The sequence below is a fragment of the Lates calcarifer genome, linkage group LG5, assembly GCF_001640805.2.
Source record: "Lates calcarifer isolate ASB-BC8 linkage group LG5, TLL_Latcal_v3, whole genome shotgun sequence".
Lineage (NCBI taxonomy): Eukaryota > Metazoa > Chordata > Actinopteri > Centropomidae > Lates > Lates calcarifer.
The window spans coordinates 18,975,412-19,183,104 of NC_066837.1; the positions used below are offsets into that span (position 1 = coordinate 18,975,412).

The following is a 207,693-nucleotide window of genomic DNA, read 5'->3' on the forward strand; positions in this document are numbered from 1 at the left end:
CAGTTATAATAGAAATATGTTCCTCAGTACTGCAAAGTTGTGCAACAAACTTATTGTCAATAAAGTAGGAATGCAAAAACATCTATTGATTGTAGTGTTTCTCACATAATGCAAATGATATACAAATCCATCATGACCTTTATAGTCCAAGAGGCTTTGTTTGTGTATTCAGTTGCGAGTGAAATTTGAAGACTCACAGGATGGCCTTTTAAATTTTCCACTTTTCATCATTTCCAGTGCTGCTGAGCAGTTTCATGTCTGTAGGTTGTTATCTCACGGCAAATTGAAGAAGCTTTGGTACAACGTTAGTCAGTCACGGGCTGAAGGTATGAGGTATAAAGATTTATGATGATTGGACAGATGGAGGGTTACAACCCTAATAGAAATAATAATAATAATAATAATAATAATAATAATAATGATAGAAATAAGACTAAGAATTTCAAATGTAACAGCAGGCGTTGAGCAGTGGGACAGACAACATCACAGGTCAGACTCTACAGCTCCGGAGTCAGAAATACCTGCAGGAAGTGACAGAAGAAGAGGAGAGCTAAAAAGCACAAAACTACAGGAGGGAGAGATGAAAAGAGGACAGAGAGAGAGAGAGAGATGCACACAGCCTCGACACTCGTGTGCTTGATGGAAGAAACAAAGAGTAATGCAGTGATTTTAAAGTTGCAGTGATTTCATCAGCAGGACAACATGGATTTTACTGTATACTGAGTTTAATTGATGCACTAAGACTGACCAAAACTGCTGGTGGTAGAACAGAAGCAGGTAGAAGCCTGAAATAAGTACGTTCGGATTTAAAGGCCTCATGGGAGTCAGTCAGTCTGATGTCAGTAGGGAGGTTGTTCCAGGGGAAGGGGGCCTGGTAGGAAAAGGCCCTCCAGCCTGCTGACTTCTTTTTAACTCTGGGGACAGACAGGAGCCCTGCACTGTGAGAGGGCAGCCTTAAAGGCTGATCTGATGTGGACAGGGTGCCAATGACAGGAGGCTAATATTGGAGTAATTTTCTGGATTTAGCGAACATTCTTGCTGCAGTATTCTGAACCATTTCAAGACCTTTAGTACAAGCACAGTACTTTCAGATAAAGATATAAACATTTCATGATAGGGTGATTTTCCTAGAAATAGTTGGAGACTAGTGATTTTTTTTGGTATGTTACTCAAAAGGGGAGAAAATTGTGTATTTGTTGGGGACTATTTTCAGCTGCAGATTTATATGCATTTTACACTGTAGTGAGGACTTCCAGAAGGAGTACAGTGTGTGTGGGATTTAGTCAAAATCAACTACAGTGCCAGGTTCATTGTAATGAAAGGACCCCCACCACACATTGGCTACACAGATAATATTTGTCAGTAGGATTGATTCATTGTTGGGTCTAGTGTTTTCATGTGATCTGTTGACAAAACTAGAAAAAAGAATAAAATACAGAATACCACCAGCTTATAAGAAAAGCCGCTGTCTACACAACCACCAACTGAGATCCAAATAAATAAATAAAAAAGCCAGAGTTTCTATGGTACTGCTTGCAAACTTTAATACATCACTATACAGTTGTCTGAACTCAACAAAATGAAACCATTAAAAAATGAAAAATCATAAGTACAATACACACTCAGCATTTTGTACAGATATGCCCCAAGCATCCACGTGACTTGTTAGAACTCAAGTTTGTGTTAAATATATACTGTATGTATTTATATATTTCAATATAGTCATGACATCTGTACAGAGGGAATCAGGCTACAAATCATAACTTTATTAGTCATTTTTTAAATATATCAATAACAGGCCACTGTGGAAATGTAGACATCGTACAGTCAAGTCTTGTGTGTAGCCCATTCAAAAGGCTTAAAGCAACATGTTACATGCTTTGGCTGTAAAACAAACTTCTCGCAGTAATAATAATGATAATAATAATAATAATGGTTTAAATCTGAATAATATACACACATACACAGAAAATTGTACATAGCATCATGTGCTTGATATCCTGCTGGATTTTTGCTTTGAGATCTAGCGAGATAACTTCACATTTTCTGTTTCTGCGACTGTTGACAAATGACAAAGAGGGCGAAGGATTGAGCAATAATGTCGCCTCTGAATTCTCGGCGGAGCTGTGCATTTTTTTCAAAAACACCGTAAACACGGCTTTGAGTTTTTACACGTTCAGGCTGATCACCGGCCACTGAAAACACACTCCTCCTCTAAGAACTGTGAAGGCGACATTTTACAAACAGCAGCATGTGTGCAGGGGAGAAAAAAGAGAAAGTAAAGCAAACAAGGCTACATGCTACAGCTACAGCAGCCAGTGGAGAGGACAACACATCCTCCCTCTGTAGCATTAAAGGCAGCGAAACAATGACGATGGTGAAGTAACATTGAGGAAGAGAACAAACTGTCATGAATGCCTGATTGCCACATCTGATACAGGAATACCAGTTTTAAGAGTAGAAAGGAGAAAAAAATGGAAGACAAAGCAAAACATAATTACCCTCATTAATTACCTCTTTTTTTCATCAAATGTTTTTTTCTTTTTTTTTGTTTTAAAACGCAGCAAGTCTTGGCTCATGGTTTTTATCCTCTCCCATCACTCATAGTTTCACAACGGCACAGTGTGCCCTCTCATTCAGAAACACTCTTCAGCATCAAGGTTCTTTGTTCAAGTAAAATACCAGACAGCCAAGGCTCTCTTGTTTATTTCACAGATTATAGCAAGCACAAGGGGTTTTGTCTGACCTGTATTATAATATTAATAATAATAATAATGATAATAACAATAAGAATTTTAATATGTTGAAAGAAAAAAAACAAAAGAACATGATGTTAGAGGTGGGATTATTTAAATAGATGTAAACAAAGACTGTTCTGATTTCCCCAGGAAGCACGATTGGACCCAAAGGTGAGTTTTGCTTTGTTTCACAGTAAATTACAGCACAATCTGTGGCTAAGCAATAAAACCCTTGTTTTTTTCCATCCAGATCTAAAGTATGCAATATAGAGAGAGGAAAGAAGTTCGCAGACAACAGTTGGATGAGCTAAAGTTTTGCCTGCGTGCTGTAATTTGCGTAATATTCTCTCGTCTGTGGGGGCAGCAGTTGCCTTCGTGGGATAAGACGTCAGGAAAACATGGAGTAACAGAAAATAATAATCAAGCAGATTAATCATAATATCAATAAACCTTAAGCATCACACTTACTGTGGCTTGTATTCTGATGTTGTTAAACTCTGCACGTGCAATTTGGAGAGGAAAATCAGAATACAGCGATGGCCGCAGTGTGACAGACTCATGTTTAAGAACTGATAAAAGCTGATCAGAGATCTGCACTTTTAAAGGAGGAAAACACTGTAACACGGTTTTTAGTGGTTTTTTGTGTGTGTCTAGATCTGTGTTGGTTAATGTCTAAAGCATGACACAAGCAGCTCTGTACACAATGGTCTGAGATCATTAAGAACAATTCAAGTAAGGCAACATGTTGACATGAGATGACGGAATGGATGCTGTATGCTTTTTTTCTCCATTTATTCTTTAAATTGTGTCATTTGCAGTGATGTGGGTTCACCTCCGTCACAGAAAAGCGGAGCATTGTGGGTAAAAGCTCCACTTTTAAACACAGTTCAGCCTCTGTGAGCGTAACACACCTTAAACACACTGAAACACCGAAGCACAAGTTCCATTTTAGTGATGGCCTTTTCTAAATTCTACAGAAAGTGAATGGAACTTTTGTATGTAGAGGCGGCAGCTGTGTTAAGCTTCGACTAGAGCGCAAACTCCTTCACATACAGCCACCTAAATCTGTCATCCTGTGCCTGGCTGGCTTCTCTACCAAACGGCTACAGCAGTCTGACCCTCCAGAGGTGATTGGTATGTAAACTTTGTCACTCGATGTTCGCTGCATGGTTCAGTGCGAGTGATTGGCGAAGGAAAATACCAGCGAGTATAGTAGACGAAGTGGTGAAGCTGTCGTGGTTGGCAGTTTTACTGACATTCAGTAAGTTCTACTTGAATATTTATGTGTGCGTTTATGTGCGTTGTGTGTTTGTGAATAGAGAGAAATTTTGGCAGAAAGCGTACAACCAGTGACTTCTACTTAAAAAAAGAATCCTCCTGGTCAGTGTATTTATACGTCACCTCTCCTGGACCAGATTGTCCATTCGTTTGTTGTAGTGCAGGATGTTACAGCGATAATATCAGTAGTGCTACAGACAGCCGCAGTTAGCCCAGCAGCCAGGAGAGCTGGGATTTGCACTTTTTCAGTGGAATCCAGCCAATCACCAGTCTGCTTAACATTTTTCAGGCTGATTGAGATGGCAGAGTGGTTATCCAGCAAGTCCCCACCCATGTGGTGGAAGTTTGCTGGAGGCGAAGTGGGGTGGGGGGGTGGAAGAGGGTTCATGGCACTGATTTTTCATCTCATTCAGTCCGTTTCTGCATCCACACCACTGCCACTGAAGTCAAAGCCCTGCTGAGGCCAAGAAGAAAACTTTGACTGCCTCTGGTAAAAGCTCCGTGTTTTTACCTGCGTCCGTGTGAAGATGAGGGTTTCTATGTGACGGAGGGAGCTCCCGTAGGTTTGTGTAACTGGGTGAGCGTGTGTGAGCTCCACCCACTCTTTATCCATCACACTCATCAGCAGGGTCACTGAAGGAAAACAAAGACATGATCAAGTTGCATCCAAACCAGAACTTGCTCATTCTCCTGATCAATGACGCTGTTCTCTCGCAGTTGTGGTTTGATCCGAGGGGGATTATGGGGGGAGGGAAAAAGGAAGGCAGAATGTCGTGGACTTTGGGGCAGCAGGAGCGGTACAGACTTAGAAATGGAGGTAAAGGACAGAAATGCGGACAGTGCTGGGGGCACAGTGCAGCTCTGGACACGAGTACAGAAGATTGGAAATTGTAGGCGCCCCCCCTCCCCAGACAAGTAATGGATCCTCCTCTACAGCTTGAGGCAGATGAAAAGGTAGAAGAGAAGGAAGGAAAGAGCAGGAAGCAGTGCAGAGGAGTGTCGGGGAACGGTGAGGAGGCACTTACTTGTCCTCTGTGTGCTCAGGGATGCTAGCGGCGGCCAGCGCGGCTCGGTACTGCAGCAGCACACCTCGGACGCTCTTCACAAACCCCTTAGAGAGCGGGAAGAGCGGAAAGCCGATGTCTGGGTAGCCGCTGCCCTCCGGGAGGAAACTCCTGTAGCTCTTTCTCCGTTTCTTTGGTCGCACCGCTGGCTGGCTTCCTGTGGAGCCCGGCCCTCCTCCGCCTACCGTGGCAGAACCTGATTCTGAAGTGCTGCCGCGGACCACAGAGCCAGGGATTGTGGATCCAGCCCTGTCACCCAGAGAGGTGTTGCCCTGGCTGCTGTCAAAGTCTGAGTTCTGGCTCAGCTCCTGCTGAGAGGCCGCTGTAGTAGAGGGACTAAGCCCTGAATCCTCCAGCTCCTCCTCCATAATACTGGTAACTCCTGCTCCTGTGACCCCCTCCTCCCCAGGCTTGCTGGGGCTGCTGTGGGCTACCGCCACGGGGCCCGCTCCCAAAGGCAGCTGCTCGTCCAGAGGCTCCACTGATGAAGGTCGGTCTTTCGAGTGTGAAGCCCTGCAGGACATGTGCGCTGTCTGGCCCCTCTCTGCAGCGTCGTTCAGCTCGAGCCACGCCTCCAGGCGGTGCACAAGCCGCCAGCCATTAGAGACAAAGTGCTCCTGGATCTCCTGTTTGAAGACCTCCACGGGGTTCTGGAGAAGCTGCGTCATAGACTGGACCATTTTGATCAGGGCCATCTCATTGTAACAGCGGCTGTTCTCGTATCCTTCCTGAAGGCCTCGGTCACTGTCGAAACCTGCCTCGTTATAGTAAGGCTCATTGACAAGGATAAGGCCTGCAGAAAAAACACACGTTTATGTAAAAATATAAGATCAAGACATGGAGGTTAATGTGTCAAAAAGGCTTTTCACACACAGCTCAAAGGTGGTAAGACTTGGATCCTGTCTCTGCCATGTGAGATGAATGATGAATGAAGCCAATTCAAAATAAATCAACAAACAGCACCGGAAGTTTGAGAGTGCTTATTTCACTGTGTGATGGTGGTTGCTTTGACCAAAATGCCGTCAGGAATACTGCACTCACTGTGTGGTTAAAGGCACATTTTATCGGTGTTAACTCTGAGACAGTGAAAAGTGAATTAAATTCTGGATTCAATTTGTCTGGCAGGCCAGATTGCAGATAAGTTTAATGGAAGTGGTGTGATGTCTGTGCGTGAGGCAGATATATTTGGTTGAATGACTGTGTGCGACACTGCACTTGGAGCCCTTCTGAGCAAATGAACACATGAATAAAACATTAATGTGCTGCAGATAAGAGAAGATGTGGGTGTGTGTGTGTGTGTGTGTGTGTGCTAACCTTGTATGGAGATGAGGACTTGCAGCAGACTGGACTTGCTGGTCCACCTCTCAGTGCCCTGTGAATCACATCACCACAACTTCATGAGAAAAGCACAGGTACGAGTAAAAACAAAAAAAAAAAAAAAAACAAACAAACAAAAAAAAAGGTGACAGCTTCTGTACATTCTGTAGGAAGTGAAGTTATTTGCAACCTCAGCAGGCTTTGAAAACTGCACTGGATTACAAAAGCTTCATTTTTTTTTACTGCACTTTAACCTGCACTGTACAACTACAGGTTGTTGCTGTATCTGTCTCAAGTCACTCGCTTAAGTTGTTTAACTCAGCACCCACCTTGCCAATCCAGGTGCCCAGCAGACTGACGCAGACTTTGCCGTTGTCGTAGAGGTTGGGATTGAGGCGGCCGCTGCACTGCGACAGGTAGCGGAACAGCGGCGGCACAGCTGGGTAGATGTTGGGCAGCTGGATGTCAAACAGGAACAGACCGTCCTCGTAGGGCGTGCGAGTCGGCCCTTTGATCAGAGCTGAGAGCAGGTCCTGTGTCGGAGAAAGCAAAGAAACTTACGACACGATATTTAAGGTATGACGTCAGCGTAAGGTAAAGTAGGTATTTGATGTGCACCACTGAGGTTAATGTTGGAGAATATGCCGAGATACAAGAATAAAACTTTACAGTCAAATACTGTTAACCTTTAGCTTTACTTTTTACACATCACTATAAAAATTACAGTCTCTGGTTGAACTAGTAGAAGATCCCTGCTGCGTTTTGACATTCTGGGATCCTACAACTTTTGTTCTCCTTCTTGTTGCTGCCGTTGACCCAGAAAAAACAAAGCACATATGGACTCACAAAGGGTCAATAAGATCTTTGAGCCTGTGAAATAATGTTTAGAAATAATTTCAATGTGTGGCTGTGTATCACCCTCATCTGTGGAAAAAATACTGCATGAGAAATTTTTATATATTATATATTTAATATTTAATTTCATTTAGTTTGAATTTTGTAATCACTTGTGAAATCAGAGCCAAAATGGTTGTAAATGTGTATGTGGAACCTCAATGTTTACATAATTTGTACAGAATTTATTTTCTACACATCTCTAGCCTTGAACTGCTCGTGCAGACATTTTTCACATATTTACAGTGGATGATACAAAACCACAAGGTTTTTTGAACATAAGTTCATCGTCTGAAAATCGATAATTACCCTTATTAGAGCCCCTAATATTAGTCTTTAACAATAATCACAGTAAATTCTGATGAGACAAATAATGTTGAGTTGATTATAAATTCTGGATCCTTACTTTTATGCCTTTAAGTGAATCTGCAGATTTTCCAGGGATATATCAAGACTACCAATCAGTGCTGGTGTGTGTTTTTACAGGATAATAATACTAATCTTTAGGTACATGCCTCTTATTGCCATGATATTTATGACCAGAAACCCACCATGCGATCTTCAAATGTTTTGACCATGATGCCGTCTGGCAGTGACGTTGCTAGCAGAGCCATTTCCTTCCTCACTGTGCTGAAGAACTTCTTTGCCTCTGCTGGCTGAAACTCCATTTTCTTGAATGAGTGAGTGTCTGTGACAAAGAGAGATGACAAATGGCGACTGAACGACAATACAGAAAGAAACTGAAATGTACAAATACATCTAGCTTGTGTGGGCAGGGAATTCATGAAGCTAAAAGACATCAAAACATCAAGTATGATTACAGAATGGAAATGGGAGGCAGCTACTGTCACTCAGAGAAATGGGGAAATGTGGGGTCTTTCTGTGTGGAGCCTGAGTGCACATAAGACATGTCTGCTTGCTGTAAGTCTAGCTCCAATGACAGATGCATTTTAATGACACATTATCATGTCTGTGCTCACAGCTCTGCAGCAAGTCTTAGATTCATATCAGCTCATGCAACACAGAACAGAAACCAAATGAGACAAAGATTCAAAGATGGAGAGAAGATGTACAGGAAGATGAAGAAAGAAAAAGAAGGACAGAATAGAAGCAGGAACAGAAGCAAACGAGGAATTAAATCCTCATCTCTCACCTGGTGCCCACTCCAGCACAGAGAACACCTCTCCCTTGGCACTGGTGAAAGTGACGCCAGGCTTGCCGCCACTCTGCTGGCACAGTACCGGTGTGTCGCTGAGAAACTCGCTGGGCCACTCTTGTCCACCGACTGGAGTCTGGGGCTCCTGCTGGGGCTTTTCCTCTCCAGCTCTCTCCACCTGAACAGTAACACACCAGCAGGAAATGTCACAATGTTGCACTTATTTACTTGAATGACACTAGAGAATGAATCAACTCTGTCACATTGAAGGTGGATCCTTTTAACACCAACCTCTGTCCCTGCTCCTGCACTCCCCCCTGCCTCCACCACAGCCTCCATCTTCTCCTCCTCCACGATGGCCACGTTATCCAGCGTCTTTCTCAGGTTCTCCTGCAGCTTCTTGATGTCATCTAGGAAGCGTTTCTCCTTGGTGGGTTTCTCAGGGGCTGTGGGCGTCACTGAGCTCGCTACGTTAGCGGTGGAGGCTGGTTCGGCGGAGGTCGGAGAGGTCGGAGAGCCGCCAGTCCACAGCTGCTCCACGGTCATGTTCTTCAGGCTCTCCAGGATCTTCAAGGCCTCTTTCAACTCCCTAAAGCCCCGGGAGGCACCGTCTTTACAGGGCTTCTCCGCTCCATTGACTGCACCTCCAGGAGTGGTTCCTGAGGAGACAGATAACAAGTGTACAACAAATTACTGCAAGTATAAGACAGGACACACGTAGAATGTTTTCTGTGATGTGAAAGCCTCATTGAGAAACATTTGTCGAATTCAAGATCTCCTTCACTCAGTGTGTTCCTGTCGAGAAAACCTACAGTCAGCGGTATTTGTAAACCAATCTGAACAAGGAGAACAAAAAGAATAATAATAATAATAATAATGACAGCCAAGAATAACAAATCCAGGGATGGGGATATTCTTGTTATTTTGGTCCTATTTTCTTGAACAAACTGCCTAATGACCCTGAGATCTGTCAGAACTGCACTTATTCTGCAATGAAAAGCAAATTGAGAACATTTGTGTTTTCTCCACCTAAAGTTTCTTCACTGCCTGTGGGAGGATGTTTTTTCATGTTGGTACATTTTCTCGTATTTTTCTTGCATTATTTTTCTTGTACTGCATGCAATTTAATGCACTGCGGTTTCTTGCAATGGAATACTATATATAATTAAAACTCTGTAATGTTTTATTAACAATCTACAGTTTTAAGTGGGACATAAAAAGTTCTTAAGCTTGTGTCCTATACAGATTATCCCATGAGTGGCAACACAAGGTTCAAGGAGAATGATTTATGCTTTGCGCGGTGGAGTTGACACTATTCTCGTCCCAAAAATATAAATGTTATATGAAATGATCCCCACCTCCTCCAGTGACAGGACTCGCCACAGCCACAGATGCTTCTCCCTCCTCTCCAGGGACTCCTTTAGTGGGGCTGGTGACCCCAGCTTTGCTGCCCTCCTGTGGGGGGATGATGAAGGTCGCGGAGCCTGTGGGCGTGGGGGTTGGGGTCGCCGTGTCGGTGACATCCGCATTGTTGACGTGGCTGTCGTCCTCGGTGGTGAGGCCGTTATCCGTCTCCCAGCTGTCGCTCTCGTCCTCCCACTCCTCAGTGGACAGCACGCTGCTGGTCTCCTCCACGGAGTCGTAGTCCGTCTCCTCAATCTCAGACTCCACGTTGTAGAGGTGCTGCATGTGTGATTATTACAAGACTATCACCAACACTTCTAATGTCAAAATAACAATGAATTTCATTAAAGATAAATATTTACCTGGGGCAGGACGATAGTCATAGAATTGTCCGCCCACACCACCTCCACTTTGCTGCTCACATCCACCCTGGACACCTGGCCTACTGACGTCTGAGGGAGGGAAGGTGTAGAGAAACAACAATTATCCACAACCAAGAAAACATAACACAATGTTTGAGCCTATTACATGACAACCAGACCAAAAGAAACAAAGGCTGTGATGTTTATAACCCCACACTGTGATACTGCTGGATGAAAAGAACATACTGATCTGATCATATTAACTCTGATTCTGATAGTGATGATATTCTAAGCCTATCCTGGAGTAGGGCTAAAAATAATTAAAATGTTTAAATTAAAATCAAAGTATATCCTTATAAGAATAAGACTTTCATATTTTGGTATGAGGAAGGTGCAAGAGAATAAGAATCCTCCAAAAATCATAATGGATCAGAAATATCTATCACACTAACTTTCATGCCAATCTGGTCGGTATTTCATATCTATATCAAAGCAAAAATTACACAGGTTGCCTAAATACAGGAACACCTTCACTACACTGCATATGTAAGACAGACAACAGGGTTTTTTTTTTTTGTTTTTTTTTAAATTGTTGTCACCTCATTTTCGCAGTCGTTCTGTCCGTTCTCAGAGTTCCATATTCTGATGACGATGTCTGTGGTGCGGAAGTGGAAATCTGGGTGATCTGCGATGTCGTACACACTGACATCCTCCTCCAAACCGATAACCTGCATTAAAACAAAACCAGCCAGGTATCAAGACATAAAACTGATCATGGTTACTATGGTTACCACATATAATTCCCCTCTTTCCAACACACTCAACATCATCATCAAGTATTTTCACTGTCCTTAAATCACAGACACTGCTGTCTTGTGCCGCTGACTCACCTCCACGTCGTCACTCGTGGAGTTTAGTTTGATCCACTTGACGACACATGTTCTGCCCTTGTGATCACCAGACTGGATCACACCATACACTCCTGGGTCCTGGAGGGCTTGGGCTGAATTCAAAGATTTATCACAAAAAATGTATTTGTCTGGAGGAAAATGGAAACTGTATCTGGCTGTGACAGCCCAGCATTTAAATAAATCACTGTATTTTCATTCCAATTCACAGACACACACAAACTTGGCACAGTTTCAGCAAATGACCTAGATACTGTAGGTACTAGGTAGCAGAGTGGCCTATATAAAAAAAAAACCTTATCGCAGTCCACAGGGACAGAAATCTGACACATGCTGTGTCTTCACAAGTCTGAAAAAAAGTCAAAGGGAACAACAAAATTCATCACTATAAAAATATTCAATTCAATTAATCTTCCTTACGTCGTTTGTCTACTACAAAGTCCCCGGGACAAAACTCGTGGCTGTCGAGGTGCTGGATGGGGATGAGGTCGTTTGATCGGATTCCCTTGTCCACCCGCCCGTCCTTCCACATCACGTCAGCCGTGGTCTTTGTGGATACAACTTCCACTGCCACCCTGCATGAAAACACCCACACAGATATATTAGATACATATTGCTAGAGCAAAAAAAGGTTTCAGTTTATATGGTTTGGTGGCTCAGATGTAAATGTGAGCAATTTAAAAACTCTGCTTTGCCTTTTATCAAATTTCCTACAATGTAGGACAATAAAGTGAATCTTGAATATTAAAGACCGTTTCTCATTTGTGGTCACCCATTGTTCATTCATCACAAAAAGAAAACTGCAACAGGATGTTCCTGCTACTATCTGTCCCCTCTTCTTATCTACTGCACCATTTATCTTCACCCAACCACTCTCTCCTCCTGGCATGTTGGAACCTCAATCTTCCCTCTCATTCTTTCTCAATCCTTCCTGTCATCATTTTATCCTGCCCCACTGCCATCCAGCTCTTTGACTCGCTTATTCCTTTGCCTCAGTAAGCAAACTGTCTGCAGGGACACTGATCAAACCAATAGCAAAAATGGAACTGCAAAGAAATGTATTTTCATTTATTAACAGTGTGCATCAAATAGGGGATATCTGATGTTGTCATGTTTGCCTTGAAAAATACCATCGTTATGTCTGTTTCCATCTTGATTAATAGTAGTAGACTATGAAAACACAGAGACAACAAGTACAGGAGTGTTATTGTGTTATACGTAACATTCATAACCAGATCGTAATATTGCCATACTTAAGGTAATGTCAGTGTCATCTCCCTGCATCAGAAAAATGCTGGTCAAGCTCCAGTGTCACTGTGACACGATCAAGAGCAGTTTGACAAACAAGAGAGAGCTTGGACAAACAGACAGACATCGGGAGAGGTCACTTAATGCATGGGAAACACCATCATCAAACCCATGAGCCTTATAGATTTGCAAAATGTCAAAACACTTGAGTTGTTCTCCAGACATAAAGCAGACATTGAATCAATCGCTGCTCACCTGTTGAGAACAGTAGTCACAACAGTGGTCTGATCAGTTGCTACATAAAGAGAAGGTGCCAACAGACACAAATACAGTCGACCAGCAGAAGATTATTGTATGAAAAGGTTATTGTATGAATGGATACAGAAAGCCTCAAAGAACAAAACATGTGACAATAATGGACTAAAGCAAAGAAAAGGGAAGGAAATATCTTATGCTGGTGTCTCCCCCCGGCTGTTAACTCACCGGTCTCCAGGCTTGAACTCGCGGGAGAACTTGGTCCTCTTCTTCTTGTGCTTCCTCTTCAGGTTGCGGATGGAGAGTGGGATGCTCTTCTTCCGGTTTGTTCCCAGACCGCCGCTCTGAGAGGAGGCTGTGGAGCTCGCCGATGACGTCAGAGAGCTGTAACCAGAGTTACAGTCACAGCTTAATTAACACACACAGTATGTGTCTCATGCTGCAGGTTAACAATTATTAAAATTAGAGTTTATTTTTTGTGTCATCGTACAGCAACTGACATTTATTTTTATTTATTTTATTTCTTGAGTAATTGATTAATCATCTTCAAATTACAAACTTTGTCCATAATCAAATAATGTTCAGTTTGTAATCATAAAGACCAAGACAGCAAACATTTACCTTTGAGAAGCTGAAACAAGAAACATTTCAGCATTTTTGATGAAAAATATGACCTTAAAAAGTTGAGAAGTCTTTTCAGTGATTGCTGGTTAATTTTCTGTAGATCATCTCATTAACTTACAAGTTTTAATTTACAGAATGGCAGAAGTAAACTGGACTCAGTGTTGGTCTAGCGGCACTGGTGTATATTTCAGGAAACTAGTCTGGATGCATCACCAAACAATGAAGCCATGCAGGAGGTACCGTAAACAACATGAACAACTTTAAAATATAATGAAATCTGGTGCAGTAGCCCTGCAGTAAATACTACACTTACAAAGCTTTTAAAGTTGACATTTTGTTGAGGCCACGTCAGAGAGATGATGGTTCAGCTCTGTCGTCCACTTTTTTATGCTGAACAGGCTCAAACTGTAACTTTTAGAAATGACTGCGAGGCTCTCAGCCAAGCATCAGCCTTCCGATTGTGCCAAACTGACTATATATATATATATATATATTCCACCACTTATATTTGATGGAATAATTGTCCTGATTAACTATACCCCATATTTCAGTAATAAAAGAAGTATAATTAAACATAAACCTAATTAAAGTGTGTGTGTGTTACCGTCTGCCTGATTTCTCCCTCTCTCTCTCTCTCCATCACACAAACACTCTCATAAAAAGAATTTCATTAACAAGTGGCTCAACTTCATTGATTACACGAATCAAACTTTACAAAGCATAATTAATATTGTGAGACTAACTGTATTAGATTTACACCATACATCTGTGAGGTAACTCAGCAGAGTAAACTACAACGGGCAGGATAATTGGTCAAAACTCCTGCAAGCCTTAAGGCCTGATTTTTTTCTAAAAAAACAACAATCTCATTCAAACAAGCAGCTCAAATATTACCAAGCCTGAATCAGCTAACCTCAGACACAGAAATCTGAGCAAGTTTTTGTTGCATCACATCACATTACACTTCTAAAATGTCATTAACTGTAGCTTTTAAGTGGACAAGGGGCTGACATTGAGTGCCTCCTACACATTCATTTAAAAATGAGGAACAAACAAACAAAACACCAACTGACCTGGTGTCGTCAGTGTCTTCTGCAGCCTCATCGTCAGCGTCCTGCTCCCCGTGTTCGGCCGAGGTGTCGTTGGTGTTCTGGGAGTCCTGGGGGTTCTGGATGGGCGCCACGGGGCCGTTGTTGTTGGAGTGAGACGAGTCTGTCTGCTCTGATTTGTGATCACCTGGTGAGAGACAGGACCAAAAGAGCATGCATTAGTTTTTCAATTCATTATTCCTTATAGCATTTCTTCATTAAACACCATGGTGTATCGATGTTTAGGTACAGAAAGAGTTATCCTCTATTTTCCTGGATCATGCAGACAAATATATTCCTCAGCTGAACTGTGCTGCACTCCAGCACAAGTTCCAATTAAGTCTGTTCCCTCTGTACCGTGGAGAGGACTGCCTGATGTCTCACAGGAACTTTAAATCATTCTGACTCTGCTCTGCATGGAGATATTTAGTTCTCAGCTACTTTAGGGAGAATGTAAGCAAAAAATAATGCTCATTTTTCTGAAAGTGATAAATGTGATAAAGCACAAAATATATTTTATGCCCTCTAAAACTTTTACTATTATTATTTCATGTTTATTTAAACCCCAATTCATCTACACTTGCTCTCATTTCTGTTGCTCTGATATAATGAGATAGTAAAAAATCTGAATAATGATCACGCTTTTGATAAAGTGTGACGACCACTGCAGCAGCAGATTCACAAGATCCAAGTTCTCAGCAGTTTTGAAATACGCAAATGATGCTGGATTCTTGAGGCTCATATGACAGTTGAAAATATTGTGGCTGATATTTATTTAATCTTAAACATTTTTTATAAAGATGTCTTAAATTTGAGTTGTGACAAAGATATATACTGGGTAAGATATTTAACAGTTGGAAAATAAACTCACTCACAGTAGTAACAGTAAATTTTTAAAAGAGCAAACTTCTAAAAGAAATTAAACTATTATCTCTTCCAACTCTAAACAAAATCACATTTACAGCAAAATATATTGAAGTGAAGCAAAATTCAAATATGAAAAACCACATTTAAAAATAGAACAAATATTAAACGTTAAAACATGTATAATGGGGGGGTTCCTGTATAATGAACATCAAATTCATCTTTAATAATTAAAAACATCCTGTTACCAATGACTACTTAATCTATACATTATTTTAACTCTTTTGTTTCTGATCATGTGATGAAAGGAAAGTTTACTACATTATTTATGTCAACAGACTGAACTAAAACTGGTGATAATATAATCCCGGCCAATGTAGTAGCCAATCTTTCTAAATTTGTCATTTGCACGTCTATTTTTAGTCGCATGAAATTCTTCAACAGCAGAGTCTTGTTGACTTCATGACAGAGGCAGCAAAAAGACAGCGACAACATTAGAGAGCAGAAGCGTGTCTTTGTGTGTCTGTACTGTATGTTTCCTCTGGTGTCTTCTCTGCAATGTGTTGTTTTGTACCTTGTGTGTCGGTGTTCTCCGTCTTCTTCCCCGAATCCTTCTTGAACATCCTTTTCAACTGCAGGAGACACACACACACACACTTCAAGTGGCAGTTTGAAGATGATCAAAAACTCTCATGCCGTTTACAAGTACCGACAGTCTCTGTTATACCAAGGGGTAACCAACGTTCAAGGAGGACTCTCAAAATATACGCGGCACCATAATCATCTCCTCTTCATTAACTTTTTGTGTGAAACAGGTGATTTTAAGTGTTAATATGCTCCTGAGGCTGTGTGCACCTATTCTTAAAACTAGTAAGTAATCTTCATATACAATTAAGCACAATTAAATCTATACTCCGACACACATGAATAAATCAACACAATCATCCAGACCTTTCTGGCCACAGGGTCTTCTGGCAGTACAGGTGCACCCTCAGGTCCTTCACAGGTGATGCGCGTGGCGTCCCCCTTAGCAGGAAAGACGTAGAGGGCTCTCTCTCCCAGCTGCCTCTGAGTGTGGTCGTAGTAGCCCAGACGTCTCACCCTAAACCCAGACACAAGGATAATAATTCACTTAAAGCTGTGTTTAAAAAAAAAACTGTGGATGCTGATGGATGGATATTTTGTCTGACCTGCAGAGATCGTCCTGTCCAATGGTGGAAGGAGGTGGATAGACGCTGTCGGAGCCTTTTGGGGAGTAGCTCTTGGTGATCCACGTCACCTTCAGTTCAACCACCTTCACCTGAGGTAAACACAATGACACCACAGAGACCATTTAGACAATTTAATATACATGATTAAATATTATTCGCTATTTATTCAAGCAAAAAAATCTGTGCACACAGTGTGAACTGAAGTGTGGTCAACCACCACAAACACCCCAGCTCTTTGTTGATTATACTGCGTTTCCCTCCATCTACCACAGAACTGGGTTACATGTCCATGCGAAGCTGTATATGTAAGTACAGTAGTAATTAGACTGATCCCATCACTGAAGTGATTTCATTTCTTCTGTTTCTGTTAATAAAACAGCTACTACAGAGCTGACGATGTGATGATTGTTCAATACAATGACTGAACAGCTCTCTCTCTCTCTCTCTCTCACACACACACACAAATAAGGATGCTGCTGTGGAACGACAGGTGTTTAATGTTGTCTTACCTCTTCTACCACCACCCTGAACTTGCACTTCCTGCTGAGGACAGGTTTGACTCCTGACAGCCACTGTACATTAGAGAAGACTTTGGCAGGACCAATCAGGACCTGGCCCGGGTAAAAGCCATAAGCCTCGTCGAAGAACAGCCCCTGAAAAACAACACAGCAACAAGGGTTAACATGACAAAGACATGAAAACAGAAGTCTGTCTGCCAGTGCAGCTTAAAAAAGTAGTTGTTAGAAATATAGCATACAGTTAAACATAACTGATCTTTAAGTCTCAGTGTCAGTGGACAAAAAAATAAAATGTATCTCTGGTTGTAGCAGTAGAACAACCCTATTACTGCCTATTTCAACTCATTTTTTATTCTGTCTGGTTGTAGTTTTTTCAAAAGTGGCGTGACCTCTGATGAACAGCTGTTCTGTTCACCTTGCAGCAGCAGAGAATTTAGAAAAGCAAATACACCTGAAGTGACAGATCAGAGCTCGTGGCTACGCACCGAATCACTGACATGTGGACAGACGTCGTAAAGCTTGGCACCGTCCTCCACACTCATTGAGCACCTGTACGGAGGCAAAGAGAGAGAGAGACAGGTGGTTGACATTCACTGGATTTGGCACAGATGAATGTGTAACAGCGTGCAGACACTCTGACAGGCGACCGCACGGTCACAGTACATGCTGTTTAATCGCACACATGCACACGCAAGGTCTACCTGGCTCCATTGGAGAGCTTGAGGATGATGTGATTAGTCAGGTCGTACACTTTCCCCAGCCAGAAGTCATAGGCAATGTAGTCTCCGTACATAAAAGACTGTGGAGAACACAATCACAACAGGATCAGAATCTGTTTTATATTTTAACAAATTCTGAGGTTAGACACAATAGTTATGGAGGGGCATAATAGTAGTTCATAGGTCAGTGACCTTTTCCACATGACTGACAGGCTAACACTGAGAGCTAAACATTATTCAATCTAGGTTCCTAATCATTTCCTGGAAAATGCACAGAGGGAACTATGTGATTTAGTATGTAATTTTTATGGGAGAAAAAAAATTAATAGCTACTTTTCAGACCTTGATCAGGCATTTGCTGCTGTACCAAAAAGCTGCTCTTCAATAAATTTACTGTAAGTGCTGACAGAGTGAAGAAGCAGATTTTTGTTACTTTATTTTACAGGTCCCATAATTTCCAGCTAATTTTCTGGAAATTTTTGCATAATTTCCTAAATATGAGATGGTATTTAGCTGGAAACTTCCAGGAAGGCCTCCAGAACTTGGTTCTAATTATAAGGGAAAGTGTTAGTTGTTACAATTATTTTATAGATTATTATAGATTTTATAGCATGGCGTGTGTTTGACTTGTTGATAAGTATCAGTTTGAAATTTCCAGTGCAGCTGAAAACAAGAGTAATCATGCAACTCAACCAGTATCTGGCATAAAAATCAATTAAATGTATATTTACTCATTACAAAATGAATCTATGGCAGTATGAGTATGGCAGCTCAAAGTCAAGAAAAATCCAAATGAACAATTATTGTTTTAAGAAGTTTTCTTTCTAGGAAACTCTGATGGATACTGACATCAGTTTATGAACTATTTTTTCCACTTACCTACTGCATAATTTTTTTTCCTAATAATTTGAATATAATGAGCAGTAACTTAATACAGTCATAGCAGCCAGCACTTTCTCCATTTTCCTCATCATTGGCTTCAAACTGTGCAAGTCTTTCTTCAACATATCTTCGTAATTAACACCTAATACACGATAACTTTTAGGAAATTGTGAGGATAATTTTCAGGAAATTAATTGGAAATTGCAGGCTATAAAATAAAGCACTGCTGCATTTGTTGGTGATTTTTATTACATGGTTATTTCCAGATTTCCTCGGAAATCTCTGGGTAAGTATTAGCAAATTGCACACCTGTAAAACATTATCACAGATTTAGTGCAAAGTAAAACGTTGCTCTCTTACCCAGATGTGCTGCAGGTCTTTGCTGTTAACTGGATACAGAACACAGTTTGTTCCCACTAGTTTTACTGCACACTCGATGTCAATGTTGGTCACAATACCACACTGGTTGTCCTGTAATACAACAAACACAGGTTCATCATATCCATCATCACAGTGTCTATGTTGCATGCTGTCCATCAACAGATTCAACAACAGCTTTCAGGTACTACTTATAAGAACTTAAGTCTTTGTGCATAACTGGTTTGATGATGGTTTATGAACAAGACAACACTTGAATTTCAAATCAAAAGAAAATCATGTTAAAGGTTAATATTGTATTTATATTCAGACTGAGTTGCTGCACTGCAATAACACAAACAGTCTCCTTTTAGTCCTTTGATGGTGTCGATCTATACTAACATTCCAGTCATGTCTGATGCAGCAAATGGACGCGGTGAACAGTGACATGACTGACAAAGAGAGACTTGATTGAAAAAGAGCTGGAAGTAACAAGACAAAATGAAAGAGGTGAAGTGAAAAGGGGGAGTGATAGAAAAAAGTTGCAGACTGAGGACTCCACTTACGTTCGAATTGTTCCGTCGCACAATGTCTCTGATGACAATGGATCGATCTTCAAGTTTCAGCTGTGAAAGAAAAGAGCAGACAAGTTTAGAAAATGGTGGCTAACACAGCTGGGTGACCTCTCCTTTAACACATCTTAAACCAACAGAGGCTGCTGTCACTGAAATTAAATCATCATTCGCTTATTATAACTTTTACTGCAGAGGAGAACTGAACACATCAATGACCCTGTGACGAACCATTCAAACTATGACAATATAACCGATATGATTTGTCACACCCTGGTCCTGTCCCTGCTCAAAGCCATGATAGACTGCAACATGCACAGTCAGCAGAGGCTAAACGCCCCCTGAGAACAGATAAAATGGTTTTGTCATCTAAACAGGGAGACACATTTCACTGAGCTGGCCTGGGGTGAGCCTCTGAACACTGACGGTGTTAACAAACACATTTTCACCATCAATTATTAATCAACATGGACATAAAAATAGGATATGGGGGAAAAAAAAGAAGCTACAGGACAGACAGATTGAGGGACAGATGAAGCCAAAACCTGTATTGATCAAGATTTACAAGCCCGGAGAGACAGAGGGCAGAAAACAGAAGCTGCTGGGGCTAAACTTGGCTCAGGCTCAGCTCCCAGAGGGAAACCTTGTTCCTGTGAGCTAAGTTTTGCTGTGTCACTGCATGCCTGTTAGCAAGCACGCAGAACGAAAACAGCAGACCGAAAACATACAAATTATGAGCAGTTTAATAAAATACAAAAACAAAAAAATTCATGGAGCTGCATTCGTAGGAGCATGTTGTTTCAGATGAGACAATGAAATATAATCCAGGAAGGCCAGTCAGAGTGACAGGTGTGTGAGTTTAAAGGCTTATCAGATGCCAAAACACTGCACAGTTTATAATACTAGGAGACAGGATTTTGCAAGGATCAGGAGGTAAACAGTAGAATATAACATCATCCACCAAGAGTGTGTGTTCGCATGTATTCCATTGTCCAGGGCAGTGTCTTGACCGTATGTGCTGCGTTGTGGCAAAATCCTGGCAACTGTCTTTTTTTTTTTTTTTTTTTTTTAAACCTACGGCCCTTTCTCATTGAAAAGAATTAGGGGGCTGTGTTTTTTCACACAGCGCTGTAGTCTGTCTGAACACAGCCTCAGGCATGTATTTAGTCAAAATGGACTGGATATAAGTCAAAGAAAGTGCATCTGCAAGATATGACGCAGAAAGACTAATAATTACTGTGCCAAACAAACATCTTTACCATCCCACTTAGTAGCCTTTTTTCTCTAGAGTTTGAAATATGAACTCAAGGTCTATTTCCTAAGGTCAAGAATGAACTTTCACACTCAGCTAATAATTAAAGTTGTAACTCTCTGATGTCCTACACAAGCACTTTCCTGAGTTAACATCCAAAAACCATCAACTCCAGTATAAACCAGCACAGTGATCCTGCTTATCTTTGCATTTATCTGTGTTATCTCTAAAAGACAGGAAGCAGTATATTAAATCCCATCAGTAAAACATTTGGTCTACTTTACCTGACCTACTTGAAATTAATTAAAAACAGAGTGATAGGCAGAATTTCACACCACAGCGTTGCTTCTCTAACACTGAGTCAGGCACAAAACTGAGCTGTGGGTCTAGGCCCTACGGATCCCACACAACGAAATGTACTGAGCCATATTTATGATTTTATTAACTTGTTGTGGTGGTTTCTCTTTTCCAAAAACAGCACAGCACCTCAACAATGAAATTCACCCAACATTCACACCAATATCATCCATTTACTGTTCAGGACAAATAGCTGCTGCTTCAGCCTTCATTACTTACACTTCTGCTGCCAGTCCAGATAAACATGAGTGATGATCGCAGAAAAGGATTTATAGGCCAAACTGAAATGTAATGTATTTGATAGGTAGGTCTGCAGATGAACTGAACTTAAAACATGAAACAAATAAAATATCATGAATTAAAGATCACAAGCATAATATACTATGTGTAACATGTTGGCTTTATACACAACAGATAAAATATAAGACTAGCTTACTCTCAGCAGCACTGTCTTTTACTCAGATGAAGTAAAGGTAATAACAATATCATAGCAGCATTTCTATCATAGATTTAAAGCCTAGCCTTTGCATAGCTTAGTTATGTTTAAAAGTAGAGTGTTATGTAGATGTTGTAATGCTCTATTTCTGTATGAGTCACACCTATGATGAATATTGACACCTTCTCCTACCTTTGTCTTTATCTCATCAGACTGACAGTGTGATGGCCTAATTTATCTTGTATCTATGTTTATACTGTATACATACGGTACTGTTGTAATGCTTGTACATATACCTGCTGAAGGTCCTGGAGACAAAAGCACTGTTAATAAACAGACCAGCAGTAACCGATGGTGTGTAGGTGTTTTTCACTTTTAGTGAAGGGAAATTTTAAGTGGGAGTTATTTTGGAGTTTAGAGTTAAACTAAAAATGTGTAACTATAAAAAATATTTTTGGGAAATAATCAGTCTAACATCTACTTAATACTTTGTGTCTACTTTAAAAAAAAAAACAACTCTACGGGTAACTAATATAACACAAGCTACTGTTTTGCATATCTGGTGTGACAAATGCATTTGCACAGAAAATAAATCTTGTGCTTCATAGAGAGAGAGAGAGTGTATTTCTAATGACTTAGTCAGACTTTTATTGTCATTCAGTATGCAGCAAGTGTATACAGAACAAAATTCCATTTGCATAGGCCTCAGTTTTAACAGTTTCCAGTGTAGTGCAAATGTGTGTGCAAAAAATTCTGCAAGCAGAATGGAAATAAATATACTTAAATCTTAAATATGTACAGCGATTTACAGCAGTATAGACTAAATATTAAATATTTAAATATGAGTCCAGCAGCACTGAGTGTATACAGACGGAAGTGAATTTTTAGGTGTTTAAAAGTCTGATGGCAATGGTAATGGTTTGTGAGATATAAAAAAAGAAACTAACATAAAGCATCAGGACCCACCACAGCTGAACAGACAAAAAACAGCTGCAGAAAATGAAACTTCCTCTGCAGAAACTGTAAAACAGAAATTTGTGTATTCCCTCTTAAAGCCACTGACTGAACTGAGACGCTGAGACAGCATCTCCATAGAGACAAAATGCAAACTCACAACAATAGTTTTAAAAAAGAACATGTAAAGGAAATTGCTTATAAAAAGCTGCCTAGGAGGAGGCCTTGCTTCTACACCGTGAGCGACAGCACAAGCTGCTCTAGACAAAGGTAATCAGGAGTAAAGAGAGTGAAGAAAATAAAAACATAGGGGCCTGCTGCATGTAAAGTCTTATTCTCATAACCGTGGCCACACTTTCAGACTGTAGCTCATATTAACTATGCATAGGCTATAGTCACTGTAGATATTTGGGAAAATGTGATGCTGACAAAGCAATGTATACAAGCAGCAAGCAACTCCCAGCCTGTCTATTGTAGTTACCTGTACAGAGATCTACTTCATGAGCAACTTAACAGCACATGATGGTTTGTTTATATGTGTGAAGCTGTGGGTTGTTGTCTATGTATACAGTATTTCATCATGGTGACCTAAATGGTGGGTACTGTCATGGTAACAGTGTAACTTTAGTTACCTTGTCTTTCAGCACCATCATATCTATTAATATGATGCTGGTCAATCACATTGAGATGAGCAAGAGCAGCAGGAGGAGTTTACTAATCGGCCACCGGTGTCATTAATAACAATAATTATCAGATTGTTACATAAAGCACCTTTAAAATTAAACCAAACCTAAATGCCCATGTGTGAAGACATCCAAACATCTGACTGAGGACAGAAGCACAAGCACATTCACTCACACACACAAACACACACATACTCCTTGGCTCTGCTTTCTCTGGCTGTAACCCTACCCCACTGAATTCTGGGAGAGAGAGTGAGTGTGTGTGTGTGTGTGTGTGTGTGTGTGTGTGTGTGTGTGTGCATATGATCGATGGGTCGCCATGTTCCCTTGTAATCTATTAAACAGCAGCCTGTCTGCTCCTCATGTCTCTACTACTGGGGGTTGGAGTACACACTCACAGCCACACACACACACAGACACACACTCCTGTCTCCCTCCTCATCTAAACCTTTTAGCTGAGAGAAGCTCACAAGTACAAAACACTTTTTGGATGGACACACACACACAGACACAGACACACACAGACACAGACACAGACACACACACACACACACACACACACACACACACACACACACACACACACACACACACACACAGACACACACAGACACACACAGACACACACACACACACACACAGACAGACAGACAGACAGAGCTCTCTTCATTAATATTCTTTCAGTGCATTGTGCTGCAGTGCGCTACTGTAGAAGCAGATTTCCTCATCAGTTCAAAAACACTGTTTAAATCAATACCATTTACCCCACAGTAAGAGAGAACAGATACAGCATTACAACACCTTACTCACACTCTGGCCCGGACGACCACACCAGGACCTTTGCTCCCTTTACAAATCATGACCAGTGTGTGAATCTGCTGGTCAGCCAGCTGCTATGAAATGTCTGGTTGGCAGTGGTATAACCCCCTTATTAAGAGTAATTTCAGTTTCTAATTTAAAGATGGATATCTTGCAATTGTATCATGCAAATTATACTCGGTTTTTAAATTCTGCTACTGAGCAGCATGTCCCTGAGGTGGGAGTGATTCCTCTCCTGGAGAGAGGAGGGAGAATACTGCTATCTCACAATCATAATGACATGAAGCTACATTTTTCACCTTCCTTTACAATTTTTGTCATAGTAGGGACGTATTTCTCTGGCATGACAGCAGTGTCATATGCAGCTTGAACAGATGACTGGCGAATTGAATGGGTACCATTACTATCCCAGTTTAGTCTTACCCTTACTTTGATCTTATTTGAGATATGACGATCGAGTGGAACATTAAAAACTTGACAATATGTATGTTTCTGGTAGAAGTACCTCCCGGTCTCTCACTGACTAAAGGAGTTGATTCTGTAATTTCTAAATGAAACCTAACCAGTGGAATTTGTCTCTGGTCCGTCAGTGCCTAGATTTCGCAGTAAATTGTGTAGATCCAGTTGTGTCTTTCATTTCTTAACATTTTCACCACCGCCTGCCATTTTTGTTCCAACTGAACTATCGTCAACTATCCTCAGTTTAGTTAATTTACCACTCTGCTTGCACTCTGCTTGAATGAAAGACAAGAGTGACAAAAAACTGTTTCCTCATGTTACTTGTCACACTTACATACTCATTTGGGCATGTCAACACATTGTTTATCATCATATTTTTGGTTTTCTTGACTGAAACGACTGAGGAAGCACCTGTCATCATGGTAAACAGTGATGAGAAACCTGCGTAAGGTGTTTACATGCCATGCTATCCGGGCTTCTCAATAAGGGATTATCTAACCAAGATAAGAGGTTATTTAGGTTTCTGACACCAAAACATCTTTACATACACAATTAATCCAATCACAGCAGGGACACTAATGTCAATGGAAAAGTCAACACATAAGGTAGGCTCCATGCAAATCATTCAGGGGAAATGGACAACTATCCAAAGGGTTTGATGAAATATTTAGCAGAATTGTGTTTACATGTTTGTGTTTTAAGTGTCAAACCTGGAGAGCACTGAGCAATCTGGTGACGTTTTCATTTAACAAAAGACCTTCAATATCACAGGAAAGTCATCACTTACAGTACGTACGTACAGTTTGTAAATGAAGCAAATGTCTGTCACCTGGTAGGGCAGGAAGGCTTCTCTATGTTACTCACGTGAAGTACACATCTCGATAAGGCACCTTGAAACCAAAGCTCTGTCTCAAACACACATTTGCTTTCTTCAGAAACAACACATGCCCACACTGTGTAACTGAGATTTATGCATTTCTTCAGCAACACCTTTCAGACATGTATGCTCTATACAGAGTCTATCCCTCATTAAAACAGAACTTAAACACTTCCCCCTCCTCATTGTCCATGCATCCTCAGTCACAAAATGGCAAGAAAACTAGACAGAGAGGTTACAACAAAGCAGCTGACTGTTGCTATGGCTCATGTAGGGATGATGACAAGAGAGGCGGTAAGGTGGTGAGTCAGACAACAAAAGAGAAAGGCATACCCATTTGCACAAATGCATATAAGTGTCTGTGTCTATCTGCCTGTGTGGAGATAGAAGACAACCATGGCTGCCTCTCCATCCAGGCTGATAAAAGTAAAAGGGGACGGACTGATTACAAGAATCGATGGAGGACAGTATTTGCTTTGACTTCCCGGGCCTAATTAACACAAGTCATTATTCGGGTGCTGTTCGAGGAGGAGGAAGAGGGGGAGAAAGAGACACTGCAGAGGACTGCAGCTTGGGGCCACGCCTGTTCTCTCTGACAGACAGTTTACTACACCAGGCTTTGTCATCCTCTCATTTCTATACTAACAAGCCATCCGATCCACAAGCACTACAGGAAGTCAAATAATGGATTCAGTAGTAACAGGTGCACATACTGTATTTCTCTCCTCACACACACACCTCCCTGGACTCTATGTATATCTTATAGGTGAAATTCCACCCACAGATGGTGTTAAATATCGAGCAGTGATAACAAAGGTGCAGTCGTCTTGCAGCGCTACATCCTGCACCTCAGGCAAATCATGGTTCTGCTATACCACCAGGGTTTTGGGGAACTGAAAATTATTCTGTTGTTGTTTTCCAAGATGAGGATAACAGACATTTATAAGAGACCCTCTAGATCCACACCCTCAATTCACCCTGTTTGGTTTGAAAACTAAACCTTTTTTCCATGGGAAATATCCCCAATTAACTGTTTTTGTGGGGGCTTTAAAAATGCTGTCTATTTCACACAGACTTCATTCGGATATAATTTACAGACAAAATCTCTCTCTCCAATGTCCAGCCAGTTGGAGGGAGGGCTGATCACTCATTCAGAAAATACTAGTTGTTTATATCCTTCTTTTCAGTGCCTTGAGATAACTGTGAATTGGCGCTATGTGACTGACTTGACTTTTGTAGCAGCATGGCGAGCTAATTTTAAATAAGTAGCAGGAGGATGGTTGTGGAAGTGAGTGTAACAGACACAGAAGTATTGAGAGGAAAGTGTTTTTAAGAAAATGCAGAATTTAGTTTTCAATTTACTTTGTGAGCTCCTGTTGTTAAGCTATTAGCCATGTTAGCTCATGGCCCATGGCTGCAGTTACTGCACTACTTCCCTGTCAAGCCTGCTTTCTGCCGCAACCAAAGTTAATTTCAACAGAAAAAAACCAGGAAAAGACAAGCATCCAGCCCTCCAGAGCCTTTGTAGGCCCATCTGACAGAAACAGGGAGACTACTTTTACTGATACACCCGAAATCTGTCTTGAAGATCAAACACTCACACCTTGTCCACCACCACTGCATCAGTTCTCTTCTCTGCTGTCCATCTGTGTGCTCACTGTGCTCCAAGCAAAAAAAAAAAAAAAAAAAAATGTGGCTATCTACACCGCTTCAAAGTCAATACTCATTTACAAACCTGTCAAGCATGTGTGTATTGGTTTTCACATATTAAAGCAACCACCACCTGCTCTTTTAGTGGTCAGGAGAACTGCTAACCTAATGCTGCGCCTCCTAAACAAAAAGGAGAGTGAGTCATGACTAAGCATGACTGATCTTGACAATTATTTTAGTAAGAATAAATATAAAATATATGCCCGATATCCTTTCTTGCATCTAAACTTCAACCAAAAACAAAACAAAATATGGGTTGTGTTTCCTTAAATGTGGGGAAGCAAAAAATAAAATCAATGACAAGTCCTTGTGGCCTTGGTTGATATGGCCATAAACAACTGAATCATCAATCAATCGTCACACCCTGATACCTTCTTCTCGCTGCTGCAGGACAGTGCCGTCCGACTGAAGGCTATTGATCAGGGCGCACAGGAAGGGTGCACAACTCTATTATATCTATTAAAAAGAGAGCAGGCGCAAGGCCTTTTACCCACGGAGACCACAGGGGGAATGACGAGGGAACTAATAGCGCATGGTATCTATAATAGAACAATCTCCTTACTGTGTAGTTTGAGAGATGAAACAAAAAAAAGTTACAGAAAAGGGAGGAAGGCACTGAGGGCTGCAAGACACAGGGAACTGTACGTTAGGAGGAAGGAAAAAAAGAACATAAACAAGCAGAATATGAAATCAGAGAGGAACAGATGCGGTCTCAAAAAGCCTGAGAATATAAGACAGAGAATGAGAGTAGGAGATGAAGGGTGGGGATGAAGGATACTCAAGAGAGTCAATCACAAAGATGAAGAAATAGATGGAAAAAGTGATGGGGGGGGGGGTAGACGGTAAGGAGAGGTAGACAGGGTGTGATGGGGAGAAAATGAAGATGAGCAGTGAACAAGGCACAGAGGAGACAGCAGCCACCCTGAAAAGTGGGAGATCGAGACGCATCCCAGGGGAGAGAGGGAGGGGGAGAGAGAGAGAGAGAGGGAGGGGGAGGGAGAGAGAGAGAGAGGAAACAAGAAAAAGAAAGAGCCAGAAATAGACAAGAGCGCAGCAAACACAGCAGATAGTGAGATAGAAAAAGGAGGGGAAGTTAGAATAGGTAGAGAGAGAGAGAGAGAGGAGAGAGAGAGAGCACAGACAGTCTACCCACTGGGCAGGGCCAACACTGCAGAGGAAAAAGGGAGGATGGGAGGATGGGAAGATGAGAGTATGAGAGAGAGAGAGAGAGAGAGAGAGAGAGAGAGAAAGAGAGAGAGAGAGAGAGAGATGGGAGGAAAGATGGCTGGTGGGATGGGTGCAGGCTCCAGCAGATAGGCAAATCACTTCAGAGTCTGTCTATTCCCGTGTGTGTGTGTGTGTGTGTGTGTGTGTGTGTGTGTGTGTGTGGTATATGCAGAGAGAGAAAGAAAGGATCAAATGAGATCCATTATCTCAGGGCAGGAGCCGGACGACCATCCAGTCAGAAGGAGGAGGTTTACAGGATGGCTTAGAAGGGGGAGGAAAGAGTGAGGGGGAGGGGGAGAAAGGAGGAAGCAGGGGTAAGAGAGAAACATAAGACGATGTGAGGAGAAAACAATGGTAATGGAGAAGATGGGATGTAGGAGAAGGTGGAGGAAGAGGAGCAGGGAGGAGGAGTGAAAGGATAGGAAAAAGGGAGGGTAGAGGTTAAGGAAAGGGGAGAGGATGAGGGGTGGAGAGGAGGAGAGAGGGCGGTCATGTTGTGTCCCTGTCGTATCAGATTTACAGTAAACACGAGTGGCTGACATCATCCTTCATGTAGTAATTACAAGCGGTACAAGTGGGAATTTATTGGCAGGGCTGGATTTGTCTGACATGTTGTCACAGATGTGTATCAATCAACACGGGTAGTCAACACAGCCTAAAAATGACAACCAGCTGTACTTACTGATATTAAAAGTAACTTATAACAATATCTTGAAACCATCACGTCTTGGTTGTGGTTACTTTAATGACATGTTCAGAGTTACAGGTGCAGAATGCTGTACCATCAATCTGTCTGGTCTGAAACACTTTAGGACTATACAAAGTGTGAAAAATGAATGAAAGGAGACAAACAAAGGATACAAAGGATAGGACAGGTGGAGAAAGGAGATGAAAGAAAGTAAGAGTAATGTGATAGAGGAGGAGGAGGGATGGATAAAAATTGGATTGCTGAGAAGGAAAGGAGGATAACGGAAAAAGAGGATCAATGAGGTGACAAGTGCACAGGGAGCACGACGGGTTCACAGCTCGTCCCATTTCACACTTGGACGACAAGTTAGATTCACTCTAAAAGCCCCGAGCCCCAAGAGGGGAGGCTAAGAGGGTAAAAACATGTATTTCATCTCGTCTCTTTCTGCTGTTGCTCCTTTGCCTTCACCTGCCGAGCGGGCTCATCACCTCATCACAGGGTGACATCCTCTGTCACCCTGCCTTATTATCTGATGACAAGGACACAATCTCAGCTGTCTGAGAGGGCAGCACGAGTGTGACTGCGTTTGTACTGAGGGATAAGACGACAAGGAATAAGGTGACAAAGGTGCAACAGAGTGAATCTGCACTGAAACATTTGGCAAAGGTTGCTTTTTCTTTCTACACAACTTTCTCACACAACTCAATCTAGACAGCAGTTATGTGATTTAAAGTAAGTGACAAACAAAATCATTACTTCTAATGCAGAAAAAACACAGTGCTCGCAGCAGTTTGAATGAATGCTGTGCACCACATGAAGCCATCCAGAGTGTGCAGATAGAAAGTACTACCACAGGTGAAGGGACTTTTTACAGGCAGGAGCTGCAGACCAGAAACTAAAATTAGATCAGCGTGTCTCGGTCAAAATGCAGGTTAATGTCACTTATAGTTGCCTGAGCTTCTGGGAAAATTCCTGCAGTTGAAAAGCTCTGCTGCACAGCAACTCATTTCATTGTCCTACATGAGGAGGGCTGTGAGCATTAGGAATCAGGACAATTTCTGATGTTGCAACTTCCGTCATGATTTAACAATGGCTCCACAACACTGGAGCTGTTATTCTTGTTTTTTCAGAGGAAGTGTACAGCAGCTCAATGGCTGGTGACAAAAGCTGATTCCTATTGTCTCTAAAGGGTGTACGACTGTTTGTGTGTGTGTGTTCCTGGGCGTGCCTGGCACCTGCTCAAAACCATAACTAAGGCTCTGCGCACCGTTGCGCCGTTAGGCGGGCCTTGGCATGGGCCTCGTGTCCCAGATTACACCAACGTCTGCCAGCCTACCTCGAGCACCTGCAGACGGCTCCTGAGCAGACACTCTGAAGGATGCAGACCAACAATCATTACCTCATCTGAGGTGTTAACGCTGCAAATCTGGAGCAGAATGTACGGTCTGAAATATCTAACGGTGACAGGCACTACATCTGCTTCAAAAGCCACAGTCCTAACTCCACTCATTTTTTTCCCCACACCAAACGTATTTTAGGGAAGCACCTTACTCTATCATCATTTCTAATCAAATGACATGTTCAGTGTGGCAGGTTAACACAAGCATGCACAAGATCAGCACAATTATTTGAAAGAGAAGAGAGTGCAGATTGAATCTGACAGAATAAATGGCTTAGGTGCTAAGTTAATTAGCACGTGTGACTAAATAAACAGAAATCTGTAATGTGATCACTCTAGTCTGCTCAGCAGGGAACTGCTGCAGGCAACGCACACTGCTGACTGCCACTTCAAACCACACAACAAAATGCTCATTTATAAGATAATCAAGGTGAGAAAATATGAGTGGAGCCGCAGAAGGTAGATCAGCTCAGTCCTTGAAATATTGTTCTTAAAAGACACTTCTTTTGGTCAAACTCCATGTCTCCAACTGCTTGGCAGAAGAACCGGTTATCCCACTAATTTGGTGTCTTAAAAGCATTTTAGCAGCAAGATGATCTCTTTCCAAGTGCTTAGTAATCTCGCTGCTGAAATGCTTTCATAGAGCCACGGCCTTGGTAGGAATGAAAACCATTTCTGTGATCAGAGGGTGCTGATAGAAATCTGTGTGAAGTGGTTTGAACGCATTTCAGCAGTCAACCCTTTTATGACAGAAGTGTATCTATTCAGTGGGGGTATGACCAGACTTCTGTAGTTGGATGGACAGGGGTAGAGGGCAGGGCCAGGGCTGACAGATGGGAGTCAGCCTGGGGTCAGAGTATCCAGCACCTGCAGTCTCTCCTCCTACCACTTGTATTTAATAGGATTTTTACAGTCTCCCATAAATTTCCAGTAGGCAACCTTAAAGTCAGGAACACTGCCTAACTTCTTTTCTAACTGACAGTGTGCAGTACAGAATGACTGTTTTCACTTTTACAGAAGCAATAACAGTGACTGAACCATTTGACTGGACACGAAGATTTTCCTCTGGTGTAAACGAAACCAAGTGCCAGAGAGATTGATGGCTGATGTATGACATCATGCCTTTCCATGCTATGGTTACAGGACAGAGGGGTGGGGGAGTCACACAACAATGCATACATCCCTTCTGCTGCTGCAGCTGTTAAGGAACCTAACACAGCTGTTTAAAGCCTTTGGCTGTATGCCGTTTTATTGAGCTGTAGAGAAAGCTTTCCCAGCTGATTGACTGACTGGTTGTTTTTAAAATCAGACTGGCTGAGCAGGTGGTGTCTCTAAAACAAAAATAAAGACTATTAGCACACTAAAAGGCAAAGATAAAAGCAGTAAAACCCCAGGAGTCTCCCGCTCACTTTATAAAGCATAAATGATGGGCTTTATTTAAACCAACAAACAAAAACACAAAAAAAGACCCATTCAACTAACAAAAATCAGCTCTCCCTGACTTTCTGTGTTAGTTGCAGCTGAATGAAGAACAAGAACCTACAAGCAGCCAAGTGGAATTTATTGAACACAAATCATATCAGTCTGATGGCGGTAGTATTCGGGAAAGTGCAGCTTTTAGGAGAGCAAACCTCAGGGCGCTGTAACAGGGCAGAGCAGCAAAACTATGATATCATCCTACAACAGCACTCCACAACAGGCTGGGAATTTAAAATGGATTAGAGAGCAGAAGGTGGGACCTTACCATTTTAAGGAGTGAAAGCCTACACATTACCATAACAGCCATCTGGAACCAAACCGTCTGCCGGTCTCATTACCTGTTTTCCAGTCAAGATTTTTGTTTCATTTAATTTTACTTTCTCCTCATGGTTTTGACACCCATGTGACATTTTTCATTGGTATTCAGTGCTTGATTTCCCCATTTTTCCATCCACTTTACAGTTTTTTTCCCCCTCTCTTCCTCACTTTTTCCTCCCTCTCCTGCTCTGTATCTCTCTCTGCAGAATAGTCAGCAGCAGCAGCATCCCTGTCATCTTTGTTACCATACAAGCCTTCTGCTCCTCCACCCCAGCTCACCTCGACCCCTCTGCCCTGCATTATCTTATCATGCACCAGGAGTTACTTTACGACACTTCTGGAGGTCTTAGCAGCACAGTCATGATTATTTGAGTTCCAGTGACTGATAAAGCCAAGGGACATCTGACAGCCTCCCTGTACTGCCGTTTCCTTGGTGCATCCCACTGCTAGCAACCTGCTGCAGTGCACTTCTGTCCTTTGTGGAAATTTCAAGGTTGTGCTGCATCAACAGGGCTCTCTGTGTTTGGTAATGCTGACTGGGGACTGTGGCAGGCCTCAGACAGGCAGTGACACAGGGCTATATTGTTAAAGTCACAATTCTTGGTTTTTAAAGCTCTGAGAAAAGAGCAAGGTTTTCTTCAAATCACAATAAATTTAGAATTTAATTCTAAAAATAATATTGAAATTCCCACCTTTCTAGAAAAACAAAAGGATGGTAAAATGAACCTAAAACATCAAAATCACAAGTTGGGGAAAAAAAATCTAACTGGGTGCCATGGCAACCAAAGCACTGCCATGCACAGAGGTACAGAAAATCCTGTGCTACACAGGCTGCATGTTAAAGAATAGTTGTTACATGTACTCTAATGTTTAATCTACTCTTAACTACTACTCTTACTACTCTTATGGAACCAGTTGTGCCTGATGGTTCTTTCATGGCAGAAGGTGGAAACTGGCTTCAGTGAGGAGTCAAGAACAGCATTAGCTCTTCCAGTAACCTGCACCTACTGTAAGTTTTAAGGTCAGTGAGGAAAGTAATCATCTTGCTCCACAATCAATGACAACGCAGAGGCTGCGTCCTTGTCCTTGTCCTTACAGGATTATGTATCTATTTCCTTCCTATTAAAAAACACACAGGAGGTTCAGATGCACTGAGCATCTGGCCTTGTGTGCTCCTGCAGCAGAATATTATCACTTAAGGTGACAAGTTGTGGTCCAAAAAAAAAAAAAAAAAAAGACAATCATCGACAATTCAATATCAGACAGTAATGCAATATAGTCTTAAGTATTCCAGACTATAGACACTGCACATGCTCATTTCGCTGAGAAAAAGAAACAGGAATCTCTCTGTACTGCTCCTTCAGGCCCTCTAGGCAACCGCCTCGAAGCCTCACAGGCAATGAAATAAGTCAGCAATGATCTTGACCGACTTGCTACCAAAGCGGCAGTGAAAGCTCAAGCAGTGCAGCTGACAACAACTGAGGTGTCCCTGTTCATACCTGCACTGAGATGCAGATCTAAGCTCCATCCCTCCCTCTAGAGAGAGTTATTAAGATTTCATAGGGTAGGAAAAAAAAGTGAGGTACTGAGCTGCAGACATTTCAAGGCTACTAGTGGTAACTTCAGCCCACCCCTCTTAAAAGTTTGCCAATACAAGCCAGTCTGAGAGTCAGTGACAAAGATTTACGGATTCCCTCATTAAGTGACAACAGCTGGAGCTGCTACATTAACTTTAATCAAAAGTACTTCACTTGTACAAATTTGATTGTGGAGGTAGTTCTGCAGTTTATTTACTACAAACAGCCAATGCACTGACTGTACAGCACTTTGCTCTAGCTATCAACACCATGCACCAACATTGTGTGTGTTGTGTATCGGTGTGTGCAATCATGTGACAGCTCAAAACGCACCAGGAACAACAGTGTATTTGTTATTTCCCTCATATCTGTTTATTTACTGTATGTTAACTTACACAAATGTTTGAGTGAGCAATACATATATAATCTTCCTACAAATTACATTTAATTTTAATATTTTTTTAGAAATAGAGCAGGCAGAAGTGTGTTTTTAATGTATATAAAGAAAAAAAAAAAAAAAAAAAAAAAATTCAATAGAAACAATGCATAAAAGTGTGTTATTTGGCTAATTATAAAGTGACAGCTACCTGTAAATATCATCATATCACCCAACCCAACACAGATGCACCAGTGACTCAGTTGGCACCAACAAAACTGAACTTGCATCTGTTCACATTCATTCACATCTTTCAAACAACTCAACAATAAGAGTGGGCGACATGAATAAACCCATCACTGTACATGTAATTAACATCACAATATCTATGTACTGTGCACTTTCTGAGATCCATCTGTTCTGCAGAGCACTGCCTTTTGATTTTATTCCTGTATATCTGCTTTTATTGGTGTGTGCACTAATGAAGTTTCTTATACTTTGTCTGCCCTTGATGATATAAAGGAGTTGGACAAAACTGCCAATGGGTGGAGCGAACCCAGTGTGATAGTAAGGCATCTAAAATGGCCACCACTGGCCTCCACTGTTTGAAAAAGTTTTCAAAATAGAGTGGTGAGCTACTATACTGAAAAATAGGTTATTCTCCCATTTTGACAAGACATCATTTTATTTGTTTACACAGGAAATTACTTCCACTTCAGTGGCTGCTCATTCAGTGTCATGAGATGTTACATTTTGATATTTTTGTACACCATATTGTATTCTGCTGTCTTAGTTTCTCACACAGACTCTTTAAGGGTGTGTGTCCTGTATTGTACTGACGTAAATATTTTTAGGGGGTCTGCAAGACGCAGATAAACTTCACTGTTAGCCACAGTTGGTCACACAGCCTTTGAATCAACTCGCCCAAAAATAATAAGAGAATGGTCTGTGAAGTGGTGAGTGCACCATCTTCCTTACTACTCTGTTTAATATTACTCTGTTTCTAACAAAACTAGTTCACATCCCAGGTTGTTATTAAATGCACAGGTATGGTTAAACTCGTGTATGTTCATGAATCCTTGTACTGCCACCTCTTACTTTAGCCAAGAAAATGAAATGAGGTAAAGTGTTAAAATGGTAACAGCAAAGGAGCAATTTTAAACTCTGAATGGCTCCAATTTCATGCAATATAATGAAGCAACAAAGAAACTACGAACACATTAGACAACTCATCATGGATCATTTATAATCTGCACCTAATGGCTGCTGCTGTGCTCTAAACTCCCATCAAAACCATAGTTTTCTGCTGTGAAAATGTTAGTTTCATTAACCTCAAGAAAAACCCTGATAAGTGAGGCAGATATTAAGCATCAGTTTTCCCTCTGCTGATCACTCCTGGGGAAAAAAAAAAAACTTTTAACTGAGGTGGCGCCTGCAGAATAAATATGAGTCAAAATTTTGTGGCAACATCATCTTGAAGATATGCTACTTTGCATACTGCAGGAAGTAATCATGAATTATTGATTAGAATCTTCACCATGCTTTCAGGATACATGGGACTAAGACGAAGCCCGCTGAGACAGGACATGTGGCGCGCGCAGATAAGCAAACAAGAAATCACGTTGTTGTACACACGCCACAACAAAACTACATAAACAAACAATACTACAGAGTGAACCCCATAGACTTGTCGCACACACCAGCACACACTAGATCCTTTGGGGACACAGACTAGTAATGACACAGCATTAGCAGCCCACGTGGTGTGTTAGCATCGGTGTCATTGTTTAAAAGAGACGCTGTCGTTGTGACAAGTTGAATGACGCTCAGGCCAGAACTTTACTCATTGAACCAAAAGGACAAAGCAAGGCAACAGAGGGCTCTAATACAGGCTTCCACTGGTCCCATCCTGTGGCTCTAAAATGAACCTGTTCCAGACCAGTCCTCCTTTAAACTCTGTGACCCTTTTCCACAAAGCCCAGGAGAAATCTAGAGAATTTATATGACAGCAGGTTTCCCCATTTCTGTACCAACTGCAGTATTATTTGGCTGTAGAATGAAAAAAAAAAAACACTCAATGAAACACTCAACAGATGTACAGCCGACTGTGTCTCTGACTGGAACAAGGCATGTGACGATGGTGTCTTTAACCTGAAATCTTCAGACTGTTCTTACACTAATAACACATTCTTCATTATTTGTGCCTTTCATGTTGGATGAATTAAATCACAGTTGCCAAACTTGCACCTTCAAAAGTAAGTGGTCGTGACCAAAATGATGTGTTACATCTAGGCCTTGAAGCAGCAGGGTAACTGAGTTTATTTTGTGACTTTGCTGGTTTTGTTAAACCTTCCATGATAGTAAGATGGATGTGTTTGGGTTTTGGACTGACAGACAAACTGAAGATGTCACCTTAGGCTTTGGTCATTTATTGACATTTGACAAAGACCAAATGCTTCATCAATATTGATTCAATGACTCACTAATATTTTTTTTATTTCATATAACCGACAGTTTAACATCCAAATACGTTCTACTCATAATGATATACAACAGAAATTATAAGATGGAACCAGCAAAAGTTTGTCATTTATTCCAAGTTAATTTACTGCTGAAATGTGTTTACAGCTGATTTCATCTGTAGAACATGCGCAGACATTACTGGTAAAACTGACAAAATATCACAAGTTAACACTGAACTCTCCTCTGCTTATCTGTGTGTCCAGCACTGTCACTGAAGATGACAGGTCAGACCGGTTTGAAACTGGATGCAGGTGTATTCCTGGCTGTGTGAATAATAATTAGTTGGCCTATCACATGAAATGTTTTGACAGTGCTTGGTCTCAGGCCAAGTCACACCCAGCTGAGGAACCACACTGTATCGAGGATGGGCTAATCAATAGGTATAAGGTTGCTAGCAGGGGACTTGCACCTGCCAAAGTCTGTCGTTACACCTACAGTGCAGACAGAGGGCTGCTACCGGGTCAGTCAGGCGAGTATATCTGATGTAACAGCGGCTAGCTGGACGCAGTCAGGTGGAACAAGCCTGATTAGCCTGCCAGCACCAGCTGAGTGACATGAGGCTATGAGCTAAACTGCTAGTTAGCATGTGTGCTTGAAAGCTAGCCAGTTAGCGAGCTGGGTTATACGTTTTAAAACAGGAGGATTAGATGAACCTCAATCCCGAGTGGTTAGCGAGTCGACATATCTCCTCCAAACAGCACAACAGGCAGTGACAACAGAGCAGCCCTCGTGTCGGGCTCAGTGTAAACACTTCACACATTAGCTGTGGTGTGGTACCTTTGTCTCCCTGATGTCCTGCTTTCCTCCTTCAGGGTACCACTGGACGCGGACAAATCCCCTACCGAGAGGCCGACTCGGGGTGTCCACGGCGCTCTCAGTGTCCGAACCACACGGGGCTCGTCCTCCTCCTCCGCCTCCTCCACCTCCACCGCCGCCACCGCCGCGTCTCCCTCCGCCATCGTCGAGGTCCGAATCTGAGTTAAAATCCTCCTCGCCGTGGATCATCCGTACGAGGCCAAACCGGACTGAGCCGCGATACCGCCCGGAGACCAGGTCGTGGGAGAAGAGCAGCCGTTGGGACCCGTCCGCCGTGGGAGAGAGAGCCATAGATGGAGGCTCTGAGCCCGGGCTGGCTGCGGGAGAGAGGCCTGGGCTCGGGGATGCTGCCGCTGCTGCCGCATCCGATGCTACGGGCTCCGCCATCGCTGCTGTTGTCAGAAAGTGATGCTGGAGCGCGAGGATGACGGTGGAATGAAAAAACAGTAACCTGGAAGCAGCGAAGTGCACGTGTTTACGTCGCCACGGAGAGCGACGTAACTAGCGCAGTGTGAGGGCGTCATCACGCAGTACGCTCCCTCACCACTGAGCGGCAGTATGAGCCACAACAATCTGTGGTTCAGGTAAGTTTTGGACAAGTGTACAGGAACTTATGTTCAATAAAAATGTGGTTAATTAGAAGAAACATCTCAATCAACCATCTATGTTTTCTTGTAAATCTCAGGCTCTTAATTGGTAAAATTTCACATTCACAAAACCTTCCCCTAGGTAAACGTCTTTTTCATAACATTTAATTCAGATTCCTCAAGACAAACATCAAAAAAAGGTGTAGATTTTAGTATAATGAAGAGTTATGAAGTTTTGTTATATAGTAAATGTAGCCTATATGTATTTATTGTCTATTTAATAACATATTATTGATATATATTGTATTTCTGATTATTTAATGTCATCTATGTAGTGTATTTGTCAGATGTTTATTTGTGTCAGGCTGCTGAAAGGTTTCTGTGTTTGCTGATATTGTTTAATAATGAAGTAAAATATCTGAGCAGTAATTTGTGTGTGTGCATGAGGGAGTTTTAAAGGGGGAATGCACCTGAAAACAGAATTCAATAATGCAGTTCATACTTATCCATTTCTTCTTTCATGTTCCCATCCAAAAACACTGCCAGCTGACTGAAAACAGGTAGGTTTCTTACAGACATTTCATTCATGAAGAAAACTAAATGATGGTTTGCCTCCACTGAGATGATGAGATTAGCAGTGAATCACATTCAGTATCTCCTTGATGTGATGGACAAAAAACATGTCTCTTTCTTTGAGGTAAACAATCTATTTTTTTTTTCAACAGAAACTATGTAATCCTGCTCCAAAGTTCTTTAACATGAAGACAACTGCAAAATAAAGGTTCAGTTGTTCAGAGTTGCTGAACACAGGCCGACACTGTATGTGTCTCTCTCTGTCTAAACCCAACCGGTCGAGGCAGATGGCCACCCACCTTGAGTCTGGTTCTGCTCGAGGTTTCTGCCTCTTAAAAGGAAATTTTTCCTTGCCACAGTCACCTAGTGCTTGCTCATGGTGGGATCTGTTGGGTTTCTCTCTGAAAATTTTATAAGATAAAGAGTTTGGTCTAGACCGGCTCTATATGTACAGTGCCTCGAGATAACTTCTGTTGTGAATTGGCGCTATATAAATAAAATTTGACTTGACTTGTACTTGTATGACTTTTGGGAGACGTAACACCAAGATACATTTTTGACTGCATCTTTGACTGGTATTGCACGTCTTCTGATTTTTAAAGACTGTCCAGAAATATGTGAAAAGGCTTTAATACACTCCCTAACTTAATTAATGAATCTAATTTGAATACACTGGTTATATTTGTAGCTTCCATCAAGCAAAAGAGGTGAAATTGGGCATCCTCATTTAACCTCACAGCATTTAAACTAAACAACAAGACATTGCATCTTTAATTTGGGCTTGTGGTTTTGTTATTTTATTGTGAGTAAAGGGCTGAGCATTGTTTGGTACAGCTGATGAAACTTTAACTTTAAAAAAACAAACTTGATGGTATTGGAAACCTTCTCATATTTTTAGAAATTTAAACGTGTGTACCAGGGAAAGCTTTGCACAATTTCAGCTCAGTGTTTATGTCGAGATGGAGATTACTCCCGGTCTTGTGACCCTCTACAGGGAGTTCACCTGCTCTTGGTGTCAGTGTTACTAAACGCAAATTACATATGAGAAGTTAACGGTGTATCATTTAGATCTGCTGCTATTGTGTCAGATTAGAAAACAGCGATGTGCATACTGGGAGAAATAAAGGCTATAGAGGTCAACAACTGTCCATAAAATAAAATGGAATTCTAAAAATCTTACCATAGCTTATTTAAACACAGAAGAGGTGACAAACACATCATGTAATCCTCTTTACAGATCTGGAAAATAAAGCGTGGAAAAAACGTGAAGTCGACTTAAAGGAACGATGGAAAGTTTCCTTTAGAGAAATCACATGAAGAGTGATAAGTCTTTAAGATGGCCTGGTTTGGCAGCACCAGTCTCCTCAGTGTGACAGCATTAATTGACACAGACATTATAACGGTCAACCAATCAGAATAGCTCCCTCTAATCTCAGCATGACCACCGTCCGCTCAGTAACCCAGGTGAGTCACTTTACCGACCGTTACACTTCCTAGTGATGGTAACTTGGTCTTGTGTTGTTATGGCAACTCCAACACATGATCGGTAAAATCTAAATCTGCTGCGGGGTCTGATGGAGGCATGACGAGGATAATTCTCAACACACGGATATCCCTCCTGACCTCCAACTAAATATGTTTATTGTTGTTCAACCTACCCACGGGGGCGTGGAGGGTTTGGTCCTCCAGCTCGCCTCAGGGATTATCACCAACCACCCCACGCGCACCGAGGGTATAAATACTGACCGTGCGCCACTTTCTGCTCACTCTTCACGCGCAGACCTGTTACGCACGGACCAGAGAAGCAGACGCTCGTCTTTAGGGAAAGACCAGCAGCAGAAAAAGTCTCAGCGCAGTATCAGTTTTTTTTTCTTTTGAGAGAGTCTGAAGAGAAAACAAAGACCATGTCGGTGGTGAGCGCGGTGCCGTTCATGAAGCCGGTCCACATGCGGTCCCCGGTGCCGCAGGGCCGCCGCCACACGCTGCCGGCCAGCGAGTTCCGCTCCCTCAGCCCGGAGGATGCAATAAGCGTGTTTGAGATTGAGAGAGAAGGCAAGCAGACTCTTTGTACTTTACTTTGCTGTATAGCCTATCACTTTCTTTGGTTTTCTGCATGACATCAGGACAGGTGTTCCCTGCACAGCTACGCGCACAGGAACGCTTTCTCTCTTTCACAGGGAAGGAATGCAGTCTCATGTAACAGCAGCCTCAGCTCATGTTTGATTTAAAGATAACCTACAGTCAATGATACTAAGTCTAGGGGCAAAATAACATCCATTATTATATGAACACAAATGGCATTTACAGAAAATAATAAGGCTCTCTCCTTCCCAATAATGATTTCTTCACATTTATCTCTAATGTGTGTGGCCAACTACAAATATGGGGCTTTAACTCTTTCCTATATGCAAAGGTGATATAAGTTCAGGTGCCTTTAACCTTCATAAGATCCTTGACTGTGAACTAGAAGGCTGTATCCATCACATTTTTACATATCTGCTGGTCAGTGCAGTAGGAAGCATCCTGCTCACTTGCTGACTTCTTATTAATGCATAAGTTTTAGTTGTAATCACACTGACTCTCCTCCTCCTCCTCCACACAGCCTTCATCTCAGTGTCCGGTGAGTGTCCTCTCCACCTGGACGAGGTGCGTCACTTCCTCACCCTCTGTCCTGAGCTGTCTCTTGGCTGGTTCGAGGAGGGACGTCTGGTGGCTTTTATCATCGGCTCACTGTGGGACCAGGAGAGGCTTACCATGGTAAGACCGAGCACCTGGACAGTGATTTACCTCGGGATGACTGGCAAGGAAGATGCAAAACAAGGTTCAAAAGAGATTAACAGGAGAGATTTAAGTGCATATTTATGGTAGAATGTGTTTGGAAACTCAGTCGGTGGGGGATGAATGTTCCACAGATCCACCTAAGTCTTACTGGAAATATACAGATTGATGAGAGCAAGTTTTGACATTATAGCCTCTAATTCAAATACCACGTAAAGACTGAAAAGCTTAAAAAGAAGTATTGAGCAGTTTTGTGGTACATGGTGCCAGATAGACAGGTATATATTAGGTATAATATATTTGCCTCTAAGGTTTTGTACTCATTTTTGGTATATTCTTGAGCTGCAGCAAAACTGCAATGTAGTGAAGATTCAAAATGTCAAGATTCAAAGGTTTTATTTCTCATTTATTCAATTAAAATAGAGAGGTGGTATACTCTTGAGGCTGTACGTGTGATAAGGAAGAGCAATTACATATAGTGAGGTTATAGTATGTCAAATTCAAACCAGATATTTGATGCATCTGTCAAGCTTCAAAGATCAGTGTGTGTCAGCTCTCTCGAGACTCCAAATCACAATCCCACAGTACACAGGAAAAGAGCGTCCCACATCCATTGACTGAGACGCATTCAATTTGCTCAGATATGATTCTGGTGGCAAGTACACGCACTTGACTTTCCACTAGAAGTGATGAATCAGAGCTTCAAGTGATTCCTGTTGAGCTTTCAGTGAACAGCAGCTGCTGTGGTGGTACGAGACAATGGAAAATGTTTAAATGTAGTACATTAATACAGAAGATCATCAAGTCAGAAAACAATAATATTACACAGCACTGTCTATCAAAAGTTTGCTATGATTAGCTACAATTAGTGACCATAAGCTACTGGTCACATCAGACCAAGTTAGGCTGTAGCAGAAAAATCCCAGGGTCAACTGAACTAAACAGGAGTGAGTTTAATTGCTTATGAATTCATCTATTATCCTGTAAGAGGAAGAATGTGTTATTTCTGCTTTTAGAAGTTACATGGTTTCCCTTTACGAAATATAGACATCAACAGCAGGTGGTGACTGAGAACATTTACTGTACTTTTTACTGCACTGCTGATAATACTTCTGTACTTTTACTACAGCAGGACTAGTACTTGTAATGGTGTATTTTTGAATATATATTGTTGTATTTGTACTTCTTTGACAACAGCAGTGAGAAATCTGGACTCATTGTGGACTTTTTCAGGTGTTTTGAATTCAAATGTATATTTCTAATTTAAAAGTGTCATTTGCAGTTTTCTGGTGCAGTGTTTAACTTTTTTCAGGCCACTCAACAATAAAGTATTTACCAGATCTCTCTGCTCTCCCTCTTCTGTTTCACAGGACGCCCTGACTCTCCACAAGCCTCACGGGACCACGGTCCACATCCACGTCCTGGCTGTTCACCGGACCTTCCGCCAGCAGGGCAAAGGCTCCATCCTGATGTGGCGCTACCTGCAGTACCTCAGGTGCCTGCCCTATGTCCGCCGCGCCGTGCTCATGTGCGAGGACTTTCTGGTCCCCTTCTACCAAAAGTCGGGTTTCAAGGTTCAGGGCCCCAGTGAGATCACGGTTGGACCCCTCACTTTCATCGAGATGTTCTACCCAGTCAGGGGCCACGCCTTCATGCGGCGAAACAGTGGCTGTTGAGGACGAAGGGACTCCATGTGGATTCTCTCTGGTTATCAGAGGCGGTGGTGTGACCCCCCACGGGACGTCTGAGCAGCTTCATGAGCGACCGGCACAGTGATCAACACTGTGAGTGAGACTTGATCAGCAGACAGTGTGGTATGGTGTGTTTGGACTGTGGGTCTGCAGAGAGCTGAAATCAAAGAGCTGTCATCCAGCTGCTGACAACATCTGTTTGGAGAAGTTGTTGGAAACTAAAAGAAAAAAAAAAAATCTTGATTTACATTTTAAAAACCAAATCATTAGAGCAAAGCCCTGAGAGAATAGAAGGCCTAATTTCAAATTCCAGTTTGTTTTTACATGGAACCATTTTATTATGATAAATGCTGGACATTTATTATCATATTCGATAGAACGCAGCTGCCTTCTTTCTTTCTTGCCCTCTTTTTTTACTTGTTATTTAACCAGTTAAACCTGGTCTGTGGCTCATATAAAAAGCCAAAAAGGACCATTTTTTAGTCAATGTAGTAAAATTGTTAATGTGTTCTTTATAGTTTTGTATGAACAGTATGCCTTTCAAAGCTGCTTTAGAAGATTACTGTTGGTGTTCCACTTTGTACAGCTGTGGTAACAGTACAACTACACAGAAACATGCCAAAGTAAACTAACCTTCAAAGACCATGGGATCAAATCATCCACAGAGGAGATATCAGCAGATGAGTGTCAGATAACGAGTGAATGTATTGACCATCTCTATCAGTGGCTGTTACAAAAACCTGTGGCAGCACTGTAAACATGTTCCAAAAATCTGTAAGGGTTGTATAGTATGTGATGTATTTTAACGTGTTTTACAGAGCAAAATATAGCCTTTAATAGAATATAACTGAGAGTATTGTGTGTACACATAAAATCCTATGTGCAATCAGTGTATTTAGATGTCCTAAATATCTCTCCTTGATAGTCTCCTCTGGCCTTCTCCCCCGTAGACATTCACCACCTCTGCCTCCCAAAGTCTTGAATCAAGACAAATGTTTGTTTTTTTAAGTAATGTTCTGTTCTTAATATAATAAAGCATTTATTTTCTAGCATGTCTGCTTTTAGGTCTTTTCATTTACAATCTACTAGCAACACAGTAGCTGTTAGAATAGTTGAGAAAACACGTCTCACCACGAGGTCCATTTAGCAGCTGTTCTGGAGCTTTCAGTCTCATCACATGATCTTCAACAGCAGATGGAGTTTGCACTGTTGTCATGGACGTGGCTGATGCTCCAGTTTCCTTTTTTCTCTGGAGAACTTGAAGGGCTTTTATCCCATGTCGACCTAAGGGTTGAGTTGGGAACTATCCTTTACCTTGGAAACTGCAGTTGAGAAAACAATGTCACCGCAAGAGCCATTTAATAGTTACTCTGCAGCTTTAGATCGCATCACATGATCAGAATATTTCTGTTAGTGACAAGAGGTGAGGTTTCCAGATTCTTGTTTCATTTACACCATTATATTAGATCCATAAAATTTAAATTTGTGCTCTCAGAGGTTTCAAAAGTTAAGAAAAATGTAGAGAAATTGATGACGGACAAAATGAGTTGCGATGCCAGTGGGTAACTCTGTGGGACCGACATGAAATTAAACTTCACATACAGGCACACGTAACTTATTATTACTAGAGTGGTATTTATTTTGACATGACTGCTTTAGCACATGTAGATTTTCACATATAAAACTGAAGCAAAAACAAAACAGTACCTTCACCATGACCTGAAATTCACTTTAAACTTTCTCTTTTTACTCCATTAAATAGAAAAAAGGGTGAGATTATTTGGTCCCAATGCAGACACAGTAGAGCAGGTGCTGTGTACTGTCACGATCGAAGATGTGGGTTATTGTGGTTCAGACCAAAGAGTCATACGCTCACGTGTCAAAGCACCGAAAATAGTTCATAAATAAGTGACGTCATTGTCACTTGCTCACTTCTGTATGAGGCAGAGTCGTATGGCTTCAAACACATCACCTTTACCACTGAAATGTAGTTAAAATGTTTAAATTGTTCACTAAGATCCTGTTCTGTATGTTTCTTTGAATAACTCATGTTTTCAACAACACCAGATAATCAGTGAGTCAGCCCATAAGACTAACTCACATAATCCCATTTAGTAATTCACATAATCCTCCACACAACAGTCATGACCGTGGCTTTCCCAACAGCTGGGGTCAAAACTCAACAACAACAAACCAATATACAAGATAAAATGGGATGTGAAAAATGTTTCGCTTCAGGTTTCACATCCTCTGAAATCCTATAGTTACACTTTGTCACCCATGAGAACAGCAACAGTCTACTGTGGGTCATGGATCACAGCTCAGACAATCAGCTGCAAGGGTACAGACAAAAACAAATGTGTAAAAAATGTGTGTATATGTAGGGGCCAAAAAACAATAAGTCTGAATGTGTCTGTCTGAGGAAATCCTATGTCTGTGGCAACATTACAATTAAAACAGTTTAAAATAATCTGTCTTGCATTGTTTTTGTTAAGGTGAGAACAAACAAGTGGTAAAAACGGAGCCTTTTACAGTATATTTCACAAACAGATTAAGGCTCAGGTGAAATGTGATTGTGACGGTTTCATGAAGTCAAAAAATACAGTACAAAAACTTGCTCTGATCTAACAAAAAATCCTGTTTAGGTAATTGCTCCTAGAATAAATATTATTTCCATGAGTCTTTTCAGAATAAATCTACAAAATGGTTTAGGCACCACTGTGCTAACAGACAAACATGATCAAATAAAAGCTTGACTGAGGACTTGTTGTTTGTGGCAGTGACATACAGGGAACAAAGTGATTGAGGAAAACAACATGCATATATAAGCAGCATGTGAATTTGCTTTGGTAGGTTAGGGTCACAAATATGTTCATTGTCATTCAGTAAGTTGATCACAAGCTGTACGCAAAAGTACAATGAGGCATCTTTATAAAATGGCATAGTCTGTTTAAGGCAACTAGTGGTTTTAGATAGAAATCTTACCTTAGTTAACCACTGACATTTCACTCTTGTCACTTTAGCTGCACAGTTAATACTTGGAACGCTTTGTTTTATGTAGCATATGTAGCATACCATTTCACTACTCCAAAGATTACCAACATGCCAAGTGTATACGTACAAAAGAACAACGATACTCTGAAAGCATTTTGTGACAGTTAAAACATTGAGAGGCAGAGGAACTGAATGGCAGTCTTTGTAGTGTTGAACCCTGTGTTACTGAAAACAAGAATCAGTGGTAGGAGGCAACAGGAGACCTGATGACCCACTGTGGCATCAGTTTTTCTTCATCTCAGCTGCTTGCCGTCCATTGAGTTAAAGGGAAAAGTGATTGTAGACGCCTGTGCCTTCTTCTCTCATTTGGCTTCTTTAGATTGACGTGAGTGTTCATGAACTGAAGGAACCAGACGGTCTGTCGTTCTACTGATCCTCTCCTTTCATTTACCCAGTTCTATGCAGTTTTGTCATCCTGAGTATTTCTTCCTGTCCTCTGACTCTGAGGATCTCCTAGCCCATTAGCAAATTAACATGCTAGGTGGTGCCAGACTTGACTGAGGATTAGAAAGGTTGAGTAAAGTTTTACAGAAGTATGCAAATCAGCAGGCTGAAGAGAGGAGACTGATCCAGTTCCATCATATGAACTCTGACCAGGTCCATTGATGAGGGAATAAAAACATGATCACCATGTTCTTAAAAGGGCCAGCTGACCTGGAAACAACTGATTTGGTCATTGGCTAGAAGCTAGTGGATCAGTGGCACACACTGTGGTCCTCATCAGGAACCTTGTGACTAGTGCTCTATGTCGTTAATGTCGTGGTCTATGTCATACTTCTCACAGAACTTGCTCGTGAAGGGCAGGCAGGTGAGATGCTCCAGCCAGTGCCAGTTAATCGGGTAAATATAAAACCAAACGATGAGGGAGGAGAACAGCCCGATGTAGGCCAACATCGAGACGAAAATGAGGATACGTTTCCGATACATGTCGAAAGTTCCAAAGGTGACGTAGGGCAGGAAGGCGAAGGAGAGCAGCATACCGCTGAGGAAACCGAAGATGTGGGCGATGTTGTCGATCCACGGCAGGAGGCCGCACAGAAAGAGGAAGAGGACAATGCACAACAGTTTGGTAAAGGCCTTCCACGGCTTCTCCAGCATCTGCCAGCCTTGAAACAGCTCGACAAACAGGCAAGCTAGGAGACCAAACTGAGACCCAGCTGGACCCACCTGGAGGGAGAGAGCCAAATAATTACATTTAAAACAACTATAACAAAGGAAGGCCAATTGTTTCTAGTCCCGACAAGAAGCTGAAAGACCCACTTACATAGAAAACAAACTGTCTTCAGAGGACTTACAGCACATGTATGACTGAGCACAGGGCAGATGCATTACACACATCATCTCTGCTGTGTACCGGAGATAAAATGCATACATCCTGCTTACTGGTTACTCAGGGCTTTTGGATGACCTTTATGTTACTTGTCAGCATTGTTGTTCAATTATGTACACTTCAAATTTGTATTCTGAACACTGAGCACCTACTTTCCTTACTTAGTAGATAATAAGGGGTCATACATGGAGCCAATACATATCAGATCTGAGTTATCAACTCCCTGCAGCAAAGCATGACTACACTTCCGGTGTGTTAATGTTGTTTTCATACTGCCACAGAGAAATATAGTGAGGTTTGGAGGACAGATTTACATGATTTGTATCTTGCAAAATGCAAATGGGGTGGTAGCCTGGTTCCACACATCTCCAATTCATTTAGTGATGAGTGATGATGAGAAGTGAAAGGAAAGTGGCAAATTCAGTCTGATTATCAGGCTCATAAAGTGGACCAATGTGTTGTAAGTAAGACAGATTTAACTGATTCCTTTTGGACAACAAAAGATGTTGATAGTAAAGCAGAGATATCTCATCAATTACATCGTGAACCAGTCTGTCTAACTGCTGGGTCTTTGATAAAGAAGTTCATGTTTACAGATGAAGACTTTATTGCACGCACTCGCTTTTAATTTTAGAACTAGTTCTACAGTATGAGCCCTGGGTCAGGCAGTAAAGGTGAGCAGATTAGAGTGACGTCAGGGCTGAGTTTGGAGGCTTGGCCTGGTCAGAGGCAGATGGCTAATCTGTGAAGACATTAAACTTCTGCTAAACAGAGAAGAGCATGGCACAGCACTCCACCCACACACCCCAGACACGCAGGCTGACACGTTCCTAACACGCTTATCGCCACTCACCATTGGCTGAGATGGAAGATACTGAAACATAAAGAGGGGGTAGTAATTGGGGTGGGGGGTGGGGGCACCACTGCTTATCTACTCCACTAATGATTTACTGCTGGACATGAACTGGAATGTTAGTTCAGGATGTTTGTATTATCCATTATATTACTGATACAGTTAAGTAAATGTTCCCAGACTGGATGACTGTGCTCATCTTAATTCCTCTTGGAGGTCACACATGTATAATCTGCATTTACGCTTCACAGAAGTGGAGTCATAAAGATCTGAAAACAAAACTCAAACAGTGAAAGTCTTGGGCCTGCAGTGATATAGACTTTATTAATACATTCTGGCATGAAAAGTTTAACAAAGTCTCTGACCTTGACTGTAACCAAGAGACGTGTGACTCATGACATCAAATGACATTCAATCAAATGCTGATTTAAGAGCTAATGAAACAGACTTTAACTTTTCTTTGTCTCTCTATAAAGTTTTAGGAGCAGACAGACAGAGTTTATGTACTTTATAGATCTGCTTTACCTGTGTGAATTATTATTATTCCAGTTATGGCTGTTGTTTGACTCATTTATACCCAAGCCACAGGGTCTCACTAACTCAACAGTTAAAGGATAATCCACTTAAACCGCCTCTTTAAGTGGCTTGACTGCCCTGTGTTGTGGCACGCATGTGCTTCCTCCGGTTATTCCTGGTGTGTGAAGACCTGTGAGCCGGTTTGTGAGCCGGTCAGCACTTAGGAGAGCTGGACAGGGAGATTTCTGGCTCTAATGTCAAGGTTCGTCACACTCTGAGCCACCTCATGTCACACTATGCAAATATCAGATGGGAGCAACTGGGGTCAACTTATGAAGAAGATAACAGATGTCTCAATGACGTCAAGACATACATACAGAAGCCACACATTTCATTAATTATCTGTCATATGTAAATACAGAAATTATTTGTTTAAGTTAAGTGTAGGTGATACAATATCTAACGTGTCATTGCTAAGGTGTTTTACTCATCCATCAAAACTGTACATTATATGAAAGACCAACTGCTGTGCCACGATGAATCTTTTGTGTGTAGACTAGGAGCGCCATCAGACAAATCCAGTCTTTGCAACAATTGTCTTTGTTTAAAAGAAAAAATGTAATCCCATCCTAAGTACTGTAGCAGTGGCCTTTGCTAACCCGCACAATGGCATTAGGCTAATCTCTTAAAGGAGAAAGTGGGCTTTACCGACACAATGAGGAGAACAGACGTGCCAATAAAAAAGTAGGTAATCCAGACTGTGTTCTTTTCACATGCCAAGTAATTTGCTCAGATCAACAGGTTGTTTTGTGCAAACATTACACTATGAATTAGAAAACTTCATACTTCTTTGAGAGTAGACTTACAGGTCAGAGGCATTGTTACAGCTAATAAATATTTACATTAAATATCAGTGGACTTCCTGGTGTGTACTTGTATTTCCTCCCATGTATGTACAGTATAGGAACCTACTGTCACTTACAAAGGGAGAACAGACAGAAAAGTGAACAACATTAACTGGTAGGAATGTTTCAAAAGCATGTGCAGACATCACCTAAGATAGTAATTAGCTGCAGTTGACTCAGCAGACACTCACACACACACACACTTAATCTTGTATATCAAGAGGATTACTTCAGCTTTCCATCAGCACATCCGACAGGACATCACAGGGTGGATTAACTATAGTAATGTCCAAATAAAACATATCCCGTAGGTGTGAACACGGGGCATGTGTCAGCATAAATTAGTCAAACACACCAAGGTGACAACTGAACATATCCAAGGTAGCTTTTATCACCTTTTTATCTTTTTGCCATATAATCAACAAGTTCTCATTTGTCTCCCACAAGCACATCTTTTTTTAAAAGGAAATAACTGGTTTCCCCCAAAATATCAAGTACTCAGTCTGTCAAAGGCACATGCAGGTAGCTCTCATCTAATGTGCTGATATACCAATGTCATAGTTTTTGGTACTGTCTGTCTGCTGAAGTTTGGGATGCTACAGGTGTCAATTTTTGACTCTTTGTTCATTTGATCTATTTGTCACTTCCAATGTATATTTTGGCGCATGCACACGCTGTGAGAGTCTAGCGAGAGTTTCAGCTCCTTCTCTCTGGACACAGGTTTACAGTTCCAACGTGGAGAACAAAAGGATATAAATATAGTTTTGTTCCAGCAGGCAGATGAATAAGTTCTGGCATTTTTTAACTGATTGATTTTAACTAATTTTATGGACTCATTATTTTTGTGCAGTCTTAATGTTTTTTACTGAGGACTGGACAGTAAGGATTGGTTTAGTAAGGACTGTCATTGTCTGAATCGCCTGGAAAATGGGTGTTAAAGATGGATGATGTGCATTGTCTTTAAATGTGTCTATGTATGAGGACTCATTCACTGCAAACCAAATCTACCTATGGGTACAAACAAAGTAACATGAACATGAATCTTATTTAAAATGAGTTAAAAGCAAGAGACACAAAACTACAGTCAGCCTAAAAACTATGGTCTTTAAGCTGCTTCAAGTATATCAATGTTTATATATATATATATATATATATATATATATATATATATCTTAGTGTTATGTTGTTGCCTAAAACCAACAACATTTGATGATCGGTGAACTTGATGACACTGTTGGATGACACTGTTCTCTTCACAGGACTGACTCAGCTACAGTTAAGTGGTCTCATAAGGTGTTGTCAGCTTGAGCTCTGTTTCTCCAGTCACTTACACAGTTAACACCATGAGGTTTCCTGTGCCCCTCTAGACCTCTCTAGATGGGGTAGTCAAGTCTGCTCTAATAATCCCTGGCAGGAGAAACTCCCCTCCAGTAAGTGAGTTAAGGTAAGCTGAGCTAAGCCACTGGGCGAGAGCAGCAGAGAGACAAACTACAGTCACAATGGAAATATATAAATAGTTTAAATGTTTTTACATCTCTATCAGCATTTTGTAACATCATCAAAAACTGCTGCAGCATATTCACATCAGCTGTAGCAGCTAATAGGTGTAAATAAAGTGGTGACTCAGGAGAAGGGAAAAGAACAACGCATCAGGTACAACAGCCTGACAGTTTGAGGAGGCTGTCAGCTTAGGGTCCTTAATTAAATCAAGGAATATTAAGATTTTAGAGAGCAGGAGCTCAGGTCTGTATCGCACATGTCACTCACAGCTTAACACCCCAGACATTTGACCAGCTCACAGATCAGCATGACGTGTGTATTTGACTGTGTGTGTGTGCATATGTGCATGCATCAAGTGTGAGTGCTTACTGTAAGTAATAGAAATAAATCAGCTTTCCTGGCAATCCTCACAAAGGTCACTGTAACGCAATCTTGTTGCTAACACAAAACTCTAACCTCATCTGTACGAAAAACTGTTGATTTCAACCTTTTAACCTTTTCAGACACTTAATATACATGTAGTAGAAAACAAAAAATATCTAGATGGTTGTTTGTAAATGTGCCTAATTACTGTCTCAATTACGACAAATTCTGTGTGCATACTGTACTGAATGTGTGTTTGTAGCTGTGCATATGCAGAGCTGTACTCATGAAGTTGCTGTAAATGTGTAGTGCATGCCACTGTCTCACACATGGGGTTTTTTCTTCTTTGATCAAAATTTTCAAAACAATTTCTATAATAACATAATTAAATTAAAAAAAGATAATAATAATCACTTTTATTGTGTTAAAATACTTATTATATGAAGCCAGGAGTTTCTGCAATCACATTACTAGAATGACACAGAATTTTGGAATTATTGTATGCATATAAACACAGCCAAATATTCGATGTCTAACTTAATCCAACTTTTTTGTTAATTTCTGGAAACACACACACTACTACTATAGTTCAGATTTGTAGCCTAACTGAACAGGTATCACAGACTGTCAGATTGTTTATCCTTGAAGACATATTTATAGAAATTAACAATACTGAAAAGCGAAAGCGAGTGTTGTATAATCACATTCAGGGCTGTATACATTGTGTTTCTGCTCTGTCTTTTTAAGAATGATCTTCACAGAGGAGGAAATGTCCAGACTCTCAGTCGGTCTACTACTCCCAGACTTTCTAACAGTGTATTCATGCTGCTCCACTTTCTAGATGATGTGGCCAACAAATTATGCATGCATCCCTTTGTTAGTGTGTACGTCGGTGTGTGCAAGTATTCATGTGAATAGCTCACCTCAGCTCTGTAGGGCAGGAACAGGGAAGAGGCGAGGTTTCCTGTGATGCCACTCAGGATGTAAATGATGGAGATACGGACCCAACCAGCCAGCTTCTCCAGGTCTCTCAGTATGGTCATCTGGAACACCACTGACACCACACAGTGTAAAAGCCTGCAAACACACACACACACACACAGTCTAAAAATGACATATCTGTACAGTCTGCTGGTATTTCAGCCACTGCATTTTATATCACATATGCATTTTTGCACACACTGCAAATATTTGCATAGTTGTCATTAAGCTCTCTTGGCCTGTTTGTTTGCTTGAGGGATTTCCCATGTGCCTGGTATTAGCACCAAGTATTACAGTAGTCGTGTGAGTGAACAGCTCATGAGCATTGGGGCCTCACTTAAAAATATTTCATTAGGTTTGAATCCTGAAAGATGCTGACATAATGAAACCCACACTTTGTAATCATTCATAGCAAACAACTGAAACAGCTCACTGACTCAGCATTATAATGTTCACAGCATATTAAAGATTGTCTCAGTGGCTACATCTATGCTTCAGTGGCTGACTGAGCTGAAACAGCTCATTTATATCTCATGGCAACCTGAGACCATGAGACAAGAAACAAACAAGCAACAAACAATAAATAAATAAATTAATTAATTAATTAAGAGACCCATCTTAATTTGTCCAGAAATATTTACTTAGAGATTCAATCTTTGTCTAAGGATGCTTGTGAGGGGTGTGGTGTGTACCCAGCATGGAGGAAGAGAGACAGCCAGAAACGGTAGAACTGATCTGGAACGTCAGGGTTAAGGAAGGGCAACAAGCCGCACACATCATCCAGACAGTGGACCTGTGCAAGAGTTGTGCATGAGGTCAGAAATATACCAACACACCAACACACACACGCACACACAGAACATGTGCACACACACTACCTGTGAGCAGAGTGTGGCATCTTCATGGAAGTAACCATGCATGAAAGTGCAATACTCCCTGGTGGTGATCTCACATCTACAGGAGGACAAACAAAATGCAATTAAAAATTTTCTCCAGATGACAAAGCAATGATATGGCAGCTCAGCAAGCACATGAATAAAAAAATGGAACAGTGGATCAAGGTGATATCTGCAGGCCTTGAATCCAGTAAACAACAAATAGCAACAAGCGCATCAGCCCATGTGTCTCACCTGCCCTTAGTTCCTATGCAGCATGGTCGTCCCTTGATGTTACAGTCCATGTGTCTGTAACCTGTGTGGTTCCACTTCTTGGGATATGTACACACCTGGAGAAGGACATGTAATGAACAATAACAGTCATACAATAAATCTTATCTTATGTAGATCTGAGACATGCAGAGCAGCATAGAAAAACAATATTCTGTGGAATTAAATAAGTGGGTGCTGGTGTAGAAAATGAATTCCCCTCACCGGCCACTGGGTGATGTCGTCTGGCCATGTATGAGGCTCTGCAGATGGCAGGCTCTTCACACACTCTGGTCACAACATGCAACACAGGAGAGCACAGGAACGTTTGAAAAGATTTACTTGGTATTTTTATGTTTTTTTAGATGTGCTCTACATGTCATGTGGCACAGTAATCACATACTGCACATATTCTCACCTGGGATCCTGGTGACAGACAGAACCAGAGGACCTGCTGATGCTGTCCACAGGCTCATTGTTCCATTTAATAAACGTGGCCAGTGTCTCCTGCATGCACAGTTATTTTAGGATTCAGTTGTAGGATTTACTTCATAGGATCACATAGCAATTAAGTAAACAGATTGGTATTCACTATGTAAATGCAGGATGCAGCATTTGGAACACTACCAAAAAATACACAGTAAGTAAACAACTTAAAAATATCTTTGTTACATTTAAAACTTGCTTAATGCAGAATTGGTGTCAAATTGAGGAACTGCAGTTTTCAGTGTGTATCTATGAAAAGTGAATCATGGTAAAAAATAAATAAATAAAATGTGAGGAATTATGCAAAGAATGTGTGTTGTGAGTAATTAGCATGACTGTACAGGCAATTATAAGCTTACAGATCATAAACTCACGTCTCAGTATGTGTTAAGAAGTGTATGCTGCTTCTGCTCTGGCTATAGATGTGTGAAACATGAAGCACTCGTTTTTTAAATTAAAGTTGCAACTGCATGTGCGCATTCATTGAATGCCACTTTGCCTCAGTTCCCAGTGTGCTAAGCATGAAAGTGCATGATAACCAAACGTACGGAGCAATCATTGCTGTGGGTCTGCACACATCCAGAGTTGTCATTCTGAACACAGCAGCCAGACTCTCTCTCCAGGTCTTTGGCCCTCTGGATCAGACTCACTATCTGCTTGTCCTGACGGATGCATGGTGAGAACTTGGCCCCTAAGTGGATCAGGTCCTCCTGTAAAGGTAGGACATTTCTGTAAAGATATACAAGCAGGCAACCCACACAAAACTCAAATCCATTTTTTTTTTACAGGCATCAAGTATTTCTGCCTTTTAACAAATTGTAAATATGTGTTCATGCAGCTTGACTCTTCTTTTGTGTTCCAGAAAATAAAGAAACCTCAGGGTTCAGCTTAAAATACTGATACTTGACATTTAATTTTAATAACTTTTTCATCTTAAACAAAAATTATCTGCTTGACACGATTTGCTGACTTGTTTGACTGATTTAACCTACTAAACATAGCAGATTCACACATAAAACAGTGTGGGCCAAGAGGAGGGTTAGAGCTTAGTGAGAGCAGCAGTATGTGGCAGGAAATGCACCAAGTGATAATGTGAGAAACTCATCAGCTAAAAACTGTAGAGTAAAATGAGAAACCTTCATTTATCTATGATAGTGTTTTACAATTTGATCGCAGCAGATCATTTTATGGAGCTGTTCAGATTTATATATCAAGACAAACATCTAATGTAAGTGTAAATCTAAGTGGACAGTAAGACAAATACAGTGTAATACATGAGCTAAACTGAGACCAGCAAACAGACTCACAGAGCTGGGACCAATCCAGAAGTTCTCTTGCTGGATATACTTGACACTCTCATAAATGCCTTTGTTCTTCAGCACCTACAGAGGGCGATAGAGTGACACAGTTGGCAATGTAACGACAAAAGTACTGAAACATTCACTCATTGGAGTGTTAACTGATGAATTCAGAGTAAAATATGATTAAAAAATAAAGAAATAAAAATCTACATTTTGTCTTTTTAATGCATCTTTTTGTTTAGTGCATGTGTTTACTCAGATAAAAAATGACATCACTTAAAAACTGACTCTAATATTTAATGCTCTCAACCATGTACTAACTGAGAAGATGTAAGTGCATCAAAATGGCATTGCTTTGTAGTAATGCTCAGTTTCAAAAGAAGCAATAAGCAGCGATTTCGACACTACCGATGGCAGGGTCTTTATGAGGTAAACCTGTTTTTTTCCCTCTTAATGAACAGAGATTTTTCCACCAATTATTTTGTGTGAATAGAGTTATAGTTTAGACCTTCACTCACCAGTTCAGATGTAGAATGTTGTGCAAACCCCACAGGGGCAAAACCATATGTGCAACAGGCCAGTAGTGTGATTACTACATGGACAAATGTGATCCAGTAGGTAAAGTAAGGCCTAAAAACAAGAAACAACAGACAAAAAAATAATAAGTCAAGTAAAATAGGTGAACGGTCAGTCATTGTATTATACATCACATTACAGTGGAGAAAAATTGCTTCAGTCAAACAAATCTGCCTAAAACTCTTACTGTTCTACAGATTACTATAGCTTGTGTGACACTTTTTGTTGTTAAAACTGCCCATAAAATAAAATTAAATGAAACAGTGAAGCAGCTGATTTCACTGGTTAGTTTTCTCTCTCCCTGACTGAGGTCAACAAGTCAATCATTTCAATGAATTTACAGTGAATTATTCAGTAGTAGGTCAGTGAACATTAGCATTTTCTCATTCCCAACCTGTGGCTGTGGAAGTCGTCCAGCTGCTTCTGGACGTTGCTGCTGAGGCTGCGTCGGTAGTGCCGGTTCAGCCACTTCCCCACAACTCCCATGCCGTACTGACGCTTATGTTTGTCAAATGCAAAGTGCTTAACTTGGGAGGCGATGCGACCCCCGCGACGAGGATGGCTCTTTTCGGGCACTACTATTGGCGTCCTGGGCGTCCGAGATACGTCCTTACTACAATTAGGAGGAAGACAGACAGGTAGGGGGAGAAATGGAAAAGAGGGGGATGTGGCACGAGTGGTGGACAGTGATGAGACAAATAAAAAAAGTAGAAAGAGAATGGAGAAGAAAAAGTTAAAAAAGTTTTTTTTTAAAAAGCATGTAAGCATTAATTGTCAGTTCTGCTTTTGTTAGTCTATATTTAGGTGTTTCAGTGACCTTTCAGTTTTTGGTTGTGTATTTACTCACAGGCTTGGGAACTTCTGGTCAGGCTGCTCACATGTAGCCGCTGACATGGGAGGAGATTCAAATACATCATCAGCCATTGAGTACAACTCATCATGGGCATCGACCTATGCGGCAGTGGTTAATTTAGGTCACAGAGAAAGAGGAAGAAAAAAGGGAAGAGCAGTAATTAATGAGCAGGCCAGGCTTCACATGTGTTTAAACAACAGGTTCCTGTTTATCTAGTATACACATAGTAGACATATAGGGACATCAGTGTCCAAGTACAATCTGTCAAAACATTCTTATGTTTAAATGACTACTTAGATATGCATGCTTCCAATTTGCAACCTTTGCTATATTGATTTTGCCTTCTTTCAAGCAAAAACTGACTATGATTGAATAGTGGAAGAAAATTATGTTGAGAGATGAGAATATATATGCCAAGGTACAGAGAGCACTGCTGCTGACCTGGCGTGTCACAACATGTTGTATATGTTTAGAGACAAAGAAGGAAGGAAGTAAAGATTAAAAAAAGAAAGAAAGTTGCTGCTGAAGAAGGGTGGCTGATAAGAGAGGCAGATAAGCAGTGAAAAGTGTAAAAGTTGTGAGTAGTCTGACTGTTGACCCACTCAGGAAGAGGAAGGGAGATTAAAAAAAAAAAGGCCAAAAAAAGGTGAGGCAAAGAGAGAAATTGTTGCGAATGCTTTCAACAGGAAGATTAAGACAGTGCCTGCTGACCTTGCTGAAGAAGAGTGACTCAGATGCATCTGCAGAGTCCACTGTGTCCTCATCCATCCAGCTGGGCCTGGCAAAGCTCCTCCTGGGGAAACTGCGGCCTGTCTGGGAGCCTGCCAAACCACTACGACCCTGGACACATAACATAAAATAAATGATTTCACACATGCATAATGTTTCTTAGATCAGTTTCTTAGAAATAAGAAAACAATGCTAAAAACACTGAAAGGCATATTATGCACTCATAGCTTTTCTTTTGTTTTATTCAAAGAATAACATGACTCAGTTCCCTTGATAATCATCTTGCATACACACAAACAGGCTTTCTGGTACCCCTACACACCCTCAGCAAGTTGGATGCAGCTCGGATGCTCATGCGGGCGACGGACTCCCTCTTGCGCCTGGGGAAACGGCTGTACCCGGAGCGCTGGCTGGTGAAAGAGCTGAGTGACGTGACCCCCGGGGTGATGGGAACCCCCTGAGCGGCGTGTGGCGTCCTGGGGGAGCGACTGTCCACTTCATCTGGGCAACGGAAGGCTCTTCCTCGTGCCAGGGGATCCACAATCTACCAAAAACAGTAATTAAAGTCAGTCTGACATAAACATGAACCTACCTGTTCCAGGTAGTGAGCATACAGAGAAGTGATAGATCACATGAACATTTCTGATACTCATGTGTATAGTAAGAGAAAAAAAAAAATCAATGCTGCTAATTGGAAGTTTTCATCACTGATTACAAGAGCAAACAGATGTGATCAAAAAAGTGAGTGAAGTGAGCAAAAGATAAAAAACAAAAGAAAAGCTAAATGCTGGATGATGAGTAGATGAGTAGAGCTGTCTGACATGGACTGAGAGGAGTGCCATGATTCATCTGGGACACAGATGGTCTGCGTCTGTCACTGTACAGCACTCTGCTTTACTAAAGCCAGACACATTTTCTCCTCAGTATTTCTCTCTGCTCCTATCCTCTCAGAGAAGTCTCTGTGTCAGAACATTAAACCATACAGGTGGAAAAAGAGTTCATACTTGGCTGGCTGTGAAATTGAGTGGAAATGTGAATTCTTAGTGGACAGACCTCATGACATAGAGCTTGCTGTGTCTCATCTTATTTCTTTCTGCTGTCTGTTTCCATGGTAGGATATTTTGGCCTATTCATGCAGTAGAATAAAATCTCAATCAGGAGGTGAATGAATGTGAGGATTAGGAAGCGTAGTAATAACTGTACGCTTTTGTTCACAGTACCTTGGGCATCCTGTGTGCAGCTGGTGAGTCCAGGCTCTGGTCGATGCTGGTGGCTGTGTCAGGCTCCCTATACTGGGCCTTCAGCTTGCCATAACGCTGGCTGCAGTGGCGCAGGCTCTTCCTGTGCCATACCTGCTGCTTGGTCTCACAGTCTTCTCCCACACCAAACCACTGGGCTGTATTCCTATAGGTACAGAAAGAAGAGAGTGGCCTCAGTATCACATAAGATACAGTCAGCAGCAAGCAGAATAATGTGTGCAGCAGTTTTTTTATTTAACAATGTGAGAAATTGTGCTATGTCAGAAGACAATGAGCTTAACACAGTGATGGTGAATTGCATTTCAGCTGTGAGATGTCAAACTGGCCAACATGTTCACAAAACAAGATGCTGAATATCACTGAATACTGCACAGATATAAATTCAATTTTTATCTCTATATTCAACAGAGAGTCCCTTTGGATATATTACTGAATGCTGACAATAAAGGGTCCTTGATTAGAGGCAGATTTTTTTGGTGAATGGACTGTGGGGAACAGTGTCTGCACTTTTTGACTCTTTAGGGTGAATGGCCTGCAGGGAACAGCACTTTCTTGTATTATAAAGTTTGAAGAAGAGTGCTTTGCAGCTTGTTTTTTTCTTTTCATGGGTTCATGACCTACGCATCCACTGTAGGTCTCTAATTAAAAACTGTCTGATTTAACTCTAACTAGCAACCTGAATGTTAAGCAACATGGACAAAAACAATAATACACATGACTTTTTACCTGCGGATGCTTTGAGAGAGCGATGTTTGTCTACCAAACTTTGCCCTTCTGTCTCTGGCTAAGCCGCCTCCATCTCCGGCTCCAGTCATGCTCTCCGACACAGAACCTGGTGCTTGACCACTCTCACTTTTTTTCAGGGATGGTCGCAGTGGCTGATCAGAGGAAAGGTGAAATAATGTTTCATTATAGTAACTGTTGTGGTAAAATAAATATGAATGGTGGGACAGTACTACGTAGTGGACTACAATACTACTATTACCAGAATAAAACACAATTAATTAGGACCCTTTAGAACTTGAAGAACATCTCAGATGAAATTACTATCAATTTATAAGACTCTTAAGAAAGTAATTAGGCAATTATTGTGATGACTGCAATAATCAAGATCACAGGTAAGACTAAGTTCCAGTACTGAGATATTTGATTAAGTGCACATTTAATGTCCACACAGTTGTGTTCAGTCAATATTTTGTGTGGTTGGGTATTGCTAAAAGGGTCAGAAAAAAATAAAACATTTCAGTGTTCCTCTGTTAAGTAAAGTGATTCCACTGAGAATCCATCATCTTAACCTGCAGTGACTCTGCAGTTGTAAAGGCTAATGGTCTTGACAAGTAATGACTTTATGCATTGTAGTCGGTCTCAGATCAATGCAAAAAATAAAAAATATGGGTATTGTGTTGTATCATGTAGTCCATGCATGCCATGCAGACAGGCTAAATACACAAAGCAGCTCCTCCACTAAATGCAGCAACTGACAATAACAACACAAGACCTTGAAAAATGTCCTCATTCTTTGATGCATTAGGTTTTACAAATAATAAAACCTGAATTTGTGATGACAACATTTTTAAATGTGCATGTGGTAGTTTCATTTTTTTTTTTCATTTACTACAGTGCATGATGCAGCAAAGCACTTTTAAATTTAATATTATTCAAATATGTCGAGGAGATGGAAATACCACAGTTAGTGGGGTGAATTTTCGGGCCTCTTCCTGCTGTTTCCTCTTTTCTGTCTTTTTCTGTACAACAAAGCTACAGTACATGCCTGAGTTCACACTATATGTGCATGTTTATTACACTAGTTGCTCTTTAGGAACAGTTTACAGCTATAGCATGCTCAATTAAACTCTGACTCCCTACTACTTTGTGTAGCTGAAATGCCATCGTTTGTGTTCTAAGCATGGGGCCCACAGGGGGGAAATGTATGGCCTTGTGCCCATAAACTGCAAGACAGCTGTCCAAAATGCCGCCCTGCCCGAGCAAATGGCAAATTCAGAGGCACAGAGGGATACCATGCTACCCCATTAATGCGTTTTACACCCTTCTGATCTTTTAAAAATATAGTACTGCCCCAAATCTTTTTTTTACTTCTCTTGTATAAGCAAAGTCAAATGATTAGAGGGCATGACATCTTCCAAAGTATCTATAATAATAAGGATATTATAAGGATGTTAGGTAATATCAAAAGCTTTTCTGCAAGTCCCTATAATCATTGCTGAGCATGGTTTTATCCAATTCAACCCTCTGACTGTGTTTTAAATCAATTAATTAACTGATTTGAACCTCAGTTTTGAGCCACATACTAAAGCATGATTAGGTCATGTTTTTAGACCCCTGCAACACTGAAAAATGACATACAGCCTACATTTATATGAAACAGATTGAATCAAGCTTTGTTCTCTCTTTGCTCCTTTCTAACACAATACCTGATTGCTGTTGTGCAACGTGCTTAATGTACTTGTAAAAACTTAAATTAACTTTAATTAAACTTCGCATGGGAAAGTAGTTAACGCCGGCACTGTAAGAGGATGTGGTCATCTATTAAAATGACAATTGACCCTAAGAGGCCAGGTACTGAAGGACAGGTCGGGTCAAAATGGTCAGCTTACCCGTTTTTCAGGGTCGTGGGACATTGTAGCCTCAGGTGGAGGGATGGCTATTACAAGGCTGGGCGGCTTCTTGCTCTTTAGACGGCTATCTGATTGACCTCCGTTTGGAGGAGGCTCCTTCTCCTCCTGTGATGCCATCCTGTCAGAGTGCTGGAGGTGAGAAAATCATAAGCATGTAATTAGAACATTTATGTCATGTAAGATTGTTCTACACAATTATCATACTTAGGTACAGTGCTGCTGTGAGAAAGAAAGACAAAAATGGAACCAGATTACAGTAAACAGATTTTACCTGGCCTTTCAAATTCCAGCTACCTTTAAACATTTACATCAATTATCACATCACATGCTTCCATCAATACAAATGCATTAATCAGGTACAAACAAGACAAGGCAAAATTGGCAGTAAACAAAAACTGTGACTATAATATATGATATAGATAATGCTTATAATGATGATGGCAGATGATATTAAACATTTCTACAGAAAAAAATATAAAACTAATTATTATCTCCCTAACACTGCTACAACATGTAGCTAATTTTTACTGGTGAATGCATGTTGACATTGTGGAACTAATGCTTTGCCAAAAGTAGCCAACATCACTGGTGCAGGGTGAAAATATATCTTATCTCACAAGACAGAAAATCTGTGGAACCACCTTCTTCCTTTACAGCCTCAACAATAACTCAAAAAGGAAACTATTACAGTCTATCCAAACAAACAGTTTCCTTTAGCTGGAACTGGATCTCCTCCAATTCAATCTGCTTAAAAAATATCTTTGCCAACTTCCCTTACTTTTTGATTACCAATTTCTTAAGTGATCCTTAGAAGGCTCTGCAGATGAGAAATGGCATCACATTGAGGACAGCAAACTTGTCATGCCTGCCACGAAGGGCTTCCATAATGGACTCTAACTAATGTAATAACTGTATAAAGGAAGAGGTGGAGGAGAAAAGGAAACAGATGCCCCTCTGTGATTTGAAGCACTGCAAATATGTTCCTAAAGATATCAATAAACAAGCACACAAATATTTAAATAAAATATATTTCTGTCTCTGATAATGAACTGAAAGTGGTAACAACACTGCAAACATGGTTAAAGATTTGAGTTAATTATTTTTTTATACATATAAATTTCAAACTTAATTTGAAAGTGTCATGTAACTATTTATTTACTAGAGACCTGGATTGGGCAATATATATATCGAATGTGTATGGCATCTGTGATTTTATATTGTTATAGTTTATTATGATGCATTTTCTGGAAATCTATTTTGGAAATCATTCATTGACAAAATAAGCAGATGGACATGTATGCCTTTGCCTAATCCAGTGAGTTAAACACCTGCCAAACCAACATTATCACACTGATGCAAAAATGATGTACTTACAGTGCCAAAAGCAGCCCTACTGCAGAATTACCAATCACAGAGAGACATTACAGGTATAGGTATCAATAAACTTTATATAATTATGTAATATATAGTGTCATACAGTGCGACCCATTCCAACCTGTGACTTTAAAATAGTTCAAGGAAACTGGTTAGCTAGCTAAAAATCAGAAGTCAATACTGCAGGACCTAATGTAAATACTTGAAACACTAATGAAAAAGCAACTGATACACCAGCTGTTAAGCTGTTGGGAATGACACCCGATGACATCAGATGACAGCGATCAATAGCGCTCTCCAATCATCATACACCCTCAAGGTGGTTAGTAATCCATATCCTTTCCCCTCCTCTGCTTGAACTGAAAACAGCCATGCACTTCTTTCTGCTGACTGCATGTAATAATGGTGATCTAGTGGTTGAAGATTGTTCTACGTCTGCATTCATTAGAAGTTGTTCTGAATGAGATCATCAGCTAATGTCTAAAGCACACTGTGCACATAATGACTTAAAACAAAAACCCTCAGTAGCAGTGGGTTGACTCCTATTGAGATCACTGTGTCTTACAGTCAGTGTTTACAAACAACACATCATATTTAGTGAACCACATCACGTGTGCACACACTGTACACTTTGGACCTCACAAACAACACATTAATCACATCCACAGTCTTCTTATTGAGTTGATATAATAACTCATTAGCTGTCTCTTCGTCTGCTCAGGGACAGAATAATATTGTCAGACTTACTTATCTCCGTCTTCCAGTCTACCAATCACAGTCAACAGCAGAGCAACCAGCCAGTCTATTCCTGGAGCTCCGATTGTCTTGTAGCATTACAGTATTTCCAGAAAAATCAAAGGCATTGCAGACATAAACCTATAATGTCACAAGCCTTGGCCAACACATCCATTATGTCATTACGGTCAGAAAGCCTTGAAGTTGTCCAGGAGTTGTGGTTTAAAAAAATCAATGCGAGACCCTGGGTGTCTGCAGCAGGAATGGTAGCAGCAGAGAAATCTGACACCACCTCAGTCAATAGCCTAGTTTCCACTACGGAGCCAACACACGGTTAGACAGGGCTTTACATATAGTCTGTGTCACTTACTTTGCCCCCCCCCCCCCAAATTTCAATAATAACTTTACTGTAACAGGGAGGTAACTTTCACTTTTATCCAACCTTGTTTTCAATTAAGTGAGTTCAAGTTTGGGCAGAAAGCATGATTCAGTCCTCTTGAGACAGAGAGGAGGCTACTGGCAATCTAACCTGTGGTTTAGCGGTGTAGTGGGTAGAGCCTGGATCTCATCCACTTAGATAATGAAATAGCTTAGAATTTGGCTAATGGATAGAGTGCTCAAGCGGCGGAGAGACTGCTGCTGACCACAGTCTATCAATGTAGACTGGCAGTTGTTAGGATCAACAGAAGGAAGCTAATGGGGACAGACTGCAGAGTATATTCTCCAGAGGGAAGATAACAGTGAGATATACAAGCCTATGTGAGGCTTGTATATCTTGTATATCTCACTGAACCAGGGACAGCAAATATCTTATATTTTGCCAACGAGTAAATATACAGATACTTAACTCAAGCGAATCTCTAAGTTACACATAATGTAAAATTATATCACTTTGACATTCTAAGAGTTATTCACAATGAAATGAGGGTCATGATGTAGAGCATGGGTCTTTAACTACAGATCCAGCCCACAGGAACCTCAACAGGTTTACAATTTATTGTTAAATCCAGCCAACAACTTACTTTATTTTTCAGAATTTGCTTTTTTACCCAGTCTTAAACTTGAGATTTAGAAAAACCTCATTTAATATGTACCAAGTACACCTAATTGTACAGTTTCAACATAAAGAAGCATCTGACACCAAAGAAAGGGAAAGCTGGAGCACAGACAGTTTTGAACAAATTTATTGTTGAAAATATTTTAAAAAAGAAAACCCAGTGAGTGTTAAAGCAGCACCACTACACGTAAGACAGTTTACTAAGATTTACTGTGATCTGCTCAGTGACCACATCGGTTAGGAGAGAAATTAGACAAAAAAGATAAAAGGGTTTCCTCAACAGTGCAGGTTAGGGATAATGGGCCATTTTTACCAATTATATGCAGCGAGCCTGTTCTGACAGATTGATAATATCTTGAATGAATGAAACTGTTATTTTTTATTGAATCCATTGCCATGATTTTCCTCAGCTGTGTCTAGAAATTATGGCATGTAAGCTAGCAGCAGCACCATATGGGCATGTTTGCTAAATAAACATAGATAATTTCTAATCATTAACCATCTGTGCACTGTCTCTCATACCACTAACCACATATAGCCAACATGAAATTTAACTTTCAAATGTAACAAATGGATTTTGGAGTTATATACAGTAATCGTCATGCTTCAGTTGTGTTTCTATAACCATGGATGGAATGACAAGAAATGAAAAATCAAACCAAGTCAAGTTTAAGCTTGGTAGTAAGACGAGGGAAAGCTACAAAAGCCCTGTTAGCTTGTAGGAAAAAAGGGAAGACCTCAGGAGACACAATTCGGCGATTCCTCAACCTCAGATGTGGGGGGTGAATTTGTTGACTCACTCAGTGTGGTCACAGATACTAGAGTCACATGTCAGAGCAACGAAGAAGCGGTGGCATCATCCATAGCTAATGTCATCACATGACATGGTACAACAAGTGTCCTTCATGTCTACGCCTCTCTGTGGTCTAATAATTCACTGGTTCAACTGAACAGCTTCTCAGTTGACCATTAGTCAGCAGGACTGTACAGTACAGTATGTGTGTGTATGTGTTAGCTACCTCCACCCCCCTTGTGTTTGGGGAAATCACGTGTTCCTCTGAGAGTGTGTCACCATGGTTCAGTCTCTTCTGCCCTGAGAATGTGTCACTGTGTTTGCTTGTGTGTATTCCCATTTGCCTGATGCTCGAGGTGGTGTTGTCACCCTTTAAACCCAAAGACAGGTTGAACTCTGCTTATTTGATCAGAGCTGTGTAGCTTTGGAAATATGCAACAGTCTGCAAATGCAGTCAATCTTAAATACCACCATACATAACCCGTGTGTAGGGGTGTGGGGAAGATATCATGTTTCATTTTCTGCCACACTCGCTCTACACAGCAGTTGACTGAGTTTATTTGGGCCAAGCACAGTTTAGGTGACTTACATTACGTGTAGGCTGCACTAGACAAACATGTTTTTCCAGACTTCACAAACTGGTTAACATGGCCGTTAGTGTGGTTGTGCTGTTTGACAATTAGCAAAATCTAAAAGTAATGATTGTGTAAAAACACAGGCTGATTGTGAAATTCAGTGATCAGTAATTACATAATAGATGTTATTGGATTCTAACTATTATTAATATGGGGCCTTTAGATAAAGCTGCAGTCGAAAATCTTCTCTATTTCAAATAAAACAAACACATGGGGGGGGGGGGGCATCAACTAAGTCTGCTTTAGAAGCAACCAAACCTTTGCTTGCTGTGTATTTTTGGCATTCCCTCACATCTGAGCCAGGGGAATGGTTGAGAAACTACACTATGCGCCTCCACAACAGTAAGAAGCATGCTGTTGCTGCTTACTGTGTGGTGTGTCTCACAGCACTGAAGTGTTGCGAATGCCAAGCTCAGTCTTTTTTTCCTGCTTTTCCATTTTAAGCATTTACGTGACTCGCCAGAGCAACCTGTAGTAAAATCTTTTCAAATCTACTTTAGGGATGGTGAAAGTAACCAATATTAAACAACTGCCAAGTGTTACCCCAGTGCCCTGTCACTGACCAGAGAATTCTTGAGACATGCTGTAAATAAGAGCTCAGGACAAAGACTTGTTTTCCTTACAATGGAGGGGAAATCTGAGCTGAGCTGGGGAGCTGTGAGGTGGGGATTTTTCATCATTACTTTAAGAGAAGCTATTGACTGAATATAGACAACTGGCCAACAGTATCTGTATCTGTACGCCAGGCAGACTGCAATTAATAGTCATAATCAATACTCAGACCCACTGAGCCAGGGTTTGATCCATCATTTCACTAAACTGTAGTCCACTCAAGCCATCAATATTGCCATTTATTGCTTGGTAAATCATCTCATTGTATGTAGTGTGATGTAAGTGAGGATTTAATTAGATTCACACCAGTGACAAGATGAAATTTACCAATTCTAATGTCAAATTTTCAAATGTTACACCTCAAATGTTCGTTTGGAAACACACAACAGGTGTGCTTAAATTTATCTATCAAAGCAGACCTTTTATGTGAACATGCCAGGAATCAGTAACCAGGGGAAAGGATAATTTGGTATATTTAGTTTTTATTATCGAACATTATAAAGACAATACTAACCTTGAGTCGGGTAGTAATCATTTACCATGTCATGGAAAAGTGTGGCCTGAACACTGGGTGATATTGCACAACAACATCCTTCCCTTTTATCACAGACTAACTGTGGCTTTGCTTATTCACGCTTTCTTCAACTTCAGCATTCATTAACATTTACCTCAAGATAACCATATTCTGTACACTGATACAATTCAGCACTGAATTAGTCATTTTGAGATTAACATTAACAACTTTGTCTTCTTACTTTGTAGGAGAAACAGCAGTTGCTGATGTTGGACTTATTCTGAAACTCTTGGAGGCTAAATGAGGAACTGACCTTCCGATAAACGTCTCATCACTTCTTCTTCTTAACATCCACCACGTTATATGTGCATCTTCCCTTGTAGATCCTGATAGGGACATATACAAAAACATATGCGACTGTTCACCACCAGTAACAATTTAAACGAGGACCATAAACTTTAAACTGCATTTATTCATGCACAGCTTTTCAAATGAGATGAATGTTATTAAGGTTTTAGTAATAAACATCCCCTAACTTTCATCATATGTTGAAAACACCATTAGAGCACATTCAAGCACGGACACAGTAATCCTAAAATACATTGAGACAGGACTTCACACATGCAGTTACTCAGAGGATTACAGAATAAGTGTGAATAAAATCACAAGGCGTCAGAGCATCAGGGATGAATAATAGTGAGAATTGTAATGATTTCATTAGTGTGACTAAGGACAGCAGTGAGGGGTGAACTAAGTATAAGTGATGATGTTCAGTGTGCGAACAACTACGTAAGTGGTAACAGTGTGTGAACTAGAATAGTAACAATGAAGAGATCTAGTGCATTTACAATCAAGACTGAAGACCTTACATTTAAGAATTTTGGTTAGACCTCAAGTACTGTTTCATTCAAGCAACTATAAATTCAGTCAAAAAAAGAGAAGAAAAAGTAAAAGTGAGGAATATATTTATGAGCCTGTCACATGACTTGTATGTCTGCTTGATGCTTACAAAATATGCTACTCTTGTCCAAACAGCCATGAAACTTATCATGAATATTCATTGTCTCCAGAGGATGATTTATGATGATAACCACCAACCCCCCGCCCACTCAGACTTCCTACGCTACTGTCAGGCCAAAATTTCCCCTGATTGACACTTCAGTCCACAGAGGATGAATCACAATGTTTTTCTTGACTCACTGACCCTTAATTTGGCACCATCATTAGTCCAAAATTTCCGATTCCTTTTCATTTTCAGTTTATGGTTCCTACTGTGATGTCAGTGTTTTATGACATGTACAAGCCACAGTGCAGTTATTTTAGCATTAACCTTTATAGTTCTCTTTTTTAAGGTCACCTCAGACAGAGGGCGACTCTGGAACAAGAGTTATGGGTAGAACTGGGACAGAGCCCCAGTTTTGTCTGATGGAGGTGCTGAACATATTAACTCATACATTCCCAGTTAGATTCTGAACATGTTAGTGGTCACATTAATTCCTCAATCACACCTGTTGATCACAAGGGTGTTGAATTAAAATTACACTGCTTGAAATTCAACCCAAAGAGCACTAAAATAAAATGGTCAAATCATTTCAAGTATGTAAAGCTCTATCCCAGTCAATGATATAATCTGGAGTATTTTGATTTTTTTAAAAGAAATCTAGCAAACAGCAATCCAACGTGGTGGTGTGATTCATAAGTAAATGCTGTTTATGAAAATTACATTTCTTTCCCATTTCCATGTTTGACAAATCAAGTTTCTGTAATGAATCCTATCCATCTAAACAAAACAGAGCTGTTGGACAAACTCCGAGCTGTAAATGGAAGACCAGAAAGGAGTTTGAAAGAGCCTTACAGTTTGTGGGCCAGCAGCCAGCTGAAGGCAGACTACCTTGAGAATGAGAAGGTCTTTACCAAGAGACTCACAACCTTTATGGTGGCGCTGAAATGACAAGCTGATAACTTCATACACACGTTTTCAAATGGTGGACAGTATTTCTAGTCTGCACTGTTGCTATGCGTGTTGGTTGTAGGGCCAGCAGGGGCTTATTCAGTTGAAGGCTATTGAAAGTGTAGGAGAGTGTGAGTTTCGGTGGTGGCTGTATGTTTGTGTGCCTCTAAACAGTCAGAGCGAAAATCGAAACTGCCCACTCATTCTTCTCTTCCAACCATAATATCTCTTGCTCATGACTCTCTAAACAAAACTTTGGTTCTTTACATAATCCCATTACCCCTCTTTGGCTGATAATAGCACTTTGGTGCCTCAAACAAATCAATAGCTCCATTTCAAAGCCATTTGAAGACAATGATTCAAGTTTACTATCGAGGCATTGTGTTTGAAAAGAACCTTGGCTTCAACCTAACCATTCCAGAAATGTTGCACCATTCTCCAAGAGCCAGCATGCCCAAACCCGCAAAACACTGAGCTACTATTACAAATACCTCAGCAACAGCCACGTTCCTGGTCCAAGAGTTCCTCGCAATCAACTCGTGTTTATACAGTGAGTCTATACATAAAACAAGGTATTACAACCCCAGTCGTTTTTCTCTCCGTCATTAGTGCAACAAGTGTGCGCAGACGTGTGCATGCTGAGATGTGTCACCCAAAACAGCGAACTTCTGAGGGTTTTGTCACAGAAATTCTTGTCAACTAGCCCAGCTTGGCTGTTAAAACTAGGATAGACAAAGTAGTGTACTGTCACAACTTAACTGTGGTGCCAGACAGAGCTCCAGTCAAGACATTTTGTCCCCTCCTGGATCTGGCAAGAAATGCAGAGGGAAATTAGCTTTTTTCAATGCCACAATAAATATGAATGGTCTGTATTACTCTGAGCTTTCTAGAGAAGTCGGAGTATCCGCAGAAATCCTGTTAAGGTTTATGAATCTCTGGGTTTCAAAGCATTTCCGGAGTGTCCCAATATTTTTGAGATAGCGTGTCATGCACTGTGGAACGAGGGTTGGCATGGGAGTGCAGGAAAAAAAATCCCAGCAGCCTAGCCAAGCAGCTCGATACTCCTGCTACTGAAGCTGGTTGTTATTATAATATATCTGGGCGTGTTGTGGGTTACCGGCTGAAAACAGATAAAATCGTGGAAGGAAAGCCTTCAGAGGGAAGTGATGAGAGGATTGAGAGGATGACACTTCGACAGGCTGAAATATACTAAATGCAAGAGGAAAAGCCGAGGGGCTTCCAACCTTCAAATTACAAGAATAGTGAAATTGGCTATGTTTTTTTATTTTATTTTATTTTTTGTTATGATGATGAGAAAATGGGCATTAGTGCGCTGTTAATGGGGAGGTAACAACAAAGAGACTGAAACCTCTGAGCAGATGCACTTCTGTTACTGCACTCACTACAACTTCTACCAGAAGAGGCAACAATCAATTTATTAAACCACTTCACAGTTTCCAGGGAGCTGTCAGGAAATCCATTAATGGCCCTGAAGATCAACAGACCCCACCTGGAAACCTCTAGAGAAATCTGCTACACCTGTTTATTTCTGGAAACATGAACATAAAGAACGTGACCTTGCCTGAAGTCATGACTGATCTTGCTTGCTGATTCTGGTTAAGCGCTAAACCTCCCTCTGAACTCTTGTTTCCTTACTGTAAACCCACTGATTTTCACTGGATCACCGTTGTCCTTGGTACAGTCCGTTAACTCACTGACAGGTGCACAGCTGGTGCATACCACATGCCAGTTCAACCATGCAGATGCAGCTGCTGCCTGCGTAGCTGCTCGTTGTACAACATGCACCCCGCTATCTACACTTCAACAACTTGTTTCCTCGTTTACTCACAGCTGCAGAGAGTCGGCGTGACGTGCTAATACAGACTGCCATGGAAAACGCCGCCAGATACCACTCCATTACACACTGATTCCTCTTGTTTACAGATACATGCACGTACAGTAGATAATACAATGGGTTGATTTTAACAGGGCACTGCATTTAAGTTTTGAATCAATCTATGAGGACTATGAAATATCGGCACGTGTCGGCAACATTAAGACTAATGCTGCTTCAGGCAAATAATCTGGCTGACATTTTGTTGTTTCTTATAAAAACTAACATAATAAATACTACAATATTGTGTGTAATTACAAGCTGAGTTCCAGAGCATGACTATTAAACATATTTGTTTATTAGTCATGAGTGTTCTCTTGAAGCAGTTACCTAAACATGACCTGCCGTGTTGAAACTGATGTTTCAGTTACCTCACAAGATGTGGCTGAATTCATTAGCAATGTCTTACTTGCACCTTCCCGTGTAGGAGTCCGTCTACAGTAACGACCACTCCTCCACTTATAATTCTAAAACTTTTTTTTTTTTTTAAATCTATGGGTTGAACGTGATTTTATACTTTTTATGGTGTGGTCTTGAATACTAGTTAATATCATAAGACAAAACACAACAGTAATGCTGCAATAATTGTTGCAGTGATCATTTTGCCCACACCGCCCACTGCTGTGAGGGCTTACTGTACTTTCTGCATAATTTTGGTATTAATCATATGTTGATGGAAGGAGTATAAACACGTCAGTTGTGGCTGAAACTTACGCACGCAGAATTTCATTTGAAAAAAAAAAAAAAAAAAAAAAAAGTACTGTAAAGCGAAAAGGCACCTGAACTCCCTGAGCACTACACCACTATTTTTATCCAACTGCAGCCCATCATTCAGCACATCTGCAATACCTGGTGACAAGTGGGTTAAACTGTGCTGAGTAACACTGACCTACATTTACTATAGTTTGGAAATTAACTGACAGCTCCATTCATCTGACAGGTTTCTGAAAGCTGGTGTTTTTAGTCACACTCCTACACATACTTCTGCCTCAGACCGAAGAGAAACATCTGATAAGGTTTTATCCTTAACAGACCTAACTGAGCACCCCTGGTAAACAAGACATGGTACAGAATTATGTAACTTTGTGCAGGAGGTGGAGAGGTAACTGTAAGAACAATGACACACATGAGCATGAACAATTATACTTACATGTTTGTATTTGCAGTAATATTTAAGCAGCAAATCAGTGGCTCATTGGGCTGTCTCTTATTTTTGTTACCACTGTGTATGACTGAAAAAACATGTGCTTTAAAGATAGGCTAGACCAGAAGGGAATCGCTTCACTTCTTTCTGATGAAAATGTAGTTTATTTCTGTCATATGTCAGACGAAAATATCAGTTTCAGTAATTGTCATTTCTCGCTAAATTCCAGGGAAACGCCGTTTGTGGACACTCCCTGCTTAAATACTTTGAAAAACACATGGGAGGGGTGTTACAGCAAATGAATTTGACGGCACATGGTGACTATAATTAACTTAACGTGGATAACAGAAGGGAATTTGAGATGAATAATGGTATTCGTATGGATTTGTCCCGGCGGGCAGAGCAACAAAGGGCTTGCCGGGGCATGCTTTCAGCGGCTCGTCTTTCCTTAGATGAAAACGGCCGTTGTAAGCTAACATTGCAACTGTTATTAGCTGTGGTGTTTGTCCTCTTTAAAAAGCTTTAACTCAACTGAGCTAACACCTACAAGTAAAATTTACTCTATCTGACTGCCAGTGCCTGTAATTTGGAGATATTCACCTGATTTAAAAAAAAAAAAAAAAAAAAAAAAAAAAAAAAAAAAAACTCGATAATGACCCATGTATCCAAACACTTTCAGTTAACTTTTAACGGCTTCAACGTTTCGCTAACAAATGTAACGTCTTAGGAGTCTGTTTCACTCACCTCCGAGAAGAAATAAGTGGCTTATTATTCATTGGCAGAGGGTAAATGTCCAAAGTGCTACGGTACTGTAGGCTACTGTCCACCAGTCTGTCGCTACTTCCCTCTTTCTCTCTTCCAACATCCTTGATTGAAGCTCCACGGAGGAGCGGGGGGCGGAGTTACTACTTATCTTACCCACTGAGGAGAGGAGCTGGACCCGGTCCAACCCGCAGATCCAACCCCTCCAGCTCCCGTGTCTGGAAACTACAGGGCAAAGAAGTGAAAACAGTGATAATATAGTACATATAGTATATATCTGTGTTTTAGAAAATGTACAAATGTAAATAGAGTTTTGACTAAATGCAAATTTGTACATTACTGTGCTTTGCTAAATAAAGCAGTGGACATTTAAGACAATTTATGTGGATTTTCCGCCACTAAAACTCAGTTGAGTGCCAATTAATGTAGCACTGAAACTTGTCCTTTTTTTTATTTATTTAAATTAATTTCTGTTAGCCTCATTCAACGATGTACACTTCTGCATCAGTATCCCATTGCTATCTTATGTCGCAAGTAAAAATTATAGCGGTTTTGCAGTGGACTGCGTGGCTGTTAAGTGAATATGTAAAGCTCCTTCAGTATACTTCTCGTGGAAGTGGTAACGCATAAATACTGTGCCTGAAGCAGTGTTGATTCTCCAAAGTGGACCTCTTCAGTGGGCTTGAAAATCAGTTCAAGCTTGATCAAGACAAATAAAACACAACACACTTTCTATTTAATTATTTATTAATATAACTTACAGGTCAAATTATGTACCAACCATTAAAATCACATGTTTAAAATTATTATTATTCCATAAAACATGTCGTCAAATTATCACAAATATGCTTAACAAACTGCTTAGTCATTCTTTATTGATAACTGTGCCCTTAGAGCAGAAATCAACTGATTAAAAGTCTGTGTACATACAGAAATGAAATGCTATGAGCTATGAGTTAGATTAAGGAAAGACAACTTCCTCAGGCACATAATTATCCCACAAATCATCTTTACAGTTCACAGTGAAGCTTTTGATTAAAGCTCCTCCTTTTCATCAGTGTCTTTACAGTCACAAAATCTCCTAAAAGTTTATTTGTGTAATTATGTTGCTACTTTTAAAATCACCAGCATCAGTATCTACCATGTAGATACGACTGCTCACAGAGAAAAATAAACTACTGCAGGCTGACATAAACCAGGAGAACAAATCCACCAATTCTGAAACTGTAATGACAAAAATAGGAAAGCATTAATATAGAAATACATGTCAATCATATTTGAATATGAATAATTCAGCCAGTAGAAATTGAACATAACTGCAAAATAACAAGACATTTATTGAAAGTTTGTAGTTCAAAATGTGCTTGACTGAAAACAAACAAATAGAACAAAGAATTCATCCAGATGTTGGCTGGGGTGTGACCCTTCTTTATAATGACCCCACACAGCAGGGAGGGGGAATACTAATGCACATATACTGTGCATACGTGGCCTCATTTAACTCCCAGTAATTATCACAAATTCATACTGCCTGTCCTCACAGGTGTTTTTCCACACACTTTGCATACTATACCTTGCACCGTTATCTGCTGAAAGCTTTCTGTCACACAGACACATTCAAAAGCATTTGGACACTCAGAAACTGAGGAATTTAGAACATGTCACCCAAAAGTGCTAAATTTAATCCCCTGTAAGTATTAAAAAGCCCTCATATCATTCCACTGTCTCACATACATTGTACTTGAGTGGCCTTTCAGCTCTGCATTGAGATCAGCTTCTATTAACGGAGTACACTTTAGCATGTAACCTACACATTAGTATCTGTAATTTGACCAGTCAAGTATGACACAGTTATTCAATATACAGCCACACATGTGACACGTGGTGGGGACTGGGATTGTTTTACCTTTGTGATTGAAATACAGCAACTGGAAATATTTTAGGTATTTTCTGTCAAAAAAACCCGGGGGACCATTGTGACTCACTGCAACCATTGTTCTCTACAAAGAAGGAAGCCACTAACATAAGATAAGAACATTTAGGAAATATTTTTATATTTTCACTTGATGTTTCTGTGTACTCCTGCTCTATCCTATCCAGTGAAAACTACAGCACAGCTATTGTTTAAGTCAGTCATATTACACCATAGTTGACTGGTGAAGGAGGGTCAGGGGATTGCCACAAACTTGTGAAGAAGTAAGGTTGCCTACAGCGATTAACAAAGGTCATGTACAAATTAATTCCTGTTGAGCAACAATTATTACAAACAGCACAGTGTCTTTAAAACAGCGTGTTGGTCCTTGTAGTCAAGGGAAATGACCAAAACTGGTTTTGCTGTTGGTTTGATCGGTCCAACGTTATGTAACATTCATAATGACATTCTGTTCTTGTTAGAGAAAAAAAAGAGATGGCAAATCCATCTTGACTGGCTCACACAGAGGAGCCATCAGGCACATAGCAGAATGTGAAGAAAAGAGGAGGAAACATGAAACTTTAAATCATAATCTACAGAAAACAAGGCAATCTAAACCTGTAAATACTTGATTATTTATCTGCATTCTTACAGCTAGTTTTTGGGCTCAAAATATTGAATTCATTAGACATTTTAGATAAAACCCTTGGTTTTACACCCTTTTTGTTACCACAGTGATTTACACCATGATCACCCAAGAGGACAAGCCTGCTGTCTACATTGCTCTAGAACGTTTCAGTATACAATGGCCGTTAGAGAGGCTAATTCAGAGAGAAGGAGAGTAGAGGAGGGAAGGCTAGATTCTTTCAGACTGGTAAGCACCAGCTGAAGGCAAGAGTGAAGACCATCAAAGTGTTGATATGATGGGTTAGTGCTGTTACAGGTGTGCCTATATATGCAGAGTTGGAGGGTCAGAGCCAGGAATCGGGTTGCAATGGTCAGCTCACAGTTTGGACCGCAGGGGCTTCAAGTACTTGTGGAAGGAATCATGGACCTGTGGAAGAACGAGGGTGTGGAGCATTTGTTAAGCTTAAATAATGAGCAAGAAAAAAGAAAAAGAAAGCCATTTCAGCTAAATTTATCTTTTGTTCATGTAACCTATGTAACATTGCCAAATTTCACATAATCCTATCTAGACTGTCTTGTTGCAGCATATTCCAGTCATATAATGCTTAAACATTAGTCCTACAAAATGAAAATAACTTTGACTGTACAATAATTCTAATTTGTCATTACAATTATTTTCCTCTGATGACCCTGACTGACCTCTGTGGAGTTCAGGGGTGAGCGGCGAGCCCAATCAAACAGGTTCTCGTAGACGTTTCCGTCATATCGTCCCAGGACCGAATTCAGCTTCTTGTCATGGAAGTCAAAGGCATCTACCAGCACCACGGCGTTGGGCCGCAGCTGAGCCAGCAGCTCCTTGATACGAACAGAAATCAGCAACACCTGGGGCACGCTCAGCAGTCCAGCCTGAAAAAAAAAAAGGGTGGGTGGGGGCTATGGATGAAAACATGCTGCTGGACTTCACTCAGCCATCCAAGCAGTGAGGAAACAGACAGTGGAGGCAGTGGGTTGTTACTGCCGGGCTCAACTGATAAAATAATGTTAAATGTGTTTTACACAGCAAGAAAGACACCAGCCACCAGACACACAGATTCAACACACAAAGATCCCATTTTGTTAGTCTCTGAAACAAAGAAGCAATTGAGGCTGGATTTTCATATGGAAACAGTGAAAACAAAAATACAAGGAGTACGCAAATAACTGGAGCACATTTGCACAATATGTTTGTAGCATCTGTAATACGATCAACCACTGACTGTCGACCATATTCTTTCTGTATGTTATTATTTTCCTGACCTGTAGGAAGTCCCCAGAGTTCTGTGTGATGCCATGCAGGGCGTAGAGGAGAGCCAGGGTTGACAACACTGAGTGTACTGCTGTGTCACCTATCTCACCCAGCTTGTCAGTGAAGAGTTTGACAACGACATAGTGACAGTGGGCCTAGAGACAAAAAGACATGTAAATGAATGAAAGGGACTCAGGCCAACAAATAACAAAGAGAGGGAAAGAAACATAAGAAATACAACGATGACTATGAGCAGGATATGAGCTTGACATCAAGCAGCTATTGCAAGCTACTACCTAATGATCATAAAAAAATAATACATTTAAAAAGGTGAACTTTAAGATAATACAATAATATATTGATTCCAGACATTTGTCAGCTTACATTACCTCTGGCCTTAAGTCAACATTAAGAGGTTTGCCGAAATGCTTTAGCCATGCTTGTTACAGTACGCCGACTTCTTGTCCAAGGTTATGATTCAAATGTACAAACACACACACACACACACACACACAACTTACATCTGAGGCTCTGACTAGGTCGATAGCACTGTTGTTCCAGGCGTCCTCCTGGCTCTTCCTGCGCTGCAACTCTTGCTGGATGCTCTTAGCTGCCAGCTCTACTAGGCTGCAAACACACACGTCATCTACATTAACCAGATTTCATTAATATTAATCAATTAAAAACAAAAAGACAGTTTAAATCTCCTCAGCTTTAACAACATGCTGACACATGTTCATCTTTGACTTTACTAAAATCAACAGTTGTGCTATTGTCTGGTACTGTTCTGATGAAATAAGATTGTTGTTTCAGAAATTGTCCATCATCTGTCTAATTTATATTTTTCAAAGGAAGGAATGAGGGAAATTGGGAAATGTTTGAGGGAGCCTTATCAGAAACACAGAAGAAATGACTGCAGCCAGCACACAGTCATCTTTTGCCTTTTATCCCACTGATGTCTCAACTGGCAGACCACATTTTGTAACCCTCCAACAGACTGACTTAGCCACTGTCTGCGCTCCCAACACAGCTGACACTGACTGCCAAATGAATTTAGACGTGACTAAGGCTGACAGTATGCGGGATATGATCAGGGCAGCATATCATATGCAGACAGAGAAAAGGACAAAGGCAGAAATATGGGCAGCAGCAGAGAACAGCAGGATTCCAGCAGACACTGGCTAGACTCAGGATAATTACTGTTAACTGCTGAAGCTTTGGCCAAACAGCAGCAGTGTGTCAACTTCTATCCTTCCTTTCTTTAGGAACAAACACTTAAATTTACATTTTAGGCATTAGGCATTAGCTGATACTCAATATCCAAACAGTGAATGCAAACAGTTTTTTTTAGGTTTGCTTTTACAAATAGACATATTATTTGCAACGACTAGCTGTAGGTGGAAGTGTCAAAGCAGCTGTGCATTCACAAAGGAATGACATACAACAGCAAACATTAGTGGCCGATGTAAAATTACAGTTACAAACTGCTATTTGCTGAAGTCAAAAATAATTAATTAAACCAGAAATGATAACACAGATTAAGTGTGAGTAGCTAGGTAACTTCTTCTCTACTGCTTTTTCTCTTACATGGCAGCTCGTAGTTTGTAGACCTCCACCAGGCTAGCCAGGTCATTAATGTCGACCACCGTTGGTCTGGCAGCGACGGGCTGGGGCTGCACCCTGCGATGCTCTGCTTCATTCAGGTACGACACAATGCCGCTCAGCTGCTGACCGTCCTTAGCCTGACGGTAGCTCTTTACCAGGTATCTGCACAGACAGAGGTTGAGGACACAGGTGAGGTGAGGGCTACACAACTTAACATGGGTGCATGAGCTAGCTAGTGAACTCTTTGTGTTTACAATCATGAACATCAGTCATACCCAAATGGAATATTTCTTGCGGCTACTGCTAATAAAAAAAAAAAAAAAACTTTAAAAAGTGTCTTTTTCTTTTCAGATTAAATTCTTTCGGCATGATTGTTTTTAGTGTGAAATGCTGAGTTTAAAAAGATTGCTACACAACACACAACTAAAGCTGATGTTATTAGCTTTAGTAGTGTTTTTTGACATATGAAAGGCATTAAGTTACACACAAACTGTGACTATGTTTGGTATCAACACCCAGTACTGTTCACACCTCCATTAGGGTCTTATTGAAAGTAATCACACATCACAAACACACATTTCCATGCCATTCTAGCCTTGTGTAACCCTTTTATACTAACATCTAATCCACAGCTGGTCTCATATATCAACCTATTCATTAATCCCATTCACAACACCTTTGGACTTTGTGTGTGTACTTCACGTTCAGGTACGAGCTCACTCTGTACTTGAACATTCAAGAACTGTTCATACATCCTTGCCAGGGAAACTAAATCTCCTCAAGAAGAACAGAACAGAAATGTAGAAACTGAACAGCTGACCTTTACAGTACTGGTGATAAAAAAGCCATACCAGCTATCATGTAGGGATATAAAATGTGACCTGTGTTTGTCTGTGCTGTGGGAGGAAGGCGGGTGTGTCGCCATTTGTGGTATGGTAGGGCTGCTGTGTGGGCGCACATTTATGTCTCTGTGTTTCTTTGTTTTGCGCTCTCCATCTCTCTCTCTCTCTCTCTCTCTCTCTCTCTCTCTCTCTCTCTCTCTCTCTCTCTCTCTCTCTATATATATATATATATATATATATATATATATATATATATATATATATAAGTGTGTGACAAAAATGATGGGTGAAAATGTGAATTCACCTGTACGAACTTTAGAAAGTAAGCATAAGTTAAGTGTTAAAATGCAAAAGCAAAATAACATCTGTGTAAGCATAATAACATCAAAGTGGCAATAAAAAAGCATTTCAGTGTATTTGTGTCAGTGGGTAGAGAGCTTGTTGAGCTGTGAGTGTGGACCATGTAAAGTGTCACATTTGTGGTTATACATTTTTGTGTGACGAGTTACCGTGCAGTCTGCAGCATCATGACTGTGTTCTCTCCCTCGTAGGTGCAGGTAGGGGTGAACTCGACGTAAATGTCAGGCAAGGCACTGCTGCGAGAGTAGCCATGGCCACCACACGACATGCGGCAGACCTCGATAGCGGCGTTGGTTGCCCATGTGGTGAAGGCTTTCAGACCCGCAGACAGAGCGTGGAGCTGTAGATTGAAGGGCAAAGAGGGTATAAACAGGTTCCTGTAAGTCTAATTATATTCAAAAGATCATCGAGCAAACAGACAAATGAATATGACCTTTGAGTTTTTAAACTATGGAATGATTCATGGCCCACATTAATTTATATTTGTGTATGAACTAGACTTAGCCATAAATACCATGCTATATGTACCAGTATTCCAGTAAACATTTAGATTACAATAATAAAAAATAATCTACTGCAACTAGCAGCTGACACATTTGGTACAGTTCCTCTCTGTCGTCCTTTGAAGGCTCAGAGATAAAACTGAAAAGCAGAAGCAGTGTAGAAGTGTGGTAACCTAAGAGAAAGCCTTCTAGCCTTTCTCTTTGGTGTTCAATCAGAAAAAACTCAAGTGGCATTTTAATTATGCCACTGTCAACTAAGCAGTTGATTAACAAGCACTGTATACTGTATATATACACAGTATATATAACTGATCACATTGATTATACTGATTATTGAGGTTTTCACTGGCACTGAATTAATTAGAAGTTGCAGCTCTTGGAGCTCATCAGTGCCATAACAAAACTGACTGCTATGAATTGAAGGTGTTAATACAGTATAATCAGATAGTGACTGACCAAGCTAACACTGATGTCAGTAAAACAAACCTATCTGGAGTTTTAATGGTTAACTAAGTGTTTGCTTGTACCACACACTTGGTTGTCACACAGCTCCTCCAAAAATGGTTGGTCAGACTGAGACTGATCTATTACCTTGTCAGTCACTATGCATCACCTCAGTCACTCATCACTGAGCTTAGATCAGATCCTACATGTGTAATGCATGTAGTCAGTACCTCAGGCAGTTCACTGAAGTCTCCCTGGTTGATGTCTCCGGAGATGCGGTGGTAGGTCTGCTTCATGTACTGGCCAACAAAAGTGAAGGCATAGGCCATAGCCAGCAGAGGGAACAGCTTATACTGCTGCGTCTGGTAGTCGAGGATCTGGGGCTCTGGCTCTCTGTGGGACAGAAACACAAAGGTTTGAGTTTTCAGAATCTTATAAAAGGTTGCACTTCCCTTTGATTCTTGAGGATGTGGTGAGAGTTCAAGTCATTACAAAACCAGTGTTGTTTCCATGTGCTGTTGAATCTATCATACTGACCACTGACTGTATCATGAATTTCATGTGCTGAGTGGTGTTGTAAACTTTATAATTCTATTTTGACATATTGTTACTGTATAAACCATCCATGTTCTTGTGGAAAAAACATAACTAAGTTTGTTTTCTTGCTCAAGAGATGGATTAATTCAGTTACGGTAAATACAATAATTTAGTCACAATTTGTCATTCTATCATTTGAGAATTTTTCTCACATGAATGTATTTTCCATTCTGACAACATTTGTTTCTGGTGCTCCCGACATTCAAAACTTGGAAACGCCAGTGCTATGAAGTAAAATCTAATTTTGAACCCTGTCACTTGTGCATGCATGACCTTAAGTATGTGTTTGTTTTTACTTGCAACGTCCATGAACTATGCAGAGCTGTGTGGTGAAAAGCATTTATAGATTCATTTGTAATGACTGACCCCGGCCGGATTTCAGACTGATGGCGAACGGCACTGTAGCGGATGGCGATAGTGCAGGACTTTGCGAGGGCGCGAGCTGACTCGCCTACAATTATGGAGCGGATGAACACCATGGTGCCGTAGGTCAGCTTGGCACTTGGTGGCTTCACATAGGTTCCATCTGGCTCCACCTAGTGGTGAGACAGAATAATTTTGAGAGGAGATGCTTCAGAAGAAAATGTCACACTCTAGATGCAATATACTGAAGATATATATTATCACAAAAAGTGGACTGACAGTATTCTGACACCGTGAAAACAGGATATATTAAGACAAATAAAACATTACTGCTTCTTAGCAATGGAAAAGTCAGTAATACTGGTACTTCTTCTCTGTAATGCAAACAACAATCCTTTAACATTTGGGAAACAAAACACAAATTAGTATCAAACAGAGAAGCAGTGATGGAGACGCAAAAACCAATGGCCCTTCTGTGTAGTCACTGGTATCATAACAGTGAAAATAAGAACTATCTAATCAACCTAAAACATTGCTTAACAGTGACCTCAATGACCTCAATGCAGCCTGGTTTGTGACACCAATGCCTCTCAATTAATGTCACTTCACCTTGGCGTATTTCATCAGCATGTTCTCCCGTGGGATTCGTACGTTCTCTAGTTTCAGGAAGCCATTGTCAACTTCATTGAAGCCAAACTTAGGGCCAATATCTCCGACCACAATGCCTAAGAGAGAGGCAGAGAAAAACAGAAAGTCGGGAGGAGTGTGAGAAAATAAGACCCCAACAGAGAAAATGAGACAGGAAGTTAATGAGACTGACTTAACCACAACCACCACATCCACAGAAATATTGCAGACTGTGATTACCTGGCAGGGGTTCATGTGTGCTCATGTCACGGATGGGCACAATGAAAGCGTGCAGACCGTGGCAATTTCCCTGAGTATAAAGCTGGGCTAGGACTATGGCATGGTTTGAGGTCTTTCCAACTAGAAAGAGAGAGAGAGTGACGGGGTTAAAACTACTGAATGTTAGGTTTTCTCAGCTTGAAAGACAAATGATAGAAAAAACATCATAGCATCTTGGGGAAAATATTACATCAAATAATCTAATTCATCACTAAATTCTCTTTGTCTGGTCACATAACTGTGAATGAACTTACGTCCCCCAGGCCACCATTTGATGGAGCTGACTGTGGGACTGTTGAGGACAAACTCCTGTGTGGCTGGATCGTACGTGGCTGTGGTCTCCAGCCCTCTGAGGTGTGTGCCTAGACGACACCGACAACACAGCAGAGCCCACAAAACGCATACACACAGAACACACACATACAAAGTACACAGTTGACAGGAAAAAATTAATGATTACTCAGACATTAAGAAATTCTTCTGTCAAGCATGTTTACTACTGAAATTATTAAGAACAGAGCTAACCACTAACATAAAAGTTACATGAACAGAGTGAATTAATCAATCCTACAAAATATAATAATATTTTAACATTAATCATAACAAAACATGGATAAAAAACATGTTCAGCCCTTGAGAGTTCTAAACTTGCACAAATTGAATTCTCCTCAATGAAATATCAAATGGATGATGTCAAATTCCAACATAAAGGAGCAAAGCAGTGCATCATGTAGGTGTTTGACAGATCTAAAAATAGATGATTCAATTCATGCTGTATCTATGGCATCCCTTTCACTCGGACTTTGCATCTAAAAAAAAACAAAAGGTAGGTGTGTGTGGTGGGTTTCCTCATCACTTTTCAGTCTGAATGGGTAATTCAAGCTGGAATGCATGTCGCTACACTGATCTGCAGCCAAAAACAGATCCCAACCCATGCAAAAACAAACACATAAAAACAATTTAAGATGGTTAGTAAAGACAATATTTCTATTATGAACACATAAGAAAGGGCTGGTAAGAGAAAAGGTAAGGTTGTTTGTCTGAGAGGCCTATCTGGTGCAGGCTGGTGCACCACCATTTCTTCTGATTTGTACAATTTCACTCTTGTTCAGTGGGTCAACTGGGTAGTAAATAATTCAGCAATTTCAACTCATCAAATATTTGACCTGTGGTGGTGTTTACGCAGTGTGATGGAAAATATAAATATATAATAATATATATAAATATTTTGGTTGCATATGAACTTGTAGTAGCTTAACCTTGGCTTTGTTTTACAACCTGTTTCCCCACTTTTATATTGTTTCCTACTTGACTGAATTCACTCACATCCAAAACAAATGATGGGCAGAAAGAAACTTTCTCTGAGAGTTATTAATAGAGGTTTAGTACAAATTCATGTTAGAAAATAAATTAGTGCTAATTAATCAACATATATTTTATTCAAAGAGTATGACAACCATCAACATTTAAAAAAAAAAAAAATCTGTCTACATTAAAGTATGACCTATTCCAACATTTCTTAATGCTAAAAAGATAACACAAGCAAATAACTCCTGTGTATTGATGGTTGAGAAAAAAAACAAAAACACTGCCTTGTGCAAACCAGCCTGATATTTTGGACTGCTCTGTTCATTTTACCGTGGCCCATCTCAGTCTGAGCGTAGGTGCCGATGATCTCTAGGTTCCAGGCGGGCATGAAGAAACGGTCCATTTGCTCTGGGGTGGACTGGTTGAGCAGTGTGGGCAGGAACATCCCCAGATGTAGATCCAAGGGCTCTGGCCTGTCGGGGTGCACGGAGCTAGGGCCACGTAGGACAGGGGCGCACGGAAAAGATAAGCAGGTGGCAATGTGGAAAAGGCAAGGGGGGAGGGGATGAATAGAGAGTTTTTGATGGAGTCCACATTATGGAAAGTTTAAATCAACATAAGTGCAGATGAATGAGGAGAGAGCGTTGAATGAAATATTTTAAGGAATCCACAGGAGGAGTTCATGGGCAAGAGTTTACATGATTCAAATCAAGAAAAAGTGAGAATAAGGATGAAGAATGTGCAAGCAGGCAGTAAGGATGGAAGTGACAAAGACAAATTAAAACAGCTTGTGAGCTTATCATGCACATTAGAACCATTGATTTGATCACATGGCCATAATTTGGCTCAAAACTCATTTAAATTCTATTTAAATCTGTCTTTACTAGCTGCATCACTAATGTTCACCTGTCCCATGTGCATTTGAATACCTCAGTTATGTATAGTGCTTTACAATACTTCCTAGCCAATTCTCAGTTTAGACTCTGCTAGTGGTATTTGCGGTTTCTGAATGTTCTGTGTCAAACAAACTCCTGATTTGGCTGCCTCTTATATTTATTTACACCAAATGGTCACATGTTAACCTCTTGTTCTTCATTACCTGGATGTTCAACTAGTCTGGAGACAGTTTGAAAACACTTTGAACGCCGCTAAAAATGTTGAGGTGAATTTTTGATGGTTAGGTACATTAATTTTAGACAACAAGCGTGTCAATATGATCCATTTAGTAGAACCACAGACAAAGTTAACATCCAACAAGCTACGACAAGAGCATGAATGAGAAAAATGTAGACCTGCCGTGACACACTGATTAATCAATTAGTTGAATGGGAGAAAATGAATATGTAATTATTTTATAACTGACTAATTGTTTAATTTTTCAGGAATTCACCAATAAACACCAGATTAATCGACAATGAAAATAACTGTAAGTTGCAGCCCTACAAAGGTGGTTAAGGGGACGTTAGGTCACGACATAAGTGATACTCTGGGACTTTGGCCCAGTGTTGGCTCAAACCTGCCAAAACACAGGTGAACAAAGTGTTCATTAAAGACTGGACCATCAGTTCTAAACTTTCAGTCTAGCTTTGCACAGATGAAATACAAATTCATAAAAACATCCACTTGGCTTTGCTACAGAAAGCCAACAAACAATAGCTGGCTTGGCCTACATTCTGTCTCACCACAGATTTGTCAGCTTCTCAGATTACAAAGAGACATTCAGAGCTCAGCCTCATTACAGGCTCCCAGACCACATGTTTCTGCAGCACATAATGTAGCTTCTCTTGCCTTTGATTCAAGACTGCAAGAGAAGGACAAAAAAATTGTTCTGACTAATTTTAGTTTTTTGTTAACAGCCAAACCAAAGACAGACTAGAAAATTAAGACTAAATTACTGATTAAAATTTATTGGAAACAAAGTCTGTCATTTGCAGAAAGATGAAAAGCAACCAAGAGACAACAATCAAAATGCACACAAGCTTCATAATCAGTGCATAATTATTACATACAAAGGGAATGAGAGAGATGAGAGTAGGAAAGCAGTAGAGCTAACTACTGTTGATGGGAATATACTTTGGAACAGACGAGACGAAACTAACTAATGGACAAATACTAGTGGAGCGATGTTAATAACAGATCTACAGCTAGATGTGTAAACATCTCTTGTTAGGACAAAATGTTAAGTATGAACTCAACTGTCAGAATACCCATGCAGCTACTTGATTGACTTTTTTTGACTTTTCTACATGATTTGGATCTGTCAAACACATACAAGAACTCACTAATAGTACTATTTTTGGTACTGAAGTTTCAAAATTGCTGAACCCCCCCCCGGCCCATATTTAATTCTGGAGAACCATTTTAAAATGCAAATGCAAATTTGTTCTATTGCATTTAATCTGAAGGGCCTTAAAACAACAATCAGGTAAATAAGTTAGGGGCTAAGTCCAGGACTGACCGTGACCCAGCTCAGTTTGAGCATACGTGCCCACGGCCTGGAAGGAGTTTGCCAGAGGTAACCATTTCCTGGACTGCTGTTGGTCACACTGGCTGTACAGGGTCGGGGTGAACATGGCATAGTGCAGCCCCATGGCCTCATGTTGGTTGCCATTAACCATACTGGGTGAAGGGAAAGTACAGGATACACAACTGTAGATCAGACCTGCCATTGTGTAACTCATGTATTTGCTGACTCACTACACTATGGATGCCCTGAGAGACTATATGACTTTTACAGCTGAGGTCCAGGTTTATCTACCAAAATCATTTGAAGATAAAAAAAAGTCCACTGGTTGAGGCACCTCACCATTAGGACTGGATAAACTGGCAGTAAAAGCAAAAAGTACAAGAGGTATTAATGTGACGTCTATTCCACGTCTATTCTTTTTACAAGCAGCCACATTTAAAACAATGACTGTGGAAAAACCCCACTGTGTGTAAATGAAACAGACAAGAAGAACAGAAAAAACAAAGCACACTGAAAGCTTGACCAACATCTCAAATAGTCTTGTGATAGGAAAACTGTGCTTTTTGTGCGAGTTTTTAAGTGTCAGTGTCTAGTGACAGGACTTTAGGTACACGTGTAATAAAAGTATCGTTGCACTGTATCACAGACCATAGAAGGCAGCATTTCTTGAAAGGATTATCTATTAAACTGTATCACATTGTACAGGTGGTGAACGCTACATAGCCTGTGACACAGTTTTAATCTTATGATGAACTTTGCCCCAGCTCAATCTATTTGCCTCGAGGCTACAAACAGCTAAACACATCGTTGGTCAAGCTGCAGTTTTTACTACACATTTTTCCCAATGACAAATGTAAGCAATTCTTTTGCACTGTTCATAAACCCTCATTTTATTTAGCTGCTTACACAGTTGTCCTAACTGTGTAACTTGTACAATGTTTAACATATAACTAAACCACTAAAACTGGTGGAAAAAAAAACTCCTGCCCCTGCCCCAGCCCCAGCCCCCTCTAACTGCTGTGCTCGTATCATAGTGCCATTACTGCCATAAAGCACAGTCTGGGTGTAGTGGTATTACAGCTCAACGGTGTAAAAGGTCAACAATACACAGTGTGTGTAATTTCTGATTACACCTCTGATCCTGACAGCACTATGTCTAACAGAAGTCATATTAGTTTGCTTTGTATCTTAAAAACGTGGCCATTAAGTATACAAGTGTAACATGTATGTCAATAAGTACATACTGTCAAATTTAACTTGTAAATGTTATGTAGTAATGTTATGTAGTATAATTGTGGAGTAATTTCTCTTCTGGTATCTCTGCAGAGGTACACTCCTTCTGTGCCTGAGTCACTTAACTGCTAAACATGATTTTAGAAATACCATATATGAAATATATCTTCTCGTGACAAAATTTTAATTCAGGTATTACGATTCACAGTTCTCCCAAATCAATAAGCATTCCTTAAAAAAAAACTAATTTAATGAAAAATAGTTTGTTTTTTTTTTTCTTTTTTTGAGCACTTCAAGGGAACAGTGGATTTGACTGTGTGTCACATGCCAACTCTTTTACCACATACGTCTTATAACAGTAGATCTCCTCTGGGTCTGCAATGCCATACTCTCTGAGCTTCAGGATCATTTGGGCACTTTTTCGAACAGCCTGGTCATAGCGCTCACTGCGGGACAGGAAGTTTGGGTCCTCCTCCTTAAAGTCCGGATCGCTGAGAACCAGTGCCTCTACAGTGGATAACATTAATCAGATATGTATCTTTTAGTCAGTCAATACAACTGGCAGTAAAGACATATTGCAAAAGCCTATTTAAATTTGTGAATGTGTGTACCTATAACCCTCAACTTTGAATACTGATGAATAAATTGAGGTAAAAAATGACAAAACTTTATTATATTCATATTGTTATCTAACTAAACTGTTAGATGTCTATACTGCTGCATAAGGATGTCAGAGGAGAGGACTGGAGCTAGTCTCTCCCTGCCAGCACAGCCACTGTGAGCAGATAGCGTGTATAAAAAAGAAAAAGAAAAAAAAACAAAAAACGCTGATATTTTGATCTAACAGTTCTGACGTCTGGGGTCGATGTCTGTCCATCTTTCATTTTGCAGAGACCTACAACACTTGGAGGAACTTTTCTTGCTCTTAACGTGTTGAGTTGTCAACCTGTCTCCTCAGGAAGCAGGGAAAGAAACGTAAACGTAGGAGGGCAGGGGGTCTTGTTGCAACAGTAATGCAGTCATTACATTCACTGTCCCCAGCATCTCCTGTAGTGCACTGCAGTAACAAGTGAACATGATTCCTCTTACAAAGTCTCTGGTTTTCTGGTTTTATATGACGCGTTGACAAATTTTTATGATCAACGTCGTCCATTATGTCGACTAATCATTTCAGCCCTAATCCCAACAAAAGATTACTAGCATGTATACGTCCATGTATAATCACAGAAGCATTACCTCAATAGCTATGTCACGGTGGAGATGAATGCTGTTAAATTAACATTTCTAGACCAAATACATGGTCTGCTGGCTTCACTTGTCAGAATTTGGAGATCACAACCATCAGTTATTTGTTCAGTGGTGTGTTCTGGTGAACTTCATGAACTTGGGGAGATTTTTGCTGTCAGTAAATAAACCACTTGAGCTAGATAAATGAAAAAGTCAATACAGGCCAGGTGCAGGCAATGCGGGCAGATGTTAATGTTGCAGGGCATAACTTCCACACCCACAGAACCATATCCACAGCTTTTTGTGTTAGACTTTCTGGTAATAGATCTGGAAATGATAGGCTGGTTTGATCATTTCTGAAACTGCTGATGGATTTTCGTGCACAACGGTCTCTAGAGTTTACTCAGAATGGTGCAAAAGAAAAATAAAAAGTCTAGTGAGCAGTAGCTCTAATGACGGAAACACCTTGAATCCATCAGCTTGAATCCATATTCTAGTGGCTAATTCAGCATAATAATGCTCCATGTCACGGAATAAAAGTCGTCACAAACTGGTTTCAGGAGCATTACAATGAGTTCAGTGTAGTTCAGTGGCCTCCCCAGTCACCACCTGTATCCAATAAAACACCTTTGAGAAGTGGGAGAACAGGTAGTCTGGGGTCAGATATTTTAAACACTGTCCACATTTGATCTAACATACTCTGCTACCTACAACGCTGTGTTTTGCCTATTTGTATCATAGTCTCTGCAGCGCGACATGTACGGAGCAGGTACGGAAACGCAACACTAACTATTGATAGGCATTAATAATCGGTGCACACAAAACAACTGAGTGATAGCAGCTTGCTTAATGATACTAACGCCGAATTTACCACTGGAACATATGACACCAACCTAACATACCCAACTTTAGACATACAACCTTATATTGGACCTTAGATGAGATATGTTTCATAATAACGTAAAAGTTTAGTGCAATTCAGGACAACTAAAACGTTACCTAGTGGTCGCAAAAGAGGACAGCTCTGCTAGCATCTCTGTAGCTAACAGCCGACAAAACCGTTGTTGGGTTAGCTCCTTTATCTCCACAAAACTCTTGCCTTTGCAAATAATTTCTACCATCATATTAAGTTTGAAGTGTTGACAGTTGCAAGTACAATAACTCTTGTAGGGCAAGGTAGACATTCAAACTCACCAATTTCTCGTCTTCTTTTGGTCTTCTCTGGGCCCCCGTCCAAAATGTTGGTGAGTTTCTCGACGTCAAAAGTGGCGTTTTGCCGCTCTTTTATAATATCGGGATTCATTGTTGTGTATAAGGCTGAAAACAGTATTTATTATGAAAAAGTGTAATAAGTATAGTGTTGTATAACCTTCTTCTTCGGCAACCTGACGGGCTCTACTGATACGACCTCCTCCTGACGCAGCCGCAGAGGGGTCCAGAGGGGGCGGAGACTGATGGGTCATGTGACATATATTCCGGAAGCCATAGACATGTGTACATGCTGGTAGTATGTGCTCTTCCTCAACAGTTCACTCACATTAGCTCACTGTTTTTAACAGTGTACCGCTTTTCTGTCTCTTTTTATTTTTTTGTAGTACGATGCTTCCCGCAGCTGCAATTTTTCATTTCCCCTGGGAAATAAACTCAGTGAAGGAAGGAGGTTCAGTGAGAACATACGGCAGGTGGGTTTTTGTTTGTGACTGTGTAACAGCATTTCTATTTTGAAACGGATTTGCTTAATACAAAACAATTCCTGATTAAAGAGTTTATAAAAAGTGGTGGAAGTAGCTGTCCAGGTTTGACAAGTCTATGCACACTGATGATCTTTAGATGTTGTCCGGTGTGAATGGAGGTGAAGCAGTACAGTGCAAACATCTTTCATCTGTTTTCACAAATCTGAAGCTGTGTTTAAACTGCCTCCAGTGTCGTTCATTCATAAATAGAATAAAAGTATCACAGATCTGAATGGTTTTAACCTTCTCTAGCATATAATTGTTAATCCAGTTCAGATTTTTACAAATCCAAGTGCAGTATTTTTCTGCTTTATGTGGTCTGGATGGAGAAGAAGTTGTGAAATGGTGCCTCTCACCCCTTTTTTTTCACAAATACAATAAAAAGTTTCACAAAGCTCCAACTTAGTTTTAAACAGTTTTCTGACCCTCCTTTGTGGTCTGTATGCAGAAAAAAATGTGAATTAGTTTGTGCACAAATAGGATTAAGAAATATACCTTACACAGAGAGAAAAAAGAACAGTTTAAATGGTATCACCTGGCTTACCAGTTTACCTTGTAAATGTTTTCTAGGCTTGTCTGCTATCAGCCTGAGGAGTCCAGGGCTACACTGTCAGCTCAGCATGCTTCAAAAGAGCACCATGTGGTTGTCCACACGTTGTTTGTGGAGCCATTTAACCCAATAATTGGGGCTCAGTACATAGTTCTGGGTGAGACAGAAAATACTGAGGGTAAGGAAAAATGTTTTGATCTCTGATGACTGGAAAATATTAGAAAATTTATTAGGATTTTCAAACAGAAGCAAATTGAAATGTTGGACACTATATTCACAGGGATTCACAACATTCAATGTAAAGGTATATAAGACTTGATTAAGCAGTTATCTGTTTATTCATTCATTGTTAAGTCATTAAATGCTTTGTTTTTTTTCCTCTATAACTCTGCTTTAGCTGAAATAGAACTTAGAAATGTGTTTGTTTGCCTCTACTTAAATTTCACTGTCATTCATTTAATTAACTCTTGATAACTTGGCTCCTTTAAACACATCCAGGACTCAGTGCCTCATTCGCATGCCTTTATTTGCATCTCCTCGTCTTACAGGGATTGGTGTGATGGTTCGTGCCCGTGTGCTGAACTGTGTTGATGGTGTAAACATCGCCCTTCTACAGAAAGCCATCAATGAGCAGAGGAGCTTCTTCAGGGAGAGGGAATGTAAGCAGGGTAAACCTGCATAGCCTGCAGATGCAACCTGAGCAGCATCTTCATTCATCAAGTTTCCCAGAGTGTTGGTTGATTGTCAGGACTCCAGCTCTGGCTCTTAAGCTGTTTGCCAAGGTGCACTGGAGTGCTGTTATGTGAGCTCCAGTGAACTTAAAGACTGTTTGGTTAAGTGTTAAGTGTCTGGCCATAACTGCACTTTATCAGGGGTTTGACAATTAAAAACCCAAATTAAAGGACTGATTATGGAGGTTTCAAGTTCGGTCACTGATGAACCAAGCAGATGTTTATGGATCCATGATTTATGAATATGATGCCTTTTTTTGTTATATCTCTCAAAATTCTGACATCTGACAGACATCCATTTCATATGATGAAAGTTACCAGTCTTAACATTCTTGATATAACTTTATGGTGTTCTATCATTCAAAAAGACTTTTTACAAGTATTGTTACAGTAACTATGTCATGTATGTGTTTAAAATGGCAAAGATTGCTTGCAAAGGTATAAATGCGAAAATACTCCTGTTGAGCACTATGCACGGATCAGACTGTTATAAAGATGACTCTTAGGTTACCTATTGGATACTTTTTAGCAGCTAGGTATAGTCTGGGCTGTTAGACCAGGACGTGCACTATGACCCCATGTTGTAACAATATTAATATTAAAATCAATAAAGCACTAAAATGCACGTTGTCATCTCAAGTACTTGTTTGTTTGTTTTTCCAACTCCAAACACATTTAATTTGGTCATGAACAGTATGCACTGCTAGAAATGAAACCAGCAATGGTTAGGATCTAATTTAGCATTTTGGGAAATTGTAACGGTCATTTTTCATTATTTGTTGATATTTCACTGACTAGTTGGTAGATGATGAGAATAAAAATAATTGTAACCTTAGTTTGGTCAAAAATTATGAGCAGTTCAGAATTTTAAAGAGTTTTAAAGGTCTCAAGAGGAAAAAAGCCAAGTAATAAGCATAACAATGTAGAGTTTTGTCTTACTTTCTCATCCATGTAATCATATAGTGACCCAGATGTTACCCAGATATTTCAACTAACATGGTCATGTACACTGGGTGGAGCGGTGCCCGTTATTTGTCATTTGATAGCAATGGAGGAACACACCCTCTTCCTCCTGACACACTTGTCCCTGAAAGCTGCATGAATTGTTAAGCTGTGGTAAAAGTCAGCCAGACTATATGTTGTAAAATATCTTAAGGTTGAAAAATCATCCATTATATCTGCCTGTGTTTTTTATTCTAAAAACTACATAGCATTGAAAGTGAGGGAGTCAATACTCTTTAACCTTTATAATTTAAATTTATTGATATTTGTTTCTTAATAAAGTATCAAACACGATTGAGTTTAAAGTGAACAGTGTCAAGGATAGCCCGTGAATAATACAGAATCAAATTAATCTTGGTAAATAGCATTGCACCATGTCCCAATATCCCTAATAACACAATAATATCAAAGATAAGCATTTATATTCTCTGTTTTTAAATTAAATCAAAAAAACATATGCCCACTTCAGACATGCTTGGTAAACAAAGGCAACTCAGCAGCAATCATTTTGGCTAGATAGAAAGCTTTGCATTAGAAGACTTTTCCTGAGTCAAGATGTACATTGTAATTAATGTATGGATTTCATATGGAATTCCCATATCTAATAGTATTTTTTTTTTTTTACCACATCACATCAGAGACTAGATAACTCCAAGTATGTTGTAAACATTTCTAGAATCTTGCATATTTAGAGTTGTACACTGGAGTGTAACCAGAATCTGTGGAGGAGGCAGGCAGCATTGGCAAGCCTGATATTGGATCTTTCTTACAGCGATCAAGAGCTTGTTTGTAGTTGATTTTCTCCTTTGTGATTGGGTCTACAATATCCTTGATATAGGTTGTCTCGGCCTGCAGCTCCCTCATCATTGTGCTGTCGATCATTTTGGACCCAATAGCATCAAAGATGCTTACTCTGCGGCCAGTGTTGGGATCGACCAGCCCTCCAGTCAGGTGCTGTGCCTCCATGTAGTGAATGGCAGTGTCCTTCGGCATCCAGCCTTTCTGAACAGCCTCTCCCACAGACAAACACTCTTTGGTCATGGGGTCTTCAACACCAGCGAAAGCCTTTTGGGCATTGAGTAGCCTCTGGAGTTGACTGTCCTCAATGAGGCCTCTGCTTGCTGCCTTGTGAACTGTGTATCTCTCCTTGTTTTTGATGTCAATGATGCCACCTGTTGCTGCCTGAGCCTCCAGAAGCCTTTGGCCGGTGGTGGGGTCAATCAGTTTACGCAGGATGGCACTGCGTATTGTAAAGCAGGTGTCAGTGTTTCTATCCATTACTCCAGCAACTGGGTAGATTTCTTTTGTAGAGGAGAGGTCTGGGGGAGCTGATTTGACTGTTGTGGTGGACTTTGGGATGACTGAATTAAACTGGAGTTGCTTTTTATTGTCACCCGCGACCAGCAAGGCAAACTCTGAAATTGGCATCTTGCCCTGTTTGTACTGCTGTAGATCATACTCTGTCAGCCTGCCCTCCCTCAGGGCATCTTTGATGGAGTACTGCTTGCCACTCTTGCGATCCTGCAATACAGACGTCTCCCCTTCGGGTCCCAGAGAAGTAATCTCTTCCCAGTCGCACTCCAGCTCCTGCAGATGAATGTACTGTTGACGATCAATCAGGCCCTGCAGGTAGGCATCATAAGGAGACATGTCTTTGCCTGTATCTGGATCCAAAATGGTGATTTTTGTGGAGACATTGGTCTCTTTGGTCCTTGTCTCTGTCTGCTCCTCTCTCTGCAGATTCATTAGAAGCTCTCGGATGTCGCTGTCTCGAAGGTGGATCTTGTCTTTTTCGTCCAGGATTTCCCTCTCCAGGCGCTGTACATCAGACTCCATCTTAAGGCTCCTCTGCCTGCTCATCTGTGTTCTCTCACTCATTAGTCGGCTCTGCTGCTGGAAAGACAGGCTGATGTCATGTCTCTTGGCTTCAAGTGTCCTGAGCTCCCGAGTGAGGTTGTCCTTCTCTCTCAGTAGGGCATCTCTGTTCAAAATGAGGGTGGTCTCCTCTCTTGAACTGCTGGACTTGCTGCTAGTCAGAAGCTTGATTTTATCGTTGACACGTCTGATTTCATCCTCCAGGTCCTGTCTGTCAAATTTATGCTGAGACACCTGTTCCCTCAGGCGATCCCTCTCATTTTCGACAGCCTGGTCTTTCTCAACACGGACAACCTCTTTGTACACCGTCTTCTCACCAGACTTCTCCTTTTGCAAGATCTCAAGCTTTAGAGTGATGTTCCGGATGTCTCTCTGGAGACGCAGGATATCGCTGGTTTCCTTGTCCATATCTGACCGAAGACCATTTGTCATCCTCTCCAGTTTTGGATCTCTCTCAACCTTCAGCACCTCCTCAACAACAATGCTTTCCTCAACAGGAGGTGGAGCGTTTTCCAGCTGTGTAATGCGCAGTCGGATCTCTCTGAGTTCAGACTCAGCCTGAATCCTCTTTTGGCGCTCATCACTCTCTCTGATGATTCTCTCTTTGTCTTCCACTTTAGTTCTTAGCTGCTGCAGCTCTAGCTCTAGCTGACGTCGGGTCATCACTTCTTCATCCAGGCTCCTGCTGAGCCGCTCATGCTCGACTACCTGCCTTGGGTCCCTCTGTACACGCAAAACCTCCTGCACAACCACCTTCTCCTCAGGTTTCTGTCTCTCCAACAGGATGTATTTGTTTTGCAGGTCAAACACCATTTCTTCAATGGTGCGCCGCAGCTGTGCCTCATCCCGCACATCTCTTCTCAAGCGGTCAGCTTCTTTCTCCAACAGCGGATCTGGTTCATACTTGATGACTTCTCTAGTGACAAGTTTGGTCTCTATCTTGGACTTCTCAGCCTTCCATTCATCCCTGTCTTTCCTGAGTAGTCTCACCTGGTCTTGGAGGGAGTTGTAAGTGGTGTGTAAATGATTCATCTGATCATTTAGCCTCTGAATCTCTCTCTCATTTTCAGGGCTCCTCTCCTCCTTAACCACCTCTTGGAGAACTTCCTTAAGCTCTACCTTGGGCTTCTGAGAACGAAGAATGTTCAGTTCAGATGTAACCTGAGTGATCTCCCTCTCTAGATCAGAGCGCTGCTTGTTGGAGTCTTGTATGTCTTTCCTGAGCCGCATTATCTCCACCTCTGTGTTTGGGTCTATCCGGTAAATCTCATTGACGATTTCCTTCACCTCAACTTTTGGCTTCCAGTCTTGAACTTCTCTGTAACGGCTGTGAAGCTCCATCACCTCTTTGGACAAAGAGTTGTTTTCAATCCTCTCTTCCTCCAGGTTTGTTCTAATCTTCTTAGATTCGCTGATGAGGTCAGGGTCTTGTTCAATCTTTTTCACTTCCTTAGTGATGATCTTTGGCTGGATATTAGGAATCAGTCTCTCCATTGCATTGATCTGACTCCTTGTCTGGAAAATTTCATCATTGAGGAGCTTGATTTTATTGTTCTCATCAGAGATTTCCTGTTTCGAATGTTCGCACCGCTCTCAACATCTCTGGGTCCTGTTCTACTTTCACCACCTCCTTCTTAACCACCCTTTCTTTGATTGTTGGTCGCTTCTGCTGGAGAATTGAGACCTCTGTCTTCATCTGAATGTGCTCCCCATCTCGAACTCGAATTTCATCTCTCATCCTTGCTATTTCATCTCTCAGCTTACTGGCCTCTATGTCCAGCTGAGGGTCTTTCTCAAACTCTGTCACCTCTCGGGTCACCAGTTTGGGTGGAGTGTTTTTGAGGGTGTCTTCCAGGTTTGTGATTTTCTTGTTACATGCCTCAACGTCAGAATGGGTGGTGCTACGCCTCAGACTCTCTTCATGCAGTTTGCTTTGCAGATCAGCCAAATCACTTTCCAGTTTTGGGTCACGGTAGTATTGTAGTACTTCTTTTTCCTCAATGCGCTCCACTCCTCTGCGACTCTTCAGTGACATCATCCTGTCTTTGAAGGTTCTCAGGTCTGTCTCAGCATGAGCTGTCCTTTCCTTTTCTTCCTGCAGCTCTTTTAACAGACTGTCAATCTCAAAAGCACTCTTTTGCTGGCTTTCAAGCTGCACTTGTTGCTGTGCCACCAATTGAACCTTCTCCTCATTCTGCAACAGAAAAAAGTAACAAAAGTGATTTTTTGTGACATTGTTTTAGTTGTAGTTTTAAACTGAACACATTTTTGTACTGGGGCACATGAGAAATTAAAAAACATGAAACATCAAATCAAGAGGTTTTATTCATTCCCTGTTCTCTTACTTGTAAAATGAGATTCTTAGCCAAGCCCATCTGCTTTTGACGTTGGGTGTTTTCAGCTGTTGCTTTAGCATAAAGGTTTGACAGATCCTTTTCCTATAATGAAAAAGAGTTATAGCAAATCATCAGCCACTTGTACCAACCAAACATATTAAGTACTTAAATAATGATAAAAAATTAGTTTAAATGTTACCTCTTTCTGAACAGCATCAGCAAGTGTGGCCATTTTAGGTTTCTTTAAAACTGTGGTGCCAGCATCCTCAAGAGTACTGTTGTATTTACCAACGTTGGTATCATACTCCTGCACAAATGCAAAGAATTAGGTTAGGCTCATTCATTCAACTTTTCAAGTGCACTTACATTGCACTTATTTGAGGACTATTTTTTCTTTTTTTTCTCTGATGGTAACATGAGGATTTTTTTATTTTCCTTTTCAAGTGCCTTAAACACTGTTCTCTCATTTATGTAACACATTTATAGCATTGTATTGTGATCCATTTGATTCTTACATTGAGTAGATTCTGCAGGTCTGTAGACAGGTCAGTCACTCTGTCCATGTCATCTCCCTTCCTCTTAAGGTCCTCCATCACTCTCTGCAGTGATATGTTTAACAAGTTTATTACTGAGTAAATGATAACTATTAATAATTATATTATTTTACTACAACAGCAGATAAAATACCATCCTTTACTCTCCACATTACACTTGTATGGGTCAGGAGACAGTCTTACCTCTTGGGAGCTGTGCTTAGCAGCAATCTGTGATGCATCATCATTGTAGTTTATCTGGTTTGTTGGTAGGTTATTCAGGAAGGAGTTGAGGGATTTGCATGTGCCCTGGAACTCCTGGTTCTTGGTTGCAGTTTCTTGTAAGAGGTTTTCTCTGAAAAGATTCAATCAAGATGATATACTTTTAAATCTGATACGTAAAAACTCTGCAACACAATACTTTTAAATTTAATGTCTAGTGTTAGTTCAGGTTTTGTTTTTATCTTGTTCCTTCTTTATTTTTTGTCACTAAAATAAAGCAAAGATTAGACAAAAAGACCAACTGCATGTTTAGCAAAAATATGTACATAATGTTGTTGTTTTTTTTTAAAACTTATTTCCTTTCCTTTCATCTTGTAACCCCTCAATTTATCTTGTGACTCTTTGAACCCCAATTTAACTAATTGCTTTCATTAATTAATACCTGTGTGTGAGCGAAACCTACTGTAGTCTGATATTCTAAGTAAACTAATGTTAGCAGACTGATTTGTCTGCAGTCTGATACTCACCTCTCCTTCAGCTGGTTGGCAACATTTGCATAACGGGTCTGCAGCTTCTTGACTTCTGTTCTCTGGCGCCCAATGTCAGGGCAGTACTCCTGGTAGCCCTGCTGCAGAGAGCTGCACAGTTGCTCCGTGGTCTCCAGATCCTGACTCAGTTTCTTCATGTCATCCTGAGCTGCTGCCACAGCCTTACGCTGGTACTGAATACAACAAAGGAGACATTGTAATTTGAAATATAGTATGTCAACTCCAAGTTTAATTCAGTAAGTACTTTTTATGTGGCAGAGGTAAGGAAAGGAATGTGGGGGTGAAGATTTCCTCACCTGGATGTCATCAGTGCGGGCTTGAATTGCATTTGGCGCATCAGGGATTGGACCATCTTCACTTAGCTTCCTCTCAAATCCAGAGACAAGACCATCCACCTTCTTGATCTGATTCTCCAGGTTAAGAGATGCATTTGCTCTGAAAACATGAATGTATTGATTATTTAGATCACAAGCAAAATCTGACAAAGATAGCGCTACACCTGTAAAAATATGAGAGGTGTTAATGCTTTTTTGCCTTGAGGAAAATGTTTTAAATTATTTTTGAGGAAAATAATTTAAAACAGGTATTTTGTGTGGCAACAAAACACTTCACCAATGCCAATACACATATGCAATTTCCCAAACAAAACATCTGCTTACTTCTTGGTATAGAGATCCGCGAGTCCAGCGATGCTATCATGCTTGTTGTTGGCAGCGCTCAGTTTGAGTGGCAGTGCAGAGGAGGTACCGCTGGGATCTTTGGACAGCAGAGGCTGCAGATCGGCCTGCGCTGCCAGCTTCTGCTGCTCCAGAGCCTTCAGGGCACTGGCAGCTTTCTGTAAGAAACAAATACAGATACTCATTAATACTGGGGTTTTATCAGATCATCCAGGGTTCCTCTTTGATTCATCTGTAGTGTCACACCTCTGGAAAAACTTTATCATTCCTGGCAACCTGTTCAATGTATCCACTACAACCAATACTAACAAGAACAACCAGCTGAAATGAATTGTCTGCTAAAACTGGCACTGTTGATTTGAGTTTATTTTCATTCCTCTCACCTCCTGCTCACGCAGCCTTTTGGCCAGATCTCCAGCTGGGTCAGTGCGGCTGAGCGGGGCTCGCAGACGGCTCAGCATGCTCTCCTCAGCGCTGGCCAGGTCATTGTCCAGCTGGTCCAGCTGCTGAGCCAGGGCTGTTACTTTGGGGTCCAGTGGGGCAGAAGACACCGGGGCTGAATGAAGGAACAGGGACAATGATTCATTGACTGATCTGACTTTGGCAACTGTTGGTGAATAATTATTGTGGTATATAAAAGTAATGACTCCATATAATTGGGATATTTTAAAGATTTCATTAATAGAGAATGACCTGATTGTTGGGACCTGGAGACATCTGCTTTGTGATTCTTCAGGGACGCTGCCAGAGCAGCTCTTCTCTTCTTGATGTCTTCCAGTTCATTGCCCAAACTGATGAATTAAGGAGAGAGAGAGGCAGGGACAGAGGTAGAATCAGGAGCAATATTACTGACATGTTTTTCCAATATTTGTTGTAGTTGCCTAATTACTTACTTACTATTACAGCCTTGCATTACTTACAGGTCCACTTTGTCAATGGCCTCTGGGTCAGGTGGTGGGATTTGGAAGCAAACTCCTGGGAAGGTTTTGGTTGCCCCATCAGTGGATATAATACCCCAGTTCTCATCTGAGTTTGATTTCAGGGTGAACTTCTCCCCTCTTGACAGAGAATCCTACACAATAAAAACAAATAAAACATGTGCCCAAAAGTTTAGAAATGAAACAATTGAATTGAAGGATCTCAGCTGTAGAATTTGACAGTCTCTGCCTTTAATTGGTTCACTGAATGTCTAACAAAAAAAAAAAAAAAAAAAAAAAAAAAAAAATTAAGCTCCACCTTATCTGTCTCCCAGTCACACAGGGACTCCACTGTGATGGATCTGCTGGGAGTGTTGCGTCGCAGCTTCAGAGGAGCAATGTTGGTGCTGCGTCTCCTCAGGTCGGCCAGCAGCTGTTCACAATTCTGCACAGCCTTCTCCTCCCCCTGGCAGGAAACAGTCAGGAAAGAAAAAAACACCTTAGTAACCTATTCTCTATATTATGTTCAGCTCTTCTTACTAATCCCCTCCTCTCCTCTTCCTACCTCGAGCTGCAGCAGTGTCTCCGAGTTGCTCTTCTTGCTGATGGACTTGGGGTCCAAGCTGTTGTTGAGTTTGGTCAGTGTCTCTGACAGCTGCTCAGTGTCCATTTGATACTGGAAAATGGCACAATAACATTTGTATAAAGCCTGAATGTGTAAACCTACAGAAACAAACATGCTCGTGCCCCCACACATATGGTCACAAAATGTGATGTATTCTGTTCCATATTTACCTTTTTGTATTCCTCCACGTTGTCCAGGTGTGTCTCTTGACAAATGCAGAGATTGAGGAATTTCTGCCACTCATTTCGCACAGCATCTCTCTGAGCCTGGAAATATTATGTTATGAAAATGTCATATGACGAAAATTTGAAGTTAGTTACAGATTTAGAGATTTAGCCTCTGGGGAATGATGTGTACCTGTATTGTGGCACTGGCAGGGTGCTTCAGTTCAATGAGTCTGTCTCCTTCATCCTGGAGTTTGTTCACCTCGCTCTCGTGGGACAGCAGACTGTTGTTCTTGAAATTCTGATTTAAATAATATCAGTGGGATTATTTACTCTGTATTTTTCAGCATCCCAGCACAGAACAAACATATCAGATCATTCACCATCTCATTATTTAGATGCATGTGTTGCCAAGAATGTTATCTTTCACTGCTCTGACTTAACAAGTCGTCAGTCCTGACCTCGTACTGCCTGCGGACGTCAGGTGGGTCCACCATGCGGTCGCTCCAGTCTTGCCTCTTGATCTTATCCTGTTCCTCTGCCAGGAAACCCAGTTCCTTGTTGCTGCCCTGCATGTATTCATACAGGCTGTTCAGGTAGTGGCGACGCCACTTGGAGTTGTCCTGGGAAAAAGGCAAAGAACAGTGAGTGAAACTTGACGAGGTCTGAAAGTGCAAACATTCAAAGTCAAAATGAGAGCATTTGGCTTCCTTAGGCTTTTGTATTTCTTGTTACATAAGGACTGCCAAAATAATGGAATATCAGTTTGGAAAGAGAGGGAGATAATCTACAAAAGTTGTGTAAATCTTTCCATTTACATCTAACCCAAATAGGTCCATACTATTACATGATACCTGTCAAATACATTCAAAGTAAAAACAAATTTGTTATTATGTGTGAACAGCTCAACTCACCAGCAGATTGTTGTATTGTTTCTTCAGGGCTGTGTAGTTCTCCTAAAAGATGAAATAACAAACTGTCTTACAGGCTGCTAGAAACAGTTTTTCATTGAGAACAAAATGAGCAGTGAAGGCAAACAGAACATTAACATCAGCTGCTGAGGTCATTGAGGACACATTATGTGATGTAAATGCGTTTTCATGTAAACACGTTTGTTCACCTTGCTGCCGGCAGAGCTGACGCAGAGCTGCGAGTTGTAGGCCTCGATCTCTTTGTGCACAATGTTGTGAGAAGCAATCTGCTTCTCCAGCTCTGCCATGGTGGGGCCGTACTCCTCCGCATTCACCTGTTTCTGTATGCCACACACACACACACACACACACACACACACACACACACACAAAGGAACATTATTAATGGAATGCAAATAACCACCAAGGGGCAAGTCTGACAGGATGAGGCGTTCTGTAATTAGTTGTGCTGTTAACTTGTACAGCTTTGGTTAATGTTTTTATTACAGGGTACTGAGAGCCTGTAAAGCACAGCTGATTGATTGACAAATATACACAGAATGTTTGTAGGGAAGCCACAGGTATGTACTGCAAGTACATACCAAGGCTGGTGTTTTTCTATCATGTTTTCATATCTTAATTCTTTTAAACCTCCCTACCATGTTTCTCTCAGCCCAAAGGTCATTTGTTCCTGATGATGTAAATCTTTAGAATTATGTGCTACCATTTTGAAAAAAGTCTCTAACACAGCAGGGCACTGTGGCTTTTAACAAATGTTACTAAAACACCAGTAAATAGTGCAGCTGTTGGAGACTATTTTCAGTGGAGGATTAATACACATCTGGTACCTGTATGAGTATTTATGAGAATAGATAACTCATACTTTGGATACACATACAATACTTGTTTATTCTGTTGACACTGTGTTAACAATCAGAAAAATATAGAAAATTGTTTCAAAGAATAACATCAATGAATATACAAAGTGATTTAAGCAGACTGCCCCAACTGTTCAGACTGTGTTATTATACTTACTTGTTTCTGGTTGAAAATAGGCCCCCAGTCAATTCTGGGCATCAGCGACACATCGTCAATCTGTTCGTAGATGTCTCGGTAGAAGGAGCAGTCCTTCAACCAGCGCTCATGGAGGTGGATGACGCTGGAGTCGCCAGAGAAACAAAGAGACTCACATGAATAATTAATGAAAAAATATTATTTAATCCTGCTTTTTATAATCGTAGTTATTTTATAATAGAGTTTATTGTAGATCCAGTCAGTGACATGACTAGCCCTGCCCTGTTTGTTCAGATTAACAGACAAAGAATATGTAATAAGACGCATTATGGAATAGAACAGTTGCTGGGATACATAACATTGTCTTATTTATTTATTTTGTGTTGACCACTTTGATCTGCGATAGAGGCCTATTATGTGGGAAATCACAATCAGCTGAAGCTGTTCTCAATATTCAAAAGATCAGGAATTTAACCCAGTTTAATTTTAGCCTTTCTCGTATTAAACCACTCTGTATGCTGCCACAGCTTTGTTTTGTTATACCCTTAGTATAGTTAGTGTAGTCTCATAAAAAGTTCTGAGGAGGCTCCACACTTCTCAGCATGGGGCAGCTATACTGTAATTCTTCTGTGTTATATTTACTGAGTAGCAACTCACTCGCTCTCAATCTCTCTGGCTTGCGGGTGTTTCAGCTTCTTGGCTTTGTCGACGTCCAGGAAGAGGTCCTTCAGCAGCTCCTCAGCCTCGCCCAGTTTGTCTGAGATCTCATTTTGATGCTTGAAGGGCAGCTCTTTCTTGTCATTTTCAAAATCCTGGCGGAAGTAGACAACAGATGGGGTGAATTTTTATTCAGGGTAGAAGGGGAGAGTGAAAGAGGTATTATTAGCACATCTGTGTGTGTTTGCCATTTCAAATGGCTTCGTGTGTCCTCACCACAGCCAGCAGCTCTTCCGCCCGGAGGATGTCTTTCTCCACCTGGTCGGCATTCTTTTGCATCTGGGCGATCAACAAGGCCAAGCCGCTGGCTTGGGTCCTACAAAGATGATGGAGAAGGGGTCAGAAAAGGTCACAGATTGAACCACAAGCACTGATCAGATGTTGTATAATCAAAAATCAATTCAGTCCTCCCCTCTCATATTTTATAATCCCTCTCTAAATGACAGAAAGTTATCTTGATCATGATTGAAATGCAAAAAAACTGCCTCCTAAACTTAAATGAACTTCAGGATGACTCACAAGACAACACACAAACTTTGATTTTGAAAATATAAACTTAGAAGCACCCAATGACACCACATTTTCAGAATATCTCGATTCCTCAATTTTGTGTATTTTTTGTTGAAAAAATACCAAAAGAGGATTTTTAATTACTCAGTCTCAAACCATGAAAGATACATTTTTATGAGCAGAAGAAAATAAAACCTGTGTAGATTTCTGGACAAACTTCACATAAACAGCTTTGTATATGAACTAAAAGGCCCAAACATAAGTTTACTAGTTGACTAGTTTAAGGACAATACACATTTTAAGATGGTCTTGATTAAAAATGATGACTGATGCCTGTTTATCAAGATCAACTGGACAAATCACCGTCAGGGCCACTGGGATGGCGTAGGGTCAATGTGAGGTTATATTGTTTCACCATCTGAGCCACACCCGAAGCGTTCTTAAAATGCTAAAAATTCCAGTGTGACTGTCACTCCCTCTGTCACTGCTGGCGTTGCTCTCTGTCGATGACACTTGGCTTTTGCCTGAGAAAAGGTAAAGCGATGCCTCAGACAGACAAAAGGAGGAGGAGATTCCACTGTCTGGCACTGTGAGGTGAACTACACCCATAAAACTGAATAAAAGACTCCATGGAGTCAAAAAAAAATAAAAAATAAAATAAAAAAAATAAAAATCAAAAGATTTAAAGTATTTGGACATGGGTGAAAATAACAGGACGATGATCTGAGTTTCAATAAATAATGAGTTAGTGATCAATTTTCAGATTAAAAGGTGTGAGCAGAGGACTATAAGGAAGCTTAGCAGACTTTTTATTGATGTAAAAACTGTGTTAAGGTTGGTCAATACACACACAGCAGAACTATTTTCTGTCTTCTCTCTTATGGTAAATTAAGTTTCCTTCAACAGCTTCAACACATTTAAGGAGAAACCTACCTTAAACATTTAAGGAGGAGCTGAATTTCTCACTAAATTTATTGAATTTTCAGAAGTCCAATTTCTTGTGTCCAAATGTTAATGTGGTGATACACACACACACACACACACACACACACACACACACACACACACATATATATATATATATATATATATAGGGAGAGAGAGAGAGAGAAATGTTTCCACATGACTGCTTACACATTAATTCACTTACAAGTTGCTCTTAAACACCAGGGGAAACAAATCTCAAGTCTCTTTACTGACATATAATAAATCATTCAAAATGTGGCATGATGTTTTACATGTTCTTCCCCCTGGGAGTTTACACTGCAGGGCAATAACGCTGCTGAAAAAAAAAAACTAAGAATGTCAGCAAACCATTCACCACCTCACAGGTTATTCGACCCACATACCAAAGCCACCTCAGAGCACAAAGTCATGTCTCCCTGGGGAGGAAACAAGCAAATGTCACATAACATAGATTTACAGCAACCTAAATGCACATTTCACACAGCTCTTTAGTGATGGAGCAACAGAGGAATATGGAGACATGTCGCTCCTGCACTGACTCACTGAGGTGTGAGCTGATCTGGTTCTGCAGCCGCTCTGACAATGGCCTCCCTATTCCTGCTCACTCAGCAGGAGAGGCAGGTATGTGCTGCACACACAGTGCACATAGTACATGTGAGCATTAGCTTAATCCTGTGTGTAAGACCATGGTCAGATATAAAGAAAAACTGCAAAAATGTAGTCATTATTTGTTCTCTGATACAGTCTTGAGTGAGTTGTTGGAGGTGAGGAGACATTGCTCTCTCTGCAGGCATAAAAAAAGACAAGGACCCATCGTAAGAGTCCACAGAGTGTGGATTAGTGAAAACAATATGATGTGAAACACTATGATAGTATGATGCTTTTACCTCCTGTCCTCTTTTTGACTTTGTCTTTTCCTTGCGTGTTCTCTGTATAAAAGGATCAGTCGTTTGCTCATAAAATTCTGTTTCTTTTTTTCATAAAATTTCCTTATGGCAGGCATTGAATACACTGTCTCTATCAAAGCTGGTGGCCTGCGTAAACATCGAGGACAATGATGAAAGTGAGACCAGGACTTTTTTTGTTCTTTTGATTGGGACACGTGGTTGATTTTGTGGATTTCATTACATCTTACTATTACATCTGCTGGATGTGAAGGAGGTCACTGAGGATACGAATGACGAAGTAACAGAGGTCAGTCTGCCTCCCCCTATCTTGTCAAGTGAAACTGTTGTTCCCTTAACGGTGAAGGAGCTGAATGACAGGTCACACCTACACATCCCTGTGATCGCGTGGGTGAGTGGTCACATGTGTTTAGTAGTGTGCGCTTCCTCTGATTTGGGGTTGTAGAGTTGTAAACAGCACTATTGTGGAGGAAGTGTACTGTATGCTCCTCACTGAATATAGGAGAGCCTTGTTTGGTTAAACTCTTTAAGAATGACTTCTGCTTTTTTGGTGTGTGTCAGCTTTTGTGTTTGAGCTAAATGGCAAAGTTCTGTGGAAAAGTATGCTCTCTGATCAAAATAGAATTAACAATATAAAATAAATGGTTTAAGAATGAGTATTTTGTTTGTTTGCAGCAAAGCCAAACAGCGAGCCGCTATGGCTGATTTGACCTGAAAGCGGGATAACTGGATATCCCACATAATTCAGAAGGGCTTGCCATCATTTTTTTTAGTTAGTGAGTTGCAAGATCACAGATCACACTCCCTGATATGGTTTTACATTTCCTCCTAGCTCACAGTTTGGATTATGAAATTCAATTATGTTGAATTCTGACAAGTGGGAGGAAGCTGACCTTGAACGTAGCAGTGTCATTATTAAATCAGTGTGTCACCAGTGACCTGAGCTGTGATGTAACTGGACGGATCACACCAGCAGAACAAGATGGCTGCCTAGGGGATCCTCAGACATCAGTGCTTATGTTCATCACGTCATTTGTACCAGCATCCACATGCTCTCTCACACACACACACACACACACACACACACACACACACACACACACACACACACACACACACACACACGTCATTTCGCAATTATATTTCCTATCCTGAGCCATTCACCTGGAAAGTGACATTAGGTGGGTCTTTAAAGTCAAATACTGCAGGTGTCAAACCAACAGAAAATAAAAATTGATTCATTCATGAGTCAACTGATGGAAAATTACTTGGTAACAATTTTGATAATCAATTTATCCTTCATCCAGAAAAAATGTTAAATATGGTTCCAGTTTATGAAATTAGCTGTTTTTCTCTGGTCTATATAATTTTAAATAAATTTAAGTTGAATATCTATTGGTGGACAAAACAAGAAAATTAAAATCATCACCTTAGGCTTTGGAAAAATAATGTGGATTTGCTGACTAAAGGATTAATCTCTTATTTGAAAAATGAATCAAAAGAGTAATTGATATCGACAATAATCATTAGTCACAGCCCCATTCAACACTGTCTTGATTGATGTAACAGGTGATGGAAATCTATCAACGGCCAACTGACCTGAGTGACATGTCCTGTGTCACACCATAAAGTACAGTTTGGAACCAACGCCCACATGATAGAAAGAAACCAGCTGAGCCCAGCCCTTATCACACCTCAGCAGACACACTACATGTCCAGGGCAGGGGCAAGGTGAAACCACAGGCTGGTCACCACCTGCCTGTCAAACCACATCAGTGTCCAAAAGGGGACAAAACTATTACCCAGCTGAACTGAAAGCCATCATGTCATTGAAATCACCTCAGCGCAAGTTTGCGTCAGAAAGGTTAGGGTCGTCATCACCCCTCTTCACCTTCTGTAAGATCAGAGTTATCTGGCTCTGGAGATTTCTTTTCACATTTAGTTAATTTAAGCTGCTCACACTGAACGAACTGTTGGCTTCTCGTTCTCTTCATTGTTCATTTTACATATTACACAGCGTTTTTTAAACTTTTACATTTTTGGTCTTTTTAATCTGGATGCAAGCAGCCCTCTGGTTCCACCTGCCAAATTTAAGTCTTATTTTGAAAAATCACTTCACTGTCAAATGTGTGTTGGTATTTAAAACAGCACTGATGGCACACACACTAAAGTCTGAATGAATACCAGCTGCCTGATCGTCTTCTAACACTTAAATCAACACACACAGTCTTTAGAGGATAGTGTTTTTTTTTTCTCATTGTCACCAACAAAAGTCTAAAACTAGGTTTAGTTTTGGGGAAAACTGACCCATGAAGTCACAGTTTTGGGGGTTTCAGTGCTTGAGAAGCAGGCTGAAAAGACCTGGTGATATTTTCATCTTGTGTGACTTTCACATCTAGCCATAAACACATTTTCACTGGTTTCACCTGTTGTTCTAAAGCACACTGTCCCACCTCCTATTTACAAAGTAAATCTGACCTCAGGCTCTGTTAACAGTCTGGCAAACACCTCCAAAGGCTTTTGCCATCCCAGAGGATTAACCCTGACATAACTCAGCACTTGAAATCAGTGGAGGATAACAACAGCAAACTTGCACTGAAAACTTCAGCCCAGCTACAATGCACGGACAGAAAGAGGACAACGGCACGCACAGGAAACATGACACAGTGCTCGGCTCAGGGAGAACAGGAGGAGGGGGAACATGACCGAGATACAGTGTCACTTCACACACACACACACACACACACACACACACACACACACATTTAACATACATCCATACATGCATTCAAGTCCCCTAGGAAAAAACTCACTTGTTGATCTTGCCCGAGACCTTGAGCGTACTGTCCTTGGTACTTTCCTTTTTCTTAAACATCCTGGTGGTCTTTCGGGGGGGAACTCAAGCAGAGATCCCACAGAAATCTCTCTTTCTTTCTCTCTTAGTCCTTCTTCGTCTCTGTCTTCCTCTCCCTGTGGCTCCCACTCTGTCTCTCCTCTCCCTTTGGGTCCTCTAAAACACACTCAAACATACACACACTCACGTCAGCACAGTGTTTAGCACTTGCGGCTCCTCCCAAACAGGTTAACAGGTGTGTCACCGCCCAGACATCCACCTTGCAGAGGAAGACCGGACCGACCTGTTCCACACACTCTCCCTTCTTTTCGCCTTTGGTCCTGCCCTTCTTTTTCATCGGGGCCCTGACACACTCTCGAATCCCTTGGATTATCATGGATGCATAATACATGGGGCTGGAGAGAAGCTGAATTCCTGCAGAGAATAGTGAGACAAAACACTTATTTGCACAAATGGCATTCACAAGTGAACAAAACACCACTGGATGCAGTTGGGATTCAATATGGTGCCCCCTTCTCTCTCTCTGTCTCTGTCTCTGTCTTTGTTTCCTGTCATCTTTCCACTGTCACAAATAAAGGCATAAAATATAAAAAGAAATGTTTTGCAGAACTACACAATGTAAATCACACACTGAAGGTCCATTATGAGAAGCTTAATTTCAATATTTAGGGGACAGCATGAAAACCATTTTTTACTTAAAACAAGAGGTCAGTAACACATTGTATTTCTGAAATTAACAGGTGTTTTCGTGTGATTTTTCATCCCCTAAACACAGCTGGGCAAAAAGCAAAACAAAACAAAACAACCACAAATTTGCTGCGATGGACTGGCAATCTGTCCAGGATGTACCCCACCTCTCGCCCAGTGTCAGCTGGGCTAGGCACCCCAGGTGTTAATAACAGCGCTTTCACCCTGCCCTGCTCACACCTATCTTCACCCTGATGCTGACCCTCAGCCAGGGCCCAGATAAACCCAAAGCTAGACACACACACACACACACACACACACACACACACACAGTGTGTACAGTCAACAATGGAAAACAGTCTGACAACCTACAGCCAGTATGGAAGTACATAATACCTTCATATAGAAGCACATGTCATAATGTCAATGATTAAACATGATTCCATACATTGCAAAGTCCCATGTAGCATCTACAGGCATTTGAATCATTCAGGATCAGGGCGTCTCTCTGCAGTATATCAACAATAGGGAATCATGGCGAGGAATGCAGCGGGGCAGCTTTCTTTGCAGCAGAGTGGGGAACAGTACAGAGAGCACACATTTTTGATGTGTCCAGTCTCGACGTACAGTATCTTTGTTGATTCATCTCCCAAATACAACACATTTACGTTAAGCAAAAGCTGTGCTGATGTATAGAACCAATTGTCCTTCTCATGATTAAATATTTTGAGCAAGAGGAATAAACAGTAAATCTCAATGATAAAATGGTTTGGTTTTAAATAACTAAATAAATGACAACATGGTTCAAATCCTTGTTGCTGATGTCAAATGTCCAAATGTCTAGTCTACAGCCATGCTAGTGGCTCTGTGCGGTAAGCTCAGTGGTACTTTAGGCTAAATGCAGTGACAATGCTAACACGCTAATGTTTACCATGTCTTCAATCTTAGTTTAGCACATTAGATTGTTAACATTAGCTACTTAGCAGTAAAGTACAGTTGACGTTGAGGGGAAACTCAGTAGTTTCTCAGGTGTTTGGTCATACACTGAAGTATTGAACAACTGAAAATTTTGACCAGATGATACTGGCAGATGAAAAATCAGAGGATCAACAAAGTTATTACAGTTGATCCTCTGGGGATCATGATTATCTGTACAAAATTTAATGGAAATCCATCCAATAACTGCAGTTATTTCAGCCTGGACCACAATGGTGGATCAACAGACCTACGTTATCATCCTTCGAGGCACGTCTCTATCATGGCTAAAAAAGATGAACTGAAATAATAAATGTCCCAAAATTGAGAAAAGGGGAAACATTACACACAAGAACATCACATGTGACAAACACTACCATTGTAACAACTGTAAAAATAGATGTCAGGCCCGTCTCTGGTCCTTCAGGGTGTTTTAAGGTCAGAGATGTTGCTGATTTATAAGGATCAGACTCTTCCTCAAGTTCATTTTCATAGTTTGGATGGCAACATAATCATGGCAATAAATTATCTGCATGGCACCAAATCCCTAACTGTTGAGCTGAGAGGAACCAACAGAGGTAGAAACACAGTCAGGTGTGTCAGTCTTTTTCACTTAACTACACACAGAAAACAAACAGAGCATGGTTGTCTGGTTTACAAAGTAAATCTCAAGTCTCAAAAAGCTTTGATGCCTTCACTGTCCCTTGGACTTTTTTGTTTCAACAATCTAACAAGGATATCCGAGTGTCAACGATACACAACTTTTTCTTATCTGTGAAATTATTTACTTCCATGTTTTTCATCTTGTCTCACAACAGCAAAATGATGAGACAAGGTGAGAGTCCACTGATTCAAAGAAATATAAAGACACTGAGCAGACTGGAAGCAATAATGTATTTTATCTCTGGTTTCCTCCTGCAGATAAGCACTAATCTCTGTAGTCCATTCTAGCAGAGCATATTTCTGTGTTTCTGGAGTGACAAAGGTATGTGTGCAGAGGAGAGTGATGAAAGGCAGCAGATAAGGAATCACGTAGAGATGCTGTGTGTGTGTGTGTGTGTGTTGGTGTAGGCATTTGAGTAAATACCTTTAATTAAATACACTTTATCAAATTGTGAATCTGATGTTAACATGCAGAAAAAAGCACTATGCATGTCAGGCTGTGTTTGGGTAACAAACACACCTTTGTAATTATTCATACTGTATGAGTTGCATATACACAACATGATCCTAAACACACTCACACCCTGCTAAGGCATCCCACACGCTCCTAGTAACACACCCACACCCGAAACAGTGGTGCAGGTGTCACACACCTCTTCACTTCACAGAAATTCACCCTTTACTCCACCGCAGTTCTGGACATCTCTGAAATAACTAGGACCACAGGTAAAACTAATGTCAGTGACTTCAAAGAAGAATCTCAAGAAAACAGAGTTTGGTGCAAATATATTTTAATCATAGGCCTCGAAACTAAATCAAATCATACATTCTCATCATTTTAATTATTGATCATGACGAATTGTTTTCCAGGCTGTTCGAGGTACAGTGCTGGAACTATTTCTAGCACCTCCACCTTATTACTTTAACATAAAACACTGAAGGGGAGAAAAAAGAAAAAAACTATACATTAATAAAAAATTTTTAAGCAAAACAGTTGTGTAAGTGACATGGAAACAGTCCTCCAGCTAGAGTTTCACCAGTTATCACAGGCAAACCAGGTCCCTTAAGGATCAGAGAAAATGAGTGGCTTTGGTGTAGGAAGAAGACATGAATCCACATTGTGACTGGCAAACAACTGATAACAAAAGATTTTTCTAACGTTTTGGTATAGACATGTAATTGGTGACGGAAACTGTTTAGTCCTACTGATGACGGACAAAGAGGCGTGGTGGTGTGATGAATGAAAAGGCTGCTAAAACCTCCCTCCAGTCCTGAAAGTCTAACCGCTGTCCTACGACAGTAATTAAGCTGAAATGTAAATAAAAATGTCAAAATAAAAACATTACTGGAATTAACTGCAGTCTAATGAGCTGCACATGCAATTTCCCATCTCATTGTCGGTACAACATGATCATCAGCCAGCAGGCTCTTTTATAGAAAAAAACGTGACTTGAAAATATGAGTGGGGTGATAAAACTGTGAGTTCTGTGCTTCCATCTAGATGAGTTGAAGCAGTTGGACCCTTGTCACAAAGAACAACATAAAAGTATGACCAGTGCAAGCTGATGCTGATAACAAATTAAAACATTAAACCACTCAATTTCTTTTCTTTTTTTTTTTTTTGAAGACAAACAACATTTGATTCATGGCTTTGTCTTCCATCATCCAGCTAATATGACTAAAACGTTCTAGCTTTATCCCAGTTCTTCCCACAACTCGTCTTCATTCAGTCTTCCTGTTTGAAGAAGTAACATAACAGCACACATAACTTGTACGCATCAGAAACCAATCACAAAAGACAGAGAACAAAAGTGTCTAGATATTTTTCTTCTTGTGCCTTTTAGCAGCTTATCATCATATCCACTTTAAAGCTGCATTACCGGCCTGTAGTGTATCTTTTTTTCTTGAGCCGCCTGCAAGGTGTTGTGGTTGCGGTGGTAAGAAAACTACGTGGAGGATGACAGGGTGGGCTGACTTGTTGGTGTACAGAGAGAGGTTCTGAATCATACATTAATGTGCGATCAAAGAGAGGAGAGACTGCAGCAAAGGTTTAGGGAAGAAATGGGATGCAGCTGAAGCCTTTTGAAACTATGACATTTGATAAATGCATCAGCTTCAGTTTGTTAAGCTACAGGTCACAGGATTATTTCTGGTATTTCATGAGCACTATAGGTGCTAAGACTGCACTTTGTAAGTTTTAGCTTTTAGAAACAATGCTGAAACACACACAAATGGAAAAAAAGGAGACTTGATTAAATGAAGGCGCTTATGTCACACTGAAGAAGGAAAAAAAATTACTAGTGATGCCAAAGTGGCATAGTGTTCTCTGACAAGATTGTGAGAGAACAACTTGGCTGTAGGCATCAAGACCATGGCATGGTAACCTGTAAAACTTGAAAGCCACAGACTCCTCCATAGCTCAAATTAAGGAGGGAGTCGGTATGCTAGGAACCCATGAGGCCTGATGTTATTACTAAAGGTGGCAGATGGACTTGGGTCATATTGCTATTTGAAATCGATTCAATTACTTTTCTATTATCCCTCTTTCATCTAGACCCACACTCAGAACTGCAAACTCCACTCACCTTGCACGTAGGCACCACAAATCAAACATTAAAAGTAACTGAAATTATTCTAATTGACAACTGACCCAAGTCTGGTTGTTTGTGGGGCGGCCTTGCGGCTCTCGTGTGGAGGCCAGAGCCTGGGGTTTGATTTAGCTGCCAAAGCCAAAGATGCCCTTGATGTAGCCGGTCAGACCGCCCTTGCCCTTCTGCTCCACCTTGTCATCCAGCGGTGGGAAGGCCACGTGGTTGAGAGCAAGGTCAAAGAACAGGGGCTTGCAAGGGATTGGCTGGAAGTCAGGGGGGAACTGGACCAGATTGGGCTGCTTTCCTACGAGGGTGGGGTCAAGGCGGAAGGTCTCCAGACGGTCGCAGAGGGGCTGAATGGAGGAGGAGGATGGATAAACATCAACCAAGCCATCAACACATGAACCTACTTTTAAAGGACATTTATTACATTGGTGTAGACTGTCTCTCGTTCTTCTTGTCTTACCGTGTTGTCTTTCACCTGCTGCTGAGAGGGAACTTCAACAGTCTCATCAGTGTCTGAAATACAAACATATTTCCTCAGGATTGTAAAAAGGTTCTCATATGGTACAAATAAACAAGCTAGTTAGAAAATTGGCAGTTCACAAAGTGTCCTCACCTAAAATGGCAGCAGCTTGAAGTGAGTATTTTTCAGCGCTGACCTCAGCAATGAGCTCCTGAACATCAGGGAGATCCTACAGAAATTCATGATGGGTATTAATGATTGTGCTATTGTGACAATTTCTTTAAATTGTGGGGTCGACAGGGCTACTTTTTGCTCAAGTGTTTGTATGTGTGACCAACCTTGAGGCTGTTGTTGAAGCTCTTGGCCTTTGACTGGACCTCCTTGGCATATTTCAGCACCCTTTCATACAGCACCAGTGCCTCGCTCCACTTCTTCACCAGCACGTAAGACTGGGCTATAAAGAAACACCTGCAAGGAGAAAAGAGGGGAGAAACACAACATTAACAACATGATTGTAAGTATTAATGTATCGAAAAGCTATGTATCAACAGAAAACCATAAATAGTGAGGAGGTCAAAAACAAAAAGAGAGTGCAGTCCAGTTAAAGGAACTGATGTAAAAAATGTGTGGCCACCTAGGAAGAAATATGGCATGACTACAAGAGAGCAGCTACTGATAAAGAAATGCATTGTGGGTGCACAGGTATCAGGCTAATATATGGCAGCATTAACTGCAAATTAACTGCCTCACTAACACTCAAACCTGGCTGATTTGTCCATTAAGATGCTTACAGCTTGTTGTACAAGTTGAGTCTTAATTAAAAGAGGCAGCTGAAGCATTTCAAGACACAAATGTTGGACCTGTAAGCCTTGTAGACCAGCGTCTTGAGGGACACCTCCTTCTGGAAGGTGTGGTCATCCTCCAGACCCTGCAGGGTGGAGAGCTCAGCCAGACTCTGGAGGGAAGGACGGGCATAACAGGGTTAGAGAAGTGGTGGGAGACACAGGAGCAAAGTTTTAATTAATTACACTGGCTGACATACATGTTGCTAGTATGGACAATTATTTGTGAGAAAGCACAACAGTTTTTAAACTTTTTAAACAACTACTCTACATGCAGACAGAACCTTAGAATTAAAAAGACCATGATATATTTAACGCCCAGACATTTACCTGCAGGATGATGTCGTAGAGGCGGATGAGGTCCTGTGGACGGGGACCCCTCTTGCTCTCATCGGCCTCAGGCTCCTTCAGTTTGGCCTGAAGAGTATGGGCCATGCTCTCATTCCTCTTTACCAGAGTACACAGCTTGATGTAGGTCAGGTAACTGAGAGAGGAGACAAGAGCACATTTACTTTTCACTTACCAAAGTAATAAATCTCAGGGAGAAAAAGCAGGGGATGGGAAGACTAGGCACCACTGTCACTAATGGAGAAATTAGTTGCAACCTTACAATGTGAGCGTCTATTCTGACAGAACGACTGTGTTGAAATACAGTACAAATACATGTCTTGGCTGACGTCTGTGCAAGTGTTCCTTTTACCTGTGCAGGAACTGCAGGTTGGACACCTTGCCACTGTCTGCATCAGAGCTCCTCTCTCGCTGCTTCTACAAAGACAAGCAACTTTTAAAAAAAAAAAAAAAACCCATTTTCACATTCCTGTTTTAATGTCACCTTTACCTGTTATATATAAAATATATAATATAAAATAGTTTGTGTTAGTGAAATACTTAACTGTTAGCAGACATCTAGGTCATTAAAAACAAGACACCTCCAACCCACCACCCCCCCTCCGGGTATGTCAACGTTTCACTCTAGTGAATCTTACCGCCTCACTCTTGAGTTCCTCTCTCACAGCCTGGATGGTGTCTCTGCACTCGGCCAACAGGGTCTCATACAGATGCTCTTTGGTCTCCTCATTAGCTGCCTGCACAACAGAAACACTGATTAAGACCTACGAGATCTAAATCCCAAATGGGAATCTGTGAACTTGTGTGTTTGGAGCTGTTTAAGCGGTTACATCAAAAAGACCTTAAATAAACACAAATCAGTAGACACACTGGCCTCAATATCTGAACTTATGACACTCGCACACACAAATTCACAACTACCTTTCGTCTGATTAAAGCTGTACTTACACTTATGAAAAAGTCAATCATGCAGACAAAAATATTTTACGCATTTGGAAGTCGTAGTAGTTTGATACAAAGAGCAACAGTTAAAGCAGGAATGTGACTGTGGCAAACTGGGGCGGGGGGGAGATGCAGGTATGTGGCCCGGCAGGCTGCTGATACATTCCTGCACCAACTCATCAGTAATCAGACACTGGAGTTTCAGGGTTCAGATCTTTGTGAATGACAGGATTGTTCTTCACCTCGGCATTCTTTCATCGCCACACTCATACAATGGGCCTGTGTTACTCTGCAATATTCTCAGAGGTCTGCAGGACAGATTATGTTCGTGTTGAAAAGTGGCTACGTGGGATTAGCGTAAGAGGGGAAAATGTCAGTGATTAATGACAGAGGAAATGCTGATACAGGATTATTTCTGTTTGAAGCGCTTGCGAAAGTATGAAGACACTGCTCTGGGTGATATTATTTCACCTTTTAACAGGCAGAAAACCCTTCAGACAGAAGAATGTTATGAGAAAATTCCTCATAGTGATAATTGACAATAGATGGGTCATAAGGCTGCTCTCATCCACCATGAAGCCTGATGTTATGTAGTGGCACTACATACATACACACTTGTGCCAACACCCTGCCAACGCCTAGTGTGACCAGCTCAACCTGTCGAACATCCCCTGTTGTTAAGAGGGAGGGCTGAACAGATACAGCGATTAGAGGTAGGTAGGTGTCGACGGAGCTCTTGAAGTAGGACTGATGTGTGGCCATACACAGCGTTTCCTGTCCTCAGAGGCAGAGAGCTGAGGATCAGGTGCAACTTAGAGGGAAGCCTAAGGTGTTGGTTTGACATACTCTGATTTCAACTGAGTAATCTAGGACAAGAAGAAACCAAACTTACTACAATAATTATTGCCAATTTCATGGTGGCTTCCCATATGTTTAGCCATAGTCATTATTAGCTCAAAAGTGACTTGTAAGGCTACAGCTGAGCTCCAAAACAGTCCACTTGAGACTGATGAGATGATAATACTGAACTGCCCATGGAGACCTGTTGGGTGTTGTCCTGTATTTACGTGTGGGCTGAAATGTGCAGAATGTAGTTGTGCGATGAGAGAGGCTGCATGCCAGAAACCTGAGTGACTGTGGGTGTGACAGATGTGTGTGACAGGTGTGTCTGCAGGGTGTGCTGAGCCTTCAGACACAGAAAAACCACAAGGAATGAGCTGTGATGACACTGGGGGGGGGGGGTTGGGAGGGAAGAGAGCCACCTACTGAACTTTAAAGGAACTGGACTGTTAACAAGGAAAATGTGTTCTGAGGCTGTGGGCCCACTTCCAAATTTTTCGAGTTGTTTATGCAGAGTGTAATTGACACCTTAATGCCAAAGGATGTGCTGGGAGAGTAGTTAAGGACACGTAGCACACACAGGTATGAGAAACTGAGGATCAAAGGTCTGAGCCGGCACAACAAATAAAACACTGCCATCAGAGCTCTGTTGCTGGGAAGTTGCAGGTGTCACATGATGGTGGCACTGGTTTGCCTTCTGATGCAGGATGAACTGATCATTTAAACCATGCGGTGGCTCAGCAGGTAAGAATGAAACAGAGGAAACTTTGTGGAGCGAAAAAGGGTGAACGACATACAACTACGGTCCCCAGCTGGAACTGAACCATGGAAGATGCCATTACATGACGTGTATGTTGGAACCTCCCTTCCCCCACACCTTTTGGAAGTCGGACAGGGGAGGTTTCTGTTCAACCATTTCTGTGACTTTCTGAAACCAATGATTGGACAGCATGTCTTAAGAACTAGTTCTGGGAGATCATAAACCAGCTAAATCAGCCACAACATTAATACCACTGACAGGTGAAGTGAATAACACTGATCAGCTTTAGACCACTAGGCCTTGGGGACTCTCCCCACATTAATTCTTACTGCTGGCATGTAATGAGATCCAGTGTTAGACACAATGCTTTCAAATCAATGGCTGACCTCAACTCTACAGAGCAGAAGCTACTTGCCTGAGCGATGGCGGCCTCATTGTCAGCCAGACCCAACAGGAAGATGCGGGCCTTGTCGATCTTGACGGGCACCGTCCGCCCTCGCCACTCCACCTCGCTCATGGTGGCTGCCTGCTTGGTTCTTGCCTGAGTAATAAGGGCCTGAAGAAAAAAAAAAAGACACATTAAATTGTTTTTTAAAAAAAACATGGATTCTCTCTTACACATGAGCCAAGACATCTTTGGATTTTGTCTAAGAATATTCCATCGAAAATTCAGTTAATGTCCACTCCAACATGATATTAGGCATTACTAATAACGATTTCCAACTTCTGTATGTTCACCTCCAGTTTCTCAGCCATCATGCCGCCTCCTCCACCCGTCAGTCTCATCTGCATCAGGTCATTGATGGCATTCTGGTCACCTGCAATCAGAGCGGGACAAAAGAAGTCCTGTTACACAGTGTGTGTATATGTGTGTGAGGGAAGGGAGATATGAACTTTGGGACGTGTGCAGTTTGTGGATAATGTCTCAGGATGCCTTGGTGAGTCTAATGTGGCTGTCAGTTATGTTGAGGAGGATCAGTATGTGTGCATTACTCACCGATGTTGTAAGCACAGTAGCGGATGTTGGGTGATATCTCATCCACACGTTGGCGGTATAGAACTGCCAGCTCCTCTGTGAACGCACTGGCTAGTTTCTCATAGATGGTCCTGACAAGACGAAAATTAGGGTGTTCCCATTAGGCAAAAGAATTCATAGATAACAAACACACATCCACTTATTCTGCCAGTGTACTTAGATAGTACTTAGATAGTGATGCTCACTTGCACTTGTTGAAAGCCTCCATGGCACGCTTCCACTCCTGCAGTTCAAACTCCACCATGCCACTGAGGTACGCAGTGTAGGCCTAAAATTAAGTAGATAAATCATTTTTAGTGGCTAAAGAGTTGAGTTTTACTTTCAGTAATGTTGACACTTTTCTACCTCTGAAACTGCAGTATTGTAGGGAATGTATACCCTTTATTCTATACACATGCAAAGTGTCTCTGGATGCAGTCTGAAGGTGACTCTGTCTTTAGTACCTGTGCCTCCAGTTTGGTCTTGGCATCAACGCGGGGGCTTTCGCAGAGCTTCTCCAGCTTCTCACTGTGCTTGGCAGCCTTTCGTAGACGTGCCAGCAGGTGGAAGCGTTTACGTGGCTCTGTATTGGCCTCCTGCTTCAGCTGCATGGCGTAGCTCCACGCACGCTCTGCCTCCATCAAAACCAGCAAGAGATACCTGAGGGGGAAATTGAATAATACCCTGACACTTGAGTGTTAATGGGCCAGACTCCTGAGTGTTGTGTGTTTATTATCCCACATCAGACACACAGTTTGTGTATATGTGGTAATTCTGTGAATCTCTTTCATGACACCAACCAGTTTACTGCACATTATTGTCCAACTCAGACTATCAGTTCCTCACCTGTTGTCAGAAAGCATTTCGACAGTTACTTTCTTCCCAATGTACTTGTGTCGGTTTCCCATCTTGAAACCAAGAGTCTTGCGCAGGCGACGCAGTCTGCGGGAGCAGTAGCCCCTGGAAATGATCAAACAAAGATGTTTATATCACCACAAATTAATAACGCACATTTCCAACTCAGTTTATTTTGATGGACAAGGCAACCATTGCAGTAAGGAAACACAATAAAATAATATTTGCAGACATAATCACAAAGTAGGGGAATGACATTATTAAAAAACAGTTTATCAAAGAGCTGTTGTCTTTTTTATTTGTTATTTTAGCTCATTTAAAAAAGCTGAAGTCTTGACAACGATAGTGTGTAAAGTCTGATCCAATACATCAGCTCCATTAATTCTACCTTTACAACACTTATAATGTTCAAATGTTGCTACAGTCATAGAGGTGTTCTTTCAAGCATGTGTATATTATTATGGCTGTAGTTAGTGGTGATACTTTTCAGCAAATGGAGTACACAAAAGTGAACATTATACACTTCAAAGGTAGAATTAGACTGAGTTGGTGTGTAAAGGTGTGCGTAACAAAGTGATTATTCATTATGTCACCGTTTAAATGAGTTGTTTGTACACCAGCACAGTCTCGTGAACCATATGGCAGCAGAGATTTCTATTCACACAGTTTACTCCCAGTTCATAAAACAAGAATTTAGTCTCCAACACAAATACTGTGATATACACAAGGAATTAAACAAAACTAATGACACTGACACAGGCTGAATGACAATTTACAGAGAGAGTACACATATATGGTCTACGAATGACTTCTGATGAAGGAAAAACTGGCTGCTTCTATATATAACTGGACAGTTCAGCACAGACCTCTGAGCAGATATGGTCCAGTTAGTGTAGTTTTGTGGTTCATGTCTGACTGGACTCAGCTCACCTGTATCTCTGGTAGTCTCCGTGCCTGAGGCCATGCTGCTGCTGAGACTCCTTGATGATTTGCAAGACTGCGATTCAGTGTTAAGGGACAACCTACTTCACACCAGCAGTAATGAATGAGTATGTCAGTCATGTTAGCACTGGATGTTCAGACACAGACAGCCTGACTCAAGCGCTGCTACTAAAACTCAGAAGGTTACAACAGTTTAGAGCGAACAAATCAACATGTCTACAGCTTCACGCAATAACTGGCATTCATAATTTACATAATGTCCTTAGAGTTGACAAAACTTTACATGACAAGGCCTATAAATCTGCTTTTCATGTCTGAGCTGACCGCCTGCTTCAGTGTGACACGTCGCCTAATAACGTTATCCGCTGACCGAGCTAGCTAGGAAGCTAACATTAGCTTCGCAGCCCTGTCACAGATTAGCTGCGGCAAATTATAAATAAAAACGTCGCTACACATCTGGTGCTGAGAAGGATACTCTCCAGTCCAAGTCCTCCGTCCGGTAAATTTTCTTTGTTTTCGTCCGGATGAGAAACTTTAGCTTCGTTTTGCTTGTCTGCGGCCATCTCTAGATGCTAACTGCTAAGCGGCACTCACACATGCTCAGTCAGAGGGAGAGCTAGGGTCGGGTAAAGCTACATTCAAACCTCGCGAGATTTAGTTGATTGGTTTTCCCAGCCACTCAACTGTGCAGACTTATCTGTTAAAGAAAAGTCTGATAAGAGCTTCCACTGAGAATGAATGAATGAATGAATGAATGAAATCTTTTCATAAGCAACATATCATTCTCTATAGTTACACAGAACTATAAGTCATAATGAGGAACAGCACAGCAGCAAATCAAAGGAGAAGGCTGTACGTTGCCATAACAAGCCCCAAGTGGTATCATATATATTCCTTATATCTTAACCCCCAAATTTGAGGAACAAACTGGTTCTGGTGGGACATTATAAATGCATATTTTACCAGATTTCCTCCCAGTTCAAAGTCCCTGTTATACAGTTTGACATACTGTATATATGTAAAATATGAAGAGTGACTAGCACTTATGTACAGCTATAAGTGGTTCTTGAAGTGAGATTGTTGTTTGTTTAGACGAATAATGACCATTGAACCTCAAGATTCAGACGAGTCATTGGAAATCAGATAATGACACTTAATATATAGCATAAAGAAAAAAAAATCAAACATTGAAGAGACACTGTGTATATTTTAATAGAAAGTAAGACAGAGATAAACATTTATCACAATCCTCCTCCTATGTGAGCACCACTGTGCCGACAGATCTGATGATGCACAGTTAAAACATAGGAGCTATCCACCAAGTTTGATGTACTGAAAGGAGGCTGTAGGATGAGTGAGAGTCCTGTAAGCTGCACCCTGGTAAGAATTGGGTGTTATATGCACAGTTGGTGTGTGCACATGAACTCAAACTGTGCACATCTCAGTCTGAAAAACCAGTCATGATAATAATGTATAGCCTTTAAGATGAGGTACAAAATCATCACCCATCCATCCAAATATACCTGAAGACATAAAAACATCCACAGCTCCCAGTTGGACCACACTCAACCAAAGATTCATTTTGTTTCATTACATGCTGTGTTCAGCAGAAATATTTCTCACAGGGACATCCCTGCCTTGCAGATGTGCAATAGTTTTGTGTCCATGGTTTGTGTCCAAAAGTCCAGTCAGATTTTGTCAGCAGCAGAAATGTATCTGGAGATAAAGTTCTTAATCTCAGAGATGTGCATCGTTTCTCTGATGGTGGTGTCTCTGTTGCGGAGCTGAAGGAGGCCGCTCTCCAAGGTGTTCTCACTGATCACCACAGTGAACAGCACTCCCATCTCATCGTACCTGCAAGGCATTGACACAGAGACACACATACAGACATGAGTTCACACCAAGAGAAACGCTAATCACTGATTTGCTCCTAATGAACAATTGTGTATTCATTACAACAAGGAATAGCACTTTACTTGGCATTCAGCTGCTCCATTGATGTTGGCATAGTGTCAAGATACCCAGGCCACACAGAGATCTTAGCCTCCATAAACTCTTGCAGGAGGCCTTCACACACCTACGAAACAGTTAAATATTCATCAGTTCCCTTTGATTGATGGATACAAAATGAACAAGTTCATTTAAATACTTTTATTCTGGTTCTATCACTTGAAAGATCCTTTTCACCCAGCACTACAAAACAATAATTGATGTCCCCTGTTAATCAATGTTTTTCTGACCCGTCTCAGCTCCACAGTGGCTCCCCTGCTGAATGTCTAAAGCCACTTTGACTGGAGCCAACACTGGATGCAACTTCAGAACCTGAAATGAATAGAGAACCAAAACTCAGAGACAGAATCACATCACAGAAGGACAAAGAAAAAATAATGAAGAGAAAAAAGTAAAGCATCACTACCTTTCTCTGCTGCAGCCTCTTCTTGCTGTCTTCTCTCTTCAGCAGCTGCAGTGAGTTGGACAGAAAGGCCATCAAACCACGGTCCACGTTCCCTGTTACAGAGATGACGTGAGGAACTGTCTTGCGCCCGTTTCGACACTGAAACATATTCAGAGGAATAAATAACACTGCATGTGATTACACTGAAGAAACAGTTGTGAGTAGCTGATTGTGTTATAAGAAAGTTTTAACAGACTGGAAGACATTTGACATTATGTTTAGTCAACCAGAGTCCAAACTGGGACCTCAAAAATGACCAATGAGTTTAGTCAAAATCACTGTTAAGAGTCTCAACACATCCACATCAAAACAGTAAATAAAAGAAGCAGACTGACCTGTAGTTTGGATCGGGCTCCTTTGTGCGTCTGCATCAGTTCAGCATCTCCTCGGCTCCACAGCGTCTCCAGGGGCTCCTGTCCCCACGGGAAGTTGTAGACGATCCTCACCCCCCGAGACGCTGCCTCCACAAGTTCCTCCGCTGGGACGTCACTGCTGCTGAAATCGGAGGGAGACAGGGCAAACTGGACATGGACAGGTTGACAGAATAGAGGGAAGAAAGGGAAGACACGAGTTTAGATGATTTTGTAATAGTATAGTCTTTAAGATGCACTCCTTGACTTTGCAGGTGATAGCATCTCCCAAAACTCCTTCATCTTCATGCTGAGATTTGACACTCAACTGATGAATTTAAAAAACTGTTTTCTGGGGGGAAATTTAGGAGATCTGGAGGAGTACAGGAGGTGAGTGTGTATTTAACTAATTAGAATAAACATGAAGGATGGGATGATGGATAGATGGAAAAATACCCCATGGCATATATAGACCTCCTCAGACAAAACAAATGTTAATTAATGACCTCAGGAACTAGGGCTCCTAACAATCTCATTTAATGTGAGAAGCCAACAAAATCAGGTCCAGCAGCCAGCCACTGGCACAATACTGGCAAACAACAGAACTACATTGTGATCACATTTTCTGTGAAATGCCATAGCACCTCTGACAGGAACTTTACAGACAACAACAGAGTTCCTTGTTTAGAAAGCCATTCCATACACATTTCCATGGTAGACAACAGCAGCCTTTAGCACACTAGAAACTGAAGAAGTCAATATTGTCAGTTTTTTTCTGTAAATACTGGTTGAGGGCTGCTCCATTCTGGAAATTCTACAGTTTATGATCATCTTTTAAATGCTATTACAGAAAGCAGCAATATGCATGTGCATCTTTTAGCAAAGACTTTGCACAGAAAAATCAAAATCAAAATCACCTGCTCTGGTTTAACGGCAATAAATAACTTCCTTGTATTGTTAATTTTAAATTACAACCAATTTGGCCTGTAAATTACACAAAGCAGACTTAAATGTCAGTGTGTCTCTTTGTAAAGAGCCTGGTTACTGTGGCTTGTCGTCAGTTCACGTAAAAAGTACTTATAGTACATAGGTGTAAAAGGAAAATCCTTGTTGAGGTATTTAACATATTTGTTTTGGAAATACTGCTTTAAATACTCACTTTCCTCCACCACTTCAACCTCTGTCGTGTCCAGTGATCCAGCCACTGGGAGGAGGTGCGAGGAGAGCAGAACCACACCAGAGACATCTGGGTGGTCTCAGCAGGGCTGACAGAAAAAGACCCAATAAATTCCAAGTACAGTCAGACCACACAATTGAATTTAGCCAATAACTGTAGTAAAATACTGTTCTGTTAATAAATATAGCAACTTTTTAAAAACACAAATGTGTATTACCTCAGTGGTTTAATAATGAATAGTGTACAACAACATGGGGTAAATGCAAACAATTATTGACATCATAACCATCGAAACTGATCTAATCACAAGGCTGTCTGGCTGACTGCAGTGACTGAGTATATGCTACAGTCCAATCATCTATAACAAAGTGAAAAGTGTTTGTTTACAATAAGAAAAACCCTCATGTTCCATAGCACCCAGTTTCAGATGTACACTCAGGATTATTTTTTTACGATGGGGCACAGAACACATTTGAACATCACATGTTAATATTCATGTAACTTTTTATGGTCAGAGCCTAAAGATCTACATCCACCTATCTATACTCATTAAAGAGCCAATTTTAAACATCCTCATGTGTCTACACCCAGAGAGAGACAAACAGACGACAGACAGCAGATGAAGCCTCACCAACCAGAACCGTCTGAGGGCTGAAAACACAGACCAGTCTCAGCCAGGCCAAAAGGCAGCTTCCTGTTCACCAGCTCCAACGAGGGGAGAAACTGCTCCAAGGCACCTGAGAGCAGACCCACACTTAATTCATGTTTTTCATTCAATTTATCCACATTTTACTCAACAAAGATTAAGGTTAGGATGGCAAACATTGTTTTATTTCCTTATTTTGTTACAAGCTGAGGATACGTGTCATCAGTTATGTTTCCATGAGCTATTATTTTGCCCTTCCACAAAATCTGACTGATGCAATACTTGGTTCTGATTAATGGCTTAGATAATGTCATCTGATCTAATAAAGTATTTCTTTCTTTTCACCACCTGATGGGGAGGATTTCCTTGCCCTGGGTTTTCAAATTCCAACTCTTAACAAACAAATAAAATCCTAAACTTAAATCTAATGTTTGACAGGTGGAGTTTTAATTGTGACAGACTCAAACAAGGAAAAAGACAGTCCATTAAACCCAACAGTTAGTGCATCCAGAATTCAGGAGTGGTCTATCTCACCATCACCTTGCTGTACAGACAACTACATCCCATCATAATCATTATACAGTATTGTATTTGCACAACTATAATTGTTGATTAAAAAGTTTCCCATAAATGTTATGCAGATATTTACCTTGAAGTAGGTGAGTTCTCACGGACGGGGACCTCTGAAGGAGCGCCTGTACATCCTGGAGGATCAGCTCCTTGCTCACATCTTGCTGCAGTAACTGTTTCAACTTTTCACTCTCAACCATCCTCACTTGTCCTCCTCCATCTGTCTCTCCATCCTTGCTGCTGCTCAGGGTGTTTATCCCGAACACCGGAGCTTTGGACCCAGAGGTCACGGAGTGCCACCACTGCTCCAGCAGGTTCCTCCTCAGCTCCATGCCCAGAGGTCCGTAGCTGCAGCTCATCCCGCGCCCAAACAGCTCCGCGTTGGTCTGACCAGGTGAGATGTAGTACCTGTCCATACAGAGCTGCAGCAGGGGCCTGAGCTGATCCAGGTCTTTAGTCCATGTTGTGCTGCAGCGTCCTCTGCTGTGAAACAGGATCAGCGATACAGTACTGCGCTGTGAGGTTTTTAATACAGATGCGCGTGTGGACAGGACGTTTCTGACACAGTAAGTTAACATGCTGAGAAGCTCGAGACAGGAGACTGGTCCAGACGTCCAAAGATTGTCTATTGAAGTGATGGATCCTCATGAGCAAAAATCTGGCCGCTCTTTTCCGTCCAAACACACCCTAAATACCTCATAAAACATTAGCAATGCCTCAGTGAAGCTAGTAAACTTTCTTAAAAAAACAACTGAGGGTAAAGTGTTTCTGTTTAACCTAAAAATAGACGCTAAATGTGAAACGAGTCGCTGCTTTGTCCTGTGTCATCTGCTGGGCGCTAACATCACGTACATACCGCAACTACCAGAGGCTGTCGGTGTTTTTAAAAAGAGTTTGCATTGTCCTGATAGCTCCTGAGTTACTGTTCAAGGATAATCGCTGGACAAACTTCACAATTTCACAGGAGTAACATGTGATACATGAACCGGAAATGACACTTTTACATCCGGGTTACGACGCCTGTCAGATGGGGCACATAACATCAAGGCTTCTGAAATATACTGAAGGCTTGAATTAGTTTTTAGCTGACTCTATACTCTGTAAAGTTATTTAACAGCCTTATATTTACTGGTGTGGTGCTCTCGGGGTATGAACAATGCTTTAACAAGAAAAACTTGTATCTGTAACGCTGACACAAAATGAATCACTCAAAATAACGCCAGTGAACTGAATATAGTAGTAACTTAAAATATCAAAAAGTGCTCTTCTAAAGCCTTGCCTGCATTGTTAGGAAAAAAAAAATGCTGGAGGAGGAAATATTTGTTGTATGTATGTAATATGTGTGGCCTCTTTTATTCTCTCTATCTGCCTTTAAACCTACTCACTTCACAACCTCTATCAAAACTGTGTTCAGGTCCAAGGCTCAGGTTCAGAGGCACCCTGATCCACGTCAAAACAAACTTGACACAGAAAACAACACAAGGTTCCAATTTTCTCATTTTTATTTAAAAGGGACACACGTACCCTTTTTATATGATCTTCATTAACATCACTTTAAACATACCACAAACTTAAAACACTGCATTACCTAGTAAAAATAAATTACTGAGGAATGTAACAAAAAACAGTCAAGGAAAAGTGCAGCAATCATAGTTGCACTATAGGAGGTGTCTAAGGCTCCATTTAATGCTCTGGGTTTACTGAATAATTCCAACCCTGCTGTAAGCAAAACAAAGTTAAACAGTACAAAGGATAATAATAATAATAATAATAATCATCATCATCATACTATAAGATTTCAAGACTAAACAAAAATCATGTTGGTTCCCATATATTGTGCGTATATCATATCTATTGTGGGAAGGGTGGTGGCATGGGGTAGGGCACCATCGGTGGTGGGGGTGGTGGCTGTTGGGCCTGTGGCGGTGGTGGCTGAGAGTTGAATGGGAATGGCGGGTGGTTCATGCCATTCTGAGCAGCCCTCTGCATGGCCCCGAACTGAGGGGGGCCCTGGAAGCTTTGGTTACCAAAGGCACCCACCTGGTTTGCTGGAGCACCAAAATTACCCTGTCCATTGCTGTTGCTATAATTGCTATTACCATAGCTACCACTGGAGTTGCCACCGTTGCCTCCATAGCTGCCACCATTTTGGGCCTTGCTGCCACCAAAGGCACTCTTCGGCCCATTGCCAAACCCTCTATCGCTGTCCCTGTCCCTGTAGCTACTACCACCAAAGTTGCTCCTCCCACCCCCAGAATACCTATCACGGCGGTCGTCCTTGTAGCCACCTCTTCCCCCCCTTCCACGACCTGGATGAGATGAAGACATGAGAGAGAGAAAAGGAGAGAGTGGGTTCAGACCATTAATACAATGAACCTACAACATGGCAGCAATACTAAGAGACACTCAGGAGACAAACTGCGCCCTTTAGAGCCCTGAAATCTTAATCACTGACCAACACACAAGAGACAGATACATCAAATTCTGCGTGTACATTTTACCTCCTCTGTCCTCTGCCATCTGGATCAGCTTGGGGTTTATGGCCTGGTTGGCCTCACGGAGCACAGAGATCAGGTCACTGGCTTGTTTCATGTTGTTGGGGGTGAAGAAGGTGTAGGCTGTGCCCGTTTTTTGACTTCGGGCTGTGCGTCCAATGCGGTGGATATAATCCTCGGAGGAGTTAGGGTAGTCATAATTGATGACAAATTTCACATCCTCCACATCTGTGAAAGTGTTGCAGTGTGGCAAAACAAAACATGGAGGGCCACACAGGATTTTGCACACCACAACAGCCAGATCAAAGGGAAAAGTTAGCAACTGAGAAGGCTGGGGAAAGAAAGTGGTCGTTAGGCTGTGGAGGAAACGTGTTAAAAACAACATGATATCGTGAACACATCTACTCCATGGGAATACTACTGTGGGAAGAGAGAAACGATGCACACTCCAATTGCTTACCATAATCAAAAAGATCGGAAAGACATTCACTCTCCCTTATGTTACCAAGGGAGACAAAAAAAATGGATTTAAGTCTTACCATAAAGGAGTATGCATTCACTAGTCCTTTCCCAATGCAGCGAAATCCCCCACAAATTGTCAAGTGACATCCAGGAGCTTCTACGCAGTTGGGCCACGATATGCACTGGGGCGTCCTCATGTGCCAATATAGGACCATTGAGTGGTACATTTTTGCAGGTCCGTTTTTCCCAGTACACTCTCAAAAGAAGCTTGATATTAAAGGCCGCACTGCACGTCTTGCCAAGACAAAATAGACCAAGTACTAATTTGAACAGGGGCCCCTTCAAAAAACATGAAAGGCCTAACCATTGAACCCTGTGGGACCCCTCAGCAAGCACAGAACAATTCCCCCCACACCCTTCATCAGTCTCATCAAGGCAAGATCTTCCAAGAAGCCAGTGTTCACTTGAGAAAATGTCTCTCGTTGGCAGGTCTCGACATGACTATAAAACGCAGGCGAGGGAGGAACTTTGGTTTGAGCTGTCTCACTCTCTTTCTCCTCTCACTAGGTGTTCCCACTACCCCCTACACACATGTGCCAGGTCTCATCAAATTTTCAGAGACAAAATATTTCAAACTGCTCTCTCCATTTCAAGAAATCCAGCACTTTGACGGGAAAAGAAAACAACTGAAAGCTTAGACAGGCTCACAAGCACCCATGCTATGTGATACAAGCTCCGAAAGGTAACAATTGTTCCAAATCTCAAACCAGTGACTTGCAATATAGCGCTCTCTGAACACAACAGCATGCAAGGCAAAAGTCACAGCATCAAGCATAACTTTTTTTTTTTTTAAACGTTTGAGTTGGAAACAGCTGGATGGCATTTGTCAGGTGAAATCCATGGACAGAGAACAGATGTGTGTGTATTTCAACAACATATCAGGGACAAAGGCTTAGCCACACAGCCTTTTGAAGATCACTGGCACACAAGAGCTTTCACCTCTCTAGGCCCACTGGGTGGCAAGCCAGTTGAGCACTTCCAATATGTCATCCTTCTCCCTCTCGAGGCCTGGGACTGTCATGCCTAGCGCCTGCCACAAAGACTCCACCTTAAGGTGAGAAAAACTCAGAAAATGCATAGAAAAGTTAAAGAAAGCAAAACCACTTTCTTTAAAATAAGTGTAACACTGATAAGAAAGTGGTGCTACTCAATGGCATACTGACCTAAGCCACGGGAGGCCACGTCTGTTGCAATGAGGATTGGAGCTTTGCCATATCTGAACTCTGAAGGGAGAGAATCAGCATTTAATTGAATTATGGGGCGACCTGTGACCGCGATTAATCATTTTTTAAAACCTTAACTAGCAATGTGCAGCTATGTGTAGCAATGATTTATTAAATCTCACCATTGAGGACCCAGTCCCTCTCCTGCTGGCTCTTGTCTCCATGAATTCCCATTGCTGGCCACCTGTGACAGACAGATTGAGCATTAAACACTGGCAAGCAGGAGCCATGAGAAAGCACTCTTACATAACCAAAATGTTTACAGAACAGAAGGATTCAGATAAAGAAAAGACATCCACTGAAGGGACAGAAGAGGACATCCATACCCATCTCGTCTCATCCTCCTGGTGAGCTCATCACAACGCCTTTTGGTCTCCACAAAAATAATGGTCTTGTTCTCCTTCTCACTCATTATCTCCTCCAGCAAACGGATCAGTCTGACAGAGAGGAGAGAAAACAAGGTTGAAACACAACCGTTCCTCATCATGCCAGTTGATTGACTAAAACCGATAAAGTGGTGGAAATAATCTACTGACTTGTCCTCCTTCTCCATGTCACTGCAAACATCAACTATCTGTAGGATGTTGTGATTGGCGCTGAGCTGCAGCGCTCCAATGTTGATCTGGACGTAGTCCTTCAGGAAGTCCTCAGCCAGTTGGCGAACTTCTTTAGGCCATGTGGCGCTCCACATCAGGGTCTGACGGTCTGGCTGGTGAGGACAAGGGAAAGGACTTGTAACACCTTTTGGCAATTTCAAAGTTAATTTAATGAATTCACTGAACTGTTGAAGAATTAAGAATGCACCAGTCGGACATTTAGGTATCAGTAACAGTTGCCTTTGCAGGTTGTTTGACAGGTTTATGTTCCATTTCTATTAGTGTGTATTTGATTTCAACTTATTCCTCTCATACACAAAACTGTAGTGGTCATACTGGTGGTGCGACAATTTCTCAGAAATGTCAAATGTCTGCCAGGTGAAAGGAAATAACACAACTTACCCGGATTTGGTCAACTATCTTGCGGATTTGAGGTTCAAATCCCATGTCCAGCATGCGGTCAGCTTCATCCAGCACCAAGTAAGTGCAACGACGCAAATTAGTCTTACCACACTCCAGGAAGTCAATGAGACGACCTGGGGTGGCGATGCAAATCTCAACACCTTAGATAAAAACAGCAAAAACACATTATATGTAACTGAAATACCTTAACACAGATAATCAAAACAAATGCACAATGGCAAAGAGCTGGATGAAATGATGAATGAATGAAGTAATATTCACTTCGAGAATCACATAGTAAGCATACCCCTCTCAAGGTCCCTGATCTGGGGTCCTTTGGGTGCACCACCGTAGATGCAGGTGCTCTTGAGACGGGAGGCCCTGCCGTATTCAGCAGCCACTTGCTGCACCTGCTGAGCCAGCTCACGGGTTGGTGCCAGCACTAAGCACTAAAGGAAGATGCATACAATTAAAAAAAAAATTAATTAACAATCAAATATACACGCTGTCTATATATTGGCCATTTACGACAACGTTTGGTGGATATTTAGCTATCCATAGAGCAATATATTTATCAGTATGATATGAACACTAGGCATCATCTGGGCCTTCAAACTGTGATAACTTTTCTTCTCTCCCTTCATGTTGAAATGTACTTACAATAGGTCCATCTCCATGCTCCAAGAATGGCTGATGTTGGATGTGCACAATTGCAGGCAGAAGGTACTGTAACCCAAAAAAAGTAACATGTAAATGTACATGTAACTTTAATTCATAATGCACAAGATTATGTCAGTGTTTCCAAAAGGCAAGAGCTGCCAGTCAAGTAGCCAACCATTTCCACAACATCAGTAGGGTATGTTTCTTGTATCAGCTGAGTGGTGTTAAGTGTTTTAAGTTGCCAAAAAAATAATCTTAAATACTCTCAATCTTAAATGGTGATGTTTATAGAGTAAGCTTCTGCCAGAATGCCACACACGCACACTGCGCACTGATGATCATGCCTCCCACATCTACAGTAACTGGTGGTACATGAAGCAGAAGCGGTCTTGTTTATGCTCGGTAGAAATGGTTTGAAAAAGCATAACTGGAAAACAATTCACTTACTGCAAGGGTTTTTCCAGACCCAGTTTGAGCGATGCCAACCATGTCTTTGCCACTGAGGGCAACTGGCCATCCCTGAGACTGAATGGGGGTTGGTTCAGTCCAGTTCTGTTTGACAATAACATCCATGACATAGCCTGAAAAAATAAGATATGCAAGTTCAGTTGTTGAAAGTCAGTGTTTCTGAAAATGACACAGTGGATAAAGCATTAATTTCTACTCACTTGGAAATGCAGCTTCATGGAATTTTACGATTGGTTTGGGGCAATCTCTGCCTTTGACCGTAACTTCTTTGCTTCGTCTGTACTGCTCAACCTCTTGCTGGAATTGGAAGAAGAAATTTTTAAAAAATGATTGATATTCACATTTATCTTTTCCACAACCAATGTTATGCGTTACTGTTTAACTCTGTGTGTGAGTCAAAATGTCAGTACAAAAAAAAAAAGTGAGAAGCCGTCCTTACAAGTGGTCTGCGGGTGACATCTGGGTGTTCCTGGTAGAAGTTCTTCTGAAACTTTGGAAGCTCATCCAGGTTCCAGTGCTTCTTCCGCAGCCTCTCACCAGGGTTGCCAAACTTTCCTGGAGGAGGTCCACCCCTATTGCCACCTCCACCACCACCAAAACGAGGAGGTCCTCCACCATACCTTGAGTAAAAGAGCACAACATAAAACTACCTCCAGAGATGGGAGATACTAAAGAAAAATCCCACCATTCTTTCACACAGGAGGTCAGTGACTTACTCATGGTTAGTTCTACTCAGCCAATGAAAACAGCTGTGAAGTTTAAGATTCCTGATGATGCATAGTGATGCCTACGGGCCACCTGAATGTGGTTTGAACAACAAGATGACGCTATTGTTTACAGTTCTCAGTTTTGTTCTTCTTTCTAGAGATGCTACTAGGGATTAAATGGCAGAACATCCACGTCTCTGCATACTGATTTTTACTGTTTTTTTTAACCTCTCTCTTGTGAGCTCTCCATCTACATCTTTACAGACATGCAGTACTAAATCACCTGAATGTCAATTCAGCATGGTCTCTGTGTTACATATATACTTCCCTGGATTAAATTCCTCTTCCTTGTTTTGTAGCACCTTATAAACAATTCATACAAAAGGGGGGAAGGGGTTTTAAATGTGTGCACAGTTAAATAAACATTTGTGACAGGAGTTAAAAAGCATTTCCTTGTTCTCCAAACAGGGAAATACTTGATACCCTGGAGGCAAAACTTGGAACTGAATACTGAGCAACTGAAATGCAAACACTGAGCATCTCTGGTGTTTTCTCAACAACGCTCACTGTAAACAGTTTCCAACAAATTGTTTCTGTGGCCAAGCCCAACACAGTTCACACAGGGACACATTACAGTGTCTGCTGCTTGAATATCGCCTTGCTAATGCATAGATAGTCACCAGTAAGGTTACACAGCTACATTACACTGTCAAATTACCGATCTGAGTTTAACGTTACCGGTTCCATACAACGATAAAACGGGGACGTCTAGGGGCTTAGTTTAGTTCCGGTAAGAGGTGACACAACTACTGACAGCCTGGTCGTTAAAAATAAATCGGCAAGATCGCAAAACCGCAAATAAAGACACCACTGCGTCACATGAGAAGATAACAAGTAGGCTGTCGTGCAAACCGCTGAGCCACCGACACAGAGCCGTCGGTAGCTGCCATTTTACCTCTAATCAGCAGGGGATCGGAGAATATTACATACACGTCAAGTCAATACAGGGACACCAGACAGCATATCAACCTCCACATTTTCATACACGAATATAGCTAAATAACAGTTACTGACGGCATACCGAAGGCTGTGTTTTGAAAACACAGCTGTGACAGCAGTGCCACTAGCTACCGTTTGCTAAGCTGCTCATCCGGGCTAACGTTAAGAAACCCGGAGCTGACACTTGACTTACCCTCTATCTCTGCCACGATCTCTGTCTGAAAACCCAGGCATTGTGTAGAAGAATATCGTGGGGACAAAACTGACTTCGTCTGGATCCCGTTAGCCGGCAAACAAAACAGGAAATTAATCTACGAGCTAAAGTCGACACGGGGAAAGTAAAAAGAAAATGCCGGCAGACAAAAGTCTGTTTGGAGAGACGGATGTGAAGTCAGCTCAGGCGGATAACATTGTATCAATGCGCGTCACACCGTGGCACCCGCTGTGGTACTATTTTATTTCCGTACACAGGTCTTCAGTAATAGAACGTGATGGTGACGAGCTCCACTGAGCAGGTAGACAGCCCTGTCAGTGTCTAAAGTAAGAAAAAAATCATGGGAATATTTTAATTAGACGACGTGACAGATAACTCTCTAGCTGCCGAGCCTATCTATCTTGTTGGGCGATTCAAACCCAATATAGTCTAATACAACAGTCCTGCAATAAATCCTCCTCCATGCAGCTTATAATGTTCAGGTTTTGTTGAAACTATGTTAGAAGCGCTGATTCGCCTTAATAATCATTTTGGAGGCTGTGGCCTGTGATACTCTTTAACTGGAATGCATTATATATCTTAACTGGCCTGTCTTCATTGACGATGATGTGGACAAAATAATAGAAATGTCTGTCAGTACAATGAAACTCATCCATATCACTATTTCATTCCCATATGTGATGCAAATACATTGTTGTTTGCAATACCACACAGACTGGCACTTTATATATATGATTTGTCTTCTAGTCTGTATATTGCTTGTATTTTGTGTATTGTCTGCAAATATGATGTACATCTATGATGTTTGGGATGGACCCATGACTGGAACCATTTTCCTTGTGCGTGTTAATGCACTTGGCCAAAATCTTATTCATCACTTATAAGAGAAAAAAAAGATGCAGACATTTATTTTGTCAGAATACAATTTGTATTATCAGCTGCATTTTTACAAAAGTACCCTACACATAACAACGTGTGATGCAGGGAGAAACAGTCTCTGGTGTCAAAGCTCTGTGATTTGTACCCTAATGCCTTCAGTGCAGTAGAAAGGACGACTAACATCCTTAAGTCAGCCGCTGATGATGTCTGACAAAGCAAATCTCAGCAAATCTTTGCAATATAACACTATCATGTACATGTTTATTTGTAACACAATCAATTGGGAAAAGAAACGTGTGTGAATTCAGTCCAGAAAATTCTTCTGTGAAAGAACATTTTGACATATCCCACCAAGCTCCATCTTCATCTTGTCACCTTCTGATGCAATACTTTATTTCATTTGGTTGAAGTTAAAGATGTGAGACATACTGATACCTGCAGGGACAGAAAAAAACTTTTCACACAATTAAAATGATAAAACCAAAGTATTCATTTTTACTACATTTAATGTACATATGCTCTTTTCTTTAAATATAATAGCAACACACAAGGTGATCATAACAATCTTTAAAATCCTTATTTAAAATTCATCCGCTTTTACAAATTTACAATTTACTCCTCCTTTATTTTGTAAATGGTAATTTCTTGTGCAATATCACAAAAACACAATGACTAAAATGACTGAATGATGCAGCATTTGATAAAATGCCTGCAGTACATGTGCACCCGATGGAGAGACCCCCACATCAGCAGGAGTTTAGAAGCGCAGATAGAAATAAGTTAAGCTGCTATATTCACAGTACCAGAGGAATGAAAATGACAGTTACTTTGGAAGTATTCAGCTTAGTGTAAGACCCTTAAAATCTGCCTATTTTGTACTTTTGTGCTCTTTACAATACAGTGAAATTGCAGCACTGTGCAGGAATTTATGTGTTTTTGTCTTAAATGCACGATACGTCTTAATTGTTCGTTTTTCACTTGTGTTGCTGAGCCCACTGTGATCTGTAAGCACCAGGAAGCACACGCTTGTTTACTGTTTGATTTAATCAAAACTGCACATTCTGACCTTCTGTCTAGGAAGCCTGTTGTGATGACATGATACCACCCAGTAAAATAGTAATACCACTGAAAAATAATAGTTCCAGTACTTACTGTTGTGCGGTCACTGCTGTCCCACTCACTCATACCAGGGATATTTAGATCAGTCTAGGTTCTTACATTGTCCAGGCTTTTGTTTTTTGTCTTAAAGACAGAAAGGAGAGACGTTGGACTTAGCTTTCACCTTTCCCATCACAGTTTTCTTATTGCAAAGAGCCAAACCAGCTGCTTAATTTGTAGCTTTAAATGCAAAATGTTGCCCTTACACAAAAAAGCCATGTTCAGTGTTCAGAATACAGACACCTGTTGTGACTAGCCAAGCATACAATAAGTCAATACTTCATCAGTGAATAAAAATGATAAAATATATGAGGTAAAATCTGACTTACCACAAACCATCTTACACAATTCATCTCTTTGTTTGCTGAGTTCAGTGTTATTGGCTGTTAATTGTTCTGTTGCTTCCCTGAGGTGAGCGTTAACTTCCAATAACTGGCTTATCTCTGTGAGCAAGTAGGTTTTGCTTTTACTCACTGTTGGAGCAAAGTGAACAACAAAACAGGAACTGAATATTCTCACATGCCGTCATATTCTTAAAATCATTATAAAATCAACAACATCTCAAATGTTCTCTCCTCTTATTAAAAAACCTCACTTTGGGCTCCGAGGCCAATGATTCCAGCCAGGAGGAGAAGACACGCTGCTCCCAGAAACACTGAAGAGGTTCCGACATGACTCTTCCTTACTGAGTTTACACTGACCACAGACACTTAAAAAAAAAAAAAAAAAAAAAAAAAACAAGACAGAACATCAGGATCAGAATTTTTAGGATACTACAACCTATTAAAATACATTAAATGTGTGTTACACACATTGCTGTTCATATACAAGAAAATTCAAGTAAAACATACATTTAGAGGCTAAAATGTCACACTACCAAAATACCACACCAATTCACACAGAACAATTAACATAAAAAAATCAAGGAATTAAAATCAAAATCTGTGTCATCCCTGGTGTTTGCACAAACACACTTATTGATCTTGTTGTGTCCATACCTGGATGTGGACCCTCTGCAGGTCTTTGTGTATGTGGTGGTATGCTCTCCACCCAGGGATTGTCATACACTCTCAGGCTTTCTGCACTGACATAGATATCCACTATATTCTCCTTGTCGTCCTGATCACAGTGAACCTTCCTGGCGATGCCCAGCTCATCGTATACACGCTCTGACATTATTTCTCTTGTGGCTACTGCACATCAAAAAACTTCACTTAAATAAGCTTAAGAAAGAGGTTAGTTTTTAAACTTGATATAATAGACTGAGACTGGAAACTCTGATGATGGTATAAAAAGGAAGAACAGCAAACAGGAAGTCAGAGCTGAGAACCATCTAGGCATCTGCTTGTTCCCTCTAAATCCACCTGATCAGTGACATTTGAGTAATGTTTCAGTAAATAAACCAAAAACAGAGGCAGGACAACAATAAGTGGGCTGCGTGACTCTACGTGACATAACCCTGTAATGACAATGACTTTTCCCATGCTGAGCAGATTTAAAACAATATATAGGTTTACAATTTACATTAAATAAAGTTAAGTCATTTGCAAACCTCTGTTTTCCACCCAGAAAAATGTGTCTGAATGTTTTTTTTAAAAGTCATATAAGGTGAATTTGTGGATATGTATTGTAATACATTTCCTTTCAGATACTCCTCCAGCATTAAATCTGCAAACCCACAGTCCACCCACACAGCTGTTTTCTTATGTTGCATAATTAGAGCTCCTGACACCTCCCTCTTGGGGTGAGACAACTTATCATTCTTCATACATACAGTGGTAACTTCATGTAATCCCCAGTAAAGCTCCATCCATCCTCCACCTGACCAGAAGACTGTGTTTATGTGCAGAGACTTTAATATCTGTGGATTCAACTACATGACTTTGGTACTGATGTGCAGCACAAGCAGTTATAAAGATGAATGGAAATATCCTGCCAAAATAATCATCATGTCCTCAGCCTTCTTTAAATACTTTTTATAAAACTGGGGAAAATTTTAATTAAACAGGAAATGATAAACTTACAAATGAACTACATTTTGGGAAATTACAGTGTAAAGCTTTTAGAATATGGAGTATTTATTATTATTAATATTGCTTAAGTGTAGCCTACATTATTATTGCTGCTGAGGAACAAAATATGATATATTTATATAATATATATAACAGTTACGTGTGTGTTTTGGGCACAAATATTTCAGTGATATATTTACAAAATAATGAAACACAAGATGTGACAAAAAGAATCAGTTTTGTTAATGCAACCACTTTTTTGTGATCAAGGTTTATTGATTTTGAATTAATTATCAGAATCAGCAATACATCACCAAAGGCTCATCACATAAAAAACAGACAAAAAAGATAAAGCAAGGGAAAAGAAAAACATGACAATAATAATGAAAGTACAACAGAACCTTCCCCTCCCATCCACCCACCCAGAATCCAGGCCACCAAACCCGACCTGAGGGTATAACAGTAGTGTTTTGAATTTTGAATAAGGAAAGCTGTATCAAGATATGTTAAAATCTGTGCCTCAAAAGTATGTTTGCTGCTTTTGGCACAGTTAGAAATGTTCTCTTCTTATTGTAACCTCTTTTTTGACTGGAAATGAGAGAACTGATGCCCCTGGTTTCAATAAATTCAACCATTGATATAAAGTCTATTGACACTGAAATTATTACTGTGTTGAATCATTTTTTTAAAAATTGAAAACATCATTTATAACTGATTTTTTTTTCAAATCATTATAAATGATTGTGTGAGTGTGAGAGTGTGCTAAAATCATTTATTTCATTTAAGTATTTTCTCACAGATGAAGTGTAGTTCATTATTACATCTTAAATCATTCCAGTTTTTTAAATCACGCCACGTGTTTTGAATCTGAACACAGTCTTCATCTTTAGGACCTTTACGTCCTCCATTATCCGGCTGACTGTTTCTCCAGTACCTAGAGATAAACAAAAACCATTACCAAACCATCACTAAAATATTAGAAATCAATACTGTTGATATATGTGACTTGTACCTTCAAAACAAGTTATTACGATTTTAAAGGAACATTAAACATAAATAAACACAGAGCATTGGTTTCATTCAGGAGTCAGATCTTGGATGATTAATATCACACAGTTTGACTGTAGACAGACGTTACACACACACCAGGTCTTTATGGTCAATATATAAAGCACAGCAGAGTTCATCTCTTCATCCTCTGTGTCCTTTAAAATTTTGATTTAACTCTGTTCAGATTTTGTTTTCAGAGCGACATTAAGACTGCTGGGAGTCCTGGACTTTAATACAGATTAATTAATGAAGTAGACATTGTGTGTCTCTCTGTTCTGACGCACAGTTTGAATGTAGCACAGTGACGATCAATAAATAAGAAACTGGAAAATATCTTACGTTGTGGTGACCTCTGTTCCATCAACCCATTTCCAGACATTTTCCTTTTCTTTGTCATTCAGACCAATCCAGATGTTGTGGCCCAATGAGCTGAGAAACCTCTAGATTTCAGAGAGACATTCATCATTATATTTTCTTTACTGACCTTCCAAAGACATCAGGTCTACCTAAAGAGCTCTCCTTTTGACATGTCACAGTAGGAAAATCACAGGTGTAGATTAAATTAATGATGGCTGAATTTCATTTAGCTGCTTCAGTTTCAGGGTCCTGGTTGTTTTCATGACGACTCGCTGTCACACTGTCATGACTTATTCAGACACTTGAACAGAACAGAGCCATTGTTCATGTTATTATAGTAACACCTGTGCTTTTTCTACCATGACAAGTCAAAGGTTTATGATGATGATGAAGGTAGAAGGTTAAAGGAAAGTTTTTGTCTGTTTTCATCTCCTTTTTACTCTGCTCATTTTGTGTATTCAGCTTTGCAGAAGTCATTATCAACCTCTCTTCCTCTTTTCAGACATTTCAGGAAGACTGAACCTGATTTACCACACTGATCTTCATTTTTTAAAAGGCCAAATACCCAAAGTTTTCTAACACACACTGAAAGTCCTAATATCCACATGATGAATTTGGGAACAGAAGCATGTTTTAGGTTTTCTGTTTTACATTTTCAGCCCTTTTAAAACAAGAGTACATGCATTCAGAAAATAAAATAAGAGAGCTCAGTCAACAACAATAGCTTTTATTGTTCACTCACCTGTTCCTCTGTACCAGATACAATCACCAGGTGTGCTTTTTTATTTTCACAGAACTGTTTGCTGTCATCCCAGCTTTTTATTGAGGTGGAAATTAAATAACAACTGATGTTAAACTTTATCCAGTCAGCAGGACAGAATGATGTCTCTGTTTAATGACACAAATTTATATGTTTCAGTCACAATACTGCAGGTAACCTCATGACAAGACAAGAGACAAAACACAGAGCATCAAGCAGAAATACCACTCTCAGCTTTTATATCTGTACTGTGTTATCCATCTGTCAGTGTCTAAGATAAAAACCTTATTAAAGGAATAGTTCAACATTTTGGAAGTTTCTCTCTTTTCAGTCTTTGTATGAAGCTAACCAGCTGCTGCTCCAGCTTTATGTTTACCATACATTACAGTGGTATTGATCCTATCATCTAATTCTTGGCTCAAAACTGTATTTTCCAAAAAATCAAACTATACTTTTAATCAAAATCAATATTCGTATTTCTACTCACCGAGTTGCTTTTGTAGTTCATCTCTCTCTTTGATGAGATTTTCCTTGTCTCTCTCTAACTGGTTTGTCTTTTGCGTCAGGTTGACATTGAGTTGTTTCATTTCACTGTAGTTTGTCTGTAGTTGGTCTCTCTCACTGGTCAGGTTGACATTGAGTTGTTTCATTTCACTGTAAATTGTCCATAGTTCATCTCTCTCTTTGGTGAGATTTTCCTTGTCTCTCTCTAACTGGTTTGTCTTATGCGTCAGGTTGTGATTGAGTTGTTTCATTTCACTGTAGTTTGTCTGTAGTTGGTCTCTCTCACTGGTCAGGTTGACACTGAGACTTTTGTCTTGAATCACTGTCACAACAAGGGTCAAACGTGAATGATCACTTACATATACTTAAATAATTTATCATAATCGTTGGTTTGAATAGATGAATTTGGAAAACTTACACAGGACCACCAGGGCAACGACTACTGCCAGGAGGAGAAGACCCAGCAGAACCAGAACCACTGCAGCAGGTCTGACAAGATTCCTCTTTTCTGGAGGGACACTGACTGAAATGGCTGAGAGCAAAAATAAACACCTTTATTACACACAGTTCATTATAAAGTAATTAGTGACCTTACTTTAACCTAGATTTTCCCATTTAATATCTAGCTTTGTTATAAAATTCTACATTACTTAATGTTATTCGTTGGAGTTACTGTTTAATGTCCACTTTTAGAATGAAAAGCAAGACGTATCAACAAATTTGTTATGTCTTCCTGAACATTGTATGAATACATAAGCAGTTTTTAATCCAATACTCTATGTATGTCGGACATGTAAGACAGAATAGCAGACAGATAGATACTTTGCTGTTGGTCCTCAGTGGTGTTGTCCTGTAATTTCGGAGGTGTGCTTCCCTCTGCCCAGCAGTTGTCATAGATTGTCACAGAATCGATGTCTTCACAGATGTCTACATTTCCATTCTTCTCCTCTGTCTGAAACCTAACTTTCTTGGTGAGGTCTGGCTTGGCGTAGATATCCTCAGACATACTGTTCTCTGACTTTATCTCATATGATCCTGATGTAGTCTGTTCTGCTTAGACCAGTGCAACTGTATTTTAGTATGTATGTTATCACTTTGTGCTCTTTCAGTTATTTAGAAACAGGGAAGTTAATACAGTATATGACACTTGGCCACTTAGGTTGTCATAAATCATCATAAACAAAACAGAGATAAGAAATTTAGAACAGTCAAGTCAAATTTTATTATCCCACTAGGGGAAAATTGGTTGCAGCCAGGTATTACAAAAACACATTAATTCCATCATAAATACAACATAAAAGACAGTATACCTGTTAGAACACAGGGTGTACTACATATGAAGACAAAACAGCCCAAGTTGCAGAGTGAGGGAAAAACCGCAAATTCAGCCCACTGATTGCAGTGCAAACAAGAGTCTTTGAGTCTTTTAGTCCTATGAGTTGGAACTCTATATCTTCTACCTGAAGGTAGAAGTTCAAACTCCCACTGCAAGGGATGGTCCAATAGTCCAATATGGCATAGGCCTTCCTTATGATCTGCCAGTTGTAACTTTACTGGCCACTCTAACAAGCTAACTAAGCCTATTCGTATTGGCCAGATTCAGGTTCAGAAACAACGCCACAATACAAAAGGACAGAACAGATTCATTAAAAGTTCTATAGAACAGAGCCACAATTTTTCTCAAAAAATAAAGACGTTGTTGTAACCTCTTAGAGATGGCATCTACATTAGCCTGAAAGCACAACTTATTGTCAAAACAGTACCTAAATACTTTTAGTTCTCCAACAACTCAATCTCAGTACCCTTAATTACTGAGGATGGGTACCTACTTCCTATTATGTCCTTGGTTTTGGTCAGCTTGAGGAAAGACCCCTTACACCATGACACAAAGTCATTAATGACCAGTCCCCTTCAACTCCTCAAGAGAGAGGACCTCTCTCTCTCTCTGCCCAGCTTCTCAACAGCAGCTGCTGCTCTCTGATCCCCATGAGGCCTGCCTGCAGCAGACACCTACACTGGACTGAACCTTGGTAAAGGTTCAAGGCAAGGCAAGAGCCCACCAGAGGATTTAAGATCAAGCACCAGCAGGTATGATACGAAGTCTGCCAGCTGGGTTCATCATCAAAAACAGCCACAAAGCAGAGTTTGTGTCAACCAGTTAACTCTGCAGGCTACAGACAAGCTTCAGCAACACATCATCAAAAGCTCATTAAAACAGACAAAGAGGAGGAAGTAAGGGAAAAGAAAAACATGACAATAATCATGAAAACAGAAAAGAACTCTCCCTGCTGCTGTTCCCTTCCCCTCCCATCCACTCACCCAGAATCCAGGCCACCAATTCCGACATGTCTCAGTCCTCTCTGTGACCTCAAGTCTTCCCAGTGTATGTAGACCTTCAGACACTACACCAGTGTTTGTGTTTCTTGTGCTGTAATTCTCACCTGGATCTTTGCTGCTGCCTGTTTCTGCTGTCTACTCACCTGCTTTGCCGGCATTACCGTGCCACGCCACTAACATGCTCCAAGCTTCCAGTTCTCACTGCTCTCCCGAGCCATTCCATTCACCTGCCACTGCCTGCTGGACTTCATCCCCCTCACCTGTCCCTTGCCGTTTCCTGGCTTCACCTGGCACCCAGGACTCCCTATGCCTCGTCATCTCCCTACATCCTTTCCCCCACAATTGATTGCCTGTATTTAACATTTAAACCACTTACCTTTACTTTGCTGGAATCTGTGTCTGCTCGGGGGTCCTTAAATAAACTGTTTTTGCTAGATGTAAGACACTCAAACAAATATATTGACTGGTTATTGATTTATTGGTTTGTAATTGTAATTTAAACAGCAAATAGTTAAAAATATAACATCACTGAAAGATTTTATGTCAGAAGTTTATTTACAAGGGATGTGCATGAATAATCGATTAGTTGATTAATCGAATCGAATAGTCCACATCTATTTTGAAGAGTCAACTAATTTTTATTTGACTTTTTGAATTTTGAATCAGGTAGAGGTGTGAGGTCTTCACAGGAGTTATTGTTTTAGTAGTTTCATAGGAGTTTAATAAAGGTTTGCGGGCTGTTAACCGAGCTGCTGCAAATGTTACCTTGTGTCATTTCTAGACACTCAGCTTGTTTTTATGTTAGGATTCCTTCAGTGTTCATCGTTCCGGAGAGTTTTACTGGGAGCTGAATTATCCACGAGGCCTCACTGAATGAAACAGTTTCATATTCAAAAAATCAGTGTCTCTCTGCGTTGTGGACACAGGACGTTGAGAGCGGCTGTTTGCTCAGCTTGTTTCTCTGATTTCTAAAGATCCAGATGGCTGATGAAAAAAATCCTTTATCTGGTTTAAGATTAGAGTTATAACATTTTATAAAGTGACAGTGACGTGACTTGAAACATAAAGAAAGTAGTTGGGTGAAAATGTTTTAATGTCTGGCTGACAGCCAGCACTTACAGAAAACACTGCGGATTTGTAGCACCTAATTGCTCATGTGACAGCAAACAACAGGAACAAACTTAAAAGATTTCAGACGATATGTAGTTAAAGCTCTGAAAAATAATTTGATGGAAGCCAAGAAAGTAGCAATAACAACTGATGCACGGACAGCTCTCTCATCTGATTCTTTTTGTCACTGTCACCTGCCATTACATTGACAGTGACTGGAAGACTTCAGGTTCTGTGCTTTAGACTACAGCAGTCGTGTGACTGTTAAATTACTGAAAAAGTCTAAAGTGAGAGGTCATGTTGGAAAATAGCATCATTGTGTTTCCTTTTTAATGCAGGGTTGTTTTGTGGTTTTTCAGTTTCTCTTGTAATGTAAAGCACTTATTGCTGAGTACTTAACATTTGAATTAAAATGTGCTAAAAATTACTTTAGAGGTCAACATAATAAGATCAAAGTATTTTTGAGGTTTGTGGTTCCCAAACATAGATTTTGTTGAGTAATCTGTTTATTGTTTGTTGATGAACTGACTCATAATTTTATCTATGAAATGGAAAAATGTCCTCAGATTATTTCCAGACGAGCAGCTAAAAAACCCCATGGGTTTCATTTTCTAGTCATTAGAAATTAAAGAACAGCTAGTAGATTAGAATTTGTTAATCCAACTTGATAAAGAACTTAAATTAACTTACCCTACTCCACTATCAAAATTATAAGTGTGTTGGATGTGAATGTGAGTGTGGCAGTAAAAGTTATAAAATACTTTTGAAATTTAAAGTAATTTTAGTACTTCTTTTGCAAATGTTTGTCTTCTTTGTGTATATTTATGTATATGTTTATTCATTGCTTATGTATTCTGTGAAATTGGTTAATTATTTTCTAATGCCTTTATAATGTTTATTATTAATCTGATGCCTTATTATTGTATTGTCAAATAAAAAAAAATCACTGAATAAATTATCCTCATATTAAATTTGATTTAGTGTTGTGATCTTTTGGTGTAGTAGTAGTTACAGGCCTCAAAGTACCCCAAAATAAGCTGAATTTCAGGAATCTCAGTTAGGAAATGATGCTTTGAGGCATCAAAAGTGGTTTCAGACAATGCTGGAAAAAAGGGTTCCTCAAGGATTCCTCAACCTGATGAACTATCTTAAGATGCTCAAAGAACTGACGTGTTTAAAAGGTTTCCTGGAGGTTCCTCAAAGGGTCCTGCCAGTGTGGCAACCTTAGGAACCCTAAAAGGACCCTCAAGTATCCTTCACTTTTAACAGTGTACAGTGCAAAAAACATGACTCATCACGACAACACATTATTATTATGGTTTGGGTGCAGGGTACGTGTTAACAATGACATCACAACTAATCAACTAATTGATTTAAATTGGCTTTATTAATCAAAACCAGAAACTAATTGAAATGCCCATCTGTCAGGGCCTCAACAGGTTGGACCCAAATGCACGACTCCAGACACTGTTCGTGAGGTACGCCAGAGGTTTTATTGGCACCAGAGGAGAATCCAAGCAGAGGTACAAAAAAGGGGCAAATGGCAGGTCAAAAACTAGAGGCGACGTCAAAAAATGCTAGAACACTGGTACAGGACTCAATACAAACTGGTACAGGAGGTAGGGAAGGGGGAGCTTAAATGGGGCACAGGTACAACCCATAGGGCGGGGCTGTTAATAAGGCATGAGGGCAGGACAGGAAGTAACTGGTCTGGAAAGAGATACAGGGTTTCCCAGTGAGACCAGTTCCCAGAACAAGACCTTAAAGGTGGGGGAAAACATTACTAGCAGCTGACAGGGGATGTGACACCATCCCTATTATTTATAGATTAAAATTTCAGTACAAAGATGCTCTGCTTTACTTTCTCAGGAGGAGAATATACAGGTTGTTATTATTTTACATGTGTGAGCAAAACAGATGTGGAAACAGTCCAAGAGCACCATAATAATTTGATTTCATTTAAGTATTTTCTCACAGATAAAGTATAATTTATCATTACATCTCAAATCATTCCAGTTATTTAAATCAGACAGGTCTGTAATGTGAACACAGTCTTCACCTGTAGAACCTTTGGACCCTCCATTATCTGGCTGATTGTTTTTCCAGTACCTAGAGATGAACAAAATTTTAACCATTACTAAAATATTACTGTTGACATTTGTGAATTGCACCTTCAGTCATATTATTATGAGGTCACATGAAATTATAATTTTAAAGGAACATTAAACATAAATAAACACAGAACATCGGTTTCATTCAGGAGTCAGATCTTGGATGATTAATATCACACAGTTTGACTGTAGACAGACGTTACACACACACCAGGTCTTTATGGTCAATATATAAAGCACAGCAGAGTTCATCTCTTCATCCTCTGTGTCCTTTAAAATTTTGATTTAACTCTGTTCAGATTTTGTTTTCAGAGCCACATTAAGACTGCTGGGAGTCCTGGACTTTAATACAGATTAATTAATGAAGTAGACATTGTGTGTCTCTCTGTTCTGATGCACAGTTTGAATGTAGCACAGTGACGATCAATAAATAAGAAACTGGAAAATATCTTACGTTGTGGTGACCTCTGTTCCATCAACCCATTTCCAGACATTTTCCTTTTCTTTGTCATTCAGACCAATCCAGATGTTGTGGCCCAATGAGCTGAGAAACCTCTAGATTTCAGAGAGACATTCATCATTATATTTTCTTTACTGACCTTCCAAAGACATCAGGTCTACCTAAAGAGCTCTCCTTTTGACATGTCACAGTAGGAAAATCACAGGTGTAGATTAAATTAATGATGGCTGAATTTCATTTAGCTGCTTCAGTTTCAGGGTCCTGGTTGTTTTCATGACGACTCGCTGTCACACTGTCATGACTTATTCAGACACTTGATCAGAACAGAGCCATTGTTCATGTTATTATAGTAACACCTGTGCTTTTTCTACCATGACAAGTCAAAGGTTTATGGTGATGATGAAGGTAGAAGGTTAAAAAGACTTCTATTATAATACTCACAGCTTCCAATGTCTCTTTTTTTGTCTGTTTTCATCTCCTTCTTACTCTGTTCATATTGTTTATTCAATTCTGCAACTTCTCCTTTTCAGGCATTTCAGGAAGACTGAACCTGCTTTACTACACTGATCTTCATCTTTTTAAAGAGTATGCAGAAAATAAAATAAGAGAGCTCAGTCAACAACAATAGCTTTTATTGTTCACTCACCTGTTCCTCTGTACCAGATACAATCACCAGGTGTGCTTTTTCATTTTCACAGAACTGTTTGCTGTCATCCCAGCTTTTCTTTGAGGTGGAAATTAAATAACAACTGATGTTAAACCTTATCCAGTCAGCAGGACAGAATGATGTCTCTGTTTAATGACACAAATTAATATGTTTCAGTCACAATACTGCAGGTAACCTCATGACAAGACAAGAGACAAAACACAGAGCATCAAGCAGAAATACCACTCTCAGCTTTTATATGCCCTACAGTGAGTTATCTCTGTCAGTGTCTAAGATAAAAACCTTATTAAAGGAATAGTTCAACATTTTGGAAGTTTCTCTGTTTTCAGTCTTTGTATGAAGCTAACCAACTGCTGCTCCAGCTTTATGTTTACCATACATTACAGTGGTATTGATCCTATCATCTAATTCTTGGCTCAAAACTGTATTTTCCAAAAAATCAAACTATACTTTTAATCAAAATCAATATTCGTATTTCTACTCACCGAGTTGCTTTTGTAGTTCATCTCTCTCTTTGATGAGATTTTCCTTGTCTCTCTCTAACTGGTTTGTCTTTTGCGTCAGGTTGACATTGAGTTGTTTCATTTCACTGTAGTTTGTCTGTAGTTGGTCTCTCTCACTGGTCAGGTTGACATTGAGTTGTTTCATTTCACTGTAAATTGTCCATAGTTCATCTCTCTCTTTGGTGAGATTTTCCTTGTCTCTCTCTAACTGGTTTGTCTTATGCGTCAGGTTGTGATTGAGTTGTTTCATTTCACTGTAGTTTGTCTGTAGTTGGTCTCTCTCACTGGTCAGGTTGACACTGAGACTTTTGTCTTGAATCACTGTCACAACAAGGGTCAAACGTGAATGATCACTTACATATACTTAAATAATTTATCATAATCGTTGGTTTGAATAGATGAATTTGGAAAACTTACACAGGACCACCAGGGCAACGACTACAGCCAGGAGGAGAAGACCCAGCAGAACCAGAACCACTGCAGCAGGTCTGACAAGATTCCTCTTTTCTGGAGGGACACTGACTGAAATGGCTGAGAGCAAAAATAAACACCTCTATTACACACAGTTCATTATAAAGTAATTAGTGACCTTACTTTAACCTAGATTTTCCCATTTAATATCTAGCTTTGTTATAAAATTCTACATTACTTAATGTTATTCGTTGGAGTTACTGTTTAATGTCCACTTTTAGAATGAAAAGCAAGACGTATCAACAAAATTGTTATGTCTTCCTGAACATTGTATGAATACATAAGCAGTCTTTAATCCAATACTCTATGTATGTCGGACATGTAAGACAGAATAGCAGACAGATAGATACTTTGCTGTTGGTCCTCAGTGGTGTTGTCCTGTAATTTCGGAGGTGTGCTTCCCTCTGCCCAGCAGTTGTCATAGATTGTCACAGAATCGATGTCTTCACAGATGTCTACATTTCCATTCTTCTCCTCTGTCTGAAACCTAACTTTCTTGGTGAGGTCTGGCTTGGCGTAGATATCCTCAGACATACTGTTCTCTGACTTTATCTCATATGATCCTGATGTAGTCTGTTCTGCTTAGACCAGTGCAACTGTATTTTAGCATGTATGTCACCACATTGTGTTATCTAGAAATCAGGAAGTAAAGACAGCTGATGAATATGTAGATTTACAATTTACATGAAATGAAATGATGTCATTTGCAAACCTCTGTGTTTTCCACCCAGAAAAATGTGTCTGAATGTTTCTTTTAAAAGTCCTATAAGGTGTGTTGTTGTACATTTACTTTCAGATACTCCTCCAGCATCAAAGCTCCTGCAAACCCACAGTCCACCCACACAGGTGTTTTCACTTATTTTGCCTAACTAGAGCTCCTGACACCTCCCTCTCCACCCTGATGGTTTTGTTACTCCTGTTGGGGTGAGACAACTTATCTCATTATCATTCTTCATACATACAGTGGTAACTTCACGTAATCCCCAGCAAAGCTCCATCCATCCTCCACCTGACCAGAAGACTGTGTTGATGTGCAGAGACTTTAATATCTGTGGATTCAACTACATGACTTTGGTACTGATGTGCAGAAAAAGGATTACCAATGATTACATTTTATTTTGAGAAATTACAGTGTAAAGCTTTTAGAATATGGAGTTTTTATTATCATTATTGCTGCAGAGGAATAAAATATTAGGGTAAAATTGATAGTTTGGGCTTTGAAATAGTTACATATGTGTCTGGGTATATTAGTGGTATTAACAAAATATTTTAATAATTAATAATTTAAAGTGTTACCAAAAACGTTTATACACCTCCAGACATTCAAGTTGTCTGATCTACAGTAAATTACAATAAATCTGTTTTAGTGTGTAGTATATTCAATGGTGATGATGTGAAGATGATGAAGAGAAGATCTCTGCTGACACTGTCTTTCTTGTATATAAAGGTTTATTACAAAGAAGTTCAGCATCAAGACAAGCACCGCGGCAGCTTGTGAGAGGATCCGAGCCAATATTGATTTCTCTCTCTAACAGCTTTAAATATCAGTATATATAGGGTACTTTTACATGTTTTATAATCTAGCAAAACATCCTGACCTCATTCAATGACCTCTTATTCCAAGAAACACAGAAAAGGGAAGAAAAAGCCCCTCTCCCTAACACTTACATCTTTATGTTCACAACCATTAACTTAAACATGACCCCAGCAAGTAGAAATCATGTGAACCCTTGAGTTTTCCCAGAGGATAAAAACATATATGAACTTTCAGACACTACAAGTGAAATGTATGACATAACAGACTCTGCTTTGTTACTATAATCACTTTTATGAATGGAAAGGAGCAAACTAATGCCCCAGTTTTCAATAAATTCAACCTCTGACATAAACTCTATTGTGACAGTGAAATGATTATTTCATTTATTCATTGTGGATTTACAACAGTTATGTTAGCCTTCTAATCTAAATCTCTATATTTTGACCAAACAGATGTCTGATCTAAACTATTATACATTTTACTTTACAATAAACTCTGTTGTAACACTGAAATGATTATTGGATTGAATCATGTTATTCAATTAAAAACATAATTTATAACAATGAAATATTTTTTTATAAAAATCATTATGAAAATGACACACACACACACACACACACACACACACACACACACACACACACACACACACAGATATATATATGAATATATGAGTTTTATAACTCTTCATCCTGTTTCTATATTAAAACACCATTTGGTCAGTCTTAATAGTTAGATATCTATTTATTTATTCAAAAACAAACAATTTCAACAACAAATAATTCAGCATTTAAGATAAGATAAGATAAGATAAGATAATCCTTTATTAGTCCCACAATGGGGAAATTTAATTTATTTTAATTTATTTATTTTATCTATGAAGTTTATTTATAGATGAAAAGTTCAGCACAAAGATGCTCTGCTTTACTTTCACAGAATAATATATTAAAATATTACTGTTGACATTTGTGAATTGCACCTTCAGTCATATTATTATGAGGTCACATGAAATTATAATTTTAAAGGAACATTAAACATAGATAAACACAGAACATCGGTTTCATTCAGGAGTCAGATCTTGGATGATCAGTATCAGTACTGACTGTAGTTTGACTGTAGACAGACGTTACACACACACCAGGTCTTTATGGTCAATATATAAAGCACAGCAGAGTTCATCTCTTCATCCTCTGTGTCCTTTAATATTTTTGATTTAACTCTGTTCAGATTTTGTTTTCAGAGCGACATTAAGACTGCTGGGAGTCCTGGACTTTAATACAGATTAATTAATGAAGTAGACATTGTGTGTCTCTCTGTTCTGATGCACAGTTTGAATGTAGCACAGTGACGATCAATAAATAAGAAACTGGAAAATATCTTACGTTGTGGTGACCTCTGTTCCATCAACCCATTTCCAGACATTTTCCTTTTCTTTGTCATTCAGACCAATCCAGATGTTGTGGCCCAATGAGCTGAGAAACCTCTAGATTTCAGAGAGACATTCATCATTATATTTTCTTTACTGACCTTCCAAAGACATCAGGTCTACCTAAAGAGCTCTCCTTTTGACATGTCACAGTAGGAAAATCACAGGTGTAGATTAAATTAATGACGGCTGAATTTCATTTAGCTGCTTCAGTTTCAGGGTCCTGGTTGTTTTCATGACGACTCGCTGTCACACTGTCATGACTTATTCAGAAACTTGAACAGAACAGAGCCATTGTTCATGTTATTATAGTAACACCTGTGCTTTTTCTACCATGACAAGTCAAAGGTTTATGGTGATGATGAAGGTAGAAGGTTAAAAAGACAGAATTAAAATTCTATCATAATACTCACAGCTTCTAATGTCTCTTTTTTTTTTTGTCTCTTTTCATCTCCTTTTTACTCTGCTCATTTTGTGTATTCAGCTTTGCAGAAGTCATTATCAACCTCTCTTCCTCTTTTCAGACATTTCAGGAAGACTGAACCTGATTTACCACACTGATCTTCATTTTTTAAAAGGCCAAATACCCAAAGTTTTCTAACACACACTGAAAGTCCTAATATCCACATGATGAACCTGACCTGCCTGAAATCTAACTTTCTTAGTGAGGTCTGGCTTGGCATAGATATCTTCAGACATAACTGCGTGGTCTCTGACTATTTTGTCTCTACACTCCACCAAATTCAGATGTACTCTGTTCTGTATTATAGCTTGTATATGATGAGATTGTAGCTCTGTGTGTTACCAAGAAATGGAGAAATCTTTGCAGTCGATTATCCCCTAGTGAATGGTATTTGCATTTAGTCTAGTCATTATAATGAAATTGGTTATTGTTATTTCCATGATTATGGTAGTTAAATAAAAAATTAAATGTTGTGTTAATGTTGTGTATTATTAACTCATCAAACTCTCTGAACGTAACAAGATGTTGAGACTCCCTTGAAAATGAGATAATACTGTAGATCTGAAGGGTGAATTGTCAGGTGTGTAATTTGAAGTAAAATCTGAATGACTTTAAAACAGAAACCCTGTTTATTTGATTTGTCCTTGGGTTGAAAATTGATTTGTACATGACATGAATGTTGCTTGGTGTACCATGTTTTTAAAAGTTATTTTTTGCTTTTGGGTTTCAGCTACTGAGCCCCCTCTAAGCCAATCTGCGTTCCAGGAAAAGATGAAAACTGTGCAGAAATAAAGAGCTATGTAATATCAATTGTGTGGACGATTTTGAATTAATGAATACACACTGTCTGCTGACATGGTCCAGTGTTTTAAATGATGAATACGTATTATTGTGGTGGGTTTACTCTGACCCTTTGACATCACCATGATCTACACCCTTTACACTCAGGGAAATCTGGATGTAGAGCCCATTATTCCTTGGAATCAAGTTCATATTAGATGATTCTGCAAATCACAGTTGACACCCAGTGTCAGTATCCAGTGCCAGTGGAGGAAGTAGTGTGCTGTAATGTTGACCTTTAAAAAACACTGAGCCAGCAATAGTTGGGATGGGCACAGAAGTAATTTTATAGTCTCATGTTCCATCCACCCATCAAGCTGTGTGTCCCATGCCTATCTCCCTCAATAGGCAGTCCATATAAACAGCTGGCACTCATTTGCTCTGCATACAACAACACTGAGCTGTGAATCCCTGTTGCTACGCTGTAGGAGACTGTTTTCAGAAATGTAACTCCCTCCACACCTCAGCCTCCTCCTGTATTAACTTTTGGTTGTACATGAATTTTGAACATTTAAAATGTTTTCATGTTCATTAATTATTGTGTATCTCACATGAACAGAGCCACAAAACCAAACTAAGCTGCATAATGCTGCAGTGTCTTAACTGAACTGCAACCATGATCCCTCCCAAACTTAACTAAGTGTTTTAGTTGTATTAAAGTTAGCCCTACCTCAACTATATGGTGGTTTCCACTTGTCATTGCTTCTCACTGCTACTTAAATTGAATGTAGTCCAGGGTGTCACACATAAATCCAGTATCTGGTGAACAGACTGCGTTGCACAGTGAGAACTTTCCATCGACCAATAAATCAATTTGATGGATTCCGGTTTTGAACTTTGGAATTTGAAGTCTGTCAACAAGGAACTGCCATTTCATAAGAAATAACTCCACATGGTTTGCAAGGAGTAAAATAAGATTGCTCAGTCACAAATATAGGAACAAATGAAAGAGACACGATCTGACTTCAATATGCTTTATTCACAGCAGAAATGGCAGCTTAAATAGTAGGAAATACACAGGCATTATTAATAGCACTAACAATTGCTCTGCTCTATTCAGATGTATCAGTAAGCCATGACAATGTGACAGTGAGCAAACATGAAAATGAAGCGCCTAGGTGGAATTCTGCCATTATTAGTTCTACTATTTACAGAAGCTTTACCCACTGTGATCTATCAAAATGTCTTCTGGGGAAAAATGTTTATGTGCTTCTCCATGGTGTCACATTTTATCGCAAAATGCAATGCAGCAGTAAGTACTCTGTGAAACATTTAAAGAATTAACATGAACTACTGAAGATGTCTTTAAATCTTATCTTCATTTCATTAATGTCTGCTTAACATCTATTCTCAGCAACAGCAACAGCAACACACAACAGCTTGGTTTGCACGAGAGGAGTCTGCCTGCAGGCCTCCCCTCTCAACTTGCGTCGGGTGCAGGCTTGGTGTGTTTGCTTCATCTGAATAAGCCTCCCACCTGTTTTCTCCCTTCCCCCCACCTGTGTGCCTGCATTTGGCACCAAAATACTTCATGCACGGGCAAAATGAGTTTCAAGGTCGGGAACAGGTCATAGAGCTGCTTGCTTTAGTTGTTACATGTTTGTGCTCTCTTACCAAAGTAACCTGTTAGCTATTGCTTCCCAATAACATTCAACAAACCAAGTAAATCACAAACATAATATTTTGGACATTCTGGAAAAGTTTACCCACCCCTGCCCTCTGAGTACTAGGTATCATAGTTGTCTTAGCACCACCTGCGATTTGAATTATTTGTGTCTGTCATTTAGGCATTTGCAAATAAAGACTGTGTTGATTAAAAAAAACATATATTTTATCAGACGAAGGTCATTATGAGTTTGAAACATCTCTCTCTTTTCACTGTGGAAGCATCAACAAACATGCTTGATTAATTTTTTAAATATCTCATCATAAACTCACACTATCAGCGGTTGGATGATGCATGACATAATGTCTGTTTATAGTCAAGCTCACATCAAACAGACAGACCTGCTGATATCTGGCAGCTCTGAGCTCTGATGTACTGACATTCACAACCAGCTGTGGTATGAGCTGTGGTCTTGTGACCTGCTTTAGGCTGTTAAAGGACCAAAAAGAGAAAAATTAGGCCAGAGCTTCATTTCATCTGAAACTAATTGTAGCTTCAGTCTTCATTCTTAAAAATAAAAAAAGTAAAAAATCAGTTAATATATTTGACAAGACAATCTCAAATGATGTCCATTCAGTGAAGAAGATTTCAGTCGTATAGCAGAATCTTCTTAGTTGCCCAGTTGTTGTCATGACAACAGCTCCAGTACAGTTTCTGAATGGACGCTGTCACAAGTGGTGCTTGTTTTTTTTTATGTCACACTTAAATTTGATTTAATCATTTCTTTGGCCACTAGATACACAACAGAAAAACTACTTTCACATCCAGAAGACATAAAGTCTATTTAGCATTCATATCCATGATTTATGTTTCTGGGCACCTCATGTAATTATTCTTTATTTCTTTTTGTTATGGTCTAGTGTCCACTGCCCACCCATTGGCAACTAATTAAAACTGTGGTGGTGGATTGTTAATTCAGTATAGTAATAGTAATAATACATATAGTACTGGTACAACAGAAACTACATGTGGTCATACATCCCTCCAGCCCTCAGTTTCCTGTTGAGAAGAGAATCAAATGTGTGAACAGTCGTGCTGCCATCTGTTAACTAGGTATCGTAGTTGTCTGAGCTCAACTCAGAACAATAGTTTTTAATCTAAGAGGCACACACTCAAGACTCTGAGGATCATTACCACCATAAGACCAAATGGATCCAGTAATATACGAAATGGATCAACATATCTACGCCAATATAGAAGAACCATCATATAATTGCTGCAAAAGGAAAACATTTTCAGAAAATATTTATGATAATACAAACGAGAGTCACTCTTGGGGACCACACAGGACTGGACCTGCACTCTCAGGTAATGAACATGCAAACAGGCACACAGCTTTACATATAATCTAATAGGACGTTGACTGCAGGTTCATGCAAATACTGTATGTGGACATTCCTTACACACAGACACACACAAACACAGAACAGAAGACATTTTCTAAAACAATTTGTCAAAAGAAACAAAAAAAGGACTGATAACCAAAATGTTAATGGAGAAAATAAAAGGGCCAGAGAGAGAAAAGGGTAAGAGTATAGTTTCATGTCATTTATAGTTTCAGCTTAAGACCAGAAGAAACTCACAATGGATGAATACATGTCAAAACTGCAATTAAATAGCAAAGTTCAAATATGTCTGTATAGACAAATTCATATTTACTCATTTCACAACATATTGTCTTGTTTTTCAGAGGTTTCAGAAACATCTCAAAACATTACTGTAGTTCTAATTCACAGATGTCATCAGTTCAACACATGATTGTCAAATGTTGTTGTAGTACACTGATAATACTGGATTCTCAAATGTGTTTTAATATACTGCGCTCAATTTATTTTATTGAACTAATAACCATGGTCACACCCTACATCCTTTTAAACTGATCTTTGTCAGACAATTATTAGTTTTTGGCTGTGTAGCTCTGTCAGTGTACAGACATGGTTTTGGTGCAAATAAACACTTTGTGTCTGAAGTTACTGTGAACTTTTTCTTGTTAAACCAGACTATGATCTTTTCTTGACTTTAATCAAGCAGTGTGAGGTCTTAAACATGATATGATGATTTTAAAGAAAAGTTTAATGATGCTGTAGTCACTACAGAAAACACATGAACATTTTACTGTTCAGTATCAACATATTTGTGACCCATTTCCTCATTTGTTAATAGAAAACAAAATCTGATTGAGATTTAGTGCCCTTTAAAACGTAATGGCTGTTGTAAATTAGTGGTATAAGAACATTATTCTATGACACATTTTATCTAGAGCCATGCTGCTAGAGTGGCTAAAAATACTGAATGAGTTGACTTGATTTCACAAATCAAAAGGAACAAACACATGATAAATACTGACTTCTAGTTTCAGGTGCTGACGATGTAAAGAAGAGTTCCTGCAGAGCTGCTGCAGTGTCCACGGTATCAGCTGTGATTGGGCAATAGAGGCACTTTGGTAAAGGTTAGGGAAAAAATGTGGTTTTGGTTGAATGCAAATAAACACATTGTGTCTGAAATGACTGACACCTTTTCTGTGTTAAACCACACCATGATCTTTTCCTGACTTTAACCAAGTGCTGTGAGCTCATGAACATAACCATAAAAACCATTAATGATGCTGTAGTCACTACACACTACAAATATTCTGGCAGAAAACAAATGTTGTCTATGAAAACTTAATCTGATCAACATCAAGTTTCCTATTGGCTGTTGCAAATTATTTCTCTATAATCATTATTCTCAGAGAAACAATATCTAGAGCCAAAATAAGTTTACGCTACACAGTTTTATTTGATTTCACATGGAGCAACAAACACATGATAAATACTGACTTCTAGTTTCAGGTGCTGAAGATGTAAAGAAGAGTTCCTGCAGAGCTGCTGCAGTGTTTCTGGGTCTGCTGTGTCTTCTCCTCCTGGCTGGACTCATAACTCTGGTTTTCCTCTGTGAGTAGAGAGTTGGTAAGCTCATAGAGTGCACAGCAGGTGATAATGGTTAACAGTTTGTTTGTTTGTGCCAAACACAGACATCCGAGGCAGGTCTGAGTGGGAAAAGGAGATGGTCCAGATACAGACCGACTACAGCAACCTGACTAGAGAGAGAAATGAGTTAAACAACAGCTACAACATCCTGGCTGAAGAACAAGACCAACTTCAAAAAAGGTTTGAAGAGATGAACAATGAGAGAAAAGATTTTCAAAGAATGATTCAAGGTAATTATTTATTTCTTCATTTTTGCTGACACAACCACTCAAAGTTTGATTCAGTGCTTATGTGCTTTGTAAGTTCATTATTGATATATCAGCTTTACATGGGAAAGGTCTGTCAGCAATGATTGCTATGACATTTAATATTCATGGTCCTCAGTGGATAACTCTTTGATGACCCTCTGGTCCTCCATCTAACATGGACTAGGAAAAAGAACCTCACAGTGCTTCAGAAATATCTTTCATCTAATGTATGATTCTGTGTGCACTGCAGCTGTTTCACAGCCTTTTATATTCTAAGCCATGTTATTCATTTATTTTATTTTTTACTAAAGAACTAACATGGAATAGAAGAAAGCATCTTTCAGTGCTTCAGTGCTTCCTTCATATTCATCTAATGTATGATCAAAATGACACCACATAGTTAGTTGGTAAGCAAATAGAGCCCACAGCAGGTGATTATGGTTAACAGAGTTCAGGTTTACTGACTTCCCCTCAAGCACTGTCAACAGACCAAAATTCAGCTCATGTGCATAGGCAGATTGTAATGATAGTATTATTATAGATATTTTAAGTCTCTCTCTTCCAAGGATGACCCCATGAGGACCTCACACTTACAACACTTATTTATGATATTGAACACTGCTGCTATTTTATAGCCTTTTAGACTCTTAGCCGTGTCATATTTTTTATTTTTGAATCTGGTTTACTAACAAGTACTTAAGAACTAACATGGAATAGGAGAAAGTACCTCACAGTGCCTCAGTGCTAACTTTACTTTGTTGGTGTTGAGTGTGTTTTTGTGGTGTTGACACAGACAAATGTCACTGTGGGTGCTGGAGAAGTTTTGGCTCCAAATATTACTACATATCCTCTGAGCAGAAGACCTGGGAGGAGAGCACAGAGGGATTGTCGGCAGAAAGGAAACTGACCTGGTGATCATCAATAGTGAAGAAGAACAGGTGAGACAAAAATACCCTATATAATATTCAATTAGAATAATTTAAAATTATTTATCTAGAATTCATTTATGAATTTTACTGTTTCTGTGTTGTTGCAGCAAAAGATGGCACCAGCATGCTTAATTATCTTAATTTTTCTTTCAAATAGCAATTTCTTATTGATCTCAATAAAAGAGTTTGGATCGGGCTGACTGACCAAGAAAAGGAGGGTGTCTGGAAATGGGTGGATGGGACAGCTCTGAGCACAAGGTATCAAAAACAAGTATTTGACAATTTATTTGCATGATATTTTGGACTGGAGAGTTTTATACTGACCGACAAACCAACACTGACACTGTTGTCCATAGAGCCTCACTGCTAGTGTGGCTAACACAACATGAGAAATGATATAATTTACTCACCCTGAAGCTGGAGCTGAGTACAGTCAGCAGAATCACAGTCCACACAGAAACTGTGAAGAAAAGTGATTTCTGCTCTGTTTTCTCTTCACAGGAATTGGTTACCTTCACAGCCTGACAACTATAGAGAAGAGGATTGTGCAGAGATGAAAGTGAATGTCCATAGATCTTTTTTGAAATGGAATGACATACCTTGTTCACAAAACAATTACTGGGTTTGTGAAACAGTGGATGTATGACAAGAAAATGTGACAGTGAAATGTACGTTAAAGCTGTTAATAATTTGATCATTGGAGATGATCAGATAATGTGTTTGAGTCTAAATAAGAGTCCTACACACTTACCAGGTTATCCATTGTGTCTCTTTGATCTCTGCTAAATGTCTTTGCATATAATATTTCTATGGTAAAACTTATGTTCAGTATAAACATTTTCAAATATATTTGTTTTCAATAAACTTTTGAACTTGTCAAATATCTTATTTCACTGTCATCCTTGTAGAATAATTTTTTTATCTTATGTTTCACTGTGAAAAGGTTAAATGAAGCTACGTTGAGGTGACAATCTCAAGATTATGTTTTACTTCTGACATGGCTGCACTACTAACCTGGATGCTTAATACCAGCAATTGATCTTGGAGGTAAAGTGTGCAAAATGATTTTGAAAAAATGGTGTATTGTATTAATAAAAACATGTCCACTGCACCATAATAACATGAGCATCTATTATCATAGATTTCAAGTATCTGCAATTTAGGAATTATTTCTGTCTTCATTTATTTCTTGACATTTTACTGTAATAATCTAATATATAAAATGACGATGCAAGGTAAGTTGGAACCAATTTTCCGCTCTGCTGAAATGTGTTGTTCTACTGCGCCCTCAAGTGGTGGAGGACTGCTATCACATCCTGGGTCCATAATTGTTATTGGAAAAGTGAATTTATTTGACTGGTTGAAACATTATTAATTTGAGGAAAGAGTTGGGCTCAATATCCACTTTGCTCCATTTCTCTAAGATGTATACTTTACAGATATGTTTTGTTTTTGTCATGAGATCTGTTTAAATGATGATGTTGTCCTGTGTGTGGACATAGCCTTGAAAACTACATATCTAAACTTTCAATCAGGGAATAGTTTTTGTGGTTTCCTCTCAGTGGCATGAGATTTGCTGGAGAGTGGGAGACAGAGCCTCTCTGACATATAAGCCAAGGTCCAATAAAGAATAAGAACAATATGACTGAGGACACTGTCAGATGTGAACATTTCTACATAGTTAGACATGGGTTTGATCTCAGGTCTGTTGCAGATGGGACTGAATAAAACATCAGATCACAGAGGTGAGATGTGTCCTGTAAAAACTGGTGTGCACAAAATGGAGGCTGAGGATTCCATGGTTGCTATGTTTGTCTCCAGGTGCATCATTTCTACATGATCATCTTTTGAACGTAAACAAAACATCAAATGGTCAAGGAAAAGTTTCTCTCAAGTTTCACACAAGGACTAAAAGACTCAGAGAAACTGACAAAAGCAACACAACAAACTTCCACCATGGAAAATGTGAGATTTGATTTCTATGTATTTTACCTACATAAATTACATGGTTTGCAAGGTATAAAATAAGTTTACACAGTCACAACTATAAGAGCAAATGAACATGAACATTTACATGTGCTTTACTTACTGTGGTGAAGTCTATTCTCAGCACAGCAACACCACAGCAATGCTGCTCGGTCTCAGCTATGCCTCTTGCAGACACACACTGATCTCTGTCAGCTCTGAGCTCTAATGTGCTGACCGCAGACCAGTGTTGACAGTTAGCTGTGATCTGAGCTGTGGTCTGTTGATCTTTAGCCTGCTGAAAAGTCAAAAGAAAAAACTTAGACTAAAGATTTTTGGTTTCATTTCATCTCAGTTTAACTGTAGTTTCAGCCATTATTATTTTTCCCATAAGAACCCATGGTGACACAGGTGTCACCAACCTTTTAAATGCTGTGGAAAGTTCCTCATAATTGACTTTTAACTCATGAAGTCCCCCAAAAATAAAAAGTTATATTAAAAAGTGAAACTTTTTTGGAAATGTGTTGCATGTGGTCCATTTAGTCTGTTTTATATCCCCCATAATTTATAATTTTTCTAAAGAGGAGAAAGGAGTCTGGGCGCTTATGGGTTTAAAAAACAGTAAATATATTTAACAAAACAATATCACCATTCAGTGAAGAAGCTTTCTGGAGCACGACCTTCTTGTAGCCGATGGAGTTGCCCAGCTGTGATAAAGCAGCTCTAGAACAGTTACTGAAGGGATGCTGTGGTGAGATTATTTTTCAAATATGATCCTAAGATTGAGAATTAACTTAATTAGTCTCAATAAAAATATTAAATGAACTTAAATAATCTGAATACATACAATGATAGGACTGAATTTTGGCCAGTTTTCTTTTAACTACACCACATGTTTCCAAAGAGTTTTGGGTCATTTTTGGATCAAGCCATCATTTCTGGGTGAGATTTGCTGTTATATAGTTAATGTAATAGGAGACTGTGAAGTGTTATCAGCTTTCCTGCATTCACTGAAAGATTCTCAGGAATTGGAGGTTACTTCCTTCTAAGGACTGAGGAACAGAGTCAGGAAAAGTTGCTGCATATGAAAGAAAGTCAAACAAGATGTGAGACAGGACAGAAAAATATTGTATATAATATAAATAGTGCATGTTTTTTTTTTATGTCAAATTCAAATCTGATTTAATCCATTTTTGGCCACTAGATACACAAGAAATGTTTACTTTCACATCCAGCAGACATAAAGTAAATCTAACATTCATATCTATATGGTATCTGTTTCTGGCCGCCTCATGTGATTACTCGTTACTTGTTTTTTCTATGGGTAGTGTCCACAGATAATGGGTGCCTCAATGTTCAGCTAATTAAAATTGTGGTTTGAATTATTTGAATTATGGATTATTAGGATATTTTCTATGCTCCTGTCCTTCAGTAAAACAGATGCAAATAATAATAATACATATAGTACTGGTACAACAGAAACTACTTGTGGTCATACATCCCTCCAGCCCTCAGTTTCCTGTTGAGCAGAGAATCAAATGTGTGAATAATTGTGCTGCTATCTGTTAACTAGGTATCATAGTTGTCTGAGCACAGTACAAGGCACACTCTCAAGACCCTGAGGATCATTAACACCTCAAGACCAAACTGAACTAGTAATATACGAAATGGATCAACATATCTACGGCAATGTAGAAGAACCATCATATAATCGACGCAAGAGGAAAACATTTTCAGAAAATATTTATGAAATGAAAACAAGAGTCATGCTCAGGGACCACACAGGACTGGACCTGCACTCTCAGGTAATGAACATGCAAACAGACACACAGCTTTACATATAATCTAATAGGACGTTGACTGCAGGTTCATGCAAATACTGTATGTGGACATTCCTTACACACAGACACACACAAACACAGAACAGACAATATTTTCTTTAAAAAAAAAAGAAAACTTGTCAAAAAAACATTGTTCATTAATGGGGATGGTCAAAGGTCGGAGAAAAGAGTAAGAGTCTAGTTTCTTGTCATTTATGGTTTTAGCTTAAGACCAGAAGAAACTTACAACGGATGAATACATGTCAAAAATGAAATCGAAAAGCAAAGTTACAATATGCTTAGCTCTGTCAATGTACAGATGTTATGGAGAGGACATATCAATAATCTACCTCGTTTAGATTAAATAGCAGTATTTTAAAACTGAAGGGATTACACCTACACAAACCCAGCATGAAGAACAAATAGTTTATATTTACTGCAGAAAAAACAGAGAAAAATAACATTACAGACCCACTTTGACATTCTCTCATTCTCAGGCATATAGCAGTGCTTAGAGCAACATACTACTATCAAAATGAAATATAAATATATGTATCTATTGAGTTGTATTGTGACTGACCAACACTGCAATAGAGCAACTTGGTTGCCTAGAAATTACATCCATATAGACTAAATTACTGGTTGGATCATGATCATGTTCATGGTTTTTAGTTAATTCTTTTTTTTAACATAAGCGCTGTATTTATGAACTGAGCCAGATGCACAAAGAGGCAGCTGGGGATGGCAGGACCGTGTTACCAGAGATCAGGGTTTGTGATCACAGTCTCCCCTGTAAATAAACACACTGTGTCTGAAATGACTGTGACACCTTTTCGTGTTAAACCACACCATGATCCTTTCCTGACTTTAACCGAGTGCTGTGAGCTCTTGAACATAACCATAAAAACCATTAATGATGCTGTAGTCACTACACACTACAAATATTCTGGCAGAAAACAAATGTTGTCTATGAAAACTTAATCTGATCAACATCAAGTTTCCTATTGGCTGTTGCAAATTATTTCTCTATAATCATTATTCTCAGAGAAACAATATCTAGACCAAAATAAGTTTACGCTACACAGTTTTATTTGAGTTCACATGGAGCAACAAACACATGATAAATACTGACTTCTAGTTTCAGGTGCTGACGATATAAAGAAGAGTTCCTGCAGAGCTGCTGCAGTGTTTCTGGGTCTGCTGTGTCTTCTCCTCCTGGCTGGACTCATAACTCTGGTTTTCCTCTGTGAGTAGTGAGTTGGTAAGCTCATAGAGTGCACAGCAGGTGATAATGGTTAACAGTTTGTTTGTTTGTGCTATTACAGACACCCGAGGCAGGTCTGAGTGGGAAAAGGAGATGGTCCAGATACAGACCGACTACAAGCAACCTGACTAGAGAGAGAAATGAGTTAAACAACAGTTACAACAACCTGACTGAAAAATTAGAGCAGCTACAGACCAGCTACAACATCCTGACTAGAGAGAGAAATGAGTTAAAGAACAGCTACAACATCCTGGCTGAAGAACAAGACCAACTTCAAAAAAAGGTTTGAAGAGATGAACAATGAGAGAAAAGATTTTCAAGAATGATTCAAGGTAATTATTTATTTCTTCATTTTTGCTGACAAATCACTCAAAGTTTGATTCAGTGCTTATGTGCTTTGTAAGTTCATTATTGATATATCAGCTTACATGGGAAAGGTCTGTCAGCAATTATTGCTATGCCATTTAATATTCATGGTCCTCAGTGGATAACTCTTTGATGACCCTCTGGTCCTCCATCTAACATGGACTAAGAAAAGAACCTCACAGTGCTTCAGAAATATCTTTCATCTAATGTATGATTCTGTGTGCACTGCAGCTGTTTCACAGCCTTTTATACTCTAAGCCATGTTATTTATTTATTTATTTATTACTAAAGAACTAACATGGAATAGAAGAAAGCACCTCTCAGTGCTTCAGTGCTTCCTTCATATTCATCTAATGTATGATCAAAATGACACCCCCATCACTTGTAAATGTATGAATTAAGGAACAGTTAAGTCACTGATTCACTTGAAATAACTGTGTTTGCTCTTTCAAGGGGCTAGTTCAGGACATGAATGAAAATTGATTACTGTGAATGATGATGTTACTTTGATGGTGTTGACACAGACAAACGTCACTGTGGGTGCTGGAGAAGTTTTGGCTCCAAATATTACTACATATCCTCTGAGCAGAAGACCTGGGAGGAGAGCACAGAGGATTGTCGGCAGAAAGGAACTGACCTGGTGATCATCAATAGTGAAGAAGAACAGGTGAGACAAAAATACCCTATATAATTTTCAATTAGAATTTTTTTTTTATTATCTAGAATTCATTATGAATTCTACTGATAAGTACTCAACAATGATGAAAGCACACCTAGTGTTTTTGTGCTATTGTGTTTAACTATCATGTCTCATGTATCTTAATTTTTCTTTCAAACAGCGATTTCTTATTGCTCTCAACAAAAGAGTTTGGATCGGGCTGACTGACCAAGAAAGAGGAGGGTGTCTGGAAATGGGTGGATGGTCAGCTCTGAGCACAAGGTATCAAAAAACAACAAAAAGTTGTGTTATAATTACAGTAAACACAAAGAACAGCTGAGGCAGATGGGAATGACCAGGTATTTTGTCAAAAATCTAGTTGACAAATTCCAATTTTGACCGATGAAAAGTCAGAGGATCACCAAAGTAATTAGAATTCATCCTCTGGAGACCATGGTTGTCTGTAAAAAATTCCATGGCAATTCATCAAATCAAATAACAAATTTCAAAAGTTTCAGAAAAACAAGTCAGGCAGTTGTTCTTATTAACTCACAACTCCAAAGTAACAGTGGGGACTGACACTTATCATTATTCTTCAATCTCAGTCTCATTTAATGATGTACACATAACAATAACTCAGCTGTATTATTTGAAGTCAAGTTTAGCTCTCATTGTCATGATATGTGGATGAAAGTTTTAGATGAATATAATTTACTCACCCTAAAGCTGGAGCTGAGTACAGTCAGCAGAATCACAGTCCACACAGAAACTGTGAAAGAAAAGTGATTTCTGCTCTGTTTTCTCTTCACAGGTATTGGTTACCTTCACAGCCTGACAACTATGGAGAAGAGGATTGTGCAGAGATCCCAGTGGATGACCATGACCCTTTATTGAAATGGAATGACATACCTTGTTCACAAAACAATTTCTGGGTTTGTGAAACAGTGGATGTGTGAAAGAAAATATGACAATGAAATGTATGTTAAAGCTGTTAATAATCTGATTATTGGAGATGATCAGATTAAAGTGTGTACTCTGGTTCTTGTTATTGAGACTAATTTCAAATATATTTGAAATATATACATTTGCTTTCAATAAAGTTTTGAACTTGTCAAACATCTGTTGTGTTTCACTGTTATCCTCAAAAATAATTCATTATCTGATGTGCCACAGTGAAATGAAGCTTGTTTTATGTTCACTTCTGACATAACCTGGATACTGTGTGATCCGTGGGGCATGTGTGATGATGCCATCAAGTGTCTGTTGCAGTGGATCATGTCTATTTTTCCAGTATCACAGATGGTAGTTCCCAGTGTGTAACAACACTGCATTGTATCAATAAAAACACATCCACAGCACTATAACAACATGAGCATGTATAATCATAGATTTATACTCATACATTAACTAAAACATTTCCAATATCTGCAGCTTGGGAATCATTACTGTCATGATTTATTTCTTGACTTTAATTTTTTTTGTAATAAAAACTGTGAGCAGCATATTTACATAATATCACAGTAATGTAGTCTATTGTCTATTGTTTGGACTAATTGTGTACTTTATTCAGTTTTTATTGATACCATGCATCAACCTTACCCACTGAGAATAGTTTAGTGATATCCCATATAAAAAGTAATCAAATTCCTGATGTAATATTGCTGAGTGTCGTCTAGTGTCATGTTGTTTAACCCCCTTTTCCATACTTTTGTGTGGTTGTTCATTAGGGACACCAAGCATTAATCAGAACAAAGTCAAAATTAAAAGAACATCGATAGCAATTATTTTTATGGCTGTTTGTTACAGTGGCCCAAGCAAAGTACAAATCACATACAAGAGCGACAGCACAAATTTCATATATGATGTTATATATCAGAGGATTGCAGAGTCACAATCAGGAGCATAAGGATGACAATCTTTGGATGTTCAACATCACAATTGGACATCATTAGGCTTTTTTCACATCTTTTTCACCTTTTTTAATAATGGGAAAAACACAGGTGTTACTAATAATATTGATGATGGCTTAGAAAATCCAAGACAGGTGTAGTCAGTGATCCACAGATATGTAGCATGTCTTCTCAAGTTCCATTGCAGCTGATAAATAATACTGACACAGTTCTGCATAAGTCAACATTTGTCTTCAGACATTTTCAGAAAATTTGTAGAAATAACTGTAGACATGTGGCACAGTTTGCTGGCCAAAATCAGGAATTTTACACATACTAATTCTACTACTACCTAGTATGACAGGGTTTCTGTGCAGCCCATGATGCTCCGGGACTCACAGGCCATTTCTCTTACCACCTGCAAGAGCCAGTTTCATGTAGTCTATCTTTTACTGCTCCAGGTCAGTTTTCACAGTTTCTAGTTGCCATGTTAAAAAAAAAAAGGTCAGCATCATCCATTTATCTGCAGAAGAAGAGCTGCAGAGAATCAAGACAGCAGATTTTATGAGGGACCCCAAGGGACATAATTCAGAATTACCTTGTACATACACGTGACACCGAACTCATTCATATTATATACTGAAAACCTATCATACATACCAGTAAAAAGCTCTTACATACACAACTGTTTATATAAATATGTGTGTGAGAACATTTTTTCAAGTGTGTGTGTGTGAGAACATTTCAATATTGTGTGTGAGAGAACATTTCAGTTGTATATGTAAGAGTTTATAATTACTTGTATGTGTGAGAGATTTCAGTATATAATGTGAGTGAGTTGGTTTCATATCTGTATGTGCATGGTAATTCTATATTACGTCCCTAGGGGCCCCTCATAAATCATGGCTCACTGTCACACTGTCATGACTTACTGAGATACAATACAACACATCCATGTAATTAGCAACACCTGTGCTTCTTACTATGACAGGTCAAAGTGTCTGCTGTGAAAAAAAAATCCTTGACTCATTACACAGTACGTAGGTCACTAAAGAGTCTCTACAATGAAGAGATATAAAAGTAATTTAAGTGCTCTTATGCTAAAATAACACAAAATGTCAGAGCCACTACAACAAACTGTAACATTGTCCACAGTGTCCATCTGCTTCCATGGAGGTCAATAGCTCGCTCTAATTTCTGATCTGCTGAAATGTTTAGTTGTTCTGCTCCCTCAGGTGGTGGAGGACTGCTACAACACCCTGGAGCCATAATTGTCAAAGGGAAGGTGCTTGTTTTCTCCTACGACTGAGGACACTGTCAGATGTGAACATTTCTACATAGATAAACATGGGTTTGATCTCAGGTCTGTTGCAGATGGACTGGATAAAACGTCAGATCACAGAGGTGAGATGTGTCTGTAAAAACTGGTGTGCACAAAATGGAGGCTGAGGATTCCATGGTTGCTATGTTTGTCTCCAGGTACATCATTTATACATGATCATCTTTTAAATGTAAACAAAACAGTGAAGAAAAGTTTCACTTGACTCTGTTTCCTCAAAATTATCACTTCTGCTGAGAACTTCCTCCATCCTGACAAAGACTAAAGACTCAGAGAAACTGACGAAAGCAGCACAACAGACTTCCACCATGGAAAATGTGAGATTTGATTTCTCTGTATTTGACCTATGAAACTTTCAGAACCTTTAAAGATGACTCATGTTTTACCAGCGAGCTCTGTCATGAACACTCCCTCTGTCTGAGGGTCACATGGTGCAGAAATTACATTGATGTGGAATTTCAATTATTAATTCTTATTAAGGTCATTATTACTGTAATGATACATACTGTCAGTACTGGATTGCACCTGCTCATATTTATCTATTTGTTTAAAAGAAATTTGGTTTAAAGAATTAAAAGCAGTACCTTACTGACAGTAACGTCATCTTTTGTATTTCAGTTTGCCAGCAGATATCTTTACTAATTACTTGGGTAAAATCTTCTTATAAGTCTCCCTTTATAAAGTAATAGGATTTAATGTATTGTAATGTTTTCATGTATTGTTGTTTAACAATCAGCTTTTATTCAGAGATTTTTACAATGTGAACTTCTTTGAGCTGCTGCACGCAAAAGCACATTAAGTCAATCACATATACACACACATTACATTATGTTCTTGATCTGACACTAACTGGTAAATGGATCCATCTCACACAACCAGTGCCGCTTGCTTCCACAGGGGGCGTCGTTCCAGTTGGCCAGCACTGGGTTAGAGTGATACATCTCCACACAGTCCTCTCTGTTGTTAGGACCACCACGATCTGGCTGACCAGACTGCCAAAATCTAAAGGACGATACAATGATGGAGGTCAGAGAGGTGCAGTTTAAATTTTCATGTTGGATTATCAAACTGAACCAATAAACCGAGAAGAATACTGTACACCTCCACAGTAAAAAATTATGCACAAATGTTTCACATTAAAAGACAAAGTCCCCCCCTTTATTGATTGATTGGTTTTAATAACATCATAAAAACATGATCTTAAACATCTGCAGGAAGTGGTGAGTTTCATAATAATAAGAATCATGATAATTAATAAATGAAAATGTTATCACTATTAAAAATAAAAACTCAGAGCAACTCTTAAACTGAGTATTTCTTGGCAGTGCTAACACTGATTATTTTGTATGAGCCCAAGCACTGCTACAGCTGCCTAAATAGCACTCATCTCTGTGTTACTGATATCTGATGTCTAGCAGAGAGATTGAGGGTTGTCCTAAAGGCCTTACGGTTTAGTCAGCGCAGATCCATCCACCCATTTGAAGGTCCCACCTGTGTCGTGCAGACCGATCCAGAACAAGAGATTAGAAGTCCCATCCAGACGGTACAAGTCTCTCTGTTGAGATTGAGACAACAGAATGACCATGACTTCAACAGTTGTTCTTCAACATCAATGAATATCTCTCTGTCTCTCTCTCTCTCTCTCTCTCACACACACACACACACAGATTTACTGTTCAGTACCTGTTCCTGTTCAGTGTTGATCACGACCAGGTCAGCTCCTTTACTCAGACAGTATCTTCTGCTTTCTTCCCATGTCTTACTCTCACTGGAGAGAAAGTAACATCTGGACCTGATGTTCTTCCAGTCTGTGGGACACTGCTGAGAGGTCACAGAACCACTCAGCTCTGGAAGGTGAAATAAACAAACCACACATCACATGTTAGGCTCTGATGCATTTGGGTGCAGTACAGACACAGATGCTATTCTTACTTTTACAATTGACAATAATAATTAGAATAATATAAACATAACTAACAATTTCTCACATAAAGGTCTAACATGCTGCTGATGCTAAAATGATTAAAACATTCATATTTTATGTTTTAGACAAACATTTAGAAAAACATTTAGTATATTTGTTGTTAAAGTAAGAACTGAAGTCAACTTTGATTTGATTTGGTGACTTAAACCAATTTTTTTCTTACCCCGTAGTATCATTTTCAGTCTGTCCCTCTCCTCCTCCAATGTCATTATCCTGTTGTTGAGTTCAGTGTTTCTGTTTTCAAGCAGGTTTTTATCTCGGGTCAAGGCATTGAATCTCTCGTGTAACCTGTTGCAATCACCAAGCCTCTTTTGATCATAATCAATTCCCAACTTCTTCTTCTGGTTTTGGTCAGTAATATGAGTTGTGTTGCAGAATGGGGGAGTTGATTCCTTGTTGGAGTACACTGATAATAAAAAATAAAATAAAAAACAGAAAATTGTTAAATTCTATTTTTTTTAATGAAATCTAAATAAATTGTTTTTTTTTCCTTTACAACAAATTGTGACATTACACCACTGAGTGTTGTTTGTGCAAAATTGTGGTGTTGTCTGTGCAGCTGTCTTAGCAAATTTCAGGTTACACAATGCCATGTTTTTGAAATACACATTAAAGGACAAGAAACCACACTCACAAGTAAGACGTAAAGAAACATTGAGAATGGCTTGTGTGATACACAGCACACCAAAGCTGAGGAAAAGCAGCTGAATGAATCTTCTCTCTGCAAAATCAACACACACAGACCAACAACAATCAAAGTCCATAACAATAGTAGCAGCCATGATCTATTGTTGATGTATTAAAGACAGAGACACGGCACCTCTGCTCTTTGGCAATGTTCATGTTTACTATGTAGTTTATTGAGTTATCTTGTTAACTCTAAGAAACCACTAACATGTTATAATGGATATTAACATGTTAACATGGATAATTACAGCTTGAGTCTTGTAGGTTTTGTCATCATTTCTATCAGTTGCAATTACATCACTCTCACCAAATCAATTCCTGAGATCTGGAAACATGCAGCATTTCAACACAAAAGTGTTGTAAACACATTATCCACATTACCCGAGCCAGTTAATTTGAAAGTGAAACCAAAACGATGTCCAGAAAGATAATCTAAGACACTACACAATCAGTATCCTGAATAAGGCTTTATCTAATGTAACCTGTAGTTACGATGTCATGATTATGTCAGGTCATCACTGTAGGTAACCAGTTAGCCAGGTGGGCTAATGTTTTCAACTTAAGACAAACACACATGGAATTCACTGGTTACAGTTCTCTTGATCTTTTGGTTTCAGAAATGTGATTGAAAAAAGTGTGCACTGTCAAAACACCTTAAAAGGAAATCCTATCATTACTTCCTTGATGTGGTGTAATTCATGTCCTGTACCTCATGTCATGTCTTGTGCTCCAAGTTAGTGTTGACTTTTAAAGATTTTAACCAAGACAACAAAGTTCCTCTAACCAACCTTAACCAAGTCCTTTTAGTGCCTATAACCACTGTATTGCTATGAGCTGTATTATGAACACATTGTATGTAAACATTGTGCTGATGCGTTCAGTTAGAACATTTTGCAGTTTTACAGATCAAACTGTTTCCTTATTATATCCTCCTGAGAACCAAACAAAACAATTTCTGTTTTTGTGTGATTTCCTATCTATTTGGGCCAAAAAAAACACCTTACAATTTTAATTTTTTTAAACATATTTTTTATTTTAATTTCACAGCATGTCCATTGTAGAGGACAACAGGACGATATCTGTGTGAAAATAGAACTAAATTTAGAAAACAAGAAAAAAGGAGCAGATTATATCTTTGGCTTGGAAGGGTAACTCCAAATACTTAAGAAAGATAAAGGTGAACAAAATGTCCATTATAAAGGACATAAATGAATGGGCCAGGTCTCAGGAGGATATTGACATGGTGCTAGTGTGGCTAAACATACAGAAAACACTTGATGATCAAGTACAAAGACTATATTGACCAGTGCTATTTGACTGTACTGTGTGTTAATATTAAGATGATGAGTGTTATTACCTGTTTGATTTGTATTCCTACATTTTTGTCCACATCTCGGTTGCTCGTTCACAGAATCCAACATCTCCATTTGCTGCATACTCCTGGTGGCCTCTGCAGTATGTGAAACTTCAAGTTGATATGATTGGCAAATTGTGTGTTCCCTTTTCTGGTGTGTGTCTTCATCATAAGTGACATAACACACTCAGCAGACAGTTTTGGAAGAGCACAAAATAACAGAAGAAACAAAAAGGAAATCAAACATGTGATTAACACTACACTACATTTGTTTCCCCTCAAATTCAGTTTTCTTGTTGTGGAGTTGAATATAACTCAAAACTAAACTACCTCAAAAGTCTTACGGCATCTATGGGAAAAAATAATGACAGGGTCAGTAGAAATGAATATGAACCAGGGTGCAAGAGTTTGACGACAGAGGTTTTGAAAACTAATTCCTTACTGGTACATACTGCATTACATGGAACATGTGTGTTTGTGTAACACATTCAAGACAACACTTCCACCATTGTGCATCATGAAATGACCAGTGTGAATTGACTCAGCAATCATAATACATTGGCAAACTAGACAACTTGGTTGAACCTGAAAAAGCAGGCGGCACAAATAAAACTCACAAAGACAGAAACACTTTTGTCTGCTCCACCAGTCTTTACTCCTGTCCATGAAAAGAAGTTTCACTTGTGTTGAAATATGTGACTGTATGAGTGCCACAACATTAAACCCGACCATTATCCACTGCTGTTTCAATTTATAGAAAAGCAAAAATTATATGCAGTGCCATGCTGTAAGGGGCAGTACACTAAACCTTAAAAGTGATGCTGTAGAGACAGATCTGTGGGCAGGAGTCCACAGATCTGTCTGAGTGTTTAAAACAACATGACCATCATCTCCGGTAACCAGTTGACAAATTCTCTACAGCCTACTTCTGCTTCGTGTTAGTTAAAAGATTGGGACACAGCTTTGGCAGAGGACCTCGAGAAGTGTAGGCAGTGTTGGAAATACTGTGCTGCAATATAGCATGACATTGTGTTTCTATTGATTCTATTGTCACATGACTACATGACTAGATAAAAACATATACATATACATAAACATATATTGATATAAATGGCTCGCAAGGAGTCAGACACAGAGGCAATGGCCTCACAGCTGGCTGCCGCCTACTCTCTCTCCCACAGAATGGCATTTTACTTGAGCCGTACTTTACTGCTGCTCAGGTAGGAAGAGGGTGGCCAGATTCAAGTTATCAAACAACACAATACAAATAAACAAAGGATTCTGCTAAAACTCCTTAGTTATTGCTGCCATCACAGCTATGGGAACACACACACATATATATCCATAAAAGCACCAGATTTAACAGAATGTCATTTACTGCAAAATATTTTCACTCTCCCTCATGCAATTTAACCATGCCCAGCTCCTCACTGCTAAGAAGCCTTAAATGTAAACAGCCGATGTACAACATTAAAGGAAGAACTTCAGCAGACAAAAAAAAAAAACAACAAAAAAACCCACCAAATACAGCTGACCCAATTCAACAGACCATGCCCCCCCCGGTGACACTGATGGCATGCACATTAAATTACCTTAACATAAATGAGTGAGAAAAGGTGTAATCATGCTTTCCTGTTTACATTCTGTGTACCAGAGTAGAGTGTTTAAAACAACATTACCTTCTTTTGAAGCGCACAAAGGAGGGAAAAGGTCTAAAGACACAAAACTCCAGCAACACTTATTGTATATGGCATAATTTTACCTTTATTAATGTTTTGCTCGTGGCCTTAACTCTGACGAAGGTCACATGCTGAAATGCGTCACTCTTGAACTATTGGTGTCCAAACAGATAGAGAGATAGAAGTTGGTTGTCTTGTGCATGTGAGATCATGGTTTCACATGCTTTAAATTCATTACAATTTCACTTCCTTTGTTTGCCTGACGTCTAACCATGAAAATAAGGTTTGAGAACTTCCTCTTTTTCTTTCTCCCAACTCTAAAGTTATATTTTCTGACCATAGCAAGAGGCAGAAGCATGGAAGGTAATGGACTGCTTCAGGAGAACAGACCTGATAAAGATGAATCTGACATGTGCTGAGTAACTGATGACCATCATCTCCGGTAACCAGTTGACAAATTCTCTACAGCCTACTTCTGCTTCGTGTTAGTTAAAAGATTGGGACACAGCTTTGGCAGAGGACCTCGAGAAGTGTAGGCAGTGTTGGAAATACTGTGCTGCAATATAGCATGACATTGTGTTTCTATTGATTCTATTGTCACATGACTACATGACTAGATAAAAACATATACATAAACATATATTGATATAAATGGCTCACAAGGGCCCGGATGTTACATCCATATAAGCAATATTACTATATACTTAACTCCAATACTTTAGAGAGTTTAAGAGTCTTACTGTGTAATAATGGCACTCTCAGAGCCTTTACATATCTACTCCTCTGCAGTGAAATATTTTAACAAAGCCACAAGTGCTTTGTCTTTCCATTTATTAGCTAATGTAATGTGTTACAAATTCCTGTGATTTTGATTTATTTCTCTTGCATAATCTGTGATTCATTTGTAAAAAATTAAAAGGTCAAGCTTTGCTCTGAGGCAAAGAAATGTTTTACTTAAGTGCACAAGTAATGAGAATTGTATAAAAAATTTACTAGTTTTAAAGAGGAAAGTGTAAGAGGATATTTGACTTAATATTTGGTGTGGATTAAACTCTAAAGTAATTGTTTGTTTATCAAAAATTTACTTCCTATAGAGTTTGATGAATCCTTGGTGTAAGACACAGGAAATTAGGAGCCTCTTTGACTTTTAACATTTTGCACTTTGTGGTTGACAAAGAATTTGCACAAGTTCTAGCTGGAGCAACTATTAAAAGAAAAAGAAAAATGTAACATAACCTCATAATCTCCTTGGCGGCAGTAAAAAATGAGAGCATGTGTTGCTTCATAGGAAAAGATAAGAGGAAGTGGGTTAAGCATCAGTAACATTCTTGAAGAACACATTCTTTGTCACCATTGTCAGTCTCCAGTCAGTAAGTAAAATATGGCGAGAGTTCTCCATAAAGAGCAATCTGAGATCCATGTGGACTACGTCAATGCACCTAATCAATTGGCCAGAGGCTCCCCCTCAAAGAACCACACAGGTAAAGACAGTGCAGTGATCTCTGCCGTGTCAGGTAAGACAGAAATCCTACAGTTGAATTCATATTTTCTGTTTCAACCATAAAAGCAGCACTGGACTAAAATGTATCTTATTTGAAAAAGCAAGTATAATCTGTTTTTCAGTATTTTCTGTATGTGGAAATGTATAAAAATTACTTTGGCCTTTTTACAACCTTATGACAAGCAGTTTGACTGAATTATCTGAATAACACTGAATAACAACAACCCGGACTGGATCTTTACATATCAGTCCATGTCCATCAGTCCACTGGACATCAAATGATTTTTCCGTGTGTGTTGTGTTGATGTGATTTCTGCACTCAGGAAGAAAACTCTACAGACTGGTTGGTGTGAGCTTTGGACTCCTGTGTATCCTCCAAATTGCTCTCAACATTTCCCTGCGACTTACTCTCTGTGAGTCGTTTAAAACTGTGTCTCTACTTTTGCCCCGTGTTTCCCCCGATGTTTTGGAAATTAACTATTTCATAAGAGTAGAAAGTGTATGTGGCTACCACCACAGTTTGAAATATTGCAAATACAAGATGACAATCACTTTATCTGTGCTGCATAAGAATTTATGGATGGCAAATATTCTGATAGAGACACAACTTTGGGGAAGTTTAGAAACAGAGACAAACAAGGCGTAATTACAGTGCATGATAACTGACGTGAGACTTGAAGAGGAGCATGGGACTTTCCAGTCATACTTCATGCCTCATATCTCCACTTTTAGAATAAGATGAAACCCAAGTCACAATTTTCAGCATGCAGACTTGCTTATACTCTTACATACATGAAATCACATATAAAGATTTGGATATGTGTTTCAGCTCTTTCAGACAGACCTGATAATAAGACATCAGGTGTTGAAGTCAATTGCAAAATTCTGGCTGATTCTGGTAAGTGTGAGGATTTACATACTTTATGGGTTTATGATACCCCGATACATTGTGTCATTGCCAAACACACTGATAAGATGATCCGCTACACATGTACAATATTTATTTATTTTAGTAACTCATTGAGATCAGAGTCCCTCAATTTACAATGACGTCAAGCAAATAAATAAATAAATAAAAAATACAAGATAAAACAAAAACAATCAAGTTAAAATAAGCATATAAATACAATAAATAAATAATATCACAACAGAATCAATTAAAACAGGTCCAAGCAGAGGATAAAAGGTTTAGGATTGTGGATTTAAAATGACCAAGAGTTAAAAATGAATGAATTTTTAAAGTGCTTTGTAGTGTGTTCCAGGTGGATGGGGCAAAAATGATCACAGGAAGAACTGCAGCAGAAAAAACAAACAAACAACAACAACAACAACAAAAAACCCATCAAACACATCACAGTAGAGCTGACCCAGTTTAACAGACCATGACTCAGTGAAACAGAAATAAAAACTGCAGATGAAAACAGATTTTTTACTGAAACATACAACTGAATGAAATCCAACTCACAGAGCAGCAGCAGGTGATGACTAATCAGAAATCAGTCATTTTATTCAATATATATAATAACTAAATGTAAAAGTCTAACATTGCTCCAGTTGCACACTCCAGGCTCAATAACGTTTGACTGTCTAGACTTTGTTAATTTCTGAGATATTGAAGGTCTCTCTCCCTCCATAACAGATCACTATTTTAAACAAGGATGGGTGTATTTCCGACCTAGTTTCTATTACATTTCCTCTATAAAGAAATCCTGGCAAGACAGTAGAGATGACTGTCTGCGGCGAGGTGCAGACCTGGTGATTATCAACAGCAGAGAAGAACAGGTGGGTGTGTTTTATGCATAGATATGTTTGAGATTAAGAAAGACAATATTAAGAGAGAAAGTGACAATGTAATGAATTGGTGTGGGATGAATGGAAATCTGTTTCATTTCTTCTGATTACTGTTTTTCTCTGTAAACAAGGACTTTACAAGAAAATTTCACAGGATCAGCTGGATCGGATTGACTCTCAGAGAGACAAAGGGAGAGTGGAAATGGGTGGATGGCACTCCACTGACCAAAAGGTTCACACTTTTACTTTTTTTATTCAGCTGCTTACATTGCACAGATGCATCTTAGGTTGTCTTCTTTGTTAAAAGATTATTTGTCTTTTGGGTTTCAGCTACTGGGGCTCTGGTGAACCCAATGATTATGAAGGCAAAACTGAAGACTGTGTAGAAATAAAGTTCCATGATGAGGAAAACAGCTGGAATGACATACCATGTGGAGATCAAAACTTCTGGATCTGTGAAAAGACAGTGGCTCTATAAGTCAGCATATAAACCCAAAGCTGAAATCCTCTTCATGTCTAATCTAAGTGTACAAATTTACATACAGTATATTCTATTACACAATAATGTGGCTCTGTACATGTGAATGAGTTGAACTTTGGATTTTGATGCTGTAACAATGCAATCATTTAATTCTGAGCTTTTAGATTGGCCTTAACTGCTGCCATCACCTCTGCTACTTGTGCAGAAGCAATGAAAATGACTATGTGTATGACTATTGGTACTGTATGCCTACAAAATACTGAGGCACATTTTATAAAAATAAAAATGTACAGACAACTCTGATGGAGCTATAATTCAAATGTCTCATTGTTTTAACTTGTAGCTAAGTAGAAAGCTAGATAGATGTAGATACATAGAGATAGCTCTAACCAAATAGGTAATAATTGTCACCTTAAAATACTTCCTGCCACATCCTCTAGTTCCTATTAAATATAGAGAAACATATGCATAAGTAGAGAGCACCAGCTTCTTTTAAGCTTCTTTCTTTCTTCTTTCTTTTAGCATATGGCTTGTCATGTTCTGCTACTTGTGCTGTGTGTAATGAAAATGACTTTGTGTATTGTATTGTACTAAACTGCAGATAAATAGATGAATAGTTATAAGCAAAAATAGAAATTACCATCATACAGCTTCCTGCCACATCCTCTAGTTCCTGTTAAATACAGAGAAACATATGCATAAGTAGAGAGCACCAGCTTCTTTTAAGACAGTATCACACTCTAAAGACTTTGACAGCTTCAGGCAGCTCAGGACAAACACTGAACTGTCAGTGCACCTGAACATCATGGATCAACGGCTGAATATCTGTGTCAATGTTGAGACACCTTCCCCTCATCACAGCAACAGGACAAGGCAGATGAAAAGCTACCGTACTGTTCTACACCCTGGAGCCAGACTGGACCTGCACTCTGAGGTTACACATGTGAACACACAGGAAAATACAAACTGATTTTTTTTTTCTTCCAAAAATAAAGGCATTTGGTTCTTTTTACCAACATGCAGCCTGGCGCAGCAGTTAATATAACTAATTCAATTTCCTGGTGGGTTTGCTGAACCCTCACATGGGTTTGACGTGACCACGAATCTGCGCATAGTCCCCCAGTTTTGTGAGCGAGACTCGGACATGTTTTTCTCTTTTTGTGTGGGTAGCCGAAAAGGAGGGAATTTTATCGGTGACCCTGTCTTTCAAGTTGTTGTTCCAGGGAAATTCCGGGAGGAGGTGCTGAGGACCTCACACGATCAGTTGGGGCATTTGGGGGTTGGTAAGACATGTAACTATGTCCTTAACTGTTTTAATTTATTTATTTATTTATTTTATTTTTGGCCACGGTTGAAGAAGAATGTATCCAGGTACATTAAAACATGTCACATGTCAGTTGACCGGGAAACCCAATCAGACTTCTTTTGATCCCTACACCAGCCATGGCACAGCCAAGTCTGGTAGTAACTATTTGCTTACAGTGATATGTCAAAGCACAAGATAACCAGCTGCGTATCCTCTGCGCACCATCATTGCCAAGTCAGTAGTTAGGGCACTGACAGAATTCATTTCGATCTTTGGGATCCCTAAGGTGATTCAGAGCAACCAGGACACGAACTTCTCGTCCCACCTGTTCTCTCAGGTTCTGAGACAGCTCCGGGTGAAGGACAATCAGGCTTCTGGGTACCATGCTCAGAGCCAAGGGGCGCTGGGAAGATTTCACCAGACCCTTAAGTCTCTGCTACATGGGTACTGTGTCGAGCTGGCTCAGGATTGGGAGGAGGGACTGCCCTGGTTGTTGTTCGCCACTAGAGAGGTGGTGCAGGAAAGCACTGGATTTAACCCAAATGATCTAGTGTTTGGGCATACAGTCAGTGGGCCGTTGACTCTCTTGTATGATCATGTGGCGCAGTCTGAACTCCCTGTCGACCTTCTTGATTTTTGTCAGTGGGTTCCGGCATCTGTTGTATGTGATGGGGGAGAGGGCTACAGAAAACCTAACCTCCACACAGGTTAAGATGAAATGGCTATATGATCGCAGGACAGAAAAACGTCAGTTCAGTCCTGATGACTAGATTCTTGCTTTGTTGCCAATAGTAACTTCTCCATTCCAGGAAAACTTCCACAGTCCATACACTGTTTTGTGCCATGTTTCAGAGTTGAACTATCTGTTGGAAACACCTGAGCGTAAACATAAGACTCAGCTTTGCCATGTAAATTTATTAAAACCTTATTTACATCAGGGGTCACAGTCTTGTGGGATGGGGAATCCTGTGCAGCAGCAGCAGCAGCGTGTTGTTAAACCTGTGCTAGCGGCAGATACAGTAGGGAGACAGCTATCTGTTGCTGAGCCATCATCGGAGGATGATGGGGTGGTTTCACCTGACGAGAGCCTGTTAAGAGGCCGGTTAAATAACTCTGAATCGCTGGGTAGGCTGGAGTCTTTGCTGGGGCACATTATGACCTAATTTCTGTAAAACCAATTACTGTTGCACTTGGTGGTAGCAGCACAAGCAGGGAGGATCCAAGTACAGACACACAGGCAGGCAAGTGCAGTTAATATATGAACTGAAGAGAATCAGGCTAACAGACAGATGGATGGATGGATGGATGGATGGACAGGCAGGCAGGTACAGGCTACTACACACAGATAGCAGGCACATGGGAACATATGCTGTGTCACAAATTGGATATTTCAATTAGTACACTTACATGTAGTGCACTGTGTACACAGTATAATCATGGGCATAGTGTGTGGATTTTGACAACTGTTGCACAATGTTGTGCAGTTACTGGAAATGATAATCGCAACTTGTGATCTTGATTGCTGGTTACTTTGCTCACTTGATGTAAAGATGTTTTACTTCCCATATGCAACATGGAAACTGGTGCCATCTGGCATCCATTGAGGGTGAGAGGTATCCAGAATTTCACTCTTTTTGACCATTTTGAGCACGCCATCTGGGTGCTTATAGTGCACTGCATGTTTCCACCATTGTCAATAAACACACTTATGCATTCAAAATACCACATGTGAGTATTTACGTAAGTATGCAAATTGAGACATAGTAATACAGGATACAGACAGTCTGACAAGGAGCTGGTTTAAGTAATGGCTGGAAAAATCAGGAAACCGGGAACAGGTTGTGTGAGTAGCCGGGAAGCTCAGGTGATTGGGAGTAGGAGAGAGGTGAGCAGGTGGATCTGGCAGTCAGTGGATTAAGAGTAAAGTCTGAGGACAATACAGTAGGTAGATGGAGAGTGGCAGGAGACAATTATATTTTATTTATCATATACAGTAGGTGAAGAAATTCAGGTTTTACTCTCAACATTTAATCAAACACAGCCCTCTAAGTGAAGCACCTGTCTAAATGTTGAGTTAGTGTTCACTGAACCTGTATGTGTGATTACTTTCTCCAACTGATCATACAGGACAGTGTTTTCTATACTGATCTACTTTGTGCAAAACATGCTCGTTTGCAGATAATGATAATTTATTGTTTTATGGCACAAAGGCTCTTATACTTTTATAGCATTTGTAACAGATTGATAGTATCATAGCTGTGTGCGTATGCCATTTCATGTCTGTGTGGCCTGACTAACTTAAAAAGAAATGACTGGCTCTAAATGATGTTTACAAACAGGCTGACATGAACATGGTTGTATTATGGCCTAAGCATAATATGGAAATATAACACCATCATATTCACATGGACACCTCGGCTGGTTACAGTTTCTTCCTGTTTTTCGCTATCAAGTCATATTACATAATCATATTCATATTCACAGAACACAGTTTATCAAGTACAAGTAGTTTAATATTGTTCTTGGTAGCTGAACTGAGTTAATGGCCACACCATCAAGACTGTTCTCCCCATGAAAAACAACACTCTTGGTAATTTCCTCTCAAGAGAACCTGTTTGTCTTAACAGTGGTCTGTTGTGACTCTCTTTTCCTCTACGTAGCAAAGAAAGGAGTGGTATGATATTATTGTTGCAGTGGTAAAAGAAAAGCATGGCGTTTGTGTGACATTCAAGGACATAGTTGTTTTCAGTCTCCAACAAATATTTTGTCAGCATCCTTTTGTAATTGTAGCTACGACCACAATCTTACTAACTTTAAGAACGTTAAGAATTTTTATTTGCCTAAACTTAACCATATCTTAAGAACTCACACAGGCGGTAGAAGTGGGAGTGGCAAGCTGCTGAAAGATAAGAAAAAGTTGCTGTAGTGAGCAGATCAAGAACAGGAAAGAAGAAGCAGTTGAGAGATAAGTTAAGCTCTCAGAAAACCCTATGATGCTCCGGGAACCGGTTTGACCTCAAAGTGGAATCTAAGGGTGACCATGGATAACAGATACAAACCTGATGCTTCAGCCAGGAGTAAGTAACTCAGAATTTAGCAACAAGCTCCAGATTAATTTAGTTCTTAGAGACAATGTACAAGAAGTGAAATATAACTGCTTTAAAAGTTTGCTTTTTCAAAGAACACAAATGAGAAAAACGAGAAGCATGTGTTGCTTCATAGGAAAAGATAAGAGGAAGTGGGTTAAGCATCAGTAACATTCTTGGAGAACACATTCTTTGTCACCATTGTCAGTCTCCAGTCAGTAAGTAAAATATGGCGAGAGTTCTCCATAAAGCTCCAGATTAATTTAGTTCTTAGAGACAATGTACAAGTGAAATATAACTGCTTTAAAAGTTTGCTCTTTCAAAGAACACAACATCAGGCCTGCTTGCCTGATAATAATAGTGATTTTTGCATGTGTATGTGTGATATCTGCACACAGTGAGAAAACTCTACAGACTGGCTGGTGTGAGCCTTGGACTCCTGTTTATCCTACAGGCTGCTTTGAACATTTCCCTGCGTCTTACTTTCCGTGAGTTGTCTTAAATTTTCTCATTAGTTTCATCCTGTGCCCCCTGTGACTTACTGGCTATACACTACACTAAATGTTACACAACATTTGTGCAAATTCACGGTGCGGTGGATGGAGAGTACTCTAAGATAAAGTCAGGAAATAATTAGGCTTTGCAGTTGTGAGTCATGTTTCATAGTGTTTGCATTTAAATTAAAATCAAACTCCATTGACGTGTTATGGCCTTTAAATGAGTTAGTGTATTAATGATCTACTTGCGTGAACAGTGGAGCCTACACAATATCAGAATAAAAATAAACATGGTGTATATGAGCTAACATCCAAAAAGGAAACTAAGTACAGCAGGTTTTTCCATGATACCTTAACTTCAGTTTGCTCACACAGATGTAACGACGCCAGATTTTAAGGGCATAATCAAAAATCTGACTGAAGAGAGAGAGGAGTTGAAGAGGGAGCTAAATATTTCTGGTGAGTATAATGTTCACCTTATTAGAAGTAAACTTGCAGTTAGTTGTATGGTTATGAATTTAGCAAGAATGAGTGGACACCTGAAACTTTCTGAAATTAGTTCTTATGAGAAAAAAGAATATAAAGGGCATCTTATCTTTGTTGCGTCCTTATAAACCATCACTTTGTTCAATTAGCATGGGATTATTAGCGTAGCCTCGGACATGTTCCAGTTCTGTATTTTTTGTCTCTGTTGTCAGACAATGGAGGTAGTATGAAATACTACAGTATGCTGAGTCATTATCAAGCTGCTGAGCTGCAGATTAAATTAGGATTTTTACTGACTTTTAAAATGAGTGATCAGAGAGAAAGTTAAAGGGGAGAAAAAAAGTTTGCGTTCAAGTACAGCATCAGACCATCTGTTCCCATACCTAAACGAAAAAAACAAACAAACAAACAAACAAAAAAAAGCGGAAATCTTTTTGCTCACACAGATGCAAAGACGTCAGATTTTGAGGCCATGATCAAAAACCTGACTGAAGAGAGAGATGAGCTGAAGAGGAAGCTAAATATTTTTGGTGAGTACAAGGTGAACACTAACAAAATGAAAGAAAAAAAAATCCAACTCATTAGTTTTTGTTTTTACTGAGATTTTTTAAATTCAACAGATAACTACATCCAGCAAAGATGGGTGTATTTCAAACACAGTTTCTACTACATTTCTTCTACAACAAAATCTTGGCCAAACAGTAGAAATGACTGCCTGCAAAGAGGTGCAGACCTGGTGATTATCAACAGCAAAGAGGAACAGGTGTGTGTGAGAGTGACATCTCTCTGTGAGAGATATGAAAGAAAAAGAATAAAATCAAATTACATTTTAGTTATGTTGATTATTGTCTGTTTCTCTTTTTGTAAACAAGGAATTCATGAGACGACTGGAAGGGCGCACATGGATTGGACTGACTGACAGAGAGACAGAGGGGACGTGGAGATGGGTGGATGGGACTTTCCTGAGCACAAGGTTCATGAAATAGATTTTTGTTTAAATTGATAGTAATCAGTAGTATTGCTAAAGTATAGCAATATTACTGAATAGAAAGATAGTCTCCTTAAATTTTCCAATCACTAGTAGCAGCACTGAATACACTGCTACTCAGACACACTCCAATAAGTGAACAAATAAGAAATCCCCATCATCAGTTCACTGATGATGCATTCAGTAATAAGTTCAGTCTGTTGCTGGTTTAAGTTGTTACACAGAGTTCAGTACAAAACAAGGTCTATAGAAGAACTGCTTATAAGGATGACAGCACAGACACGTGTCTGCAAGAGTTATCACATCAGAAGTGTTTCTGATATAGTGAGTGTCGCACTATATTTTAAGGCTAAACAGTACTGCACCTTTCTTCAGAGTAAATTATGTATTTATTCAGTACATCCATACTCCACCATTTTTTTGATTTTTGGGAGGGTTAAGAAAGAACCCTGTGACAACATCCATACTTTGACAGGTGATTCCTGACTGTGGGCTTACAAACCGAGGCCAGGCAAAGGTATCTATAGCTAGCAGCTAAAACAATATATACAAATGTACAAATATGTAACTTTGGAGAGGCCAGGAGGCAAATTTCTCCTCTTTTGGTAGAGACTAAGGGATTTACAGCCAACAATGTGTTACTGCCCAATACTGCCTATAAGTCATAACCAGTGAGTTTGTATTTGTGACTGAATGTTTGCTGGAGCATCTGGCCTTTCTACTGCTGCTGGTGTTGACCTTGATTACCAGAAATGTAAAACAACTCTCACAATGCTAACACACTAAAGCTACATTAATAAAACATCAGTACTATATTAATGTTTAATCGGGCTCCATGTTGCTGACTACTAAATATGCCTTTGCGTTTCAGTTACTGGATCACTGGGGAGCCCAACTCCTATGAAGACAAAAATGAAGACTGTGTGGAAATAAGGAACCCTGAAAGTGAAGACAGCTGGAATGATGCACCATGTACATACGAAAAATTATGGATCTGTGAAAAGACGGTGGCCTTTTAACTCAGCATCCAAAGCCACCAGGTTGATAACTGATGAGCTGCAGGGAAAGTGACTCACTGAACTGCACAGATACAAACACATAAGTTAGTGTGCCTTCATAAGCCTTTTTCATAGGAAATATTTTGACATGTAACCATAGTGAAAGTAAAGCTACAAAGAATAAAATTTGGGATTCCTGAACTCAGGTTAGCTGCAATGGTTTATGGGTCCTGATATTGTGGATGCTGGCTTTGGTTTTTAAATAGCGTGGGGTGGAGGAGATACAGGTAGTATATTAGCAGTGCCATATGTTTTCATGTATATACTGAAATTTCTAGATATACTGTAAGTTTATTGTTTCTGACTACTTTGTGTTCAAAATCACAATTTGTTATGAATAAATGTATTACATCTACTTTAGAAAAAAGTCTGGGTTTGACTTTGTATTTAAATATACATATACATATCAAACTAAGCACACTCAAGTATTAAATTAAAACCTCACAGGTTCTTAATCTTCATTGTTTGTGGCTTTATGATTAGAATTTAAATGCCTTGGTTAACAAGTTAAAAGCCACAGCTTTAAGAACAAATTGTAAATATGAGGGTTACGTCTGATAATTATTTTCAACATCAGTCACTCTGATGATGATTTGCTATCACTGTAAATGTCAGGTGATGTCATGAAACGTACGAGCAACATTTTAAAATCTTTAGATATTGACTTTATTATCACATGAGCCAAAGAACTGCAGCAAATCATCCCAACTGAGAGGCTGGAACAACAGAATATTTGGTCTTCAAAAAATAACTTAAACATGTAATCACTTATAAAAATAACTGCCAAATATTTTTCTATTGACCAGTTATTCAGACATAGGCCTGATGCTCGCCACTTGCATGCAGTAGCCAGCACTATAGTTGGACTCGCCAGCCCTTTTTAGCTATTTTATAATGTATGAATAAGTGGTTGGGTTTAATTCTTGTTTTTGATTTCTTCTTTGGGATTTTGTTACTTTGGTCATAATCGCCATATAGCTGACTTGTGGCCATTTCCTCTTGTCCCAGTGTGTATGTTAGTTTTAGTGTTTGTTTGTTTTTGTTTTTTTAATCAAATTGTAATAAATTGTAATGAAGCATTTCTTTTCTTACTGGAACCATGTCTCCTGCCCATCTGTAGGACAAACCTGAGTGCCTTATGGTCTGTACTGCTAAATATTTCTCTGGGTGAAATTCCCAGGGTGGCATTGTCTGGCTTCCTCTTACCCAGACTCCCCTTCGGTATTGCCACAAATCCTTACCAAGAAAGGTCCCCTCCATTAAATCCAGTGCATTTGATTACTTGGTACATGTGCGAGCAAAGCTTTAACATAGAATCTTTTAAATTTAACTAAACCAAGTTTTGTACTGAATTCAATATAAGAGCTTGAACCAGCAACATAATTACTGAAGACCGTCAGAAACCGATGCATTTACTGACTGAACTGAACTGCATTTGAGCAGTGATGTGATTGTTGAGCTTAGAAAAAAGTTAATGAACTACATGGTCACTGACTACAATCTACTGAGGATTTCTTACTTGCACAACTGCTGGTGTTTTTTTGAGTACTTGGAAAATTTATGGAGACTACATTTTTATTCAGCAATATTTCTTAACTATGATGATATTGCTAATAATCATTAAGTTAAACAAAACTATATTTTATGAAGCTTGTGCTCAGCAAAGTCCCATCCACCCATCTCCACGTTCCCTCTGTCTCTCTGTCAGTCAGTCCAATCCATGTGAGCTGTTTGAATCGTCTCATGAATTCCTTGTTTACAAAAAGAGAAACAGACAATAATCAACATAACTAAAATGTAATTTGATTTCATTCTTTTTCTTTCATATCTCTCACAGAGAGATGTCACTCTCATTGTGACGGAGCGGCTCCGTCACTGACGGCGGGGAGCGCACACACATGTACTGGCATACACACACACATACACGCACACACATAAACTTCCGATTCATCCCGTTTCCCCCAGTTAACAAACTTTCCAATCATTCAGTCATGTTCCCATTCCTGTTGAAGTAGAGCGACCAGGGCTGCGCACCTGGTAGTTCTGTCTCTTTAAGCATACATTTAAACATGTTACTCACCGGTGGCATATCAGTCGTTCCGGTTGCGGAGCATGATGCGGCAAACCAGGGGCATAGCATTTGCCGCTATTATATACCATGTTCTCGCGGGGTTTCGGGGTCATGTGACCAATTTGAAATATATATTTTTATTTTATCTGATTTTCCTGTCAATGCATTGTGGATGCAAAAAACTGTACTTATAAAAATACAGTTCATTTTTGTTTAACTTATATTTGTGTTGTGGAGCCTTTAGAGGCGTTGTTAGTGAGAAAATGTATTTTTTCTATTTATTCTTGAGCCTGGAGGGAGGGGCTATGGGTTTATAGGGGCTACTGTGGCCCAGGGAAGGCAGTCCTGGTTTTGTTGCAGAGGAGGTAACGACTACTGGCACATGTTTACTGAGTTACTGAAAAACTTTATTGAGCTTGAATTTTTCTTGTAGTTTTTGCATTGTTTGTTTGTTTGGTTTCCACTAATTTTCGCACTGTAAAAAGTTATCACTGTTTGCACTTTGGGAAGCCGGCAAATAAAGAAATCAGCGCACCAGATTATCTTCTGACTACGCCTGTGAGTTTTTCCTGGGATTTTTCCTCTTACCTCCACCATTTTTGGATTTTTGGGAGATTTAAGGAAGAACCCTGTGACACTCATACACACCTGTTCCTCTTTGCTGTTGATAATCACCAGGTCTGCACCTCTTTGCAGGCAGTCATTTCTACTGTTTGGCCAAGATTTTTTTTGTAGAAGAAATGTAGTAGAAACTGTGTTTGAAATACACCCATCCTGTCCTGTGTAGTTATCTGTTGAATTTAAAAAATGTTCACATCTCAATAAAAACAAAAACTAATGAGTTGGAATTTTTTTCTTTCATTTTGTTAGTGTTCACCTTGTACTGACCAAAAATATTCAGCTTCCTCTTCAGCTCATCTCTCTCTTCAGTCAGGTTTTTGGTCATGGCCTCAAAATGTGGTGTCCTTGCATCTGTGTGAGCAAAAAGATTTATGCATTTAAAAAATGTATTTAATTTTTCTTAATTTAGGTATGGGAACAGATAGTCTGATGCTGTACCTGAACACAAACTTTTGTCTCCCCTTTAACTTTCTCTGTGACAACTCATTTTAAAAGTCAGTAAAAATCATGACGTCAGTGACTTGGATAAAGAGTAAAGTCTGAGGACAATACAGTAGGTAGATGGAGAGTGGCAGGAGACAATTATTTTTTATTTATCATATACAGTAGGAGAAGAAATTCAGGTTTTACTCTCAACATTTAATCAAACACAGCCCTCTAAATGAAGCACCTGTCTAAATGTTGAGTTAGTGTTCACTGAACCTGTATGTGTGATTACTTTCTCCAACTGATCATACAGGACAGTGTTTTCTATACTGATCTACTTTGTGCAAAACATGCTCGTTTGCAGATAATGATAATTTATTGTTTTATGGCACAAAGGCTCTTATACTTTTATAGCATTTGTAACAGATTGATAGTATCATAGCTGTGTGCGTATGCCATTTCATGTCTGTGTGGCCTGACTAACTTAAAAAGAAATGACTGGCTCTAAATGATGTTTACAAACAGGCTGACATGAACATGGTTGTATTATGGCCTAAGCATAATATGGAAATATAACACCATCATATTCACATTGACACCTCGGCTGGTTACAGTTTCTTCCTGTTTTTCACTATCAAGTCATATTACATAATCATATTCATATTCACAGAACACAGTTTATCAAGTACAAGTAGTTTAATGTTGTTCTTGGTAGCTGAACTGAGTTAATGGCCACACCATCAAGACTGTTCTCCCCATGAAAAACAACACTCTTGGTAATTTCCTCTCAAGAGAACCTGTTTGTCTTAACAGTGGTCTGTTGTGACTCTCTTTTCCTCTACGTAGCAAAGAAAGGAGTGGTATGATATTATTGTTGCAGGGGTAAAAGAAAAGCATGGCGTTTGTGTGACATTCAAAGACATAGTTGTTTCCAGTCTCCAACAAATATTTTGTCAGCATCCTTTTGTAATTGTAGCTACGACCACAATCTTACTAACTTTAAGAACGTTAAGAATTTTTATTTGCCTAAACTTAACCATATCTTAGAACTCACACAGGCGGTAGATAGCAAGGTGAAAATGAAGTGAAGTGGGAGTGGCAAGCTGCTGAAAGATAAGAAAAAGTTGCTCTAGTGAGCAGATCAAGAACAGGAAAGAAGAAGCAGTTGAGAGATAAGTTAAGCTCTCAGAAAACCCTATGATGCTCCGGGAACCAGTTTGACCTCAAAGTGGAATCTAAGGTGACCATGGATAACAGATACAAACCTGATGCTTCAGCCAGGAGTAAGTAACTCAGAATTTAGCAACAAGCTCCAGATTCATTTAGTTCTTAGAGACAATGTACAAGTGAAATATAAATGCTTTAAAAGTTTGCTTATTCAAAGAACACAACATCAGGCCTGCTTGCCTGATAATAATAGTGATTTTTGCATGTGTATGTGTGATATCTGCACACAGTCAGAAAACTCTACAGACTGGCTGGTGTGAGCCTTGGACTCCTGTTTATCCTACAGGCTGCTTTGAACATTTCCCTGCGTCTTACTTTCCGTGAGTTGTCTTAAATTTTCTCATTTGTTTCATCCTGTGCCCCCTGTGACTTACTGGCTATACACTGCACTAAATGTTACACAACATTTGTGCAAATTCACGGTGCGGTGGATGGAGAGTACTCTAAGATAAAGTCAGGAAATAATTAGGCTTTGCAGTTGTGAGTCATGTTTCATAGTGTTTGCATTTAAATTAAAATCAAACTCCATTGACGTGTTATGGCCTTTAAATGAGTTAGTGTATTAATGATATACTTGCATGAACAGTGGAGCCTACACAATATCAGAATAAAAATAAACATGGTGTATATGAGCTAACATCCAAAAAGGAAACTAGTACAGCAGGTTTTTCCATGATACCTTAACTTCTGTTAAAAAAAAAAAAAAAAAAAGGCAATGTGTAAATCTTTTTGTTCACACAGATGCAAAGACGTCAGATTCTGAGACCATGATCAAAAACCTGACTGAAGAGAGCGATGAGATGAAGAGGAAGCTGAATATTTCTGGTGAGTATAATGTTCATTAGTCGTAAACTTGCAGTTAGTTGTATGGTTATGAATTTAGCAAGAATGAGTGGACACCTGAAACTTACTGAAATTAGTTCTTATGAGGAAAAAGAATATAAAGGGCATCTTATCTTTGTTGCATCCTTATAAACCATCACTGTTCAATTAGCATGGGATTATTAGCGTAGCCTCGGACATGTTCCAGTTCTGTATTTTTTGTCTCTGTTGTCAGACAATGGAGGTAGTATGAAATACTACAGTATGCTGAGTCATTATCAAGCTGCTGAGCTGCAGATGAAATCATCTTTTCCCATACCTAAATGAAGAAAAATTTAATCAATTTTTTAAAAATGCAGAATTTTTTTTGCTCACACAGATGCAAGGACAGCACATTTTAAGGCCATGATCAAAAACCTGACTGAAGAGAGAGAGGAGCTGAAGAGGAAGCTGAATATTTTTGGTGAGTACAAGGTGAACACTAACAAAATGAAAGAAAAAAAAATCCAACTCATTAGTTTTTGTTTTTACTGAGATTTTTTAAATTCAACAGATAACTACATCCAGCAAAGATGGGTGTATTTCAAACACAGTTTCTACTACATTTCTTCTACAACAAAATCTTGGCCAAACAGTAGAAATGACTGCCTGCAAAGAGGTGCAGACCTGGTGATTATCAACAGCAAAGAGGAACAGGTGTGTGTGAGAGTGACATCTCTCTGTGAGAGATATGAAAGAAAAAGAATAAAATCAAATTACATTTTAGTTATGTTGATTATTGTCTGTTTCTCTTTTGGTAAACAAGGAATTCATGAGACGATTCAAACAGCGCACATGGATTGGACTGACTGACAGAGAGACAGAGGGGACGTGGAGATGGGTGGATGGGACTTTGCTGAGCACAAGGTTCATGAAATAGATTTTTGTTTAAATTGATAGTAATCAGCAGTATTGCTAAAGTATAGCAATGTTACTGAATAGAAAGATAGTCTCCTTAAATTTTCCAATCACTAGTAGCAGCACTGAATACACTGCTACTCAGACACACTCCAATAAGTGAACAAATAAGAAATTGTGCACCATCACATCACTGCTCAAATGCAGTTCAGTTCAGTGAATGCATCAGTTCAGTGAATGCATCATCAGTTCACTGATAAATTCAGTAATAAGTTCAGTCTGTTGCTGGTTTAAGTTGTTACACTGAGTTCAGTACAAAACTAGGTCTATGGAAGAACTGCTTATAAGGATGACAGCACAGACACGTGTCTGCAAGAGTTATCACATCAGAAGTGTTTCTGATATAGTGAGTATCACACTATATTTTAAGGCTAAACTGAAAACAGTACTGCACCTTTCTTCAGAGTAAATTATGTATTTATTCAGTACATCTGTGACGGAGCGGCTCCATGCAAGAAGCACAAAAAAGCCGGAAGACCTGGTATGATCAACAGGCAAGGCATCGCAAATTCCAGTCTTGCCAAAAAGTGCTGTTACTTCTTCCTTCCTCCAGCAACAAACTCTTGGCAAAGTGGCAGGGGCCGTACACCATCAACCGCAAAATGGGGCCAGTGACTTATGAAGGTATACACCCAGAAAAGAAGAAACCAAAGCAGATCTACCATATCAATTTGCTGAAAGAATGGAAGGAGGACCCCATCCTGGCTCCAGCACAGGCATTGGAAGGTGGACCCTGAGGAAGAAGTGGAAATGGAACTGGAGGCTCTGACTAGAACTGCTCCCCCTATGTTGGCCCATCTTACACCAGAGCAAGCTGCACAGCTCCTCCATGTCTTTCAGGAGACCTCTCCCCTTTTTGCGGCCAGTCCAGGGAAAATACACTGAGCATGTTATTTGCTTAAAAGATGGCTGACCAATCAGCCAGTGTCCCTACCGTGTCCCGCAGCAGCTGGTGGAGAAACTTCATCAGGAGGTGGAGGAGATGTTGAGACTTGAAGTGATTGAACCTTCCACTTCTGAATGGCGTAGCCCACTGGTCATTGTTTTTAAGAAGGATGGCTCACTCCAAATATGTATCGATTTCTGGAAACTCAACTCCATCTCAGAGTTTGATGTCTACCCCATGCCCAGAATCGATGACCTGCTTGAGAAGATCTGAGCTGCCAAATACATCACCACCCTCGATCTGTGTAAGGGGTACTGGCAGGTCCCCCTGCAGGAGACGTGCCGGCCCAACACAGCCATCAGAACACCAGCTGGGCTCTTCCAGTTTACTGTGAAGCCGTTTGGCCTACATGGTGCTCCAGCCACCTTCCAGAAGCTAATGGACAGGGTCCTTCAGGGATGCGACCACTGCTGCACAGCTTACCTGGATGATGTGGTGATTTTCAGCCACACCTGGGTGGAACACATTCATCACTTGTCCCTGGTCCTGGAAAAGATTCAAAAAGCTGGACTGACTCTCAACCCCTCCAAGTGTGAGTGGGCACAGCAGGAGACACGCTACCTGGGCTATCAGCTTGGGCGAGGGGAGGTGTGGCCGCAAGTGGATAAGTTGGAGGCTATCCTAAACTGCCCTCGACCTCACACCAAGAAGGAGGTACGGTCCTTCCTGGGGTTGGCTGGTTGGTACAGAAGGTTTGTGCCCCAGTTTGCCACTATTGCAGTGCCACTCACCGCGCTGACCAGCAAGGGCCAGAGCAACCCAGTTATCTGGTCAGATGATTGTGAAAAGGTCTTCTGCTGCTCTAAAGCATGCAGGAAATTCCTGGTACAGGTAGATGCGTTGGCTGTTGGCCTTGGAGCGGTCCTAGCCCAAGGGGATTCTGGAGAGGAACGCCCCATCCTTTACCTGAGTCGTAAGTTGCAGCCACATGAGACCAGGTATTCTACAGTGGAAAAAGAAGGCCTGGCCATGAAATGGGCACTGGAGAGCCTACGATAATACCTGCTTGGACGGGAGTTTGATCTGGAGATTGACCACAGAGCTCTCACCTGGATCAACTCCATGAAGGACCACAACAGCTGCCTCACCTGATGGTACCTCTCTCTTCAGCCATTCAGGTTTAGAGTCCACCACAGATCACACAAGACCAATGTGGTTACCTCTCCAGGTTGCCGCACATCGCCAACCCTCAGGAAGAGGGGGATGATGTGACGGAGCGGCTCCATCACTGACGGCGGGCAGCACACACATACCAGCGCACAGACACACATACACGCACACACATAAACTTCCGATTCATCCCGTTTCCCTCAGTTAACAAACTTTTCAGTCATTCAGTCACCAGTGGCATATCAGTCGTTCCGGTTGCGGAGCATGATGCGGCAAAACGGGGGCATAACATTTGCCGCTATTATATGCCATGTTCTCATGGGGTTTCTGGGTCATGTGACCAATTTGAAATATATATTTTTGGTCATTTATTTTATTTGTGATTTTCCTGTCAATGCATTGTGGATGCAAAGAACTGTACTTATGAAAATACAGTTATTTTTTGTTTAGTTTATATTTGTGTTGTGGAGCCTTTAGAGGCGTTGTTAGTGAGAAAATGTATTTTTTCTATTTATTCTTGAGCCTGGAGGGAGGGGCTATGGGTTTATAGGGGCTGCTGTGGCCCAGGGAAGGCCCAGTTTTGTTGCAGAGGAGGTAGCAAGTACTGACATGAGTAGGAGTTAATGAAGAACTCTACTGGGTTTGAATGTTTTTCTTGTAGTTTTTACATTGTTTGTTTGTTTGTTTTCCTCTTTTCAAAAGTAGTTTTTCACACTGTAAAAATTTATCACTGTTTGCACTTTGGGAAGCCGGCAAATAAAGAAATCAGCACAGCAGATTATTATTCTGACTACGCCTGTGAGTTTTTCCTGGGATTTTCCCTCTTACCTCCACCATTTTTTGGATTTTTGGGAGGGTTAAGAAAGAACCCTGTGACAACATCCATACTTTGACAGGTGATTCCTGACTGTGGGTTTACAAACCGAGGCCAGGCAAAGGTATCTATAGCTAGCAGCTAAAACAATATATACAAATGTACAAATATGTAACTTTGGAGAGGCCAGGAGGCAAATTTCTCCTCTTTTGGTAGAGACTAAGGGATTTACAGCCAACAATGTGTTACTGCCCAATACTGCCTATAAGTCATAACCAGTGAGTTTGTATTTGTGACTGAATGTTTGCTGGACATCTGGCCTTTCTACTGCTGCTGGTGTTGACCTTGATTACCAGAAATGTAAAACAACTCTCACAATGCTAACACACTAAAGCTACATTAGTAAAATATCAGTACAAGAATAAGCATATTTAATATTAATGTTTAATCTGGTTCCATGTTGCTGTCTATTAAATGCATATTTGTGTTTCAGTTAAAAGCTAATTCTCATTTGGTTTCAGCTACTGGGACACTGGGGAGCCCAACAATCACAACAATGAAGACTGTGGAGAAATAAAGCTCTATGACAAGGAAAACAGCTGGAATGATGAATCATGTGCGTTACAAAACCTCTGGATCTGTGAAAAAATGATTAATTGAACTGCACAGATACAAACAAACTGTTGTGCCTTGACAAGCCTTTTTCATAGGAGACATTTTGATGTTACCGTTATAATAGTGAAGCTACAAAGAATAAAATTAGTGATGGCTTAACTCCACTTAGCTGCATTAATTTTGTTAAATATTGTTAATGCTGGATTTGGTTTTTAAATAGCATGGGGTGTAAGAGATACAGGTACTATATCAGCAGTGCCATATGTTTTCATTTATATACTGTAGCTTCTGTAAGTCTATTGTTGCTGTTCTGACTATTTTGTGTTCAAGTTCACAATTTGTTATAAATAATGCATTACATCCACTTTATGAAACAGCCTGGGTTTGATTTTGTGTTTGAATAAACAAGTCTGTCTTACACACACCATAGAGGTCCTCTCATTATGATACTGTGAAGATTATGGAATCAGATTTAAACTAAGCACACTCATGTTCTAAACTAAAACTTCACAGGTTGTTCACTTTCAGTGATTGTGCTATTTTGATTAGAATTTAAATTACTTTGTTAACAAGTTTAAGAACAGCTTGTAAATATTATGGTTATGGTCAATAATTATTTTCAACATCAGTTATTCTGATGATTATTAATCATGATTATTTTCTATATTAATCAATAAATCTCTTGGTCTGTAAATGTCAGGTGATGCTATGAACCTGTTTTGTAAGAGCAACACTTAATATACAAATATTACAATACTGACTTTATCATTGCATGAGACAAAAAAGTGCAGCAAATCATCACAACTGAGAGGTTGGAACAACAGACATTTGATAGATCTGCATTTTGCTCAGCCTCAGGTTTATGTGACACTTGCTGAATAGATCATCTACCTGATCTGCAGACAAAAAGGAAATAGTCTTCATGTGCAGCAGTAAAGTTTTTGAGAGGAATATTTTAATTTAAAATCCAAGTTTAACCACCAGGACACCAGTGATGTATGAAGTAATTTGGTGACACTACAATGTATAAGAGTGAAGTTATTGAATATCTCTGTAGTATCTCTTTTTGGTATTTGGTTCCTGCACACTCATCTCACAACCACCTCCTCATAGATACCAGTGTTCTTTCTCCAGCTAAAAGGATGGCGCCTGTGAGTGAAAATGATGTTGTAGCTCGTTGTCTACCTTAGTACGACTGGACAGATGCATCACTTGTGTTTTAACAACATTTCTCCAACTGACTTATTGATCTGGTTAGGAAAGGTCCCAAATGCACATAAATCCAAAAGAGAAGAAACAATAAGCAAGAAGTCCACGACAGGGGCAGGAGTGCAAACACAGGCAAACAAGAAGTGCACTGGAACACAACATCACATAATATTCTGGCAAACTTAAAGGTGGAAAGACAATAACCTCGCCTTGTAGTACAGACGTCTGTACTACAAAGTGAGGTTACTGGCTTATCAGGGTAACTTCAGGAGTAACTTAGTGACGTCAGGTGTAACTTCCTGATTAACCTGTACTACAAAATGTGAATAGGTTTTACCCAGGTACTGCTGCCATGGTAATATGCACTGCATTTCTAAAGTGCCTCGAGCAGATTATGTTCATGGTTAACTCTGTGTTATTCTACCTAAGTACCGCCCCACAGGTGGAAGAACCAATAAATATTGGCATAACAACTGAGAGACACTGACTCCGTAGGATGGGGTTGTCTAAAGGCCGTCAATATTCCCCCCCCCCAAAAAAAAGTATGTAATGGATGGTAGAGAGTGTGGACCAAAGGATGCTGTTTTTTAAATTCCACATTTTCCATTTCCAGTTTCAGTTATTTTAATTTGTAATTTTGTTCTCACAGTCAAACTCAGAATTTAACATCATTAGTGTTGCATATTATAGATAGATAGATAGATAGATAGATAGATAGATAGATAGATGACTTTATTCATCCCCGAAGGGAAATTCGGTTGTTACAGCAGTCCATATATTAATGCAATATAAATACAACAGTAAAAAAATAGAATATTGACAGTAAAAAATAGAATATTAACAAAGGTATAATATGCCTGATAAATACTTGGCTAGACAGATATATACACTATAAATAATATGCTATGAATATGTAAATAGAAAAGTGCAAAGGGATGCATGACAGTGCACAGGGTGACATGTAGATTTAGTCCAGTTGTGTAATTGTGGCTCTCACAGAGGCAGATGAGTTGTAAAGTCTTATTGCAATAGGTAGGAACGATTTCCTGTATCGTTCCTTAGAGCAGGTAGGCAGGCAGCATTAGTCTGTTGCTGAAGCTGCTCTTCAGCTTGTCCAGTGTGTAGTGGAAGGGGTGAGAGGGATTATCCATGATTGCCAGCAGCTTTGCCAGCAGCTTTGCCAGCAGCTTTGCCAGCATCCTCTCCTCCACCACCTCCTCCAAGGTGACAAGTTTTGAGCCAACCACAGACCCTGCCTTTTTGATCAGTTTGTTCAGTCTGTTGGCGTCCTTTGCCTTGATGCTTGCATCCCAGGACACCGCAGCAAAGAAGATGGTGCTATGGATTTGAATAATCATTTGAATGGGGGTAGGGGGCGTTATTGTCCTGAAAGACAATGTAATGTGAGGTTGTTGTAATTGTAGACTACATATGCAGTATTAGTGATGGAAAATATTAACCTCAGAGTCACTCAAGGGCATGTTTTATGTCATGTCGTGGATTTGGACAGGCTTTTGGTGAATTCGTTGAAAAAGTTGACACCACTGTTTTTGGTGACTGTGACAGGCGGCAGGTCATCGTCAACGAGTGAAAAAATGTCAAAATTTCAGGTCCAAATTTTTAACCGCAGAGTCACTGACTGGAGTATTTTATGCCATTTGGAGTGAATATGGACAGGCTTTTGGTGAATTCTTTGAAAAAGTTGACACCACCCTTTTTTATGTAAGCCACTGTTTTTGGTGGCTGCGACAGGCGGCAGGTCATTGTTTGGAGTGAAACACTAACATGCTGAAATTTCTAGATATACTGTAAATCTATTTTTGCTGACTATTTTGTGTTCAAAATCACAATTTGTTATGAATAAATGTATTACATCTACTTTAGAAAAAAGTCTGGGTTTGACTTTGTATTTAAATATATATATACATATCAAACTAAGCACACTCAAGTATTAAATTAAAACCTCACAGGTTTTTAACCTTCATTGTTTGTGGCTTCATGATTAGAATTTAATAATAGAAATAACTTTAGTCTCTCTGAGCAGCTGTGAGATAAACATGCTGGGACCGTCTACAAAGTGCAATACCACAGAGACAAAATATTCATCCAACTTCAGTCTTAAACATTGTAGTGTCACCAAACCCACTTCACACATTAATGATCTCCTGGTGGTTATACCACAACAAATTAGTTAGAAAAATGTGCTTTTTCATCATTTTTGATTATTTTATTTGAAATAATATTCAGTATTCACTACACTATATAAGAGTGAAGTTACTGAATATTATTATTATTATTATTATTATTATTATTATTATTATTATTATTATTATTATTATTATTATTATTACTCCCAATACAAATTCCCCCAGTTGATGGAACAGCTTGTTGCAGGTTTGACTCAGATGAAGAGGAGTGCCAATCAGAGTCCAGTCTGACAGATTAGAATAGTCAAACCATACAAAACAAATAAACAGTAATGCATTATTCAACACTCAAAAGAACCAGCACTGCAACCACAGATAGACCACCACTCAGTTTGAAAGGAATCTAATCAATCAACCCAGCAGGTAAGCAGTAATGGTGTGTGTGTACGTGTGTGTGAGCTCCATAGTTCCCGAGTTCAGTCCACTTGGTACAGAGTCCGTTTGACTTCCGCACAACCCAAAATACAGTCCAGTTCAATCCAGTTTCATACAGGTGAAAGAAAGTTCTGCTCAAGGTTTTACCACAGATCCACTCAAAACAAATGAAAACTGGATAACCCAGAAGTGTAACAATGATGTCTGTAATCGCAGGTCAAAACAATAGAATTTACAATATATACACAGGTACTCACAATACTGTCAATCGGCCAGAAGTCAGTTGTCAGCAATGACGTGGTCGGATGCTGAGAATAAAGCTAAAGATTCTCATTTATTTATTTATTTATTAAACTAAAATGTATTTTTGATTTTATTCTTTTTCTTTCATATCTCTCACAGAGAGATGTCTCTCTCACACACACCTGTTCCTCTTTGCTGTTGATAATCACCAGGTCTGCACCTCTTTGCAGGCAGTCATTTCTACTGTTTGGCCAAGATTTTGTTGTAGAAGAAATGTAGTAGAAACTGTGTTTGAAATACACCCATCTTTGCTGGATGTAGTTAACTGTTAAGAAAACCTTCTTAGTAAAAACAAAACAAGTCAAAACAACAATAAAAATAAATAAAATGAGTTGGATTTTTTATGCATGTGTGTGTTGACCTCATACTCACCATACTTAATAAATTCATATCCAGACAACTAACTACAAGTTCATTTGCTAGTTGTGATGACATATAGTTGAAAATCTGAAAGTTAAGATGGTATATGTAGACCACACAAACAATCAACGTTTATTCTTAAATTTATTTAATCAATGACAAGTCAAAATCAAAGTTTACTTAAAGTAATGTAAGTCAGTAAAATCAGTAATGTGGTGTGTTTGAATGAGTGGAAAGAATGTGTTGGCATGAGCATAAAACTAAAGTCTTAACGACCCCCCACCCACCCAAAGGGCCATCCTGATGGTTGGAGAGAGAGAGTTGATAGCTCCAGTCTTCTTTTATAGCAATCAGGATCTGAGTGAACTCAGGTGCCCATTCCAGTCACCTGACCCATCAGCACTGCCTTCTAAAGAGGAAGGGGAAAGAACACCAAACAAAGATGAAAAGGTTATGGGGTCATCACACTATGAAACATGATTCACAACTGGAAATCCCAATTATTTTCTGACTTTGTCTTGAATTTGTGAAATTCTTTTTTTTATTTTTTCTTACTGTTCACCTTATACTCACCAGAAATATTCAGCTCCCTCTTCAACTTGTCTCTCTCCTCAGTCAGTTTTTTTATCATTGCCTCTGAATCTTGTGTCTTTGCATCTGTGTGAACAAAAAGATGTACACATTCCCTTTTGTTTCTGGAGTCAACAGTGAGGTTAGAGTATCATGGGAAAAGCTAGCCACACTAATGTTAATTTCACCTTTGGCCTTTAGCCTATATGCACTATGTGTATTTTTAGTCTGTTTTATTATGTTCTAGGCTCCTCCACTCACACAACTAGAAAACTAACACACAAACCCATTTACAGGCCAAAACGTGAATAAACTTTGCTTTTATTTTAAAGGCAAACACTATGAATCATGACTCACAACTGTAAAGCCCCATTATCTTCTGACTTAATCTTAAAATCCTATCCAACCCTAATCTAAAGCATCATGAATTTGTGAATTTCCTTTAATTTTTTTAGTGTTCACCTCATACTCACCAAAAATATTCAGCTCCCTCTTCAACTTGTCTCTCTCCTCAGTCAGTTTTTTTATCATTGCCTCTGAATCTTGTGTCTTTGCATCTGTGTGAACAAAAAGATGTACACATTCCCTTTTGTTTCCGGAGTCATCAGCGAGGTTAGAGTATCATGGGAAAAGCTAGCCACACTTATGTTAATTTCACCTTTGGCCTTTAGCCTATATGCACTATGTGTATTTTTAGTCTGTTTTATTATGTTCTAGGCTCCTCCACTCACACAACTAGAAAACTAACACACAAACCCATTTACAGGCCAAAACGTGAATAGACTTTGCTTTTATTTTAAAGGCAAACACTATGAATCATGACTCACAACTGTAAAGCCCCATTATCTTCTGAAATCCTATCCAACCCCTAAAGCATCATGAATTTGTGAACTTCCTTTTATTTTTTTGTGTTCACATAGGGCTGGGTGATAAAATGATATTGATATATATTGTGATAGAACCTTTCCTCGATAGACATATATAACATGGTCGATAACAATGTTGATAGACATTTCATCTATGATCTGACAGATAATATGAAAAGCCAATGATAACAGCACAGAGCACAAGATTAAACACATGCTAATGTTTTGGGTACTGCAGCCACGTGCAGCAGTATATCAGGAGTTGGAGCGAGATAAAAGAAAAAATGATGACAGAAAATGTTAATGAAAGCGAAAGAGTTACTGAAGAAGACGCCCCAACAGACACAGCCCCAAATGACAGAGGACTGACAGGTACAGAGATCCGGTAGTGACAGACACAGCTGATAAAAACTCTGTGGGATTTGTCCCAGTAGGAAATACAAACCTGACTTAACATTAGCTACTATTTGCTCTCTTTGTTTCATCCTTCTTTCTCGCCCCTTCGGCTCAACCAAGCATTTTGCAAATTTATAGCAGGCTATTGCAGCAGCAGCAATAACTGTCCCGTGGTTGGCTGCTGCTATAAAATGTATATAGTGGAGACACTGCAGACATAAAGTTGCTATCTGGGTCACAGCTTAAGGCAAACACTATGAATCATGATTCACAACTGTAAAGTTCCATTATCTTTCAATTCAATTTTATTTATACGAGGGAGCTTCAAAAAGTTGGAAAAGGACAGTTGGAAAAAACGGTTTAAGTTATGTTTTGCTTTGTAATATGCATTTAAGAGTTCATGTTAGAACATGTTATGACACATTAGTACGAGAATGTACAGGTGCATTGAGATCAAAATTCCTGCATATGATTTTTAGCTATGTACTTTTTCCACTTACTTTTTGAAGCCCCCTTGTATAGCACCGAATCACAACAAAAGTCATCTTGAGACACTTTTCATACAGAGCAGGTCTAGACCATACTCTATAAAATATGGTGTTTGCACAGAGTGCCCCAACAAATCCCACCAAAAGCAAGCACTGGGCGACAGTGGCAAGGAAAAACTTCCTTTTAAGAGGCAGAAACCTTGAGCAGAACCGGACTCAGGGTGGGCAGCCATCTGCCAAACTATTATCTTGTAGAAAGTCACACAACTGCTTTGCCACTGCCTTCTCCAGGATCTCCTCTGGCTCTAGACGCTCAGCAGACTGTAGCAATGGGGAGTATGTCTGTTATGGTAGAGAATAGTGTGTATTTGTATGGAAGCCACATGAGACACTCTACAACTCATGACTACTAACGTTACTGTGAGGCCCAATACGTTAGCAGCAGCTGTCTGATCCTATGATAAACGCTGATTATTAAAGCGAAGATGCTGTAGGCTATTTAGTGTATTTAACGGTTTAATCACTTTGAAAAAAGGTTGCTGATAATATTGAGCCTGACATGCCATTTCATTGACGCTGAATGGACAAGAAAGCAGGTCGTCTTAAATACAAGAGCGATGCATGGGTCCCACACTGGGAAATACCTGAAAGAGACATTCCTCAGTATGCTTGAGGACTGGAAGATAAGCAAAGACCGTGTAGCACTAGTGCTTCGAGACAGCGGAGCAAATATTGTGAAGGGAATCAGGCTTGCTGAACTCCCATCATCAGAACTCAGGCAAGCCATGAGGGAGAGCCTGGACAAGCGTTTCTCAAAAGTAGAAGACACAAAAACTGTGGTGCTGGCCTGTCTGTTAGATCCTCGTTATAAGAGTTATGCATTCTCCTCTGCCACGACATTGAGCAAGGATGGTTGAAAGAGGAAGAGGACGCTGCCACACAGAGACCACTCGAAAGGGAGCATGCTGCCACAGAAGGAGCCAGTATGGAGGAGCAGGCTGCTGCATCTGGGACACACAAGAATGACGGAAACACAAGGCAACGGAGAGAACACACATCCTTCTGCAGCCGTGTTGATGAGATTTTCAGTTCTCTGCTGGCACCCCACACTGGTGAACTGCTGGCCAGTAGCTGCGTTGAGGATGAGCTACATCTGTACCTCATGGACCCATTGATCGACAGGCGGAAAGGAGACCCACTCCAGTGGTGGAGACAGAAAGAGGGGCGCTTCAAGCTACTTGCCAAACAAGCAAGAAAGTTTCTTTGTGCACCACCCTCATCAGTCCCAAGTGAGCACGTCTTCGTCAAAGTCTCTGTAGTTTATGAGAGCAAGAGAAGCCGTCTCACTGGAGAGCACGTTGAACAACTCTGATTTTTGCACCACAATCTGGTGCTGCTTATTTGAGACTCACATTTCTGTGCAAATTTTATTTTATTTTATTTTATTTTATTTACTTTATAAAACTTCAGGAAGCTGTTTACTTATTTATTTAAAATTTACAGAGATGCATGTGAGACTGCAACTCCCCCTGGTCTGAACTCTTAATTATCAGGGCTTTGGCTTCCTAATAAACTGGGATGAATGCCATCTCTCCTAATCAGACCAGGTCTCCCCCAAGAAGGCACGCGGCTATACATGTCATCACTGGTCAGATTGGGCAGAGGACCAGAGAAAACTACGGTGTCTGATGTTGACTTTGCAAATTTACACACCGATTCCACTTTTGTGACCTCCGACTGGCGTAGTCAGGTGTCATTAGCGCCGACGTGAATAACAATTTTACCATATTTGCGCTTATCTTTAGTCAGCAGTTTTAAATATGATTCTATGTTGCCCGCTTTGGCCCCAGGAATACATTTGACTATGGTTGGTGGAGTCACTATTTTCACATTCCACAAGATGGAGTCTCCAGTCACCAGAGTTGGCTAGCTAAGAGGGGAGTATTGTTGGGTCTCAAAAATTACATATAGGTCTTCAAAAAGTCGTCAGGAAAAGTCAGAGTTCAAGGCAGTAGTTTATTTGTCAACAAAGAACCCAAGAGCTTTCTGATGTGCACTCAAGCAACCCCAGAAACATGATCTAAAATGAACCTTTTCAACCTTATATACCTCTCTGCGCTGAGGTTTTCCACACCTATTTGATCATTTCATTGGCTTTCAACATTACACCATTAGAACATTGTTTACGCTTATTGGCTACCCTTTGCCATCTTATCAAATTACACCATTAGCTCTTTCCCAAAAAATTTTACTGTTGCTGGATAGTCCCTAAAATCCTGTCTGGACATGTCCCAACCTTCTTTTCTTTAACACAGTCCCTCTATCCCTGTATTTTACACCATTATTTCCCAATTCTTCAGCAGTATTTTTTTTAATTATATGTTTTTCTCCACACATACATATGCTTATTACATACATGATATACATTGCATGCGTGAGCACTAACAACTATTTCATACGGTGACTTTTAACATACACCATTATTATTGTCCAAATCACATGATGAGTAATAATATATCAATCTCACACAGCATATTCTTAATTCTGTTCATTTGCAGCATTGTTCAGTTGTCAGAGGTTAATTCAATATATTTCCTCATCATTTTCTCTGCTTATCACATATCTGTTGAAAAATTATACTACAGTATCTGTTAGAAATGTGAACTGGGTGGTGATCAGCAGTGGGCTTTTGCTTACGACTATGCCTGTCCTTACAAACAGTCACCCAGCCAGCCTGCTTTCTCGGCTGCTTGGGAACAGGAGCTAAACTAGACTGCTCTGCACCGGCTACCGGTGCATTAGCTGCTGAATTTGATTCCATGGTGCAGAGCCGGGACTCTAATTTGCTAAGCCTCACCTCATGTACAGCAAACTACATTTATTACACATACCATTATCAAGAGTCGCACAGGAGAGGAGAGTTGTGGGTGAATTATCAACTACTGTTACTGTGAATGTGCAAATTAAATTGGTGATAGAGACTCAGATGTTGTGTTGGTAAGAGAGAAATTATCTAATCCGAGACAGACAGGTAAGAAACAATAATCTCAAGACATAGGTAACCAGAAGTGACAAAACACGCTTACCGCAGCACGTCAACCACCCTTTCTCTCAACACGCAATGAAGGACCCTTCTGACTTAATCTTAAAATCCTATCCAACCCTAGTCTAAAGCATCATGAATTTGTGAATTTCCTTTTATTTTTTTAGTGTTCACCTCATACTCACCAAAAATATTCAGCTTCCTCTTCAACTCGTCTCTCTCTTCAGTCAGGTTTTTGATCATGGCCTGATAATCTGGCGTCCTTGCATCTGTGTGAGCAAAAAGATTTACATACTCACCACTGTGAAGCCCCATTATTTTCTGACTCTAAAAAATACTCTCCAATCACTTACTGCACCATGAAGTTGCAAAAAAGTTGAAGAATTTAAAAAAAATTTAAGACAACTCACAGAGAGCGACACTCAGGTAAATGTTCAAAGCAGCTTGTAGAACAAACAGGAGTCCAAGGCTCACACCAGCCAGTCTGTAGAGTTTTCTCACTGTGTGCAGATATCACACACACACATGCAACATCATTATTATTCTTAGGCAGCCAGGCCTGATGTGTTCTTTGAAACAGAAAACTCTTTTTCCAAACACAAAGTTACTTACTCTTGGCTGAAGCATCTTGTTGGTTCCTGTTATCCATCGTCACCTCTGATTCCACTTTAAAGACAAACCTCAGAATATTGTACTCAACAGCATATGAAAGGGTTTTCTGAGAACGCACTTCTTGTCCTTACACATTCAGCAGCTTGTCACTCCCACTTTTTTCATTTCGACCCTGCTATCTGTCTAGTTTCCTGTACAGATTATATATAGATTGAAAATAGAGAGCAGTGTTTTCTATACATTCATCATTTGTTTGTGATTGTGATGCGAAACATTTATATTGCAGCTGTTGTAATTTGTAAATGTTTGTGTTTAAACTGCAAAAGTATAAATCTTGCACAGTATAGTACAGTATTTAACATAATCAGATGCCCACTGTTGGGTGTAAATACAACAGTGTCCTGTTCATTTAAATACAAAATTAATTCATTACCTTTCATAAAATGGATACAGTTTACTCATACAAAAGTGATTTTGAACACAAAAGAGTCAGAGAAGTAATCACAGTTACAAAAGTTTCAATATTTGCATATAAATGTCTTATGTGAACGGTATGGTTCTAATAATAAAACTTACTAATTAAAATTAGTGAGATTGTGGTCATAGTTAAGGTTACAAAAGCATTGCCATCATAGTTAACAGACCATGCTGACTAAATATTTGTTGGAGAACCATGTCCTTTAATGTCACACTAACCCTATGCTCATTCCCCAAATTCATGGTGCTAAGGTAACATGAACGAACTGTGTGATATTACCATTATGATTGGGCCACTACAATAACATCATAGTTATGTCAGCCCGTTTGTAAACATCATTCAAAGTCAGTCATTTCTTTTAGAAAAAGTTTTTTTTTAAGCCACTCAGACATGAACTGACATACACATACTGCTGTAATAGTATCAACGTATTATAAATGCTATAATATTATAAGAGCCTTTGTGCTACAAAACAATAAATTATCATTATCTGCAACAAACATGTTCTGCATAAAGCAGATTAGTATAGACACTGACCTGTATGATCAGTTGGGTGTCTCCTACAGCAGCACATCAGCACACAAACTGATCTCTGGGTCACAAAACTCAGGGTAAAATACATTTACACTGAAACTTGTTGCATTATTTTAACAATTTGTTCCATGTATGGCACTGCACTTTTTTTTTAACCTACCATGTTCAAAATAAAACAAACTGAACAAAATGATGATGAACAAATTGTAATAGAAACTATCACTGAAATTCACCAATCCCTGGTGTGATTATTCAGGATCTCAATTATCAACTATACTCTTCCATATTGTCATGTATTATCTCTTCATACACCAACCTCCACTTATAGTCATCGGCAAGAGGAGTTATAGTTGTTGTACGTTAATAAACAATTAGATATGGGGGAACATAAGATGCAGTTGTGCTGTGCATGTGGTTCATGTGGCATAATGATGGTTCAACTAAGCACAGAATATTTCTAGATAAGATCATTAAAGTCTGCACCTCATCAAACTTCATCTGTCTCTACACTATCTGTGCTGGTGTACAGGATGTGGTTGTTATGTTGAACAACCATGATTAGAGTTGATAAATGTTCGTTCGTATGGTAGTTTCCTTTCACCCACTCCAGATTTTGTCACACCAAGAGCTAACACTCTCTATTCTCTTATTCAGGGGATTAAAGGAAAATAAAATAAAAAAAAAATCTGCATAGTAAATGTTTAATGTAGCTCAATGCATTCTTTATTTGAAAGCATAATTACTACTACGACTGTTAATATTGTATAGTCGTGTCTCTGCTGATGGTGAATGCAAAGGAAAGCTGTTGATTGGTAACAGAATACAGTGTGCTACGAGTGAACACGAGTAACTGAGTGAAAGACAAAAACAGTTCCATGAGGAGCTTTGTATCAAAAAAAGATTGTTGTGAGAACTTTTAATAACAGCATGACTGCTGACATATTGTGATTAATAAGTTAACATCATACATTTAACATTTAATTAATACTAGTGACTGTGGAACTGACCCTTATAATTGACATTGAGAAAGAAAGAAAATGTATTTAAATGTGGACCTGTCACACACACACACACACACACACGCACACACACACACATGCACACATATATATTCTTTCTTAGTGTCAATTATATGAGACAGTGTGTGTGTGTGTGTGTGTGTGTGTGTGTGTCAAATGTACTACACATCACAGGAGTTTGTGGAAAACAGCATGCCATCGAATTTACAAATGCATTTGTGCTGTGTCTGCATCATTGTATACATGTAATACTTGCACAAGTAAGGTGGCTGACCACAGTTGTTTCTTAACCTCTCGGCATGCCAAATGTGGAAAGCTTCGTACTATCACATTTGCAAATGTGTGTGTGCAGTGTCAACAATATGTACACGTAGCACCTGCATAAGTCAGTAACTGGAACATACAAGCAGCTACAGTTTGTCGACTGCTAACAAAACTGCTATAGCTGCATTTGTAATAAAAATAACTGAACACTGAACATGGTTTATGCCACCCAAGCACCCAAGTCACTTGTGAGGTTATGTTGGTACTATATAAGATCACAGCCTGTGCATGCATGTTAAGTATGATTTATGTTGGTCAGATAGTAAAATAGAGCAAGTGGTTTACCTGTAAAATAAAGGTGCATGAGATTACACAAGATACTAAAACATTAACAAAGCAAAAATATTGAAATAAAACAAAAGGACATTTTCTGGATTAAATCCACTTTGCAATGCAGAAAAGCATGCTAGCTGTTATTTAGGCAGAACAACAATTTCTGCACTGGTGCACTGGGGAAAGAAGACATCACATACCTTACTCACACCACTCCTCACAGTTCAGAATAAAATAATTATTTGGTACAAATATTTTACAGAATAATTAAACTTCAAAAAACTATATATTAAAAATTCAAAACATTTTCTTGTCAAGAGACTAAAAAATTTGTGATCCTAGTTATCAGGAATCCCATCAACCCATTTCAATTTCTCCTCTATCACTCTGTCAGTGAGTCCAATCCAATATCCTATAGCCAGTAAGTATGATATTCAAATCCTGAAGCCAGGGGGAGCTGGGGCAAGAGGCAGGGAAGGAAATATTAACAGACCAG

At 39.9% G+C, this 207,693-nt stretch overlaps 16 protein-coding genes and 1 long non-coding RNA gene across 23 annotated transcripts; 7 read left to right on the top strand and 10 right to left on the bottom strand.

Moving 5' to 3' along the window:
- Window positions 1–1,518: 1,518 nt before the first annotated feature.
- ube2o (ubiquitin-conjugating enzyme E2O) lies at window positions 1,519–37,803 on the bottom strand. Its single transcript, XM_018665015.2, has 23 exons — window positions 37,371–37,803; window positions 19,454–19,513; window positions 18,891–19,001; window positions 17,631–17,728; window positions 17,415–17,478; window positions 16,921–17,064; window positions 16,391–16,500; window positions 16,152–16,302; window positions 15,775–15,832; window positions 14,322–14,484; window positions 12,853–13,008; window positions 11,542–11,696; window positions 11,104–11,216; window positions 10,813–10,941; window positions 10,214–10,303; window positions 9,806–10,130; window positions 8,739–9,106; window positions 8,445–8,625; window positions 7,843–7,979; window positions 6,727–6,930; window positions 6,395–6,452; window positions 5,042–5,873; window positions 1,519–4,649 (listed from the first exon to the last, which is right to left on the bottom strand). Exons 1-23 carry the CDS (start codon window positions 37,794–37,796, stop codon window positions 4,622–4,624), a joined length of 4,161 nt encoding a protein of 1,386 aa, XP_018520531.1. The 5' UTR covers window positions 37,797–37,803; the 3' UTR covers window positions 1,519–4,621.
- Window positions 37,804–40,443: 2,640 nt separating this feature from the next.
- On the top strand, window positions 40,444–44,090 carry aanat1 (arylalkylamine N-acetyltransferase 1). Its single transcript, XM_018665017.2, has 3 exons — window positions 40,444–40,621; window positions 41,172–41,326; window positions 42,718–44,090. Exons 1-3 carry the CDS (start codon window positions 40,474–40,476, stop codon window positions 43,021–43,023), a joined length of 609 nt encoding a protein of 202 aa, XP_018520533.1. The 5' UTR covers window positions 40,444–40,473; the 3' UTR covers window positions 43,024–44,090.
- A 1,513-nt stretch (window positions 44,091–45,603) lies between these two features.
- Window positions 45,604–73,124, bottom strand: LOC108875851 (inactive rhomboid protein 2-like). The gene is given in 21 exon segments (XM_051070707.1): window positions 45,604–47,259; window positions 52,483–52,636; window positions 53,233–53,333; window positions 53,419–53,494; window positions 53,671–53,765; window positions 53,911–53,955; window positions 53,957–53,975; window positions 54,104–54,192; window positions 54,720–54,881; window positions 55,479–55,553; window positions 55,991–56,102; window positions 56,443–56,661; window positions 56,896–56,999; window positions 57,613–57,741; window positions 57,953–58,174; window positions 58,851–59,034; window positions 59,616–59,767; window positions 61,505–61,654; window positions 67,559–67,631; window positions 69,956–70,004; window positions 72,979–73,124. Coding segments are annotated over 18 exon segments (2,508 nt in total). The 5' UTR covers window positions 61,643–61,654; window positions 67,559–67,631; window positions 69,956–70,004; window positions 72,979–73,124; the 3' UTR covers window positions 45,604–46,827.
- A 601-nt stretch (window positions 73,125–73,725) lies between these two features.
- acox1 (acyl-CoA oxidase 1, palmitoyl) lies at window positions 73,726–90,112 on the bottom strand. Of its 2 annotated transcripts, none has more exons than XM_018665042.2 (14): window positions 89,870–90,112; window positions 87,796–87,955; window positions 84,079–84,239; window positions 82,695–82,802; window positions 82,402–82,521; window positions 82,144–82,259; window positions 81,538–81,707; window positions 80,805–80,967; window positions 79,777–79,967; window positions 78,408–78,587; window positions 77,342–77,447; window positions 76,832–76,975; window positions 76,235–76,441; window positions 73,726–75,962 (listed from the first exon to the last, which is right to left on the bottom strand). In XM_018665042.2, exons 1-14 carry the CDS (start codon window positions 89,976–89,978, stop codon window positions 75,912–75,914), a joined length of 1,986 nt encoding a protein of 661 aa, XP_018520558.1. In that variant the 5' UTR covers window positions 89,979–90,112; the 3' UTR covers window positions 73,726–75,911. The 2 variants fall into 2 exon arrangements, with proteins under 2 accessions (XP_018520558.1, XP_018520559.1); XM_018665043.2 differs by lacking the exon at window positions 84,079–84,239 and adding an exon at window positions 86,207–86,367.
- Window positions 90,113–90,149: 37 nt separating this feature from the next.
- On the top strand, window positions 90,150–92,328 carry ten1 (TEN1 subunit of CST complex). The gene is made up of 3 exons (XM_018665044.2): window positions 90,150–90,357; window positions 90,979–91,136; window positions 91,507–92,328. Exons 1-3 carry the CDS (start codon window positions 90,275–90,277, stop codon window positions 91,638–91,640), a joined length of 375 nt encoding a protein of 124 aa, XP_018520560.1. The 5' UTR covers window positions 90,150–90,274; the 3' UTR covers window positions 91,641–92,328.
- A 598-nt stretch (window positions 92,329–92,926) lies between these two features.
- On the bottom strand, window positions 92,927–108,647 carry evpla (envoplakin a). The gene is given in 23 exon segments (XM_018665041.2): window positions 92,927–96,138; window positions 96,140–96,760; window positions 96,912–97,004; window positions 97,102–97,209; window positions 97,418–97,501; window positions 97,640–97,790; window positions 98,185–98,378; window positions 98,502–98,640; window positions 98,865–99,040; window positions 99,266–99,438; window positions 99,576–99,673; window positions 99,803–99,954; window positions 100,119–100,265; window positions 100,365–100,475; window positions 100,595–100,690; window positions 100,782–100,889; window positions 101,050–101,211; window positions 101,503–101,544; window positions 101,709–101,840; window positions 102,535–102,658; window positions 103,171–103,325; window positions 103,447–103,546; window positions 108,425–108,647. Coding segments are annotated over 23 exon segments (6,003 nt in total). The 5' UTR covers window positions 108,487–108,647; the 3' UTR covers window positions 92,927–93,363.
- A 2,917-nt stretch (window positions 108,648–111,564) lies between these two features.
- On the bottom strand, window positions 111,565–121,031 carry srp68 (signal recognition particle 68). Its single transcript, XM_051070708.1, has 16 exons — window positions 120,867–121,031; window positions 120,380–120,446; window positions 119,441–119,554; window positions 119,059–119,254; window positions 118,801–118,883; window positions 118,577–118,686; window positions 118,318–118,397; window positions 117,991–118,135; window positions 115,676–115,770; window positions 115,390–115,454; window positions 115,020–115,173; window positions 114,708–114,802; window positions 114,186–114,315; window positions 114,001–114,076; window positions 113,848–113,900; window positions 111,565–113,734 (listed from the first exon to the last, which is right to left on the bottom strand). The coding sequence occupies exons 1-16, from the start codon at window positions 120,952–120,954 to the stop codon at window positions 113,507–113,509; spliced, it is 1,779 nt and encodes a 592-aa protein (XP_050926665.1). The 5' UTR covers window positions 120,955–121,031; the 3' UTR covers window positions 111,565–113,506.
- Window positions 121,032–121,765: 734 nt separating this feature from the next.
- Window positions 121,766–126,591, bottom strand: polg2 (polymerase (DNA directed), gamma 2, accessory subunit). The gene is given in 9 exon segments (XM_018665197.2): window positions 121,766–122,245; window positions 122,368–122,468; window positions 122,632–122,661; window positions 122,663–122,713; window positions 122,808–122,945; window positions 123,182–123,367; window positions 124,356–124,461; window positions 125,005–125,110; window positions 125,669–126,591. Coding segments are annotated over 9 exon segments (1,383 nt in total). The 5' UTR covers window positions 126,168–126,591; the 3' UTR covers window positions 121,766–122,079.
- Window positions 126,592–127,068: 477 nt separating this feature from the next.
- On the bottom strand, window positions 127,069–134,059 carry LOC108875925 (probable ATP-dependent RNA helicase DDX5). Its single transcript, XM_018665137.2, has 13 exons — window positions 133,855–134,059; window positions 132,395–132,575; window positions 132,156–132,252; window positions 131,935–132,068; window positions 131,488–131,553; window positions 131,135–131,276; window positions 130,828–130,988; window positions 130,366–130,538; window positions 130,156–130,266; window positions 129,952–130,013; window positions 129,770–129,829; window positions 128,091–128,312; window positions 127,069–127,898 (listed from the first exon to the last, which is right to left on the bottom strand). Exons 1-13 carry the CDS (start codon window positions 133,893–133,895, stop codon window positions 127,441–127,443), a joined length of 1,908 nt encoding a protein of 635 aa, XP_018520653.1. The 5' UTR covers window positions 133,896–134,059; the 3' UTR covers window positions 127,069–127,440.
- Window positions 134,060–138,186: 4,127 nt separating this feature from the next.
- Window positions 138,187–141,682, bottom strand: LOC108875812 (C-type lectin domain family 4 member G). Its single transcript, XM_018664951.2, has 6 exons — window positions 141,418–141,682; window positions 141,014–141,127; window positions 140,579–140,917; window positions 140,074–140,219; window positions 139,314–139,414; window positions 138,187–138,858 (listed from the first exon to the last, which is right to left on the bottom strand). The coding sequence occupies exons 1-6, from the start codon at window positions 141,599–141,601 to the stop codon at window positions 138,702–138,704; spliced, it is 1,041 nt and encodes a 346-aa protein (XP_018520467.1). The 5' UTR covers window positions 141,602–141,682; the 3' UTR covers window positions 138,187–138,701.
- A 3,850-nt stretch (window positions 141,683–145,532) lies between these two features.
- Window positions 145,533–148,840, bottom strand: LOC108875813 (asialoglycoprotein receptor 1-like). Its single transcript, XM_018664952.2, has 6 exons — window positions 148,605–148,840; window positions 148,201–148,314; window positions 147,766–148,104; window positions 147,260–147,405; window positions 146,608–146,708; window positions 145,533–146,151 (listed from the first exon to the last, which is right to left on the bottom strand). The coding sequence occupies exons 1-6, from the start codon at window positions 148,786–148,788 to the stop codon at window positions 145,998–146,000; spliced, it is 1,038 nt and encodes a 345-aa protein (XP_018520468.1). The 5' UTR covers window positions 148,789–148,840; the 3' UTR covers window positions 145,533–145,997.
- Window positions 148,841–156,898: 8,058 nt separating this feature from the next.
- LOC127142438 (C-type lectin domain family 4 member M-like) lies at window positions 156,899–167,565 on the top strand. The gene is made up of 6 exons (XM_051070282.1): window positions 156,899–157,119; window positions 157,200–157,385; window positions 164,272–164,414; window positions 164,587–164,687; window positions 165,217–165,337; window positions 167,530–167,565. The coding sequence occupies exons 2-6, from the start codon at window positions 157,232–157,234 to the stop codon at window positions 167,563–167,565; spliced, it is 555 nt and encodes a 184-aa protein (XP_050926239.1). The 5' UTR covers window positions 156,899–157,119; window positions 157,200–157,231.
- Window positions 162,051–163,500, top strand: LOC108875818 (uncharacterized). Its single transcript, XR_001959926.2, has 3 exons — window positions 162,051–162,102; window positions 163,256–163,363; window positions 163,443–163,500. It is a non-coding gene; the product is annotated as an uncharacterized LOC108875818 (long non-coding RNA).
- LOC108875776 (C-type lectin domain family 4 member M) lies at window positions 166,177–173,414 on the bottom strand. The gene is made up of 7 exons (XM_018664907.2): window positions 173,338–173,414; window positions 171,662–171,754; window positions 170,252–170,338; window positions 169,781–170,023; window positions 169,317–169,480; window positions 169,082–169,188; window positions 166,177–168,635 (listed from the first exon to the last, which is right to left on the bottom strand). Exons 2-7 carry the CDS (start codon window positions 171,738–171,740, stop codon window positions 168,479–168,481), a joined length of 837 nt encoding a protein of 278 aa, XP_018520423.1. The 5' UTR covers window positions 171,741–171,754; window positions 173,338–173,414; the 3' UTR covers window positions 166,177–168,478.
- Window positions 173,415–174,654: 1,240 nt separating this feature from the next.
- On the top strand, window positions 174,655–177,424 carry LOC108875780 (CD209 antigen-like protein E). 4 transcript variants are annotated; one of them, XM_018664917.2, is made up of 6 exons: window positions 174,655–174,818; window positions 175,162–175,251; window positions 175,668–175,736; window positions 176,478–176,620; window positions 176,761–176,861; window positions 176,960–177,424. In XM_018664917.2, the coding sequence occupies exons 1-6, from the start codon at window positions 174,719–174,721 to the stop codon at window positions 177,105–177,107; spliced, it is 651 nt and encodes a 216-aa protein (XP_018520433.1). In that variant the 5' UTR covers window positions 174,655–174,718; the 3' UTR covers window positions 177,108–177,424. The 4 variants fall into 4 exon arrangements, with proteins under 4 accessions (XP_018520433.1, XP_050926666.1, XP_018520434.1 ...); XM_018664915.2 differs by having other exon boundaries at window positions 174,659–174,851; XM_051070709.1 differs by lacking the exon at window positions 175,668–175,736.
- A 3,911-nt stretch (window positions 177,425–181,335) lies between these two features.
- On the top strand, window positions 181,336–184,821 carry LOC108875778 (CD209 antigen-like protein C). Of its 3 annotated transcripts, none has more exons than XM_018664912.2 (7): window positions 181,338–181,493; window positions 181,901–181,990; window positions 182,375–182,458; window positions 182,932–183,015; window positions 183,106–183,248; window positions 183,358–183,458; window positions 184,345–184,803. In XM_018664912.2, exons 1-7 carry the CDS (start codon window positions 181,457–181,459, stop codon window positions 184,490–184,492), a joined length of 687 nt encoding a protein of 228 aa, XP_018520428.1. In that variant the 5' UTR covers window positions 181,338–181,456; the 3' UTR covers window positions 184,493–184,803. The 3 variants fall into 3 exon arrangements, with proteins under 3 accessions (XP_018520430.1, XP_018520428.1, XP_018520429.1); XM_018664913.2 differs by lacking the exon at window positions 181,338–181,493 and adding an exon at window positions 181,705–181,720 and having other exon boundaries at window positions 184,345–184,811; XM_018664914.2 differs by lacking the exon at window positions 182,375–182,458 and having other exon boundaries at window positions 181,336–181,493; window positions 184,345–184,821.
- Window positions 184,822–188,712: 3,891 nt separating this feature from the next.
- LOC108875784 (CD209 antigen-like protein C) lies at window positions 188,713–194,564 on the top strand. The gene is made up of 7 exons (XM_051070710.1): window positions 188,713–188,932; window positions 189,107–189,196; window positions 189,618–189,701; window positions 190,078–190,161; window positions 190,252–190,394; window positions 190,504–190,604; window positions 194,047–194,564. The coding sequence occupies exons 1-7, from the start codon at window positions 188,896–188,898 to the stop codon at window positions 194,183–194,185; spliced, it is 678 nt and encodes a 225-aa protein (XP_050926667.1). The 5' UTR covers window positions 188,713–188,895; the 3' UTR covers window positions 194,186–194,564.
- Window positions 194,565–207,693: the final 13,129 nt, after the last annotated feature.

What these genes read in the sequence shown, in the direction of transcription:
- ube2o (XM_018665015.2), bottom strand. Translation starts at nt 37,796, where the DNA reads ATGGCGGAGCCCGTAGCATCGGATGCGGCAGCAGCGGCAGCATCCCCG. An exon ending in AAGCTCTCCAATGGAGCCAG is followed by an intron (nt 17,479 to 17,630) that starts GTAGACCTTGCG and finishes GCCTCCGTACAG; the next exon opens with GTGCTCAATGAGTGTGGAGG. An exon ending in CTTTGTAGTAGACAAACGAC is followed by an intron (nt 11,217 to 11,541) that starts GTAAGGAAGATT and finishes CTTTGAATTCAG; the next exon opens with CCCAAGCCCTCCAGGACCCA.
- aanat1 (XM_018665017.2), top strand. Translation starts at nt 40,474, where the DNA reads ATGTCGGTGGTGAGCGCGGTGCCGTTCATGAAGCCGGTCCACATGCGG. An exon ending in GTTTGAGATTGAGAGAGAAG is followed by an intron (nt 40,622 to 41,171) that starts GCAAGCAGACTC and finishes TCCTCCACACAG; the next exon opens with CCTTCATCTCAGTGTCCGGT. An exon ending in ACCAGGAGAGGCTTACCATG is followed by an intron (nt 41,327 to 42,717) that starts GTAAGACCGAGC and finishes TCTGTTTCACAG; the next exon opens with GACGCCCTGACTCTCCACAA.
- acox1 (XM_018665042.2), bottom strand. Translation starts at nt 89,978, where the DNA reads ATGAATCCCGATATTATAAAAGAGCGGCAAAACGCCACTTTTGACGTC. An exon ending in CACACATGAACCCCTGCCAG is followed by an intron (nt 82,260 to 82,401) that starts GTAATCACAGTC and finishes CCTCTCTCTTAG; the next exon opens with GCATTGTGGTCGGAGATATT. An exon ending in CAGTCTGAAATCCGGCCGGG is followed by an intron (nt 80,968 to 81,537) that starts GTCAGTCATTAC and finishes TCTGTCCCACAG; the next exon opens with AGAGCCAGAGCCCCAGATCC.
- ten1 (XM_018665044.2), top strand. Translation starts at nt 90,275, where the DNA reads ATGCTTCCCGCAGCTGCAATTTTTCATTTCCCCTGGGAAATAAACTCA. An exon ending in TCAGTGAGAACATACGGCAG is followed by an intron (nt 90,358 to 90,978) that starts GTGGGTTTTTGT and finishes AATGTTTTCTAG; the next exon opens with GCTTGTCTGCTATCAGCCTG. An exon ending in TGAGACAGAAAATACTGAGG is followed by an intron (nt 91,137 to 91,506) that starts GTAAGGAAAAAT and finishes CTCGTCTTACAG; the next exon opens with GGATTGGTGTGATGGTTCGT.
- srp68 (XM_051070708.1), bottom strand. Translation starts at nt 120,954, where the DNA reads ATGGCCGCAGACAAGCAAAACGAAGCTAAAGTTTCTCATCCGGACGAA. An exon ending in GAGGCTTTCAACAAGTGCAA is followed by an intron (nt 118,687 to 118,800) that starts GTGAGCATCACT and finishes TCGTCTTGTCAG; the next exon opens with GACCATCTATGAGAAACTAG. An exon ending in CTGGTCTACAAGGCTTACAG is followed by an intron (nt 114,316 to 114,707) that starts GTCCAACATTTG and finishes TTCTCCTTGCAG; the next exon opens with GTGTTTCTTTATAGCCCAGT.
- LOC108875925 (XM_018665137.2), bottom strand. Translation starts at nt 133,895, where the DNA reads ATGCCTGGGTTTTCAGACAGAGATCGTGGCAGAGATAGAGG. An exon ending in GGTCTGGAAAAACCCTTGCA is followed by an intron (nt 131,554 to 131,934) that starts GTAAGTGAATTG and finishes TTTGGGTTACAG; the next exon opens with TACCTTCTGCCTGCAATTGT. An exon ending in GAGGGACTGGGTCCTCAATG is followed by an intron (nt 129,830 to 129,951) that starts GTGAGATTTAAT and finishes CTCTCCCTTCAG; the next exon opens with AGTTCAGATATGGCAAAGCT.
- LOC108875812 (XM_018664951.2), bottom strand. Translation starts at nt 141,601, where the DNA reads ATGTCTGAGGATATCTACGCCAAGCCAGACCTCACCAAGAAAGTTAGG. An exon ending in CACTGAGGACCAACAGCAAA is followed by an intron (nt 141,128 to 141,417) that starts GTATCTATCTGT and finishes TTTTGCTCTCAG; the next exon opens with CCATTTCAGTCAGTGTCCCT. An exon ending in TATCTGGTACAGAGGAACAG is followed by an intron (nt 139,415 to 140,073) that starts GTGAGTGAACAA and finishes TCTGAAATCTAG; the next exon opens with AGGTTTCTCAGCTCATTGGG.
- LOC108875813 (XM_018664952.2), bottom strand. Translation starts at nt 148,788, where the DNA reads ATGTCTGAGGATATCTACGCCAAGCCAGACCTCACCAAGAAAGTTAGG. An exon ending in CGTTGCCCTGGTGGTCCTGT is followed by an intron (nt 148,105 to 148,200) that starts GTAAGTTTTCCA and finishes TTGTTGTGACAG; the next exon opens with TGATTCAAGACAAAAGTCTC. An exon ending in TGAACTACAAAAGCAACTCG is followed by an intron (nt 147,406 to 147,765) that starts GTGAGTAGAAAT and finishes GTCATTAAACAG; the next exon opens with AGACATCATTCTGTCCTGCT.
- LOC127142438 (XM_051070282.1), top strand. Translation starts at nt 157,232, where the DNA reads ATGGTCCAGATACAGACCGACTACAGCAACCTGACTAGAGAGAGAAAT. An exon ending in TTTTCAAAGAATGATTCAAG is followed by an intron (nt 157,386 to 164,271) that starts GTAATTATTTAT and finishes GTGTTGACACAG; the next exon opens with ACAAACGTCACTGTGGGTGC. An exon ending in TGGTCAGCTCTGAGCACAAG is followed by an intron (nt 164,688 to 165,216) that starts GTATCAAAAAAC and finishes TTCTCTTCACAG; the next exon opens with GTATTGGTTACCTTCACAGC.
- LOC108875776 (XM_018664907.2), bottom strand. Translation starts at nt 171,740, where the DNA reads ATGCAGCAAATGGAGATGTTGGATTCTGTGAACGAGCAACCGAGATGT. An exon ending in TCAACACTGAACAGGAACAG is followed by an intron (nt 169,189 to 169,316) that starts GTACTGAACAGT and finishes CAATCTCAACAG; the next exon opens with AGAGACTTGTACCGTCTGGA. An exon ending in GGATCTGCGCTGACTAAACC is followed by an intron (nt 168,636 to 169,081) that starts GTAAGGCCTTTA and finishes ATCGTCCTTTAG; the next exon opens with ATTTTGGCAGTCTGGTCAGC.
- LOC108875780 (XM_018664915.2), top strand. Translation starts at nt 174,719, where the DNA reads ATGGCGAGAGTTCTCCATAAAGAGCAATCTGAGATCCATGTGGACTAC. An exon ending in TCAACAGCAGAGAAGAACAG is followed by an intron (nt 176,621 to 176,760) that starts GTGGGTGTGTTT and finishes TCTGTAAACAAG; the next exon opens with GACTTTACAAGAAAATTTCA. An exon ending in GGCACTCCACTGACCAAAAG is followed by an intron (nt 176,862 to 176,959) that starts GTTCACACTTTT and finishes TTTGGGTTTCAG; the next exon opens with CTACTGGGGCTCTGGTGAAC.
- LOC108875778 (XM_018664912.2), top strand. Translation starts at nt 181,457, where the DNA reads ATGGATAACAGATACAAACCTGATGCTTCAGCCAGGA. An exon ending in TTCCCTGCGTCTTACTTTCC is followed by an intron (nt 181,991 to 182,374) that starts GTGAGTTGTCTT and finishes TTGCTCACACAG; the next exon opens with ATGTAACGACGCCAGATTTT. An exon ending in TCAACAGCAAAGAGGAACAG is followed by an intron (nt 183,249 to 183,357) that starts GTGTGTGTGAGA and finishes TTTGTAAACAAG; the next exon opens with GAATTCATGAGACGACTGGA.
- LOC108875784 (XM_051070710.1), top strand. Translation starts at nt 188,896, where the DNA reads ATGGATAACAGATACAAACCTGATGCTTCAGCCAGGA. An exon ending in ACCTGATGCTTCAGCCAGGA is followed by an intron (nt 188,933 to 189,106) that starts GTAAGTAACTCA and finishes ATCTGCACACAG; the next exon opens with TCAGAAAACTCTACAGACTG. An exon ending in TTCCCTGCGTCTTACTTTCC is followed by an intron (nt 189,197 to 189,617) that starts GTGAGTTGTCTT and finishes TTGTTCACACAG; the next exon opens with ATGCAAAGACGTCAGATTCT.